Source organism: Atractosteus spatula, chromosome 5 (assembly GCF_055471065.1).
Source record: "Atractosteus spatula isolate fAtrSpa1 chromosome 5, fAtrSpa1.hap1, whole genome shotgun sequence".
Taxonomy (NCBI): domain Eukaryota; kingdom Metazoa; phylum Chordata; class Actinopteri; order Semionotiformes; family Lepisosteidae; genus Atractosteus; species Atractosteus spatula.
In genome coordinates, this window is record NC_142710.1 from 37,725,586 (window position 1) to 38,013,943 (window position 288,358).

General features: G+C 37.6%; 7 protein-coding genes across 15 annotated transcripts; 1 reads left to right on the forward strand and 6 right to left on the reverse strand.

Annotated features, from left to right (window-relative positions):
* Positions 1-65,753: 65,753 nt before the first annotated feature.
* On the reverse strand, positions 65,754-68,118 carry adra2a (adrenoceptor alpha 2A). The gene has a single exon (XM_088916808.1). It carries the CDS (start codon positions 67,425-67,427, stop codon positions 66,165-66,167), a length of 1,263 nt encoding a protein of 420 aa, XP_088772934.1. The 5' UTR covers positions 67,428-68,118; the 3' UTR covers positions 65,754-66,164.
* Positions 68,119-78,643: 10,525 nt separating this feature from the next.
* shoc2 (SHOC2 leucine rich repeat scaffold protein) lies at positions 78,644-116,302 on the reverse strand. 3 transcript variants are annotated; one of them, XM_088915869.1, is made up of 10 exons: positions 116,200-116,302; positions 97,794-97,878; positions 96,868-97,633; positions 93,969-94,106; positions 92,084-92,214; positions 89,738-89,926; positions 87,937-88,059; positions 86,462-86,599; positions 85,147-85,264; positions 80,963-84,874 (listed from the first exon to the last, which is right to left on the reverse strand). In XM_088915869.1, exons 3-10 carry the CDS (start codon positions 97,562-97,564, stop codon positions 84,666-84,668), a joined length of 1,743 nt encoding a protein of 580 aa, XP_088771995.1. In that variant the 5' UTR covers positions 97,565-97,633; positions 97,794-97,878; positions 116,200-116,302; the 3' UTR covers positions 80,963-84,665. The 3 variants fall into 3 exon arrangements, with proteins under 3 accessions (XP_088771993.1, XP_088771994.1, XP_088771995.1); XM_088915867.1 differs by having other exon boundaries at positions 78,644-84,874; positions 96,868-97,878; XM_088915868.1 differs by lacking the exon at positions 116,200-116,302 and adding an exon at positions 116,090-116,169 and having other exon boundaries at positions 78,644-84,874; positions 96,868-97,878.
* Positions 116,303-117,566: 1,264 nt separating this feature from the next.
* bbip1 (BBSome interacting protein 1) lies at positions 117,567-122,346 on the forward strand. Its single transcript, XM_088916350.1, has 3 exons — positions 117,567-117,663; positions 118,531-118,586; positions 121,495-122,346. The coding sequence occupies exons 2-3, from the start codon at positions 118,541-118,543 to the stop codon at positions 121,671-121,673; spliced, it is 225 nt and encodes a 74-aa protein (XP_088772476.1). The 5' UTR covers positions 117,567-117,663; positions 118,531-118,540; the 3' UTR covers positions 121,674-122,346.
* Positions 122,347-123,486: 1,140 nt separating this feature from the next.
* Positions 123,487-144,121, reverse strand: pdcd4b (programmed cell death 4b). 3 transcript variants are annotated; one of them, XM_088916352.1, is made up of 12 exons: positions 144,076-144,121; positions 141,839-141,899; positions 139,599-139,904; positions 136,031-136,125; positions 133,971-134,084; positions 132,676-132,897; positions 129,351-129,448; positions 128,067-128,181; positions 126,742-126,849; positions 126,188-126,298; positions 125,672-125,811; positions 123,487-124,107 (listed from the first exon to the last, which is right to left on the reverse strand). In XM_088916352.1, exons 2-12 carry the CDS (start codon positions 141,879-141,881, stop codon positions 124,047-124,049), a joined length of 1,413 nt encoding a protein of 470 aa, XP_088772478.1. In that variant the 5' UTR covers positions 141,882-141,899; positions 144,076-144,121; the 3' UTR covers positions 123,487-124,046. The 3 variants fall into 3 exon arrangements, with proteins under 3 accessions (XP_088772478.1, XP_088772477.1, XP_088772480.1); XM_088916351.1 differs by lacking the exon at positions 144,076-144,121 and adding an exon at positions 142,753-142,816; XM_088916354.1 differs by lacking the exon at positions 144,076-144,121 and adding an exon at positions 142,753-142,785 and having other exon boundaries at positions 141,843-141,899.
* Positions 144,122-149,915: 5,794 nt separating this feature from the next.
* Positions 149,916-233,037, reverse strand: rbm20 (RNA binding motif protein 20). 5 transcript variants are annotated; one of them, XM_088917874.1, is made up of 14 exons: positions 232,910-233,037; positions 178,940-180,044; positions 176,091-176,152; positions 175,446-175,543; positions 174,213-174,313; positions 162,877-163,020; positions 162,235-162,366; positions 162,063-162,142; positions 159,990-160,647; positions 159,130-159,222; positions 158,215-158,860; positions 157,263-157,382; positions 156,350-156,471; positions 149,916-153,728 (listed from the first exon to the last, which is right to left on the reverse strand). In XM_088917874.1, the coding sequence occupies exons 1-14, from the start codon at positions 233,035-233,037 to the stop codon at positions 153,615-153,617; spliced, it is 3,603 nt and encodes a 1,200-aa protein (XP_088774000.1). In that variant the 3' UTR covers positions 149,916-153,614. The 5 variants fall into 5 exon arrangements, with proteins under 5 accessions (XP_088774000.1, XP_088774002.1, XP_088774005.1 ...); XM_088917876.1 differs by lacking the exon at positions 232,910-233,037 and adding an exon at positions 228,901-229,040; XM_088917879.1 differs by lacking the exon at positions 232,910-233,037 and adding an exon at positions 189,835-189,945.
* Positions 233,038-248,301: 15,264 nt separating this feature from the next.
* On the reverse strand, positions 248,302-272,034 carry smc3 (structural maintenance of chromosomes 3). Its single transcript, XM_088916667.1, has 29 exons — positions 271,802-272,034; positions 268,420-268,495; positions 268,181-268,219; positions 267,856-267,923; positions 267,641-267,712; positions 267,261-267,340; positions 267,031-267,109; positions 266,355-266,472; positions 265,365-265,540; positions 264,911-264,991; positions 264,578-264,742; positions 263,877-263,998; positions 263,358-263,571; positions 262,640-262,743; positions 262,121-262,220; positions 261,705-261,865; positions 261,394-261,535; positions 260,478-260,628; positions 258,295-258,447; positions 256,883-257,034; positions 255,781-255,939; positions 254,013-254,120; positions 253,815-253,923; positions 253,201-253,448; positions 252,117-252,329; positions 251,578-251,769; positions 249,756-249,933; positions 249,298-249,404; positions 248,302-248,951 (listed from the first exon to the last, which is right to left on the reverse strand). The coding sequence occupies exons 1-29, from the start codon at positions 271,814-271,816 to the stop codon at positions 248,880-248,882; spliced, it is 3,654 nt and encodes a 1,217-aa protein (XP_088772793.1). The 5' UTR covers positions 271,817-272,034; the 3' UTR covers positions 248,302-248,879.
* Positions 272,035-276,392: 4,358 nt separating this feature from the next.
* On the reverse strand, positions 276,393-284,123 carry dusp5 (dual specificity phosphatase 5). The gene is made up of 4 exons (XM_088916481.1): positions 283,606-284,123; positions 281,573-281,718; positions 279,573-279,792; positions 276,393-277,274 (listed from the first exon to the last, which is right to left on the reverse strand). The coding sequence occupies exons 1-4, from the start codon at positions 283,967-283,969 to the stop codon at positions 276,880-276,882; spliced, it is 1,125 nt and encodes a 374-aa protein (XP_088772607.1). The 5' UTR covers positions 283,970-284,123; the 3' UTR covers positions 276,393-276,879.
* Between the last annotated feature and the right edge of the window lie 4,235 nt (positions 284,124-288,358).

The following is a 288,358-nucleotide window of genomic DNA, read 5'->3' on the forward strand; positions in this document are numbered from 1 at the left end:
AAGACAAATGTGCCCTAGATTTAGGTTAAAATATATTGTCTTACAGGTGTTTAGTTTTAATTTATATGATACTATGTTGAGTGGGCAAAATGCTGTGTTCAAATCTTAAATTATCCTTTTTATTACATGGAGTCAAAATCATGTATTTTGCCTTGTCATCTGTGACTTATATCACACTGAATATCTGATATGAAAAGGCAGCAATACCACAGAGGTGTATAAATGTGCTCATTCAGCTGTGATCTCAGTTGTATGTTTGCCCTTTGACATCTTCTGGCAGAACCAAGATTTCAATTACCACCTCTCCTCTATTTGTCGTTGTCCCCCTGTTTGTCACATTTCATTTTGTGTAGCATTCTGCTGCCCTTTATGAAACTTGCACATCTTATGTTATCAATGTCTGGTAATGCTACTTTAATGTTAAAGTGAATTTTTCAGAACTCATCTTTTCATACTCTAATATATACAATGCAGATAACAGGAAAAACATACCTGTATTCTTTCAATTTTTGAAACACAAATCATGAGCTACTGAGTTTGAATGCCTTCTGATTTTAAAAAGGCCAATGCAAATGAAAGGCCAAGACAATGTAAAAGACAATGTAAATTTCTTTATATGCATAAGGTACATTTGATTGTCAAGATTTCTACCAGTGTGTATATTTCTCTGCTCATGGAAATTAGAGAGTGGGGAGTAGAGTGCCAAATTATTCTAATGGACATGCTGCCTGGTCAACTCTAAGAAACCTTAAGAAACATAAAAAAGTCACGGGAAATGCCTATCTGGAAACAAGCATCTGTACTGAGGGATCTAAATGAACAGTTCTCTTCTTCCAGTTCATGGAAATGGACTATACATTCAAACAGTTTATTACAATACATATCATGACTTGATCTCTGAGTGAGTACGTCTGAGTCATGAGTCACTAGAAGAAGTCAAATCACGTCTGATTGAATATGTTAGGCATTTTGCCAGCAGCGCAAAGGTGAAACAGGCTGTTTGCAAGTGAAAGAGTAATGGAGACAGCTAATTGATTTCTTCAGCGTTGCCAGGTTCTCTGTTACAGCACAATACATGTTATGCATCATCAGCATCTACAGTATATTGAAGACTATTACGTGAAAAATGTGTGTCTGTGTTTTTCATGTTAAATTTACATTTTGATGACATTCAGGCAAATCATTGAAAAAACTGACAGAATCTCTAGGATTGTTTAAGATGGAAAAAGAAAATTAGACCAATTGACATCCTCCAAATTGACAAGATAAGAGAAACAAAATAGCCTTTTATAATCTCTCTCTCTTTTTAGGGTCTTGTTCTGCACCCCTATTTTAAGATGTCAGTGTGGTTCATAAGACTGTTTTTCAAAGCTCTTTTTCAAAATGGTAAGATGAAGACAAATATTAAATGAACGATTCAGAAATCAATATAAAGTACTTGCTGTCAATGGGTGCCAGGGAAGAAGAAGGTGACAACACTGCAGTTTTCCAACCATCCAAGGTGTTTATTTAGCAGCTGCCAAATAGGTCTAGTCCAGATTTCACAGTGCTTGTACAAATATACTTGTATATACAGTGATGACCAAGTGCTGAAAGCTCCAATGTCAAGAAACAAAAATAATCTATTTCTGAAAGGAACTACCTTTGAATGTGCACATGGTGAATTTCATCCCTCTCCCACCCTTCATTTGTTTACAGGTTATCCAATTACTTTAACTGGCAATATTTCTATGTATCAAATAAAAGCAAACCACAATAATTGAACCACTAATATGTTTACACTCATTCCCATTAACCCATATATGTTATAAACTCATGGTTGGGTATGTGAATAAAATGATCAAGCTGCCTAATCCTGTTCCTGGTCATTAGAAGGCTGTAGTGACAATGTACAGACACTCGAGTCCTTCAGGTCCTGGAGCAGACACTCTTACAATGCAACAGGGATCTCTACTCCTGATCCTGGAAGGCCAGGGTATCATCAATACTGACTTAATTGGATCAGTTTAACAGCTTCTTCCAGCTTTTGAAAAGGAAAAGGAGGTTAGCTATCCTCCATGCCACTAGATGGAGTTCTTGCAGATTAAGATGACAGTGTTTACCAGCAATAACTGACCTTAGCCACTGAGAGGCCTACCTTCCTGTGCTGTTGTTTGTAATATAATGCAATTGACTTAGTTTAGGGCAAAGATTCACAAATAACACCAATTTAACAGTATTGTAACAGAAATAATGATATTTTCTTTGGAGGGGTTGCTGGGGAAGAAGGATGTTTGGAAAAGCAGGTAAGTTTATATTTATTTAATGTGATGAGGTTGGTAGTGTTTGAATATAAACGAAGCTGTCTGACCAACATAAAAGCTGTTTGAGGGTTCCCACCACAACAGGGTTCCACTAATCTAACTGAGAGTGTTAAACACGCATCCTTTAGTGTTCCTCAGTAACCATACTTAGGAATTCAAGAAGATGAGGATCTGCTTCGTTCTTGACTTGTTATTGACCATTTTTTAGGCTTTAAAAAGCTGTTGTGATGACAGACTAATTTCTTCAGGAGAGATTCTCTTGGTTTGCGACAGTCACAAATCAAATATTTGTGCACATATAGCATTCTACACACTTCAAAATATATAAAACACTACTTATGGTCTTTTTTTCTTTTTTTGTGGGGTGGGGGGGGTGTCAGGGTGTTTTTAATAGGTATTATGTAGTCAAGGCTGCTAGTGCAGCACATGTGATACATGTGATCTGATACTGGATTTGAACTGCAGTCTCAGACAAACTTCCAAGCATCTGATTCTCACATATCTAGTACATCTGTTATTGATAATGTGATAAACAACAACAAATGCAACAATATCTGAAGCACTTAAGCACTTAATCCAAATTGCTTTTATTATTAAAACATGGATCAGGTAGAGAAAAGAGTAAAACAACATCTTGTAGATCAGCCTAATTATAAGGAAAATGCGAACCTCACAATTTCACAATTTCCTTTACACATATGTAAAGTCATTACTCTTAGGTGTGAGAATGCACTTTAATATAAATATTTTTCCGCCTCATTTCTAGTCATCTGATGCAAAAAGCAAAGATTGCCGCTCCAGAGAGGAAGTATTTGAGCTTTAAAAGTATGATGAAAAGGATTTATAATTATAGCCTTAAACCCTAATTAAAAACAATGGTAGAACATTACCATCTCTAGCTATTGATTAGAATTAGAGAGATTCTGCCAGCTGTGAATGCTTAAATAAGAGAACCCACAGATTCTTCAAAAAGAGGAGTTTCCATCCCCTGACAGGTCTAAATTGTAGCAGAATTAATTATACAAATGCCTTGGCAGTAGCTCTTTGAAGTGTTGACTTTTGATCTCTCCATTGAATTGATAAACGGATCATAGCCTCATCACAGCAACTCGAAACTGATCAAAGATTGGGAATATTTCCTACATTTTATATAATGTATTTATTCTGAAGCACAAGTCTATAAAAATGGAACCCTTTTCTTGCTAAGCATGATACATTATAAAGGTTAGGTCCTACAAATATTCAATACACTTAGGTTCTTATAACACATATACTGTAGAAAGCAATGGGATTTCTGTTTAAATGTTTTGAACATGTGGCACAATGTTTTTTTCATGAGACTGTTGATTAATTAAAAAGTATTCTTGGCAGAAATATATGAACATAATTGTCATAATAATAATAATAATTTTAAAATAATTATTAATGACAAATAATAAAAACTAATAACAAAAAATATTTGTACAATATCACCCTTGTCAAAGTGAATACAAGTCTAAAACCTAATGTGTCCTTGGAACCTTGGGGGGAAAAAAAGATTACTGAAATTAGCAGTACGAAGTTCTGCAATGTATGCTGATGCCCAAAAGAACAGTATCTTAGACATACCTATCAAACACAATTTGAAAAAAATAAACATCAACATATTTTTAATGTCTGAAGCACGATGCACTGTCAGAATAACCTCTGCTAAGCATTAATAATCCTGGAAAAGCTTGTACACAAACATGTTAGCACAAGCACTTTGTTAATGTATCGCTGAGCTGTAAGGGTACCCTTAATCTGCACCAAAAGGATTCTTGTGCTAAATGGAGCTTTTAGCAAACGTTCGGTTCAAGGTCAAAATTTAATCTCGCCCACTTCCTCCTACGTAGGTAAAGCTATCACCCCTCTTGCCTCCCCCCGTCCACATCATCGTCTCCCTTGCAGCAGCACTCTGAATCATCCTTCATTAAAGTGGGGGGGATCCAACTGCCCCATCCTCAAGGGACGGATTATAGTTTTTCCTCATTTAGGCAAGTTCCTCACAATTAAACTCACTATTCAAATAACGCCTCTTCTTCGGGTTAATTAGAATTTGACCGAGCTATTGAAATGAGATCCCTCCCCTCATCCTCACACTTCCAGTGCCCAGATTGACTCGGACAATGCAGCTATGCATCAGACTCTCCACAATGTCTCCACACGGCATCTTTTGTTAGGTCTTTCAAGGGCAAAATGGCATCAGTAAATAAAACACTCCACCTCTCTCTGCAACATCTTTTGGCCCACAGAAGACAGTTGTTTCATCGCTCAGTTGTTCAAATGTTACCCCTCAATGGCTCTCAAACATTTTCATGCAGACTGAGAGTTGCATGCTACTGATGCACTGATTATTTATTTCTAGAAAGTCATGCTGTAGCTACTGCAGACAGAAAATGATAACACAGATGGATTAGACAGATGGGAGGAGTTTTCTGGACAAGTTCAGTACTTGTTGAAGCAGAATTTCTCATTTTCCAGAACCCTCTCTTAAAGACAGGCTACATTCCATCCTCACACCTGAAGAAGGCCCCACAGCTGAAACGTTGTGTTTTCTTTCTTCATATTTCAGCATAGAATAAACCTGTTCCTTGTTCCTTTACATTCCATCATGCCAATAGCAACCAGATGATATTTACTTACTGTATGCAGGATATCATTCAATGATTTGGCCTTCTTAATATTGTAATCTCTAATGACTAGACTAGCTGTTTTATGAAACCACACGATTCTGAATATTCAGGGTAAAACCAATCAAACAATCAGCAAACTAAAAATTCCTCACTGCCTGCAAATGTAACAGTATTCAGGGAATGTGTATGCCATTTTAATTGTTTGGATTTTTTTCAAATTAATTTATTTTCATTATTTTGCATGGCAGTGCAATCAAAGGTTATACAAACTGGAATTTGCTCATTGTCCTATTTTTGTAATGAGACGTATCCCTACTGAAGTGTCACTGTTTTGTAAATAGAAATTCAGCAAAAGCAGTTGTGAGTTGTGATTTTTGATTCACAATATAGAGCATCTGTACTTAGCAAAGTAGTGCTGTCTTAGTATGACAAAGCATTTTCCACAAATTTGGTATATAGTGAATGCTGTAAACGCCTACGTTGGTTATAATGTTCGTAAATCATAATCACCAAAAATGACATTTTATTCCTTTGGAAAAAAAACACTTTGTGGACTTTGGTCACAGACTTCATGAACAAGAAGAGACTGGTTTCACCTTGATATTTTAAAAAATGTCGTGTTAGAAGGGAATGAAAGTCAATTTGTTGCTTCCAAACTAAAAACGGAAAAAAAGACACCTTAAACCTTATGAGTCTGGACCACATTCAAGTGTGAGCGTTTTTATATTTTTCTGAAGCCCTTATAGAACATCTGTACAAGATTGGAAATAAAAGCAATTCCTGCAAAATGTCAGCATCTGTCAGTGCCTGTGAGAGGTGTCAAAAAGTTTAGTACTAAACACAGCAGATCGAGACTCACTGTAATTCCCAAGGTGCAAGTTGCCACCAAAGCAGCTCAGTCTGTCCTTCTGAGAACTGTGCCAATGCAATCAGCCTTTCTTCCCATCCTCAGCTGAGCTCTGGTGCTTAATTGGTTATCTTAGCAACAAAGCGATTCAGGAAGCAGCTACAAGCTAGCACATGGCTGTCAGTTTTATTCTTTTTCCTCCCGGAAAAAAATAAAACAAGTAAAAGTGACATTGTGGTTTAATATTCTTTGGAATACAGAAGGCAGCCTTGCAGGCGGAGATAGAAAAGCTGTCTCCAAACAGATATAAATAGAGTCTCCCAGAGTTGTTTGGGAAAAGAAACAAAACTGGATAGTCCTGAAATAAACTGAGTTCCGCAGAGTAATATTTCAATGTTGTCTTTCATGGCTAGAAAACAGACCTACTAGTTTTTATTCAGTTCTAGGAAAATGTTGGAAGTTTTCATTTTTACCTGAAAATTAACACCAAAAAAATCTTAATCGACCCAAACTCAGTGGTCCAATTATTACTTATGGTGAACATGATTAGGTTTTGGCCATAGGATATAGCTCATAAGATTTATGCATAGGAAAACAACAAAGGATCAAAGAAGCTATAAACCTGTGCTTTGATCTTGTACAGACTAATGCAAGCCACAACAAAAATATATCAACAGAATAGAGTTTTAAAAGTTTTTGCCTTGAAATGTCTTAGGATCTTGGTTTTAATGCACAGGATTTTAAGGGACAGTTCAGAGAAATTTAGATCAATATGAAATTCAAACTTTTCACCCTTCAGCAGTCCTATGTTATGATTGTCACAGTGTTTGAGGTGACCTACGCATAAAATGAATTTTTGCACATGAAATAACATCTTTATCTAATGTGCACTGCATCTAAATTATTTCTAGATTTATAATTTTACAAATTTTTATAATTTTAGGGTTTGTTTTGAGAATTTCTTTATTATGGAACTCAGTCTGGCAGAGGTGTGTGAAGAATTAAGTTTGATTTGAAATATGATAACCTTGCACATATAAAGTCACTCTGAAGCATACATTTCTAAAATGAGGTCCACAATATTAGATTGTGTTATCGGTGGGAGAAATGACATTGACTCTCACCTTGAAGGTTCTGGAATAATGTTCTTTTAGCCTGCAACCCTTGGGATTTTGATCTTCCCTACATACATTGCTTTTAAATAAGTAATTCAATGTTAAATATAGTTTAGCCTTTCTGGAAATCAAATAAGGAAACACAATGACAGTTTGATGTAAATATATAAAGCAGCTGTGTGCTTTAGAATTGGAGAATTAATATTAACACTTTTTTAGGTACTGTAGATAGAGGTATCTCTACTTTATTCAAAATGTTAGCACACATTTCATTATTATTATTCCTGGGTTTGTGTTAGCAATGTTTAACACAAGGGTCCTGCAAATTTACAGCTCTGAAAGCTTTGCAGTTATACAAAGAAAAATAAGACTAGAGTATGAAATTATCAATGCTAACAAGTAGATTTTTTAAAGGTTTTTTTCTAAATTACCTCAAAATTCAGTTATTCTAATAATGGTGAAATAATAGTTAACCTTGTTAACAAAAGATGCAGGTTTTATGTAAATTTGTGGAATGTTGGAGTTCCTTGTGAATTCTGAAACAGGGCTGATTTTAAAATGCACCTATTAGCCTTCTGATGTTTTTGTTGAAGCCAGGTCCCATTTTTCCTATTTATGCATGGTAGTCAACTCACATCTGTTATTAATAACAAAAGAGTACAAAAGATATGTTTTCCATTACTCTAGGTATGACTCAAATTAACCTTGTCATACAAGTAAAATCACATAGCATTAACATTCTAGTCTGCATGCCTTGATCTGCTTGTTATGTTACTGTAGGTCCTTTGCAAGGTAAATCATCAAAACAAAACAATGAGTTTTTCTGGATGGCTGCTAATGCAAGAAAATGACATTTCTGCTGTCTTGTTTTTCATTTACAAGATTCATTCTCTTCACCTAAAGTAACAGTAATAATAATAATATTCAAATTGTAAGTGGGAGTTTAAAGCCTGCTCAGCCTTAAATGTGAGCTTTGTCTTGACAGTTTCTGATGCCATAAACAATAGTGCCTCAATGAGTCATTTTTATTTTTTTGTAAATATGTTTTATTGAGCCCGCATTCAGAGGAAAAAGCTTTCCTTGAACATGTGTTGTTTTGGCTTTAAAGCTCAATCAAGATATTACAAACCCAAAGTAAAAAGAGAAGAGTTGTTTACCATCACAATTTCACACCTCGTCATTCCTCTCCCCTAGAAATCACTTTTCATGTTCTTCCCATGCTGGCATTCTCAATAAAACCACAATGAATGAGGGCACCAACAGGCCCACAAAAAGAGTTCTTCTTGTTTTGTTTACCTAATCAATTGTGATTCAAACATTCAGCGCTGTTTGACACATAGAATGTTTTTACATGCTATCAGCTTGACATGGAGCAACACAGCAGCAACAATCTCTTCGATTGTGCTGTATCAAGTAGTTTGCATATTATCTTATAAATGCCAGCGGGCCTGTGTACAGAAAATTATATTACCCTTTAAATGCATACTCAGAACCTCCGGTGTGTCTCCAACATTCACAAACAACTGAAGTGCATCATACTGTAAATATGAAGCAAATAGATGCCCTTAGTTTCTAAATTGGAATTCACACTTCTTTAGGTAGATGGAGGTACAGTATCTCTGCTTCATTCAAAACGTGAGCACGCTTTTGATTATTATTATTATTCCTGGGGTTTTATTAGCACAGTACAATATTTGGCAGATGATGATGGCACATATAGCTCTTCAGGAGTACTTTAATTATGAGTATGTAGCTGCGTCAGCATGCGTAGGCTCTAAAGGAAAAGGTAAAGGTAATACAGTACTTTAATTACTGTAACATTGACAATACGAGTGGCAGGAGTACCACTCTGTAACCAAAAGCCGCTTTGTGACTTTTGAAAAAAACAGAAAAAACACTTTGCCTAAATAAACATTTTTGTTCTACAGTATATGCTTCTTTAAACACAAAGTGCAATAGAAATATTTAACCACGATGAGAGGGGGAGGGAGGGGGGTTACATTATTTACTATCCTTTAATATTTATTTACCACCGTTGTTCTTTTATCAGCACAGGTAAATGTATTGCAGTCTTGGCACACGTTTCCCATGCCTTAAGGTTTTTTTTCTTGTTTTAAAAGAACTTAGGAAAGGCTACCAACAAGAGTAAAGCATATTTAATTACAGCTGCATGCCTTGTATCCTGGAGACGTACAGTTCAGATCATGATATAATCCGCATTGCATATCAGAGTGTGTTTAAACCTCAAGTTATTCAAAAACTGTGACATTGAGAAAATGAACGTACCTGACCTTGACAATAATGCTGTGTGGAGTAAGCACACCTGACCACAGTTTTATACCCCATTTCATAATTGATTTCTCAGTATTTATCTGCTCCTTTCAGGCTTTATGTGCTCTCCTCACGCTCTTAAAATAGCCTTTAACCTTGGTCTTCAGCAGTTAAGATAACATCCCTATGGAACAGACAAAAAAAATATTTCAATAACATAATCCCTTATTTATGAGCACATCACTTTCTTGTGGAGCATATTGGAGCATACAGTATAATGTGAATTGTAATGGCAGTGGTGGAAACAAATTCCTATTCCACAGTTACATGAATCTTGCTGGGCTTTAACTGTATGTTTCTGTTTAACCGTCTGTTTCACTGATGCTTGTCTAACTCGGCTTAAATATGACTAATTAAGGTAATTACACTACCCTACAATTTGAGTCTCATTTCATTGTCCTCAATAGATAAGATAAATACTATGTTTTCTCTACTGGCATATAATTACCACCATGCACTTCAAAGCTTCAATTCATTTTCCTTACCTAAACTCATCTACAATAAAAAAAAACCTCATAGGAGCAAAAAAAAAATTCCCAGCTCATCCTAGACAAGCCCATCTTAAACTCTGTGCACACTGTAAGTGCTGCTATGAAAAGGGTTATGTTCTTTTTCTTTTAAGATTAGTGTACCTAATAATACAATACTCGTGTGTTTGAGGGGTGTACTGAAAACAAAGCCACAATATTCCAAAACTGAAAGGACCCTAAGCTTCAAGTTATTCTGACAGCAGGATCAACATTAATAATGAGGGTAAAGAAAATAAAAAGAAATTAAATATTTATTATTAGGTTGGAGAGAGTCGATTCAACACACCATTAATATTTCATTGTGGTTATTACATTAGAACAGTAACAATGGGGTCTATTATTAATGAAACGTATTACATTGATAGAGAAACTAAACTGTGTTTAGGGGGTAGAGTTTAGCTTAATGCCTCTGGAATTACAAAAATGGGCTCTTGCTCTTGGGTGTGGCTGACTTTGCAATTACTAGAATAAAACCTGGTCTGCTCTAAAATTTAGCCTAGAATGACAGCAGCAGAATCTGTTTCTTTTGAAAACTTCAGTGTGGTCTTCACACCAGAACAGCACACGGCCTATAAAAGCCAGTTAGTGTATGGTATTTAATTGAATATATTCACCATAAGTCTGCCGAGGAGACATGAGAATTTATAATCTATATCATTCAGAGCTTCTTTTCTTACACAAGCATAAGCATATATTGAACCCTGCATTATGAGATTAGTGCAATTAATCAAGATTAGATCTTTGAAAGCATTAGCCATATTAATGGCTAGATTAATATGCCAACCTGCATAAGTCTAAAAGTTCTTGAAAACTTACAATCAAAGCATTTTCTTTCTTTTATAAATAGGTAATGAGGAGGTGGTACTTGTGGCTACAGTATGTGGCAGTAAGTCCTGGGGTGGTTACAGACATTATGAAAATATAAGTTGGGCTGAAAAGTACCAGTTTACTTCATAGTCTTGTGCAATAAAAAAATATTTACCAAAGAGAAAACACAACACAATCATCAAAGACTCATCAACTGCAATTTCTCCAGGGAATTTCTCGCTAACAGTTTTTAAATGTACCGAGCTACAATATTATTATATTGACCTATAAACCAAATTGTGTAACAGCGCACAGACAAGGATACACTCACCACAAAGATTTCACTGCTGCACCATTAATACCAGGTTAAACACTTTAAATCCCACCCCAGTCTCCTCTTCATAGATGGAGAAGCCTCCATTTACACCAGAGGTGAGCCATGGTCTGTATCCTGGCTCTAGACAAAATGGTGGAACGTACAGGAAACAGCCTTGTTTCCTGTCCTGTGGATCCTGTGCATCCTCAAGAGGTTAGATTAGTAAAAACAACAACCAATACACAAATGCATTTACAATAAAAAGCAAAACATATATACAAAAATATTATGTCATTTGTTTAAATATTACCTCAGAATGACATATGAAGTAAATAACAAGTTCAAGAGATGAGAGACGTCATGAGAGGTCATGCAATAAGCAGTGCAAAGCCCTTCATCACAGTACTTCAATGTTATGGACATTGTGAAAGTTGTAGCTAATTATTGTTATTCCAACATTAGATTAAGAACTATTCTATAACTGTGTAGGTAGTGTTAAAGTTGCAGCACTGGTTCCTGTAAGCTCAATCATAGCAATGACACTACGTTAAGAGTTCAGTTTCTGTAAGTGGTACCTCACTTTTAGAAGAAAGAACAATAATGTCAGTGATTCTCAAACCCAGCCCTCTAGATAAAATGTGTCTTATACAGTATTTTATCATGTTGCAGTGGTTCTTTTAACACTCAAAAACAGAGCTGACCACTGAACAGGCAGCAGGCATTCAATACTAATGAAGTTGTACAGTGGTTTTATAATGGAGTCAGGCCTGAGTGGGACATGTTTACATATAGAGCATCAGGAAAGCAAATATTCACTAAGATTGGACTTTTAAAATGCATTGTGAAGGACTTTGTTTTTGTCCCCCAGGTAAAACATTTAAATAGTAGTAGCCTGCTGATGAGGCATCACATCACAGCTCATCCCCAGCTGGGATTTAATCACCATCTTTTTTAGGCATACTCTCCACTACAGCCGCTCAACCTTCATCCATTTGCAAAGAACCGGGCTTGCCTCATGGGAGAATGAAATGCAGTTGAGTGTCCTGGAGTCTTGATACTATAAAAGGCTCTGTAAATGACGGCCATGACATGACTTTTCATAGAACTTGGGAACATAAGAGATGTCAGTCTTGCTTGTTTTGTTGAAGACGACCCCCTGGAACCACACTGCAGTGTAGGCAGGGCAGCCACAAGAGGGCAACAAAGCTTGCATGAGTACAAAAAGTTTTTTAACTATTAAGTTCATAGTTTAGTATAGTAGTTTTCAACTATATGTAAATGGTTAAAATATTTTATGGAATGTCTGGAATGAAGGGATTTCAACATAGTTAAGTGTACGCTACTGTTCAGTTGCTGTGGTAGTGTAAGTTCCAGTACTGATACTGATCTTTGTTTGCTATACTGTATGCACTGTATATAAAAGTGCCTAACCAGTAACATTTAAACAAATACTCTAGTAACCAGCAGATTGCACCATTTTATTTACACATGAAGAAGGATCTTTCTTTTCAGCATGGAATAAACCCATTACCTGTTCATTTGATTTATAACGCATATATAAAACTCTGTTCTCTTCACTGTTGCAGGATGTATCTTCTTCAAGCTTTTAGAGCCTAAAAATAAACACAGACCTTTTTTTTCCGAACACTAATCATTGAGACCTCCATCACTGACACACACTGAGGAATGATTTTTTTTTTATGCTGTTGTTGTTGCTTTCCTGTATCATCAGCTTCCCCCTCCCAGCTCACTCGTTTTGTTATGAAATGTCAAGACTACAAGACCAAGCAGAAACATACTTGATTTATTTTTCAAGTTTTATTTTCAGATGTTTGCAGCATAGCCCTCCTTGTGCTCACACCCTTCTGATTTGGGGCCATGCTGATTTTCTCTTACTGACTTGCATCATGACTTTTCTAAAGGCTTCACAGAATAGCATCAATGCTGAACATCTCATTCCCAGAATTGTGAGCCGGCTGCCCACATCCCCCAAGTTGATTTCATCTTTAAAAGAAAAGAGAAAAGGTATGATGATCTTCATTTCCCCCCGAACAATCATTTTGTCCTGCCGTTTGGAAAGTTATTACCTCAATAATACTGTAAATCGTAAAAGGAGCTACGCTTTATAGTTCCTCTCTTCATTTGGTATGTTCTTGTGAATGCACCTCTCTACAACACAATAAATATTTTATATTCTTACAAAACATTTTTTTAGCTCTACTTCATAAATTAAGCTTTTTTTGGAACAAATAATGTAGCTTTGTTGCAGTTGCTATTTGTATGCTAAACTGCATAATATCGACCAGATATACAGTAAGTGTGATTGACCTGTGTGATTAAATGATGGCAGCTTCTGTTTCTTCTCTCCTTTCGTCCCTTGTACCAACTAGTGTAAAGACTAGTAAGAGATTTGGCTATGAACAGTGCTACAGTATAGAAAATTAAGGTGGAGAGTTTATAATGAAATCTATAGCCATGAAAGCCAACACACAACTTGCAAACATTCACTTCCAGGCTCATGATGAGATGAGCAAGATGGTACTATGAATTATAGGGAGAATGTTAATTAGTTATCACTGTTTTACCATGCTGGCCGTTATAGTGGTTATCATTGCTGCTTCACAGCATTGGGGGCCCTGGGTGCTGTCTTGGGTGGAGTGTGCATGTTCTTCCCATTTTCACATGTTTTTCCTCCGTATGCTCCAATTTTCTCCCACAGTCCAAGAATACACTGGTAGGTTAATTGTACACTGTAAAATTGGCCCTGGTGTGAGTGTGTCTGTGTCTGCCCTGCAATGGACTCACGCACAGTCCAGAGTGCAACCCATCTTGCTCCCAGTGCTTGTCTGAATTGGATAAGTGGTTGCGTGATGTGAAAGTGATGTGATGTTTCACAATGCTGGAAACGGAACTGTTTAGTAAATGTTTTATTTATAGCAATATACAATACTTTTTTAGTTTCTATGATATTCATAGATTTTTGAGGCACAAAATAACATTATGTAATGCTTTACCTGTTTTATTGAGCACTGATTATGTGAACAATTATAGAATAAATAGCTGAGTGTGAGTTATCTTATGATAGAACCATGAGCCCTAATTGACTATTGAGAATAGGATAGAGCTGAGAAGCTGTACCTGTCTAGACTACATTCAGATGGAATTTAAAATAAGCAAGCTAATAATTTTGTTGTCAAATATTTATTCTGTGCTATTTTTCAGATATTGTAAGTATCCCTTGGTTTCTTTACATATTTCATTTTATTTACATATTTAATTTCCTTTAACATATAAGGAACTTATAACATATCACATATAACCTATAACATATAAAAAAAAACTTTTGGAAATCCACATTAAAGCAGTCCTTGTGAATTTTTTTTTCAGGAGTAATAAAAAAGACAAAAACAAACAAACCAAAGTAAGTTTAGTGAAAATGAAGAGGCTTCAGAGAAAGTCATGAATTTCCTGTATTTTTTTATTTTCCTAAGACCAGGGTGTCAAAACCTCTCCATAAGAGAAACTTTAAGTCCCTTGCATCCACACAGTGATGCCAGAATTCCCTTAATACTTTAACATGTGGTTGTTCAGAAAACGTCTTCTCTACTAATGGATAGCAAAAAATGCTAAAACAATAAACATGAGAACACCACAGGGAGAAAATGGGAAGTTTCACATTTTACAGATAGCTGCCATAACAGTGATCTGAAAGCCAAGTGTAGTGATTGAGTTCTGGCTCTTTTGTGCACGAGGCTCTGGTGGTGTACAGTATAATCTATATAACAGTGAATCTTGGGCCAAAGCATATTCTTAAAACTCCTTTGTCTTTGAAGCTGTCTTTCTCTCATGTGACCAGGAAATGGGCAGTCTCTTTCTAGGATCTCAGCCACATTCAACTAGACATATTGTGCAGTGAAGGAAGATTGTGCCAATAGCATCTAGCTATCATGAGAATAAATATGAATTTATCATTTTAAACATTTTAATTCGACCCAGAATAGTATGCTCTTTGCAGCTTCTAAATATGCAAAGGTTTTTCCAAAGTGGTGCAGAATTAGTGCAAACAAAACTGTTTTTATATTGAGTAGGACTGTAACCTAAAGCCAAACTACAATAAATGAACCACAGTCCTTGCACAGTCCTTTGAAGAACTGGAGCCATTTCTTTTACTTTGATTCAAATTCCAATATTTTTTAAGATTTTCCTTCTCTTCATTGAAAAACTTCATGAAATTCTTCATACATAGACAACCTTTGGCATATGTCAATGTGTGAAGTCTACAGCCAGGGCCAAATGCTTTAGCTTCCATTTATTTTATAAAAGCAATACTACTTCATAAATTCTGTGGCCAGACTTCAGATGGAAATGATTTGCTGGCCTTATATAATCCACTTTACGTGCTATATGTTTTATGTAATGAACATTCTATCTCTATTTGAATGCAATAATTCAGTCAGATGTTTACCTGCTTTACAGTTTGACAGTGATCTAGTGGCACCCATATTGAAGTGGGGAAGAAGATTGTGTCCCTGCTGCTAAATGAAGCATCATTAAGCACAAACAGTTGCCAGGAAGATCTGCTTCATGATAAACAATGTTGATTAACACAACAATCCTGTCTAGGCTACAAGAACTAGAATATAACAAGTGTAGATGCACGGATTGTTATTGCACAGCAGAATATTACAGAGAAACTGGCAGCTTCCAAATACTATACGAGATAAGATGTTTTTTTATAGACTAGCTCATGTTAATAATATAAATGTGACAGCAGCCATAGTGCGCACAGTACACTCACCTCACATCAGCTACCAGCGGGGAGGAGAACTGAGTGATTAATAATCCTCAATTCATAGCTGGAGATTATTTGGAGGCCACAACTGGTAAAGGCCAATGGAAAATTTGGCCAGGATGCTGGGGTAACACCCCTACTCTTTTTGAGAAACATTCTGAGTCAGGACCTCAGTTTTGCATCTCATCCAAAGGTCAGCACCTTTTTACAGTATATTGTCCTTGTCACTTTACTGGGGCATTAGGACCCACACAGACTCCCAGGTGACCACCCTCTACTGGCCCCACTAACACCTCTTTCAGCAGCAACCTTAGATTTCCCCAGGAGGTCTCTCATCCAGGTACTGACCAGGCTTACACCTGCTGAGCTTCAGTGGGTTGCTAGTTGTGAGCTGCAGGTTGCTGATATGCTAATAGGTTATGTGTGTTTATATTTATATTCACTGTATAAAATTATACACTAAGTAAGATTGTGCTTGCTTTTGCTCATTTGTAACAACTCAGAAGCGGAGCTCTCAACTGACCATAATAGCCATCTCTTCCACTCCTGTAAAAATTTAGCTGAACCCTTCCTCCTCGGTAGATCTCTTATGTAGTCTCAGACATTTAGTGTCCAGAGGTCCCCAAATCCCGAGATAATTCCATTATACGTAGGAGAACTGTGGAACACACCATTATGAAAAGCTAACATAAAAAACAACTACTGTATATGAGCCTATTATTTGCAGAGTTTTAAAAGGCCTTCTCTTTGGAAAATAAAAATGTATACAAAGCTCTGCTGTACATACAGTACATGGAAACATTGTAAAAAATGTGTCAAAGTAACCTTGTCAATATTTAATATGAAAATAACAAATTTTGGAAATGTGCTGTGTTTTTAAGTTGAGTTTATTGTTTTTAAAAAAGAGAACTATTGGATATTTTTCTGTTGTTATATTTTGTCACAAATACCTGTACAGTATATTATACTTATGTACAATGTGCAATAGATGAGTGTTCTCTTCTACAGGATGTCATAGTGACATTTGTAGGTGTCACTGTTCATATAATGTACAGATGCAATGCTAGAAGAATCCTTGTTATGTTCTGTACAAGGTGTCAGTTCTAAAAGATACAATTTGACATTTATTTTCTTTCCAAAGCTAAATTACTAAAATGACTAAATCACTGTAAAAAGGCAAAACAAATGCAAATATTTTTTCAAATAAAACAAGATATGTTAAATTTATTTAACTTTAAATAAAACAAGGTGTTTTAATTTATGAGTCACTTTGTGAAATAATAAACAGTTTCATAAACATTTCTTTTTCCAATTTCACAGCTTCATTTGGAAACTTTAAGTGGAAAATTATATCCAGATGTATTGTTGGGTTTTTTTTTTCCGTGTTGTTATAGAGTGTTTCATTATTACAGACTTTGGCAAAAATAATGAGATTAAAAGATTAAGATGCAGGACCTATGATAGAAGCCTGAGAATGCAGACCCAGTCACAGTGAAGAGGAATTGTCTCAGTCTGGTGCCACTTTATTACAAAATGGGTAATTGTGTCATTAGACACTTATACAGGGCTCTCATTAAATTACTGATAGGATACAACAGTAGATGATGGAAAAATGGTAATGGTAAAATGCCTGCATTATTCAAGTAAATAATTTTCTCAGTGCACTACAGAAAGGGGAACTACAGTCTTGTGGGTTACTAGGTAGAGCAAACAAGGATAAGCTCACTAGTGTCACATATATTTGGCCAGAATTCAAGTGCAAACAGCCTGTCATTTCACAGTGTACTTCTGTATAACCTCAAATATCCCTCAGCAGTAACAGAATGTGCCAGGCTCCGAATGTGAAAGAAAAACAACAGAGAATGGTGTGCGAGGGCAAAGTAAATATTAGACGTTCTTAAGAACAGTAGCTTTCAGACAGAATATGTCATGCTATGTCAAACATTTCCCAATAATTTACTGACCTCAAAATAAGAAAGCCAGCAGACCAAAGTTACGACTTCTCCTAAATTTGTTCTATGTTAACTATTGATGTGGGATAAAAGAAAATCTGTTTTGAAAAAGATGGGCATGAAATAATATTTAAAGGAAATAGAAGTCAGTTGTCCACTGATCTGGATTCTCAGTGCCATTGGTACAGTAATAAAAAAATATAGATAAACTCGTTGACAATTGCAATTGCAGAGAAGAGAAAATGAAACCTGAAAATGCTGATTGATGAATATAAGAAATCCCACTACCCTAGCTTCCAGGATATAACAGAAACAATAAATGCAATATTGATAAATCTTGCAAACTTAAGTCTTATATTTGTCTCCCTCCTATTTAAAAAAAAAAATATTTGATGTATTTATTTTCTCCTTACCTCACAATGTGGCAAATTTCATGACACTGATGTGTTTTACCACTTTATCTCTTTTATCAAAATCAACTACTTTTAATTTGATCAAAAATAAAAAATAGTGAAAAAACACAGATCAAAAAGCTTGTGTGTATGGGTATGGTTACAGTTTCAAGTAGCACATTTATCCAGCATTGAACAAGTGAACGCAGTACATTAAGATAACTTACATTACTGAAATAATTTGATTTTATTAAAAAATGACTGTAAATAAAGAAGTTTTGGTGGCAGACTGGTGCTGGATAAACCTGAATACAGGATCTGAAGGCAAATGACAATTTGTCATTTGTGTACATTATAGCTTGCGATTGTCATAATTAGTAAGATGAAGGCAAATGATAAATATACAAATAGGTCTGTGGGCACCAACAATTATTTATGAGGGCTGTGGAAAGATTGAGCTACAGATGAACAGGCTTGTTTCAACAAGAACAATAATGATAGTCTAAATAGATTCCACTATAGTTTAGCTTATACATTTCAGTGTCCCACTGTGTTTCATCTGTTCCTTTCTTTTAAGGAGTCTTCATTTTCCCAGTTTGATGCTGACCCCTCACAGGAATGTAGAGTAATTTCCTTCTGCATAAGGCTGGGAAATTTGTAATTTTTCACATCAGCAGGACACAAGAAAATTCCTGCCAGAGGTTAAGCTATAAATTCCAATCCTGTTACACTTGTGGGTGCAGTGCACTAGTGTCAAGGCCACTCATACTGTTTTTATCACTGCGAGGTAGAGCAGGGCCATGGAAATACTTTCACAGTAGTACTGCTATAGTTTTTCTCTAACTTTTTAAGCAGATGGGAAGGGCAGGCTACCAGCCCTAAATAAACCTTAGCATTTTTTCTGTTCTATCCTTTGTGAATGTTTAATAATTCACTCTTAACTTTCAAAAGAAAAAGAAAATACAAAAAGGTAGCCAAGGACCTCTTGTCAGAAGACAGCAAAATAGAGCACAATCACCATCAAAATGTAATCGTATTTTACTTAATTCCACCAGACCATTACCTTAAAATGAATGCAACCAAACAGCTTTAGTCTCCACGCATAATATTCTTTTGCTAGAGTTAAACATGGAAACAAAAGACTTTGTACTTGGAGATTGTTAAGAACCTCGGTATCGTCAGTGATAAGCAGTATTCAAGCAGTCACATCAAAAAACACATTACACATACTGTACGCACAAAAGTAACAGGATGCCTTCAAAGCATGTAAAGGCAGCTACAAGGCACAACCTGACTGTATTTATAATGGAGATGGTCTGGAGAATTGTTTGTCTGGAACCACTGCAATTGCATTTTTGTGCAAGTTTTAAATTGTTTAATTGCTAGGTTTTAGGAGGAAGGGTGACAGACTGCTTCTCAATAGGTTATACTGGTCTAGTTCTCCATCCTATATAAAGGGGTTGACTTAGAAAATAGAAGTAAAATGTATGGAGAAGAGACTGGACCCTTTTGAAATGAGCTGATGAGCCACTGGGTGTGACAGTAAAATACTTTTTTTTAACCATGTAGGTGACTCCTGCACTGGCCTGATTGTTTGGACTGGGATCCCCAACACACTTGAAAAAACATCTTTTTTACCTGTAATCCCTCCCATTCCACTTTAATGAACCTAAACCTCCATACATTTTTTAACAATAAACTCTTCTGATTAAAGAGTGCTATCTGCATGGAGTTTGTATGCTCTCCCTGTGTTTACATTTTCCCAGGTGCTCTGGTTCAAAGACATACTGGTTAATGGCAGGAATCTGTGGTGAAAACAGCAGATGTACACATTTTTGTCAGTTGATATTTTTCTTTTTTTTAAAATATCTACTGGTAGCAAAAAAGGAGACCTGTAAGAGTAGAACTTTTATTTCCCAGATCAGGAAAAGTGGTGAGGGATACACAATTTAAATAAATGAAGGGGGCGTGAATGCATACTTGAAGGGCAGAGAGTCAGATGGGCAACTATAAGAGAATGACGTGTCTGCTGTTTATTACAAGTGATCGAAACACCCTGAAGATAAGTCTAAGGTTCTCACTCCTGGGGATTTGCATCAGACTGGTAGTAGCATAAATCTGGACTCAATATATTTTATCTTGAGGGTGAAAAATAGAAGAATACTCATTATGAATCTCAAAGTGAGAGAAGGAAGGCAGAGGTGAGAAGACCATCTCCACTGGGTGTTCACTGTATTCTGCCTTCTAAGAGACATTTTAGTCAAGTTGTGTAGAGGTCTGTCAAAAGCCCTAATTTTAAAGAACAGAGGACAGCTTAAAGAACAGTTTTTAAAAATTAAATGCAAATTGTCCTGTGTGGTAAGATGTTTTTTTAATGAGTTAAACTTTTTTTCTGTATTTCTGGATGGGTTGATATTTTTGTGATGCAGTCATGAACATGACTTAAAGGGAAATTGAGCAAGCTTTAGGAATATTATGAATTGCATTTTAATCACTTTCTACAGCTTTTACTTAATGGTCTTAAGAAATCCATTTCAAGCAACAGAGATCAGTATCTTCTGATAGTGTAACTCTTTCCTTTGTGAGACTGTAATTTGCACTATTTCCACACTGTTTGCTTTACTGTACAAAATGTGCATTTTTAGTGTAATCACAAACATTTAAGTGCAGAACTCATTGAAGATTTTTTGGTGCTCATCCTATTGCCACACTCTGTCTGAGCTTTAAAGTCATAAAACTTAATGTTTGGATAAAACCTGATAAGCAGTTTGATTTTCATACAGATTTGGAACCACAAGACAGTTTTAGAGAAACAAAGATTTCATAATGTAAAATATCAGCTCATTATCTTCAAAAAGATTCTGAGAGAGGCACATTTTGTAGGGAGACAACAAACACATACAGTACTAGAAAGATTTTTAAAAAACAGGTTGTTATCCATCAGTGCCAAGTAGGACTGTGTATGTGTGTACTGTATGTATGTTGGTTCTGTAGCACCATCAATATTCATTCATCTTGTCTTATTGCAATGAATTCATAACCTTTACTGGTGAATTTTAAGGATGAATACTGATTTGATTAAATCTTGACAAAACTGGGAGGCCTTACTAACAGATAAGGCATATAGAAAACCAATACGTAGATTAACATATGAATAATTTACACAAATGTACATAGAAAGTGTCTTGTTCCAGGATGAGGACAACAGATGAGTATGTAAAAAAGTTATGATATGCTATAGCAGAGGTCATGTGACAAGTGTGTACACCAAACCTTCAGCTCAGCCTATCTTTATGTAAATAAATTCTTAACAGTTTTCTAGTCTTACGAGTACTTTTTTCATTGTTTCTTAAATAACATTTGTTTGTACCTATTTGTGCCTGGAATCAACTCCTTATGAAAGCTTTGTTTTATGCATGGTGTTTCCATATTTTGCTATAGTACTTTATAACATTTTATGTTCCAGTTTAATTTCCATTGATTTACCTTGCTTTTTTATGCTGTTTACAATTCTTTCACTCTGGTGCATTGCACATGATAATGGTATGCTTTAGCATAAGGAACAAGTAATAGGTTTATTCCATGCTGAAAAGAGAAGAAAGAAAACACAGCGTTTTGGCCGTGGAGCATTCTTCAGGTGTGAGGTGTGATGCCTTATCCTCTGCATTTCCAACCCTAGTCAAATGCCTTCTTAGCACAGATTTTGAGGAATTACCATACCTTCCTCACATCTCAAGAAGGCTCCACGGCCGGTTGTGTTTTCTTTCTTCTCTTTTCAGCATAGAATAAACCTATTACTTGGTCCTTTGCAGCCTACTGTATGCATGCTGACACAGCTACCCACCTGAACTTCTTTAGCATAATTTGTGCTCATTTAAGACTTTGCTGTGCTGCACTTACTGCAGGAATGTTCACAATTGCTTCTCATGATGGAAATATCACAAAGTGAAGAGTATGGTGTGGAAGAGCCAGGTGTCAAGGGCTATTTAATGTTAAATTACGTTGATGGACCAATTAACCCTTATACAATTTCACACTAGTGTTGATGTAGTTTCACACCTTATCCTCTGCGTTTCTGATCAAATACCTGCTTAGCACAAATTACCACACCTTAGGTATTGGCACGTGGAGTTGCTGAGCCAGTTTGGACCAGACCTTGGTCAGAGAGGGGGGAAGAGTTAAAAAGATGAATTATGAGCCTTTATCTTCAGCCAAGAACAGAAGACTTTTTGAACAAGGGCTGATTGTGGAAGAGATTACAACCCTGGACTCAGGAGATGACTCAGACAACAGAGACTTCACAGAAAGCAGCTGAGAAAGGCTTCAGCATCATCTTTCTCTCCCCCTACCTGATGTTGGTGTCAGGGAAATCAAGACAGGGCGAAAGCATGAGGGATCATGTTGTCCAGGACAGCCAGGCCTGGAGAAGGACCCTGAGAACCACCAATGGAACTACAACTAGAGAAGAGTGCTGCTGGACTTTTCCTCAAGGACATTGGGTGTGGTTACTGGGTAACTGGGGTCCAATGGGGTACTTGTGCAGGTATAGAATGTGTGTCCTTTGGTGTCAGTATTTAAATAATGTGCCCTGGGCTTTGAGTAGACAGCATTAACTGTTGTAATCACTAGAAAAGATAAAGGCAATAAAACAAACAATTATGTCAGTTGTTGGTCTGTGTATGTATTTGTGATTCTGGGAGATTAACAGAATCTGTGGCAAGAAAAGAATGTCCTAGCACCATTTATAATTGTTATGTGGCGTAGTCTTCAAAATGTAAAGTAAATAGGGGTCCCTATTCATGACAGTCATAGTCTTAACATACAGCATATGACACAATGAAAGCATGGGATCCACCTGCTACTGAAATTAATTTAAGAAACCCATAGCATTAATCAAAATGTCCTGACAGTACATGTGTAGGAGATCCTCACTTACCTGTACATTTCAGAGGCTCATAGCTGTAATTTAAGTGTATTAAAGAAAAGGTGATTTTTATATGTTGTTTGATGACAAAAAACTCTCGAACAAAGACTCACATTATCTTGTTGCAGTTGCAGAGATGTTTGCTATCCTGAAATATTGACTGGCAGTCACTCTTGGCACATGTGGAAATCTTCAACAGTCAGCATTTGCTAGGCAACAAAACACTTTTTTATGTGCTTATGCTGGCGTCTTCTGAGCACAGTCTGAGTGTTCCAGGGTCATCAATCCAGCAGGATAGAAAAACTAGTTTAAGGAAATAGGTGTCATAGAGGAAAACAATTCTCAGCTTCCATGATATTACAATAAAAATTTAAAATGTTTAGCATGCCAATGGGAGTGAGACCAGCTGATTGTCCCTACAATCACAGCAAGCTGTCAGGAGTTGATTTTATTTTTAAATATTTTAAAACAGTTTATATTTTAGAGGCTGAATGTCCTCCTTTTTTTTTAATGTTTTTGTTCATGGTGTTATTAAACTATCCCTATCACAGAAATTATAGATCACCAACACAGTACACAGCGGGACATACTGTAGGACTGTATAAGATATGATATACTGTAGAATCAATTAGGGTAAAATAATGTAAGACAAAATACAATTTTTTGGGAACAGTAACTTAATAATTTATTTTTACTAAGGCTGCAAAGATATCAGCCATTGCTGTTGACACAAATTATTGTGCGGCTTGCATCCTTCATGTTCCAAGTAACCATGAACCACATGAAGTTTATCTAAGGCAATGCAGACATTATTTGGTTAGAATAGCATGTTTATTTTCCAGTTACGTCCCACACAAGAGGCTAATGGTAAGAAACATTCTTGTCAAGAACAGGGTTTTATGTCTTCGTGGTTTTATAGAGGACCTTTAAATTTCCTTGACGTGAAAAATTTTGAAATCTGTGTCTTGCCTCACTCCAAAAACCAAACAGTAAATTATGAAATTCATGTTTTGCATGTCGGCTACATTCCAGCTTTGATTTGAGAATTCAAAGAAAAGTATTCCTTTTTGGCTTTTCTTGTAATTGAATGGTGTGTGTGTGTGTGTGTGTGTCAATTCCTCACTTCATTGTGAAACAGAGCTTCTGTTTATTTAAGTGTTTGTCTAGTTTTCTTGCTGAGCTTTAATTAAAGGAATTTTACCATCTGCTTGTGTTTCTGAAGCAAAGTCCAATAGGACCAAAGCTGACAGCACAAACTCCTGAAGTCCTTGTTAATAAATAAAACACCATCTGTAGTCTGCTTGTGATGCAGGTGTTGGACTGTCCTCTATTGTCTTTTGGTGCTTTCAGAAGAAGGCCTCATTAGTCTGACGAATCCAATCGCATCTGTTCTCATGTTTTTCTTACCTGTGTTTTTGATCACTTTTGTGTCTTCTACAGCACATGCCTCTTGTGTTTACCATAGTCTGGGGAGGGAAAACTGGCTGAACTTCAACTGCATCAAGGACCTGATAAGACCAGATCAACCAAATACACTCTCAACCTTCAAAACAGGTAGAATTCAGACACAAGGCCTCTTCCATTCAAATATCTATTGCCCAACACATATCACTTTAGTGTAAAGATTTTTTTTGTCTTCAGAACTCTTTGATTAATTAGAAATACTAAATTTAAGATGTTTTGGGTTCAGCCTGGTGCTGGATTTCCTACTAGGCATTGTAGGCACAGTGCCTAAGGCCTACGAAAGTTTTAGGGCCTACGAAGGAGGGAAACACTAGTGACTAACGAAAAATGAGCTGAAACAACATGCTTGCAATTGACTCTATGTGCTCCAAATTAATAATCAGACGCTATCTAGTGGCTGTTCTAGAAACTATCTATAGAAAATCTAGAAAATATCAAAGTGATGGCTGCTCGATTCGCTCCATCAATCACGTGGTTTAGCATTAGAGTGCATCATGTCAATCGACGTAATTCAATTGGTGTTTACCCCTCTTTTTGCGCATTTCGGAGTGAAAGTGCCTAGGGCCTACGAACACCAAAATCCAGCCCTGGTTCAGCTGCAAACTTAAATCTCAGAACAGAAGTTTGTCATGGCTGCACTCTGAGAGACTTAGAAATGTCTCATAAATGTCATAAGGCAAGTGTAAAAACAGATGTATTACACAGATGGGTTAAATTCCATGGGTCTTAATTACAGAAATAACAATAAGCACGAACAATACCAAAAGCCCCCAGCCTACAGACACAAAGTCACAGAGAAACTAACTGCAAGACTGTCCCCCTGCTTCTGCTCTTTCTACTCCTGCTTCCTGATTTTCATCTGCCTTTCCTGCTGCTCCCTTGTCCAGATCCTCCTTATGGAGCAAGAGAAAGTTATCCTGTATACTCATTTGCTATCTTATGCTCCTTCCTGCTGTTCTTTCCTGTAGACAGTTGGATCTCTTTCACCATGATTACCTTGTCACTTCCCCCTTTTCCAACTCCCAGACATTGTATTATTGCAGGCGGTCTATGGAACTGGTAGTCAGTCTCTATCCAAGCTAAATTTATCTCTGCTTTTGTCCATCTCTCTCTTTTGAAAACATGAAAATTCCACTACTGTAACAGCCCTCTCCTCTTTCATTATCCCTTGTTCTCTCTAGACAGAGTCTTGGCACAGGACAGAACTGCTATTTTTTCCCCTTCTGGTTGCTCTCTGTCCTGTTCTGTCTTCCTTCTCTCTGTTACCATATTTAACTTTCATGATGATGAAATACATTTCCCTACTCGACTCCTCAAAATTATTCTCTACCTCCCCACTGACACTCTACTTCTTTTTTTTGGTGAATTATTTTTTTTCTTTCCTGGCCACTTTCCTTTTTTGCTAGGTAACTTCATCATTCACCACCTTAATTGCATCTCCGCAGCTGAGATAAGTAGGAAGTGTTAGATAAGTTGACAAGTGCTTAGTCTTTCCATCTAGCCTTCCTCACAAAACTGGCCATAAACTGATTCCTTATCCTCACCAACTCCTCTGTCATCCTTCTCGAGTATTCTGACCATTATTTCATCTCCATCACTCTCACACCGTTACGTCTCTGTTCCATCAGCTCCCATTGTCACCTTCTGCCATCATCTCCACTCGGTTTCCTTCTCCTCTGCATGCTCATGCTGTCACGGATGTCAGAAAGGACGAACCATGGAATGGCAGGAGAGCGAAAATAGACCCTATGCGTAGCGGCAAGACAGGGGTTAGCCCAGGCTCAGCTGTTCAGGAAATGCCGTATAGAAACCTATGCCCCCAGGCCATGGACAGGAGCGACCTGGTGCAAGGCAGGTCTCAGGACATCCGAACCTCAATGCTGAGCGAGGAGCAGATCAGAAGCAGGAAGTAAATTGGCTACACAACAAGACACATCAGAAAGACATAAATAATCACAGGGAACTAGGAACAGGAGAGAAGTAGAGCGCCCTCTAGGTGTACTGGGTGTGACACATGCCTTCCCCTTACTAATTATTCTCTAAACAATCTTTGGCAATCTTTGCTACATCTACCTTTTTCCTTTTCTCATCCTTTGTTATTTTAAATCCTCCTCTGGCAGGGAACCCCTTTTCCTTAATGTTCTATGAGGTTCGGGCACTTTGAGGAAGACCTTTTTTGATCTCTCTTTCAAGCAGAATTGCGAGATATAGATTGAGTTCTGGAAGTTGATCATTATCATGCTAGGATATCGGGTTTTGGCCAGGCTCGGGCTTCTTGGCAGAAAGAACCGAATGTTTGGCCAAAATGCATATGTTGGAGTTCAAGATTTCCCACTATCTTAATAAGGGCACCAGGACCCATAGATGCCAAACAGCCCTCAAACATAGACCAGCCACCAATTCTAACAGTGGATATGAGTGTTTTCACAACATGAGTTTAATCTTTTTTTGAAACTCCAACCATAATACTGATGAGCATGTTGAAAAAGATCAATTTCCATTTCATCTGACCTGTTTCTATTTTCTATTTCATCTGACCACCAGATGTGGTTCCAGTTGTCTATCACATGCAATTTTTGCATAAAAGACACTTTATTTCATTTAAAAATGCCGATGCCAAATTGTAGATTTTGATACTTTGAATATGTTAACTGTTCATGTAATTGTTGCCTTTAGATTTTACGGTTGCCTCATGAACCAGTTGCTTCACAGCGACACACCTCTATCCTCTTCCATTTGTGGATGCCGCTATCCCATCCATCCATTCATTTTATAAATGTTTCATCCAAAATCAGTTGCTAGGGAACCGGAGCGTATACCGCCAAACCATAGGAGCAATGCAGAGTAGACACACATTGCAGGGGAAGCACATTGACACTAACTCACATACTCACATCAGGGCCAGTTAATCAATTAACCTATAAGTATGTTTATTTAATTCTGGGAGGAAACTGGAGCACCCAATGAGAAGCCAAGTGAACACAGGAATTCAAGCCTGAGCCCCAGCGCTGCAAGGCAGCAATATTAATCACTGGACTGGCATGCCGCTGTCTGCTATACCAGTAGATTTCAATTCCATAATAATGGAGACTGCAGTGGAAAGAGTAGATTTAGCTTTCTTTTATAGACATCCCCCAACTTGTGGAGGTCAGTGACTTTTGGCTGCTATTTGCTGAGATCTCTCTGATCTTAACCATGATGATGCATGCAGCTACTGTACTTCATGTCTTCCATATGGAAACCTCCTTTTATACCCCAGGGAAAGAGGAAGCCTTCAGAGGTCTCTATATGGCTTCAGAGGCTTCCATTGCCCTTCCAAAGCATTTGTAGATTTATTTTTGTTGGATTTTATTTAAAGGAATATTTGGAGCTCTGAATTAATGTGACCCTTGTGTTTTCTGAAATTCAATTAATTATTTATGACAAATATGACTTTGCCTTTTGCAATGCTGTTGCAATTACAGTAAAATACTTTTATAATAGTTTTAAGCAATCCATAACTCATTCTATTATACAGCATGATGTTTTAGTTCATATTTCATCAGGTATATGAATAAATCTAGAGGACACAGTATACCGCATATCTATACTGTAATTGTATGTTTTTACCAATAAGCATTGCTTTTGCTGCTAAATACCTCCATTAAAACTTAAAAAAACATTTTCTGTTTGCCTACTAGTCCTGTATTTTCTTAGGGGCAATTTTCTGTATACAATAAATACAATTTTAACAAGATTAATATGAATCTGACTGTATTCATGATCTTACCAGCCAAGGGCACTGCTTGCAGAAGTTTCACATTATATCTGTAATTACAGCTATAATCATATATCAAAAGAAACCTGGATGGAATTAGTTGAATTAGGCTTTGCAAGTCTTATTTAATAGTAAATGTGCTTTTTATTACACATTCATTTGCCTTGCTTTTGTTATTAATTGTGTGTAACTTAGTAGCCCATAATAATATCATTATTAGCATATGTAACAGCTCAGAATCATTGTGCAGTGATACCAATAGGATCACTTTATTGTAGTAAACTTTTATCACAGTCTAGGGTATAAAATAAACTTTGGAAAGTGTTATGAGTGAGTGGCAGGTTAAAGCATGCCAATTTCTCAGTAAGATGGATATTAATTTTATGATATCTACAGTATCTTAGAAAAGTAGATAAGTCAATAGGTCATTGAAAAGAATATAAGGACGAATAAACATTATACTGTTCTTCAGTATAATGTTAGTTTCACTAACTCTGAAGCATGATGTAGTAGTTGTTTGTAAATTCCTCTTTGGTTTCCCATTTATTCTGGGGGCTCTTCATTAATCCATTTATTAAGGATTTCAGTCCATATTTCTTTAATTCTAATCCAAGTGTAACGACTTTAAGTCTGGAGTATATGCTATGTATGTGTTGTTTAAATCCGTAAAGAGGATTTTTTAATGTAAATCGAGCGGATCCCAGAAATCTAGAACCTTATTTTTAATTATTTTAATAATTAAGAACCTTAATGATTTTGGTTTGTCTTTTGTTCTTTTAAACGTGCACATTCTTCATGCCAAGCTTGGGATGATAAACTTTCATTTGAAATATTTTAGTGCCATGAGTAACTGAACACAGTTTTTAGATTCACAACATTTATTCATACTTTTTTAGTTCAAATCTTAGAAGACATTCTAAATGGGGTGTGTGTCGATTATTTTAATACAATTAAATTCAGAACTTTTAATTCTGTTGAAAGACTGATAATATAACCAATACACATCACATCACAGACATGAACATTAAACAGCACAATATATGTTGTTTCAGGTCGACGTAAGAACTTGTTTATCAATCAGCAACAGAGGTAAAGCACTCCTTAATGGCCTTTGGCCCAAGTTAAAAGGGACCCTAGTCATCCATGTAACAGTTCACTTGATTGACTACCAGGAAGAAGGGATCATCTGAGGTAATTAAATGTTGTTGTTGTTTATTAATTAGCAAATGAGCAACAGAGACTAGAGTTTATGTAAATATCTACAGCTTTTGCATTAGAATGTGCAGAGCTGGCATTCATTCTTCATTTCTGTTGTTACTGATGCATTCCCAGGACATGCCCGTGCCTTCTGTTGCGAACGGCATTTCACAACTGGCAGTGAGGTATTTCTCTTTCCTTATGTGTGCTGTGCGGTTCTCAAACACCAAAGTTCTTCAGTCTTTCTCCCTGTCTAGCTGTCTAGGTGAACAAGTTAATGAAACCCTCAGGGCAATTTAATGATGGCTTCTTCTGTTTGATGTAGTGTATAACAGCCTTGGAGTATATTGTTTTATGGAAGCTGCTCCTTCTCATTGAACATAGTTATTGTTTACTCTGCAATTGAAAAACACAAAGAAAACAGGGCAGCATTCTGTGTATCATTTTAATATGATAACATTTTTTCTGTTTTTCTTTCACGGTGACTGGTAATTAAGCTCTATCACCCATTCTCGTAAAATACGAAGGAGTACATTGAGGAACAAACCCTGAGGATTTCAACAGCAGACTTCTAAATGCAAGCATAAAGGAGGGGAGGAGAGGTGTTTTTTTGGATAAAGAGGACAATACCTTCAATAGCACTCAATGCACACACTACACAGAGCGTAACGCATGTACAAATTATTTTCCAAATTGTCGATCCAATAAAAAGTAAGACAATCAAATATTAATTTTCTTTATCTACCTTGCCCCCTCTCCGCTTTGGAATATTTGGTGGATGACCATAGAGTAACTTTCCAGGCTCATGACTCACACGAGATAAGGATGCCACAGAGTATAAATAAGGTATAGCAACATACTCGCCTCACATCTAAAAGGTCACTCAAACTGAATATAACCTGAGCCAGCAATAATTCCTGGCTTCAATCAGACTCTAACAGCTCATGTACACAGGGACTAAAACTACCTTTAAAATCATACAAAAGTTCCTAACAACACCAGTCAGGCAAGCATAAAATCTCAAACATAACGATTCCAGTCTTCCCCATACATGACACCAATTAAAAAACACAATTAGCACAATTTTAAAAGAGAACCTGAAATGGGAAGCACTACTTCATCTACTCAACACTGACCCACTGAAATACTTACTCAAACCAAACAGGAGGAAAATAAACTTCAAAACAGCATTACCGTTTCCTTCTTTTCTCTCAACAACCATCCAGTGCACCCACCCAATTCACGCTCCTTGTACAAAAGAAGTGCCAGCCAGAAACTAACCCAAATAAAGGTCCTCTCTATTTATGCAGTCAGCCCCAGCTTTTAAATCCCCATTGCCACATAAACAATGGCAAGACCTAATTAGAGCAACCCAATCACAGGGCCAAATACAATAGGAGAAAAGAGAAAATCAGTGCCTTAAAAATTACAACTCCCTTCCAGACCCTAAGCCAATTAATTGCAAAGCAAAAAGAGTAATGTAGAGTTATTCATCTTCTGCAAAGTTGCTGCATCGCTAAACAGAGTTTAATCCATCACTTAAGGGAGATCAATATCCTGGACTGTAGTCCTCCTGTGTACACTGACTTTATCAGTGGAGCTGTTTATTCAATTTACAACTGAGCAGGGTTGTGCAAATAGCCAGCCATCCATTCATTTTATAATCACTATATCCATTACAGGGTCGAGGGGGAGCCGGGGCCTACACTGCAAGCAATGGGCATGAGGTGGGGTACACCCTGGGTACAGTCCATCACAGAGCACACAGACAGCCACACACTCACGCCAGGGCCAGATTTCCCAGAAACCAATTAACCTACCAGTATGACTTTGGACTGCTGATGATGTGGAAACCGTAGCATTCAAAAGAAAACCTATGTGAATATGGAGAAAATATACTGTACAGACTCCACACAGATAGCACCCCAGGTCCAGAATTGATCCTACTGTATGGCCCCAGTGCTGCAAGGCAGCAATGCTAACCATGACACCGTTGTGCTGCCCTTACGCAACAATATTTAAGTTAAATTAAAGCAGAAAAGGGAAAAATGATTTGATACCTGTAGGAAAGCAATAATGCAGGAGCAAATCATTATATGTGACAGGGCCACACAATTGAAATGCAAACATGCTCAGGGTCATTCCAAAACAGCTACACAAATGTATACACACGTATACAGTATATACATATACAGCATGTGTGTAATAACGTGTGCCTGGGGGCTGCATAGCCTTCTGGTAGTTAGCACTGCTGTTTCACAGCTCTTGAGTCCTTAGTATTATTCAGATCTGGGTTCCCTATTGTGTAGAACTAGTATATTCTCCTGTGGGTTCTCGTCATATGTTTTGCTATGGTTTCCTCCCACCTGTGTCTCTAAATTTGAATTCTGCGTATGTGTGTGTGCACCTTGTGATGGACTGGCGTCCCATCCAGGGTGCAGTCCTACCTTGTTGCAATCCATACCAGGAGTTAGAAGTTTTCTGATAATGAACAGATTCAATTGCCTTTTTCTTTACTACTTTTCAAATGCTTTTTAACTTCCAAACTAAATAAGCTTTTAAAGCAAATGGCAATCATTTGCTGGGTAGACATATTAAACTGCTTTGCCATTTCCCTGTCTTTATTTGCAGTCTTACAGACCTCATGCACTGATTAGCAGCAGCTGTTTGTACTGTAGGTGTGCCACTTTACTTGGAGGAACTGAAAACAGACACCATTTAAAAAAGAAAAAGAAAGGTTATGCTGCAATGTTCAAGCTAATTTCTCAGCAGGTTCGATAAAAGGCAAAATTAAGGATTGTTCAATCCAGCATTGAACGTTTCGCTGTTCTGCAGGCAGTTTTGACAGATGTTGTTGTTGCTGTATTTCTTTCCTTTCTCCCCACGTGCTTCTGAAAATTCACACAATCTGCAGATGAAATAAATAAGCGCTCAATAAACCTCCATAGAATAACAGCCCAGGAGCCTGGGAGCGGAAGGAGGCTGTTTTCAATAACGTCATTAAATCTACTGCAAGTCTGGGTTGTTCCACCTTTAAAAGATTAAATTCTATAATCTGAGATCTAAATTGTTGAGATGTGTGTTTTGCAAAGGTGCAGGGATGGGTCCAGTGTTTGAGGTTCAGAATATTTCATGGGTACTTGTCAACTAGCAAGTGATTTAGACCTATAGAAACAAGTGGTTTTACTTTTCAGACAAATAACTAGCTCAGCTGATTGGAATTACCTGCTAATTGAAGTTGGAATGAAAAGCAGATGACCCAGCTGTACACTGTTATTTCTCATCTTATATATTTTCATATAAAACTGAAATGATAACTGTTACCTTGTGATAAACATCTCCCAGCATGTGTAGGAGATGACTAAAGAAGCCTTATGAAGAAGCTTATTGCCTACAGGAAGCAAATTAGCATCACATAATATAAACCTACTAACAATGAATACATACTGAAGCGTCTACAGCACAGACCATCCTCCACATCTGTTTTGCTTACTGAAATCTTCTTCCTAACAGTTTTTGTAATATAGTTTTTGTTTAATGGTTCATTGGTAAATACCAAGTGCAGGAACAAGAAAACATGGTCATTAATAATGCACACAATAATAAAACATTTATAAAATAAATAACTGGGAAAATAATAAGTCATTTAAAGTTCTCTACGAAGTATATTTAAGCTTTTAACACAACTGAGAACCATTCCTTTCCAACTAATGTTACCTTGACTGAATTAAATAAAACTACAATATAAAGAAAAATATTGGATACAGTTGTATGTCTGTTATAATATTAATAATAATTGCTTACACTTATATAGCACTTTTCTGGACACTCCACTCAAAGCGCTTTACAGTTAATGGCTCCACCACCACCAATGTGCAGCATCCACCTGGATGATGCGACGGCAGCCATAGTGCACCAGAACGCTCACCACACACCAGCTATCAGTGGGGAGGAGAGCAGAGTAATGAAGCCAATTCATAGATGGGGATTATTAGGAGGCAATGATTGGTAAGGGCCAATGGGAAATTTGGCCAGGACGCCAGGGTTACACCCCTACTCTTTTCGAGAAACAGCCTGGGATTTTTAATGACCACAGAGAGTCAGGACCTCGGTTTTACATCTCATCCGAAGGACAGCACCTATTTACAGTATAGTGTCCTCATCACTATACTGGGGCATTAGGACCCACATGGACCGCAGGGTGAGCGCCCCCTGCTGGCCCCACTAACACCTCTTCCAGCAGCAACCTTAGTTTTTCCCAGGAGGTCTCCCATCCACGTACTGACCAGGCTCACACCTGCTTAGCTTCAGTGGGTTGCTAGTTGTGAGTTGCAGGGTGATATGACTGCTGGTAATAAATTTGCAAACGCTATTGCATTTGTAGCCATCCTCTTTAAACCTTCCAAAAGCTCTGGTCTTGTGCATCACTGTTTTACATATCTGTTTTAATTAGTGTTTCCAAAATGCCTTTTCTGTGTGTTTAAACACATGCTTTTTCCTACACGTTGTATTTGACATCTGCAGTGTTTATTATTTGATCAGAGTACTGAATGAACAAAACAAGTCTAGCTTGCTCCGATCTTGAGATGATCAAGCAGATACACTATACACTGATGGCAAATACCTGGTTGACGGATAATGAAAGGCCAAAACAGGGTGCAAAAAGGCATATTCTGGATGGTAAAAAGAACAGATAAGAATTAATGAGAGATGTGCTGGGCCTTATCTGCATTGGGTTGATAGTATCTGGCAGTGGGGCTTCACTCTGCACTACCTCCATCTGAGAACAGAGACACATTGCCCCCCAACACACACACGCTAGCATTGACAAGGACAGAAGCCAACTGTCACTGATTCGTTTTTCCCCTGACAGCCCTGTAGGTTACGTGAAAGAATGAGGAAACATCCTTCTCTAGGCCTGTGAAAGGTCTCTCCCTGACAGTAAAGGCCTGTATCTATGAATGCCTCCCAGGCATGGCCTGGGAGTGGGAATGGGACTTTTGTTTTTAAATTTACTCTGTTTTGTTTTCGCTTTGTTTTATGTTTATATGACAGACGAAGCTCCCCTGCCTCTCTAAAGAAAGGATGTTCAGGATCACATGCAGATGTTTACTCAGGGCTCTGTCACAAAGTAAGCCAAGCAACTCCCATGGCTGCTCTGTGCACAGGCTGTTTACCCAGTGTAAACAAGGAACAGCCAACAGGAAACAGCAGGGGAACCTTCACAATCCAATGGTGCTGCTTGACCAACTTCATTTCTGGCTGATATTGTATTTCTCTCTCTTAGTTTCTGAAATGAGGCCAAATAAGTGTGCCGGGTGTGCTGTATTTTTCTCTGCATTCCCAGACCCTGATATTAAAGCCCGTGAACTGCGGTCAGTTTTCAGACGTTGAGCTAGAAAACACGCTGAAATAATTTTAATTGCACGTTCCCAGTTACCAAACCACTACCAAGCAACAGGTCACCAGATGCATCGAAGTAGTCTCCAAAAATAACATTCCGCATGCTGTGTTACACTCCTGGCTTGGAAACTACAATGAAAAGCACTTCAAAAGCCCTCTTTGGAACTGTTACCTAATACATTTTATTGTAACTTTCCTTCATGGACGAGACCCCCTGTCACATTAGAAAGCAAAGGGTAGATCATTTGTTGTCCATAATACCAATGTTGAGTGGACAGCAAGTGATCTGTAGAAAGGTTCTGTGAAGTTATAGCCTACACTGACGTACCATGTCATGGAAAAAACTATAAAAATAAATATAAAAAATAAAATTTCTGTGCCATATAAAGAGAGAACAAACACAACCAGAAATCCCCAGTCCCCCATCTTACCTCCCATTTCTCCTAATAGTGGACATAGAGACATATTCATCCACAAAGGCCATATCTGATTTTCGCAGAAGGCTTTTCTCAAAGTGATTAACAAGCAAGTCGTTTATTTATTGAAACAATGATGCAAAAAACATATGTATTATAGATCAATATAGTAAATTTGAGAATAAGAACATAATATTTTGTTCCATGGTACCTCACATTATTTGGTACCTTCGTATTCCCCATAATTACAATAACAAATCTGTTATAAAGCTTGTTATATTCAAAATCTGATATAAGTGCTATTAATTTCACAGAAAAAAAATGGCTTGGATGGATTTTGCTCACAAAGGGATTGGGGAGCGGAGCGCAGTAACGTTTTTTACTCATTTTGGCCTTGTTACCGAGGATTGCAGCCATATTCATGCTTTGGTTTGTTGATAGCGGTTTGTGATCTCACATATGTTACAGCATTCTGGGCACAAAGTTCAACCCTACCATTTCTGTGAACCATTAAGCCAGAAACATATGGAGGGAATAAATGAAAACATTGTGCAAGCTCTCAAAAGAAAAGCTACTCAAAGCGCTGTCACTTGCAATGCTACAATAGGATGAGAAGGCATTTTTTTCAAGAAGCTCCTTAACAGTACTTTACTCAGAGATCACAGTACTCGTTGAAGGCCGTGCCTCATTAGGATGTGGACGAAATCTCTTCTTAGCAAAAGTAGGCTTTTGTTGTGTAATATGCGAATCACTTTAACTGCATTTTAACTCCATGCATCATGAATCCCACTGTATCCTCCCAGATAAAAAAAACAATTTGGTTGGAGGAAATACTGTTTTCTTAATGGTATTATTCATATTCCCTGTGCAACTGTTCCTAATTCAACATTATACTAATATGTGTCTTCTAATACATTGTTGAACACATCTGGTGCTAGGTTTGTGCTTTTCTTATGTGTGGTATAAAATAATGCAATGTTGTTTTTCAGAAATTCAGCGTACTGAAAATGTCCTTCTCTGCAGGAGTGTTTTTGTTTGGGTACAATCAATCTGAACTGTGTAGCTTAGTCCATGTAGGGAATGGTGAAACATTTCTCAGTCAAACTATCAATCTTCACTCAATATCTAAAACTTTCATCTTCTAAACAGTTTGATTTGCTTTTTAGATATACAACAGCAAATGCACAGCACTAGCACTTTGGCCAGAGTCAATTCAAGTTCATTAAGTCTGACCAGACTGTCAGCACATTCTCTAATATTGTAACCTTCTTCAATATCTTTGACCTTCCCAAGCTGCCTCTCCTCATCAAAGAGAAGCAGAATATAATGAGTCACCCCAGTTAGGATACATTAAATAAATAAACTAGTAAATAACAAAAACACTTTTTTATCATCTTTAAAAAAGACAAGATAATATGTGATAACTAGTTGGAGAAGTTGCTAAATAGTTCTTCAATAATAATAATGTCTTGCAATTACATGCTTAAGCTTTATATTCAAACATAATTGTATTCATTTTAAAGGTGTACAGTATATACTGTATAATTACAAAATATTCTGGGATTCATTAGATTAAGTTTTTCAATGAAAAATTAGTTCTTAATAACATTTTTTTTAATTTAAATTCAATTCTAATTTAGAGTTTTATACATAAAACACATTTTTGACCCAGAGTGTGTTCACATTTTTCTCAGAATAAGACAGTTGTAATTGTAATTTGTAATATGTAATTTTGTTACCTGCCTGTAATAGGTGTTTTTAGGTCATTTGCTTTCTGTACCCTTGACTTCATTCAGACTAATGCCAAACTAAATTGATTTAAAAAGCGATAAAAACTGTTTTTTTTCTTCTAAAGCTCCTACAGACATGCATAAACAAATTATGTTTAGAAATGGCGTGCACTGATGCACTATTCAGCGCATGTTTAATTAAAAAGAACAGGGAAGCCTAGGGTACAGTCTCAATATAATTCATGCATGTCTGTTCCATCCTGAATTTAGGTTAGCCACATTGTGCCTACCTTATGAATATGTGAACAAGATTACTTACAGGTTGCTAAAAAACCTGTTCTCTTCTGCAAGAAGCGTGACTTTAAAAATAACATGAATTATTAATTTGCACAGGTGGAAAAACAAGAAAAACTGTTTGTCTCCCTGTTTCCTATAAGAAACAGGTCATAAGAAACGAAAACAATAGAAAACACACAACAGCAACCATTTTACAGCTCATTAGTCATTCTGATGTCTTGTAAATGACAGTTTATAAAAAAACTCTGTATTGTAATTGCTAATCCTTCACATGCTGTTCAGTTGTTTTATCTCCTTGTTCAGTTAGATAGAAGAATTGAGTCCCTGTGACCATTGTTCTTTCCTGTCTTCCATCCAAACAAGTCTATCATTTGTCTGTTATGCTATTAACATGATCCTTTTAACATAAACAGGCGGCCCAAATTACACTAAACATTCATTTTTCAATATGAAAAGAGGTTTGCTCTCTGTAAACACACTATTGTTTTCTGAAAAGACTGCTGTTCTTGGACCTTGCGTGAAGAAGCGGTTTAATCAACACATCGTGTTGAATTAGAGGTGATGAATGAAGCGCATGTACCAAGGACAGCACCAAAGAAAATCATACTGCCATCCACTGAAACGTCAGGCCTCAGTGATGATGTGGAGTATTATAGGAGTGAGGGGCAATGTGTTTGCAAGATGAATACAATGCGCTGACAGCAGAATCAAGACGGACTTTTCTTTTATTTTTTCAGAGAAAATTACATGTGAAATGAACCCAAACTAAAACATCAATTAGTACAATATGTTCTTGAGGGATGGGGGAGCCTATCCATCAGGGGAAAAGAAAGCCTTCGAAGCCGTTATTGGTGGTGTCTTTCACTTATGAGCTCAAGTGAGTATTAGCAACCACTTTAGATATAACATTCCGTTTGCCAAGGTCTATTACTTTTAATTAAAAATGCAGGCAAAATACAGTGGGTTTTAAGTGCGTATATTGCGCCTACTGGCTTGTCGTGTCTTATAAAAATTTCAATTACAATATTCTGTTAATTTTTGTCTATAGATTTAAATACAATTACTACTATTGTTAAGACAATAATGAAGAGTCGTCATGGATATTTAAAGATTATGCATGGGGAATGTGTAATTCTGACAATACATATAACTGCACCTAGGTTATCTGTCTCTTGGTAAAGTCACACCACAGATAACCAACCAGGTAACCATTGTAGAAAATAAAATGCTAAAGTAAAAGCCTGAAAACTTTGAAAATTAATACAATGCACTGACAGCTGAATCCCGACAGACTCTGCTTTTATTTGTTCAGAAGAAAAAAAAGAACTACATGGGTCCAATGTGAAACAAACCCATAACCCACAAGACAATTTATTTTATTTTGTTGTTTTCCAGGTTAGTTTGAAATCTCTGTGCTTGTACAATTATTTGCCAAAAATTTGCCAAATATAAATTCTCAACTGAAAAATAAAAACCTTAAAAAAGGGATTAAATCCATGCATGTAGATGTTCATTTATAATAAGATGAGAGGTATTAAGATACAAAAAGGCCTTTAGTTCAGATACTCATTTCCTGTGTTTTTAATGCCTCTTAATATAGTTAAGTTACATTAGAGAAGTTACATGCAACTTCACTGTCTGTCTTAAGTAGAGTTATATATATATATTGTAATGCTTCGGGGTTCTGGTGGGCGCCCTTGCTGCATCAGGTCGGCCCCGCACCGTCGGGGGCTCAAACCCAGGACTCCGGCATCACTCAACAGGGACCCAGCTTGTTGAGCTAAAGAGAGATCTCTCCCCAGCCTAGCGGCTGTGGTCCTGCTATTACAGGGAAGAGCGGTGATGTCACTTACACAGTGCCTGTCGACCGTATGCGTTACAATATGAATATATAAGTTAAATGTATGTACCCAAAAAGGTAATAAGTTCGTCGATATATTTCCTTAATGTTTCTTCCAATTCAGGGCTGTGGGGGAGCCAGAGACTCTCCTGGACAAAAGGCAAGGAAGACCTTTGACAGGACACCACTCCATCGAAGGACAAACAGACAGGCACACCAGAACCAATTTTCCCAGAAGCAATTATGTGTTTGGACCATGGGCAGAAACCAGAGCACCTGGAGGAAACCCACACAAACATGGGGAGAACATACAAACTCCATGCAGATAGCACACCCGGTCCAGAATTGGACCCAGGTCCCAGCAGTGGTATTAAGAACAACAAAAGGCACAAGAAACAAAAGAGTGTAGGAGAGGGATACTTGTCCCCGGATTGACATGGATCTATACTTTGCAATTATACTAGGAAGAAATTACCTGTCTGCCATTATGGATATCCTAGGGCAAGCAGCTGTTGGACTGAGTTTAAAAAGTGGGTGCCAAGTTTCTAGAACACATCATTCTTCTGATGTATTTTATATTTTGAATTTCAAGGTTTTCTATTTGAACTCTTTGTAGACAGACTTTAGTCACTGAGCAAGTGGTGATGGGAGCATGAGGCAAACTGTTTCCAATTAAGCAGAATGAATCAGCTAGCTAATGTAGTGGAAGCTTCTCTGTCTGGTATGCTATGCTGGCACACCTCACAGCCTTGATAGGTGGATGAAATGAGCCTCCTCCTTCATGTAAAGTTCTTTGTTACTCATCAGGATGAAAAGTGCTATATATAGTGCCTTGAAAAAGTATTCTGACCTTTCTTGGCCCTTTTTGTGAAATTATAAAATAAGGCACACACATTTTTAAAAATTTGTTTTTTTCAAAACTTTTAAGAGCAAGATAAATCACAGGAAGCCTTAACAAAAACTAAAGAAATTAGGTATATCACTTGCATAAGTGCAGTATTCTGACTGAAATACTCAATACTCAAATACTTTGGTGAAAGCAGTACAGGTAGCAACTACTGCCACAAGTCTTTCTGGAGCTCTCTCAACTTTGCTAAAGACTTACAGTATCCACTTTTGGTTCACCAGTTTGGTGCACTTTTTGCTCGTTTCTCTAGGCAGATTTGATCATGCTCTCTCACGTTGCTTGGAGATCTCTTAAAACACATTTTTCAAGTGTTTCCATAGGTTGTGTATAGAATTCAAGTCAGGACATTGACTGGGCCACTCAAAGACATATCACAGAGCTTGTTCGAGATTTCAGATAAAAAAGTTCCAGTTTAGTCCTATCTTACCACAGAACCTCTGGCCATGTTTTGCATCACTTAAATACTTTGTTGCGAACTCCAAGCAGGAGTTGAGATGCGTTTGCCAGTCTGCTATACAAGCCAGATTTGAGTAGTGCATGTGATGTTGTTGAAACATGAACATTGTCTCCCATCTCAGCCAGTGAACTTTTCCACATTCCCCATTAGCCCCATGGTGGCATCCCTAGCCAGTTTCACCCTAACAAGGCTGCGGGGGGTTATCCTGATCAAAGCAGTGTTTTGGTGCCTTCCACTTCTTAATAATCAATACAACTGCACTCAAAGAGATATTAAGGTACTTTGAAATGTCTTCTTACCCTTCCCCTAATTTAGTTTTTATACAGCTTCATCCCTGTTTTGAAAGATCCTCAGTCTTTGTATTTGAATCTGTGCTTGAAATTCACTCCATGACTGAGGGACTTAACAGAGACAGGTATATTTATTCTGAAATCATGTGAGCCACTTTCATTGCACTCAGCTAGATCGCGTGCGCTTACAGTATGTCATCATAATGTTTCTACTTTTATTTCATATTAATTATATATTTACTGCATTCTTTTTGTGTGGAGCTTTGAATGTGTGGAGTAAGCTGTGTATGTATAAAATATTAATTGCTACTGTATTTCAAAGTGTCATGACTGCAAGCCTTAAAGCCAGAAGACACGTAAACTCTGCAAGGTATGAACATTTTTGCAAAGCAGCACACATGTAATTAGTGCATCACGTATCTTCACCACAGCAATTTACATGAGGGCCATTCATTTTATGTGTCTGTTTACTTAGAGGCATAACTTTTCATTACCTTAAGTGAAGCATTGCAGTCCTTTTTTCACCTTTTAAGTGAAGAAAATTGGAAACATTGAAGGAAAGGGAGGTATTCTCCTCTCCTTGATGGCACATTCTGAGGTGGGTTATATCTGAATCATTCCCAGTTCTCATCTTTAAATGTTGTTGTTTTGTTTCACATGCTGTGCCTGATGCGTTTTATTTTTCAAAATGTGCATTATGTGCAAAAGACATTAAGATATGGGTGTGTTCCAACAAAATATTGTATGTCTTTAGAGAATGCCTTTTATTTTTGTTCGAATTATATAGCCGTAAATAATCTCAGGAACTATTCTGTGAGACTTGCATACCAAAAGGTTGAAATGAACTGTTCTTCAGTCGCAAGGTTATAATTGAGGAACATGAAAATTAAGGTCAGAAAGTCTCCTGATGGAGAACATTTAGTCATTCATGTTTATCTGTCAGTTTCTTTGTGTGGTTTTTGTGTCTTCTGTCACTTGTTCGCATGCTGTGCTCTGAAGGTCAGTCTTGAAGGATTTATAAATATGTATGTACACCTGTTTCAGAACGTACTTCCAAAAACATCACTATTGAGACCACAGTAGAATAGACGGTGGCACTGATGCGCTGATCTGTAAATGTTGTCCTGCAATGTGAATTGTCTGTACCACTCATTTATTAGAAAACCCTAGGAATTCATCCACTCCAATCTAGTCCTCCAGACAGATACAATCACATATTAGAAATCAAAATTCCAACCTAGAGCAAAGCATTTATGCCAAAGCACCACTGAATATATTGCCAGTTGTGGAAACCAGCGTAGAACCATTAATATTTAAAGCTTTTCCATGAGGGTCAGCATTTCACCTTGAAGTGGATCCAGATATGGAAGAATGGAAAAGTGCCATGCTTACCTACAGTATGCAGGATTAGCATTTGGGCATTCTAACTACTATTCTCGTAGGGTGGTCTCCTCCCCCTCATCTTGCTCTTTGCAAAATATGAGCAAACAACTTATTATTTTCTCAGATATGTTGATGCAGAAGGATGCTATCGAAAAACCAAACACTCACACATTGATTTTGTAAGAAAATTAAAGTGTTTACAGGAAGGCTTGAAGAAGCTCCCATAAAATTAATGTTTAAATCAAGAACATATGGCCCTTTTTCTTCTCCTTTCACCAGTGGGATGTGTTTATTTTACATTTCCTAAGGGGAGACGCAGGGGGAGGGGGGATGTCAGGAGTACCTAACCCTGGATTTGGGCTTCTTGAAACTTCAGAGATATCTTACATATCGATTTATGAGGTTATTCAAAGACCACAGGGCATCCCTAAATCCCTACAGAATCTAGAACCTCTTACACTTGACATTAGTTGTGTTTTGCTTACCAATACAGACTGGAAAAAAAACTAAAAGAGATTCTTTTTTGTGTTTTGCAGATACGGGCATATATTTCTGACCTTCAGTGAACAAAATGAGCTTGATTGTACTGAGCATTCAAATGCCATTTGCAGGTTGGCAGAGAAGCAAAACTGGCTTCTTTGTTGTTAGCTGGTAGAGCGTTGCAGACATGAAACCAAGTGGTCCCAAAAATATACCTGAAATGCCCATGCAGTCAAGTTACCTGATGCATTTGTAAATCACAAATTGCTTTACCATGTACATTTACTCATAAAAGTATAATTTAATGACACTGGCAAATTCTCAATGCCTGTAGAGTGCACTTTTATCCAGCACTTCAAATCAGTTTAAATTATGAAGAGAAACGTTAAATCATACCATTACATGTAAATTCAAAGGTTGAAATTCCAATTATGATAAACAAGCAGACGAATATAAAGGGATAGCATACCCCTTACTAATAAATTATTTAAATAGTAATAGTAACCATACTATTTAAAGAATTTATTTAAAACAAAGTTTTCATCCCGGTAATACATATTGTCAATTTCTGTCACTGCTCCAAAACAGAAATACAAATTCAGTTCAGATATGTGTTCCATAACTAGCCATGACAAGCTGCATGTAACCACGGAAATGAAGAGGTTCCTAATAAAGGCACATCTCACATCGTTGAAGCTGTTCCACACTACCTGACACAGCTGTTTCTGTTTTCTGTCAATCTAGACCTTTATCTAAGATTTTCAGTTAACAGTGGACCAGTCCCCTGATCAAATGTTGTTCTGAAAAACACAAACCAGAGAGCACATGTAGAAACTATGTGGAAGTGCACGTAAAACCAAGAATGTCTTTCCAAGAACATCTTTTAGTTGTTGTTTTTCTGTAACGGTCTAAATAATGTAGATGTTCATAAGTAATTCTGTTTCTGTGTTTAAATCTCTGCTGACACAATGTAAATAGTTCTAAAACAGTACAACTGCAAACTAAAAGAAAGGAAAGAAAAGATAAAATGCATATTATGTAGGTACATTGGAAGGATACATTTCATGTAAACTATTATTTCAAAAAATAAAAAGTTTAAATAATAGGTAAAACCACAGCACATCTTTACCCAAAGGCTGGTGAGGGTCTGGAAAAAAGAAAAATGAAATCTGTGTTCATTTGGATCAATTAACTAATAACCACTGTACCAAATAGGCTAGATGGTCCAAATGGCCTTCTCTTTTTTGTCATGACATGGATTTTAACATTTGCCCATGTAGAAGGTTATCTGCTGGGCCTGATGAAGTCAGCTCCACCTAACAGTATTATTAGAAACTGGTCTCTAATATGTTCTAACTGTCTGTGGAAATGTGGTAGACGATGACAAAAAACAATAACCAAAATTAAAGCAGACGGTGATTGAGTGTCACAACTGTGATGTCATATACTGTAGGTATGACCACTTTTATTGATGGTAATCAATCAGTTGATGAACTGCACTATTTGCAGCAGCCTTAGAACTGGGTTTATTGACCCTAAACTTCTTCGGCAAACATGAGAACTGACACTTAACATGGTCTATAATCAGTTGGTCTTTTAAACGCATGTCTTGCATGTTCATTAGCACATAATTAACATGCATGACGTGTGTCATAAATTAATCTTTATTAAACTAATAAATACAGGGTTTGGGTTTCTTAATGACTATTTTGGTCATTCTGATCAATGCTGACAGAAAAGTCTGTCCACATATGCAGTTTGAAGCTTTGTGCTTTTCTACTGGCATTGAGCATCTTACAAGCTTTCTGTAGAGAAGAATTTTATTTTTAAGAATCTGTATTTTTAACAAACTAATTTCATTTAACTTAAAGATTCAAAAATCATTTATTCATAATAATTGTTCACCTCCTTTAATTGCACTGGTCATACTGCTCTGGGTGACAAATCATACAACCAATTTTGATGCTGATCAGTTTCAGCAAAGTTCACGCATTTACAATTAATCAGGCTTTTTTACTTTAGCATTTTCAAATCTTTAATTTGAACTGTGTTTTCTAGATAGATGTTTTGTACCTACTGACTGGTTATGTAAATGAGACTGACGAGGTTTAGCATAACTGGTGTGAATCTGTGTTATACAGTATGACCTCATTCTACAATACATAAGTATAATCAGATGTAACAAGAAGACTAACATCTAGAGACTGTAGGCCATTGGGAGAAAAGGGAACTAATGAAATTTGCCATCTCCTTTCACTCAGCACTCTCAGGAAACATGCTGTATTTAAGGAATTACAGAATCAGGAAGATAAATTAATTAAGCCTTGTTGCTACAGCAACCTTAACTCACGCCAGTACTTCCCAGGCATTGCAGCTGGAATTGCTCTTTTTTTCACTATTTATAGCTCTGCCAAATTAGAACCTACTGTAGCTCAAACGGTGGGGATCTTCATGTAAGTGGAATAAACTTTCAATTCAGGGCCATAAAATTCAGTTGCAATTTAATCATTCTCCTGAAGTTCCAGGGTCTGCTGAGTAAGATCTTAGTAAGAAACACAGAAAGTGATGTTATTACAGCAGCCATGGCCAAAAGTCAACTGATGTGTTCTAGAGCAAGTATAGTTTTAACTCATCCATCCAACCATTTTCTAACTAGCTCATCCAAATGAGGGTCCCTGAGAGCTGGAGCCTGCCATGGACAGGGCAAAGTCCATCACAGGGCAGACACAAGACACCCACACACGGTCGATGTTTCCCAGAAGACAATTAAGCTACCAGTATGTCTTTGGAATGTGGAAGGAATCAGAACACCCAGAGGGAACCCATGCAAACACAGGGAGAACATACAAACTCCATGCAGTTAGTGCACCAGGTCTGGAACTAAACCCAGGGCCCCAGCACTATGAGGAAGAATAAGAATGCCAACCACTGTACCACCATTAGCTGCTTTTTAGTGAAAGAGTTTCACAGTGATTAATTTCTTTTAAATCTTCATTGAAACGTTCCTATTGCTTTGCAATCACTGAACTGTATCATTTCCAACAGTCTCCAATGTAACAAAACAAACCATTAACTAAATTCTTCGGCTTCAGTCAGTTCTTTTCAAATGTTTAAAAAACTAGAGCTTTCTGTAGGGCTAGTCTTTTACTTCTTTTTTTCCTGGTAGGCTACTTTTATAAATTGCTCATTCAGCAGCCCACATTCAATTAAAATAAGGCACAGTTATGGCAGTGCTTCATTTTTGTGGTTTTGCATCTGTATTATAATGGAGTAGCACAACAGATTTTGAGGCAAATACAATGATAATTGAGTCAGTTCATTGCATAACTGAGTTTTCTGGAAATCAATTTAAAATTAGACTGTTCTCTCTTGGGAAACAAAAAGCTTAAAAGTACAATATCGAGCCCTGTTTGCACAATTGAATCATTTCCCAAAACAATTTTTTTTCTAATCTTGCACTAGGGGACAGTTGTAACTTATCCAAGGAGAATTGTAATGAGGATACTCGTTTACAAAATGTAACATAACCTTCCTCTCAGACAATCCAATTTTAAAGTCTTTTTTTTTTCCTTTAATAATGTCAGATTACAGCAAATACGCAACAGAAGTGAGGCAAACAATAATGTCAGAACAACGTGGGAGATTAATTTTCATGAAGCTTATAGAGATACCATGTGAGTAGCACTGTGGAGGACTAAATCTTTGCCTTCTTGCACACAGAGTAAAAGCTTTACTTAATCCTTTGTGAAATATCTTAATTATAATATATTGAATATATCTGAACTATTTAATGTTCTATCCAGCAGAGACTCTATACGTCAAAACAGTAATAAGAAGACTCCTGGGACTTAATGTCTAATGAGAGTAATCAACAAAGGAGAACTCAAGGTTCTTGACTCAGTGTGTGTGCCTCTTGATTGAAACCATTCATATGAGTCTCCTGCTTTCACAAAACACTTCTGTGGACATTCTGAGTACATTTGTATTATGCTGTATATTCAACAATCTGCATTTCAAATGTAAAAAAAAAGCTTCAGACAATGCAGAGGGGATTGAATACAGTATTTCAGTTGGAGAGCAATTTTAATACTACTAATACTAATAATGTTAATATATGAAGTGCCTTTCCAAACCCAGGGACGCTGTACATAGTGATAAAGAAAGAAAAAGACAGAAAGGCAATAAAAAGTAAAAGAAAAAATAAACAAGAACATACAGGATGAACTGTAGGGCAATCAGACATTAACCCTACCAAAGAGGTGAGTTTTAAGTTCAGATCTGAAATAATCTAAAAGACTCAGAGAAAAGGAATTCCGTAACAATGGAACAGCAACGGAAAAAGCACCAAAAGTCTAAGATTTAGCCTCAATGGAACAGAGTGGAAACATGAAGAAATTCAGAGATGTATGATAGAGACAGATTATTTAAAGCCTTAAAAGATCTTATATTGAGTATGTGACTTTATAGGCATTCAGTGTAGAGTCTTAAGTGTTGGAGTGATGTGCTGCCAATGTCTGGTGTGAGTTAGAAGTCAGAGTTTCGGACATATTGCAACTTACTGAGAAGAATATTAGGGAGCCTGTAGAGTAACGCATTGCAAAAATCAATCCTTATTTATCAATCAATACCTGATGTTAGATATGCATGAATCGAGCACTCAGCATTTGACATTGATAGAAATGGCCTTTTTGTGAAAATCAATATTTTTTAGGTGAAGAAAGGGAATCCTGACTATGGTTGTTGTGTGAATGGGAAAGCTATTCAAATGACTGAGAAGCTCTCTAACTTTTCCAGCTGACATTTGCTGCCCACCGGTTTCTGTATTGTCAGTATTTAGCTTCAAGTAATTTGATGTCCACCAGAGCTTCATGTCACACTGACAAGAGATAAGTAATGGAGACTGGAAATCAGAGGGGGAACGAGTTTAAATGTAAATCTGAATTTAAATGTTATCATTGAATGAAACTGAAGACCATGTTTGTGTTTTATCTGACCAAGAGGAAGCACATAAATAATAAAAAACAAAGGGCCTACGACTGAACCCTGTGGCACACCATGATTGACTGGTGGCCATGGGGAACTTGAGGACCAATGAAAACAAAATGTCAATCAGACATGAGTAGATTCAGATAAAGACAGTACTATAGATCGACAAGAATGCTTGCAATCATTTGAGCAACAGCTGATGATTTACTGCATCAAAAGCCACACTAAGATCAAGGAGCATAAGAATACTTATGAGTCAGATGCCATTAGAAAATTATTCTTATGGCAGACTTTTCTGGCAAGAACAGCCTCGGTGCCATAATTAGAGTGATAACAAGACTGGAATGGTTTGAGTAAATCATTAGCTATCATGTAAACTGTAATTGAATTGTAACCACACGTTCTAAAAATGTGAAAACTTAGAATTTGTCGATTAGACATTGGTCTATAGTTCATCATTATCTAAGCCATGTTTTTTTTTTGTACTGGATTGATTGATGGAGTCTTTAAAGGACTAGGGACCAAACCTATGGAAAGGGTAATAATACTGACAATTAAAGGGCAGATGCTTGGCTGGCAAGGTTGCAGTAAACGGGTAGAGATGGGATCTACTGTAGGCAACAAGAAGTTGTTTTATAGCTGTTAATATTTTTTGTAAGTTGTTCTGAATTAATTAAGCTAAATGTCAATGGAAAGACTAGGGCTCAAATAATTGTCTGGATCAGGAACAAGGACAAGACGTGGTCAAGCTAATTGTAGTTTTATAGCATCAATCTTGGATTGAAAGAATTACAAAAACTTAAGACAGAGGTCGGGGTGAAAGAACTAGCAGAGTTGTCAGGGGATTTAATGAGCTTAGCAATAATAGAAAAGACCAAGTTATGATTTCCTAGTCCAGAGCTGATTGTATTTGACATATAGGAGGATCTGGCAGACGCAAGAGCATCTCTATCGTATACGCCTGATTGTGAACCACTAGGCTGTGTTTTTTTGTACATAAGCACTCCAGACACCAACCAGTTAGTTTCAAAGAGAAAACTTCAGTTGTATACCATGGAGAGGAGTGCTTAAAAGAAACAAAGCACATTTTAAGGGCAAGTTTATCAAAAGTACTTGTCAATGCAGTGTTAAAATTACTTACTAGGTCAGCTGCAAAAAATCAGAGTGGTTCTCAGATTTCTCAAAGAAATTGTGCATTTACATTTTACTGAGGAAAGTGGGATACACACATTAAATAACACAACCTTATGATCAGAAATTTGTAGCTCAAGGTCATGAACATCACAAATTCTGAGACATTCTGGCCAGAAGCACAGACCAGAACAAGAGTGTGACCACAAATGTGGGTGGGAAATATGAGATCATTTGAACACAAAAAATCAGAAGGAAATTTACAGTCTAAGGAGTCAACATGCCTTTTAAAATCACTGAGCATTAATACTGGACAGGTCATAGTACAGTACTTAGCATTTTCAACAGTTTAGATAGTTCACATAAAAACACAGGGCAGGACTTAGGAGGCTGATTAAGTAAAATTAGCAATAGAGTAGAGGAGGCTGATTAAGTAAAATTAGCAATAGAGTAGAGCCACAGAGTTTAGAAGAAAGGTATTCAAAGGAGATGTTAGAATAAATGTTAGAAGAACAGTTTCTTGATAATTATATCCTTCCTATTATAAAGTTTAAAAATTGTCGAAGAAAACTCTTCACTCAGGTTAGGTGTGGTTAAGCAGAGTCCTTTATTCATGCGCATGGGGGGAATGTGATCATGCAGATCTGAGAGCAGCCTCTCGTACAGATCTGTGAGTAACCTCTCCACCGAGATGATAAATGCAATGAGTTTTATACAGCAAATTCACACAGGGAAGCTCATTCTAAGTTTCCATATTAGGAGTTGTTTTTTCTCTACAAACATTTCTTTGTACAGTAATTGACCACGTTCTTATTAAGAAGCAGTTTATCTTGTATATAGTCAAAAGGAAGTATATAAATAAAAGGTGTGAAATAAGCTTGACATTCTGCAGTTATAGCATTAATATCAAAAAGTCAAATAATATACTTGCAATTGTTCTTTCATACTGTTGCTGGGTAAAAGGCATTTTTCAAAGCCAACTAGTCACTATCTCATACACTTAAAAAAAGGTAAATGCTAAAATTCTTCCTCTCTATAGACTATAGCCAAACCACCACCTCAACCGCTAGAGCAGGGTTTCCCTACATACTGTAAGTAAAACCATTTGGAGGAACAGTTTTATTCAATAAAAGAAACTAATTTGATTGTTGCCAATCTGGTTAGCACAGAATATCAACACGATTTCGTCAGCGAATTAGCTATTTAGAGAGCAGGTGTTTAGAAGTGCAAATCTAATGTCACGTTGATTTACCGGAACAAAAAAAGAATCCCTCAGACAATGTAGCAGTCTTAGGTAAAGGGCAACGACACTGGCATTTATTCTGCGACGTAGGAGCAGCTTTTGTGTTTATGTCGATCTGACCAGATTGTCACAATAGAAGCAGATGCAATACTGTTAACAGTGTGTATATGCTACTCCCCCCTCCACCCCAGAACACCTCTGTGCAGCTACTTTGGATGTACAACACATCCAAGATCAGCCAACACAGGAGGAAGAGTATAGATGGACAATGTGAATCGCAGGAGCTCAAGGAAACTCAGCACAGATGTGGTAAGTGTACAGGTGTAATTTCAAGTTATTGAGCAGGTTTGCAGGCAAGTTCATAGTAGTGCTAGAACAAGACAGCAAGGAAATTCTATGGCAGCTTATTGAAAGTTAAAAACACAGCAAAATATACCGGTAGAGAAGTGGTAGAGAAAATGCTCACAACATAATCTCAGACCAGGACCACAAAAGTCATACCATTGAACTTTACCTGCTTTGCTGAAGGAACTACAGTGTGATCTTGAAAACAAGACTATCAGAATCCCTTCAACAGCTTGCAATAAGTCAGAGAGAAACAGTGTTGACCGGGGAAAGGGGATTAATGAACACCAACAAAAACAGTGCTTGGTATTGTATTCAATATAAACACAATGTGAACCCAAGCTTCATGTATAAGCTCTAGGTCAAAAAAGACCCCTCAATTCCTGATATGAACCAAAAACTAAACAAACGTTGACGTATTGACAGATAGATTTGATATGAAGTGCCAATAAACTTAACTTGTCCGAGTTCAGATACAGAAAGCCATGGTGCAACTGAGCAGTGTTGCAAGGCAGATGGTGCTTGATTATTGTCAAGTCTGGTGTATGAATCAAATAAATAAGACGCCATACCTACAGTAGAAAGACTCCAGACATGCCCAAAGTTGAATACCCACTTTTTCCTTTGTTTTTTTTATTATTTTCAATTAAATTATGAAAACATGCCTGTATGGTTGTCACCTCAATCTCATTACGAACTGCAAACCAAATACAGAACTAGTAGTGAAAACTGTTTGGGTATTTAATGACTAGCAAGAATAAGGTGATGAGAAGAATTGAAGATTCAAGAGTGTAAAACAGTGAAGGAAAGGATGAAAGCAATGCAGGAAAGCAAAGTAGCACAATAAATACTCGAAAATTAGAATTAAGCTTACAATAGAAGTCTGAAATACAAACCTCTCCTCTTTGCATGTCTTTACAGGCTTCTTTTTATGCCCGACTTCTCAACTTACCAAAACAGGATCACATGAAACCCACTTTTTAGTTGGATTCTATTTTTTTAGTTTTATTTTGTTCCTATTTCTCTACCCTTTGCCCCTTGGTATTTAACATAACAAATGACTCCCTGAGTTCTGGCATGGTGCCTGCAGCTTTTAAAACCGCTGTGGTCACACCAGTGCCTAAAAATTTTGTAGAATTTGATAGAGGAGCTGCAGAGCAGAGTAACCTGGAGACAGAAGAATTGTATGCAATCATCATGCTCCATGACTTCATAATTGAAATCTTTGTTTGAATAAGTATATTAGTAATTATTAGTAGCATGAAATTAGAAACAGTCATTGTTGTAAAGAAATAATGCGTGTTTTACATACTGTCTCTTAAAGGAATGTGCAAATTGGAAGGAGATTTTTGTTAGAGAAAATAGGTTAGGTGAAGGTTAAGTTTTCTGCAAAACACAGAAATACTGCTGAAAGCCCCATTCGCCAGATATCACAGATTCTAATATTCACCAGTAGGACAGAACAACAATGTAATGGCAATTATATTTTCTGTAATGTTTATATATAACATTGGATCCTGAAGGATCTCAAAACCTTTCACAGGTACAGTAGGAGAGGACACTCTTCATACACCACTGAAGAGCAGCTTCCTTTAGGGCTATAGACGCTCAGTACACAGTGGACAATCTGAAGGGCACATGAGGCTACATTATGCCACTCCTGCTTCAAAACATTTCAAGATTAGTAAGCTTGGTAGGGTGTGTACACCTTGTTCATCAAGGGATAATAAAAGATTATTCAATTATCTCTAATGCACATTTCCTTCATGTTTTTGTCTCTGAACAACTGATCTGCAATCATTTCCCACTGGCACTTGGAGCTAGACCTTTAAATTATTTGATTAAAAAATATTTTACAGCCCTCTGTAGGTGATATTGATTAGAAATGGAATGAATAACTTTCATTTCAAAAAGAACTATTATGCTAAAGAATATTTCCAATTATAAGTTAAAATTAACATAATATTTGAATCTCTTTATTACAGTGTGATATCTATTTAGTATAGAAAAGTGATGCAATTTTCCATCTTTGCAAAGTAAAATATGCAACTTTCTGCCTTGAGGAATCTTTTCAGATTTTCATTAAATCACATTAAATTGAAAATTTGAAAAGCATGTCTCAAAGGCAACAAAAATAATATTTTCAGGTTCCTGTACTGAGATACAGGAAATTAGTTTGTGTTTGTCCAGCTTTATTATGTAAGAAAAATAAACAAAATTGGAAGACCAAACGTTGAGACCAAGACCAAAAGACAAAATTTAGGAAGTTGTTTTTAGTATACAAAGAAATGTAACTATAGCAAGTTTCTGTATAGACCCTGTGTGACCACCCTCCTGAACATAATGACTTGCATACATCTTCATACCAGTGAAACTAGTGCCCTCATGTGTACTGTCATTGAGAATAGGTACCTCAGTGACCCATTTGGATTTGTGCCAGTCAGCTTTGTTCCACAGTCATAGTTTTTACAATACAATTATTTAGACAGGTAACCTATAGTCTATAAGCCCCTGTGTGTATATGGTTACATATGGAATAAAATAAATAAAAATAACTGAAAAAATTCACATTGTCTTTCCCATTCCTCTTCAGAATTACAAGAGATTAGAAGCAGCACAAAATACCAATTTAACAGCTCTCATTAAGAGTGCTATCCATATTGCCAACTGCATTGGCATTAATTGTATTGTATATTGATAACTGATATTGACAACTAAATTGCCATTAGGTAGGTTAATTAGGTCTATGTAAGTTCTAAATATTTATGAAAGTGAGACTTAACTGCAAATCTAACTAACTGTATATTTATTAAATATTGTCATGTCCTCACTAAATGGAGGAAACTAACTTAAATGAAGACATACAAGGGGCCAGTCATTTTGCAAAAACAAAGTAAATGATTGAGAAGCACATAGGTCAACTCACTATCACAGCGACCTGGTGTGACCTGTTCATCAGATTGGAATCTGGTATTTCTCATTCCTGTATTATACAAAGAACTGGGCAGCCTCCTTGGAAATGTGTAAGCACATGTAGTGTAGTGAGGGCTTATTTCCTCTTCAACTACAGGGCCCTGCTATTCTTTCAGAAATGCATCCTGGCCATACTGTTATCACAAAAGTACCAATCATTGTGAGAAGCACTCATCTAAAGTCTGAGGCTTTCATTTCTGGGGAGACTGAAGGTGGGTCTCTGGGCCTTTATTGAGAAAGTAATTCATATGTTAAGGATATGATATATGTAGTGATTAGAAATAGAATAACATATTCTATTGCCCCCGGTTGATGCACATGTCCTGGCATAGTCATCACTCAACTTTTTGCTTGGTGAGCCTCCGAACCAGAACTTCTTTTTAAAATTCTTCATTTAAAATCTAGGTGAGAGAAGAAACTGTCTAAACAGCCTTCTTCATTATACTTTCTGTTTGCCACTGAACCTTTACAATGTACCATCCAGGCCTGAGAAACATTCTGTTGTTCTGGTTATCTTAATCATTTAATATTTCTTAAAATTAAATTCCTTTCCCTTGGTTATGTTTTTTTGTAAATGAAGCAGTTTTGAAGGGTTGGTATTTTCTATTGGAGGAGGCAAGTGATATTTGGTCAAGAGCCAAATACAAATGTGTGGTAGTTAAGAAAACACTTTTTGCAGGAGCTTGTAGCCCTGCTTCTTGAACCTGTTATGAGCTTTTCTAAAGTCTGCATTGTCAAAAATAGCAAGATGGCTCAGATGACCTACTATGGTTTGTAACTTTTTTTATTACGTTCTATGTCTTTAACCTCACTTAATTCTGCACTGAAGTTACAAAAAACATAGTGTAACAAAACTCACAAAAAAAATGTTCCAAAAGAAGGATTTGTATCAACATTTGAAATCTCTAGAAGATTTTCAATATCCCACTCATCTGGTTTTCTTTCTCTGTGGTAAAAGGTTTGTAACTATGACCTTTGCTACAGATCTCCTTCTTTTTAATTTTGGATTTTTGTTTTTTTTTTCCTCTAGGCTTGTTTTTAAAAGCCCGGCCGGATGTGCTGCAGGAGTGTCGTGTGGGAATATTACGAACAAATGTAAAAAAAAAAAGTTAATCCAATCAAAATTAATTAAAATGGAAAAAAAAGAATGTACGTTTTTGCCTGTTGGTCTTGCAGAAACAGCACCCCTGAGTATAATGAGAGGTGTAGGAGGGCTGGGAATCATGGTGAGGAAAATGTGACACATTATGAGCCCATTAGCTGTTCAAATGTTTGTGGACATGATGGACTATTGCAAATGCTGTGGTACTTAGACAGCGACAGGGAACAACTGTGGTAATTATTTTAAGGATCTAACTCTATGGGATACCAAGGGTTATTTCCTGAGGCATTACAAATACAATTGCTGTATCCTTTATTGAAAAGTACACAAAGATTCGCAGCATGGCTTTTATTGCTGATGTTGTTCTTGCTCAGACAAGAACTGAAAAACTGAAAAAAAAACATGTTTAAAGATTAATAGCAGCCATGTACCCCACATGCCTTGAAATACTGTATGCCTATGCATTTATTTTTAATGGTTTCATGAAATCCATTAAAGCCTTGCACTTGTTCTGTAGCTGGGATTCTAATTAACATTCAGAAATATGTTTTGAAGTATGTTTTGTATTTTATTCAGGGTAAAAATCTAATTGTACATTAAGCATCCCAATAAATTAATTGCTGAATTGCCCTCTTAAAACTGCAATAGCTAATGCAAGAAAAAGCCGATTATGTAACGTTTAATGAATAACACTACGAATGGTTTGGTACTGTATTATTAGGCTCATTTTGAAAGTTTTATTAATGAGCAGATTATGAAGCTGTATCGAGCCAGTACACTGAGCAATGATTTACAGGATTATAGCTAATTAACAAGGAATTATGCCATTTATCTTTTGCCAGATCAAATGGAGTCACAAACCAAGAGCTCTTATAGTATTGTTTGAAATAGTATTGTTTTATATTCTCTAATTTTAGTTTTGTGTATGAGAAGCACCACAGATCCTTTATTATCAGACAATATTTCTGCCTCTTCAGTGTTCTGCTACATGCAGTATACAGTAGCCTGTATTACTATTATTAAGTTAATATATTTATCAGAGAAAAAACATTTATCCATCACTTGCAGTCAGTGAGCTCCAAAATATTAATGGTGCACAAATATGCAACAGAGTGGAATAAACAAAAGAAATTTGTTATAATAGTCTAACTATCAGATCATACAATGGCAAGATCCAAACATGGAAAAAACATTACATACTGAGCTCTCAAAAGCACTGTCCACAGCGAACAGAGCAAAAGCAGTAGCAGGCACAGCACTTACAATAATAGTCATGCAATATAAAAGGGTCTGGTTTTGAGGACCTGGAGCTGGAGCTGACCTGGAGTCATCAGAGAGTGCAATCCTGATGTTTTGGGGCATCTTGTTGTGCCACAGGGCCAGCAGGGAGGAGAATGTGTAACATAAGGGGCAGGAGGAAAAAACTACTCAACAGCTAACAGAAGTTGAGCAGAGAGGATGAGAGAAGATACTGCAAAAGGAAAATTATGGACTGGAGAGAAGAGAGAAGCAGAGTGATGAAAGGAGTGGTAGGTAAGAGCAGGGATATTGAATTGAATTGAATCTGAGCAGAAAAATACAGGTAGTGATAAACGTGGGAGAAAACACAAGGATGTATACAGTACACATATCCTGCCTCAGTAATATGTACTAGACAAACAGTCTTGACAAGAAAATAAAATGTTATGGATCAAAACGAGAAGACACAAACATAACATCATGTAGTAGGTTGGTTTGAGCAGAGCCTGATGGTGTATTTCAAATTCGATTTTTTTCTGTTCATATAAAAATGACAAAAGAAGAAAAAACTAACCCACGTCTTTTGTTGTCTTCTGCTAGTTATACAATTACAGAAAACAAGTTGGCCATTATCGATCAGAAGGAAATTGTTTTTGTATTCATAAAGCAAATCCAACAAATCCATAAACGGCATTCAAACATCATGATGAATCAGCCTGCATCTGTAGATGGCTGAATGAAAAACATTCGGTTTTAATGTTTCTGCTTTATGAAGGCCGAAAAAGAAAAGACTAACAGGTTGTAATCAATGGAGTTCACTTTACATCTGTGTTTGGGTCAAAAATAGTTTATTTGCCAAGACTGGAATATGCTGGTTGTGAGGTTTATACAGGACAGAATTACTGTAAGAGAAACATGATGGAATTTATAGCACATTCTAACACAAAGTACTTGTATGTATTACAGCTGAAAGTTTAGCATTGAACTCAGTATACAGTATTAAAGGCATTATAAACATGGTACCATGTAATTGGTGTTACACTGAACCATGAAAAAATGCCATGCACAACAGAATGAGTACCCATTTACACTTATATATATAAGTGATATTTAAATACAGACTTCTGTTTAGTACAGGCATACAGTATAAACTGGTGATAAAAGTCAAGCAACTTTTGCATTTTTAGAGCATTGCTGTATTCAACAAAATGTATTCAAAATGCAAGATACCCAAAGATGCATATTGAATTTAACAGTTCACAAAGCAAAGACAAAAGCAGAACTAAAAAAAAAACTAGTTCATAGGTATGTTTGAAAATATCAAGTATTTTAACTAGGTACCACTTGAAAAATGTTTGAACTACAGCCATACAGAGAAAAGATATATCCCCTTAAAATATAACCTTTGTACTCCTGTGTAGTCAGCTTGTTTTTGTTGCGTCTTGGGAACATACTTACAAGAGATGTGAGGATAATATTATACACACTTCATGCCGAGTTTCAAGAAAATGGGTTTAATAGGTATTAAATTATCTCATACACGGACCTTTACAAACTGAGCCCCTCAACTCTTCTCATAGTTCTGGAAAGTTGGACAGTTTCTGCCTTCTGTTTTTTCCAAGACCTAAATACATAAGTTATTGCCTCAATGATTGTGGCCTTAGAGACATCCTAGAGAAGAAGAATAAGATTTATACCATGGATTAAATTGCTATATTTTATAATAAAATATAGTAAAATAACTGTTTTACTAAAAAGATGGCAAAGAGTAGAATTAACCCAGCTAGTTACAGTAGTTAGGATCACAGTCATTGGTCAGAACACGAAAGACTGGAATCACGTTAAAATCCAATTGCTAAGACATTTAGCAGACAGAAGTTTGAGGATCTTTCAATATTAAGCTCGTCACTGTGACGGATTCTCTTGAATTGGTAATGGCTGGGCATCCTTTACAGCCTAAGGTCAGAAAGTCATGTCACATCTCAAAAACAACGGAACAAGTAAAGGTTAATTCCATGCTGAAAAGTAGAAAGAAATAAAAATGGTACATCATTCCTTTTTTTTCTTAACAACCAAAATGTTCTTTCAGAGCACAGATAATATTTACTTGTTCCTTTGCAGCCACCGCATGCTGACACAGCTCCCTACTTTAATCTCAGAATTACTGTAGTATCTCAGGGCTATCCAACACAGGTGTAATGTGAAATTAATCTGACGGCATTCATGTCACAGAATGCCAATTTTCTGATAAATTAAATGTGGCGCCTTGATTGTTTTTTCATCTGAACAGGTCTGGTCAAATTGAATGCGAATTTATGGCAATCAAAAAAAAAGCATGGCCCTAAAATATTGCCAGCTGTTTGGGTAAACAAGAGAGGAGAGAAAAATAGGGAATAGAAATTCAAGGTAAAGAAATATGTTCATACATTTTTTACTTCTATCTTTAAGCAACAAATTCAGACAATATTTCCCAGTGCATTGACTGCTGCTATGAAATGTACATTTGCTACATGTTAGGGAAGCGTAGAGAGATGCTTATTGCTTATGTAGTAGGTCACATTTTACCAAAGCTTCTACCGGTATTATAAGAAAAGTCCCATTCCATCAACAGTCTTGGAAGTCAAGCTTACTTTTCTGAAAGTAGGCTTCAACCATCAAAAATATACATGAGCATCAACCCTCTATGAAAGCAAACACTAATTCTCCACTGTCATTAATTTGTCTAAGCCCTAGGGCCGATCGGTTTCCACCCTGCTAATCTGAGGAGAAGGCCAGCACCTGCTCTGCCAGCCATCTTTTATGTTTTCAATTAATTTTTAAATTCACAATCATTCGAATTTGGCAGTTCAGCAGTTTCAGTGGGTGGCAGAATACGTACTTTTGTAAAAGTTATCCGAACTGGACACTCCTTCACAGTATTCTTTTCCAAATGGGTTAATTCTTTTGACGTTAGTTTTTTTGTGCCATATTAATAGGCAGTTCACCACACTGAAGGGAAAGGTGGCAACTGTTTACAGTATGATGGCAACAAACCATGGTGTTGCTGTTTTTCTGCTATTTTTTACACATTTTTTAATAATAAAACACAGAGTCTTGGATAGGACTAACATAGCACGTTTTAAAGATTAGGTTCTCCTTTTGGTCTGCAGGCATTGCTGTTACATTTTTGGACAGGGGGCTAGTTTTTAATGTGTGCACAAAACAAACTTCCAGAAATCCTGTAATATTTTTTGAGGCAAAGTCCTTATGGATTCCTTTACATATTCTGCAGGATTCCCTCAGGAATAGGAGAATAAGAATAAAATATCATTGTGTACTTGCAGAAATCCCTGAGGGTTTTGGTCTCAGAACCCCACACAATTTCTGCGGGTGTCCTACATTTCTTCTGCTGTTGCCATTTATTCTCACTGTTAAATGTGCCCTTACTGAGAATCGCTCATTCTCTTTATCCTCAATTACTGTGAACTCTCGAAACTTCCACTCACTTTGCAGATTTTTGGAATGCAAGTGCTGGAAACTCCTTGTGGCAGAAGCCTGTTATTCAGTATTAAATTCAGGTTAGAATTTTGGAGAGCAAATGCGAATAAAAACAATAATTAAATACTGGTATGCGCATAATTAAGAAATTGGTGGTATATGATAATTGCTTTTCTGTGAATACATTTTTATACAGAAATCCAAATATTTTATGCCATGTGTAAACAACTTAGTAGCTCTTTGCGCTAATCACATTCATATTTAATGCAGTTACAGTATATAAAAAAACAGTAGATGGAGACAGTTTCTCATTTCAGGATTTAATGTGGAAAATAATTTAACCATGTTGCGAGGGATGCATAAAAATTCCACCTATAAAATATTTCTAGATTTTCAGTTACTTAGGCATGGTCTAAATTGATAATATTCTAATGGACTTTATAACAAAAGTTCGGGAGGGATGACAACAACCAAATTCAATCAGACTCAGCTGTCAATAATTCGCAATCGCTCCTGACATCCATTCCTCTCCCAAACGCTATAAATACCTATGAAATCCCCATCTCTCTCTCTTGCATTTCTCTTGCATCCCATCTCCAGCTCTGCAGCTACCCCTTAGTCACCCTGTATGGGGGTCCTGGCCTCCTTGTCCTATGGCCGGGAGGTCAGCCCTCAGCCAAGCGGGTTAAGCCAAAATTTCGCTCCATGACGCTTTCATCTTGGGTGTTGTCATTCCTAGTGAAATAAAATATGTAGAAATTGTATAATTCTATAAAAGACATTTTGCTGCACTGATACAGGTTGTATATAACTGTATTTTATAAGTGTTTATGGATCTCAAATGTACAATTCTGTGGTTATTTATTTTAATTTTGAATCAGCAACTGTAGGTCATTACATACCTGCTAAGTTGGGAACAGTTAAAAAAAAACCACCCAACAGACACGGTCACCCACACCTGTCAGAGGCTGGTATCTGTTGTGCTCAGATGCTCTAGTAGTCACTGAAGATGCTGTTTCACCAAATGATAAGATGGCCATATGCAATATTAACACCCACTATCACTTCCAGTAGCACTTATGCTGAAAGCAATCCAGAAAGCAAATATGTTATTAAAATATTAGAATATTTTCATCAATATTTGCCCAGAGGAGAAATAATCTGAAACATACATTACATACTGTAGAAATAAACTTTTTTTTCCTATTGCAATATCTGCTATTCCTGAAAATGCACGTAAGTACAGAACAGGGTGAGTGATTTTCTTTCATTATGCTGAATATCTACAGTTTTTCCTAAGACTTCCATGGCCCCAGTACAGCCTTGCAAATGAAAATCAGCATTAGGCTTTCTAAAATACATCTTCTATATTGTGGTACAGGTGAGGAATAAATTGTACTATATTGAAATACTACATTCCATATGAGCCTTCAAACTAACAAAAAGGAAACTGAACTGAACCTCACAGGGGAACGTAGAAATTCAGAGGACTTGATGATCCATCGTGCCTGTACCGTGCCACAGGTAAGAACAAGAGTTTCTGTCTTGCGAGTTGAGAAGACATCTTGGGTTACCAGGTGACACATTTACAGCTGTCACAGAGGTGGGCAAAAAATAAGTGTGGACAAAGAGCTCTGTTCTTTTGTTTAAAGACCCAGTAAAATTGAACTGCAATCCCAAAAGTGTCAAAGCAAATATACTGAAGCTAATTATTACAATTTACAAATAATGTTGCTGTAGTTAAGCATTCATTATTGGGAATGGACAGAGATGTCAGTTGAGCTAGTAATTTGTTAGCATGCTGTACCAGACAAATAGACATTATATGGGTCTTACATTAGACATTAAAATAAAGATGTTACAACATTTTCACCACACACTGCATTAACCTTTGTACATGTATTTTACTTAGCATCATGTTCATTCATTATACTGTATCTCTAAATCTTCTTCTCTTTTTCAATAAACAAAACAAAATAATTGTTATATTTAAAAATCCAATTTCCTGCATATACAGTATTAAATCAATATTCTTCAGCATTCTACAGTAGTAAGTCATGTTTTTATATCATAAACCATTTGAGTTTTATTGTGGCCACTAGTTTTTACTTCTATCAGTTACTTCTATCATTTAATTTCTGGTTCTTTTCATTGACTTAATTTTCTGATTCACTTTTCATTTATTTCTACATTGTTTCAATTACAGAGGAGCACATTGTTTGACTAATTGATAGAAACTGTAAGAGAAGATTCTACGTGGAAAATAACCACCAAATCTTATGCAATACATGATAATAAGGCTTAACAGTAGTAATAAGGCAGGTTTTGAATAAACAAAACTGAAAAAGCAATGGAAAATCATAATTTTCCACTAATTTGTAATAGTTTACCTGAGATCTTACCTTTGTAATTAATATGTCACCTTGAAACTGACATACCAAAATGAAAAATCAAATAACTCACAAGACACAGTAGGCTCATATATATATATAAATGTAAAGGAACAAGTAAGGGTTTATTCCATGCTGAAATGGGAAGAAAAGAAACACAATATATTTTTGGCTTTTTCGAGACCAAGACCAATCTGTTTTTGCGGGTCTATTTTCCCTACAGGTGCGTGAAGTTTAAATACTTTTCACATGTTACTTTAGCTTGACATTGGACAGCACTAGTCCAGGATCAGGAAACATCATGTCATAAATAAATAGTTGGCCTATTCACTTGGTTCTATTGCATATCTTTACATTTCAGCTTCACCCACAAAACATTTGTGCCCTACTTCACACATACATTCAACTATTTAGCCACATTTATAATTAATTTCTATTTAGATTTAGACACTTTTAAGATGTCTTATGCTTATGTGAATTCTTGTTATTGTTTTTGCAGGGCACATACAGTATGAAAAAGGATTTTAAATATTACACTGTACGCACTGCAGCAACTGTGCCAATTCCTCTTAAGGCATAAGAAGGTTCAGAAAAGAACATTGATTAATACACAATCATTCTAATTATGACACATCCTGTGTCTTAACTGCAGCATTTGGAAATAAAGATATTAATTGAATATTTACATTTGTACTATTGGTAAAATAGTTTTTTGGGTTTTTTTTTATTAAAAAGATATTTGAATTCCCCTTTTTAAAATCAAGGAACATCACAAAATTACAAGGCTTTAGTTCCACAGATTACAACCTACTTTCTGAAAAATCCTTGGTTTAACAAATGTATTTATTTGGCTTTTTCTTAAATTTATTACTGTTAGTCATTGTTTGAATTTAGGATCAGTAGATATATGTAATTGAAGCACATAACAAACAGTACATACTGAATACTTAAAAAGTCAAAAATGGCGCAAGAACAGCATGTCTTCTTACTATCATTAGGGATTTGTTTTGGGGTTGTTTTTTTTAAACGGTTAATTATTTATATCTCTAAACCAAAGAATTAGCATAAAAGCTACAGAATACACATAAAGCCACTGCTACTGTGGTGTCAGAACTGTCCACGTGATCATGTAATCATCTTTCGTCTATTTCCATAGCAGAGCATCAGGAATGCCATTAAGATTTATGACCATTTATTGAATACAACCCGCACATCCTATTGCGACTTGTGGACTATTGCTATAATTAAAGCCAGAAAGATCAAACAGTGGAAAAAAGGGACGGCTGTGTGAGTAATCCGTCCATTTTCTAACCAGCAGGCAACAGGCACAAGGCAGGATACACCCTGGACAGGAAGCACCCAGTAAAAACCCACGAGAACACAGAAGGACATACACACATACAGAATTGATTAATTGTCTCATAGGCACCAATGATGTACAAGTGGCAGACTGACTTTAAAGCATCCAGACTTGGATATTAGGGGATTTTAACGACATCATGCTGAAATTCACTGACTTCGCAAATGTGAAAAAATGAAACCCGCTACTTTTGAATGTAGTGGGTTTGTGATTTGTTCGGGGGAAAAAAAAAGCTACAAACCGTGGATGATCACTGTAACAAGTACTTCATAACTATTATACTACCGGCTTCCTAAACAATCCTTAATGTATAGACACCGCAAATGCATCAGAAGAGGGAAAAAATACAATTCAATGAACAAAGGCTTCCATGACGAAAATGAGCTCTCTAAATTGGCATACAGCACTTCACTCTCTTGAGCTCATCAGCCGTACATTGAGTAACAGCTCCTCTGGGTTTCTGCACTTCACTCTTACAAGGTGCTTGTTTAAATGCATTGCCTAAGACTCTCCATGCTAATTATATTCAGCTGCTAATGCACCATGAACATTTATCCATAGATATGGTGTGTATGGGAATAGCAGTGACTTTAAATACATAAAAGGTGGTTTAGGATGGTAAGAGTAAAAAATATATGCTGTATATATGAATGTCTAGAGTACTTTTGATTTGAAACAAGGTATTTACTATATATATTACTTTAATATCTAACAAAATATATAACATTATATTCCTTTTGTCATGATAATCCTTCAAAGTTTACTGAACACCCAGTCGTTGTAGTGAAAGGTAGATGCTGAAGTGAATTAAACGAATCAGGATGGAGGGTGATTGTATTTAGGTCTGTAATTGTTACTTAAATTAGGTCTTAAACCTAATTTTAGTAACAGTTTTCTGTTCCTGACACGGTGACAAGTGTTTTCCTCAATGTAAGTAAATTGCAGCAAAGTACAGTGAGAGGAAAAGAGCTTTATTCAATCACAGTAAAAACATTGTAAATCAAAGGTGAGCAGTGTTAAAATATGGTAACTGTATAGTAAAAAGATGCTAATGCAGCAGAATTACAAATTGAACCCACAATACAAAACTAAAGTGTCTACAGGAAAAGTAACTTGGAATTCAGATGGTAATTGTGGGACTAATAGCACTGCTTGCATTGTGGATAAGGCGACTTAAAAATAAATCAAATTTCAGTGGTGAACAACAATAAAGGCATAAAACACAGACTGGGAAACACAGAGGTTTAAAAGGGTCCTTTGTGTCTAGCGTCGCTGTACTTTCTGTTTTTATTTGTTTTGAAGTCTTTTATTATTAATTTTATACAAATCATTTCAAAATGACAAATACCAAGAAAGTGATTCGCTGGGAAGAACAGATAAAATCTCGTGAGTTTAACTTTTTTGTAAACACAGCACAAGTTAAAAAGGAGAGCCACTGAAATTTTTGGCACTTGAAGTCAGATTTCAAATGATTTGTGTACTTCAGGATTTATTTGTTCCACTGCTGCAATTCACTTCTAGCCTCTGAAATTACAACACCGTGTTCTCTGAACAAAGAAAATAATTTTCAGACCCGATCGCTCACTGAGCTGTGGTTGGCGTGTATACAGCTATGGTCACTTGTAAAAATGGTTAAAGCAGGAGTGATTTATGAAAGATATTCACTTTTCATTTCACAGTGATACAAGCAGCTCAAGATTTCAAACTGCTACCTTGCTTGATGCACCATGCTCCGATTTTCAATAACCACTGAGTCCAATTCATGGGTGCATGCTGTGACCCCAACCTATCCTGGAAGACCATGGCTAGAAACCACCAGTCCATCACAGGGCAGATACAGAGTTGAGGAGTCACAATTTAGAGACACCAATTTAGTTAGACTCAGGTATGTTTGGACTCTCGGGGGATACAAGATCACATGACAAAAAAATATATATGGCCAACGAAAGAACATGCAAACTCCATACAAAATGTACCTCAGGCCAAATCAAACCCACATTTGGATGCTAACCATCACACTGACATACCAGTCTCTGATGTGTTAGGCTAAGACCACCCCAATAATTAAACATTAATAATCATTTTTTAAATGAGCTAAGGAGAGATTTTGTGCTTGCTCCTGCTGAGTAATTTTAAGATAATTTGATTTTAGAATTCAACTCCTGTCTGCTGTAGTTGAAGTTACTACATTAGAATTAAAGCTTAAAAGCTGATTATTGGATCCTTCTTGCACCACCAGATGAAGAAGACCTATACATATCATATTGATCTCTACTCTCTGGCCCATACTAAGCAACGCTTTAAAATAGCTAGGAACATTAAGCTGTATTTGTTTTTGTTAATTTTTAAAGACTAACAGCTGAGTGGCTCTTCTGTGTGGAATCAGCTAAAATTACAGGGAGAGCCATACATTAAATTGTAATTACCCATAAAACCATATTCTTTTCCATAATTTCATGTAAACATTAACATATGGTGTATGTATGTTCTGACTGTAGGCTGTGTATGCATCCATTTATTAACTTTAATTTTCTCTACTTCATAGGAAACGAAGATTGCCTTTAAATATCAAATCATACATTATTCCTGACAGAAAATCAATAACGATGATTTGCCAAATGAACTGATCTTCGTGGTTTTCAGAACTACAACGTAGAGTCCAGCAACGCAGGTGACATCACTGATCACATTTGGCAACAGTAGTAAAGTTTTATAATTTAGACTTTTATTAATTCCGACTTGCCGAATTTCTCACTGTGTAGCCAACATAATATAAACATCTTCTTGAACCACTGGATTATGCCTTTGATGATTTTTAAAAGTGAAAAGTATCAAAAGTATTCATAGGAAAGTATGTTCTTTTCTACTGCTATTATTCAAATATATTCACGATATTTAATCAGATCATATCCATTAGAAATCATTTGTAAATTCCACGCCATTTTTATTGTTAAAAATAGTTGTGCAAAGAAAAAGTACACATCAAATGGTTTTGTCCATAACTTAAAAGCAGGATGACAGTGGGGCAAGATTTTTTAGTTTTATTTTTCACACATCTTTTTTGACACAAAACACTCCTGCTTTCGAATTTACTCAGTATAGACAAATATTGAAAATATCTAACATTGCAATACTTACTGTACATTTAGCCTTTGGCAAAACAAAAGAAAAAATCCCATTCTTTAAAAGTGGCTTGCTCTTAACAAAAAAGCGGGTGTTTTTTACATTGAAATAGACGTTCATTGTAGTTACAAGCTTGAAACCACGGAACGCTGCACAATAAGCTGTATGATTTTTGAGTTTGCAAAAGGTTAATCTGTCCGTGTTTAACGTTTTAAACAATTCGTTTCCGTTCACCTTTACAGAGGATTTTCTTAAAAGACCTCCTGAAGTCGTGATTGAATATGGTATATATAACGGGATTTAGGGAGCTGTTGCAGTACCCGAACCAAAAGAAAAATTTAAATAGTGTCTCGGGGACGCAGCAAGAGTCGCAGATGGCAGTCAGGGTATAAGTAAAGAAGAAGGGAAACCAACAGATAACAAAAACTCCGATTACCACAGCCAGTACGAAAGTGAATCGTTTTTCTCGGTTTTGGCGTCCCTTCCATCTGGAGCCCTTTGCATTACGCTCATCTTCTTTTTTGGGAATGCTATCCCCGGGTTTGATCTGGCTCAGTTTCGTTTTGCCCTTCCCCCGATTCTTGTTCTTTTTCTTAATAGAACACGGGTTGTTCACGTTCTGATCCGAAGAAGAAGAGTCCTCCACGTCCTCCCCGTTGACATCGCCTTCTCCAGCCCCGTCCTCCTCATTGCGACCTTTTTCCCCGTTTAGTTTCTCGGGGCAGTCCTTGTCCATAAAGCCGTTCTGCTTCTTGTCTGCCTCGTCTTTGTGTCTTTTCCCCGGAGGGATCCGCGTTCTCTTCTTGGCAATCTGGTATATTCTAATGTAAACGAGAATCATAATGATGCACGGAGCAAAAAAGGAGCCTATGCTCGAAGAGATGATGTACCATTTCTCATCGTTGATTTTGCACGTCGGACTCTCCTTTCCACCCTTCTTTTCTATTGAGATCAAAGGTGGGAAGGATATGACTGCCGAGATCACCCACACAATAAAGATGATACATTTGATCCGCCGGGGAGTTCTTTTGAGGTTGTACTCGATGGCTTGGGTGATGGACCAGTACCTGTCCAGACTTATGGCGCAAAGATGGACGATTGAAGAAGTGCAAAACAAAACATCCAAGGCAAGATAGATCTCGCACCAGGCTTTACCAAAGTACCAGTAGCCCATGAGTTCATTGGCCAGGGAGAAGGGCATGACCAGAGTGGCCACCAGGATGTCAGCAGATGCTAATGAGACCAAGAACAAGTTCTGGGGCGCTTTCAAGGCCCGACTTGTAAACACTGCTATGACAACTAGGACGTTACCAAACAATGTTAGGAGGATGAGGATCCCCACAAGTATTGTAAGGGACACCGTGATCTGGATGGTGTAGGGAAGGCCTGTTGGCAAAGTTTCGTTTGTCATGTTGTGGCACCCCATCGGAGATCTCGCCTCGATATCCAGGAGCGGACTTTCTGTGTTGAGCATCAAATGGACCCCAAATAACCTTTCGAAGGGGGCATTTAAAAAGTGTGCATTACCAATAGGCTTTTCCCTTTCTCTCAGCCTATTGGCAGTCAGTGGCGATTTTTGTTGATGCTTTTTCCCATTACTTATTTTTTTTTCCAGTTCAAAAGGTATCCGTCTTCCGCAAACACGAATCAGCCCCTTTTTTTGTTACAGTACATTAGGATAGTCCGTGAAAAAGTTAGTTCTTCTTCGTGAAAAATTGCAAATAAGAAGCAAGGGCTTGCAGGTCTGCGTGAAGCAACGCCGTAGTCTTAAGCAGTAAACTTTTTCCTTCTTGTTTGTATTGATAACATTACAATTGGTAGTTTATATAAGTCCCGACAACCCTTTTTAGTAAGAAAAAATAGTTTTCTTACCTTGGATGATGAGGGCTGTGTCATATATAAATGTCCGCTGAAAACCTTTCTATACAGTTGCTTGTATGTAACTTATTTTGGTCTTGCATGGCGCAAACAGTTTATGACAGGTAAATCCCCGTGGGTCTTCGTGGGCACATCAAGATATATTAGTCTCTTCACAATATTATACAGAAGTGGCCATTGTGCTGTTAAGGTTTTTTCGGCAAAATTGTCCACGTTTTAGCTGTTCCACCTACAAAAATAACAACACAGTAATCCTGTTACCTCGTTTTGTCAGTGGAGCCGCCGGATTTCCTACTCGGTGCCTTCTAGCTGTGTGTTCTTTTATAGTCTCAGCCTCCAATTCAGTACTGCTCTGTGCCCAGCGTCAAGAACCACGTGGAAAACAAACTCTGCTCTCCAAACTATGAGAGGAAGAGTGCTATGTCGATGTCTGCCGCCTATCTGGATACTGCAACGATACATCTACATACTGTATAACACGATTTTCTGTGGACTATAATGACCATTTATGAACATCCTTTCCGGTTTATGGCTACATCGATTGATGTACTGATCGACTCAGTATGTACTATGGCAGATATATGGCAGATAATAGTATCGGCTCGCTTTATCTTTAATAACTTGAATCACTGTATCATTACAATCGCAAAAAAACGGCAATCAGGTAGGAGTTTATTTTTCCATAAAAGGAAAACTAAAATGTAAATTTCATTTTTCAGATTATTTTCCGATTCCTAGCAATGACAGTAAAAAGTAAGAACATATGCTAATTACACGTATCCTAATTACGTGTTGGGGAAAAATACATTATGAATAATTATTTCAAAAAGGATCTCGTGGTAAAATACATTGATAACTAAAGAATAAAAGTATATGTATTGTCTAATAATGCATTTTACTAAATGTAGGTAATTGAATGATTGTAGGGAATGGACGATAGTGATTTTAGGAAATATTTTAACATCATGTTTAAACGAGGACTTAAATATTTATACTAGCATTTCAGCCAGTGGTCTATGACGCACAGAACATTTGAAAAATGTCCATTCTCAAAAGAGGGAGTGCTAAACAGGAGGGAAAGTTTGTATAACATTTTTTTCAATTCTCTTTATTTAATGGCTTCGTTAGAGAAATCATTTGGTTATTTTTGCCAAGCCAGGCGTTAATTAAATGTTTAACAAAAGAGAATGGCTTCATATCCCTATATACCACTGCTACATTAAAGAAAACCTTTTGCGCATAACACTGATGTAGTAATCTTTTTTTCATAAATATTTAAACATATTCGTGTAGTATTAAGACTGAAAAAAATCATCTGGCTATCCCAACCACGCATCAACCAGCAACCTGTACAAAGGGGTCAAAAAAGTAAGTTGTAACGGCTGCAAGTGACACTAACCCAGACCGAGTGGAATTTGACAAAACATTCTGTAACATTGCTGAAAGTTTCAGCACCGTGGACAGAGAGCGCGAGTATACAGTGACACCTGCTGACTGATAATAAATTAAGTGGGAATATTGCCTAAATCGACCGTTACTGATTTTCTTGTTTTTTTGCACCGAAGAAAGAGAAAATCACGTCTTTGGACGATGGGCTGCTCATGACTCTGGCTTGATGTTCGTTTTCGTGTTCTTTGATAAAACTTTAAAAGTACGGTATCGTAAATTATTTTTCTTTACTTGTGTTTGTTTATGTAAGAGATACTGGATTAATTACTGGGAAGTAGTAAACGGATTGCTATCTGCTGTTTTTAAATGCAAATTCGAGTGATTACGCGGCATTAATCAATAGTAATTTTACTTTTGTAAGGAAAAGTTCTGACTTTATGAGGCATAAAATCTTAATAAATACATATAATTCAAATATAAATAATAGCTAAATTGGAACGAGACGAGATACCGCTGTGGTTTGATGTTTGTGCGCTATATGTAATTTAAATTTTGATTCACAGTCTTGCTTTTCGAAAGCAATTGGAAGTCTTTTGTTCTTTTGCCAGGATCCTCATTTTATTTACTACAACACTTACAGACATATACAGTAAATTAAGATTGGAAGAAATACATGCAATGCGACTCTGCGCTTACCATAAAATAAAAAAAAACTGCTCTTGGCAAGTTTTTTTATAGTGGTAAGGTTATATATCGATTAATTCTCTGATGTACTACAAAGTACATTACTGGGGGAATTTCGTGCACCGAAGTAATTAAACGGGGAATTCTTTTAAATCAGTTTGTTCACAATAATAATATTTGCTTACACTTATATAGCGCTTTTCTGGACACTCCACTCAAAGTACTTTACAGGTAATAGGGACTCCCCTCCAACACCACCAATGTGCAGCACCAACCTGGATGATGTGACGGCAGCCACAGTGCCCCAGAATGCTCACCACACATCAGCTGTCAGTGGGGAGGAGAACAGAGTGATGAAGCCAATTCATAGATGGGGATTATTTGGAGGCCATGATTGGTAAGGGCCAATGTGAAATTTGGCCAGGACACCGGGGTTACACCCCTACTCGTCTCAAGAAACACCCTGGGATTTTTAATGACCACAGAGAGTCAGGACCTTGGTTTTACGTCTCATCCAAAGGATGGCGCCTGTTTACAGTATAGTGTCCCCGTCACTATAATGGGGTATTAGGACCCACATGGACCACAGGGCGAGCGCCCCCTGCTGGCCCCACTAACACCTCTTCCAGCAGCAACCTTAGTTTTTCCCAGGAGGTCTCCAATCCAGGTACTGACCAGGCTCACACCTGCTGAGCTTCAGTGGGTTGCCAGTTGTGAGTTGCAGAGTGATATGGCTGCCGGCTTCGCGGGCAGAATCACAAAGAGGATGAAACAGAAGACCCTAAGTAGATTAATTGGGAATTGCAAAGGAATAAAAAAATAGAATGTCTTTTTAGCTTGGAACAGAGGAAACTATAAGGGGAATTGATTAAAGTATTCAAAATTCTGAATGGAACTGAGGAATTCAAATTCATATTCAAGATCGGAAACAATACAATAATCGAAAAACATGAGTGGAAATTACAGTATATTTAGAAATATTAAGGACAAGAAGCAGGAGGTATTTAGAGAGAGTCTACCTGCTGAGATGTGCCATCTCTTTAGCAGGACACTAGATTTCCGGGGCACTTAATGAGCCCCAGTTTCTTTCCACCTCTTAAACATGCTGATTAGGCTTGTTTGGCTCTTGTAATTGTTCTCTTCCTCTGTGACCTTGCCAAGGATCAATTGTGTTATGCAAAAGATCAGGGGAGCTGACCAACATCACACTGTCTTCTTATTATCTATTACCAAAGATGGGTCATTTTAAAGCTTTGAATAGGTCAAATAAAAACAGTTTGAGTTGGCTGTCCCTGATTTATGAGTTTTGTTTGCCATATCTCTTCAATGGAACAAGTAAAAAGTTTATTCAATGCTGAAAAGAGAAGAGAGAAAACAAAACCGGAACGTTGTGTTTTCTCTCTTCTCTTTTCAGCATGGAATAAACCTATTACTTGTTCTTTTGCAGACTACGCATCCTGATGCAGCTACCCACTTGAAATATCTCTTCAATGTCCACTGCCACCATTCCCCATTGTCCTCTTTTAAACAATTTGAAAGTTGAACACAAGAAAGGGTGAAACTGATTTTCATCATTTTAAATTATGAGTTTTCTCATGTTTATTCATTTTAAATATTAAATATATGAATGAGAATACTTCACCTTTTCAGCATTTAAAATATTCAAAGGATACAAGCCCAAATATACATAAATATGCTAATGATACAGATTTGCATAAATCAAATTTAATGTCTTATTCTCACTTTTCCACCTAGCCAAGAATGCTGATCACTACTAATAATAATTACCAATGGCTGTACTACCAGATGAGTAAACAGATGCTTAAGTCTGTGTAAATATTTACCATTTTGATCAGCACAAGCCCTGAGGGTATCAGCAGAATATGCAACATCTATAAAATGAGCTGCAGCTTTAGGAATCTGAAGGAGGGAGTAGTTCCATAATAAAACCAGCATTATTTTGACATTGGACCAACAAGAAGGTGTCTTAATCAATCTCTCTACTTGCAATTGTGTCTTGTGTTGTGTTTAATTTAAATTTTCTAAAACAATGTACAGTAACATCTGAAATTCCTAGGTAGCAATGGTTTATTTTGTGTTTGCAGCCTTCCCTTATAAACCCCACACTTGTCTTCTTTCCATTCACAGCTACAGTTTTTACTCTATTCTCATTTAACCAGAACTATAATACATGGATAAAATGCATGCAATAGCACAATGGTGCCATAACATGGTATTATTACTTAAGCACATAGTGCCTCATTTAATTACTCACATTAAAAGGTCAGGGGCATTACACTTATACACCAGCTATTATTTACCAAATATTTGTAAATTGAATTATTTTTAGCAGAAGCTAGGAAGATAAGCTTACACTTTTTACTATAAATGAGGATATATCATTCTTTCAAAATAACATGCACGCATTGATTCAGGAAAATTCAGTGGCTGGAGAAATCTTGGTCACTAGCTCCACACAGTATGTTATGTTGCCTGCCCTTTTTAGAGCTGGAACTCATGTCAGGCCATATACCCAGGTTGAGTCTAATAACAGAGACAGTTCTAGTCCATTATAAGACTGAGCATTTAGCAGCTGATCCACGTTTCTCAGATCATGTTGGATGCCACTGTGTGAGACAGGCTCCAGCTTTCGGAGTATTTTTTTAAGTTGCCAATTCTGACGGCAAGTTTCTCTTGATATAAATCTTGAAATAGACTAAGAATTCCTATCCAGCTCCACTGTTTTTTAGTGGTCACTTTACATTATTGGGAGTTTACAGCTTCTTTTTGTAGGTATCAAGGGAGATCAGATTTCAGCACGTCTGAAAGATGAGCCTCCCCTCATCGGCATCATTCTTATCTTCCAAATCCTGGTGTTAAAATAAGTGCTAATACATGAACAACATAGCTGGTGCCTGGTTTAGAATCATGTAAAGTAAATTCCAGTAAACCAATACATTTTGCAGATGTAGAATTTCTATCCTCTCCATGGTTTTATTAATTGTCTGCAGGTCTGAATGAAGCATTCTGCAAAGTTGTATATGAAGCAGAATGTAGAATTAAACATTTTATATATGAAGATATTTGATATTCTTTACAAAGCACTAGAAAAAGTCTGTTCACTTCTGTTCCAGGTCCAGGGAACAGTGTTCCATTATTATAATGTGTTCAGGGACTCACAAAGAGATTTTGTATGATCTGTGATAAAGCTGAGCCTCAATACTACGCTATACGGTAATCTTGAGATCACAATTTTGTGAAACCAGGGATAATCAAATGCGCTGCCGCCTTCAGAAAATCATTTTCTATTGATTAGGTGCTTTAGAGAAATTCATTTTGATAAATTTGTTCTCGCTGAAGTTTCTCGCTGGGAATTTTTTCCCCAGTTTTGTTGACAGACATGAAGTCCAATTTGATATGTCAAGTATAGCTGTGTGGAAAAAAAAAACTTTTATACACTGAATGCAATGCGTTGGATTTTGATTGAATTTCTGTCCTGACAAAGTTTTAAGTACAGTTTGCAGAAGTTTGTGTCTATCGTGCACTTTTAGTTTTATTTGCTATGCACTTTATTAGCATAATATTTTAGTACTGTAGGTGGGCTTTTTGTGTTTTATATATATAGTAATATACAGTACATATATAGATTCACTATGGAAAAAAATAAGTTTAACATCAGTAGCTCATTGGGAATATAATGTTATTTATATTTTAAGTAGTAAGTAGGCAGTTTTGGTTTTTGACAAGTATTGTTCCTTGGGACAGCAAAATACTGAGCTGAAGTCGAGTGATTTTATAAATTTATAAGGTGCTCACATTTGGCATTTATTTTGAGTTTAAATTGCCAAAAAAGGAGCAAATAATCAATGTAAATAACTATTTCAAAAGGGTATGATTTATATTAAGTAAAAGATACAACCATGCTGTTTTAGTGATGAAAATCACAAGCAGGATTAAAGGGAGCTTGTCTGTTTGAGAAGTTGCCTGGAGATGTGCTTTGTCAAAATTCAGTGGACTAGTCCACAAAAATAGACTCTTTGAGGGACAGACAATGTCCTAGAAGGAAGAAGTTCACCAGAAGTGCCCAGGAACATCCCATCCATCATATTCATTAATATATTAGTTTTCAGCCTGCAGTGGCTATACAGAAGGAATTCCACAAAAATTATCAGAACATCGGCAGAATGACTAGTTCACTATCTGTGTGGTTAGAGGCCATTTAAGGGTTAAGGGTTAATGTTTACAGAAGAAATTGCTATCTGAGGAGGTCTCTTTTGCCTGACAGAGTGCTTTATTGCCTGATGGCAGCCATTTTGACCATAACAAACATGACGCAAGAGCCTGTGTGGAGACACAATAGTGAGTGTTAGGTACAGCTTTGCTCAAATCAACTAGTGGGACAATGAAATGATGAGGGTAGTGGGAGGAAACTCTCAATACAAGAATACTTTGATTTAATTTGAGAGCAAGCTTTTTACTCAGTGATACCTTAATGAAGTCCTTAATCTGACAGCTGTTCAGTTCTACAGTTCAGTCATTAAGTGCTGATTTCCAGCAGGACAATGCAAGACCACACTGTGCTGCAATTACAAAGGTACATCTTAAGATCTTTCTCCAACAAGTTCAGTTAAACATTTGATAAAGTGGCAGCATCGGGAAATCATTTCTTGCATGTGAAGTTTGTTTTACAGAACAAATTCGATTATTCTCCTCTTGGGCATGTTCTAGCCCTCACAATTACACAGCACACAGACTGAAAAGACCAGTAATATGACCCAAAAGGTTTGCAATGCCCTTAAAGCTCCAGAGCCTTATCTTACCATAATGTGTTCACACCAAATTAACTGTTATGGACAGTAACTAAAGCTTGTTCTTCCTGTGATATTGATTTAAACAAAGACTAGTGGAAATTCAACCAAAGACCAGGAGTGCGATAATTATTCTCACACATCATGCAACTCCAAACTGTTTAAAACTTATGTAGAGCACATAAATGAGATAACTTTCTTTGACTGTTTCTTACACAAATAACATAAAGAATATAATTTTCCTGATATGACCCCAGTTGTCCTGGGATGCTTGGCCTGAATACATCAGCACCCTTTTTTTTCTTCAATGCAAAGTCTCTCTAAGATTAAGCAAAAGTAATGCATTTTGGAAAGCTGTTTAGTACAAAACAGAAGCTCACCACAAACTCCCAAGAACGTAGGAAATTACAAGTGATTTTTCACAAATGTCTTGCACAAATGACAGAAGATGTGTGGGAGCCTCACAACATTATAAGGCCAAATGCTCTCTGCAGCTTGTGACATCTTTGAGTCTATAAAGTAGAATGAAAGATGAGCACACATTGATACAGAACAACATTTGAACTTAAGTTTTATAATCGCACCACATGTGGCAATCTAGTTCCTGATTTCCCTTCATACTGCCTGGGAGGCAGAACAATGCTGAAGCAGTTAACCTCTACTAGGGGTGTAACCCCGGTGTCCTGGCCAAATTTCCCATTGGCCCTTACCAATCATGGCCTCCTAATAATCCCCCTCTATGAATTGGCTACATTACTCTGCTCTCCTCCCCACTGATAGCTGATGTGTGGTGAGTGTTCTGGCGCACTATGGCTGCCGTTGCATCATCCAGGTGGATTCTGCACATTGGTGGTGGCGGAGGGGAGTCTGTAAAGCGCTTTGAGTGGAGTGTCCAGAAAAGTGCTATATAAGTGCTATATAAGTGTAAGCACTTATTATTATTATTATTATTATTATTATTACTTCACAAGTCCACCGTCCTGCGATCAGTTCTGCACTAATGTGTCTTCTGGATGGATTTTGCAAGTTCTCCCCCTCTGTTTATCAGCAGGGAGTTTATAGCCCTCGTCCTGCAGGTTGCATAGGGTCAACGAGCAGATGTAATGAAAGCATGTCAGCTGTTCGTAATTAAACACTTGATTGATCCAATTAAGTCAATCAGAGCTCAGCTGTAATGAAACCCAAGTTCAAGTATAATATAAAAGACAGCCTTTTGGTGTCTGGTGGATTTGCCGACCCCTAACATAGATTTCCACGTTCCAAAGGTTCATTTGTGTAAATAAGCAGTCCCTGTCAGCTTGTGGCGGAGTGGCGGCACCGTGGCTGGAAGGTTGCCGGTTCAAATCCTGCGGCCGGCAGAGGAATCCTACTCCATTGGGCCCCTGAGCAAGGCCCTTAACCCCAGCTGCGCCAGGGGTGCTGTATAAATGGCTCACCCTGCGCTCTGACCCCAAGCTTCTCTCCCTGTCTGTGTCTCATTGTGAGTAAGTTGGGGTCACGGAAAGACAAATTCCTAATACAAGAAATTGTATATGGCTAATAAAGTGATCTTATCTTGTGTCTGCACTCTGCAACTGACTAGTGCCTTCTATACATTGTAGACCTACTTTGCACCTACGCTTCTTGGGATCAAATTCACGACAAACAAGAGCCCGACAGGAATAAGCAGCTTGCTAATAATGAATGCATGCTCAGATTGCCTTGGGGGTTTTCATCTGGTGACTGAGGAACCAGCTCAGGTATCTTGTTTTCTTGTAAACCATAACCTGCAAGGACAAAAAAAAAAAAGATGGAACGTGCCAGTATTAGAGTAAAACTTCAGAAGCATAGAAATGGGAAAGTTCATGAGCAGTAGAAAACCTGTCAGTGTTTGTGTAGGTTACATACATTTCCTAACCACTTCTTCCAATTCAAGGTTGTGGGGGAGGTGGCACAAGTAACTGGCACAAGGCAGGATACAACCAGGACAGAATGCCAATCCAACGTAGGGCAGACAGACACAAATACACTCACACCAGGTACAATTTTCCCATAAATTAATTAAGTAATTAATGTGGGAGGAAACTGGAGCACCCAAAGGAAACCCACACAAACATGGGGAAAACATACAAACTCTGCACAGAAAAACATACAAGCTCCAGGGCCAGAATTGAACCCAGGGCCCCAGCATAGCAAAGCAACAATGCTAACCACTGTGCCACTGATGCCTAGGGTCAGAATTTATTTGACCCAATATTTGCTAAAAAAATTTGCTAATGCAATTGGCCTTTCTCAACTGATTAGATCTTACCTATACCTGTTGACCACAACATTTCCATTAAACTTTTCATAACTCTTCTGCTTTCAGATGATCGCACCACTTATTCGTAAAAACAAGAAATGCCAATTGAAAAGTTGGAATTTAAAAGGAATTTAAAATACATGGACATTTAAATAACATAGACATGTATTTAAGACTGAGAACAAACCCTTTTACCCAAAGTGCTGCGAGAGAACAGAACTGGCCGTGTTTTTGAAACCAGTACATAGGCACCTTTCAATAAACCACTGGATAATACCCTTGGATCAATTAGCAACTAATTATCTAATGGCCTAGATGGGCCAGATCGGATCCTCTAATTTGTAACTATTCTTCTGTATAGACAGGCTAAACATATAGGGAATACGTTTCTTATGGTAACTACAAGGTATCAATCAGTGCTTTGAACTACAGTAGTTTGTAATGTTAGCTTTGTCATAATTGTGGATTATAATCCATTTGATTTGATTACTGTATGGATTCCCAAATAAATCCCATCATTTTAATAGAAAATATAATCCAACAAATTAATAACACTACAATTTTTTTAACCTTTTCTCATCTCTAGGAATGAATTATTCTAGAGTCCTATCTAAAAGTGTTGCAATTGTGCTTGTTAGAGTTCATAGATTAAAATCAAGTAGTTTTTTTTCGAATATGAAGATAGTTTTTTTCAATGTTGCTTTGTAATGTTTGTTTAGCTACAGTATACTTAAAACGGTACATGTAGGCTTAATTCACTATACTGTACATAAAGGATACCTCCTCTTCATTTACTGATGCTCAAAAGACAACAAATTTGGTTCACATACAGATGCAAGTGTTTTTAATGATGACAACAAGAAGCCAAATACTTCCAGATACCCGTAATGGCAATATAAGGATACTTTCATGCACCTGCTTTGGTAGCAAGGAAATTATGTCGTGTTTAATAGACTCACTCTAAACACTTATTTTAACAGACCCCCATTCCTTAAATATTAATTTCTACATATATCATTAGATACAGAACTACTTAATGCTAAACTACTTCTGGGTGATAAATGAAAGCCATTCTCAGCTTTGTCTTCTTACTAACAAGAGTATTAAGAAAAGCAGTGGCTTTCACATTTTAAAGGAGGTAGGATCATTTTTGTGGTGTTTGGAGTTACCGTATTACTGGTGTGACAAAGTGATTTATGCAATTATGATTTTGAAAATTCAAATACACCAGGATGTGAGATACAGCAAACAACATAAATTAGAAAGACTATGCTACTCTTCAAAACTTAGAACCAACATTAATATAAACAATATTTGTATTTCTAAACAGAAATATAAAAAAACATAATATTTAACTAAATGAGGATGCCTGCTAGATTTCTGATAAAGTTTAGGGCCAATACAATCTTTAATAATGAATGATTATTAAACCAAACCAATACAATTACAAAGCATCCTTTTTGCAGTTTGCTCTTGATAATTTGCAGGGTAATGAAAGAGGACAAGAAAATGCCAAAAGAAAACTAAAATGCACATGTGATTATAATAAAAAACTACAAGTAAATGACCAATTAATTATGTATAATATGCAATTGAATGTGTTAAAGGTTTGTGTATGAATCGTGTTCAATGACTCAGTAGCCCCATGTGTACAAATATACTTTTTTTATAATGAATGCATCAATACAACATGACTTATAAAATAAAAAAGACAAGGCAATCGTCTTTTTATATTGAAGTAACATAAACTGAACATTACAATTAATTGGATTAAAAGTACAGTTATACATTTCCAGAGCTTTTCCACACATATCAAAGTGGGATTCATCTTTAAAATAAAAAGCATTGTGCAGGCAAAGACAAAGATACAAACAGCAGAAATTCAAAATGATATTTTTTTGTTTTTAAGTTTACACTAATGACATCACCACTTAATGACCATGGCATGTAGCTGCAAGAAAAAATAATTAAGTAATAATTCAATATCAGCCCAGGTCTAGGAGCATTAAGATTAAAAGGCACGGCACTATGTTAAAACAAAACTGAAGAAAAATCAAATGCCAAGGACTGAACCACCTGAAGTCCCACTGCAGTTCGATGTCCAATACAGTACTGTGATGTCACAAACAAGTTGTGTACAACCAGTTCCATTGATAAAAGGAAAGAAAATTTATCCCAAGCTTTGTAAGGGGTGGGAAGAATTGCTTGACCTGAACATGTCCAGTTAATATTTATAATTTAAATACCAGCTGGATATCTACTACATATGTAATTCAGATCAAGGGAAGAATAAAATGTACAAAAGTACTTATTTTGTTTCATAGGACTCAGATGTGGTCCAGGAGAATAGTATAAAGTCTGGCAGAAAAAAAAGTAACCCAGCGCCTTTTAATATCAGAAGTTTTAGATTGTGCCATGATGTTCAGCATGTGCAAATCATTGCAAACTACTCATATTGTAAAACAGCCCCCTCATCAAAGCTGCTTTTGTACAAATAGATGATATATATATACCAAAAAAAATACAGCAATCAGACAAAAACATTTAAAAAGGAAAGTCATTTCTTTCTCAAGGAGGCAACAAGTTTGATATGTGACAAACCGCATTCATTTTGCATTACTGTTAGGTAAAGCAAACATTGCTACACAATACAATATATCACATTACTTTTTTGTAAATGTATATAGATTTATTACAGTTCAAAACGTATGTACATACAGAACATAACTGAACATGAGCATTCATTTGCAAAAAGTTATATTTAGCAGTGCCAAAAACAGGCAAGGAAAAGTAGTAGGGCTGTCAACCTAGTAGTAGGTGCATCAATCTTTCAGTATATGATGGAAAAAAAAACTAAAAACAATTTTTGACATTTACAATTAAGTAAACATTGGTGTCTTTTAATGTACTGAAAATGTATTTCCCTGTATGCAATAAAAAGCTTGTATTATGTACAGTATTAAGAAGCAAACCACAACAAAGTCAATGCCAGATTTGTGCCCCTCACTGTTTATTTACCCTTATACCATCCTAATCCTCCAAGATTTTTTCCATGTCCTTAAAGTAAAACCACTTGCCTTTCTCTTCTCTAAAAACATCTGTTTTATTGCTCAGGTTAAAGTCTATTCTAATAGTTGAATTTTGTCAAGTCCAGACTGGTATTGTCTTAAATATGTACAAAGGTCATTTAGAGAGATTCTGGTTGTTTCTATAAAATGAAATATCTTGTCCATGCAAAATAGATCTCAAATGCTATCTGGGTGCCTGTTTATCTGTAGACGATGAATTGAAGTTTAACTGTGGACTCCTTCAGGAGAGGAAACGAATCAGTCAGAACAGGCTCCTGCACAAAAAGTGAGCTGCAAGCAATGCCTATCCTCAAAAAGGAGAGCGGAACGGTTGTCATTCATAGAACAGTGGGAGTTTAGAGATAGGTGTAGGGCTCAATCCAATGCGTCAGTGGTGAAAAGGGATAAACAAGCCTGAATGAGGCTCCACACCCTACGTATGCTCTGTACCTAGTGTTATGCAGCTTTCTTAACTTCGGAGCTGCTATGTGGATGACATTTGTAATTGATTATGGACCTTACTATAAATCAGTGCAATGTTTCCACATTGATGCATTGTGGTGGACAGGAATCATTCACATGGCATGATGCATCCCTCACTTGTCAGGTTTAATAAGCCCTGACCATGTCTACTGTTGGCTGAGAAAACATACACAGATACACTCTTAACGCCCCTTAATACATTTGCAACTGTCAATATCTCAGATGGAGGAAATGGTGTACCTGCCAACTTTGCAGATTCAGAAAGAGGTAGTCTTATTGTATTTTCTGGAAAATCCACGTGTTACTACGAATCAGAATTCACCCTACAGTGACCAAAAGTGTCTTCAGCTACTTTAGACTCAATGAGAATTAAAATATGAAGAAAAAAATCTTTTACATACCATTGCCACTATAATACAGGAAACGTATTTTATTTACCAGTATTCAAAACAAGAGACAGCAGGATGGCTTTGTTGACGTCTGCTGTGCACAGCCACTGACAAGCAGACAAAGGCATCAGTGAGGAACCTGGTTCTGGTCTTAGCCGATTCAAACATTTCACTGAAAAGCATCTATTATTTTTCTTCTCCAATTCCTTACAAATGCTGATCACTGAAAGTTTTCCATTTTTTTTCAAGCTTGCTAAAGAAACAGGTCTACTGAATAAAATTTAGCAGTGTGGGCAGGCATGCACAGGTAAAGTTAAGTCACTCATATCGTATCTAATTTTGTAAGGCAGCCTATTGCTCAGGCTTATTTCAGTAACTCAAGAGTAAACGGTCATTAAAAAAAAGTGGAAAACATAGTACTTATTCACTGTATGAAGTTGTAGTTAAGTATTCAAAAGACAAGAAAATTAATAATGTGCTAATCAAAAGCTAACAAATTAATAAAAGGTGATCAGGAAACTATAGAGAACATGAAATGATTTACCTTTTAAGGCTGAAAAAAGATTAGGCAAGGTTAGGCACTGCTGCACAATGCTTTTGATAGACTTTTAGATGCACTAGAATATCATCAGACATCTTGGCAGGTGCTAAATGCCAAGTTTTCACTTTTACACCCCCTCCCTGCAACACTATGATTAGAAATAAAATGAACATGCTCGTTTTATGTACAAGATTGCAAGGCAAGAGATTCACAAGACATCTGTAAAAACAGTCAAAAAATCCAAAAAAGATGACCTTAATGCACACAATATCAATATATGACTGCTAAAACAAAACATCAGTAAATATTAAAAAAAACCGCACTGGGTCACTTAATTTTGTATCCACCAGAAAAAAATACAACTTGGCAAAATAAAAAAACAGCAGATATAACAAAGTAACTGCTCACAGCAGAAAGAGCATCGGACTAATTAGTCTCTATAAGCATGCCTAGAGCTACATTCCTGGATTTTAAGAAAAGCTTTCTGAACTTTATAGCACAAAGTCTTTTCTAGTTCCACTTTTATATACCCTGGTTTAATTTGCTACCTAGTACTTCTGTTTTTTAAATGGCACATTAATATGCAGTGAATAAGATAATGAAATTGATTTTATTTCATTATACAGATGTGCTATATTTATGCCCATCTGCTTTGAAGTATTTGCATCTGTACCTTTTACAGCTTTTACTTAAAACCAGGATTGTACTGCTTCGAGGTTTTGTTAAGCATGTATGGAGAAAGATTTTTTTTAGATTTTGTGTTTATAACTATTTTAGACTTGAATATGCACCTTTTTAATGTTGTAGCTCCAAATAATTTGATCTGTAAGAACCACTGACACTGACAATGGTTTTATTTCAGACTTCACTAGTCTGTGTATTTCCCTTCACCTTTTACAGCATATGTTCAAGAGTTCATAGAGCAGCAATGAATTCTGGCTGGTAGAATAAAGCAGCAATTGTTCCATACCAAAAAGGGGTGTGCTCTCACCTTGCTACACATGACCTCTAAAGATGAAGTGGATGATGTAAACCATTTTGTGACCAGCCACATGAAAGTCCATCTTAAGCTGCCACCATAAGCGGGCATTGAAAAAAATTAAATACAAAGCAATGAAGCACTGTGGCACTCGTGGCCACATTACATTTTTACAAAAAACAAGAGAGCTTTGTTTGGTAACCTAAGATGGGATTTTCATGCACAACCACGGTGTTTTAATACTAATCATGAAAATGCTTAATTGTTAAAAAAAAACTATTTTGGCTTCTGAATTAAAAGATAGCAAATTTGACTGAAAATACCTTACATAAACTGTAATTCCTTCTACTGTCAACTGCATGATATGGATATTTTAAGAATTGTAAATAAACATAACCAGACCCTTCTTGAGTTTAAGTGTATGGAGTTCAGCAAGATTTAACGAAATATAGATCTGACAAGATTCCATTATAAAAAAAGCAGAAAAGTTTTGTATAAAAATCCTACTCAAAATACACCCCATGTTAAGAAAAACAAATGCCCCCATTTAATGTCTAAATGTTACAAAGAAAATGTAAATGAATCAGATATGACCTATTTAATGATGCCAATACTATAAAAAGTGCACAAAACAGCAGCATAATGGGACAGTGTTAAGACGGCATTGCTCAATACACCTAAGCTTTCAGATCTGGTGATGCAGAAACATAAAAGTGTTCAAAAGCACAGGATTCCAAAACAAAATGGTAGCCTTTAAAAGGAAATTTAAATTAAACATTAAAGAATTTATTATACTGTTGCTCTGGGAAGGCCATAACCTTACAGATATATATATATAAAAGGTATTTGGCATAATTTAAGAAAGATTAAGGAACTATGTGATTAAATTCCTTGTGATGATCTTTAGCTATGCTTGATATGTTCAATTCCACTTGGTAATAATGACAAAATCATCGCCAAACTATTAAGATCTAGCCAAAGGATAGACATAAAATCAAAATTCAAGCACTGCATAAGGATATATACACTGATTTCAAATAACCGTTGTTGGTCTTTTAAATCCCACCACCTTTCATGTCCTTCCCCCATCCCCATGTGTGATACTGTTATTTTCCCGATGTTTCACTGCAGGAAGAAGTATAAAATTTCCTAACCATCTCACTGCAACTTTAATATGACAATTGAATGGTACTCCTGCTAACCATTGAAACAGGGTTCAGAAGGGATGAGAAGAGAGCTGTAGCTTTTTAGAGAACTGATTTTCTGATTAACAAAAATACAATGATTGTTTTAGTATTGATATGGTAACACTCTACGATAGGTGTTTGTATTCTCAATGTAATTAAATGAAGTATTTCTTACCGAGTTAATATGAAATGCACACGAAGTCACAATATATTTGTAAGTTATTCATATTTTGTTTATTGATCATGAAGTAATCACAGTCACTTACTGTAAAGTGTTACCATATATAGCAGATTTACTGTATTGTTGCAAGTTTGTTTCTTGCATATTTCTAAAACAGAAACTGTTTTAGGAGACAGCATTTTACAATACTACACTTCTAAAGTAAAATGTGAAAAATGAAACTTAAAAAAACGCACAGTGAAGTAACAAAACCAGTGGGTGGATTTTAAAGGGAAAAATATAGCTAATGTTAGGATCAAGGCTTTCTCAACTAAAAGTAGCTGTTCTTCTTCCTTGATAGGCACTGAATTTGAAATCATGCATGTCTGTTTCATTAGATAATCTGCATCATAAAAGACAATTCTTAAAATTAATCAGGGGACAAAGAAAACAGGATTATGGCAGCAGTTAGAAGCCCCCCCCCAAAAAAATTAAAAAGTCACTAAAAATGAACATTTTTTGCACAATTATATTTTTGTACTTATAATTACCATCTGTAATCCATTAAACTTAATAACTGCAACTTTGTTGGCAATATACTTTTAAATTGAAAGAGAACTGCCATTCAGCAGCTAGTAATTTAATATACATTTATCAATTCTGGCAATGAAAGCCTAGACAAACAATTTTCCTTTTTACATGATTTAAAAAACCCCAAAAAAAATCTAAATGGCTATGATTCCTCTATTAGCAGAAACATGTAATGCAGTCTTATTAAAATTGCCTTTTTCTCAGATATATTCATGACAACAATAATGCATTTCTTTATCTTTTTTTACAGTGTATGACACATAGGATTGGGTTTTCAGACCATGGCCCGGTAAGGGCCCTGCATCTTCAGGAACTGAATAATGAAGGAGGGTCCCCCGGCAACAATCTGAGGTGGCAGATGGCTGAGAGGACAGTTCTCAATGCTCATGATTGACAGCTTGCTGCACAGAGCCAGTTCAAAGGGAAGGCTATGAAGATTGGGGTTATCATTCAGATACAGCTCCTCAAGATTCTCCAGTGTACCTGCAGAAAGCAATACAAATACAGTCTCATAATCTTTTAAGGGTACTCTAACATGGAATAACTCTAGAATAACACTATTGAGAGAGTAAAAGTGGAAACTACATACTCAAGCAAATGCATTGTGTGCACATACACCTAGATATGAAAGCTCATTCCAGTTTTTTTCACGTGTTCTAAATGCCAAATAGGTTCATTACTTCAAATGCCACACTACCCTTCCTGCCAGTTTCATACGGTAAACATAAAGAACCTCAGCAATACAGTTCTTTTACCGATCTCTTCAGGGAGGTGCTGCAAGAGGTTCTCTCCCAGTCCTAGGTGAGTCAGGTTGGTAAGATGACCGATCCCTCTGGGCAAAGTGGTCAGCTGATTATTAGTCAAGACCAGTTTCTGCAAAAATAAAGAGAATAGTCCATGACTGAAAAAAAGCGAGATTCATCTAATCATTTGAGAGCGTATGCTACTGTTCACATTTGTTACCAGATTACAAATTTTAATGTCAATCAGTACTGTGTTAAGACATGCTATTGATGGCCTCCCAAATGGCCCAAACATTTAAGTTGCTCGCCTGAGTGCAGGCATAACTCTGTGAACATGGCTTTGAACACGGGTCATGTCACTAGCCAACTGTGACTGGGATTCCTCAAGCAGGAGTGGGATTAGCTGGCTGGGGTTTAAGTGACACTCAGTCTTCTGTGCCTCCCAGGCGCATGCAGACATGCAGTGCTGGCGGTGAGGGATGTTTCTCTTCCAATCAGCGCCTGAATGTTCAGTACATTGCTATATTGCCTGCTACTCAATTCAAAAACGAGTAGCTTGAAGGCAGGCAAGTCAGAGGAATCTGCTTACACTACCTCATTCTCCCCCATGTGCAGGGAATCTTAGTTGCGAGTTGAGACATAAGCCAAATTACAATGCTGAGACAACTGGAGGTATAACAAACTATCTGCAATTCTTTTTAGAAAAATACACACCAAAGAATTGTAATTTCTCTGTAATTGCAAATAATCTGTTTATCAAATAAAAATGAAAATACATTCATATTCACAGATTAATCTAAAGTATCTTTCATTTTATTATGACACCTTTTAATAACACTTGACAATGAAATACATAGTTGCTGCACACAAGGATGATCTCAAACTTCCACATGATACCACTAATTATGAAGTTTCATAAACTGTTACCCTTAACACCTCAGCAAATACGGTTTCAAATAGACTATTTTTGTTCTTTTTTTAAAGGAATGTAAAAATTATGTTTGTTCACGGCTGTAATGTGCAGGATTGTCATTATAATGATCAGGTTTTTAAGGTAACACTGGAGTTTGCCTGAGATTGTGAAAGTGGTGTCATAAGTAATAGTTCTAATGTGTGGATTAAAATGACAAAATCATAACATCTGGTTTAAAAAAAAGAGTAAGAAAAGATGGTAGGAGCAATTTAAAAGATTTACAGTGTTAAATTTCAACAACAAAAAACAGACAAACAAAAAAATACTGGTATGTGTTTAGTGCCATACAATTTAACGCATTTCACTTGTACACACCACCCTTCAGAAGAGGAAGATCATCCCAGGTAACCTTACTTGTAAATCTTTCAGGTAGGCAATTTCATTAGGGAGGGATTCCAGCTTGTTTTCCTCCAAATCTAGCTCTCGCAGTTTCCGCAGTTGACCTATACCATGGGGCAGCTTTTTCAGAAGATTGTTCGACAAGATCAGAACCTACAAGAAAAAGTATTTTGTTTCTGTTTCTCCTCTTCATGCATAGAAAATCAACTTCATATCACTGCTTAAATGCCTCGATGAAAACTTCCAACACATTATTTCAGACAAACCTAGGTTTTAACCATGTCATTTAGAATGGGGCTCATTTTAAAATAACAGATATGGTTTGACATTTCATTACCTCATTAAAATCTGTTTAAAAATATTTTACTTAAAAATGCCTACAAACAAAAAAATTAATGATGAGTTAAGCTACAGTATGTCACAGCCAGCAGCCGTATCACTCTGCATCTCACATGTGACAACCCACTGAAGCTAAGCAGGAGTGAGCCTGGTCAATATCTGGATAGGAGACCTGAAAAAAACTAAGGTATATATACAACAGTGACAGGGGACACTATACTGTAAAAAGGCACCACCCTTCGGATGAAATGTAAAACCAAGGTCCTGACTCTGCGGTCCTTAAAAATCCAAGGGTGTTTCTCGAAAAGAGTAGGGGTGTAACCCCGGGCGTCCTGGACAAATTTCCCCAATGTTTCCCTCTGTGTCACTCTGTTCTCCTCCCCACTGATAGCTGATGTGTGGTGAGCGTTCTGGCGCACTATGACTGCCATCGCATCATCCATGTGGATGCTGCACATTTGTGGTGGTGGAGAATTCCCATTACCAGTAAAGCGTTTTGAGTGGAGTGTCCACAGCACTACGTAAGCAATTATGATTAATAATTATTAATCATAATTAATTATGCCTCTTATTTTATTTACATTCAACCATAAGTGGATACTCTGATGTGACAGGCAAACTCTGATTGTATACAATGCAAAAAACAAGCACAGAAAAATTCCTAGACTTCACTGACACCTTGCAAGCTTAATGAGTCAAATAGTTACCTCTCTTGTGTTCTTAGAGGTAGTACTAAGTTCAAGTAACATAAGACATTTAAACAAGTGGCAGATTCAAAATTTAATTATTTTGTTGCATAAAAACATTAATTCAATCAACTTTAAAAACTACTCCATTTTGGAGCATGGGTAACTCAAAAAATGGGATACAAATGCTAAGAAAGCAATCTAATCTGCAACATAAGAAAGCTTTTCTTTGTATTCATTTGTTTAATGCTCTAACTCAGTGCAGGGACCTCCCTCCTGTGATTAGTTCAGAGAAAAAATTTCAGCTGTTGGCTGAAACTCCTACACAGCTTAAAATGTTAATTTGTCAATTCACGACCACGACTAGTTCAAGCAGTTCCACAAACATTGGCTATAAGCATTTTCTCAAAAAACATTACTAAAAGAAGCTGTGGATCCTGAGATGCCAGATCTGGGAAAGCCTACCTCAAGAGAGACAAGACCACACACATCCTCCGGAATCTTTGTCAGCTGGTTAGTGGCCAGGTTCAGCTCAACCATACTGGTCCAGGTTCCAAAGTCCAGTGGGAGAGATGTGAGCTGATTGTCCTATAATTAATTAAATAAACAAAAACCCTTTTTTGTGCACTCATTTTTATTTCCTCTTAAAAATGAAGGTCATGAAAATTAACCTGAACCACTGCTATAGCCTGATTAACAGGAACAGATTTTCTCAAACTAGGATACCAGTAAAAAACCTTTCACATTCAGGAAAATCTGAAATCAACTTAACATCCTTTCACAAAACAATTTTGTAATGACTTGCCAGGACAGTCTTCCCCCCTATCCTGTACTGGATAAAGCGGTTAGAAAATGGATGGGTGGATAGATGGATGGAATTCTGTATTCTGCTCTTGTCATGACATGTTTTGGTTTGGATTGGATTTAGCAAAGCGAAGCAGATCTGGATTTGAAAATGTAATCCTCCCAGTGCTAGATTAATCTCTCCAGGCAGTTCCAGCCCAAATCCCATCTGATGGAATGGAAAAGAGCCCTAATGCTTGCAGGATGAACTGGATTGGTGACAATTAAGAGTCATATTCTACAATTCTCCAGTTCTTTTTAGAACAAAAGCTGGGTGACACTCCGATCATAACAAAACTTACTATAAAACTTACATAACAAAACTCCCATACTATAAAAAATACTCGCCAACAGAAGTGTTCTCTTATGGATTTAGGTAAAAATGCAACATCATAGTTTCACATAGAAAAACTTTGGAAAATAGAAAAAAACATTGTGGATCTCAAGCTACTTTACAATCTCAGTCATTTGCCTTTTTATTTAACCTCTGCAAAACTGAGCACAAGCCACTGCAAACCAGATCTCTTTCTCCATAATCACCTTTGTTGATTAATGTCATCATAGCAAATTTACTGCAAAACACAATTACATACAGCTTGTGTTGGATTGAATTAGCCACTAAATGTTTAAAGGAATAAAAAGCTAAATAAATAAAACCTTAAAACTAAAATCAAGAGAAATAGTTTTGTCCATGTAATGCACAAACTCTTCTCAAAAGTTTCCATATATACACAATATATTCTTTTATATGATTTCTGGTATAAAAGTGTTTACATTAAAGAAAAATGAAACACTTAACCTTACATTCAGAATGTACAAATATTTTGGTTTTATTCAAAGTGTTATCTTGAAAATATGCTTTGCCAAAACTGTGCAAAATAAATGTTTTTTGATTACTAAATCCAATTGCATGTGAAGGCTAGTGCTAATTTGTACTCTCTCATATGCTCAGGTTTTAATGCTACCAAATTAACATATGCAAGCACACAAGCCTACAAAAAAATATTTCAGACTGTTTATATTCAACCGATTTAGTTTAGTTTACTATTTTCTCCAAGATAATTTTTTGTTATAATCATAAAGATGCTCTCAAACGACTAGCATTAATACTCTGCTTCAGATCCCAAAGCAAAGCAGAAACTTGCCGTTTTTGCCAGTTACAGTGTCTTTCTTGTTGCGAACATGAATACCACAACATGGACAATGCTGTGCTCTGATAAGACAGCAAAGGGTCATCTGAGTTCACTCATTTCACAAAAAGGGCTTCAAAGAGACGCAGTACCCCCATTACACTGGTCTAAATGAAGAGGAAAAAAATACACAAACAGACTGCCAAACTAGTGCCTCATTTTTCTTACTTAAAACACTACAATACGAGTTTAGTTTTTCCAGGCTAAATTTGCAGTTAGGCTATGTACATTACCTTCATGTTCAGCTTACTCAGCACTTTGGCCCTGGAGAAGATGCCAAAAGGGATCTTGTTGATGCGGTTGTGTTCCATGTTGAGGGAGTAGATGGTGGAAAACTGTGAGGGACCTCCCACAGGGTAGGACTGGAAGCAGTTTCTGGCCAGCGTTAAACTCGTCAGGTTTATCAGACTAGACAGGAGACCCTTAGGAACGTGGAGACAAATCGAGTGAAGGGGCACATTTAAAAGTTGTGTTAGTGAGGAAAAAGATTTTCAAGAACCAGCTGCATGAGATCCTTGGATGAATGAACTATGGTCAAACAGGCTAGATGGGCCAAAAGGCCACCTTGCATTTGTAAATCTTCTTAAATTCTTAATTATACAACTTGTATGTTGGTTTTAGGGGTCTCTGAAAAGAATTTCATTAACACCGCTGAAATGGAATTTTAACTAAGTTTTCAAAACCCATTCTAATGTGAAATACAAATGCACTTTGAATAAAGGTGTCCAAATACCACACTACAAGTTAAAAGATGGTGGTTCAGAAAAAGTGTTTCAGAAAAAAGTGCTTAAATAGTATTTCTAGTGCACTCTATAATATCATATGTCACAGGGAATTGTTGCATGGTCAGTTTTCTAGTAAAATAAAATAATTGCTGTTTAGATGTGAATGTTCCCTCTGTAGCTGATTGATCCACAGACTGTTATGAAAGGGACCAGTCTACTATTTAAAATTCAGCTCTATAAAATGTTCCATATCATATCCAGAAAATATTTTGTGAACATTTATGAATTAGCCCTAAACAGACTATGTACATTCATAAACATTTAATCCCTCAACTCAGGGATTTAATCCCTTAAACTCTGAGAATCTCTTCAAAAAATAAAATGAAAGACAATATGCTATAGTTTCCTGATTACTTTATCTTCTTTATTATAAAAAGCTCTTTTTCACTTCTTCACTCTTCACTTCTTCTTCATAGTCTTGCTATTCCAGCAAAAAAAAAACAGCATCACCACTGAATTAACAAGTAATGTGATGCAGGGCTATCATTGCTACACATAACTTGTTTTTATTATTCTTTTGGTATAACTCCTATTTCTTTAATTCACAAATTATTATTTTCAATAGAACAATCTTTTACTTAGATATGATGCAACGTCAAAAAAATGAATGAATTTAAAATACTTAAGCGATAAAATTATGTATGTAGACATAACTTCACTAAACTCTCAAGTATTTTATCATACTCCACCTTGGAAGTAATTTAATACTGATTGAATGCACCTGAATTATTTTCTTGGTACAACAGCTTATGCTTTTTGGAAAAGCTGTTTGAATTGTTCAGAATACAGATGGTTTCCTAATGTGAGGAACATCAGATTAAAAGAGCTGCGAAAGACAAACAGTGTATGCCTATTGATCAGCCACAGAAAATCTTGGTTTGCCTTTAAATGTCACAGGAGTCTATAACAAAGGAGGTTCTGTGTAAATGTTGTGGTGTTTAGGTTAAGGATTCCAAGGTTTTAAAACCCACTATTTTAGAAAAAATAGTATATTCTTTAAGGTGCCACAAATGCCTTTAATACTATGACACATCAGATGCCTCTTATAGCTTGTTTCTTAGATTATTTATAATTTGATTACTTGTAAACTGATATAACCCACAAAAAAGCTATATAAAATTAAAAAGCAAGAAACGGGCATCCGATCTAACTCTTGAAATTAGATTAGATTTAGAAAACCTTTATTATCCCAAAACTGGGAAATTCATTACATGTGAATGTGATGAAATGATCACATCATTACAGCAAAAGCACTTCTGTAGTGCCCAAGTTACGGATTTATACATGCATATATTTATACATGAACTTACAGTACTATTACTTAAACATGTTAGAAAACCCATTACCTAGTGAAAGTCTTACCCCTCTTAGGGTTCACCTCTTCAATTTGTTATTCATTTATTAGTTATTCAGGTAATACAAGTCAAGCATGATTATACTGTACATTCTCACCACCGTTTCATGTCAGAAAACAGCAAGCAAAAAATATTATTGCTATCTGAAGGAAAGCATGCCCCTATCTAAAAGCAAGACTCAATACTGCTAGTTGACATTTAAGACATTTTAACAAATGCTGACTAAATGTTATTACATAATCAGCATTTAGCATGAAAAAATACTTTGTTTCAGAATCGTCTGAAACAAGTTGCAGAAGTGGAAGCCTCTCCTTTCTCTGGTTCCATTTCGGTCCCTGTTCAGTTTGTACATTTATTTGTGGTGTAACATTTTTCTGCACATTCTCAAAAGAGTTTCTATTTCTCCCCTCTGTTTCTAAGGAATTTATTTACCACTTACCTCTGGTAGCATAGAGATATTGTTGTTCTCAAGGTTTAGCTCTTCCAGTTCTCTGCACTTTGCTAATGATTTAGGGATTGCCGAAAGCCTATTGTACCGCAGACCCAAGCGATTTATGCTCGACAAATTACCTGAAACATAAAAAAAGAAAATGAAGTACACCAGATTTAGCCAAGTTAGACTTGTCTCAGTATTCTGTCCCACGTCTTCGTGGCCTTGTGATTTCTGATATTCTGGTAATGACAACTGATGGAAGGTGTTATTGATCAAAGCCCAGTCTGATACTGATAGGTTTTTGTTTAGATTGAAGAAAAAAACTTTTTTTTACCCCGAATTGAAAAAGAAAAGACCATAAACTCATGACTGAGAGCTGCAGCTTTACATTCAGCTGATAAATAACTAAAACACCATTTACCCAATCACGCAATTAACAACTACTGAATAGTCCTTACAAACTATACCATGCTTACAAATCAACCACGCTTGAAAATTGCAATGTCATTTTGAGGCAAAATGTTACAAAAGGAAAGTTGCAGTGTAAAGAATTCAGTGGGGGTGGTTAAATGTTGAACAAAAAGAACCACTTTCTAATTTTTTAACTAAAAAAAAGTCAGTTTCTTTTCAGTTTCTTTCTTTACACTTGAACAAATACAGTCTAAATACAGAAAATCCTCGTTTACAGCATGTGGCTTACTTTCAGCCTCTCAGTGCATGACGATCTTAGACTGCCACTTTGAGAAACAGGTGTATTTTTCACATAGCAGCAAGCAAGTTCAGGTGCCGGTGGTTAAAATGTCAATTATCAGCGGGCATCGACATGTTTTTAGTAAAGAACTCCTCTGTTACACCAGGAGGCAGGGAATTAGGAGCACACAAGGGGACCTCCTAATTTTGAGTGTGCTCTATAACTGAATAAGACTGTGCTGCGAAAACTGGACTATTTTTTCCAGTAGAGGACGTCCTTCCTGTTGTGGACTTCTGTGGTCTGAAAGCAAAAGGACAAGGCAGCTGGTGCTGCTGATATCAATGAGGTGGAGCTCCCACAAGGGTGATTCTTTAAAAATAACCCCGTCACGAAAATGCTACACATCCATCAGCAGATTACATTATGAAGTGTCAACTAGAACCGTTTTCTCCAAAGAAGTGACAGCTTTAAGAATTACATTTAAAATGACATTATCAGCAGTTAACAATTAAGTGGCTTTGAACGTATGGCATGACTCCTGCTTCATTAATGGATACAGGGGCAGAAAAAAAAACCTCTCTACCAAAGCCTGCAAAAGTAGCTGATTGAAGGACTAGCTAGGTGCTTAGGCTTTTACATTCCAAGCATTCCCACCTCCTGATCTTCCTCAACTTATACTATGACACAGCCCAGCATGTACAGGGTGTGTCATGTATGTACACTTCACCACAAAACCCCACTAAACCTGAAAACCTCAAGCTGCATTTATAGTGCATCTCTTCCAACATTAAACATTACTGAATGCGCTACAAATGCTTTACACTTCTTGCATTCAAATCTTAACATTAAATCATTTTAAATAACATTGTATTTCCCCATGTTGCTTTACATGTAAAGCCCAAACTTTCTAGGTATTCCAAAAGTCTTGCTGACCGCACTGAAAGGATACACACAGAGCAGTGTCACCCAGCTAGGTTACTGCAGTTTTACCACCACACCCACTTAAAAACATTTCAAAGAAAAAGAAAATACCCACAGAAAGTAGGAAAACAGTTCAAATTACAGCAAGAGATGGTAGCAGGCACTCCATTAAAGAGTCATTATTTGAAATCGAGCTAGGTTGTGTTACAGAACAGATGTTTCACGCCTTAGCATTCAAATACAAATTGATGCATGTTAATGTTACAAAAACAAGCTTACCTATTGTTTCTGGAAGGTCCAAAAGCTCATTGTGCTGTAAATCAAGGTTAGTGATTTGCGTGCAATTTCCAATCTCTTTCGGAAGGTGTTCAAGTTGATTGTGAGCTACGTCCAGTGTGATGAGGTTACATAACTCCCCTAAAAGGGCAAGAAGGAGGTTAATGTGTTGTTTCTTGCGCAATAGAATTACAAAAACTCTAAGATCTAGAAATATTCCTTCGAGAAGCCACTGCAGCAGTGTATTTTTAACTTGGTTCATTAAAAAGTATTTAAAGCAATTCTCAGTCAAACAAGCATATCCCACGTATCTTATTATTTAAATCTCCTTTATGTTGGAGTAATTCAGAATGGAACTGGACAATTAACTGAAAAGTTTAAACTACAGGGGCATCAGATAATGATGATGAGACTTTAATAATTTTCTGTACTCTGATGCTATATTAAATAAGAGTCCAGCAAGATGATTTAAGCTCAGAATACAGTGCAGTTTCTTATAATCATATACTTCAGTTGTCTGCCAGAATTCCTCAAAATGATATTCGGTGCATTTGTGTTCTGATAAATGCACATAGTTATTGTGATAGTTATTCACAAGAAATTACTAGACACAGAGGGATTCCCAATTGGCTCAACCAGTAAAGGTGCTCACAGGTTAGAGGCTCTATGGCAATGGTGCCACTCCTTGGTCCTGGAGGAACACTATGTCATCTGGCATTTCAGGACTTAACTGACCTGCTTGCTTATTTAAACTTTTATTTAATTTGTTACTTTGGGCAGTTCCATCAAAAATACCCAACATCAAGGGTATTTTTTCCCCAAAGTCAATATACAGAACATTACACTCTTCTCAGCCTGCTGGCCATTATTTCTGACTAAACAGCTCTTACTAGTTGATCAATTAATCATGAACAGTCAAGTGGGCACCACACTAAGAGATACCTGATTGAGATCAGTACTGAAACCCAAAAACTGGGGTACCACCTGCAAATTTATTTTCTAGTAGCTGAAAGCTAATTTCACAAACTAAACAACCGAAATCAATTAGCCTGTGATTAAGAACTCAGTTAGTTAAATCAGACGAGATAGTTTTCTTCCCAGACCAAGGCTGGGAACCATTCTGGCCAGGACTCTCTAAGCTGCAGCACAGTTTGTTCACTGTCACTACCACTGCCAGGGAGGGCAGCTGGGATTCAAATAGGGCTCTAGTGGACCAATGCCAGCCTATCCCCTGCAATGTTCCTGGTACCCGCAGGCTAGTGGTAAAAAAAAGTGAAGGATATACTATAACTCTCCTTCAATCACTTATGAACCTTCTGTATGGGCGGAGCGGTGGCTCTGTGGCTAAGGATCTTTGCCTGTGACTGGTAGGTTGCCTGAGCAAGGCCCTTAACCCCAACTGCTCCAGGGGCGCTGTACAATGGCTGACCCTGCGCTCTGACCCCAGTCTTCTCTCCCTGTCTGTGTGTCTGTGTCTCATGGAGAGCAAGCTGGGGTATGCGAAAAAAGACAAATTCCTAATGCAAGAAATTGTATAGGGCTAATAAAACAACATTATTATTATTTTTATTACATTACTTGGCTAAAAAATGGAGAGTGTGTCAATGGGTAGGAGAATCCTGTCTCCTCTACCTTGTTCGTCCCATGTTTGGAAGGGTGTCTTCACTGTTAGCCACGATGTAAAGAAAACTGAGGATTTCGAATTGTGTAGGTCCATAATAACGGAACAATCAAAAGGATAATTCCATGCAGAAAAGAGAAGAAGCCTGTGGAGCCTTCTTCGGGTGTGTGTAATAACTAGCTGCGCCAGTATGTAGCAACTGTTGTTTCATTTTAAGAAAAAGCAGAGAGCTAGCCAGTCTTGCATAAATGTCTAGGCAGTGTTATGCATGGATGCCTATCAGTTCAGGAATTGTATTTACCAAAGTAAAACACCAGAATTATGGACACTCTGTCTTCAAAAGACAGAATTCACAAGGCAGTATTCACTTCAAAGGTAGGGAAATAAAACTTAAGTAAAAACAAAGCGTATTTAATGAAAACACAGTTTTGGTGCTCCCCCATGGCTCAACAAGTAAAGAAACCCAGCTGTCCTTTACTACAGACATTGCTGGTTCAAGACTAGGCTGCGGCATTCGCAGTGGGACCACAAGTCCCTGGGATGGCTGAGCCCTGCCAGGGGTGGATAAGCAGGATATCATTAGCTTGTCACGTGCCTGCAACCGTGCAGCGCTGTTACTGACAGCTGCAGTACTCCTGTAATCAGTGCTAGCTCTCCCATTTAGGTCCAGCTACGAGAGCTGCTGTGGCGAGCTGAGCTGATTAACCATTGGCAATTTCAAACTACGCAGGGAAAAGAACAAGAAAAAAAAAGATGATTCTAAATGCTAAATGTCAACATTTTAGATCTGGTTTAATTATCAAATAAAATGAACCAGGAAGTTTACCAAAGGTTTTGTACTTTTTTCTCCTGCATCTTTATTACTACATCTACAGCACTTGGGCCTCCCAAAAGGCTCAACCAGTAAAGGAGTTTGCCCAAGTGCAGGCTGAGCTCTAGGATCAGGGTTCGAGCCCCTGGGTCAGGTCACCATCAACTCTGACGAGGGCTCCCCAATTGGGTGAGCAGCACCAGGGCTAATCATACTCCATGTGGCCTCCTCCATTCAGTGAACTTCCAGAAGGGTGTGGTGCTGGCTGTGAAGTGTTAAAAGCCAAGTGTCTCACAGACAGGCAGGTTGAAGGAGTCTACCTGCATCTCCTCCTTGCCCTCTGTGGGCGAGCACAGCAACACGCAAGCATGACAGGGCACTTTTCTTAAACAGTCAGCTTTCGGGCATAAGGGGCAGATAACTGCAAGACCAAAGCCGTTATATTTTTGTGCTGCGACTGCAAAGCTTACCTATCTCAGCAGGTAGCTGCTTAATTTTGTTCTCGCGGATGCTCAGCATGGTGAGTTTGGACAGATTTTTTATATCCTTCTCCACAGTAGTGATGCGGTTAAAGCGCAGGTAAAGGGTGGTGAGGGAGGATAGCCTGTAGACCACCGGCGGGATCTCCCGCAGTTTGTTGTGCCGAAGGTCCAGCATGCGCAGCTTCTTCAAGTTGTCGAGAGAGTCCGGCAAGCTGGTGAGAGAGTTCTCACTCAAAGCCAGAGTCACCAGGCCCGAGAGGCAGCCCACCTCAGCAGGCAGGCTCTGAAGCTTGTTACTGTACAGGTAAAGTTCTGCCAACTGCGTCAACTCCTTGATAGACGTGGGAAGCAGGTGTATGGACCTCTTCGACAGGTCCAAACGCATCGAGTTCTCCTCCCGGCACTTATTAAGCTCTTTGATCACTTCGGCGTTGCTAGATTTTTTGCGAGTCCCCGGTGCCGGGTTTGGCCGCTTTATCGTGTTGTCCACAGAAAAGGCCACCGCAGGCAGAGCCCCACTAGTGTCCTTCTTTCCTTCTTTGGCATCTTTCCCTTTGGTCTTAGTTTCCTTGCCATCTTTACTGAAGCTGCTCAAGGCTTTGGCCTCCTTTTCCCTTTCCTTTCCCGAAGGACCTTTGGAGTCCTTCTCTTTCGAGTCCTTGTCTTTTCCTAAAGTACTACTCATAGCGGCACCACCTTCACCCAGCTGCACATGGACCCTGGGTCTCTCTTGTTAATGCTTGTTTGTAAATCTCTACAGAGATGGAAAACAAAGGGATGTAGTCTTTCATATATACATACATGTATATATATATAAAAAAGCAAAAGCCCTGCGATACAAAGTTCTTAGAATTCCATGGGAAAGCAAATGAGTCAAAGCAGCTTATCTGTTGTGACATCCATCTGCCACATACTTAAATGAACTGCACGCGAGCCCCGGTCTGGGATGAAGCAAGTTCAGTTGTGAAGGGTCACCCGGGTTTGCATCCTCAGGATTCTCTGCAGAATAGAAAGAACAGAGAGAAGAATTGATCATTTTCGTCCCAATGAACTATTGACAGAAATGTAAATACTAGTAGATTGTAGTTATCTCACTCAATGTTATGTTATCAGGCAAATGGTTCTTGCGACCACCGTTCTGTTCTTTCCGAGATGCTGGGAAGCCTCCCCGTTTTGAGTTTTACTGTTAAAAACCTATACATTAGAACAAGAGGCAAGAGACTATCTCAAATGTGATTTGCTACTTGGCACGATAATATCTAAGAAAAAATACATAGTTCTCAATCCTACTGTACATTGTCCATATTATTATTTATATTAAATTAATATGCCTATAAAGAGTATGTGTACATTGTTCATAAGAAAACTGGGATTTCACTAATGGTATACAAATTTGCACAAAACTTGATAAACTCATTTAACGTTAATCCCATCACATACTTATCTCACAACATACTCTTTAACATAAGAAAACACTAACAGTAGAAACATTATCCAAATGCATATCCGCATCATAGCAAAGATGATCATTCAAAATCGAGGTATTATGTCATCAGTAGAAAAAAAAACACACAGGAGGTAAAGAATTATAACAGGACTATACGATTCACTACTACATTTTTAGACAGAATTTTAAAAAAAACACCCCTAAACTGTAATGGTGCATTCAGTATTTTGTCTTTGATGAGATTAAAATTGGTGATTAAAGCCTGCATGTAAATACTGAAATACTGATCAGAAGTCTTTCAATTTAAGGGGAATTTTAAAATCCCATCTTGTCTCAAAGTGCCCCGTAAACACACAGTCATATGGCCAACCTATGCAAACAGCAAACTGATAAATAGAATTCCTCTGTATTAATGAATTCCTTTCAAAGTCAAATGGAAAAAAAAACATTCAAGGTTTAGCTGAGGAAAGCAAACAGAACTGGGCTTTAAAGCACAAAATAAACTCAGTGACCCCGATTTCCATATTTTAACAGCTTCCACTGGGTGTTGCATGGATACCACCATATAAGAATTAATTAAAATGTCAGAAAATAGTAAACCATACACAAACAATAGTCTGATTACATTCAAATACGGATAAAAATAATTAAATAAAACCCATAATTTAGGTCTACACTTCCTGATGTCTTATATCACAATAATAATCCTTGTGCCAGGGGAATTCTGTTTTTTTTCCCCAAAAGAAGTAAAAAGCAAATATCATTTAGCACTGTATTTTGTGGTTCTGCATTTAAGATAAATGGAAACTTCATCACTGTGATAAAGAGTTTTGAAAGAAATAATAACTGAATACATGTGCAGTCTTATAACCTGGCATTAGTTATTTATAATCAAACTGTTTATGAAATTTTAAGGGAAAATAACAGACATTTCAACAACTTACTCTATCTGAAGAGACTTATCGATACTGTATTGATACAGTAGATACTGTATACTGTACTACAGAATTCAAAGATAAATAAATGCTTGAGAAAGTTCTAATAAAAGCTGCTGAAAGAAAAAAATGATTCATATATACAGACTTTCTGCATCTTTAAAGCATCTTCATTTTTTTAGTTTCCTGATTTCTTTTCCGTTGAATCACTGAATACAATTCACACAAGAGTGCTTAAAAATATTGTATTAAAATACCTATGTCAAGTAGTACACTATAATGTTTCAACTAACAATGACCGTGTTTTATTTAAAAAAAATAAAGACTGTATGGTTTATAATTGCCTCTCAATACACTGTTCTATTTTTGCATGCAATGAAAACTATACATCATTTCCATACCCATTATTTTCTGTGAAATCCAAAGATGAGAAACCCATTACTACTGTCAGAAAAAATATTACACATATACAATAAGACCAGACCACAAAAATGAGAGTCACATTTGTTGTTTCCTCCTGTGAATAAGGGCTGTATACAAAGTACTTTATAAAGAAACATATAAATCTCCCAACGCTTAAGAACCAGCCACATACTGACATACCGAAAAGGTAGGAATTATCTTTGCTCGCTACTTCTGAAAAGATGATTAGCAGAATCCAAAATACGTTTTCCATCCTACCAGTCACAAGGGTGTACATAATCAAAATTGTAAAGTAAAATAATTAAAACAAAACACTTAGCAACAGCGCAGGTGTCAGCTGGTCCTATTAATAGGTCATTTGCACCCTCTCACATTTAGCTTACTTGAAAAGAATATTCTTGGCTACAGATCAGAACAGTTAAAAGGTCAATACTGCTGAGTTTAAACTTTGGTAACAATCCTCAAAGCCAAAGCCCCCTACAGACAGCGAAGTCTTTCCAGCTAGGCAATAGATCCCGGACCCCCATTTACATCCTCTGTAAAGGTCGGGGAATAAACAGCTTTCAAATCAGCCTCCATTTAAAAAAATTCTGATGTATGTCCATTCCTCAAGATGCTCTGTTTAGCTTTAGTTATTGAGCAAATCTATGTCTGTATAGCATCTTTTTGTTGACAAATTACAATAAAGGTTCTATCCTTACTTAAAGAGCACAAGCTTTTGTAGCTACACGTTCCTTTTCTCCAAGTATTGCTTATGTTTATATTTTAAAGAGGAGTTGCAATCGGATATCAAACTATGATTAAGAAATTCACTCCCAACTGGTTTCTTCTTTGAAAAACAAGGCATCACTTTCCACTATGTTTATAATGGTTGTGGTGAAACAGCATCTGAGAAGCCTTAATACTCAGTAACATCTTTAAGGTGTTATTGTTATTGTTCATTTAGTCACAGTCAAAACACTCCAACATCAAAATTACTTATAAACAAAAAATAACATAAAAACAAGATAGTCTATACAAATAACCAAACATTTGTATTTTGTAGATCTAAGCAAGATTGTACTTGATTACGCAACCTGCCACAAGTGATGATATTTACACCTTCTGCCTTTTAAGTGCAAAGGTTCTTATTTTTTAAATATAATCTCTCTGCAACAGAATACTGCACTGGTATATGTATGTCCATAAAATGGGACTTCAAAGTACCTGTAAAATATATCTCATGAACAAGGACAATTGTTAGCCAGCACAGTACAGAATATATGGATATAAATGAATGTTGTGGCCAGGCAGAGCTGTTGAGGAGTATTTCAATTATAAATAAATTAATATTATTGCACATTAGGATTCTTCAACTGTAATCTTGTTTTGGGCAAATAAAAGCTATATGTATAAATTAACAGCACACTGTTGAATGAGCACTACATTAACTACAAGAACAGTTCGCAGTGGTTACTACATTATAGTAATGGGATGGAGTCAGCTGGTCCAAAATATTTTTTTAATCTGATGGTATGACCCTAAAAGTGCACCAGATGTTGTTTTTCTGTGGGACATTAAAGCAAAGGACAGGCTGTCTCTTCTGTTCAAGTGGCTCACAGACTCATCCTGCGTGCTCATTTAGATAAATATTTGTCTACTAACTAAAGCTCTGGGATGGATGTGCTGTCCTACTGCCAATCCTTTGTATAAAAAACATACATTTGCAAGAATGTGAGTCCCCCAAGAACTGACAGATGACTAAAAGACAGATCTAAAACAATTTATATTCATGAAATCACAGACTTAAGACAAATTATTTTGTGTTAGCTCTACACTCTTCATTTAATAACCACTCTTTGAAAAATCAACACTTCATTTAAAATAATTAGCAAAATACATTTTTTCATTGAACTGTTTAGCCTGTTTCAGGCATGGGGGAAATCAAAAGACTAAGAGCACGCACTGCAAAAATCGAACTAAAACCAAAGCACAGAACTAAAACTGCACTAGAAGACAAACTCATAACAATAAAAACAAAGTTTAAACCCGTTGTTAAATACAATCACTGATGCTAACCGAATAGCCCTTACTAATTTATTAAGATTTCTTGGAGTGTACCTACGTCAAATCCAAAGCTACTAATGCAACATGAAAATTGCAGAAGTTGCAGAGGGTAAAAGAGAAATATAATATTACTTCAGGTTAGGATTTCTAGACTTCTGGGTTTAACTCAGTGAAAAGTCTGCGTGCAGAGATCACGGATATCACACGTTTTGCAACCAGTTTCAATGCAAACCCACAGTTAACCACATGCTTCACTTAAATATTACAATGCCAGATTTCCTCTCAGCTTAATTATCAGACACAACAGTGGAAAATTATTTTTTCTTTTTAGCATGAAAAAAAGATCCTACCACTAATATTATAACAATTGATTATTGTCCCATCACCCTCATATATTAGCGGCACCTTGACATGATGCTTCTATGAATAAAGCTGCTGGATTTTTAAACTAAGGATTTAAAAAGCCTTTTTTTTTCAATCAAAGCAGTCGATCCTCTCCACTTAAAAGGTGCAGCTGCAGGGCAGTACAAGCAAACAGGAATTCCAGTCACGACTGAACGGCTGGGGACAGTCCAGAATAATGTGAAGGTGCCACTGGCTGATGCTGCAGAGGCTGAGACACATGCTTCAAGAACAGCATGGCTGTTGGCACACTGTGAATAAATGGCACAGTTACTCCAATACGAAATTAAGTATGAGCAACAGATTAGTAGTAACAGCTAGGAAAACCGCATTAATGTCGCAGGCCTCAATAATGGACCAATCACTGAGAAGAAGTTTCACAATACACTTGGGTGCTACAGCACAAGGCTCAGCTTCTCCTGCTGCTTTATGAACTTGTCAGATAAGCACTCTTCAACTGCGGTAAACATTTAGCTTATGCGCTGTTTTCAAGTGATTTGTTTTGCCTGACCAAGTAGATGTCACGTTAAAACCTGAAAAGTGAAACTGCCTACTCATACCAGCTTTGTATTTTCGCTCATAGGCTAAAACAAATGAGTGCTAGTCCTAGGATAGTTTAGTCACTCGCCCTGCTTCTGAACATGCAAAATTACAAGAATACTTAATTATATTTAAGTTCTTAGTGATTGTAATTAACTAAAACTCCATCACAAAGTATATTGGCACAACCCTCACAATTAATCACTTTTTTTTCTCCCAGTTCAGCAGCAAGAATGGTTATTGTCAATGGAACTTCTAAATACTCAAACTTGCACATTTTCACACATGGATTAACACTCAAAAAGGAAAATTATGTACAGTACATTTAAGATTAGATGCCAATTACAGTATAGAACAAAAGGCCTTCTTAATGTCTGAATTATGATTTCTGCAAAGCCACTGCTCAGCCAGGTCACCAAAAACACTGCTCTACTTGAAATCACGATGAAAAATGGAGTCAAAACTATGGACTCAATGACCTGCACAAGTGACATTTATTTTCTCTGAAGCATATCGTAGACTTAAAAGCCAAAGTCTGCCCTTCTGATTCTTCCCCAACAGCAGTTACTGTACTTTCTATCCAGAAACGGCAGAAAAGCACAAAGCAGTTAACCAGTAAGTCCTCTACGACTTCTCCAGGGGGTTTCTGCAGGCTATGACTGCACTGCAGCCTACAAGATTAGCTCAAAGTATTTTCAAAAGGGAGAAGTGTTTGAACAGTAATAAATTAGAGAAAAGGAAAGCCTTAGTTTTTTTATCTATTCTACTAGATATAAAAGCTAGACCAAAAGCACTACAGATGACAAAGCACTTAATTCAACTGAAGCAGTACATTTTTAGTCAGAGCCCACAAGAAACTCACCCTGAAACCTGCAGTTTTACCTTTTTCGCTGAAGTTAAAAGGCGGAAAGCTTTCTATGTAACGTAAAATCAAACCGAACTGAAACTGAAGTTTTACAAAAGACTAAATGACTGAGTCTCAATATAATTCAAACTAAATGGCTCTTGACAATACCGCAGCTCCACACAAATTAAGGGAAAAAAAGGAAACATAACCCTTGAACTGCCTGAGTGAGTGCCATAGCGTGCTGGAAATGGCATACAGTTTCTACGCCAAATGTCAAGAAACAGGAAAATAACGGAACATAATCAAAACTAAACGACACACTGCATGTAGAAAAGCAGCGTAAAAATTAATCTTCCTTTCTAGCTGGAGGGATCTCTGCACTTGATTCTGCTTGTGCTACAGCAGTTCCTTGGTGGAATGAAAGTGCAGCAACTTTTAAGGTCTCAAGTACTCAAACTGATGGCACTGATAAGCCAACATCTTTTTAGTTAGCTGTCATTGACTTAATTACAGTAGTTGGGTAATTCCATTGAGAATACAAAATGTGAAATGTTAAAGAGGTCTAACAGCCAGCAGAGCTCCTCACCTCAGTTGTTCATTGTGCAACAGTCACTATGGAAACAGCTTGTAGGCCGTTTCTGAAAAAGCAAGCCTGTCTGGCCCACTGCACATTGCTTTTCACACAAAAATGCTTATAGCTGCATTTTCTTGAAAAAATTTGTTCTGATACTTGGGAATCAAATGTTTAATCACCAATGCTTAAAACAATGATAATAAAAATTGTTATATAATAATAATAAAAGCAAAGCTTCTGTTTTCTCTTGATGTTTAAAGTAGTGACTTTTCCACAGCAGATGTATTAAACGTCAGTTCTTAAAATAAATAAGATTTAAAAGCACAAATGGGTCACACGTGTAAAATTAACTGTGAAAAAGTGAAAAGATATTGCAAACAAGGAAAGAGGCAAATGTGAGATAAGGAAATGAAAGGCATCTAGAACTAAAATGTTCCACTTTCAGTACCACATCTAAAAGTTCATTTTGAAGGTCCCAAACATAGACGTAGTATTTGTTATGCTTCCATTGAACATACCAAAATCAGGAAGCTGAAATGAAGTCGGAAACCTTATTTGTTGTATACAACAAACCGCCTTTCATTAACAAGTTACAGTGAGGTACACAGTCACTTCATGGCAATTAAACAATGTTGACAATTTTACCTTAAAAAAAAGACATATGACTGTTGTTGTTTACAAACAATGTTTCAAGGGAGATAACGTCTTGGCAAAACAATGCTGACACGTGGTTCAATAATATATAAACACTTCCCTAAGGTCTGAGTTGTATGTACCTTGACCAGGATGTCTAGTTTCACATGACCGTGGACAACAGCTTTTGAGCAATTGAACAACAACAACAGAAACTATATTTTTCAAAACATTTCACTCCATTAGTTTATCCCAAGCCAGTGTTATGTCAGACACAGACAAGCCTCTCACAGCCTTATGCCTTTCCTGGTTTGGAAGAACACTTCAGGGAATGTTTATTTTTATAAGGTCCTTTTTTGGGCAGCTATGCCATTCTGTTTACATATTAAATAACAAGATGGATGGAAGCACCTTAAACACTTCACATACTTTCTCAGTGAAATCACACATTACCCTTTGCTGAGAGACTGCCTACAGCTTGAAAATCCTTCAATTAGGGGAAAAAAAAAAGATGAGGATCCCCATTCTCTTAAAATAATCTACATGCACCAAAAAATAAATTTGGTTAACATTTCTAAATTAAAACTAAGGTAATTTAAGATATAAAAGTCAGATCATAACAAAATGTACACCCTAAACGGGGAAAAAAATCCTTAGGACCTACTATGAATGGATTTTGCTTCTGGGTTTTTTGGAAGCCTTAAGATCTAAAAGAAAGGTCTGGACTGACCCGGTATTAAAAACAATTATATTGCTGCTGGAAAGCTTAATAAAGTGTTGTGAACAACATGTTTGTAGCTTGGAAGTATGCTAACTATCCATTGCATTGTTACATTCAATGTATATTTGCATTAACCAATTAGAGGTGATGGGGGAAAAACACCACAAAGTATCACTGCATTTACACCAAGATCAGTCCTTTCAAAGTGCAGGTTTAAAGCCAAATGTAAGCCTGTACTTAGGATTAGACATTAAATTAAGATAACTGGCTACTTATTCATTAAAGATCCCATACAATGTTGCTTAACAATAGGGACTTTTAACCCCAGTGTCTTGACTAGAATCCTTCTGGTTTTGCTCAATCTAACTCTTAGAGTTTCCCCTTAATTCAATGGAAGTCATTTTTCCACTTTAAGGATCCTTTGGGATGAAGAACATTACACCAATTCAAGGAATTATGTTGAAACCCATACCCAACAATACTGTACAAGTTTGCCTGATTTAAGGCATTAAGGAAAGACCAGACAAACAGTACATATAATGCAGATCTGAAAAGAAGAACTGTCTTAGCCAGTTAGCCACACTAGGATCTCAAAGGATTAAGCCTGTAATTTCAACTGGTGCTATATGTAATGTGTTGAGCAAGTATTGTCAGTTACCTTCAGCACTGTTTCAGGTAATCTGCTACTTATAACCAGACTTACTGAACACCTGTAGTGTGAAACACGTCTATACCTGAAAGCCTGAATTCAGACTTAGTCTTAAGGACGGTATATGGTGACCACATGTGATAGGGCTATTAATGTCATGCATAACGTTTTACTCATTCTTTATCCTTAAATATTCCTAGAACGATTTTGTTAGATAACTTTTTTGAGCAAGTTCCTAGAAGGGATACAGCGCTATATACATCTCACATTGGAAAAGCGAGACCAAATGAAGAGGAGACGCAGACGCCTTGGCGCACTGATGAAGGAACGGGCTTGCGGCAGCACACCGCAGGCAAAAATAATCCAAATAAATGCAGCACCACAAAACCTGAAATCCCTGAAAAACCCAAACCATTTTCTATATGAAAAAAAAACTAAAAGCAAAAGCCCTCCATACTTCCCCGTGTGAAATACTCAAATACAGAAAAGCTCCCTGGGGTGGGGGGACCCTGAAAATAACCCCACGAAAAAGTGATGAGGCAAAACGAGACAGAAGTGAGGCGGGCAGGGAAAGGGGGCAGGCCGCGGCGACAAACAGACGAGCAGCGAGAACCACAGGAAGGGGAGCGTGCAAACACAGAGACTGAGAAACTCGGCATGATGCAAGTCAACAGCTTCCTGTGTCTGTAATTTGGGCTGCGTGAAAATGACCTAATTTTAGCTGCGAGGCTCTCTTAATTTCGGAGAGTTCTGGGACAGAATCGACGTTAATGAAACAGCTTTCTAAACTTCAAAACAACGTGTCAGAAATCAGAAGCCAAGCACTCTAAAGTGAAAAGAGGATGAGCGGAGGGATACGAAAAGGAAAATTAAAGCCTAACTACTAATAAAAAAAACATTTACATTCCCTCACAAGTGGGGAAAAAAAAACCCAACAAATATCAGTGCAGTAAATAATCCTGGCAACGCTGTCATTCCCCAAAATGGACACATAAAAGCCTACTAAGTGAATCAGAAACCCTTCACACTCCAGGGAGTTGACAAGTTTGCGCTGGAGTTCTCCACTTTTCCCTCTAGCAGTCACCTATGGAATGGCTCCAGGAATCCTCCATCAAGACCAGGAGTGCTGAAAGCAGAGAAAGCGTTTTCCCGAGTCACCTGCAACGGTTACATAAGGGCCACTTGATGATGAAGTGGTCGTCTTTCTACAGCAAATAATACTCCGCTATTCCAAGCGCAAACAAAGAGTTACTGGGTAGCCAGTGTGGCATAAAATGGTGTTTCTCAACCTTTTTTTTTGTACAGGGGACCAAATCCAAAGTTCCTCCTCCTTTGAGGACCACTTAGGCTAAATACAAAACAACGGCAGAAAAGTTTCTAAACTCTCCCCCTTATAACCGTGCCTGTAATGGAGCAGTCAGCACTGGTCCACCAGACCAGGGGGGGATGAGGAGAATGACTATAGAACTTGTAAGTGAGCTATTTTCTGATGATGCCAAGAATGACAAAAGCCATACAGTGTAACAGCAGGCCAATAAAGGAAGCAGCCTTCAAAAAACAACGGAATTAGCTCAGGAAAAAGCTCCATTGTGTGCGCCAACTAAAATGCAGGTGGCACCAAATATAGACATCAGTAATTCCAACCATTTTCTAACCAATCCAGTACAGGGTCACAGGGGAACTGAAGCCTATCCTAGCAAGCGGCTGGCACCCTGGAAAGGACGCCAGTCCATCACAAAGCACACACAGACACGTACACATACACCAGGGCCAATACACTTATCGGTATCTCTTTGAACTGGGGGAGGAAAAACCAGAGCACCCAGAGGAAACCCACAAGAACACAGGGAGAACATACAAACTCCACAGAGATAGCTCCCCAGGAACTGAACCAAGGGCTGCAGTGCTAACTATTGTGCCAACCACCAAGAATGATGTATGAAATAAAAATAATTCAGTAAACATCCATATCTTAGTTATAATAATAATAATAATTGCTTACAATAATAAGTGCTTTTCTGGACACTCCACTCAAAGTGCTTTACAGGTAATGGGGACTCCCCTCCACCACCACCAATGTGCAGCATCCACCTGGATGATGCGACGGCAACCATAGTGCCAGAACGCTCACCACACATCAACTGTCAGTGGGGAGGAGAACAGAGTAATGAATCCAATTCATAGATGGGGATTATTAGGAGGCCATGATTGGTAATGGCCAATGTTACACCCCTACTCTTTTCGAGAAATGCCCTGGGATTCAGGACCTCGGTTTTACGTCTCATACGGAGGACGGCGCCTGTTTTATGGTATAGTGTCCCCATCACTATACTGGGGCATTAGGACCCACATGGACCACAGGATGAGCCCCCTGCTGGCCCCACTAACACCTCTTCCAGCAACAACCTTAGTTTTTCCCAGGAGGTCTCCCATCCAGGTACTGACCAGGCTCACACCTGCTGAGCTTCAGTGGGTTGCCAGTTGTGAGTTGCAGAGTGATATGGCTGCTGCTTATAAAGTCCAACCACTCTCCTAAATGTTACCAGTTACAAAATTTGTTGTTTTTTTTTTGGGGGGGGGGGGGTGGAATGAGTCCAACATCCTTCTGCTTAATATTTTGTGTTAATTACAGTGTGCTTTCAACCGATTGGACAGAAAATTTCATGTCAGCGCATGAAGGAAAAAGTAGAATCAGTCTGTTCACAAAGTTGCTGACTGTGCAAAAAAGAAAAGAAATGCCACAACCCGGACTACAGATATGTCAGCAGACTGTACAAAGAGACTGACTTTCCTATAACATCTGTAACGCAAAACTCGATAGCACAGCTTGAAACCACACCTATTACTCATGCACAAGTACGCCGCAGTAATAAGCAAAGTCGGATGCAAAGCAGTTTCTTTATAGCTCAAAGTAGACTGCAACTTGGTTCTTTGAACACATCCATCTGGATATCAAACCTTAATTACAAAAATCCAGAATTTCCCGATCATTAATTTCAGAATTACTGAGACACGGGCCTTTAACTTCTCCTGTCCAACACTGTGCAAGTCCAAGCTTTAATTCAACTTTAGTATCAGCAGGGAATAACCAAACATTATGGAAACAGCCAAATAGATAGCTGATAACACTGTGGTTATAAATCACTTCCCAGCTGTATGATAAGGAACAACCTGCAAACATGTTCAGACAAAAAAAGATTCAATTCAACTGAAGCATTATGATCAGCATGTACATGAATACAGAGTATTTGTTTTTTTTTTATAATAACAAGGATGAATCTATACATCAGAAATTTAAGGAGCAAGGCTTTAGGAGTAAATTAAGATCAAGATTTCTCACAAATTGGTGCAAAACTTTCAATGACAATATTAATGTTATAAATGTTACCCATTATAAAGTAAAATGACAGTGGTACCAAGAGGTGTATGAAAATTGTACAGGATATACATTTCAAGAGCACATTCAAGCTTGCTATGCCTTTCAAACTGTCAACACTGGAAAAAAACAACACTTTTTTGTATATAATGAGTATGAACGAAAGGCAGTGATACAAACAGGGAAGCAGGAAAGTCCCGTGCTCTTTCCCCACCTGCTGAGGGCCTCCAGTGCCACTGTATCAATGCCAAGGGCAAAGTGCAGGATTCTGTGAAACTCTACCGAGGATTATCCAAATGACAGTGAAAGGCAAAACCTTTCAGCCTCTTCCATTACCATCACACCAAAACTGCCAGCTCAAAACACAGGCGATGGGTTCACGATGAAAAACAAACTGCACAACAGCTCTACTCTCGCATGAAGAACAGGAACAACAGAATTCTTTAAGACTTTACCTTTCAGCAGGTGAACAGGTAGCAGGGTCTCTTGCATTAGAGCTCTTATTCAAAGGAATTCCCCCTCTTCTTCTTTACCACTTGCTGCAAAAAGACACCAGACTTCCCCTCCTCTTAAATCTAAACGAGATCTGTGAGCCACTGCCAGGATTTCTTTCTCCTCACACTGACTTTACAAGCACAGCTAATGACCCGACACAGGCAGACAATGCTGACACTGCGCAAAACTAAACAATTATGCATTACACAACATTAAAAATCACCCTGCTAGTTATAAGAAGGAAAGATATCATGCCTACAGTGGCATCACCTGCAGGCATCATCACAGGTAAACACATCACTACTTTACTAGCATGTGGACACTGCATTAACTGCATCACACACGAAACAGTTACATTTCAAACCCAAGTGTGAGTTTTCCAAATCAAGTGCCATGTCTAAACTACAAAACTAATGTGCTCTTTGTGAAAACAATACATTAAAGTCCCCATCTACCTACAATAAACGGCCAACTTTCTTTACAGCCTGAATTAGAATCAATTAAATCGTGCCCAGAAATCGCTGATGTTCCTTAAAGCTTGTTAATTTCACGTTACAACCTCTAGAAGCGAAATTTAAATGTAAATATCCTCCTTTTTTCACAAAAATCGTCAAATCTTTTTCGCGCTCCACCCACCTAATTTGGAAGAGAAAGTTGTGTGTTTTCCACGTCGGCTCGGCACCAACGCACCAGAATGGGAAGATCAGATCCGATCAGAGGAAGAGGCATCTTCCTCACCGACAGAACCACAGGGCTGCAAGCGCCCGGGATGTCCCAAGGGTTGCTGTGTGGCTGCGAGTCCTGACTACCTACTCCCCCCCCACGGCGTTCAGCCAATCGTGTGTCACCGTTCGGGGAATCCCAGCCACCGCCGAATAACGCCATGATCCGGGCTCGAACCCGCGATCACAGATATCAAGCTACGGAAACGGGGGCAATTTCCAGCTGAGTTGTAATTCTTTGTTCTTGTAAGTTCACACAGTCAGAAACACAAACAGGAAAACAATAGGCTTCACACTGCAGCCCCACATATGATATTCTTATACCTGTTCCATGAAACGAGCTCACACCCTGCCACAAAAAAATCCTTTATCAGTCACTTCCTTCCACAAGTAGTTGGTGACACAAAGACGAAAACGTTTAATAAAGTGTGACATTAGAAGTTTGAACAATATTTAATTGTAAAAGAATATGCAAGACGGGATGCTGAAATAATTGTCTAGACAGATCTATTTTTAATAGGAATTACAGCTGAAGCTTTCTTCGCTTTTAAGGGTTCTTATCAAATGCGGAGTGGACTGAAATTTGATCTACATGCAATTCGGCACTAGCCCACATGCCACAAATCACATACTAAACGTAAATCATTTTCGGTCAATAACAACACTATTGCAAGCCACAGAAAGTTGTCATGTAACTTTAAGACTCACCCAGTTGGTGTCAATTTGCGCAGCTCACAGATAAGATGAATATCATAAAAGGTTTGTCATGTCCCAGCATCGTTAAAAAAAGAAAGCCCATGGTCATAGTAAGATAATTACATTTCTTTTCCTGTAACCCTTCAAACACAACTATGAAGAATCCATTATCACATATGTTGTAGCAGTGATATGTGTTCTGTGATTTTCCACTACTGTCATTAAATGTTTCCATGTTAGCAGGTGTTAATAATAAAAAGATGTGGTAAAATACGGGCGGCACAGTGGCGCAGTGGGTAGCCTGGCAGCACTGGGTCTTGACTTCAGTTCCTGGGGTGCCAACTGTTTGGAGTGTTACGTCCGCCATGTGTTCATGCGGTTTTCTTCCCATAATCCCAAAACATACTGGTTGGTAAACTGCCACCTGGGAAAATTGGCCCTGATGTGAGTTGAGAGCCTTTCTGTTTGTGCCCTGCAATGGACTGGCATCACATCCAGGGTGTACCCAGCCCTGTGCCCACGGCTTGCCAGGATAAACTCTAGCTCCCCCGCCACCCTGAGCTGGAAGAAGTGGTTAGAAAATGGATGGAAAATAAAACACATTCAAAGTGCCGCCTTAATGTTTGTATTTGTGCAATAATATGGCACTTTTGTCGCAAAACCAAAGCGACAAATTTGAACATTATACACTGGTAAACAAGAAACAATATTGGAGAGGAGGCAAATGAAGCATATATTCTCTTAAAGGCAACTACAAAAATACTGTTAATAAGAGATTACTATGGCGCATTAAAGAGAAAAGCTTGCCATCAGCTTAGGTGTTAACAGTAACCCCCCACCTCAATTAAGATCAGCAGTAGGCTATTTACCAGAAACCCCAGTGTGGGCCTGCATGGTCGAGTTTTCTTTTTACTTTCAGGCTGCAGTCTTTAAGATATAAAATAATAAATATCTTTGCATACCCATACACTGCATATTACACAAGACGATAATGGATAAATGGCCAAAACAAGGCAGCAACCTGAAAGTACTGGTTCTGACTGTACGACATTTATGCCATTTGAATAAGCCGTCAGTTTGGTCGATGGTAGGGATCAAGATGAATGTGTTATTATTGCAATAATGTTTTTAGTCTATTTGTTTCAACAATAACATACTGGTTTTGGACCTGATGTTGCTTTTGTCTTAACATAATTATTCTTGGGTTATGTCTAAGGTACCAACATGTCTATTCTTGGTTCCAGACTAGTTATCAACACGTCTGGTTTGATTTCTGGGTCCAAATGTTGTCTTGGCGAAATCTCCGATAGCTACGGTATAAATATAAACCCCTTAATACGATTTTCTGGATGGCATCATGTTCTATCTGAATAATCTAATAATCAATGTCGTCATTTAAACAGGTACAGGCAACTAAACAAACCTACAGCTCTTACCTACGAAACAGAAAGGGCCCTGTGCATTTTGACCCTGTGAAGTCCAAAGCAAAGCTTATCGAGGCAGAGGCTCGCGTCACTTTCACCAACATAAAAAACATTCTCTTCCATCCACGCTGCCCTGGTCTGAGCATGCAGCAAATCCAGGAAGAGAAAAGCAGGTACAAGATGCTCTTCTTTTAGACCAACTCTACTGTGACTATGACTTGGATATTGCATAAATACTTTTTTTTGTTGTTGCTTGCATAAATACACTTTAGGTGGGTAGCTACGTCAGCATGACACCTGAAGAAGGCTCCACGGCCGAACCGTTGTGTATTCTTTTTTCTCTTTTCAGCATGGAATAAACCTAATAAACTTGTTCCTTAAATACATTTTAGGATAATATTAATCAAATACCGGCGGCACAGTGGTGAGCATTGCTGTCTTGCAGCACTGGGTTCCTGGGTTCAATTCCAGACGCGAGGTACTATCTGCACGGAGTTTGCATGTTCTCCCCATGCGGGTTTCCTCTGAGTGCTCGTTTCCTCCCACAGTCTAAAGACATACTGGCAGGTGAACTGGCCTCTAGGAAACTCGTGTGTCACTGGCTGCCTTGTGCTGCACTTGTGTTCCACCCAGGGTGGATTCTGCCTTGCGTTTGTTGCTTGCCTGTTGATTTAAGAAACCAACTAATTGAAATGAGCTTTCAGACAGTACTCCGCAACGTACAAACTAACAACACTTCACATAGATGCTCAACCCCCCCACCACCACCCCATCACACTTCACTAGCAACGTAAAAATAAAATCCCCACTACAAAAGAAACATGGTAAAGGATGTGCTGTCTATATTGCCATTTTTCCTTCCAACTAAATTGCCAGCTCAGGTCGTTTCCAAAACCAGAACATCAGTGCAAACCCAGTGAATTCTGCTGCATGGACAGACATGGTAAAAAAAAAAAGCCAACGTCACACACTTAATCTCCATTCGGTCTTCCATCACTGGTCTTTGTAAGCTTTACGCTCCCTTCCCGACAGAGGAAAAGGTTTTCAATTGAAATTTGTCAATCTAACTGTCAATAGTCAACAGAAAAATGATTAAGTGACAAAAAAAGTAAATAACTGATAGTACAAAAATAACAGAAAAAATGCATATCAGTATGAGTCTAAAGTTACAATCACATCCTTTTTTAAATATTACAAGAGAAAATGGGAATATGTGTCCCAACTCTTAATTTTGTTGCCACAGACTGACAGTGATGTTGATATAGTGTATCGGAATGTAGTGGCAGAAACTTTAATAATACTCCCACAGAGAAAAGCTGATGGTACTGCAAAAACAAAAAACTGAAAGACTGCCCAAAGCTACATCAAGGGCCTTTTTTAAAAGTTGATCTTAAAACATTTCCATAAAACAGAAATCTGATTAATCCAAAAGAATTCTATCAATGTTATGGAATTTCCACAACTAGCTGAGAATTAGATGCACTATTCTGGAAGTGCAAAATATTAGGCTTATGTTTTCATACATAGTGGCTTAGCTGAAGTGAATGAAGTACCTTGTTTAAAGGTACAAACGCAGTTAGGAATCACAAAATGTGTACATACATGCATCATCACGCATTCTTCTTTTAAAGGACAACATCGTGGTGCCTGACGAGCAAGTGATTGATTACATTATCCATTTTGCCATTATACAGTTGAAAGTTGTTCCCGGCCAGGAGCAGAGAAGCTCTGAACGTAAAGACAGTTCTAATTAAAGTATGTGGGATGCGGAATGAATTTCACTGTTTATATGTCACGTAATGATGTAAACTGCATCTTTCAGAACAAAAACATATATCGGAGACTCTGGACCGGGGAGATAACTAGCTTCCGCCTTTTATCTCAGATCTTTTGCTCCTATCTGTGGGCATAGCTGAGAAAAACCATCTTATAAGGTAGTTGCAATGCAGACAAAAAAAGTTTTCGTTTTCATTCGTAGTAAGTATATTTCTTCCGAGCTTAAATACTTTTAATTTTGGACAGGTATTCATATCTCCACAAACTATGCGTTAATCTCGAACATGAACACCACGCAAATATACAGAAACTATACAATGACATCCCTCAATCTCTGTTAGATCAATAATTAAAATAAAAAAAACTTACAAGCATAACCAGTCGTTTGCGTTTCAAGGTTTAGCTAAACGAGCCTGTCTCCCCGTTCGGCGCTGACAGACACTCAGGCAATGGTATAGCCTCATATTAATATACATGACACTGCCCAGTCCATGCAATCGGAAGAATCGGTCTTCATATAAATATCAGCTAGTCACACAAATCGATACCTACACAGTTGGCTCAAACCGCAGGAATAAAAACCAATCACTGGTACGTTAGTCGGCATATCCAGTCCCACCGGCTCCAAATATCATCTGACATTTACCAAACACATTCTACGACACACGCACCTAGTCGTACATGATATAATACCGTACAGTGTGGTGGTCATGAAAATGCATTGACAATGCCAATACCACATAAAACCTTGCTTCAGAGTTCCGTCCCTCTGCGCTAGTCGGTCGAAATAAACAGAGCCCGGTGTTTTAGCGAAGCCTGGTATTCTGCCTACCCCACACCAGATACGCTCCCATCCCAGCAACTTGGCAGAAAAAACTGCCACACCGTTACTAAACGCCAACATCAACCTCTGAAATCCATACGGCTACGAAGTAAACAACAAACGAAGTACGGTCCTTCCTCTTACAGAGCTGCCGTACCCAAGCAATACAGCAACAGGGCAGGCAAGCGGACAGCCCTGCCATTACACACCTCACCAGGGCGAAGGAAACGGGCTGATTGAGCCCGATCGTTAAGAAATCCATAATACACCAGCACAAGCAGCAGCAGCAGTCCGCACCAACACGCACAACTCCCCCTCTTCCGACCCGGATCGGAGCGCACGGCTCCTAGGCCCACCCCAGCTGTCATCCGCCAGGCAGCCGCAGCCCGACCGCTGGAGCCCCGCCGCCGGAGCTCAGCCCCAGCCCGTCCGCAGCCGCCTGCCGGTGACAGCGGCGCTGCAGCCCGCCCGAGAGCACCGCCACCCTGGCACCCTGCGCGCACACACGGGCCGCGGTGGCTCTCACACCCTGGGCCACCCCCTCTCCGATCCTTTTCGCCTTTTTCTCTGCGGTGCCCTTTTCCGCTCCCCTACCGAAAAAAAAAACATCTATCCACCGCGGCCATTCCGAAGCCGAAACAAAGAGTGCCTTTTTCCAGCCCTCTCGCCCCGAGAACATACCGCAGCCTACACCACGGAGAAGGAAACCGTCACTTTAGAGCCCCGCCGTACACATACACGCAGGCATGTAGGACTGTATCAGCACATATCGTAGAATATCTCGGTTTTACCTTCAGAGGTGTGACTCCGCCATCCTTCCTTCCTCCTCCTCCTTCTCTACACTGCTGCCGCTCCGGCTCCTCCGCCTGCCTCCTTCCACAGCCTGCGTCACACGCACGCATTACCACTCTATCACGAGACTTTCTTGGACACGGAGAAAGGTGTTTTTTTTTGGGTGGGGGTGGAATGACAGAGAGAAAACGCGAGGTGAAAGTGGGAGAAAAAAGTGATTTCGGACAACCAGACGCTCCTTTCTTTCCCCGACCGTTGCTGTATATCCGGCCTGTTTTGTTTTTTTTGTTGTTGTTGGGTTTAGCAAGAGCGGTAATGCGCCTTGCGAACAGGTGCAGGTGTTGTTTTTCGTGTCTTCCCAAAGACGAAGTGCTTTCTAGCGTCTTTTAAGTGCACGAGGAAACTCTTTGGACTAATATTGTCTAAGAAATTTATTTATTGGGCCACATATTTACAAGACAAATAAACGGTACAGTCCCTAGAGGGTAGGGATATTTGATGAGTTTGAAAGGCATGAAACAGCCCTCGGTTCTCGGTCCCATGCAATCCCAAACCAGTACAGAAGGGATCTTGCTGAAAACTGGAGGAACCAGCGGAACACGGGGGTTCAGTCCCACGTATTGTCTTATCCCGTGAAGAGAACTGGATTGTATTGCAGGTGTTGCACAAACTTGTGGAATGCACCCCGCCCCCCGTCCTCTTCAAACTGGTCCTTCTGCTCACCAAAGTCCGATCTGATGGGGGGGGTCCTATTATTGTGGACGGTGTCTCTGGACTTCTCGTATTCTGATGTTTAAGTGCTATCGAAACATCTAGTAGATGGATGTTCGGAGCATTTATAAAAACGTAATTCAAGAACTGCGTACATTACCGAGATTAAAGGACGTCGAACGCCGGCGTCGTAGTCGGATACACTTTAAAAAAACAAGACAACAAACCAATTTGTAAACTAAGACAATTCAAAACTTTCGACTTGGAATTGGAAAATGGGACGGAATGCAGACCGTAGCACCCTCCGCCAATGAAATCGCGTGACACATTTTCTGAAGCAGTAACTAAGTTACAAAATTAACATTAACATTGTTTTTTAAAAAAAAGTACGCGTCATTTACAACTTGCTGCGCAAAGACACCCCCCACACATACACACCCTTTTTTTAAAGTACAGGCAACTGAATGATTTAGGTCACACAGGTATCCTGCAGTTATGCTATCATAAATAAAGTTTATTAAAATATTCTAAGTAATAAAATAAGCAGTTAAACAGTTATTCCTTTCGACTGATATGCAAATACAACGCATTGGCCGCTAAAGGGATTATTGCAAGTGAACTACATTTACCAGACAGCAAAACGATGTCGTGCCCACTGCTACGTAATCGCGTTCTTTTGCGTTTCTACGACTTGACGTCGTTTCTATGTAACCGGATCTGGCGTCTGTGTGGGATTACGGCTGTTGCTTCAGGTTTGTTTCGAATAACGTTCTGAGGATGCTGGATCTTTTATATTGAATTTTCTCATGCTATATAGTCTTTAATGTTTTTGTACATGTTCTCGTAGATTGTATCTTGGAGTAAATTAATTAGTTGGACGGCTGTAGTCTGTTTATGGTACACAAAAACAACACATTCGAAATTGTCGATTAACGTAATGTAGTAATGATGTGATCGCCAGGTTAAATGGATTAATTGATTTAATGTGATGCGTTAGATCGATTTCAATGCCATTGGGTTTTAACTGATAAGCTGTCTTGAAATTAAAATACGGTTATTGATTTTCACTTAGCTATTTTTCACGAGATGATTTTGTAACTTCTTGGGTGCACACCTGTATCGTTGTGTGGGAGCGATGTAAGTAAATGTCCGACTCAGGTGTAGCATCGACATTAGCAAAATACTTGCTTTGTCGCGCATCGGTAGTCGCTTTGTGTAGGTTGGTGGGGTACTCTGTCAATTTAGCCAGTACACTGGGTTAGAAAGACCTCCACGGTCACCATTGCGATCTTTAATGACCACGTCGTTAGGAGCTTGATTTAAGGTCTCATTCACAGACACACAAAAATAAAGTGTGCGTCCAACATCTACAGTATATTCTCATTTTTTACGTCCTATAGTAAACCACCAATATTCAATAAAGTGTCGGTTGACACTTTAATGTCTGAATACAGTACTTGTGTACCCAAGTAGTGCAATTATTTACAGCTGCCATCACTTTCCCTTTGCGTATTTTTTCAGGTAATAATAACGACAGCAGCGCTTGTAAATTATGGAAGCCATAGATGTTTTAGCATCTACTTCATTAACAAACAATTATATATATTTGATTTAAACAGCCTTCAGAAGATGCCTGAAGTGAAGTCAATGTTCAGAGAAGTTCTTCCCAAACAAGGTATTTTCTTCTGGTTTTATGAATGAATTTTAATTTGAGATATTAACTATTCATTTTTTAAAGGTTCATCTAAAACTGTTAATACTGTATATTATTGAATATATCTCTTGTCAAGGTTACCAAATGATTTAATACAGTTCAGTCACTTTCTAAAAATATGCATTCTAAAAGGCAGTTTTAAAGAATTTGGAAGTACAAATACACATGTCAATTCAGTTGACAATCTGAGTCTGCAGTCACAATCCACATTGCACACCGTGATCCAGTAGTTGAGCAAACATTTGGGAAAGCAAAAAAACTAGTTTGTTCTCCTGTTTTCTTTGTTCATCATGTGTATTTTTCTAAACAGCACTATGGTTAGATGGGATGCCATTCTTAGCACAAGTCACTGAAACCTCCACACTGTAAGGCATGTGCTTACTTCACCAGTCCTTTCAAATTTACATGAAGAATGAAAATCTGTGAAAAGCCATCGAATTGTGTTAAAGCACTTGAACACCCAGACAAGTCAGTTAAGATCTTTAATAATATATTAATAGGTTTATATGAACAGTTTTAAGTTTCCATTATAATCAGCACAGGAATACAATTCTCATTTACATTCCTTGTAGTGGATTTCAGTCGTCGGTACACTGCTGCCGATCTTAAATGTCTTTTTAACATGCAAAACTATAGAAGAATATGTAGAACTTCCAGACTGATTTTACTTTACAGTTTTGAGTCCCAACACCTGCCAAACCTGTTAACCATGATTTTTACCAATTTATTTTGAGGACTGACTTGTTTCCCATTACATTAAGAAAGTAAACTAAACTGTTCTCATTTAGTGTTTGTTCTTTATTTACAGTTCATACTAAGATCTTGGCCCAGGTCCCAAAGAAACAAGTTGAAACAAGCAATTCTAGGATATTTAAATGCAGAGAAGTTAGTTTTATTGTATAAAGTCTAATGAACAGCTAATAAGTGAACAAAATAGGGTCTTTCCCATGTTCAATTGTATGTGGATAGGTAATAGCCAACCTTATTTTATCTTTAATCATTTCTGTAAAGTAGCAGAATTACTTTAAACATACAGATAAAATCTGGAACACGCAGTGCCGTGTTTTTAATTAGGAGAAAAAAAGCCCTAGGCTGTTAGTAACTTTCCAAACTGTGTGGGAAGTGAATTTAAACTGTGTTCAAACCATTGAAATTGAGATGGTATCGAAGATTTGAAGTAGGATATATCTGATCAGTTTATGTTTTGCAATAAATAGAGAGGGGAGTCAATGAGTGTATCATTTCAGCTGAATAACGAGCCGTTTTTGAAATCCTGGAATTCAGAACTGGTAACGATCTGAAGAGGCGTTACAGTGCCTCAACTTGCACTGTGGCAGGTGATGTGTTGCTGGACTGAAGCCAGAGAGGAATAAATGTTGAAGGGCTGTGCTGTAATGCAGGATGTTACTGAATTTTAATGCTGTATAAATGAACATTGTGTCCTCTAAATCATTTGAAATAAGAAATTTGAAGCTTCTCCCTTACATAAAAATGCATTAAATATACATACACAGAACATATAATATGCAGGGTATGCAATAGTCATCATCTACTTTTCTGTTTTTATTTTTTTTTATTAACCTTTGGGTAAAGTAGGTTTAGTTTATCTCTGTCTGCAGGACAACCCTATTAAACCATTGGCTTTACAAGAAACTGATCAACAAATATCTCTTGGCAAACATCAACACATATACTTGATTGCTGGTGTGTTTAATTGAAATTTATGGTCTTCTGCACACACCCATGCAGTCAAAAAATTGCTTCGGCACATACTTAATCTTAACCTCAGCACAGAGTAATAATTGCTTATAAGCATTGTAGGTTATCCTCGGGCAGACTCAAGTGCCCAGACTTGCAAAGTGCTTGCATTTCTCCTTTCACATTCCTTTCAGTTGTTTACCACAAGCAACACTGAAATCTCACAGTTACCTGGCTTACAAGTGTTGGAACAGCTTATTTTGCTGTATTGGATTTTTCTTAAAGAAAAAAATGTCCATATGTGCTATTCAAACATGGCATTTTACATTTTTGAAATGTCGCTCATTTTAAGTGACAAGAAGTTCTTAACTTTCCTTTCAAGAGAAAGGCATGTTCATTGCAGTAAAGACAGACTGCATTTTCATAATGATCTTTTCTCACAATTTGAGACATATACTGTTAAATTGCACACACAAAATAGTTAAATACAGTCAAGTAGCTGATAATTTTACATTTATTTTATTGTTCATTTATTCAGATCACATATTAGCACTTTATTAAAATCATTTGCACACAGCTAGCAAACCCCTTTATAATGCTTGGACTAATCATTGCTATTTCAAACACCTGATATTCAACTGCTTCAGATAGAATGATTTATTAGGTTAAATAATGCAAAGCATTCTCCATGCGTTAGCCCCTGACCTGTTGTGGAGTGCTCAGATTTTTAAGCTATCTGAAAATGCAAAACAGAGATCAGAAGAACCTGCTCTGCTTTTTAATAGTCTGTGCACACATCACATCTGGTAGCCAAGAGATCCAAGACTGAAATCCCAGCTGACACTGGGCAAGTCCGTTGACCTCTTTGTGTCTATCTGCCACTCTGTACACATCAATACGGCAATGAAAATTACCTGCTTGAGGTTCACAACAATTTATATGCAGTGAACGTGTTACTACAAATGCAATGATGAAATACTTCCAGATAGTTGAGAACAAAATCAGACAGGTCTTTCATGAAACATTTACTGTTGAGATTATTCTGAGATTTTAGATGGAAATATTTTGTGCTCCACTCTTCAATAAATCTGAAAGCAAACATAAGGCTAGAAGAACTACTCTACATTTTATAGCAGCAAAAGTGATTGTAAAATCTCTCTTTATACTATAGGGCAGCTGTCTATGGAGGATGTGCCTACTATGGTGCTGTGTAAACCAAAGCTACTGCCTCTAAAATCAGTCACCCTGGAAAAACTGGAAAAGATGCAACAAGAAACCCAGGAACTCGTTCGGCAGCAGGAAATGGCACTGCGGGAGCAGATGCATCAGGAGCAGCCAGGCTCTCAATAGGCAGATGGATATGCGGCAGTGCCACCCTACACATTGTAGAAGCTCTCCTCATAGCACACTGCAAACAACCTAGTATCTTTACATATCACAGTAACTATTCTAAAATTCAACTGATTAACCGACAATCAAAGCCATTATTTCAGAACCATAAAAACAGGGGGAAAGGGAGAACACTGGATGTTTTGACTTGACTGGGCTCTCCTTTTCCCTAGCCACTGCCATCTCCATTCCTTCTGGAATAATGAAAATCTGCACACAGCTAGCAGTTTTTTTGTGTGAAACTAGACTGGCACTATTTGAGAGGTGTGCAAAGGACGGAATCTGTTCCATGACTTCCCTCGTCTCCATTTTTTGTTTCTTGAATCCCTAATGTCTTGAACACATCACAACAGTATGTAAAGCTCCTTTAAATGTCGCTCAACTAGCAAAATGACAAGTCCAACTAAGGCACCAATAATTGTGCTTGTTATAAATTAAACCACTCACATTTAAGTTTGCAGTAGATGTCATTGAAAGTTTTTTTACATTGCTTATTGGTTGCCCTGATGCATTTATTACATACCTGTGTGGAAATGAATGTTCATTACTCTTATTTCTGTCAACATTAGTGCTGGCTTAGTGTCACAAATTAAACTTAAATGTAATTTATATAATAAAGCATTTTCTAATCAAAGCTTTCCACTACAGTTGTATTTTTCTTTAGTGTATTTTATCTACAAAGTTATAATCAGACCTTCAGTGGAAAATAAAATAACAAGCATTGCAAAACACATACAGAATATTCTATAAGAATTGTAAGTATTTAGTGGTCTTTAGTTTTTCCTTCCTCCCTTGATGACATGCAATATGCAGAAAGTCCCTCTTCCAAACACCTAGCATAGACATCGAATATAAAAGCACCATCCACAAACCCAAATTAATCAATCTTAGACTTCTATGTAGACAGTACCTTACCTCTCTTCCTATCTACAGTACCCCTCCTTCTGACCTAATTAATTCTAAATATTTTAGATCTCAAAACATTCAAGTTTATGCCATCACACAGCCTCCACAATTCTAATGTATTACTCTGGTTAATATTTGTTCTCTTATTTAGGTACAAAGAAAAGTTTGTATACAGACTCATCAGGTAAGAGGTGGGAAAAGTATTGGACAGCAAATTTGCTATTGGAGACAAAGTACTGGAACCTGCTGGTGATTGTGGTATCACTTTTTTGGAGCCAATAGACCCAATCGGAAATTTGCCAGAAATGCAAGCCCTCCAGTAATTGTCATAGCAACACATTTTGTGTTGTAGCATCTAAGATATCGTACAGCAGAGAAAGTAGGCAGTGTTCAAACAAATATGGTCAATTGGGATAAGACTAAGAGGTCATCTGAGTATTTAAATAAGCAATATTTGTGAAGTTAACATCTCTAAAGAAGAAAGATGCAGATGAGTTGTTAATTGCATTAGAGATCTAGGGAATTGAAAATGTATATTAGTTTCATTATAGCAGACTTTAACCTCCTTCCCCCCCATTGAGAAGGATTTGATTTGCTCAATGCTGACAATAGCACTGAATTTAGATAATGGAGTCTAGTTGTCTCAACACTTGTCTGGTGTTGCTAATTTTCCCTGTGTGCCTTATGATGGGCAGGTGTAGGCCCAGGGTGAAGTCCTGCCTCAACCCTTATCAGGAACAATGATTGTATAATTCAAATTTTAAAAACATCTAGTTTTTTATTTGAAATTGATGTTAACCTTAAACCCCATAAATGTTAAGAATTAATGTAAAAACTGAAATAAAAGGAAAACACTACCAGGAAATTATGCTTTTCAGTATTTCTGATTTTTATTTTTGACATTAACACTGAGCGAGACCATAGGTACATTCCACTTTCCAGTGTTCCAAAATACAAAAATAGATGTTCCAGACACCATTTTGTGAAATGTTCCTTAAATGCTTTAGAATTTCTTTGTTCCATTTCAACTTCACTTAAATCTTTGAAGAGAAAAAAAATAAGCACAGTATATGAACAATAGCAGCCAACAGAGGGGGCACTTGTACCGTTTCCCCAGTATAAAGCTTCAGACAAACACTGCTGTCAGGAAAAAGGAGTGGCAGTGAAATTGCAAAACATGGAATGACTAGGTAATTGAAGATCTGGCACTTTCAGAGTGAGCTAAATTCAGAATATCCCAAAGGATGTCCTTTCCAAGTCCTGCATTTTATCTAACATAAGTGCCTTTTTTATCTCCCCTCCAAAAAAAAAAAAAATTCTATACAGGAAAGTAGTTGTACCTAAACTGTTACAAGAAGAATATGAAGTGTAAAAACATCTCCATCATTCCGAGTACAACTGGTACAAAGAGCTTTCCACGGTTCCCCTTCAGCAGCTTTCAAGTTTAAGGCGTCCTCCATCTCCTTCGCTTACAAATCTTTTCCGTCCCCTTTAAAAAACAATTAGTAAAAATTGGTAAGTGCAGTTATTACGTGGAAAGCTTCTCCCAAACAAACCTCCAAACAAATGGGGAAAAAACACTAAAACAAACATTTTAATTTATGATTCAGAGATAAGGATCAACAGGCTTCATTTTAGTATACTCCATCAAAGCACAAAGAGAACAGTAATTTTGCTAGTATCTCCTAGTGTTAGTATTTGCTAGTATGCCAATATTCCCCAAAATAATATTCCCAAAAGAAATAAACATCATAATGCAAAAAAAAGTAAACACCCCTGTGCTGAACAAGCCCTTCCAAACTATTTTTGCTGCTATTTATACAACATACTCAAAATAAGAGTGGTTGGCCTAAAGAATTACAGTTAACATACAATTAGAACTACACATTACATTTTAAATTTTTTACAGAAATTTAAAATATAAAAATGATATAGATGTTGACTCAAAGGAAGCTGAAAAAATATGACTTCTTGTTGAAAGGCATGTTCAGTTAAATCTTAATCAGGATCCTGTAAACAGACTAGCTTGTGTGAAAGCTGCTAATGATGCTTGATGATGGAATTCAGAAAAAAAAATTGCAGGTAAGAAAAAAAACAAAAGTCCAAACATCATGCATATTGGAATAAACGTTTCCATTGCAGTCACACATGAATCATTTACTGTCAGCCAAATCGCAACTTAAACTTGTGCTAGAAAGTTTGTGAATTTGTAAATTTGACATAAAATGTGATCAGATCTTCATCTAAGTCATAAAAATAGATAAAAGAGAACCCAATGAAAATGAATAACACACAAAGGGATATACGTTACCATTCATTTAGTTATCAGAATGTTCCAAAATTAAATGTCTTTGTCGGTATATGAACCCATGCTTTCAGTAACTGGTGTGACCCCCTTGCGAAGCAATGACTTCAACCAAACGTTTACAGTAACTTGATCAGTCCCGCACATCAGTTTGTTTAAAAACAGGTGCAAGTTTAAAGTGACACTTGTTTTAAGTGACCAAAACTGGGAATGTACTTTCTTCTCAAATCTACTACTCCTCTCCTAATCATCTCTCCTAACGTCTTCTATACCCACAAGGACTTTACTCCAACACCACTACACACACATGTAAGCCGAAATTGTACTGTCCCTTCGATAGCTCAGTAAAACTGTATCAGTCGTAATATTTATTAATCACCATACTATTTTTGCACTGTTCCAAGAATTACGTTGTGCTGTTTTTGTCCGTTATATTTTCTCCGTTTGCGGTATTTTGCAGTTTTGATTACTTGATTACATATTATTTATGTTATTACACGTTACTGTTATTGTTATTGTGTAACTGTCTATTGTCTTATCTTCTGTCCTATTTATATACTGCACCTAAGTGACTAATAAGAAACACTTTTCATTATACTATGCACCTGTGTAAGTATAATGACAATAAAGTTGAACTGAATTGCTATTTATATTGAAAAATCACACCATGCACAAACATACAGTCTCTTACAGAAACTGCTCCATGTCAAGTTTTGTATATCATGTTTGACAGCAGACCACCACTCACCTGCAAGGACAAAGGTCTCTCAGCCTTTTGCCAATAATGCCAGCACTGAAACTCTGCTCCACAAATTGCTCCAGCACCAAATAAGCACATGGAACATCGATGTTAATTTCTGGGATTTCTGCATAAATCCGTTGAAATCCCTGGAAAAGATTTTTTTAACGGACATTAACCACCAGTTAATTTCACTAAAATTATTTTAAAAATGAACAGTAATGAATAAAGTTGTCATACTATAGTTTGTCCTAAAATTTTCCTTAGTTCCTATTTCTTAGAATATCTGTTTTTGTTTTGTTTCAAATCCCCACCCTAAAAAAGTTTCTTACCAGCTCTGGGATTTTATATTACCATAATATATAATTTATGTGCAACTGCTACACAAAGCTTTAACCATCAATTTAAAAAAAAATTGAAAGCTGCTTCAGATTTTCAAAATCTGAAATACTAATAGTGAAGGATATTAGATGAGAAAAAAAGTCAGATGTAATATTGCTTTATAACACTAGATGGCGTCCTCACCCTACTCATCTGGTCTACAGTGATGACAGAGGATTCCCACAGAAACTTGAGTAGCTGTAAAATCATTTTGAGGGTTGTCTCTCCTTTAGATTCCAAGACCATGACTACAGCCTACAAGAAGACAAGAAGTCAATCTATTGTGCAATAATTATGAATTTATAATTTAATTCAACTGAAAAAGGCAAGAAATAATAATTATGCCAGTTTTTTTAGAGTTTGCCAGCCAGTGGTGATGTGATCTAAAAATAACCCCTTTTTTAATTTAAACTTCAATTAGAACTTGAAATAAGCCACTAAAAAGCTCATTTCTGACAAGAGAGGGTTACTTACAAATTCTCATTTTTTTTCAAGAAAAATACGCAGGTAATTATTGAAAAAAGCACAAGCGCAATCATTTTGCTTGCAATCTTTTGGATTCAGAGGGAGAGACTTAAAGGTGCAGGGATGTAGGTGATGCAATCTCAATAGGGTAACCACTTTTCACAATACTGTATGCTACAGAGAAGGACAAATAGTTATAATTAGTGGGTTTCAAAAAACAAATGTGGCCTTACTTCATAGACAAATTCATGGTGAAAGTGAGGCACTTCTAGTTCCCTGAGACACCGTTCTGCTTCCATTACTTCTCCTGACAGCAGGTACTCCTTCAGAAGCAAGTTAACCTGGAAGAAGGGGAGTAACACTGTAATGTAGGGGAGCCTCTATCATTACCCCACAGAACCAAAATAATTGAACACCAGTAAACCAGTATAATAAGGTGACAGGCACCCCCACAGTGACAACTGCAAGTTGATGGTCCGATTACGGTTTTTCCATGCTCCACCACCACGGAATGAGAGCCAGAACCTGTATCAGATATAGCCAGCACCTAATAATCTTGTAATCACCTTTACAGCTCTTCCATGAAGATCAATTGCCTAAGTGAATCTAGCTGTTATGTGAAAGTGAATCCCTTCTAGATTAAACATTGCTATCTGCATCTGGAGATCAAAAAGTGCTTCCCAGCAGTTAGCGATAGTGGATTAATGGACAAAAATGCGCTAGTGACATCAGATTGCAATCCTAATAGCAAGCCAGCTTTCAGTTATTTCTGTCAATGTACTGTAGTGTGTGGTTCTAACCAGCAAATTTATAGTACATGCCTCCAACCCACACAAACACCTTTATATACAGTATATACATTCACATCTGTATATATCCATACTGCAGCTTGTGTGCTACCATAAAGGATAAAAGTATCTTCCATCATTGCATAAATCCCCTCCTTTGTAAACTACATTGGCTCCATCAAATTCAGTACAATCAAAGATTCTTCTACTTACCTGAGGCACCGAATGGTTTATCTTCAAGTTAACTAATTCACTACACAAGTACAGTCCAGCTGTTAAATCAAGATCTACTGATTCAAAAAGGCTCTATGCATTCAACACCTCTTCTGTGAAACTCACTGGCCAAATCCATTAGAAATTCTGTGACTGACAACCTTTTAAAATCTCACTAAAAACCTAGGTTTGTAAAGTGAGTATTGCTCTAATTTTCCACCTTGAACAGCATTTATAAATTAAACTATTATAAACTTCACTTTGCAAATGCAAACTTGAGCACTCATTTTTATCATAAATTGACTTGATTTACCATGACAATACATCTCTAATCCCAGTGCTAGTACATTCTGCAACCTCTATAATATTCAATTTAGTTAGCATGAACTAATTTGTTACAGGGAAGTACACATGCTGTGCTTCAAAGGTTTCAACAATATTCCACCAAATCTGCATTCTTTTTAGAAAATGGAATGTCCCTCAAAAAATTGTCAGAAAAAGTCACATGGTCCTTATCTGCATAAATATCTTTAAAAGTTACCATTCAGGTTTCTCACCTCTTTTATGAGCTGTTTGACAGGCCTCTGGCCTCCTCCTGTTCCCCACACGTTCTCTATGCGTAGACCTCCCTTGCTCATTTTTAACAGCACTGCTGCTCGGTCCAGGGCTGCTCTGTAAATACAAGCATCTTAAACCTTTAACACACCACATCTATAATGGGGGATCTTACCAACTCCTCATATCAATGTACACAAAGTGTTTCTAGAGAAACCGAGCCAACACATCCACACAGATGAGGTGAATTATGTTGCAAGGCCTGAACTTGCAGATTTGTTCTGAGAAAAGAGGCTATGACAACACCAAGCAACGCTTAAGCAATGGTATTCCAGTTTGAAGGCCAGCATCACCCATCTACATTCCTGTACATTAGGATACATAATCTCTACACCTACACCTGTGAAACATGTAAAATAGGATATGCATTTTGAAAACAGCTTTTATAAGCTTGGGATACTCTACACTAAAGAGCATTTTACAATGAAGATTATAAAGATACTTGTAACCCAGTTATTGCTGTCTTATCCTATGATGACCATCCAAGACTCAGCTGGATGTGATCGAGCGCAATGTTGATTTATTCTTGGATGTCCTTATAGAACTCGGCATTGCCTAATGTATAAAAAACTTTAATGGTTGTTGCTTTCCAAAAGGTAACAGCCAGTTGCAATGATATCAATGTCTTTTTAAATGTATTCAACTAAATGGTCCTACTTATTTAAAACTTCTCTCAGTACAAAATCCAGGTTATATATAAGACAATCTGAGGAGATATTTTAAAGTTCCCAATGTATACCATTAGTTTGAAAGTAAGGCTTTGGACTATAAGCCTCTGATGGATTGGAACAACCAATCCTCTGAACTAAGATCACAGAGTTTAGCATATGTTAAAAACTGATTTTGCATTTTAAAACAGTATGTTCTTATAAATGAAATAATTATACTCTCATTAATTTTCAGATTTTATTTATTCTATTCTCCTTTCATGACGGGTATATAATTTGTATGTTTACTTTTTCCTTTTTTAGTGGTATGTGTTGTATTTTGTCTATTTTTATTTAAGTATTCTAACAGGACCCTCTTGCAAACAAGATGATACAAAGGGTTTTATCCTGTCAATAAACTTTGGAAAAAGAAGAAAAACAGCAGACCAAATTTCTTTAATGCCTAAGTACAACAATGATTTCTGCCTTTTCTCATCAGGTACTAAAGCTAAAGAGTTGTTTCCTGGGAGAACAAGAGTAAAATCTTGAAAAGATTCTTTCAGAAGATGCTCTTAGTACCTGGCATGTTCACAGTCCACTTTGCCTTTGTAGCTCTCAATGTAATTTCTGGACAGGATTTGATCCCCAACAGCTCGTGCAATGAACTGGCCAACAAGCTACAGAAAACAAAAGCAATTGCAATTATAAAGCAGATGATACATCAGGAATTAAAACATCTTTTGTTGTACATCAGGGCATTAGAACTTAGAAAATGATGGATAGATTTTTGTCAAGGCAATAGTAAGCACAATTTACACCACAACCATTGTAAAAACGCAACAAAAACTGAAGATTTAACAAAAGATTACAGTGTAATGTACAACAATATCTATCAGCTGCCTCTTACCCAGGGCCCTGTACAGACAGGTGCAATTTTGGTATTATTAATCAATAGAGGGTCACTGTCATTTGTCATGTGGCTTATGTTATCCTCAAGCACAATGCTCTATATGATGAAAAGGAATGTTTGTTGTCCACACTGTTGACTAGAACTGCTAAGCATCCCATGGTACCTTCTGCCAGAGATAAAAATAATTCTCTTTCCTCAATTCTTAAGCTGCTCCACTGTTAACCCCAGTATTTTCTGTGCTCAAATTGGCAAGAGCAGGTGGTCAAGTAAGTTCCAGCAGGGCTGTCTGTACTCCTGGGTGCCGTCAGGTTCCAATGCAAGCTCTCTACCCACAGCTCAAGACTGTGCTCATAGTTTTGTACTTAAGGACCACATGGACAGATTTGGAGGGTTTGCATTTTGTGTTCATCATCTCCAAACATTAATGCTTTTCAGACTTCTCCCTAGAATTTGTCTCTCAGATTTTCATCACTTACCTGCTAATTAGTGTCTGTAAACAAAGTGCAGGCCAGTGAGCATTGGTTAACAGTTTGCTTCATTGTTAGACTATTATACCTTCTTAATAAAATTCAAACATCCACAACATATTGAATGTTGAATCGTACAGATCAGGGCTATTTTCATGCAAGCTAAACTGAAAAATTCACAGATTGTGTGATCACTATAACAAATGTAATCCTAACACTGAAAAGGACTGACTGAACAGTAAGCATGTGCAGTGTAAATGCAGCAACTTGTTAAAAGATTGTGAGCCAAGGTCGTTTTTAATTCGATGAGAATGCGCCACTCTGGAATGCTACTAGCAATGCATATGAAGTATATATACAAAATGAGTTGTCTTTAGCTTTTGTGGCACTAAAAGCACTGCCCACAAGTTTGTTTACATTGTGCAATGCTCATACCCCCGACTCAGAGATGAGAATAGACTGGTCTAGTCATTTTGCCAGGAACAATACATGTAGTCAACAGCCATTGTTTCTGTGCAGAGCCTGTAAAAGTAGTGAACTCCTCTTAACCTAAGCAGAACTAAGCTTGCAGTGTTTTTTCAAATGAGAGACAGAGGGTAGGGAGGGGGACCTTTAAACACTTCCTAAGCTGAGCTAGCAGTTGGCTCATGCAGAAACAATAGCAAGAGATCTCATGTCTCCGCGGGTGAAAGGAAAAAGCTGAAATTCATCTCTCACCAAGCTGTAGCATAGCAACATCAAATGTGCACAGTGTAAGCGCATACCACAGAGCATCCTGTTCAGAATTCGCCCTCAGCTGATGTGGTCTGCCGAGACCGGAGGAGGGGAGACACAATCTAAAATGTACTATCACAAATGCTCTTCCTACACCAGTTATTACACAGCCTTTATTAAGGCTGTTCTCCATTCTTCAGCTTCCAGAAATTAAAATTATTGTTATTTTTAAACGGTAAAATTGTATTTCAAGAACTTTAAAACTGATAAAATTCTTGAAAATATAATAGTTGAGCCAAAACCTGGGAAAACTGGGAGACAATGTGAAAAGCTTGTGACCGGCTCTTTTTGCCGAACAGTCAGCTGGAGACCCATTGTGTAATAAAGTCCAGGAAAAACAGTTCCACAGTGGAATCAGAGGCAGGTGTATTTGCAGTGCTGATCAACCAACAAAAAGCCAGGTTTGCAAGCAGCAAGAAGGGGGCATGGAATGAACTACCGTCCACTTCTAGAAAAAGTCCTGGGGATAAGTCCACTTAAAAGGTAAATTGTGCATTTACATTCACTCAACAAAGCCTTCTGAAGAGAAGGACTGGAATTTATGTATATTGTTTGGGCTTGATGTTTCCCGAGTTTCTTTTTCATCACACCACTTTAATTTTGAGCCAATTCAGTTTGAGAAAAAACAATTTGATAATTGTGAAAAAAGCTTGGTTCCTCTTAAGTCCATTCCCAGACCAAACCGCCAATTCCATTTATCAATCCATTTTCTGACCCAATACAGGGTCACAGGAGAGCTGGAGCAGAAGCTTATCCTGGCAAGCAACAGGATCAAGGCAGGATACTACCTGGTCAGGACACCAGTCTATCACAGAGCAGACACAGAAACATACAGACTAACCTACAAGTAAGCCTTAGGACTGTGGGAGGAAACTGGAGCACCCAGAAAAAACCCATGCAAACATGGGGAGAACATACAAGTCCATAGAGATGGCACTCCAGGGATTGAACCCAGGATCCCAGCTCTGCGAGGCAGTAATGCTATCCACTGTGCCACAGTGCTGCCCTGAACTGCTGATAATTTTCCTTATTGTTAATTTGAATACAGCTGATGGGCGACACTGATCACTTGTTCATCTACCATTTCATTCCTCTAACAACTAATTTAGTCCCCAGTGTGTCCATGTGCATTATTTTTACAATGTCCTGTATAAGAGATATGTTGACTACTTCAACATATAAGATCCATGGAATTTTAAATGGACTGACAAACTGACAAATTTCAGTGGCTTATTGAAAAGAAAGGTTGTATACCTCTGATTTCCTTAAAAGGCAGTATTTCTCATGTAAACATTTCAAACAAACATTGAAAACTACCAATCCTATGTATTGTTCAGTTTTATAACTGAGGGCTGTCACAGACAAAGCAAATGACAAACCGCTACATTGACAGAAACAACTGGAGATTACAAGTATGTGGACATCAATGTACAAGGCAGACTTTTGTCTTCTGCCACCTCAAAAATGCCTCACCCCCCCAAAAAAATGTCTAGTTAAAAAAAAGATTCACCGTCTACTTACACAAAAGAAAACTCCTGCTTTTTTGATGTTCCAGATCATTTTTTTTTACCATATTAGAAGTTAATTCCACACTTCCATAAAAATGTCACTTCAGCTTCTCTATCCTTAATCACAGGAAACCCAGAGCAAAACGCAAAGTGGAAGAAAAAGATGTGGAACCCCCCTGCATCCCCCAAGGGCGATCAATACAAACAGCAGAAAAGAAACCGTTCGTTAGTGGGGTGTCCCATACCTGTGGAGCCCCAGGCGTGTCCAAGACTAGGTCCGGCAGCTCCTTCAGCAACCTGTCAAACGATTTCTCCACATCATCAGGGCTGAGCACCTTCCCACACAGGTCAGTCAGCAGCTGGGAGGTCAGCTCTCTGTGGCTGGCTTTGGCCTCTAAGGCCAGGGACACTGCCAGCAATGGCACACCACTCTTCATCTCTCCCAAATTCAACTCACTCAGCAGCTCCTGCAGCAAGGACAAGTACATCAAACTGTGTGCAACAGTAGCTAAAACACCATTTCTTCTTTGAAATAATTCTCTCTAATAGGTTTTTAAATACCTTTGCACATAAGCACTTGCACCTGTGTAGGGACTTCCTTTCAGATGATTGTGTCTTTTGCTCTGCAAGGAAATCCCCATTGTAGACTATGACAGAATTATCAGGTGGTGGTATTCCTCATCGTGAGCATATCTTTTGTGCTACTCCAATAAGTTCGTTTTCTGTACCATTTCTGTAACATGGTCAGGATGCGTATAAAATGCAGATTGAAAGTAAAAGCTCCAATTAAGAGTGCACAAAAATAAGCTCTTGAAAGATCTGAATTTTGCATACACTCCTGCATTTAGAAATCACAGGATCTTCTGCTAGATACCAGTTTCTGGTTCACTGCTTTTTAATCCACTCAGCTGTTTGCAGCACCATTATCGTCGTCGTTGGTGTTCCTATCATAATTACAGACTTTCCCTATTTATACTTCAAAGACTCTTGTTTAGATGAGAAGAAACATTCATTTAAAAAGTGAAAAATTACTAAGGCACTTAATCACAGTTTCAAAGAATCTCTGTTTAAACTGAACCTTGGTTAAGAGCCCACCGAGGGAAGTAAAAATCCTTCTGAAGCCCATTTTAATCCTTAATTTAAAAAAAAATATATATACTGTTCTCCTGGCAATACTCCATAGCAAAAACACATACTTTTCTCCTAAACCTGCATTCTTATTATTATGTTTACAAAAACATTTAAAGGCTTAAAAATAAATAGAGCCACATAAGGCCATTATGCTGAATTTTAAAGAAAATAGTTTAGACATGTTCCTAAGACATTCGTCACTGAAGATTAATGGTTGTAAACCTTCCTTAATTTGCATGTATAGGGACTGCAGCATGTAATGGATAACCTCTGCACTTTAAAGGCTTATAAAAAAACTAACTGAATACAGGCTCAGTTCTGCAAATGGTTGCATTATCTCAAAGCTCGAGCAAGGCAAGACTGCAGTCAAGTGAAAGTTTTCACAATAAGATGCAGAGAAAGAACTTACTGCAACTTCATTAGTATCCCCATGCTCAAAGTACTCCTGCACAATGGGTGTCACAGTCTTCTCAAAGGCCCCCTCATCCAGTGGAAGGACCACAGTTTCGTAGACACAGTTTTCCTGTAAAACCAGTTACATCAATGAAAATTTGTCTGGATATTTTAACCTCTTTATACTGCAACACCTCAATTACACTGAACTGAAGGAGCTTTACTTCTGAAAGTGATACCTAAATCAGTATCCTGTGGTAAAAAGGACAAAGGTCAAAGTTTAATCTGATAACAGCATAAAAACTCTACTCAAGTAATACAAGAAGAAAAGAATTGGCAGTTTTACCACTTAAAGCCACCATAAAGTTGATCAAAACAATTTTTACACAACTGTGTAAGGAATGAGAATTTACTTATACAGCACATACAATCCAAAACCAAAACTTTTGTACAAACTTGACTATTTGGAACATTTCATTAAAAGCTATATTTGGCTGTTCACAAATGCTCCAAGTATGACAGTAAGTGTGGATTTGTGCAATTCAGTTTTACCACAGTGCAGTCTAACCCTGATTTATTTTCCTGTGCTTAGCTACCACATTATACAGTCCAAGAAAAGCAAAAAGAGTAGATTAACCAGATTTTCCAGGGTGTCATACAAAATACACAATCAACCATGGAGAAAGTACTTGTTGCTGTTGCACAATCAAGGGTTATGTACTGTAAGGCTACATGTTCCATTAACATGGATCTACCTTCATTCACAATGCTGCAGGAATTAGGGGAATTATTCACACAATATTTCTTTCATAAATTTGGATTTTAATTAGGTCTAGCTTAATTTATGCGGTCTACAATTTTGCAACACTCTCCCCTATTCCACACACACCATTAGTACTTTCCTCCTGAACTGTACTTTTGCTTAATATCACTGATTCAAACTTGAACAAACTCATCTGATCTTGTGATACATACTGTAAGCTAGGACACAAAGGGTTGCTTATACACAGTACAATACTTAAAACAGCAAAGAATATCAGTGCTTTATATCTTGCAGAGCAGTGACCCAGGACATTTTATGCTAACAGTAGAGGCTTTGTTTTGTACAACCTACAATATCACAGGACCATGAAAGTCAAGTGTTGGCGTTAACTTAAATTTTCTTCACTGTCATTATGCCAAACAAAGTACAGACAGGACTAGTAGGAAAATAAAAGACATAGCTAAGCATCACATAATATTTTTATGTTTATATTATTCCAGTTTTTTAAATTGATACTTGATTGATACTCTGGCTTTCCCATATCACTATTAATAAAGGTTCAGTACTGCTTTTCCACAATTATCCACATCTTGCAACGCGGCCACAATTACTTGAAAATCTTCCCACAATTTATACAGTACCTTACTGCATTTTTAAAGTTGTGTGTTACTCAAAACAGTTGTTATATATCTGATGGTATTTAACAAACTTGCACAGCTATTGTTTCCACAGTATCACTCAGTAACTGTAAGCATGTTAAGAGTATTAAGACAGAATGTTAAAGAAATCAATTCTATAAACGCCAAGAGAAGCAAAACCAAGTCTAGATAAGCTCCACAAAAATAAGGAGTACTCATGTGCCAAAAAGAGTCATCTGTAGATCCTAGAAATGATCTGTAGTTAAATTAGTCACAGTGAACACATTCAAGAGGAAAGAATTTTTTCCATTTGCAGAGCTATTTAGAAGCAGTGGGCTAATACAGGTATAATGCTTCCTTTTCGTTACATACACTAATGCACATAAAACAACTGTGCCTCTCCATTCACTTTTGCACTTTCTACTGGTCCACATTAAACCGTTCAATACTTTACTCCAAAAACTCCAAAAGAGTGATGAGTTCACATTTATTCAAAATGTTACCATGTTTGAAGTAAAGAGGTTTACAAACTTATAAGATGCTATTACATGTAAAATAATTTATGCATAACTGACTTAAACTTTGCCATTAAATTTGGAGGACAATACAAATTTAAGTTGGGCAGGTAAGAATTCACACCCGGGACAGGAGTGCAAGAAAGTCAGCCATCATTACCTGATCTTCATCATAATTGGGGTCTCGGACATCGATTTCTTCAAGGTCATACACCTCGCCAGGAGGGCCCCACACTCCTTTACCTCCAGCGCCACCTACATGTGGAGAATAAAAAATATACTCCTCAGGAACCAAAATAATCATTATCCCAAGGTGGTGCTTTTTGGTGTACTGCAGGGATCAATAGTACAGAAATGTAAATAAAATAAACACTAGAAACCTGTCTACTGATCAAGAGCTGCACCGCTGTTATTGTACATATGTGATCTGGCTGAATTTTCAGGTTTCAGCTTCACTTGATCCTACATCACAAACGAACTGCCTTTCAACCCTGGAGCTCTGGGGTGCGTGTGCGTGGAGCTTGTGTGTTCTCCCCATGTTCACGTGGGTTTCCTCCAGGTTCTCCAGTTTCCTCCCACAGTTAAAAAAAAAATATTGGTAGGTTAACTGGCTTCTGGTAAAACTGCCCTGGTGCAAGTGTGTGGGTGTCTGTGTCTGCCTTGTGATGGACTGGTGTCCCGGCTAGGGTGTACCCCACTTTGTGGCCGTGGCTTGCCGAGATAGGCTCTGGCTGACCATGACCCTGAATTGGATAAAACAGAAAATGGATGGATGGATACTACAATGGTATAATATCAGCCAGCTTTACAGGATAAGTTTTGAGGATTTTGCCCCAGGGAGCCCCTTCTGTTCCTTTAAGGTTGCAATCCTTTTTTTAAACCGACAAAATCAGTGAAGAAGAAACCCTGATTGACGATGACAATATGGAAAGAACCCACTGAGGCAGCAGAATATTTATCTGATGATTACAAGTAAAGTATCATGCTGAAAGGTACAGCATCCCAAGCTATGAACCCCAAGCTGTCTGTAGTGCTGCATCAAAGTCTCACTGAATTGTGAGCAGGTTAAGACCGAGGTGTAAGAGTTAAATTGGTCAAATAAAGACTTAACTGCACTAAAAAAAAACAACATTTTTCTCATGATTCGCATTGCTGCTGAACCTGCTCAGAATATAAGGGTAGCAAGAGCAGGCACACATGCAGGTTCACCTCTTTACTATTGGTTTCCAAGACCAAATGCACACTCACTCATTTCCAATGTCTCCGACAGAGCACTTTTTTTTGTATTTGTCCTTGTAAGCTATTGGGCTGAAGACCATCTGTTTAACCCTGGAAACTAAAGAAAACGGGTGGAAAAAACACACCCAAAAAGAAAATCTGATCTCAGTTCCTAGCTCAAAACGATCTTTGTGTTCCATATGCTGCTTTTATAAATGAGCTCAATCATTTCCAGGCACACCAACCTCCGGGTTAGTCATCTTAAGCAGGTGCAAATATTTAGTAAAAGACAGCTTTGTCAGTTTGCAGATGTAGGTAAAACAAAATGACTTAGAATCAATAAAATACAATAAATGAGAATTGTGTCATTGTCATGAGAATTGCCAGTCAACTAAAACATACCACTGCAGTGTCAACCAGAGTTGTTTACCAGGTTTTAGTTCTTCAATGGCTCCAACAGACATTGTACGTTATAAATATGTGATTATTTAAGTGGTGATGGTATATCTCAGCTCTTTTTTTCTTATCAAGAGCAAGCTAAATATTAAAGCACAAGTCAATTATACCTAATAAAGGTACCATCTCCATCATCTTCATACATAAAATTTCATAATAGTAAAGTAATTCAATGGACTACTTTGCAGAGCCCAAACTAAACACTACTTGGTGTTAAAATGAGCCATTCTGACATAATTAGCATTTGTTCTATTATAGTAAGTACAATGGCTGGTGTCCTACAGTACATGAGAGGAGAGCAAAATAATTCTAGCTAGTCGAGCAAATTGCTCAGTGGAACCATGAGCACTTTCTGACAATTGATCCTGACCTGGAAAAACAATGTTGCCCTGGAAGTCTGCCAAAGAGAGCATATTGTTCCATCTTATCATAACTCATGTGGGACTTAGACTAATGTACTCTGAGGGATTAACAGGAAAGTCCACATTCATAACGGGGCTCAAAGTCATCATCGTGCAGCACGTAGCCCCTCAGTACGTACTTCCAAGATTGGGGTCAACAGAAACTGTAAGAGACACCAGCAGTGATTAAAAGAGGAGGCTGGGCTACATCGGTCAAAAGATTATTCCCAATTTACAAATGGCTGGTTTAAAAATAAAGAGTTCTGACAATGAAGCACCATATGTAGTTTTTCTGCATACAAGATGTGCACCTACACAAAATGTATCTTCTTGATCTGTAAATTCTTTGTATGACAAAAAGCAAACTTTAATTTTCTACTACAGAAATACAACAAGGGAAATATCACTGTCAGATTCTCCAACTGATGGGTAACAACTAAAAATTACAACTAGAAAAGCAGTTATGCATCTTAATCCCCTAGCAAATTAATCTCAAAAGATATTTTACCGTGTCTTGTAACCTTTAGGTGAAATGACAATAGGGTTTTTTGTATCGCATCCGTGTAAAGGTTAGATGTAAGTTTGATTATGGCCACGTAGAAAGCACAGCACGAAACACTACCTTTTCAAATGTTATGTCTTTGCTGCTGAATATCAGGGCATGCCTGACTCACCAGTGAGTTTTCAAAGCCTCACTGGCTTTCCTTGCGTTTAATGCAAGTTTTGTGCAGTCAATGATTTCAGTTTTTCAGAATTTTCAGGAAAATTCAATTCTGAAGTAATTATCAACTTTACTTATCCAACTCAAATTCAGATGTACTGGAAACACCCTATTTAATGACTGACAAAGGATGTAACCACTGGTCCCACAGTGTTTGTATTCAGTATTACATGAACTATTCAGTGCTCCTATCTGAAACACTTTTATATCACACCTTAGTAAGTAAACCAGGCAGGAGAAAAACATGGCTCCAGTAAACCCCTTAAAAACAGATCACACAATTCCCTTGATAAGCAGGCATCTGGGCAACGGTGTACATCTGTGCAACACCCTGATGTGCAGCACTTCATTCAGTGAATCTTTCAAACACTTCGGCACTAGAATAAACACTTTATGCAACTCTTAATTTTTAAATTCACTTGACACTACAAGAAAGGGGGTTTTCAATTGCTCTGATCCCTTATAAAATGCACTACCTGGTAACACACTGAAATCTGTGCTATTGCATTTGTACGTATGAGCTCAACCCCAAATGGGTACACCAGATGAACAGAAGACCCAACCACTACTACAGCCACCTACAGTGAAACAGAAAGCAATGTAGGTCAAATAAACAGGTTCTGGATATTAGCACCTACTTTCACATCAACTGGATATCACTTATTTTATCTGTAAAGGGTAGTCCAAAATCAAATACATTTTCATCTAGGTAACTGCATCAACTGGGAGTCGGCAAAACTAGCTGTTTGAGGATACTTCTAACCCATACCAACAAAAAGACATTTACGAGTTTACACTGTACATCACATCTGGGATTCTTTACCTGCTACTTGATAATCTTATCTTTTTAAAAATTAATGCAACATACTTAGAGATAACTACCGAATTAAGCAGGACTTGCAGAAAAACAGACAAGACTGGCAGAAAACTACCTTTCTTCGGCAGCCCCCTGCCCTTCCCAGACCGGGACTTTCTGTCCAGCAGCTTGCTCTTGGGGCTGGTAGGGGTGACCAGCGGGCTGCGGGTGCTCTCCCCGTTATCGCTGAGGGAGTCCCCCCGGCCAGAGTCTCGGGAGGAGTTCTTCCTCAGCCGCCTCTTGGCCTTGGCCTTCACCCGCGCTTCGTGGATGGTAACCGTGGGAGAGGTGATCCAGTTCCCATTCATCTCATTGTCCAGCTTGGTGGTCTCCACCTTCTCGTCTTCACCAGACGGACTGGAGTCACTCAAAGCTTCAGCTGCTGTAGAAGACAATTCACTCGTCAGCCCCGCTCACATTTTTTCCCCCACTATGGAAATCTCAAAAGAAACAGGCTGGCTGTTACCACCTATGCAGATCATGGGTCTTGTTTCAATCAAACTGGCCTCTTGACACTCGAACTCCTTCCACAGATTTCTTCCCTGTGCCTAAACCTTCATTTAAACTTAAGAGTTGATAAGCTTTCCAGTATAATTCTGTTTGGCCAGAAGGAAAACAAAGATTTGCCTTCTGTGAACCACTGTAGCCATGAGCCAAATCTATTAAAGCAGAAGAAAAAGGGAAGGAGAAGCTTAAAGCATCTTTATTAACTGCACGTCTTTGAACGTTTAGAGTATAGGTCTCTCAAGATGTGCTGAAGAAATCCACCTGGACAGGAGCTGCTCTGCTCCTCACTCAGATGGTATTTTCATGCACATGTACAAATCTGATTCTGGTGACAGCCTAGTGAGGCATCCGACATTAAACTTGCCAGCTGGAATGAGGTCAGTACAGGTAATAAAAGGACAAGTCAAGAACATCAAATGCTCAGGTGTAAAATGAAACAATGTTTTCCACTTTTTTTTACCTACTAAACCTTTAGCCATTTCTAGCAGTACAAGGCACAAAGGTAGTCCTACTGTTTAAACAGCACTGATTTGGAAAAAAAAGTCCAGTTACCAGGGATATACATGGTAGTCTACCACTGAATTAAGTTTGATCTTAAACTGCATCTATTTACTCAACTAAACATAAAAAGACCTTAGTGGTAAATGAGCTTGGCCAAATGAGGAGATTCATGAAGAATAATGATTTATGACTCTGATTTGCTTTCACCCAATTACACTGACGATGATCAGTTTGTGCCCCTGCAAACAAGAGAAAGGTGACTTATCTATTGGACATGATTGTAAACAGGATGTGGACAACGTTTGTGGAAACTTAAAACAGTATTTGTAAACTAGAATGCCGTACTACAAATGAGCAGCTGGTTAGTGGCGAGAGCAGCACATGAATTTCTCTGCATGTGTTTTCAAGTCCATCACAGTCAAACAGTCAGGAGCTGCTGCTACACAACACTTTGAGATTAGGCAAAATCAAGCTGTATGGAACTACACACTTCAGCAAAGGACACTCCAGAACAACTGAAAAGACCCCCGGTGATCATTTCAGTCTCCATAATAAACTCAAATGACTTTGTGTGAACAGGAATTGCATATATAAGACGGTGATGTCTGCAAAAGGGCTTAAGAGCCCTGCTTCGCTTTTAATTAAACATGTCAATGCAAGGTGTGGTTCAGAATTAAACCATACAGAGAGAAGGTAATTAATGCTTACAGAACTTACTTAACCTCCTTATAGTTTTAGGTATTACTACAGATATCTGAATAAGTAGAAGTTAGAAATATGACCCTTTTAAGTAACGAAAAGAAACGCAAGATTGCATTAGAACTCTAAGAGCATATACCATTATTTTCTTTAGAGAAAAGTGCCCTCCGTCAAAACTAACAACTACATTTCAGAAGCTTATCAAATGAATCGTCACTCTGGTAGCAGAACGTACAATTTAATGACCGCATTAAGTGAAGATCTAACAAACCGTTTACAATTAATAAAATGTACTCGCTGGCACATGCTGAACTCCAGTTATTTCGTCGTTTCTAAGCTACGTATTGAAGTCGCCGCATTTTGTCTTTCCATCAACTGGACGTTTTATCAAGTCACTCTGGATGCAAGAGCAGCGTTACCCACCTCTTTCCAATTGACTCTCGCAACTTCAGTGACAAATAACAGCCTGTACTTCCTTGGTGCATTTTGGCGCCACGGTAATATAAAGTAATAGACAATCCATAACTAACATTAAAATCCACTAAAAAACATTACATGTTGAAAAAATGAGCTGGCTGTTGGGGATGTGTAGCAAATGAGGCAACTTACCTACGTGGTTAGCGGTAAGCCAAGCTTCGATTTCGGTCGCCATGGTGCACAAAGCGGTCCGCTGCAAAAGCAAAACAAAAGCCGTTATTAAAAGTTATTCTCCTAACGCAACAAAAACGCAAATGTATCACACTTGCAGGCACGGCTTTCCCTGCACGTCGTGTACGTGGTTTTCCAAACGAAAACTCTGCAGGAAAGTTGCAAGACACTGAAGTCCCACACTTGTCCGTACATGCCCGGAGATCCCTCTGTCCCCTTTTCTTTGCTGGAACAGCATTGTGTCACACACGATCTTGATTTTCTATTCCTTTGAGCCACAGCGATACCCCAGGGCATCATTCAAACATTCTGCTGTAAAGATGATGTAAACGGTCCCCACCATTACATTAGTGGGGTACCATTGGCAAGCTACTTGCTTTCTAGAAAATTCTGCGAGTTTCGCTCTGCAAACCCAGCAGATAAATTAAACAATTACCTGATGCCAAACGTAAATTAATTACAAATGTATACATTACCGTGGATAAGCACTGCATTAAATGACCCATTACAGTAAATGCTTAGAATAATGCAGACTAACGCATCAATTGCACTACATTAGCATGATGCCGTAACTGAATGCAGCAAAGCAGGTGCAGTTAATTATTCAACAGCACTAAAAGAAGCTGAGCCATGTTTCTGATTTAACTGTTTCGTTTACTAGTACCTGTAGTCTTGTACTATATACCGAGTATGGCAACTTAGTGTTAACTATGTTTATTATCTACAGTACTTAACCAACAATAATCAGAGCTTCCGAAAACACCTCATTTCTGTTTTCTTAATCTCGTATATTACAAAATTTGAACAAAAGCGATCATACTTTATAACTAGAGTGCAATGTTATGACTGCAAAAGTATCTACTAGTTGTACTAACCTACTGCGTTCACTCAAACCCAGTCCCAGCTGCAACTTCGAAGTCTCGATTGTTTTTGTTTTCTCTGCCCAGTAACAATGTCACATGATCTCCACTTCCCTGCATTTTATTGGTCAGAGGAAAGGAGGCGGAATACTTCAACAACCTATCGGAACCACTGCATGTTTTTTTTAAAACTCCCTTTACGAAAATAAATAAAACAAGTCAATTCCACCTTTTTTATGTGCTGCCACCTACAGGTTGGCGGTCCTGTACTACCGCTGTGCGTTAGTAAAAGAAATCGACTGCATTGTGGTGAGGTAGCCCTACACATTTCTTCTTATACTCATATAGGGTTACCAGGTTGTGAGTATGCATTGATAATTACTTCTGAAACAAAACTACACAAAATAATGACAAAATCTGGATCTGTTACAACTTAAGGTACTGTTTCAAAAATCAGGTTTTCACTACAATGACAAATAAAATCAGGTTTTGGAAAATCATCAGAATTCCTGACACTTGGATTCTGGATATGATTGCACTCTTTTCTGGCGCTTTAACACAAATTATTTCAAAAGAGTGTAAAACACTTCCGTGATAAGATGTATTTAACACATGTAATTTACGAACGATGCGGTTACGCATATTAGATGAACAAACCTGCTATATGCGTCCCCTGTCTTCCATACTGTTGATGATGCATTATTTGCAATTCTCAAAGCACGCACGCATCAAAAGGAAGATGGACCCCATACATACAAATTCTTTTAAATTTATTTACTATGTATTTGAATCATTTTCATTTCATGAAAATTATTTGCGTAGTTATACCCAAAGTAGGCAGTCATTAGAGCTTACTATTCAACCTCACAAGAATAACTTTCGGTCCTTAGCATACTCTCTGTTTAAGCACGCAGAGCGTTCTTTTCCTGCGCAGATTTCATTTTCTCCGCATGGTAACTTCTAAGCCGCGGAATTTGAGCACAAGAAGACAGTGGGTACAATAAGAACCCGCAGCTAGAGTGCCCTTCACAATAACCAGAAAACAAACTGTGTTTAGTTATAAAAAAACAGGTTTTAAATAAATTATACGTGATACACAGTATATTGTTTGAAGGTGATAAAAAATCCAGCTGTTTCATATTAAGCAACGAATGAAATGTCCAAAGTAATAACGCACATGGGGCATGTACAATCATGTCGCCTAAATTCCTGCATGAGCCTGATTACACTGGATTTAAACAAGTGAGAGAGAAAACAATCCCACTAAAAGAAATCACAAATCAGCAACGGACAGATACAAAAAAGACAGATATTATCTCGTATGCAGCGCTTGATCACCTTCAGGCCAGCAGCCTGCTCGTTAAACGCGACTGGAGCCGCACCGCTCTGGCTCAGCAGCGTACAGTGCCACTGTCTCTCTGGGCTGCTCCGCGGTGGCGTCAGGCCTCCTGAGGAAAAGGGGGGTAAGTGGATCCACGGCTCACCTCATTGTCGGCGGCAGTAAGAGAGTGAGACTTCCCTTGTCTGGGACGCTGGCCAATTGCTCCTCTTTGCAGAAATGAAGCTACCATTTACAGAGAGGGGCCAAGTGGAGCACTGTGGTCAAAACTAAGCCTCATCCAGGTGTAAATAACACTATCCATGCTGTGACAGGCAGCTCAATAACAGTTCCTCACTGTCAATCCAACGTACTCTCTTGGTTCACAGATAAAAAGCAATAATACAGTGTTTTGTGTTTAGATAAACTTACAGATATACAGACAGGTATAGACAGAAAAATGAATGGATTCTTTCTTTGGTTTAAGTTTTAATCTCTAGTAAACATGCAGATTATTAATATTAAAACCTTTCTTTCTTCTTTCTTGCACTGTGGTTTGTAATATATACTTAGTTTTGATTCACTGCATGATGGCCTACTTGTTACCATGGTGACATGCATCCAAGTCTTATGTTACCCTAGATAAATTGGATCTAATTTCAGAGAATTAATCATCCAAATTTTTATGCAATTGCTTTGTGCAAAATTACCCTCCACGTGCATTAAACCTACTTTATAACACATTACATTTTTAAATGAGCTTTTGTTGAAATAAAACAGTGAAGTTGCTTCCAAAAATGCTCAAGTAAGCATATATTTTAACAATGTAAACTGCTAAATCAGTCCATTCTCTGCATTTTCAGCGGGAAGAACATTGATTTATGGTGGTAAAGCTCCTTTTGATATAAGTAAACCTTGTGTGAAACCTAGAAACTGAAAAAGTTAAGAAACCCTGACAACGACAACAATTAACAGTAGAGTAGAAGGGAGGGCATTACATTAATAACATTGGCTTTCAAAAATTGGCTAGCTACCTTTCAATGTCTCATTTACAAGAAAACTTGTAAATATTTGGTTTTATGTGCACAAATGTCCTTGATAAGGATTTTTATTTTCCACTTTTGGATGGCCTGTGAAAATGAAGTAATTCACAAGGCTTTCATCTTCTGCTTTTACAGCTCAGGGTGTGGACACTATTGTTATTTTCACACAAAACTGTAAGCCAAACTGTTGTTCTTTTTAAGTTTTAATGAGAGTTTCATTTCCTTGTTATTTTCACTAACTCACAGGCTATTTAATTGTAATTATTTCATTTTTTATTGAGGGAGAGCAAATAATTGTGATAGCAATGTGAGAGACATGGGAGTTCTAAGCTCAGAGTCTCAAACTAATGCTGAACACCATGAACAACAAAATCTTGTTTTAAAAAATAAAAGATGTGGTAAGATTTTATGCTGCACAGATTGCCTGTCATTGTAGAAGAGGGTGGATATAAAGTTTTACAGGTGACACATGATTGCAAACAGCTCTTCAAAAGGCTCTGACTAGTTGGATGTCAGCAAGCTACTCACCTCATTTGTTCTTTTCTGAGCTCATAAATCTACTGTAGGAACTGTGAGCTGTCTGTGCCCACTGAAGTATGCTGGCCACAGATCTGTCTCTGGTTACACTGCTTTGGAAGGAAAGAAACACTGGGTTTCAAAGCAAGGGAAGATGACACAGAGTGTTATAGAGCTGTGAAAGCACGAGTCTTTTATATCAAATGAAGAAGTCTAAACTCCTTTAAAGTAACTGTCCTTTGGTACTGTAACATATGATAATGTATTTCAGAAGTCACTACCCCCCTAATCTTAATTACATAGTTGAAGTAATTATTTGGTTAAGAACCGTTTTTTAGGACCAATCCAATAGATGATTGAAAAGACCTGCAGTATCCTGACATTGATGCTTTTATTATTATTATTTTTAATTCAGTTTTCTGTTCTATTAAAAGCTTTTTTTGTGTGTACTGGAATCTGCATTGGTTACTAAGCTCATCACCAGCCAGCACTGGGACTTGTTAGTATACAGTAATTAGATTGGTTGCTTACAGAATACTCTCTAGCCTTTCCATTCTGGTGTCTTTTAGATTTAAGACAGGGGAAATGAAATGCAAAAGCACAAGCAGAAGCACAAGCACAAGCACAAGCACAAGAGCCTTGTACTGAAGATTAAAGGAATCAAATCCATTGCAATCCCAAACTGGCTAAGGAAGCTGTGTCTTTCAGACAGTCGTTTCCACGTACTACTGTGTGTCAAAAAACACTTCTTTGCCTTGTACTTTGGTACATTTAATCTTAACTGCAATGTCCCTGTGCCTTTGCGTGACCATTTATTTTTTGTTTGTGGGAGATAGGAGAGAGGCTCTTGAGCTGTTTTTTTCACTTTAGATAGGTTTGCTGTGCATTATTCTTATTTTAACATACAAAACACTTGTGAGGCTCTGCCGATATAAAAGCAGATGGTGCTGAAAGGATCATGAGGACTGGAATACAGAAAGAGAATGTGCGTGGCAGAGCAGGAATACTGTTTTTAAAGAATGTAAGCACCCACACAGGCATTTAAACCCTTGACTTTTCATGTCATACAAACATCACATTAACAATAACAGCATGTCTCACTCACAGACACTAACAATAAAACCAAATAAGACAACAGGTCAAATCTTTATCTTCCTCAGACGAACTAAAGATCAGAACTAAAAATACAAAACTATTTTATTATGTACAGTATTATAGTTATAGTTATAGTTCTTGGCCAGCACAATGGCGCAGGAGTTAGCATTGTTGCCTCACAACACTCAGGCCCTGGGATCAATTCTAGACCTGGGGTGCTATCTGTGTCAAGTTTGTAAGTTCTTCTCAGGATCATGTGGGCTTCTTTTGGGTGCTCTGCTCTCCTTCGGCAGTCAAAAGACATACTGTAGATTGCTTGATTGGCTTCTAGGAAAATTGTCCCTGGTGTGAGTGTGTGTTTGTCCTGTCCAGGGAGTACCCTGCCTTGTGCACGTTGCTTGCTGAGATTGACTTCAGCTCCACTTCGACACTGAATTAGATGAAGTGGTAAGAAAATGGGTAAATGGATTATTGTCATCAAAGGCAAAATAGGAAATAATGTATACAATCATCCTGTCTCCCTTTCTACGTTTTTTAAATTCTTTAAATACAATGCTTCTTTTTCATACTTAGGATGTTGACCAGATATGTAAGCGTAAAAAAAACTCAGAAAAGTAGGGGGGCATTAATACCAAAGTCCTGGCTAAATTCTGCTTAGTCTGGTCTTCCCCACATTCTCCTTGTGAATCAGTGAAGTACTTTGATAAAGTACTTTCTCACATCTACACGACCTGCCATTTCATGGGTCTGCAAATACGCTTGGAATTATAAATAGGACATTCATATAGTTTTTTTTACAAAGAACAAGTAGAAAATACTCATTATGTTTGCAGACGTGTTAGAACTTTAGAATGACACTGGATGAGAGGGGGCTCTCATTATAGAGACAGTTTAAACTCAACAATGAAACCTAACCTGCTTGTCTTTGGAAGACCATGCTGACTCCACACAGACAGGCACCAAAACCTTTAATCAAACCCATAGTACTGCAGCAGCTACAGATGCCTATGTGACACCTGGAGGATCTCTGTAGGAATGATATTAAACCTAGGAAGACATCAGTTCCCAAAACTAAAAATTAAGACTACAGACTTCTTTGGAAAATAAAAACATATGTCATCTTGTTTCCTTTGTTGCAATTATTTTGTTGGTTTTCTTCTGTTTAATGTCATCCTGCACTCTAATCAGATGAGAAACGATCATCCTCCCTGCGCCTCTGTTAATTTATCCACTAGAGGGCGCCTCCCCATTTAAAACTGAAAAACGTTCTTTAGCGTTAGAGTCAGGACGGCCGAGAATAACACGGTATTCAAGAAATGTATTTTGCAGCAGTAGCAGCAGCACGAACAATAAGATTAAAAAGAATTAAATAATTGTCCATTTGTCGTTTTTTAAAGGGTCTGCTTGACATTTTAAGGTTGAACACAAGACTTTTACTATTGTAGACATTTTAAAAATTAAATTCTTATTCATGGGGCATTATATGGTAGTAAACAACGTATCACGTGGTCTCATGATCACAAGATACATTTTTCCTAAACCATGTGTATGCTGTTTCATGAGGGGGTCTAATATTTTATAGGTCAGGTGGGTAGCTGCGTCAGCATGCGTAGGCTGCAAAGGAATAAGTAATAGGTTTATTCCATGCTGAAAAGAGAAGAAAGAAAACAACGTTTCGGCGAAACATTGTGTTTTCTTTCTTCTCTTTTCAGCATGGAATAAACCTATTACTTGTTCCTTAATATTTTACAGTGCCATGTTTTGCTTGAAAGCTTGCTTTGAGGATGAATGCTGTAGCTCAGCCCTGTAGGAATGTAACCTATTCCTGGTGCAGAAGCTGTGTCACAGAGCCCCTGGAAGAGGGGGTTACTGCAGCAGCTTTGTCGGCACTCTTGTTAGATGTCCAAGAAGTCCTCACTGGGTCGCATCTCTTGTGACTGGCCTGGCTGTGGCAGCATTAGGTTGCTTTGATTATCTCTATCCTTGTGTTCTAGTCTCTTCTAGGTGAAGTTTTTACATTCTCTCCCTCCTGAGTGGGCTTTGTGCAGTTTGTGCCTCTTAACCTTGTAGATACTTGGAAATATTTGCTCATTTGTCTTTGTATGTTTCCTCACCTCAGAAATGGCTTGCAGTATGTGGCAGTTGGGAGCATTAACACCTGAACTTGAAGTAAGGTCATTCTCAAGATCTCTACTGGATTCACATCTGTCAAGAAGCGAATTTACTCTGAGGTGTTTAACATCACTTCAGGATAGATTTTGTTTTCCTGTTGTCAACAGTACCAGATTCATTAATCTCTCTCAGAATATAAATACAATTAGGTATCAATCTGTCAGTAGGAGAAACAATCCTTTACCATAACTTGCTTTTCTATGCTCATATCATAAGAAGTGTGTTTCAAAGAGCCATAATGTTCATTAAATATTGAAAACTCTTCACTGGTATCACTGTCCATATTCTTTCAGAGGCCTTGAAATGGTGTGGCACTTCTTCATGGGATGCCTAACAACTATGACATTTTAGCAAGTCATTATAATACTGTATTGGATATCATTTCATTTTTACAGAAAATATCTTAATTTATATTGTGCAATGGGCGTCATATACACACGTATCCTTTTGTATTCAAAATTGTTTACAATACTGCATGTACTGTGTCCACCACTCTAACAGCAGAGCAGTAAAGAGGTCCTCCTTGTCTGTGCCACAACACCAAGCACAAAATGGAGTACAAACACATCATGTTAGCTTCTCCTTCTGTATCTTGCAAGGTCAGATATGGATGTTTATACTGAATCTTGATGTTTATATAATGGATACAGAACTGCAAAGGAAAAGTACTGTAACTAATTCCACTATAAAATGGGGGCACTGATTTTGGTGTGGGAGGTACATTTAAAATAAAAAGCATAAAAGATGCAATGCAGTGTCTGTCCCTGGTGTGGAACTTTCTTAGTCTCCTAGCAACAACAACATGGTCAAGCTGCACTTAAAACAATTCAATCAGTTTGAAAAATACTGTCTTTAACTCATAACACACCCAGTTACACAAATTGTCAAGAGTGGGTTTGAAACTTAATATTATATATTTTATACTTCAGTGCAATGTAATTTATGAGCAGCCTTAAGTCTAAATGCAACAACATATAAATTATGCATTTGTTTATTGAAGAAGGATGTCTTCTTATACATTAAATTTACCCCACACTGGCATTAAAATAAGAAAAATAACACCCAGGCTTAGTGTCTTTTTTTAAAACATTTATTGAGACCATCTGTAAATTAATTTAAATTAGAAAGCTAAAGAAAACATAAAATCCACCAATATTTCTGGGTGTCACAGAATTCACAGTACAGAAAACAGAAAACAAAATCCAGTTAAATTACTCTCTCCTCCCAACAAAACCCCTGTAGTTTTTAAACCCCATAATAAATAATAACACAAATGGTCCAGTTCAAGTATTTCACCAGTAATAGCATTGCTTCATTTTTTGTCTTTAATTATTCCCTGAATGTCTCACTTTGTATTTGTCAGTACCTTCGTTTATAAAAAACATGCAAGCAGAAGTTAAGCCACATACTGTATGTGCCTCTGTTGAGTCCTAGATCAAAATTTACAATTATGGTTGCAAAAAACAACTACAGTACGTGTCAAAAACCCCTTGTAGTGTTTGAGATGGGTATTTACAACCTTGGGAATTCAGAGCTAGACATTAAAGCAAAAGATTGGAAACAAGGTGTTAATTATTTCCAAACTTACCTTTTTAAAATGAATTACTGGTTCAAAGTAGCCAAAAATTGCAAATGCTTGACCAATTTTAAAACAGTTTGCAGTTTCACCTGAAATCCTTGTAAAAATTGCTTGTAAGTTTTCAAATTACTTTATCAAAACTTTTAAGGGTAAATTAAAGTTCAAGCAAAGGCAAATTTATACTGGTTTTCAATTAAATACGTATCGCAGTTATATAAGTGTTTCTAGAAAAAAATCTTTGATAGGCAGTCTAAGTAGTTCTATACTGCCAAGATATAGAAACTGCATAACATTCTTTAGGCAAATTTATCATTAGTTTTTGGTTCGGACACAAAACATCTTGCACATAAAAAACTGGTGAAAAGAGACAGCATATTAGTTCAATATATCACAAAATCCTTGAAGTGTAGACTTATTTCATGTACATGTTTCCTTTGTGGAAATGTTCAGTAACTGCAGTATTTAAAAAGGCACATTAGGAAAGTGTCTCATACACAGTGATACCATGATAATCCAATGATGAACGAAATGACTCGTCACAAACTCCTTCAGAAACATCATGAGTGCACTTCTCAGATGGTACATGAAAATCGTGATATCAATGGTAGGGAAGGCTATAGAGGGGGGGCATGGTGGCACAGTGGTTAGCCTAGCTGCCTTGCAGCACTGGGGCCCTGGGTTCAGTTCCAGACCTGGGGTGCTATCTATGTGGAGTTTATACATTCTTCCAGTGTTTGTGTGGGTTTCCTCCAGATGCTCCAGTTTCCTCCCAGTTTGCAGACATACTGGTAGGTTAATTGGCTTCTAGGAAAATTGGCCCTGGCGTGAGTGTGCTTGTATGCGTGTCTGTGTTCGTCCTTCCAAGGGCATGGCGTCCTGTCCAAGGTGTACCCTGCCTTGCGCCCGTTTCTGTCTGGGTGCTGTGTTAGAAAAAGCAGTTAAAAAAACAGATGGAATGGTATAGTCTGGACATCCCCATTTCATAAGACAAGAACAGGCTCATGCTTCTCCTTAATCACCTTCAGACAGCAGCTGCAACGGCCAGAACACTGCACAGCAACTTAGGAATCTATCCACACAGCAAGTTACTGTTTAGGGATACACTGACAGGTTACATGAACATGACATTCATGTCGGATTGACTTTTGTGACTTATGTTCATGCCAGCTGTGAGATTTCTTAGAAGCCAATGCGTCGTATGTGGATGCTTGTAGTGTCTACCCAGCTCAAGGAATATTTCCCCCATGGCAGACCATTTGGTCATTTTGTTGTACATCTTCCTCCTCAACAATATTCCATTCTGTCAGTTTGTTTTTTGGTGCAGCAGCCTTGATTTTTCAACACTAAGAGACAGCCTTCCTTTCTGAAAAAAGCATGTTTAAATTAGCACAATGGCAAATACTATTAGAAATGTGCCCTTACTGTGGGACAAACTGTCCTGCACAGGAAGGAGTTAAATCAGGTATAATCAATGGCAAACTGAGCTCTTAGCTTAGTCTTTTGACAGTTGTCTTTTTTTTAATACATTCATAAGGTAATGGTTGAAAGCCCAGGCATCAATTATAAAAGGGTGCCTGAATTAACAAAGCTACAAGAAAACTTTGTGATGAGCGTATTTTAAACCTATTTTCTCAGATGCAAAGGGCAATTAAGTTAATAAAGTGCTCATTATCTTAAATGATCATAAATCATAAGTTTGTCCTTTGGGACAAAAGTGTTTCTTGGGATTCATCTAGGTTACTTGTACCTAGCTATCAAATAAGACTTTGTTCCTGTTGTACTGAATGTATCACATTTGATTCAACATCTCATGACTCTTTCCTTCGATTCACTTCCTTTCAATTCACTAGTCCCTTCCTTATTTATTAATTCACAAGTTCTCAATTTTCTAATTAATATCAGAGGGTCTGCATGGCTGAGAATTTCAATTTTGCCACTGAATATAGTACAATAGTCAGTTATTACTGTGATGAACCTGAGATATCCAACCATTCTGAAAACACTTCAGAAATGAAGAGTTAAACTGTATTTGATGACCTTGAATCAATTCCTAAGGGACAATAGGTTAGTTTGGTAGAGTGATTTTGTGGAAATTGACATTGTCTATAATCATATGATTATTCCTGTTCTGACATTCATCTTTGTCATTTTAGCTTTTGCAGCAAATGCCAGGATGAAAAGTAGAAGAGAACAACACTAAAAATCAAAGAAAAACAATCAAAGTTAAGTTAATTATGAAAATCTATTTTTTCAAGTCTGTATTATTGACATATTTAATATCTAATTTTATGTATTGTGCTGTAGGCAATAAGAGTACATTTCTTTTACTCTGACTTCTTTAATAGAATCAAATGTTTTAAAATAATTGAGGATGACTGTTAAAAAATAAAAAATGACAATCAATTTGCCAGATTAAACGAAAACTGCAGAAAAAAGACTAAAGAGGTTCCTAAAAATGAGTGTAAGCCACATATGAATAGCAAATGACTTGGACTATGACTATACCAGTGTGACATAAAGTGTATTTTGTGTTAACTCCACAGGACATTGCTTTTTACTTCACACATAAAGTACAGATACAAGCCCTTACTGTAAAAAACTGTAAAAACAAGTAGAATGTGATTTGTATGATGATATAAGATCCTGAAAATGAATAATAAAAATGGAATTATTTGTGGTCTTAGTTCTGCAGCTTCGTACATAGCATCTTGAGCGTCACAGCATGTACAATAGAACACTCTGGCGTAGGACTGACCACATTGCAATACCTTCTATTAAATCTACAGTGTTACTAAAACCCTGAGTTCCTGTGGATGTTGATGAGATGTGTTCCTGTATTCTTCAGTTTGTCAGACCACTTCCCAGTGCCATAAACAACTACATTTCAATAAAGTCAGCATTCAGATAAAGAATCTGGCAGTTCAGTCTTCCCACAGGAATTTATAGTACTTTTGCATGGGATGTTTGCTGTTTTTTAGAGTACATAATATACTACTTCACATTAATGAGGATACACTGTCCGTTATCCCGACTCTTTACAAGATTTCCACTGCCTGTCTAATTCCGGAAGGTTGGATCAGCTCTTCATTTTTTGAAGGATTACATCCATCTGCTTTTAAGCCTTCCAGTAATCAATTCACAGCTCAACCTATCATCAACAGGGTTTATTCAGCTCTTTGCACTGCGGGACAATCCCAGCCTCCTCCGTGCTGGCTGTGTTCTTCTGGGAGCTTCTTAAGCTGTCTTCCGCCAACTGTGACAGATACTTCTGCAAGGAAAGCAAGAGGAACGTGAGACCTGTTCAAATCTGGAGGAAAGACCCTTTCTGAATCTGAGTTAAGGTACAGTCCTGACTAGTGAGAACTGCACGGGGATGCAATGTGATTGGTTTGGACTCACTGGGGTGGACTGTAGCGTGGAGTTTGCATGTGCTAACATGCATTTTCTCTGATTTCCTCCTGACTCCCCAAAACATGCAGGGAAGGATGGCTTCTTGGCTTCTTTATATTATCCACACCAGGTGTGATAGCTGTTTGGTCCCCAAGATAAAGGGTGCTGGATACGACATGTTTTTCCTCAAATTTGTCCAGAGTGGTTCTAGTGCTTCTCTGCTCACTGCCCAAAATTAGGTACAAGCCTAATAAGACTGAAATTTAATAACAAAAGAGCCGTAATGAATTTAAAATAGAATTTTTACACATTCATATTAATATAATAGTGAGACAGTGGGAGATCATTCTAGCTATCACAAACCAAAACCCTTCTGGATTTTACAGTACAACCTACCCACTATTAATATAATGTTGGTACTCATTAGTCATAGTTATGTTATTTTTTCCCAGTATAAAAATATATTTCATCCACAGCATATGGCTGGGAACAAACATTTATTGGGACTGGCTTGCTGGAATAGGCTCCAGCTCCCTGGCGACCCTGTATCTGTCAAAGCAGATAGTAAATGGATGGATATTGGGATTTAAGACTGGAATTTTGTATCACTGGGGAGGTAACCCAAACTAAATAAACTAACTTAATTAATTGATGTTTACAGCAATTATCATCAAAATCTCTTTCTAAAGTGCTAAAACTATCTTCATTTTAATGTGTCAAATCCTCCTTTCAAAATTATGTTATTTTGAATATTTCATGTTTTCTTAAACAATTTCTCTAAATATTTACCCTGAAAAGGCTGCTTTGGTTCTAAAGTTACATTCATGCAGCAACAATAAAAATCTCTTTTAATCACAAAAGTGTCTGTATTAATTAAGATCACACATCACACTGTGATGCAACAGGATGTCATAGCTGTTAGCACTACCTCACGGCTCTTGAGTCTTGGTTCTAGTCTTGACTGAATTGCCTTCTGTGTGGAGTTTGCATGATCTCTCTGTCAGTCACATCTCGCACCCATGTTTCTTGCACAGGCTAAGAGTTGCTGTGACCATCAACTGAATAAACTGCGTCCTAATAGTTGATGGATCAACTTGGCCAATGCAAAAACACGCTGCAATAAATAAATGCAGTGTTTTTTCCAGGTGTTCGATGCCTTTTCTGACCATAACAAAACAAAGGGACAAAAGTCTCTCAAACACTATCTTGAATGCATACAGTTTTGTTACAGACAGAACCCACAAAGATGCAGGCAAACAACTTTTACACTTTTAACTTTGACGTCAAACGTGTTTGAAGAAGCGGGTGTTTCCCTTTTGTCATTAACATATACACTCCATATGAACAGAACTTTTTTCTCCAGTGGCCTCAATTAAAGCCAACATCTTTCACCAGGACTAGCATTTTCCTCACACAGTACAAAGTGGAACATGTTGTTTGGATAAGAGGTTTGCCTTATTTTGATGGACAGCACAACTGCTTTTCAGCTTTTCACTCTGGAATTCAACCAAACAAATGTCAGGGAGTCTTTCCTTCCGAGGTTTTCAGCTGTGTCGGGACTTTAACTGGGGGAGTAATGCAGCCTGCGCACTAATGAGCAACTTAATACAGGCCAGAATCTGCAGGGCCCTGTTGCTCCTGGCCTGTAAGGAAGTTGTGCCTTGGGAAGCTGCACCCCATTGAGGATCTGCAAAGCCAGCTGAATGTGTTCTGTGACACCAGTTCAGTCCTGCGGTGTGGTGGTGGGGGGGTTGGGCGGGGGGTTCGTGACTCCATGTGCATTCTTCAAGTGCAAGAGATCACACTGCGGCACCCAGCGAGCCTCTCTCCCACTGACTATCCAAGTCACACACGGGTCACGCCACATCTCTCCTTCCTTAACTATTTTCCACTTATTATGGACACATTTCTTGCAGCCCTGAGGTAAATTAAGATGCATAATACAGCTAGAGCTTCTTCACATCACAGATATGTCAACAGTTATTCTGAGTGTTTAGTGTTTAATGAGTGGAAGCCAAGAGCTGTTATTTCATCTCCTCAACTCAGCTAATTGGTCACTGAGTGACCTCTGTTCTCGTGCTTTGTTTTGGGATTGGTTAACAAGCAGTAGCTTTTGGGATTTTGTCCCTGCTAGCATAATATTTATGATAAACTGCCTTGTTGTAGCTAATAAATGTTATTTCAAGAGGTAAATATTTTGTAATTGAGACCTTTGATATGTGTACACACATACAGTAAATTTAAAATTGTTGTTTCTCTTGTCCCTGTTCAAACATCTTGACAGAATATCATTGTGGTGGTGAAGGACTTTTGCATATGAGTATATATCATCAATATGGCTAATGAGTTAGTGCACCTGATTTCACTCCCCACGTAGTACAGTAGCTTATCAATCCATCAAACTTCACATTTAGGGTGATTTATTTGTACTTTTGTAGCATACATTCCATTTACATTTTGCTGTTTTAAAGCTTTTTGACTTGTTCAGCGTGTTCTCACCTGGAGGTTCCTGTAGTGCACTGTGCTCCTGCAATGGGTGATCTTCGCCGTCTCCTCACTGGTGTAGAAGAGGCCACACAGCTTGCAATAAAACCCACTCCGTGGCACGACAAACTCTACCCCTGTACATGTTGACAGACAAGTTAAAAGTAAAAAATAATGTTTTCTGTGCATCCCTAAGTCATAATTTAGTTAAACATCCCAATCAAACCAAATTACAACCCATTTCTTGGTATCAGCTTTTCCTTAACTAAATGACAGAGGCCTTGGGAAAGCAGAAATCCGCACTTATTACAAACATTTGGAACCTGCAATTGATGGCTGGGTGGAGGTTTGACTTAATGCAGCTCTTTGAAATTTTGAAATTTATAACAAAAGATAGAACGTGAGGCTTCTGTATTTTGTGAGCTGGCTGCAGTACTACAAGATGTCAATTACAGTTTTAAGGGGTATTTTCATTACATTAAGAGTTGTAGAAGTTTGTAATATTACCAGGCTTTATTTTTAAGTATAAATCATTCACAGACAAAAAAGGGATTAAACAGTTGGGTCTAAGGCACAGAGATCACTCAATGGCATAACTGACTGCAAACATCCACCCTAATAGAATCAACCACACACAACACCAAACAAATCCCTAAAATAGTCAAGCTATCCCCAGTGCAGAGACTATCGTGTCTGTATACAGATATTAGCAGGATTAAATCACCGGTAATTTAACAGACAGCCTGTCAGTCTGCTACATGATGCCAAGCATCTTAAAATAGGTTCCTTTCACACCTAGTTCATTTGGTGAGGACTATTTGCACTACAGCTCAGTTAAAACACGAGCTCGGCTCATTCTGGCAGCTGGGAAAAAATCCCAGCACAGCTACTGTAGGTGTTGGAGTGTGCATAAAAAGAAAGGACTCACCTAAAGGGATGCTGTGTTCACCAAAAATGTTCTCTTGATCCCATTGTGGTGGTGATGGCACATTTTTAGGTTCTACCTCTGGGTGTCTGGGAGACTGGCTCTGAGTCTTAATAGCGACATCTACAGTAGTCAAAAAACCAAACAGTTACTTCAATAAACTTTCCAAGGAAGTGTGGCAGAATAATTAAGTCAGATTTGTTTCGGCAAAATTAAAAACTATCACAATGAGTGTATGGGACTTGGACATCATTTAATTTGGCCTGTGAATTAAGGCTGCTCCAGGCTGCTTCAAATAGCAACCTTTCTACAAACTACTTTTAAATAAATCAGTATCTATTTTTTATCTCAACATTCTTCTCTATAATTAATATTTTGTAAATTTGATATACTTTAATATACTTCATGTCTTTTTATTTTGGCTTCATTTATTTCCTTATATCAAATATGGTTTTAAAGGAAAACCTAACAGCAGATATGTGAAAAAAACAAGGCATTTCCTTTCAGAAAATTTATCCCAAAACAAGAAATTAAACATTTCTTTTTTTTTGGTGGGGAACTTACACTTCTGTGGAACTGGGTAAATGAATTAACAGTGAAAAGGGTTCAAGAGTAAACCAGAGAAACTGTAAAACTGTGAAAATCAAGTAAGTGGCTGCGTCAGCATGTGTAGGCTGCAAAGGAACAGGTAAAGGTTTCTTCCATGCTGAAAAGAAAAGAGACACAACATTTAAGCTGTGGAGCCTTTTACAGGTGTGTTCAGGTGTGTCTTCAGGTGTGAAGCCTTCTTCCACACCTGAAGAAGGCTCCACAGCCAAAGCGTGGTGTCTCTTTTCTGCACGGAAAAATACCAGCATTGAGAAAATACCAACCCAACGTACTGTACGTACCACAACATAATACGAGCAAGACATTGTTAATACGTGCTACCACAAGCTGAAAAATATTCAAATACCTTTTTTTTGTGCTTCCACATACTGTTCATCCTCACTTCCAGTCTCTTCAGTGGCAGCTTTTGCAATCGGCGTCACCTTTCCTCCCTTTTTACAGCTACTAAGAACATCTAAAGGCTTTTTGCCTTCATTGAGATCCTCAGGACTGAGAGACCTCTCCTCGGCTGCTGGTACATCAGCCTCCCTTCTTTCTGAGTCTGTGCAGGAACACGCCTCCTTGAAAGCTGCCTGGAATTCCCTGCTCGGGAAATCCCCGAGTTCAGAGTGAGGCTCCATCGATATCTGACATTCAGGGTCAGAGGTAAGGGTGGGATCTTGAGGGCTTGTGTTGGAGATCTCCCCACAGGGAGATCTGTGCTCAGTGTGTTCCTCTGGTCTGACCTCTACCCTGCTGTTCTGTGCTGTGTGGCCTGTGTCACTGCCACTTTGGCCACCCTCCTCTGCTGGCTCTCCAGTGTCTATGGTTGTGGAGACCTTCTCTGCCTTCTCTTCACCCTGTGCCTCTTCAGCCTCCTGCAGCTCTAGGAGGTCAGGTTCAATGATGCAGTCCTCTGCTTCCCCCACCTCATCCACTGTGACCAGCTCTTCCATAGCCTGTGGGTACCAAGACTCTCCCTCTGTCTCATTCCCGCTCTCAGACTCCTCTGGCTGTTGTGAAAGAAGCACGCTGGTTAGTCACTGTCACTAGAAAAGTAAGAGGTATTATCACTGTCGAATGTTTCAGTGCATTTCACAATGATAAAATTCTCTCTGATCATAAGTTCTTATAAACATAATAATACTGTTTAGAATTAATAAACCTCAGCTCATTATTATGAAGGTAAGTCCTGCAATGAAGAGAATACCTGTAATGGCACTACTTTTTCAGAAGGACTACAGGAATCGAAACATTTTTTTTTAAAAAGGGGGTTGTGTACCTGAGTTTCTTTGCTTTTTTCATGATCAGATCCCTTCATTTCCTTACTTTTTGGGTTAGAAGATACTGACTGATCCTTGTACTTCTGCTGATCCTGAAATGAAGAAGTACATTTTACAGAAGACGGAAATTATATCTAACACAATTTCTGTGAGTGCTGGTGTTGACGCTTCTGTGTTATCAAGTCCCTTCTGTATAATGTGTGGACTAGACCTGAATGTGCCCACTGTTCCACACCATGTCAATTCAACTCTCACTTTCATCAGACATCCCCCAGTCTCAATACAGAATGGTTCAGCTTCACTACTGCTAAACCTACCAGAAATGGCATTTTTCATGTGACTTATGGGGCAGAGTGGTGGCACTGTGGCTAAGAAATCCTACTCCGTTGGGCCCCTGAGCAAGGCCCTTAACACCAGCTGCTCCAGGGGCGCCGTATAAATGGCTGACCATGCGCTCTGACCCTAAGCTTTTCTCTCCCCGTCTGTGTGCCTGTGTGTCTCATGGAGAGCAAGCTGGGGTATGTGAAAAGACAAATTCCTAATGCAAGAAATTATATATGGCTAATAAAGTAATCTTATCTCTTATCTTATGAGTGGCCCAACATGTATGAAGCAGGATGTAGTGTAGGGAAGCCAAACTCAAGGGTTTTCAGGTGTTTGTTCCAGCATTACATACTCGGTTAAAATCGCTGCCCTTATGCCCTGAGCAGGACATAAAAGTTTTTTTTTCCCCTATGCTTCTTCCCTTGAAAACATTTTGTTATTAGATTTTAAGAATTTAATGTCAACATTTTAGCCTAAATTAAGGACTTTCATGATTCCAGACTAGAAATCAAAAAGTTTTTTTGTTTTTTTTTACCTGGGTATCTGATACTTGTTCTTCCTTCTCTGTTGCCATCTTCTTGTGCAGCCTTTTACTATGCCCCTTATCCGTGCTTGTCTGTCTCCTGTCCTCCGTTGACTTGGTGGCTGTAGCATCCTCAGTTGCTTCGCTGTCCGAGTATCTCGGCCTGTAGCCCTCTTCGGGATCCCTCTTCTTCGACTTTGCTTCGTGGCGCTGGTGTGGGGGTCTGGGAGGCCTGTCAGATTTATGCCTGGGTTCTCTCTTGTAGAAGTCATCCTCTTGGCATCGGTATGAGGAGTAGGATGTGTTCTGTGGGCTGCTTCTTGGGTACCTCTCCCTGGTGGTCCTGGTGGTCTCTCCCCTCTCCTCCAATGACCTGGGGCTCGCCCTGTCTGTCAGCTTCAGGTAGGGCTTCCTCCTCTCCTGCAGCCAGCTGTCTGCCCTGTCCTCATCCCCGTTCCGCCAGAAGGCCTCCTCCCTCTCCTCCTCCCGGCGCACATGAGGGGACCAGTCCCAGGAGGCTCTCCTTTCACTGAGGCCATTGCTCCACTCTGCTCGGCTGGTACCCAGGGGGCTGTGCGTGGAGCTGCAGGAAGTGAAACTGGGACTGTGGGAGCGGGGGCTCAGGGACCGGCTGATGGGGCTGCGGGACCTTGGCCTCTCTAGGGGATAACTGAGAACCCACAAAGCTCGTTACATGGTCAGCCATTACTTACATTCCAGACAATATATGCTGCACTGAGCTGAGATACTAAGCATCCAAACAATGCACCTCTGTGCCAGAATATGGGGTAACGTTATAGAGAGTATGCTATGGGTTTAGGATATGGCATAGTCTCTACTGCCTGTAGCTTTTCCCCATTTGTGGTGAAAAGAAAAAAAAACTTTTGTCTTGGTTCACCAAAATAATATTCTCCTCCAAAACCAAAAAACAGCTTGTTTACCTATCTCCTTTAGTTTGTCAAAACACCTAGTTTCCAGCACACATACAGTACCTGATCTCAATCCAGTCTACCACGCCCTTATACTGTATATCATGAGCACAGGACTGCCATTAACAACAGCTGTGTTTAATTACCCCAGGACAACTTTAATTAATTTAGTTGTTTTTCTTTTTTGGAGAACAAAAGACAGCATTTATTTTAGTGAACTGAGACAGCAGGATATTTTTCTTTTTCCAACACAAAATGCAGAAATGCTACAGGGCATATCCTAGGCCCATAGTGGACTTCCTTATAACTTTATCCCATATTCTGTCACACATCATATTCACTTACACAGTTCTTTAAGCTTATTTGGAAAACAAAAGAAATAAAGATGCACAGTATGGTGGCACAGTGGTTAGCACTGCTGCCTTGCACTGCTGGGGAAACATTTTCCCTAGGTGTGAGTGTGTGTTTCTGTGTCTATGTGTGTGTGTCTGTCTTGAGATGTAATCAAAATGAACACTTAAGGCTTTAATTATCCAGAGACAGTGTCCTGTCCAGAGTGTACCCTGCCTTGTGCCCACTTTTTGCCAGGACAGGCTCTGCCTGCTCTGCGACTCAAAGTAGTTAGAAATGGTTAGAAAATAGATGAATGAAAGACCTGAAGGCATTTGGCTTGATGCTGTACTGTTGAATATTCACTTACAAGCTTCTATTACAGACAAAAAACAGCAATTATATTGACTTTCAGATTGGAGCTTAAAAAACTCTGCATATTAAGGGAACGAGCGAACTGTGCTTTACATTTCTCAGAGGTTAGCTCTGTAGTGTAATCAATATGAACACTTAAGACTTTAACTATTCATCCATTTTCTATCTACTAACCACATCCATAATGTTAACTACTGTGCCGCTGTGCCACTGTGCCACCCCTAGTTAATAACTAGTTTTGCAATATTAGTTAAAGGAGAGGAACCCATTACAATTGAGTCCTTTTAGAACTTTAAGAATATTTGGATATTCATACTCTTTTTCTTCTTCTGAATATTCAAGGATATTCTTTCACTGCCTGGCTCTGGGTGATCAGTATTGGCAGATCTTTTACCTTTATCTTAAGAGTCGACATTTTAAAGAACAGTAATTAAATAAACTGATTACTTACCACTCAACATCCTGCATCCCATCTCTCTCTCTTTGTGAATGAATATCCTGAATAATTGACTCTACATCCTTCCCAGGTTTCTGTTAACACACAGATTAGTACTGCATTACATTCTGAAGGAAGCACTTTGTTAAAAAAACACAAACCTCTGTGACGAAGTCTGGGGGTTCACCTTGAGCTGTAGCTCCCTGTAACGTTTTGACATCCTGATGAGCAGCTTTTCATCATTAATCGTGGCCGGGTTCTCTTGATAGTACTGCACCATGGCTTGGGCTGCTTCAACGTAAGCCATTTCCAAAAAGGCCTGATCAAAATAACAGGGAAAATCTATAAAAAACTCCTCATGCAAAGTAAAATGGGCAGTACAGCCTTTTAACAAAATGTGACAGCAGAATATTGGGTTTCATTAGTACACTACATCTTCAAGAATTAATTAGGTGCCCCTAACTAAAAAAACTTGTGTAAACAACTGTACAAACCAGCTTTTGTAATTGCCAACCACCTTTTGGTTTAATCATTCTTTATGTAAAGTGATTTATTGTATTAACATCTCAAAGGGCTGATCACTAACGTGTTGTAGTGTCCAGAAAAAGAAGAGCATTTGAAATGAGAAATAAGAAGAGAAGAAGGAAAAAAATTACCAGATGTCAAAAAGGAAGACTGGTTATCCTTCCATAAAAGTTACATCATTATTTAGCTTTCTTGGTAATTCTAATTTTAAACACTGCACAGGCAGTTGTGTGGTTCTGCTGAGCTGTGGTAATGAAAAGCTGACTGACAGCATGTGTGTCAGGCTTGGCACAATGGCCCGTACCTGGTGAGTAGACCGCATGAGAATGTAGTTGGTGACCTTCCCAAATGGAAGGCCTAGGTTGATGACATCATTTTCCATACAGCTCCCTTCTGGTATATTACAGATATGAACGACTCGGCTAGGGCCAGACTTCCTCAGAGGGAACTAAGAGAGAAAGCACTTCTTGTTAAAGTTACAGAGCAACATTCAGACAGTGACAAGAAAAAGAATACAGGATTGCACCTAGACATGTCCTTACATCAGGGGAAGTTATACATCAAACTTTTTGATCCACTATACTGAGGTGTTTTGACAGAGCCTCTTCATTGTTTTGATTTCATTACTAGATAATAAGTCCATTTTAACTGTTTCATTCAATCCAGCAACAGGCACAGTGGGATACACTCTGGATGGGATGCCAGTCCATTGAGGGGCACACACACATACGCACACTAGAGCCAACTTTCCCAATTAAAAAACACTCTATGCTGACAATGTAGCAGTTAAAAATATAATAGATTATAATTATCTCCTTGCAAATAAGGTGGACTCAAGTAGGCTCACAAGTGAAACAGAAGGCAAGGTTTGAGATCACTTGGGCTGGCATTTACCAGTTTCTGCTAGTTGGAGGATATGATCTACTACAACAGTGAGAAATAATTTTCAACGTTGCTAGAAGAGTCCAAATACTCTGAAAATGCCTAATATTTACAAGATGTAATCATTTCATAAATTCCTCACCCGTTTTTGGTATAAACTCTGATAACAAATAGAAAACATGCAACTATCAGCTATATTATCAGCAACACAACTGCTGCCATTACCAAAAATAAGCATTGCAAGCAATAGCTGAAACCCATACTTTAGACTAATGAGCTCACTTTATTTCTAAAACAGCAGAAAAAGTAAGCCATGTAGTTGCTTTCAACAATTTATTACACTCTTAAATAAACATAAAATATTTAAGTTCTTATACCTAAAATATTCAAAAGACAAAGACATTATTCATTGACTCTTCTAATCCTCCAAACAGAAATCAGTCTCACAGAAAGTCACAACATGGAACAACAACAATTTTGATTTGATTTTAATTGATATTTAATCTAAACTTGTGGTAACTGCTGCTTAACTACAATATATCTAAGTATTGAGAATGAACAATATTTGTTCTATTTTCTTTCTTCATTCTTATAAGCTAATGGAGAGGATGTACAGTTAAAACCTATACCCACTGTCACCACTGGTGATGTTTCCTTGTTTTACTTTCATTGGTGTTTCATGTACACCAGGCTGGGTGCTTGCACAATTTGAAGCCAAATTTGAATGAACAGGAAAACTAACCACGTCAGTTACAACATGCTCTGGATCTGCATGATGGTGAAACTCTTTGTGTTTTCAAATGGTAATATAGCCAGACCTCAAATCTTTTGGTTCAACAACAAAACGAAGATTATGTGGAAATTAAAATGAATGAAAAAAAAAACAAAGACGGCAGATTTTTTACAAAAATAGTTGTGTGTGTCTGGAATAAATTTTTCAGCTAAGTGTCGTGTTGTGTTGGAGGAAACTATGAACTGTTTAATTCAGGAGGCATAGCCAAGGTAGTGGTAGGACAAAATGTGGCAATAGCCGTGGTATTTGGGCAATGAAAGAGCAGGCAAAGAGTTCAGTTATGGCTAACCCAATTTATGCGATGGTTGTGTTGGCATTTGTGATGCAGCAGGACTCTTATTTTTCTGGTAGAGTGTGCTAAGCCATAAGCCATCAACACCTTGACCCATTAAACATTCTGAAGTATTCATGGAAATGTACCAAGCAGGCACTTTACGTAGTGTTGACAAGTATTTTATTGGCAGACACATCTGGCTGCAGGGTCTCTCTCTCTGACACTGTTCCCTGCCTACCTCTGCGAAGCACTCTCAGACACAACACGGCTCTGCAGGGTCTGTTAGCTCTTGTCCCACCCGCACCCTGACTTACCTTGAAATTGTGGATGCATGACCAAAACACTCTAGTTAAACTTTTAGAACAGCAGCTTTGGAAAACAGACATGCAATATGGCCCCCTTGACACAATAATTAGGACAAAAATAATAACTGCGAAGCTTGTGATTGCTGACATGAAGCAGCTACTGTACTTTGGGGGTTCCTCATGGGTGTGGTGTTTTTTTTTCTTTGGATTCTTATGAGGACTTTTCTTTTGGACCAAAACATCTTGGAAAGTGATGGTGAAACTCCCTTACAAAGACAAAGAATGAAATAAGAAAGGATGTGTTGGGGATGGGTGAAATTACATTATGTTCATCATAGTCAACCTATACATTAGATTACATTTGAGCTGTCTGGAAGGAGGAATGAAATTCATGTTGCTCTTTAACTACAAGTAATCTTTTACTAATTTTTCTTGTTTATCATTATGCATGGTAGCAATATCTAAATACCTTAAATATGATGCATCAACTCGACTGAGACCCTCACCAGGAAATGCAGACTGAAAATTGCTGGAAAGATACCAATTTAGTAACTAAGTTATCTTCAGAGATGTATACTCAATCTCAAAACCAATCCAATATATTCCACCCTACATTCCAACACTTTCAGCAAGCTTACAGTCATATTCCACTTCTAAATATGTCAGGTGAAAATAACTAAACAGTTTGTTCAACTGCTACTTTTAGACGCCTGAGGGACACAGCCTAGGATTTCCACATTAAAGGATGCCACACTAAATGGAACCTGTTTGAAAGAAATCTAGTAATAAGTCTAATAAAGTGATCTTATCTTATTAAAAAAAGAGGGGCGAAGCGATGGCACTGTGGCCAAGGATCTGTGCCTGTGGCTGGAAGGTTGCCAGTTTGAATACCCTACTCCATTGGGCCCCTGAGCAAGGCTCTTAGCCCCAACTGTTCCAGGGGCACTGTACAATGGCCGACCCTGTGCTCTGACCCCAGGCTCTCTCCCTATCTGTGTGTCTGTGTGTCTCATGGAGAGCAAGCTGGGGTATGCAAAAAGATAATTCCTAATGCAAGAAATTGTATATTGCCAATAAAGTGATCTTATGAAGTTATCTTATCTCTTATCTAATAGAAGTTTTGACCAGAAAGTTTTTAGTGCATCAAACACATCAAAGTATATACAAATGTTTATTTGCAGTCACCACAGAATTTCCACTCCAATAATACTTTTTTTGAAAATTAAAACTTACTTCAAATTCATACCACTTTATGTCTCTGGGTTGCTGCTGCGGTTGGTACTGAGATACTAGTTTCTGATGACAGAATTTCTTAAACATTTTTTGGCTTAATTAAAAAAAGAAGCAGTTTGCTAAACTTCATCCATAACAATGTTTTGAATCTTTGTATCATAAATATCATAAAATACACAAAATGAGCCTCAATGTGAATGCAAATCACAGTTAACATTCTTCATGACTCACAGTCCATTCAAAACGGAAAAACAGTATTTCAGCAACAAAAGGGACATCTGCCCCAGCAACATCCCTGAAGTACAGCCATAACTGCACGTGACATCAAGCCAAAGAAAATCATTGACTGATCTTTTACCTCTTGAAAAGCCCTATTCCAGCTACCAGTACTCTATACTCCACTGGTTCTTTTTTGTTCAACCTCTTCCGTTCCAGAACAACCTGCCAGCCAACAAAGTATTAGCAGGGAATGTGCCTTCAATCAGAGCTGCCTTAAATGTGTTGCTGCTTCAGTGTCTACTTTTATGTGTAATATACTGCTCATATCTATAAATACCTATCCCTGCAAAGCAAACACACAACCCAGTGACATGACAGTTATAATAAGGGTCATCCCTCTTAGATATGAAAATGTTACCTGACTCCAGAAGACATCCTGTTCCCTTTGTCGCTAATCCTGTTGGATTGCCAAGTATAGCAACCCTGGCTGATCCCTAACCCTCTTCATATGAGAAGCTAATCATGCTGTGCCACGTTAAGGTAAAACTGGCTCACCCAACGGACAGCTGACAAGGTGAAAGAATGGATACATATCATCACTTAATAACGTGTCTCTGAGACTCTGGGAAGGTGCTTTGCTTGACTTGCCTCTGAGCCCAGTGAGTCACTCACCTGCAGACATAGCTACAAATTGAAAACTGTAGATTTAAAAGGCTGAAACCTAACTCAGTGGGGAATTTCATATAAAACAATTGAGACAGGGTATTCACTGACTCCAGGATGAAGCCCTGAAACATTATTCTTTTGGTTGGGTTTGGAAAACCTACAGAAGCGAGGAGAAATGTTTTCCCAGAGACTCAATTTTGACAGACTTTCACTTCATGATCTTTGCACTGAGTATCAAAGATTATGTAACTCAAACATATAGTTCAGGCCAGAGCAGACCAAATGCATTGTACTATTATTTCTCAGAGAAGATAGTGGTGACTGTTGCTTTCTACACAGGCATATTAATAGGAATAATTTTAAGTTGTGCACATGAGCTATAAAAATACATACTGTATCTCTGCTAACACATAAGTAGATTAACTTATTTTTCCCTCATACATTAGTACATAAACCTTCAAGCTTTCATTATACTATCGAAAAAACTATACTTTGGCATGTCTTGGAGGTTTTTGGCTCAAAGAGTTTATGTAAAAATGTGTAAATAGCACAGTTTAACACATTACACAAAGGGCAGAGTGGTGGCTCTGTGGCTAAGGAACTGCGCCTGTGGCTGGAAGGTTCCTAGTTCAAATACTACGGCTGGCAGAGGAATCCTACTCTGTTGGACCCCTGAGCAAGGCCCTTAACCCCAGCTGCTCCAGGGGTGCCATATAAATGTCTGACCCTGTGCTCTGACCCCAAGCTTCTCTCTCCCCATCTGTGTGCCTTTGTGTCTCATTAAGAGCAAGCTGGGGTATGTGAAAAGACAAATTCCTAATTCAAGAAATTGTATATGGCCAATAAAGTGAAAGTGATCTTTAGTTTTGTCTTCACTGGGTAAGTGCTGGGCAGGGAATTCAGGACCATTTGAGCCATGATCTTTTGTTAAAGTCTACAGAACTGGGAGAGCTTGTTCAATTCCAGAAATGGCAAAATAAAAAGGCAAAATCTGGACAGTTCATTCCATTTTATTTTGAGCCACACCATGGAAATGTTCGAGCATTTGACTTCAGGAAAAATGCAGAAAAACTGGAAAATTAACAATGAATTTGATCTCCTCACAGGCTGTGAATCAGTTCCCATTTATCATTGTCATCTTGCTGGCTCCAGGTTAGCAAAGAGACCACACCACCAGGCGGCATACACAGTCTGATGTATTTACAGTTGGAACGTCTGATTTGATGTCAGAAAGGAGAGTAAGGCCCAAGCCACTGTTAAGTTGGGGAGGTGGGAGAAGGGCAGGGATCTGTGATTTATCTTGTGAAATACAACACTGTTTTTTTTATTTCTCAGGTACAGTATTTTACAGGACTTGTTTGTCTGATTTTACAATGGGTCTCCAATGTCAGTAGCAACTTAACACTGGCACTGTGGAAGTTCAACAAGTTCAACAAGGTGGAACAGCTCAAGAGAGAAAAGGCAACAGCTTACCACCCACATAGACCATCTGAACATAAACTAGCGAATTTACTTTCTATTTCCAGATATCTACATTGATCATCTGCTTTGGGAGCAGATTTTCACATGCTAATTTAAAGTGGGCTACATTTTAATACCACCGAACTGTCTTAAATATACTGCTCACATGCTCCAAGAGAAAAGTAAGAATTGGCAATAGTTAAACACTATTCTGGACTGTCCTTTTTTAACAAAAATACCATAATAATTTGATAATGTATCATAATACATGTTCAGGACCATGTTATCTTGAATATACTGTATAACTTCTGTGACCAATATAACATTACACTGACAACGTTCAAGCTAAACAGGTGTTTGTGAATCTAACCCTAATGAACTGCACTGCCTGGCCATGTGTCTGCTTGCTGAAGCGATGAAATAACAGCTGTAGGGCAACAAATGGAGAAACAGGACCAACTAACATGTAAATAAATACATCTGAAAAAAAAACTAGGCAAGAGAATATATTCATCCATATATATAAGACAAATATGAACAAATGCCACTGAGCTACTTGTGGTGAAGCTTTGAAACGGGAGCACTGATCTTCCTAACTGCCTGGGTGTTATGTCTTTATTTTATTGCTTTTGGCCTGAGACCCAACTCTAATCATATCAGATATAAAAGTGATAATTTTATTACCAGCTTCACACCAGAGCAAATGTCTAGCAGGAATATCCAGGAAAGGTCAGAGCACACCCAACTCAATAAACAGAGTATAACAGACTGTTTATCTATTAGACACATTACAGACAAGTTCAGGAATTAGTCTTTGTTTGGTTGCCTAATGAAACTGATCCAGGGGAGAACTTACTTGAAATTGCAGCCAAGAGTGCTTAAAATATTACAGGGCTGAAATGTCTGTTATGAATTCCTGGTTAATAGATGTGCTTATTGCAGTTAACTGAGGTCAGACACTGTGACCTTCAGTCAGGTGTTTGTCCTACCAAACACACAATACCTAGAACCATACTCTCCATGATCTGCATGCTGCTATTTTAATAAATGTACACAAAGTATACAAGTAATACGCCTGGGACATTTGCTGCAATATGTTTGCATGTTATCAAGCTTCTTATAACACCACCAACTCTCCCAGGCCAATTATGAAAATACAGGAGCAGTAGCTAGAGGTCATAGAAATGCCAACCCTTTTAATTGAAATTACCCTGCAAACTGCCCAAACCATGAGACTAATATGTCAGCGTTTTCAATTAAAAAAAAACAGGAACTGCTGGCTTTCAGTCAGAGATGGTGACTGCTGATTAATTTATTCTTGCATGATTCTCAGCGCTATCTATGAGTCTGGAAAGTGCCCACTTCATCAGAATGTGGGACCCATAGTGAAATAGAATCTTTTCCATACCAGCAGATAACAGCATGTTTTAATCGCAATCCTACTGGTGTTTTATTATTGCCAACATTCTTGATTCTTTTTTAATTACACAACTTTTCTGCAGCTGTGTGTGATGGTTTCCTGAATGCTATCTTCAAGTGCTTCACTTCTTCTTAAAACAACTTTACTTATCCGTCATGATGTTCTAATGGGCAATAACTGTTCTAAACTAAACATATATTTAAGTATGAACAACAAGTGTTTTACACATTTGGTGAACCAGCCATTATTACACAACTACACAGTTTCAAAATTAAATTTTTCACATGTTCTGTATATTTTCCTTAAATTATTACAGTTTGTTTAAGTGTCAGAAAATGGGGTCTGATTTCAGTTACAGTACTTTCCTGTTCTTTGTTTTTGTTGTTCTCATTAAATTGTTTTCAAAAATATCTGGTTAACATAGGTTTCTACCTGTAACATGGCAATTGGGATGCAGTTTATGTTGTTTATGTAAAGTATATATGGGCTTTTTGGTGATGTCATATGATAAATAAAAGCATATCTGTCCTTACTATGTCAGCAACTCCAGAGCTCAGCATTATAATTTTAGCATTAAAATGGGATGTTTCCTTTCTGTGCTCCTTACGTGTAATGACATCTCCTACCAGCAGAAGGCACTGTTACCATACTTCCATTCTGTCACTCTGACTACCTCAAGTGCAGGAAGGCCAATTACAGCACATCCTCCCACATTTAAACTATGCTAGTTTTTTCTAAATGGGAAATTAAAACGGAAATCAAGCTTCCAACTTCTGAAATTAAAAAAAGAAAACTATAACATGTACGAGACACAAAATCAAAACTGATTCATAAAGAAATAAAAGAAGTAGACAAAGTATGCAAGAAATACCAAAATAAGGGACAGTTTCAATCCTTAAAGTTGAAAGACAAGAACACAACTGCAATATTGCTAGGAAGATACAGGCACTTTGTTTTCTTTGTCAGACACACACATATTGAAAACTCCAAGCATTTGTGCTTTAAAATGAAAGAAACTGCTGTACTGTATGTGTTAGTTTGGTCTGTGTCTTTTTCCTGCTATACAACAGGTCCCTAGAGAAAATTTGTATGGCCGTTTTTTGCAACATAATACGTAAATAAAAACTGCATAGTCAGAATCGCAAACAGTGGATTGCAAACAGACAGCACAGTGGCACAGTGTTTAGCATGGCTGCCTCTCAGCACTGGGGCCCTGGGCGCAATTCCAGACCTGGGGTGCTGTCTGTGTGGAGTTTGTATGGGTTTTCTCGCAGTCCAAATGTCCAAAAACCAGGGGGTTAATTGGTTTCTAGGAAAAGTGTGTCAGTGTCTAAATAAGCCCCATGATGGACTGGTGTCCAGTCCAGCATGTGCCTGTTGCTTGTTGGAATAAGATTCGGCTCCCCATGACGCAGAATTGGAAGTAGTTACAAAACGGATAGAAGAAGGTTTTGAGAAAAAGATACACTGGACCATAGGTTTCTTTTCATCCTTCATGCTTTTTTCACCTCTGAATTCAAAATATATCAGAAATACAAGAAAATCATTTGATAAGTTCAGTATCAACTACATCATCAACCTGATCGGACGCCAGAAGACAACTAACAAATGTACAACAATTCCAAAGACTTTCAATGCTATCTTAATTTCCACTTACGGGGATGAATGAATTAGACAATGCAGATTATAATAACATTTTTATTATAAACTACATTCAGTAATTCATTCATCTCACTAAGTGGTATTTAAATGTAAGTGGTATTTATACAGTAAGTATATTTATTTAAATAAATAGGTTAATTTGAAACAAGATACAATATTGTTTTTTTCTTTAGCTTTTTTTATGGCTTTTGAGTTACACATTTAGCAATATATTTACTGTGAAGGGCAGTTTTATGGTTGTGGTACTGATAAAGACAGAGGATACCCGAATTGATGCATGAGACTATATCTGACTGCCAAAAAACGACCAAAGGATTACACAGGCCTGACACTGAATTCTATTACCATTGCACACAGGCTGCGCTGAGGACGGAAAGATTAAAGCAATGTGCCTGAAGAGAGAACCGTCCACAGATAACTGACTGCTGCCTGGCCCTTCCAGAAGGATTCCTGTCTGTTTATTCAAAGTCAGCTCCCTATTGGTAGAAGAAGATGCTGACTGCAGGTTTCAGTCAGTCACACACTCCACACCTAATCCCAAGTGACTCAGTTAAGTCTGTCTGTTTGTCCAGAGAAGGGCCGGTCATCCACTGATCACATTACTGCCCTGCAGTTTGAAACTTAACTCCTGAGCTGCCAAACTCTCAGAGTTATATGCAGTGTAAGCTGTCTGAAAGTTAAAGGTCCGGTTAAAAAAGTTACCTTATCTTCTCTTGCCAGATTTTTACAAGCACAGTCTTTATGTTCCTATGTTCTTGCAGTTCTGACGTCTTTCAGGTTATATGCGGTGTGGTATGGGGCAGGCACTTAGTTTCTCAGTTCTTTATTTTCCTATATTTGACTTCTTTAGTCACTTGTGGAAGATTATTTCCAAAGAGAGATGTACAGTAAGTGGCAACGTGAGACAGTGTACAAAGCTTCAGAAGGCTGTGGAATGGCTGAGAGACAGTTTCAGCTTTCAAGTTTCAAGGTGGACACAAGAGCTATCATGAGGACAACAACATTGTGGCAGTTTTTCCAGCTTACCACTTACACCCTACTGTTGTCCTATGTATTCCTGAAATTCCCTATCCAATAATTTAATGGTTGTTTTAATTTCTGCACCCAAAGATATAAATCTGGGGTGATGGTGAACTATGACCACTATTTATCTCCGGGAATCCAGGACCATCATAACAAACCAGAGTGTGGCACCGTAACTTGGGAATGTGAATCATAAAAACGTCTCCTTACTACAAATCCCTCAGTGCAACAGCATCTCGGCATGCTAGGAACTGCAGTAGTGTGAACAGAAAAGCTGTTGTCAGTTCTGCGTAAGATGGAATTTTTATGATACAGATTCCAGAAAGTGCAATATAATCCTTGTTTTTTTAGCACGTTCTTGACTCACTGCAGAAATCGTATGTTAATTGAATTGTGTTATGTTTGTTGCATTTGTGCAATTACTGCACACAGTGCTCAGGTGCCTGCTTGGCACTCAGAAGGAGACTGATATTACAGTCTGTGCTGGCCTGCAAAAGTCTGTGTGTGTCTGTAGAAAATAAACTGGTTCTGTTTATGTTTTCAACATTTATGTGCCATGCTTTTCTATACACAACAATTCGGTTACAGGCAGTGCTGTTCTCTGTAGGCATTTCGGGATGAGCTCTCTACAAGGATAAATACTTTGCACTTAGAAGTAACAAAACTCTGCCTCCAGAATGCAAATAGACTAGTAATAAAATAAAAATACAAAGAACATCAACAACTCCTTTGTGTTTCCATTTTCTCTGAGTTTTGAACATTTCTTTGCTCCTCGGGTACTTCCACCTAAATTAACTTCTTCACATTCACTGACACAAACAGGTAATACAGTTTCATAATCTTGTCTATTGCAGTAACAATAAATACACAGCGCCCACCAACGCAATCAACAATAAATTTTAACCATTCAGCTATACAACCCTTTTAAAACAAATGGGGAACAAGTACTGTAGCATGGCAATTGCGTTCTGGGATAATGTTATCCTTGCAGTAAACAGGTTTTTTTTTACTGACCATATGCTGCACAAGCAGGTGGACTTTTATTGGAGCTAATATTAGTTCGTGTATACAAAGTTTGCACTTTGGTGTTGAAAGGACTCATAAATTACATTGACCAAATGGATGTACGCAGGATTTAAAGAAGATCTTCTAGTTCGTAACATCTAATGTTCAACATGCAGTGGACATGCTGTTTTGCTATATTTACAAATACAAGCACTAGTTAACAGAACAGAGATTCGATGTAATGGGGCCTATACAAGTAGCAGGGATGCATTGTTATGACTGTCCTTAATTTCAAAGGGTGTCCTTGGGTAGTGTGAGGTTAAAACCCAACTCAATCTTCCTGAAGGACTCACTGGCTCAAAACATTTGTTAACTGGTCACCTTCACCCTTGTGTGCATTTCAAATTTAACTCTTTCTCAAGTATCATAAATCAGACCCTTTAAATTCACAATAATCATATTGTCTTTCAGAAGCTTTATTCGATCGATTAAGAGATTAGGAACTCTGAGCTATTCTGAAAATATTTTTCATTAGAGCGGATGTGGATATTGCCATAGGAGCTGGATTTCGGGAATGCTAGTTCGTGCATTTCATATAGAATATTTCACAGAGCACGTAAATGGATCTGTGAGATCTGAGCTGATACACATGGACATTTTTTATATTATAGACACCTCAGAACAATGTTCCACTGACCTGTGACCCTGACTGAGGCGAAGAAAATCCAGGGCCTGCCAGAGGTTGTGCTCTCATTGCTGCAGTAGTTAAATAAGTAGAGTTGGGCCCCAAGGAAACATCTATTTCAATTAAAAAAACAAGTAAAATTATAACGACGACATCAGACTGCCAATATTCGCTAAGAACTAAAATGAGTAATAAGCCACCTCCCCGAGCTACCATAAACTTTCTGTGCTTATTATTAATTCATATTTTAATACTTTAATACATTTTTAATATTATTACTACAGCAAATGTTTGTTAGCATAGAAACCATGAGGAAAAAATATCAGTTTAAAGTACTGCTTGTACAAAAAGGCCCATAAATTATAAATATTAAAGTTATTTTTTCTAATCATTATTGGTCTGACACTTTCACCCAAAGTAATCTACAATATATCTGTACCCATTTATACAGATGGGTACGACGACATTAGACTGCCAATATTCGCTAAGAACTAAAATGAGTAATAAGCCACCTCCCCGAGCTACCATAAACTTTCTGTGCTTATTATTAATTCATATTTTAATACTTTAATACATTTTTAATATTATTACTAAAGCAAATGTTTGTTAGCATAGAAACCATGAGAAAAAAATATCAGTTTAAAGTACTGCTTGTACAAAAAAGCCCATAAATTATAAATATTAAAGTTATTTTTTCTAATCATTATTGGTCTGACACTTTCACCCAAAGTAATCTACAATATATCTGTACCCATTTATACAGCTGGGAAAATGTGAATGAACTATTTTACTCAAGAGTACAATAGCAATGCTCCACCAAGGATATAATTACAACATTAAAGCCCCAGTCACTACTATGCACTGCTGCCACCCTAACTGATTAAAAATATAGTTTCTGTAAAAAATGAGTTCATTCTAGACAGCAGCTATTTGAAAGTCAACTGTAAAGAATTTAATTCTTTCTGTTAAGTTAAATGAAGTTGTAGAGGATGTCAGTATATTTTAGGAACATAATTAGCATCAACAAAGACAATTAAGCCATGAGTAATTTCATTTATTTAGGCAGTTATTTATATATACACTCAGTATTTAGATATAAATAGAACACTAGCATTACATAGCTTTAAAGCCTGTTGAGCCTTAACAGCTTTTCAAATGAAGCTCTCCAACTCTCAAAATAAACCCCATTACTGAACGTGTTTTATTTCTAGCCTCTTAAAACATGTGGCTTTAAATAATTTTTACCTTGGTTTGAAGCAGATGAAAAAGTCATGGTGGTGTTTGTTGAGGAGTTTAGACATACGTCCGGAACCTTTGGAAAATGAGCAGGTCCAATGGCAGGACTGAGAAACAGAGAAGGCAGGTGAGCGAGTACTGTCAGGATGCAGGAAAGCGGCAAGTGCTCATACATCTTCAGTAGCCACTAATATTAAAATCAGTCACACTACATGCTGAAAAAACAGAGGCATAGAAATTAGAGCTCTATAGTAAAGAAAGCACTGGTCTCTTAGAAAGTAAGTACTTTGGACCTGGAAAAAGAGTATTCTTATGTTGCAAAGAACCTAGACTCCCAGTAATGAAATGAAAGATATAATTTGGTACTTTAATATGACATTCTTTGACTATCAAATACACAACATTTGCTTCCCTTTCCATTTTCTCTAGATCTATAGTACAAATTAATGATTATTTACTAACAAGCAGGAAGAGACTGACTCATGAAAAGTGCACTATTAATAAAATGTATTATATTATAATATAATCATATTATAATAGTATGTCATATACTACCATAACATAATTGATATAGTATAATATATTGTTTATTATTATTATTATTATTGTTGTTGTTGTTATTTTAGTATGTAATGTTTGTTTTGATGTACTCACCATTCTGAGAAAAGAGCACGGTTCTGCAGATGTAACTCCCCCTTGACATGCTGGTCCCAGTCCTGTAATTGTTAATGGACAGATGACGTCAGTATGACATTATCAAACGTTATGACAATACTAACATGCAATAACCCCAAGGACAAAGTTCTGTAAATAAAGAAATACTTTATAAAATGCATCCTGTCAGAAACCACGTTATTTGAAAGAAAATGACAGAATCCTTTGAGTTCAAATGCACTGTGTGCTCTTTCCAAACGAACCTAGAAATTATAGCACTTTATTTTTGTTCCTTCAAACTCATCACATTTTTTTGCATAGTTCTTCTATGGTATTTATGCATTGTTGCATCAATAGCTATTTCTTTGGTGAATAACTGTTTTCATTAAGACGGCTCTGACCAAAATATAAAAAAAAACAACATAGGCCATCAGGAAGTGCAGCTAGGAAACAAGCAAGTGAGGCACATGACTCTGAAGCCCCTAAAAACTGAGAAAAGGCTGCACAAGCAGTGATTACACTCCCTCCCATGAGGAATCTTTTTCTCACGATTACCCAGCAGAGAACTTTTCAGAAATAATAGTTTCTGCAATAGTAGACCATTCAATAGGCCAAACAATGTAAGACCAACCAAATCTAACCGAATAATGAAGAAGAAAAATACAGTGGTACTGCTATCACTAAATTATGAAGACTAGAGAACATCTTTTATGTGCTGTTCTCCAGCGTTGTAAATTGAATAACCGCTGAGATGACGTGACTGTTTTGCTGGTGTAATAACCCCGGGCTAGAGCTGCTGCTACCAGCCACTTTCTTGTACTTGAGTTTGTTTGTGATCCATCCATGATGGTGGGGATGAGGAATAGGGTTGAGTCTTTACCTTCTGTTTCCCCAATTAAGAAAGAATTTGATTTTCCTGAACTTGCAAAAAAGGTTGTTTTTGAATGGAGAACAAAGCTAAGTTTCATCAGTTTAGATAGAATTACACCCTTTTTTCCATGGATACTGATAATCACACTTAAACCTCTCACCCTTTGTATGCTTTGCTTTTTCTTAAGACTGACTTTAAGTTTCATAGAGTGGTTTAGAGTGTAGTTCTTGTTTTACAATACACATGGGACGCTGAGAAATTCAACAAGCTGATGTTGTCTATTATATATTCCGAATTTCTTGTTCAACTTGGAATAGTGGGATTTTTTATTTCTATTATTTGTCTCATTTTAAGGGAGATTCTCTGCTTTGAATTTTTTGACAGTTGTTGTGGTGGAGACTTTAAATATTAGTTATTTGGAATGAATGGGGAGGGAATGTGGAATAAGGCTTAGGATATCAATTCTAACACTTATTTTTCATTAGCAGATGCTCTGTATGTTTTATTCATTACTGACATTATTTATTCCTGTTTGACAGCAGATTTGGTCTCTGATATCCATGACTAATGTTTCTATTTCATCCTAGAGTGTATGTGGGGTCATTTCTCCTTCTAAACCTGTTAGCTCTTAAAAACAGTTATGAAGGAAAAAAAGTATGATGCCATCCATTTGAAACAAAAAGATATCATCAGGGATGCCCACTTTAAGCCCTCTTGTTTGCCCCAAACTGGGTTCAACTACTGTAACTCAAGCTCTCATTCACCTATTTTCCACATTCCTTACAGGTAATCCCCCTACAGTATCTGTTTGCCACCTTGGAGAAATAAATCGATTCACATTTTATTTTATATCTTTAATTCAGATGGTGTTCACTGATTCTATGCCATGCAATCCCAAGACAAGTTGACTGGCCGTTTTTTTACAGTATGTCTCTATTTTGCTCTGCATGGTTATGGAACCCATGGGGGATGTTGTCCATTCATCCACTGTATAATCTCCTGTATTTCAGAGGCAAGTCAAAGGGATTGGTTTCCTCTACTTATGTTTATATTGCTCTATTAAAATGCTCAATCAAGCCTTTAGCAGCTGTCACTATTTACAACAGGGATTTTGAGTATAACAAAACTGACATTTCATGAAGCAACTTTTAGGATAATTTAAAGTTGGTTTCCAAAGTGATCCACTTAATATTCCACTTAAGAGTGTACTTGATCAAACATTATTAAATTATTTGCTTATCTCTAGTCCGTGTGTATAGCCTGTCCATAAGAGACTGCAGGCACCTTTGTACTGTACAGGTTTGGTAAGTGCAGGAAATACAGTATATATTGGCAACAGGTGTCTTTTTTGTGCAATATGTTACAGTCAAGGACCTTCCTCAGTCTCACCTAGTGTTTTTGGTTAATTCTTACTCAAATTGGCCCCTCATAGAGGCAAAAAGTAGTTCTGACAGGTCTGGCATCTGCTGTACAAAGATGCTGGTGCTACAGTAGGTGATGCTAATTATTTAAATGGAGTTTTCTGCTGCTCAGGTTCATTGTTCTAGGGCAAGATTTAACAGTGGTAGCCCTTTTCAAACCTATATTTCAGAATTCTTCTACCATAGCTGCTTGATTTAAATTTAGGCATTCTTTGGTAAGAAATTTGGAAATTTGGACCACTTATAGTAGTCTATATTTTCAACATCCATTATGATTTACATGAAAAATAAAACTAATAAAACACTTTACAAACTGGCTGCTTGAGTGTACACCATTACTTCTGTATTATTAGGAGTTGAAATACTCTTGTGTGACTTTTTTTTTAGGTTCACAACATTTTAAACAACCCTTGTATACAGGTATATTTTAATTTCCTTTATAAAAAAAAAGAATCTGCGACAAGGTGCTGGAAGATGTATTGAAAAACAAAGGAAAAAAAGCAAATAGTGAGTTCCGCAGACAGGGATGCTGATTTCCAACACACAAAGAAACCCACCTTCAGATTAAAGACCTTCTTGTCACAGATGGTGCAATGGTGTGGCATGTGCACCGGAGTCACTGCATGGAAGTCATTGAGCTGGTGTGGCTGGAGGGGCACAGGACCACCCATGAGTGTTTCCTCTCTTGGCTGGACTTGCTGGTATCCCACAAACCCCTGGGTACTACCGCTGAAAGGTGGCCCAGCGCCAGAGCAGTATTTGGAGTCCGTGGTTGGCTCCTCCGGGTTGTATAGCTCACCCCTTACGTGGAAAGGTTGGCTCGATGTGGCCCACGTGACGCCTTGGGTAGGGGCCCCCTCCATCTTAGACATGGCACCCTGTTGTTGCCACTGTTCTTTGTGGTTGACTGGTGGAAAGGCACTTGGATTCGGTTCTCCTGCAAAACACGACTGTTTTCCCAGTCCCTCTTGTCCCTGAGGGCTTAATCCATAAAAGTCCCTTTGAAACCCACTTTGGTTTCCCATCTTTGACTGGGCACTAGAAAGCGGTAAAAACCCATTTCCTCCTTTGTCTGATATGTTGGGACCCCCACTTAAGATGCTATACTGGCTGCGCCTGTCAGTGTCTGAGGGTAACATTGTGTGGGCTGACAGGCTGATTTTACTTCCATATTCTGAAGTAAGCTGGTTGGGTGTTTGAGAAAAGCCACCAGTATAGGGATTCAGTCCAATGGTGGTGTGATTTTGGTTCTGGAGAGGTCCTCCACAGCCCAGATCTCCCCCAACCAGGGGCCCCAGAGCAGTGTTCTGTGGAGGAAAGGGCAGTCCACTGGAGGGAAACCTGGAGGCCAACATCCCTGAGCCCAGATGGGCCCCACCAGTGTGACTCTGAGGAGTGCTGACCATGGGTGAAGTCAACTGGTTAAAGAAGGGCTGAGACATCGCCACCTTGGAAAGAACCTGGTTCAGAACGGTGGCAGCTGCTGCCGTGTTGCTGCTCACGGCTGTCTGGGCCAGCTTCAGCCTGTGCAGAGTGAGTTGGGCCTGGAGCTGCGCAAGCTGCAGACTGGCCGGGGTTAAGAACAGAGGATTCTGGCCTCCCCCAGAAAGCTGACTGCCAGTAGGGAAGGGCTTCTTTTCCTGATGCTCCGACGAAGAGGCGCTGTGAAAAGGCAAACGAAAACAAAACAGTTCAGCCTTCATAAAAACCTTCCCAGACTACTTCCATCTCACTGCGCCCAAAGTTATTTGCTTCCCTTTTTTAACTACGATGCCCTTTCCATATTCTGATGGACGCCCTCACATGGTTGCTAAATTTAGGATCGGCTACTATTAATCAAAACATCTGTGAAATTCTGCCATCACTCATCCTGCCCCCTATCCCTTACGAGAGTGGAGGAAGCTATGAAACCAATCAGATTAGAAGTGGCAGCAACACAAGAGAAAGTTGTTATTTGTCCCGGACAACACGGATATTTTTACCTTTAATTAAAGGAGTTCACTCCTAAGAGTGAAGGGTGCAAGACCGATAAACCAATCACATCGAGTGCAGGAAGCATAAAAATTTAAACTATGTTAATTCTAATTTACTCTGAGTCACAAATAAACTCCTTAGCATAGCGGTTGAGAAACATTTTGTCAAGTGACAAGGGACATTAAAACAACCAGGGATGCTCAAATCTAAGTGACTGTATGTAATTTTATAATTAAGACTACCTTTGCAAGAGAGGAATTCAAGAGCATAAAACTACCTGCAACAGTCTACAGACTTACAGAAACAGAAACCTCTTGATACACTATGCTGTATGTTAAGTGAAAATATATTTCTGAAAACTGCTAATAGTATGGATTAATTTCACAATAGCTTTTCCTAAACAATAGATGACAGTTTAAAATCACGGCATGTCAATTGTGACAGTGAACTGAAATGAAGAACTGTAGACATCTCATCCACAAGAAGGTGAACACAAGAACTGGACAAGAGAACCAACTAGGTGCCTCTGTTAATTTTTTTCTTGTTGATTTTGTGTCGTCACAGTCCCTCTTATTGCTTGGACCACATGAAAACATAGAAAGAAAGACTGTGAATATCAGCAAATTAAAAGCCACAAACCCCCGATTTATCATCTGGAGCTCACACACAGGTCACAACAATAACAATAGCGTCCACACTAATAATAATTGCATTTGTACAGTGCTTCATATGCCAAACAACACTGCTACAACACGAAAGAGAATATGGTCAAGATGGTAGGGAATTTAGTAGGGAGATGGCAGGGAATTACTTAGAATATTTTTACTCATTTGTAGTGCTCTGTTTCTTTAAATGACATTTAAAACAGTGCTAAAGAAGAAGTCTTTATATGCAGCAACCATAAAATTACAAACTGTAGACCTTTGCTTGCTAATCTCTGTATACAGAGCTTTGAAAATAAACACACAAATATGTATGAAGCATGGGATGATCTTATCTAAAGGTATGACTCTGATCTAAAAATATTCTGGTCTGACACAGCTTCTGATAGACAAATATGGGTTCCAAAGTAGACTGCTCTAACTTAGATCAATGTAATACTGTACAGTAACTCTCACAATATATCTAGATTTGGAAGAACCAGACACTAATTCCTTCCTACAGATCCTACTATGTAGATAGGCTATGTGTTGAACATGCCCAGTATAATGGTATGCACGATATCTTCAGATGTAAGATCTTCAGCCTGCAAATCAGAGAGGACTGTGTGCACAAATATAAATGAAAAACTATTTTGCTAGGTCCTTGGATTTCCTAGTAAGACTATTAGTCTTGTACGTTGTGATCCTGAAACTACGTTTACTTTTTGAGAGAACAACTAAACGTTTAACAGTGTCAAAAAGATTACATAGGCACCGATTTAAAAAGCAGTCCATTCTTTCTTATTTTTTTTCTGAATTGTTTTTTTTTACATGTTCTGTTAACGTAACCAAAAAGGAAATATCTTGTTTACCTCATATGCCTATTGTGTTCAACCTTTTTTACCAGCCACATTTTCTGAACTTTTATGAAAGGTATTTTGTTTTTCAATCAATATACAAAAAAGATTAAGTGTATACATAAACAATATACTGTATAGTGATTTGAACATTTGTACAACTGCAGGTCCCCAGTCCTCTATGTGGTTTTATGATTTTCTTTCCAAATGAGTTCTCAGTAAGTGAAGCAATGCTGCTCACACTATCCAAGCTTAGCCACTGACTGAATATGAACCTGCACTAGGGATGAAAGGTAGTAACATTAACCACTCTTCTTAATCAAGGCTTCCTAATGTTTATATGATCTTTAAAATGTCTAGATCACACACACACACTTCTTTACAAATCTACAATTATTCCATTCAAGTGTTTTTTGGTTTCCCTGATAAGACGTAGATCTCTAACTTGACTCTGTCTTGATGATTTTGAAAATCAAAACTGCACTTAAAAGTCCAAAAGTAGTAGATGACACAGTTTCTGCAAGATGCCCCAAGATGAAATGCACAAGTGGCCCAAGCCTGGATAGGTCTGCGCACGCCTGAAAGGACAGTGAAAACATGAATCACAAGTGGAAACTGTGGAAGTGTATTTATAAATGAGTACAGGAGGTACTTTTTTACCCAAAGGCGTGTGGGGAGATGGAACAAGCTATCGAACCACGATATTGCAACCAACACCACGGTTTCTTTCAGGAAACAGCTGCATGAGACCCTTGCATCCATTAACTATTAACTACCAAAAAGTCCAGAAAAGCTGAATGGCCTCCTCTCATTGTACCTGTCCTTGTGTTCTTAAGAGCGGAACAGGTAATCCTTGATACACTAAACAAAAGGGTCCACTGTGACGTGCCAGATGCTTGGGAGCTAGCAGCATTGTCATCAAGACTCCTATCTTTCCTCCACTGGGATGTTGACTGTTATGGGGACTATGGGGCTCATAATGTAAATAACAGGGAAAAATGCACATACTGTATGTTCTTCGATCCTCTCCTTCTGTTAAACGTGTTGTGGCAGAAAAACTGAGTTGATTAACAACTGGCAATTCCAAAGTTCAGGGGATAAAAAAAGAAAAATATTTTTAAAAAACTCTGGAATAATTTTGAACATCGTGTTTGATACATAAACCATACAGCTGAAAACAAACATTACATTACAGATCAGCACTGGAGTATGGATTTCTTTTCAACTGATAGTAGCAGGGATCTTTGACAATGTAAGAATACTATATCTATTTTTCTTAAAGCAGAACAAACATTTAGTATGGTTCTCTAGAAGATCATGCTCTCATTCGATAGAATCTGCTGTGGAAGACTAAAGACTTAACACCTATCCCAGTAAAGGAAAACCGAATGCTTGGTCACATGAAGACATTAAGGTTTTATTTACCAGTAGCTGGATAAGGTGTAAAGTTATCGCATATGTAAATTTTGTCACGGTAACATTAGAACCTAAAATTGAAATATCAGATGGGTAGCAGGGAACTGGAAAAGACACATGGGAAAGATCCAGGAGGTTGTGCAGTATTGTCACTTTCTTCAACGAGACAACATGGAGAGGTAATAAAACAGGCAACAAATATTATGGTTGGCTATATTGTTAAGAATTGTGTAGAATTAAACTAAAATGGCAAATTTCATCAAAATTCAAAGATATTGCTGCTCTAGAGGCTATAAAAATAAGAGCAACCACACTTTGTCCTGGCCTCAAGAGAATGTTAGACAGCCTAATGTCCTCTATTTACCATCTAGATCAGTGACATACTGTTTACTGTATGAGGAAATTTCAGTGGTTCTAGATTCAGTCCTTGTTTTGTCCTGCCTTTTTACATTTTTGTTTCCATTTGAAAACACCATGTTAAATTCCTGTAGCTTTAAGTATGAGGACTGCTCTTTTATGTGGTACTTACTGAAAAGCTTTCTGAAAGCCCAGACATACTGTGTTAAATGCCCTGATCTTATCCACTTCTCTTATTAGTTGCTCAAAGAAAGTGGATTAATTAAGCACATCTTAATCAGAGGTAGAATTATCTTCTGCCTCTACAATCGTTTCAATCACTTGGATTTTCTAGCCAGAAGGCACATTCCCCACCTTGAGAGTTACCTGAAATATAATATTAAGTAGTTTTTGATTACTTTCCCTTTTTTTAAACAAAAGAGTAAGCACTGTCTGGGCCAGGTAATTTCTTTACTATTTTACTAGCTCCCCTAGTTGCTTTAAACACCTCTCTCCGATTTGCTGAGATTATTTGGAATTAAGTGGAACTGCCTCTTTACCTGTAGCATATCCTTAATTTCCTCCCTTGTCAACACATGTGCTATCATTCAAAACTTCCACCTTTCTCTGCTCGTCTTCTGTAATAGACCGACTAGCAACTCCAGGAACTTTTAATCCCAAAGACTTTATTTCTTCCTTTACTGATCTTCTTCCCTTACAAACTGCAGTACAATTGAAAAGGCACTTGGCATTTATTTTGGCTCTCATTACTAGAATTTTCTCCCTCTTGACTTTTCTGATATCTTTCTTGAATTTGAGCTCATTGTACTTTCTGTTATACTGTATACTTTAGTCCCTTGAATAGCATTATTTTCTCATTAGTGATAAAGGTTAACTATTCTGACCAACATGTTTTATACTGTCCTTTTTAACTTTGGGTATAATTTGTTCTTATTCTCCCAGTATCACATTTTTCAACTGTACCCATTCATTTTCTACTAATTTCCTAATCTGTCCTAATCTTTCAGTATATCTGCCTCACTTGAATAGATCAGATCTATGGCTCTCTGACAAGATTGATAGGCAATCAGCCATTTACCACATCAACATCTTTAATCTCAGCATTTGTTCTCCCAGTTGGGCTATCCTAGTCTAAGTGAGGAACATTAATCTCCCAATAACTCAATCTCATCCTTGCATCATGCAGATCTGATTGCACTGCGTACTAAAGCATTTCAATAACTATCCGGGTTGGGTGGTCTGTATCATAGTCCAGTTACTAAATCTCTATACTATTTTAGATTCCTCTGCCTCTATGCTGTTTCTGAATGAAAATCCTACCCCACCATGAAATACTATGTCAGTCTTCCACCTCCTAGTTAATATACAGTACACCCAGTAATTGTAAATGTAAACTGTCTATCGAATTCTGTTTTGTTAGTGATAATTCTGAATTTCCTGGACTTGCACATGGTGAAAGTAAGATAAGAGAAATCTAGTTCTGCTTCTTGGTTTTGGAACTCACTCTTCAAATGTATCTTGCAGACCCATGGGCCCTATCCCTTAAAAACCACTCAGTGCAGGCTGCAGTGAGCTGAGGCCTGACCATGTACATAATAGGTGCAAGAAAGGACTGACCCTGGATGGGAAGCGAGAGCATTACAGGGCACACACACATACTCTCACACAAGTACATGGGAAACTATTTCGAGATGCCAGTTCAGCCAGTATGTCTTTGAACTGTAGGATGAAACTGGAGTGGAGCACCTTCAATGCAAGCTCTGCACAGAAGGTATCCCAGACTTGTATCAAAGCCAGGACCCAATGGGTTGTGAATCACTACCCCTGAGCATCTCTAGTAACAGAAAACAGCACATCTGTCTTTCAAAAGCTGGCTGAAAGACAAGCTACAGCTGCTCATTATCAGGAGCACCAGGCGAAATTGAGTTCTTATTTGTATGATTACAGATTTAACCAGGAAATGTGGAGGCACTTTTAAGAGATTAGTCATTAATTTTGTAGTATTTTATCCTCATCCTAGTAAACCATATTTTTTACTGGCCACCATTAAAGCAAAATAAAAAAAAACTTGGGCTGTAATGTCTGCTATCATTTTGCACAATCACTTTGGTAATCTGATACAAATAATAATCAAACTACATTTGCATTATGCATTCACAATTGATCATTTACAATTTCTGAATGAATCATTTATCATTCCTAATTTATTATACTTAGTGTGGAGTTATCACTTACTGTATCATTTTTACTCAGTTATACTCACATTTATTTACATTTATTTACTCATTAATGAGTCAGGAGGAAATAATACATTTTAAAACACTTCATAATAGTTCTTTATCAAAACTTTCTGTCCATGGACATTATTTCTCAAAATTAACCTTTCTTATTTAATAAATATACAGAAGTTGTCAATCAGCAAACCACTTTATGATGTTTTTAGAGGAAATGTTGTACTTCTAGATTACATCTTAAAATTTGCTGCATCTACAGTACCACAATTGCAAAATGTGTGTTTTATGTTAAACATTAATTTTATAGTCATTGGGATACTTGGCAAAGAGCTAAAATGGTTAAACCAAACTACATGTATAGACAAAAAGGTATAGATAGAAATAAACAAAATACTCATAAATTAAAGAAAACATGTGTAACACCCAGTTTCCTTTATATAGTGACACAGTTCAGATGGTAGTAAATGTGAAATAGCAAATGGTAGGAAGCTAAAACTACAATTAGAAAACTCTCACTGCCTTACAGCCTTTCCTCTCGTCACCTAGTCAAGACGACACCAAGATCGCTGTAAGTTAAGATGCAAATTGGTCCAACCAAAGAATCATGAGGTGATACACAGGATATTCTGCAACTCCTCCTCTTAACTAATAGCCTTTAGAATAGAAATGGATACCAACATGGGCTCCCAAAAGGAGATCTCACATATGCGCTAAAAACACTAATGAATGGGGCAACAGAAACTCTTTGCTGTTTTAGATTCCAAAGTGTTAGTCTTTGTGGTCTGTAAATCTGCCCACTTCCCACTTCTGTCCCAACGCCTTCACTGTGTCCTTCGGTCCATCTGCTAGCAGATGCAATGTCAGTGATGAAATGTCACAAGTGGCTAACAAGACTGTGAACAGGAGTCACGGGTGAGAATGTTGATTTGACAAGCGCCTCACTTAATAGTTTGATTAATTGTAATTCCTTATTTAATATATCAGCATGCATTCTGCAACATTAATATCACAATAACACAGCAGGATTAATGACACAGTTTTTAGAACCACCAAGGCATGATAAAAGTAGCAAATGTTTTTTTAATTATTATTTGAAAAATGATAGATTTAAATTGTTCCTTTTCATATTTGCTGCAGCACTTCAGCTATGTAACATTACATGTGGAAATAACACTAAATAATGAGGACCATATAAACTGGACATAATATTTGTAATATATGTAAAAACATTTCTGCACCCCTCCAAGATCACAACCTCACAAGACAATATAACACTTTCTTTTGGGTTTAGACTAAATATTTTATGTCTGTTAATTAGATTTGTTTTTCATACCCATTGCATTGTGCTATTTTTCCTCATATAAAAATCTAAATGTATACTTCTTACAAAAAACAAGAAAGTTATTTCAGTAATTTACAATGAAGAAGAGTTTTAAAGGATTTGTATCTATCAAGCAGGCGTGCGATATAGAAATGCACTCCTATCGTTGCTCTGTGTTTTTAAAACGGAGATGCTAAAAAAGCACATGTGATATTTTCATCGAAAACACCAAACAACGAAAGAGAACCTTCTGCTAAAAACAATGAAAATACAAGGTACTCTAATGGGACATTGAAGCTTCGTTGCAGGGGGTAAGCGTCCTCGCCTACAAATACTTCAACAGTTGAATTAATAACAAAATAATCACTGGGGAAAATAACGTGAAAGAAAATTAACTCAAATTTGAAGTCGGATATTTAAAAAATGCAACCATCTGCTTCCTGACAAATCGATAGCTTCCACAGTATTCACTGAGATACAAAAAACAGAAACAAGACTGTAACTTTTGATAACAATGTTACAAGACTGTAACATTTGATCCTCAAGCAGTGTTTTCTTCTGTGTTTGAATAATTATAGATTCAATCCATCAAGCTTGAATAATGGGGGAATAACGCGCAGTCAAAGACAGGAAAGGTACTGTACGATTTCCAAAACAAAACCTTCATGATTTATAATGCGGAAACAATATTGATGCATTCAGGAGATTGTTTCACATAGAGGGAGAGAATCAACTTGTCTAGAGCCGTCGCAGGATTTTATAGTTGATCATTAACGGGTGGTTCACACCGTATTTATTTGCGATCTCTGTTCATTTCCTTTTAAAATGTAATACAAATATGAAATACACTGTTTGAATATGTAGAAATTCCAATTCACAGCAAAAATATTTATTGAATTGAACGTAACAGTTATTTATTTGAATTGACACTGGCTGCTTTTCCAAAAGGGGTTTGTCAAACTTCAATGTCATTTACAAAGGTTTAATAAGTGCATTCTTGCGTGTCCGAACGTAACCGTGAACATGCCTTTAGCCCCAGTGATAATAGAGTGCTAAGCTTGTGCATCTCTTTCGTGAGACACTTGCTCCCACGCTATGGCCGAGATGGGGCCTAATCTGGGTTGTGGGCATCCTGGAGCTCCACTGCTGTTACCTGCTACGAACACGACATTTAAATTTTATTTTGTCTTTACAGGAATATGAGAAATAATTTGAGTGAGCCCATTTAGCTTGTTTATGTGCTAATTATTTAACCAATAATGATTTTATTAATAATAATTAACGGGGATCATTATGAAAAGGAAGTATTTAACGCCTTTGAGTGTACATATAATAGTATATACTGTACTCTACTAAACAAAAGAACTTGTCAGTATTTCTTTAATAATCCTACATTCGAAGATACCGTTGCTGTATGCATGTTTTATATAAACATACATCATGTATTGCAATTTTTTCGTTTTAACGTAGCTTTCCTTAAGATTTCCAATGAAACGTCGATTGTAATTATCTATACCACAGCATCAAAGGTTGCAAAACCATTTTTATACCATTTGAAAAACATACATTATACATAAGTGTGCATACTGTATATACGCGTGTTCATAAAACGTTGAGGCCTTCAGAAAGGGATTATGGTTTGTCCTCGGAAAAAAAACGTTAAATTATAAGTGAATCGTATTTTACTGTACGACGGCCTGCGGATTGAAAATAAGTCAAACCAATTTGTTTACACTTAAAGAACAGTTTATTTTAGCCCATGATAAGAAAAAGTAGCATAAACCACAAAAACAACAAACCCTAAAACAAATACCCATGATTATAACACTTTTTGTGTATAACTCTTTTATTATTAATAAAAGTTACCTGACGTTTAAACTCGAAATGTTTTTTTTTCCCATAAAATCACTGTACGGGTTTACAGTGCCTCTTGGGCACCAATAGTTTAACGTTATATTTTATTTAGTTAGGTTCTTTTGTACTGAAGGCAAATATAATGATTAGCATTTAGCAATGATAGATCGAGTTAATTGAATAATCGTCCCTGGCCGAGGACACCTACCACTTCATCAAACCTAGTGGTGTCCTTATTAACATTAACACGTTAGCCAATTTCATCGACAGGTAAGTAGATACAGTAAATGGTCATGGTTAGGGTTAGTTACAATTAGGCATAGGGTTTGGGTTGGAACTATTACTCTCCACGCACACATGCCCAACTATAGAGTAGAGCCACGAACGACCCTTCGACCCCCTGATTTTTTAAATAGGCCCAAATATGAACATAAAACACAAAAAGGAAACAAAAATACCACGTGTGTCCAACAACATTCAGTTTTAAAACAATTTAAAGCAAACAAATTTACAGTAGTAGTCTAATCTAAAAAAAATAATAATAATCTGAAAACGAACGTTTCCTTTACTGTGAGAATACGATTTTGTCACTCATTTTTTACTTAAAGCAAACGTCTTTATGAGGATTGTGCCGCACTTCATATTGGTATAAAACCATGGAATGCGTAAATGGTAAAAGCAGACAGTATTTATGTCTTTATATTTACATCTTAATTATCTAATCATTTGGTCAATATCACGAGTCATAAATGCACGCTTCGTAATATATCCGATAAGAAACTGACTTAAAACCCTTACCTTTTAGCTTTCTCTAGTACAAGAAGCCGCTAAATAAACGTTGTGTGTCGGGTAAATGGGTACACCCTACCTACATTGTTGCAGTTTGTCGCGTTGTCCCGGAGCGTTCAGTGGACCTCCTTTCCAAGCTGCATTTGAAACTCGTTAAAAAAAGAAACGTTCCCAGACCCGTCACATGGCTCTCTGCAGTAGTTCCTCCAGCACTGCAGATCGACTCGCAGACTAACCAGTACAAGTGCCAAAAGCTGTTGGAAATGCGTGTCCGGGGTGACTGACTTTTGCCAGGACTAAACACTAAAGGGGTTCCCACACATAGGACTGAGTGCACCTATACTGAGACCATACCTTTCAGCAGAGAAGCCGGACAAAAACCAAACTGAAACATAGCAGGCACAATGTTAGTTTGCTCTGCTACAATGTTAAAAAGCGGTTCTGAAGGGTGCGCTCGTCAAGCAACCTTGTCAATGAGAGCGCGAACAAGTTGAGATGCGTTTTGAGGGTGCAGTTTACCAGCCTTTCGAAGACATCTCCATGGACTGTCTCCGAGGGTCTCCGGGTATCCCCTGATTCAAATTTGGAAACAATTGTGAAGAATGTACAGGTCGGCGCAGCCTGGATTATTAATTTTCCTTAAAAAAAGATACATCCATCCAATTAGCTGCATGTTGAGTGAGTAGTGTCTTTCAACTTTTACGACACATACAAAAAGAAATACTAACAGTTGAAGGCTATTGCATAATTATATATATTGATTTTACAATGGAAGTGCCGCTTTATATTCAGAAGTTTAGGACAGTATTATTACTGGCAGACAATGTACTGTAACTCATCTTGGTAATACACGGAGGAAAAATAAAATATTTACAACTGAAATTAAATTTTACGACAATAAAAGTTGTAAAGGTGCAGAGGGTTAAGAAGAAAAAAGTGTTTTATAAATTGCTTGATGAAAAATAATGAAATAAATAAAAGTTGTGAAAGTGTTTTACGAATTCTCAAATGCGTATTAACTTGATAACCAAAAAAGTGCACATTTTAGGCTTCACAACAATATACCGATATTTATTATCGTTTCAAAATTCCGTAGATATGTTATAATACGTTTCAAAAATAAAATTTCAAATATTTTAAATGCTTGAAATAACAAGAAAGTAATCATCATTCATTAAACTATGTTCTAAAAGTTTTAATTCATTGTTAAAAGATATCGTAACACTGCTTTCAGGCTCCGTTTTGGTCTTGGGTTGTTTTGCAAATTTAAGTTTCGAAACATACACCAGATTTAAAGCTTTAGACATTTAACTGCGCAGTCCTTATACCTGCATCACGCAAGCGTGTCACCAGATGGCACTACTTTGCGAATATTCTAGAGCTATATTATAGTAGGAAAGCAGAACAATGCATTAACTATGAGCAATAATCACCGCATTACTTTAAAACACCACAAGCACATACATGGATTTAGAACAAGTGGCACACGCGTTTTTTTCTGGACCAAACAGCTCTGTAAAAGGTCCTGTAGATTGCTGATTTACAACTTACAAAATACAAAAAAATGCATATGGTAACAGTGCGCTTAAAATAATTAACTCCCACGATATAATGAAAATGTGGTAACCACCACCAGGGAAAATATTTTGTATTTTGTATTGATAGATCACTCTTTACGTGTAAACAAATGACGTGCATTTCAAAGAAAAATTAGCTGTCTAGGCTGATGGGAATAAAAGTTAATATTTTACGTCAAATGAACAACTACAAATGAATAGTAGAAAATATATTCTGTGGAATAAATGGTATATTTGCCCTTTTTTGGTCATTGGAAGCCATTGAACTGAAATACAAAGATTCCATCTCAGTTTTTGAACAAATGTGATTTGTTCATGTTTTAGAATTAAATATTCGATTTACGATACATAAAGTATACTCTTATCAGCAATTTGAGCTTTGTGGCATTTTTTTCAAAATTGTAAGTTCGCCTGAGACCTGCGGTGGGAGCCTGTTGTCCTTGCAGCGAGATGTGGTGCAGCAAATTGACACGATACCTTAATGTACCAACATGATTGCTAATGATAGCAGTTATGTATATAATGGAGGACAGTTGTTAGATTAATGTTACTGCTTATATTATTAAAGATTGTAAAATAGCCGGGAATACTTGAAAATATACTATAATTTAACTGTTTATTTTTTAAATGGATCAAACGACCTATCTGGGTGATATTAGGCCCGTACTGTAGGGTTCCAGTTTGGAAATCAATCTGACATTCCTGCGCCATGTAGTGCATTTACAGTCTGACCGCTCCTCAAGCCCTGTTTCCACTTCTCATAAACAAGTGGTTCTTTACCTAAGCGCGCAAGCATCTAATTCCCCGCGGGGTGTCAATGTGACAGATTTACAACAGCCCCATCTGTTGGCAGTCAAGGCAGAAGACAGAAAAACCTGTGATCAAATTCTCTCCATTTTTAGACCCATAGAGAGCTAGGGCTGCACACTTTTGGATGCTGGATTTAACCACAATTTGGTCCCCAGCTTCTAAGGTATATGTCAAGACGTGACCAGGACAGTGGAAACAAGATACGGAGGACTTCTGCTGAAGCACACAAATTCCTGGAAGTTGGTGTGGAGTGTAGATTCCATGTGGTATGTTACATAGCACAGAAATACATTATCTGAGAGAATAACTGCATCTTTGAATAGTTTCAAGGTTTCTGTGTGCCTGAATATAAAAAGCACAATAGTATATTTAAACTTTCTTTTCATTTACACTTAACTTAACATGTTCAATTTGTGTTGAATTTAAAAACCTAAAACATGTTAGGAGAACATTGTTTTTTTTAAATAAAAGTTAAAAATAAGGGTGGAAACATTTATTAGCAAATACAGTATATAGATTGACACATATGGGTGTGGTGTATTATTTATGTTGGGCTCTGAAGTATACGATGAGGATATTTAAACAGAATTGTGACCTTATGAAAGCACTTCTACTTTCTCAAAATGAAATCATAAGTTTATTTATCAAATGCACAACAATACAGCGTGCAGCAGTAGTTGCTGGCAATGAAATGTCTTTTCCACGAGCTCACAAAAATCACAAAAATCAGAAATAAAAAAAATCCCCAAAACACAAAAATCACAAAATTGAGGTTATGAAAATAAGGTTACATAATAAAAGATGTAATAGAAATTGAATAAAACTCAATATGAGTAGAGCTGCTATGTGTTCATGGTGTATGCAATATATACAAGTAGTGCAGTTATGTTGAATACAGTGAAAACTGTTTGTCCATGTAGCCATTACAGGTGATTTGCTAAAGGAGCTGCAGGTTGGCTATTTAGCAGTCTTATTGCCTGGAGGTAGAAGCTGTTCCGTAGCCTGTTGGACTTGGACCGAATGCTTTGGTTACCAGACGGTAGGAAGGAAAACAGTTTGTGACTGGGATGTCTGGGGTCCTTGAGAATGGACCTTGCCTTCTTCAGACATCTAGCTGGGTAGATATCCTGGATGTTTGGTAGCTCACAGCCGGTAATGAGCTGCGCTGACTTCACCACTCTCTGCAGTACTTTGCGATCCTGGGTGGAGCAGTTCCCATACCAGGCAGTGATGCAACCAGTCAGGATGCTCTCAATAGTGCACCTGTAGAAGTTGGCCTGGATATGTGATGGCATGCCAAACCTCTTTAGCCTACGGAGAAAGAATAGGCACTGTCGTGCTGTTTTGACCACGGTGTTGGTGTGGTGGGTCCAGGTTAAGTCCTCTGAGATGTTAACTCCCAGGAACTTAAAACTGCTGACCCTCTCCACTGCAGTCCCACTGATGTAGATAGGTGTGTGATCTCCTCCCTGGTGTTTTCTATAGTCCACAATCATCTCCTTAGTCTTACTGATGTTCAGAGAGAGGTTGTTCTCCTGGCACCATGCTGCCAGGGTTTCAACCTCCTCCCTGTACGCAGACTCTTCACCATCTGTGATTAGGCCGATGACTGTTGTATCTGCAAACTTAATGATGGAGTTTGAGTGGCGACACAATCATGAGTAAATAAGGAGTAAATAAGGAGTAGAGGACAGGGCTAAGCACACAGCCTTGGGGGGCTTCAGTGTTTAGAGTCAGGGTAGAGGATATGTTGGTGCCCACCCTCACCACCTGCGGATGTTCTGTCAAGAAGTCCAGGATCCAGTTACAGAGGGAGGTGTTCAGTCCCAGGTCCTGGAGCTTTATGACAAGCTTTGAGGGCACTATGGTATTGAATGCTGAGCTGTAATCAATAAACAGCATTCTCACATATGTTCTTTTCTTATCCAGGTGTGAGAGGGCAGTATGGAGGGCAGTGGCAATAGCATCTTCTGTTGACCTGTTCTGGCGATACACAAATTGCAGTGGGTCTAGGGTGTCAGGCAGTGAGGAGGTGATGTATGCTTTGACCAACCGCTCGAAGCACTTCATGATAACTGATGTGAGTGCAACAGGGCGGTAGTCATTTAGGCAGCTGACTCTGGGTTTCATAGGAATGGGAACAATGGTGGTTTTCTTAAAGCAGGAAGGAACTATAGACTGAGCTAGAGAGAGATTGAATATATCCGAGAAGACATCTTCCAGCTGGTCTGCACATGCCTTCAGAACGCGGCCAGGGATGGCATCAGGGCCAAGAGCCTTGCGTGGATTGGTCTTTTTAAAAACTTTACAAACATCCGCTCTGGATATGATCAGTGGGTTTCCGTCTTGGATTTCTGGAATCTTCCTGTCTGGATCTGCGTTACTCAAGAATAAAATAAATAGCTGCTCTCAAATTAATACTCATCTTGAGGTAAAAACTTTAGGGACACAGAGTCAGTCTTACAGTTGCAGTTTGGCCTAAAGAGCATGATAAAGACTTTTGGTCACTTTCCCTGGCCAGAACCATCCCAGATCTCAGTCCAATGAAAAACTGGTCAGGCTGGTGGAAAGAGCAATTCCATTTCACCTCCACACATCACTGCTTTCAGCACAGCCTTTACTGGAGGTGATTCTGCTAAAACAAGACGGCACTGAGTTACAAACGTCAAAGCACTTTGGTGGGGTTTCCTGTTCAAGCTGTTTTCACTGCTCACTATTGATGGCTTGCAGAAACCCAACATGATAACTATGCCTATTTTGGCCAGAGAGTGTACTGTACACAACATTCTGTTTTGGAAACAGCCACAAGTTTCTTTTCTAGAAACCCAATGAACAAAGCAGAAAAGAATAAATTGTACAGGGACACCTGAAACAATCAGCTCACTCATCCATTTTAAGGGGGCAACAAAGTGTCTTTTATGTATGTGTGGCACAGTTACATTTAAGGAAATTCCTTTAAAGTGTGACTTGAACGCAAAATAAGCAGCACACAATACTTGCTAAATCAAAAATTGACCAAAGTGTCTGATCAGCAGGGTCAACACTGAGAAAGCAGTAATAAAAATGGACTCGTCACAGAAATGAAAGAATGAAGTTCCCATGTCAATAAGATCCTGGCAGCCAAGCAAGTTGATTAAGATAGGCCAAGCATATGTATTTATTTCCTAGCCTTTGCTATATTTTCATGAAAGGCAGTGCAAAGAGAATCAGTCGGCCCCCCTTCCCCCTCCACCTTATTAACACATTCTACTTTCTGACAGCCGCTTTTTGTGCTGTGAGAATACACGGCTGCCAAGCTGACCGTTCACTAAAGGCTTTTAGCATTTTACTTGCTTATGCTCTTGGGACTATGTATTTTCATTGCAGAATGTTCATGTACTTAACAGATTGTGTTTGAGAGCAATTAACTATCCTCAATTGAAAATAATGTGTTTATAGCTGCCCTGCACTCTAAATGAACAGATTATTGTACACTGATGGACTCTGGGACTTGGAGACGACAAAAAAGGTCAACCTGTGCCACAAAACAGCTCTCAGTTACTGTACACCCTGCATGAATCTTGCATCTTTATGAGGATTATTTCATAGACTGATAGGCCCAGGATCCACTAGATGGTGCTAACAGAACATGCAACTCTTAAAAAAATCGATATTATCGTTCATCCATTTGAGGGCACTATATACTTTATCAAGAGAGCCATGCCATTTCTTAATTGCAAAAGTGCAAAATTATAAATGGAAAGTTTAGAAATATTTCACTCTTAAAAAAGAGGACACATAGCTCTGTCCTCACTGACACATGGAGGCAGTCTGTGCATTACAAAATGTTTCCAGACGATCACATAAGACAGAGCAAAAAGTCAAGGTAGCCAAGATGTAAAAGTCCTTTACATTTTTTTACAAAACTCTTGGTTTCATACCCCATCATCTCTCATATATGACATAAGGGTCTGACTCCTCCAGGAAATTGTTTCAAGGACACGGTCCGACTGCTCAGTCATCACAAAGAGCCCAGATAGAAGAAAGCTGCATCAGCTTCCCTCAGGCTGGCTCCAGATGGTATTCAGCACAGCTGAAAACCTCAGAGATTTATGACCCTGGAGCACTGGGTGGACACTTAGGGCCAGGGTCATGGGCTTGGGCTACAGGTTTCTCTCTTCAAATAAACAAATCCCCACCTGGGGAGACTAGAGAATTACTGTCTTTTATGGCAAAGGCATGCTCAATACAAAATGGAGGGAAGGTTTTGAAAAGGTTGGATTTTTGTAAGTGTACGTATGGCAATAGGAAGGCATGGGGGCACAGTGGTTAGCATTGCTGCCTTGCAGTAACAGAGATCTGGGCTCAGTTCCAGGGGTGCTATCCATGTGGAGTATGTTCTCCCCATGCTCATGGGGGCTTCCTCTGAGCGCTCTGGTTTCCTCCCACAGTTCAAGGTTAATTGGCTTGGTAGGTTAATTGGCTTCTGGGAAAACTGTCTCTGGTGTGAGCGTGTGAGCGTGTGTGTTTGTGTCTGTGTCTGCCCCATGATGGACCGACATCCCGTCCAGGGTGTATCCAACCTGTCACGCTCGTAAACCCCTCCCCCCTTAAGGACGCTCCAGCCCTTCCTAGTTTTGTATTTATCTCCTGCACCTGCCTCCAGTTCCTGACCCCCGTCCTATAAAAGCCAGGCATTCCTGCCAATCTGGGCTCAGCTTTGGAAGATGGACGCACGGAAGCCCGCCTACCCGCGAGTCCAGGAGCGACTCGGTGGTATCGGCTTCAATGGCGTCCTGACCCTCTGAGTCCGGGACTGGGAGCGTCTGGTCCCGTGACCCCCCTTTTATTCCCCCGACCCTCCGCCGGATCCCGCTCCGGCCTTTTAACACTGTTTGTCTGTCAGGATGATCTCCCGGTTTTGGACATTGTAACATTCTCGGATTTGCCTTGGACTCCTTTGGACTGTTTGCCTCGGACACACAGCCTGAACACCAGCGCACCTTGGACACGCCCCCTGTTTTCCTTCCAGCCCCCTTTGCATGCTTTTTTTCTCCCCGGATTGTGCTGTCTGCATAGGGTCCTGAAAGAACGCTTCGTGACACAACCTGGTGCCTGTTGTATGTTGGGATAGGCACTGGTTCCCCCGCAACGCAGTATTGGATAGAGCAGTAAGAAAATGGATGGATGACATTAATTGTAACTCAAATCTTTATGGTCAGAAGGGCAAGTTGAGAGGACTAGGGGATAAGTGCATGACCCGTGCTTTCTGCAAACAAATTGGGTCTAGCTTGAAAAAAAATTGGAAGAAGATATAACTTTCCCAGGTACCCCCAGAGAGATTTCACTAATGACTTGTCAGCATTAGTGAAAATCCAAACAGAAATGACTTCGCTCATTTCATTATGCGAATTCTCTTTTCACATGACTTGCAATTCTCCAGCTGCTCTATGTCACATCATCTCCAGCAAGCTTCTGTGTTGCAGTTTTTAAAATGGAGAAACAGCAGACTACTGTGTGTTTCTGCCACAGTAACGCATCTCTTCAGTCCAGAGACAGCAGTAAATAGACACGTGTGAGATTTCCATAGGTACCCAGGTAGTGGGAAAGGAATGGTTTTGAGTTGAAACTGCTCATGTCGTAAAACAATCACTGCTGTTATATGCACTAAAAACTCATTTCTAGTTTTGCTTTTTTTTCCTGTGAAAATCCAGTCTAACACTATGTTTTCACCATTCTTACTGTGACCTAATAGTTAACTTCATCCCATTATAAAAATTCATTAGGCTGACAGAAATAAAACTGAAACGCTTGTCATTCAGAACTGCACTAATCCTTGAAAAATCATGGGGGGGGAGGAAAAGAGTGGAAAGAATGCATGACACGTTCAAAAAAACTGAAAGGCTAAAAAAAACATTAAGGAAGCAATGTAGTTATCTATAAGCCTTACAGACACTTGATTTTCCATTCCAACAAAATATGTTTTGTTGGACTCATTCCATAGTGTCATCACTTACAGCTGTTGTAGATTATTGTATTTTTAAAATATTCTCTGCTACAATAAAGGCCCACAGCACATACATTTATAATATTTTTTTTTGAAAATTTGAAAAGCTTTCTTTGATTGAAATTTTAATCTTTCAGATAAAGTGCAATTCGTCTGTTCACATTCCCAGACTACATTAATAGAAACGGCTTTTCAAATAAGTAACAGCACAGTAATAAAAGGTTCCTCTCTCACATACGCTAAAACTCACTTCCATTATTTATATGAAAGTAATAAAGGCACTGGAATTAATATCAGATATGCTGTTACTCTGTGTATTGACTCCCTATATTTTTATCTTGTTATCACTTTATCTTGTAATCTATATCAAGGAAAATTCTGTTTTGCATTACCTTTTTTTTATACAGTTATGAATAATAGGAATCTGCTCTTATAAATGGAAGAAAAATACATTCTTAACCCTGCCTCTTACAGTGTATAGAGAGTGTGACTGGTAATAGGTGATTATACAATCTCAAGCCCACTATAAACATACAGTGTCTCTGTTAATGGACTGCATTCCTGGTATTTAAATGGAACCACAAAACTCATTAAAAACTGCCACAGTAACTTACTGCAATTAATCCGCCCTAATAAAATTTCAACCTAGAATTTGAAGATGGAATGTGAGACTATGTGGGGGATGGTTAGATATTTAAACTATTAGTCACAGCCATGAATATCAGAAATTGAATATGCATTCTGCATTTTCTACTTGTTTCCTTATGGCAGAAAAATCCAAAAGTCAAATTCGGAGAATATCAGCCTAAAATCTACCTTTTCTGATTTTCCGTTTGACGTTTTGAATTTTGATTCCTTTTTATGTGGATAGTGATGCACAAAAGAGAATAGCAATGCTCAGGTCTAATGCCTGTAATCAAATATTTCAAACATAGCTATCGAACACAATCACAGAACAACATGGTCAAAAGTACAGATTAAGAATCCTGATACAGTATAAAATTGTAAAGAAACATCAAAATGAAAGTGTTACAAAGCATGAACAATCATGGCAAGAAAGACACGTACTGTAGATCTGAACAGCCTCTGGAAAGACTGCTGTCAGATTTATACTCTCGCCCTGTGCCACTGCAGACAATAGGTGAAGGTAGACTGCTCAAAATTATTTCCTCCTGAAGCAGTTAGGAAGTTGTGCCATTGCAATCCTAGCACTGTGTACTCTTTTGTCCTGTCAGATAATAGAAAGTTCCAAAGAGGCCTGCAGGAAAGGAAAAACTGGTGGCTCAAGGACTTCATCAATGTACAGTATATTTGAGTAGTAAATCTTATATTGCACTCAGTCTGCACCAAAGGTGAAGTTGTGTTAAAGCAGATTCATCCAAACATGATCACACTTCCTCACCAGCTGGCCTGAACATTGCAAATGTCATCTTAACACTCAATGCAATGTCTCCACGTGTCTTAACAGTCAGGTTTGTCGAGGGGAAAATGGCATTTGTCTATGAAGAAAACACTTAATCATTCATTTCCCATTGGCCCTTACCAATCATGGCCTCCTAATAATCCCCATCTATGAATTGGCTACATTACTCTGCTCTCCTCCCCACTAATAGCTGATGTGTGGTGAACGTTCTGGCGCACTATGGCTGCTGTCACATTATCCAGGTGGATGCTGCACATTGATGGTGGTGGAGGGGAGTCCCCATTACCTGTAAAGCGCTTTGAGTGGAGTGTCCAGAAAAGCGCTATATAAGTGTAAGCAATTATTATTATTATTATTCTCTCTGCTGCCACCTCACACTTTGGTCTGCAGAAAATGCCATTTTATTTCTTGGTCAACATGTTACACATTAATGGCCTCTGAGCATGCATATTGTTTTAAAGCAGTGACCTATAGTCATTCTGATGATGCACGGGTTATGTCTATTTAGGATTTCCCACACTGAAGCCATCGCAGTCTGAAAATAATTGCACCCTCATAGGGTGTTTTTTTTGTGAGTCTAGTTATTGTTGTAGTAAAACATGTCAATGTCTGGGAAACTTGTCCGTGACAAGTGTCTGTGTGAACGTAGAGACAGCTGATCTTCAATCAAGACAATTTGAAAGGTTACACAAATTCTTCATTAGTTTATTTTAGAAATTTTAACTCAAATATTAAGCATTGAGTACCTTTAATTGTTTATGAAGCAACATAACCTGAGCTCAGTATTTTGTTATCCACAGGAGTAATAATATTTTTAAAATCCAGAAACACACCTGATTGCTATTTAGAATTTAACATTATGTCCTGTTCTGTTTTTATTGTGCCTCAGTACAGAAAAAAAGGTAGAAAATGAAGTGTTATAAGAAGTATTTAAAAAAATCAAGAGTCCTAAAATAAAAATACAAGTAATTAGAAGACAAACTACAGTATTTATGTTGTTGAAAACAATAATATTATAAACCGCGCAAAGGGTAGCAGACCAGAAATAGGTAAATGGATGGATGAAATCAAAATGGACAAATAACATTGTACAGAAAGCACAAAAAATGTTTGCAAAGAAAATTTATCCACAATGGTTCACACTTGATTGAGCTTCAGCTACTATAAAATGAACAAAATCTTTTTTCTTCACAATTTAAAGGACTGAAGGCTACCCTCTGGAAATCATTAAATTGTTAGTTTTAGTGCATTTTTTGCTACGTCTCTTTTGCAAATCACTGTCACTGTAATTCCAAAGCATTCAAGAAATTGCAACGGCATTTGACTCCAATCCTCACTGTCAAGCATGTTGCAACTGAGAGCCAAATATTGGTTAATATTTTTACATTTGTCAAAATGCATCCATTTTGCTCAGTGTCAAAATATACTGAAACAAGTGTTAACGTTTCTAGTTGTATTCCTACTGCTCTTCCTCATTCACAAGCTGTTTGAATTCTCCAAATTCAAACAGAAGGCCAGCCAACTCACCTGTTATGAGCCAAGAACCAAATAAACCGATGGATACCGAACTTGCTGTCAATTATTCGGCTTGGCATTCTGTCAATAGAAGACCCACATGAACTCCCAATGTAAACATTTCTTATACATTAACACATCTAAAACCTACTACTATGACTAAGTATAAAGATGAAAAAAAGAAGAAAGAAAACACAACGAGCACCCTCACAGCTGAAGAAGGCTCCATGGCCAAAACTTGTTTTCTTTCTTTTTTTTCAGCATGGAATAAACCTATTACTTGTTCCTTTGCAGCCTATGCATGCTGATGCAGCTACCAACCTGAACTACTAAGTATAAAGATTCTGTTTCCTGAGGTTTGCATAGAGTATTTTTAATTTGAATCCCTTTTTTTTTCTACCATGCACCACGAAAAAGGTACCAAGGCCAATAGGATCCTGAACTATCTACTCTATAGCCAAGAGACACTAAAGTAACTAAAATTTGAAAGAGCAACTGAATCAAAATTATATAGAACCTGCTGACAGTTTCTGTCAAACACAGTGATGAAACCGAGAGACAGATGACTCTGGTGCAACTTGGAACAAACACAAAGAAAAGACATGGCAGCAGTTATCTAAACTTCTAATATAGCAGGGCTTTACAACTGTATGCCTGGAGAAGAAGAGACAAAATGCCTTTCATATAAAAGGTAGTATTACCAAACTAATTACTGAAACCTTTCTTGACTTTTTTAAGTCTTCCCTGTTCTTTAGGCGACTAAATAGTAGTTTTAAAAGTCTGTCACTTTTAACACAATTGTGTTCAGTAATGATTCAATGCTTCCTTACTATGAAAATACTTTGCCTCCACCTACCACAGACACTGAGAACTGAATCACTGTAAAGTCTGAAAGTCGGGACTGGATGTACTGGGAACAAACCCTCTAAGTATTAATTCACAATGGACAATTTAGAGACACCAATTAATCTAGCGCATGTGTCTTTGGAGGGAAGAATGAACCCGGACACCTTGGAAAACCCTAAAACGAGGAGAACACGCAAACGTCCAACAGAAGGAGCGGTGGCTCTGTGGCTAAGGATCTGTGCCTCTGGCTTGAAGGTTGCCGGTTCAAATCCCGTGGCCGGCAGAGGAATCCTACTCCGTTGGACCCCCGAGCAAGGCCCTTAACCCCAACTACTCCAGGGGTACTGTACAATGGCTGACCCTGTGCTCTGACCCCAGGCTTCTCTCTCCCTGTCCGTGTGTCTCATGGAGAGTGAGCTGGGGTATGTGAAAAGACAAATTCCCAATGAAAGAAATTGTATAGGGCTAATAAAGTGATCTTATCTCATCTAAGGAGCTCTGATGGTGTCAGAGCTAACACAAACCACCACCACACCACTGTGCTGTCCTCTGCTGGTTTAATTTGGAAAGGTGTGCACTTGAAAAAAGCACTTACAACTAATTAATTTTCATCCCTTAATTACTGAATTACTGTTCAATTGCTGCACAGTAAAAGAACTTTTAAAATGGACGTCATCAGAAATCAGAAATCTCTCCCCATAGACTCTGTAGTAATTGATTAGCATAAATTCATTTAACTAAACAGTGTACTGTATTTTGTTTGTGCTGGGTATAATTTTTATTCAAAATGTGTGCACTTCGTCATCACGCCCTGCCTACCAAAAGAGGATCCCCGATTTCTTAACTTCTTGAGTTGATGAATTGACTTTAATTGATTTAACTGGTACGGTAAATATATCTGGAGCTGTTCTGACACTGAACTAGATATATAATAACAATAATATCCCAACCAAACTATCTAAAGCATGATAATCATATCTCAGACAAATCTCCAACTAGTATTGTTTTATTTTGAAATAAATAGATGTGCATTAGTATGCAAAAGTAGAGTCAGCATTAGATAGGCTGGGTGAAGAATTAACGTCTGGGCATTCAACAGAGAAAACTGATAGGTGAGGCAGAAAAAAAATGCCTCTGCATTTGGGCGGGCCAGTCCGAATGTAGGCTGCCTTTTTTTTTCCCCCCACACTGGCACCGACTCAGGAGTGAGAGACCCTCCAGCCCACCTCCCTTCCGACAGGCCGGACAAGATGAGCAAGCACAGCACATTGCCATCTGTCAGCAGCGCCAGTCTGTGGCTGTCAATCACCCTGCCTTTCGCAGGGGTCCCTGCCCTGGCTTAGCCAGAGGACCTGGGCTTGCCATCCGCCAGCCGAGCCCTGCTCTCCCGCTGGCAGGAAGAATCTGCCGGCACTCCTGAACCACAGCAACTGCTGAGATATTGACTTCCTGTAGCTTGTAAGAGACTCTTGAAAACCGCGGCTTGAGGGACCGCCTGCTCTAAGGCACCTGGAACATTACTTATGGCGCTGGGCAGTGTGCGGGTATTCTTTACCTGTGCTGTGCTCCCACTAGTTAATTCACGCAAAGGGCAGATGGTGTCTTTAGATATCTCACATGTACAAAAGAAGAGCGAGACGGTACAAAAGGTAGCCGTTTTTCTGATGTGCCAATTAATTCCTTTTAGTTTCCATTTATGTGGGCGGATTATCCATGCATCCCTTTTCCTAACAACAAGGGGAGCAGGAGCTTGTCTTGGCTAGAAATGGGCACAAAGCAGGAAATACTCTGGAAAGTTCCAACAGATATAAACCCACATCTCACACTAGTGCTAATTATTGTCTCGAAGCTAATCAATCTTTGGACTGTGGGAGAAACCTGGAGTACCCAGAGGGAACCCATGCAAACACTAGGAGAGCATGCAAGCTCCACACAGATAGCACCACGGATGCAGAACTGAACCCATTGTGAGGCAGCAACGTTACCCACTGCAGCACTGTTCCCCCTCAGATTAGATTATTTCTTCTCTTTTTTCAAGAAAGGCATCTTTCTGCGTTTGATAAACATCCAGCAAACACATAAAAAGATATGCTACACCCCCACAGCAATTCATCATAATTATTTTTTGGGTCGATACTGTGTTTATTGATTTTGTCATCTTCATAAGCATGTACATTTAATGTAAATCCAAATCAGTTCAGTTTTGAATCCTTCTAGCACTGGTAGTTAAGACCTGTTTTTTCAAAATGGTGCAATTTACTCATTTAATTTAACTAATTTCAATTAATATTTTTATGAAACCATACTTGTTTACCATTTACAGACTTTTATGTTTAGGGAATGCTGAGTTATTCTAGCAAGAATAAGTGACGATTCCAGGTCAATTAATGGAGTTCTGTTCTATTACTATGTTGTATACAGTTTATATGATGAATCTGTACGATCTCCCATGTATAAATCCTTTTCAGGAATAATTTCTTCGCCACTCACTTGATGTCTATATTGTAATTCTTGTTAGTGCAATGCAATTGATTTACTTTTTACTTCTCCAATATTTACTGACCCTTTCCAGTTTTGTATTGTCTGCAAATGTAAGGTTTACTGTTATCATAAATTAAGATCAGCCTAATACTGATCCTTGCTAGACAGATACAAAACTGTCTGACGCTTGTGGTTGTCAGTGTTTTCAGCCAATATTACCACTCCTCTTTAAGGCACTGTGATTTGGGTTGAGGTGAAGTCTGTGTTTCTCTAAGGTTTTTTCAATATATCACTGATTCTCATGCTGTGCTCAGATCAAGGCCTCTGCTACAGGGAGCCTGTGGACTAGCCAGGTTAGCCTGGAGCCAGGCAGCTGTTTGGGTGGGCAGCTGGCAGCCCAGTGCAAAGTGGGCATTTTTGGAGCCTACTTATCCATTCCAATCCTATAGCATTTTCATATATAAACTAGCATTTGCGATTACTTTGTTTGCATGGAAAATGGAAACTTATCTCCGCTAAGCGCCGAGTGGGAGCCATTTATTATCCACTCCTCTCACATTCTCAGGCTGTAGGCACCTTTTCTTTCTCCTTATCTGCCTGGGTGTCCTATCTACACCCCAGTGAAACTTGACCTGCCTTAAAGTCTGGCCTGGATTCACATTTCAGAAGGGGTATTTCTTTACAGACACTTGCCAGCAAAAAGCTGTTTGTTGTTTGCACTCATTTCTAATAAGTTTGCAGAGTTACACTGTACACAACAGCTGTCAGACAGCAAAAAATACTGTAAAGCTCTGTTAGTGAAAAACCAATTCTAAATACTGAACCATACATGAGCATTAAGAAACGTCTGTAACATTCCTAAAGTAGTTTAGAAATCTCATATAATCTATCACTGACCTGTGCGTCCTACCTTCTGTTAGCATCTTATGTCCTAAATCAATAAGAATATTTTAGTACATGATCATACTTGTTAACAAGTATGACAATAAGAGGCAGTTTATTGTCACTCAACACTTCAGCTTTCTTAAATTGCCATAATAATCAACATAAGTCAAAAACGATACTCTTCAGAGAGTAGATTCAACTTCTCAACCAGTATACAGTAATTTCTGGAAACCTTAAGATAACATTTCCTCACTTGAACATTTTTTCCAAAAACAATTTATAGAAAAAAAAGTTTTTCATTTTTGGCATAGGAGCTCCATCTATATATACTGTACAGTATTTATGTAGTAACTCACTCACACTATATGTTAAGAAGAGTAGAGTTAACCCAGGTGAAACAAATATTTTTCTTCAGAAGGTGTGCAGTACCCAGCAGGCGTCAAGGGGAGAGACAGCAGAGGTTACTTTTAGGAATCACAATTATCCTTTTAAGATCCAAATAAAGAAAACATATGGGTAATGGATGTTTTCTTTATCATTTTTATACAATTATTTTAAATATCTAAGCTGTATTCCTGTATATGTACAGGTATCTACAGTATGTTGTTTTGAAAATACAGTAATAGTAATAGTATTGTATTTACAGTTGTCTGATTAAACAAAATAAGTGTGCAACAATATGATTTATCAAACAGAAAACTGCAGGACAGACTTGAAAGTTACTGTAGATGAGCTCTGGATTATTGCCGAGCGTCACCTCTAAACTCAACATGAGAGTTTGAAGCAAACCTTCAGTGACTGAGATGTTAAGCAAAAAGTAAGGCAGTGTTTTGTAATGAACAGAATTTCAATGTTTAAACTGGAAAACACAATTTAAAGTCACAAGACAAAAATAATCACTGTAAGGTGGAAAGCTAATCAAGAGGAAATTGCACAATATCTTCTATTCTTACCTGTCAAGTGCCTTCGACATCAAACGTGGTTTGCTGTTCTCTTTTTCTTAACACTGTCAATTATTATAATAACCGTTTTGTTTTTGAGTGTTTTGACAAAACAAGTTGTTAATTGTTCATTTCTGTCCATACATGTTTGAGTACCTTTTGTTGAATAAATGCCATAAAGAACATACCTTAAAAAGAATGAAGGAGTAGTCTAATGTTTTACCACCTTTTAGATAAGGGACATGAAACACAAAACAGAGGGTACAAGTGGAAACTTCTGGAAGTGCATTTAAAACTGAGAACAGCCAGACGTTGTTACAGTACATAAAGGGTGGTGGAAGTTCAGAACAAGCTACCGAGCAATTTTATTGAGGCCGTTATCCTGGTGTCTTTCAGGAAACAGCAGTAAGAGGTTCTTGGATCAACTAACTACTATCGACAAAATGAGCTGGATGAGCCAAATCTTGTTTGTAATCTTTCTAAAGCTCTTAAGTATGCAAACCCCCCATCTGTAATGAATGATCATATGAAGATGGGGGTCAATTCCCTTTCTTAATGTATATGAAATGTAGGAGTGAAAGATCTCATTTTAAAAAAATTTCTTCCACTTTGCAGATCTCCCTGTTTTATCAACGATGGTCAGGTTGTACAAAGCAAGGTAATGAGTTCTGTTGGATAAAAAAAAATAATGGTTGAACACGTAGCAAAATGTCTTTTCTTGCCCTTCATTATGGGATTTAGCAAGAGGAAAGTGATGAGACTTACAACAAGCACATGACCCCCAAGAGAAATACAGCAAACAAAGTCTACAAACTGGCAACATATCCCTATACAAAGCGGACATAAACAATAAACCTCACAAGATAACCCAGCAATGCTGAACAGCTGTGTTAATACTTGGAAAATAGTCTTATTGAGCACTGTCTTTCAAAACCAGTGGATAGAGTGGGAGTATTATGATTCTATTCATTACTTTTGGCTCTGACCACAAAAGTTACTTTACTGGAAATTAGATTTTAAAAGAATGTGCTTCCACTTTATTGCAAATTCTCCTCAGAAACTAATTTCTAACCCCTCAGAACTGATACAATTACAAAAGTGCTGTTTCTGCAGTGTATTTGTGAAAAAGGATGAATGAAAAATATTTGGATTTCCTCAGCCGAAATATTGACAAAAAACAATGTCTTCATAAAAATATATAATCCTAGCCAGACTCAATATTAATATCTAGTTAAAATATCCCACTAATGTCAGTATTCAAGACAGATTCTTGTAAAACAGTGGGGTACCTAACTAAAAAAAAACACTGTACTGTGATTTTGAAAGTAAATTCAAATCAAATTACATATTCAATTTTTTTAAATGACTTATAATTTATAAAATATTTCAATCTTTGAAAGACAGTTTCTGCAAATGTGTATTGCTTTTACTGCTACATATATAATCAGATCATTTTAGAAATATAAAAATAAAGACATAGTTATGACAAGCAATTATTAATTAAACATTTCATTGAAAATTCTGATGAATGATTCACTCCTATTCCTCATGTTTCGGAAATAACATCTGATCGCTAAGGCTACTTTTACCGGGAAATAAGGGGCAGAATCTGCTGGACAAGCCTGTGTCATAGAGTGCTTGATAGCCAACCCATCCAGACAGATTGTCAAATTATCAGGCCAGGATCATCAGGAATGACACCCAGCGCCAGATAAGACCCACTGGAGTATTTGAGAATAGGCAGCTGTCAAGACCTTATGTTTATTTATTTGCTGTTAGTCCTAGTTAAAAAAACAAGGGCAGATTGACAGCTCTTCGCTTATCTGGGGGAGTGAGAGGGATGATATGTCTGTGTGGTACAGTGGGGGATGCATTTCATTGTAAACAAGAAATAATAATCACTTATTTAATAATACAGTTTGCTCTTTGAGAAAGCTATAGTATCAGCACTGTGTTTGAATTCAGCTTGAATTAATCTCCAGCCTATCACAATTACCTTATTGCACTAAGTGTTATTTTTAATACCCTGAAATACTTATAGACAACCGAGATAATGTAAATTAATGTTCCTCAGACTTATTTACAGTTCTTTTCACCACAACTGATGATAGCATTTCACAGCAAGTGCCCACACAGAGTGACAAATTCAATGGCAAAGGTACTTCAAGGAGAGAAGTCACAGGAACTATTTTAAGTGCTTAAGGTACAATTAGCCTAAAAAGAGGTAGAAAGGACAGGTGAAATGAACTGGCAGCCAAGGGAACACAAGGACGTACAGCCTCTCTTGGGCTAAATGTCACATAAAAGAGTTCATTGTGGGAAAAAAATGTATAATGTACTAGATATTTCAAGAGTATTATTGTTTTAAATAGTGTCAACAAGTTAGGTTCCAAGTGATATTGTGTGGGTACACAATTAAGATTCTTGCTCAAGTTTTATGCTCTGGGTATTTTGCTAGTACTGTATGTACAGGATCTCAGCTAAAAGAGTGATTTTAGGTAGTTGTGTTCCAGACTCCTGCAGGCCTTTGTGTAAAGAATGCCTTTGAGGATACTGAATACTTTAATCACATCCCCTCACAGTCTCCTTTGTTAAAGACTGTTCCTTTAACCTGTCAGTTTAAGCCTGGTTGAAGAAAGACATACCTGCTGTCTTAAAAATGTACAGTCTCTCCCCACTGGTCTCAAACAAGTTGAGGGGAATTGTTTTTATTAAAACAGTGCTGTAAGTAACTAAACTAATTAGTTGCTTACTCAGTTAGGATTAATGTAATTTTATAATAGATTTAAGACATTTGTTCAGAAAAAGTATTTCAGAAAAATGGTGCTTTCAAGTTCCAAATGGATACTACAGCTATAGAGAGACAGTATATAGTACAGATATTTGACCCAACATAAACGGACTTAAATAAACACAATTTTTCTGTTAAGTATGAATCAATTGAACACATATTTATACTAGTTTAAATTAAATGTTTGTTTTTAATGAGGTCAGCTAGCTGATAGGGTAGAGCGCACCGTACACTGAGCAATGAAATAAAGGACATATAAATGTTACTACATGACAAATGAGTTACATTTACCAATGAGCTTATCAATTGGCTCTATATCTAGTTCTGGTATATGTTTCTCCTCACTCTATGATACTGCTGTTTCCACTGATATCACATTTAAAATAAACCTCCCACTGCAAGAAACCCCGTAAACCTTTTTGGTTTCAAATTAGTTGCAAAGGCTTCTGTAAGAAATACTTGGGAAATCAAGAAGTCTCCAATGTTCCAGACAATTCTTCCAACCGGTTATCATGTTCCTGAAAGACCACAGCTTGCTGACAGCCATGACCAACCCACCCCATCAGCACTTATTATATGTAAAAGTAAACAGTGCACTGCGGATTAAAATAGAATGCATAGGAGGGGAGGGCAGTTAAATCCAATTTCATGTGAGCTATCAACATGTAAAACTAACTACCTCCTCCCCTCCCCAAGGCCTGAAGTTGCTGTGCAGAAGTTAACTGGCAACATACTCTTCTGGTCAAGCTATGACCTTTTGTGATGACAAGCCGATTTTATCCAGTCGCCTTTATTCACAGATTAATTTGAATTTTTGAGCTCTGCCAGTAATTAACATGCGCCATTTGGATAATACTTGCACTTCACCAGACAAACACGCTTGCTGGCGCACTGAACTGTGGAGCCGTACCCTTAGGCGGTGACTAGGAATAGTTCCAAGATATGTGTGGCAACTTGGAGACTTAAGGGCCTTGGGAGCCACCAGCCATACATGCTACATAAATATTCATGCTCACAATAAATATTCAGAGAACTGAAATTACCATATTTTATCCCCAAGGCCCGTTCTCCTCAGCACTGGGCACTGATATAGGGAGGGTTTAGCAGAGTTCATCGTTCACCGTTCATCATGTGAAGTAAACCTGTCCTTTTCCCAAAGTGAATGAGCTGCCAGCTTAGTGAAAAGAGCCATGGGCTCAGAATAAGAATGATGGACACTGTTAATAAGTGGCAGCAGCAACAACTACTGCTACTTAGCCCTTCTTTTAACTGAAGGTTTTTATGATGTTTCAAGTGCTTTTTTCCACCCATCGGCTTCCGGTACCGATGTTATAGATTCTGAGCGGATTGTATCTACTGCATCAAGAAAGAAATTCATTTCAGAACTCGTAAAACAAAAAACAAAACAAAACAAGGTGTTGATCCTAAATAAATGTCACAGGAACTGCAGATTTATTTTCTGTGGTTTGGACGCTGTCTGAAAATATGGTATAGTGTCACACACTGCAATTCAACGAGTTAAGAAGTCATTTATATTCAGCCTTATAGAAGGCGTGGGTGGAATTGACGTCACTGGGATGTAAATCGCCTTTCCTGTGACTCACTTCACACTAAGCAGCACTCCACTTTCAGGATCCCTGATATTATCATTTTTCAAATCATGAAAAAGGCATGAAGGCCACAAGTCTATCAAAAACATTTGTGCAGAGCAGCGTGCTTTCACCAGAAGGTGAACGGGGGTCTTATATTAGAATATTCTTGAAAGATTAGATACATTGCCTTGTTTCCTGCAAGCTTTGTCATTTCCCAACCTTTAACATTGCTGTTTCTGGCCTCAGATCCATGGCTCAAGAGAAAAAATATTTTTTTCTACCGTAGATATTTTTTTTCTCTTCATCTGACATCATACAATCTATGACATCACTGCATGTCAGGCACACTTTGTTCTACATTGCAAAAGTAAATCAAAACCCATCAGTTTCCCCATGAACTTACAGTATTCATCACACCAGATACTGTACATGACATTCCTGAGGGAAACCCCTCTGCAACTGAAAAGAAAGGAATTACAGTTTTCATTTCCCCAACTCATTTACAAATACCTAGAATTTAGTTCCAAGTTTCAGATTACTATAGTAGGAATGGGAGGGGGGATAATGTGCTTTTCCCTTGAGAAAATCATATTCATTTTACACAAGAGCCCAAGCACTTTTTCTACAAATCCATTCTGATGGAATTTTGTTTCAGTTGTCGGATGTTTTGTTTTTCTGTGAAGAAATCCAGTTGGTTCACTCTTATAATGAGCCAGGTGTCTTTGTAGTGTATAGTGCCAAAATGGGATCACTGTATTTGAAAACACATCATAGCATCCTGGCTGTTCAATCTACCAGATCCACTCTATAGGCATAAACATGGGTGTTAGATTTCCAATATTGTAAAATAAACCACATGCTTGTCTCTGCTTTCTTTCCCATCTCTTATGCAACAGCCATTAATACATAGTTTATACTTCATGAACATAAACTGTTTGGTTAATCTGGTTTTACAATGATCTATAACTGAACACCAAAAAATGATGATCCTTATTGATGCATGTATGTTTTTTCTAAACATATATTTCTAAAAATAAAAATAAATCGATTTGGGGTATATTGATTAGTTTTTTACATTTTCATTAATGAATCATTCATGACTGCTTATGATAAAATTGGCACTGTTGCTGTAAAATTATTATATGATTGTTGTAAATAATTATTACCATTACAGAATTATTATTTTACTTATGATAAAAATGGCACTGTGTAAAAATGGCAAATCTGACCAATTCTGCCAGTTCTCACAATAAATCACCTCATTTGTAAGAGAGATTTGATTAGGCAAAGGTGACGAGGTTGTTAAACCTGTTGTAAGATAGTATACCGTATATCCTATATATACCTACAGTATAAGGAGAATTTTCCTTATATCCCAATTATCCCAAAAAAACAGCAGGTAAATAAACCTGAGAGCAGAATTACCTAGTTTATCTAGTCTATTTACAAGTATTTGGCATGTGCTGTGAGGCGACAATGTGCTGACTTTTAGTAATCTGTGATCAGCAGTAGCTAATCATTCTTCTGCCTCCACTGTGCACATTCTCCTTGCTCCACATGTACAGTACACATGCCGCTGTTACTTGTGTATAATTATTTTTAAATTTTAAAGCACTTTAAAGTCTGAACAATAAATACCAGAAAGAGATAATGACTAAAAGGACAAATGGTCAGTGTGGGAATGACCAGATCACAGAGAAAAAAAAATAACGAATCCGATATCAACGTTTTATTGATTATAGGATCATTAAAGAAGCTGAAAACATTTGTGATTAGAGTTGAACATATATACAGTATTAGAGCTCTCCTTCATTTAAAACGGATTATTTTAAAACATAGGAACCTTATCTGTCACCTCTGTAATTTTGCTAGCAGAAAGGATCAATCCAATGCTTCAAATGCTTAACCTATTATAAATGGAACCATTATTAAGGCATTTAAATAATCTTGAAGACGTCTTTTTTATCTGAGTCGTTTCTTGTCTTTTTTTAGACTAAATTAAAATTAAATTAAAATTAAAATGTACACAGGTCCTTGATACATAATACATCCATAAATAATTTATTTTTAGACAATACATTTTAATTTCAAATTAAAATACATTAATTTAAAATGCCTTAATTTAAGTGGCAAACAGGATCGTTGCTGTTTTACAGTCACTTATTCCAGGCTATCAAAGCAAAATTTTTCTTCACTTGGAGCCCTTATATTTTATTCCACTGTAATGAACTGTAACTGACGACACTTCACTCATGCTACACATTAATGGTGGCTCGGTCTTAACTGTCACCAGGTTGACAAAAAGTCTATAGGGCACAGCCATATTAAAGCCTAATTGGCTAACTGTTACAGGTCAGGTGGCTGACATGGGAAACTTGTTGAGATACCCAATACCAAATATCAGGCATCACTGTCCATTAACATCAGTGTGGTTATCTAAAATTACAAGTGAGCTAGCAGCTAAAAGCAAATTAACCTACTGTACAACTCATCTGCTAGTGTACCCTCACTATGGCATGATGCTGCAGTGTATAGGTTGCACATTACCTGTTATACATTATACATACACAATAATCCATGCACTTTATGCTGTCTAGAGGAGGAGATAGTCACCACAGAAAGAAATGGGGCAGCCATGTCCCTGCAGATGCAATATTAGAGAGTTTGGTGACTTCTCTTTATTGACAGAAGAAGCTTATGACTCGTAGGAAGCACAGAACAGTTTTTCCACAGACAGAGGGCTATATGTCCAAATGTATCCCTTTGATTCTTTAAGTATTTCATATTTTAGTCACTTATGTGAAAAAAGATCTTTTCAGTAAGGTACTGTACAGTTACTCCAGCTCAAGGCTCTGAAAAGAAAGGACATCAAGCTTTCATGTTTATCGCCGTCTGAGGACATTTCAAATTCAGCAAGTGTAGATTCCTTTTTTTAAAATATACACTGCCTTCTAAAAGAGACTGTGTGAGATGGCAGAGTGGTGTGTTTTTGAGGTGTAGAATGTAAAAAAGTAACTAAATCAATTATTTCTGAAGTCTTTCTTAAACAGGTATACTGTACATCTCTATCAGCCATGTTTGGAGGTGTAAATTCAAAAGCAATATTGTATATGGCTACTCCTAGCATCAACGATTGCGAAAGGCTGCCACACTGATGTGCAACACCCATGGAATGTTATTCCAAATGCTGATCCCCCCCTCTCTGCACAAGTATGAAGTGTCTGCTACGGTATGCTAGGCAGCAAAGATAGGTGCCCACTCCTCCTATCACGTGCTTCATCTGGGACAAATCTAGAGTTATTTGCTGGACATGGTGAAATTTACCAACAGGTGCAGTGTGGGTGCAGCCATTTTCCTGTTACTGTACTGCGCCACGACTGTGCTGAACAAAGACCGTTTTGCGTACATCATCATTGTATGCAATCACAGTTAGACCACTAATAATCATGGACTGCTAATAATCACTAATCTAGGATGGATGTTATGCCTCAGCAGACCATCACAGAACCCCTCCACCAGTGGCTCCTCTCCAGACCACAGCCCTGTGCACAGGATTCATTGTGACATTGGCACACTTGCTATCATCCATTACCACTATACTGTAAGCTGAATCCAGATTCTTCAGTGAAGATGATGTTCCACCAATAACGAGGCTGACGTAAGAGCTGTCTGCACACTGGAAACATGCTTCATGGTGATGGTGCTAAATTACTGGTCCTATTGCTGCTGAAAGGGGACAAATTCCATATTCATGCCTTAAACTGATGACTGCTGGAAGCAGGATTGTCTGTTGCAGATGCTGCTGGAAGGAAGTTCAATGATGGAACGTGACGCCATGAGCCATCTGTCTCATGCCGGTGTAGTTATACATGAAGCATAAACGTGCACTGTTGCCGATATTATGAATGACATTGTAACGTCACAGAAGAGCACTTTTTGTGTTTCTGTGATATCTGAAGTGGTTTGCAACAGTTTTACGGACTTTCCAGCTTGAAGCTCAACTGTGACCTATGGTTAAGTTGTTATTCCAATGGTACACTAAACCCCTACATTCACTTACAGCACAGCTTGAATGCTCTCATTTGTCTCCAGTTCTCATGTGAAAAACATGTTTGGTGATAAAATGTCATGTCATATCATTTACCAAACCATGTAATTTACCATACGGTGTCGTGGGAAGCCGGAGTCTACCTGGCAAGCAACAGGGCAAGGCAGGGTACACCCCGGACAGGGCGCCAGTCCATCGCAGGGCAAGTGCAAGCCAATCATACATGGGGACAATTTGGAGGCCACAGTAAAGGCCCAGGGGAGAAATTTGGCCCAGACACCAGTATAAGTCCCTACTCTTATCGAGAAATGCCCGGGGATCTTTAATGACCACTGAGAGTCAGGACTTGGTTTGGCATCTCATCCGAAAGACAGTACCCACTACAGTATAGTGTCCCCGCCACTATACCAGGGCATTAAGACCCACACAGACCGCAGAGTGGGCATTCCCCGCTGGTCCCACTAACACCACTTCCAGCAGCAACCATAGCTTCCTGGGAGGTCTCACATCCAGGTACTGACCAGGCTCAACCCTGCTTAGCTTCAGTGGGTAGCCAGTTGAGAACTGCAGGGTGATATAGCTGCTGGCTGCTGTTGATAATATAATGATAATAATATATAATGAAAAAAAACGTGTGACGTGTTTATAAATGTGTACAGTTTCTATTTTGGCACCATAAATACTGTTGTTAGTACCATAATATAGTCCCTAAATGCTACATCAGATATCCACTGCCATGTTTTGTGTAAATAAGGGTACACTGTATGGTACTGTGCAGCAGATCTATGGATATATGGTTGCTACGTCCTTGCAATTTAAGTACAAATTTTCATGAATGTAGAAAAATAAACTGTATAAATACTGTAGATAAAAATCATACTTGGTTTAATGTATTATTAGGCAACACACATGTAACCCTTAAGACATTTGCAAAAGAAAAGCATACACATTAGATCACAATACATATCTATCTCCTGCTCCTACTAACACTCACAAGCTATTTTAAGGGATTTATATCATTATATAATAATATAATAATTGCTTACACTTATTCAGTGCTTTTCTGGACACTCCACTCAAAGCACTTCACAGGTAATGGGGACTCCCCTCCACCACTACCAATGTGCAGCACCCACCTGGATGATGCGACGGCAGCCATAGTGCGCCAGAACGCTCACCACACATCAGCTATCAGTGGGGAGGAGAGCAGAGTAATGAAGCCAATTTATAGATGGGATTATTAGGAGGCCATGATTGGTAAGGGCCAATGGGAAATTTGGCCAGGACGCCGGAGTTACACCCCTACTCTTTTCGAGAAACGCCCTGGGATTTTTAATGACCACAGAGGGTCAGGACCTCGGTTTTACATCTCATCCGAAGGACAGCACCTGTTTACAGTATAGTGTCCCCGTTATTATACTGGGGCATTAGGACCCACATGGACCGCATGGACCCCCTGCTGGCCCCACTAACACCTCTTTTATACCTCTATTATATATCTTACACCTCTATTATATGGATTTAGCTACTTCACTGGACTAAACAATAGTAAATTCAAACATTAATATCAATGTATTTATGTGTTTTAAACTTTGTATTCAATAAATACACCATTTCGTTAATTCAGCTCGACATTACAGGTGTAAATATATGTATATTTATATATATACACACACCCGAAGAAGGCTTCACTGCCTTGTTTTGTGTTTTCTTTCTTCTCTTTTCAGCATGAAATAAACCTATTACTTGTTCCTTTGCAGTTTACGTATGCTGATGCAGTTACTCACTGTAGAGATATATATATGTTAAATTATTTAGTTTGTTTAATATTGTTTACATTTCAGGCCCTGGGTTCAATTCCTGGAGTGCTATTTGCATGGAGTTTGTATGTGCTCCACGTGTTCATGTGGGTTTCATCTGGGTACTCCAATTTCCTCTGGAAATTACTGGTTACTGGTTAATTTGCTTCTGGACAAATTGGCTCTGGTGTGAGTCTGTGTGTCTGTGTCTGCTCTGTGATGGACTGGCTCCCGTCCAGTGTCTATCCCTTTGCTAGGCTCTCCCATGACCCTGTACTTTATAAAAGAGGTTAGAAATTGGAAAATGGCAATACATATTGAGAATTTTTTTCTCACAGGTATATTTTGATTTCATATCCAGACATGTACAATTAGCCTGGAAGTCCTGAGTTAACCTACAACAATAACCTCTCAGTTGATCTTTTTTAAAAAGCAAGCTTACTGGTCTTTCCAGCACTTTGTCACAAAAGGAAATACAGGAGCCATCTGTTAAAGCTGAAATCCATTTGTATTACACATTTGAGCACCCACTCCACAAAATAAAATGTGTAAAGATAATCACAATCAGCGATCTCAACATGCAGCCCAATCTAGCAAGAAAGAAGCTTCACAGCAACAGTAAGTTCCCTTTTCAGTATTTTCATGTCAGGGTCCTTACATGTAACCAACAATAAAAATCTTATCTTTTTAAAGAACTCCACTAAGAGATTTCACATTAATGGACAGGTATTAATGTCCATGACGGACTGCAGAGTTTCTCCACTACAAATACGTGGCACAAAAGTAAATATTACAGCTCAATATTATACGACTTGCTAGCTCAGTTATGTAAAGCAATCTGTGAAAAAAACAATGGGAGATGCTACTGATGTGGAATTGACAATTTGCCACTTTTCTAAACCAGGGCTACACAGGTGGCCTTCTGCGGCTGTGGGTTTGGAAAAAGTGAATCATCCACTCCACAGCCCAGATCAAGTCCCAAGTAATTCCTACTGAGGAACTGAAGCTTATTCTGCATGGCGTGCAGACAATTTCTGAAGCCATTTCTGAATAGATCAAGCTGCTGTCGGAACATGTCTCCTATCAAGGGACTGCTAGTGAGAAGGATAAAAAGGCTTATACATACACAATAAATACAATAAACAGGCTTATACATATACAATAAAACATAAGTGCCTTAGTAGGTCACATTAAAAAGAAGAATTCAAGACTAAGATTAAAGGAAAATGCAATTAGTTGACTTGTTTTGGAAATGCTACTACCATAGTGCACTTTGAAGAAAAGTGGCACACCGAAGATTAAAAGAATTCTCACAAACACTGCCCATGGTATTTCTTTGCCCAGTGAGCACTGAAGATCTGAAGAAATACTGTACACTTAAATTCCACATGAATTTTCATCATCTCTTTAACTGTGACCTGTTGCAGCAGATGTAGGAGAGGCAGCAGACCCACAGATGTCACTTTCCGGTTCCTCGGAGAAGAAAAAAATACTAAAATGCCATTTTGATTTCTTTCCAAATGAAAAATAATGGAAGCTTTGTGGCAAAATTGACTTAACTGCCTGTATCACGCAGAAGACAGTTTTAAGGCAGTTAAAATTCCACAATTGTCCAAGACATGGAAATAAACACTTGAATCGCTGACTGTAATGCCCATTCCCAGCTGCCTTGTGCATCCAGATGTTTTCCAGAAGCTGTGAAGATATTAACAGCTTGTTTGTCTATTTCTTGATGTGGCACTAAAACCACAGTAGATTAAACTGGCACAACCGTACCAGTGAGAAATAGGACAACTAACACAGAGGAACAAACTAACAAACACTATAAAGAAAATTCACAAAACTACACAGCCCATCCTTACAACACTAAAACTGTTTAATTTGCAGAAATAAGATCTAAAAAGAAAATCTTCTTTCTCTAAAACTTTCATATGGTGTATCCTTCACCCAGGAAAGAGGGTGAACATATATGAAAAAAAAATTGTCAAAACAGATGATAATTAAATACTCAAAGGGGATTTTTTAGATGTGACCTTAATGCAATGTCTAAGTTTCACTTAGCTCACTCTGCACGTATAAGTAGGCTATTTATTTTAGGACATGCAGCAGTGAAACGCACTCTGAAGGGTTAAGTCATGTCTTTTTGGGTGACAGTTAATGACAGGCAGATGAGTTTGCTGACAGGGAGATAGTTCTCTCAGACGCGAGAATCGGGTTTCACTAGTTTTCTAATGCAGCCTGAAGGAATCTGCAGCACATGCCCCACGTGATCGATCTCCACAAGAACTTTCTATATTTCTGAAGAGCTTTACACCATGACACAAAGAGTTATTTACCGGATTTGGAACACTCTCTGGTTTAGCCTGTTTAAGAGGCAAGCTTAACAGAGACGTGGAAAGAATTAAAAAACTCTACTGTGCATGTTCACTCTTCCTTTATGTTTCCGAGACTCTCATTTTGAAGTGGACACAATTTTCCTGACCAGCTCAGAGTGACTGAAGTTTTCTCAAAGAAGTTTTGGCTAACTATAGCAAGCCTCAGCAAAAAGACTTAGCTCATCCTAAGACAGCGCAACCTGATATTCCAGGGATCCTCTCCAAGAAACAGATGTGTACATTCAAAAACCATTTGGATACCAGATAGAGAATGTACACTGTGTAGTCCCATTTGCTTTAGAGGTACTCTGTCAAATTAATAAACCAGTATATCATGGTAATAACTTACATGTAACTATTAACAGGAGTAAAAAAGGACACTGTCATCATCTCATAGATACTTTAATTAAATAGCAACTAAAATCCTTAGGACCTTTTTGCATGAACTAATAACCAAATCTTATTTACAATCACAAATGAAAAACGATGATAAACAATTTCAAAAGTTTTCTTTCTTTCTAATAACTGGTTCATTAATCATGAAGAGTTCAGCACTTTGGAAAGTGCCTTTGCTGCTCACTACTTACAGAAAAATGCCAGGCTTTTCATCAAAAAAAGGAAAATTAATTTGACTTTGACAGCTACGGTAGCCAACTGCCTAACTGATTCGTTTTAAATGGAGCAGTGTTTTATCTATAGATAAAAAACTCAATTTTTAAAGTTTCAACTGGGTCTTGATTAAAGAATCTGCTCGGGAAGACTAGTGTAACATTTCCTCAAAAACAAGTGATGACCACTATCTAGCTGTGACAGGTTTTCTTTAAGAATCGGTGTACAATTTACAGAGCACCACCAAGACTAGGGCTAAAATTTGTCAGAACATTCCCATGGCGTATCTCTCACCCAGGAAAGAGGGTGAAGATATTTGAAAAAAAAATGTTCTTTGCTCTCTGCAAAACAGATGATAATATATTACTTAAAAGGGATTTTTTTAGATGTGACCTTAATGTAATGTCTGTGACTTCCTAATCCTACAGTAGGTACGGGGAAGTTTGCATGGCAGTTCTGATAAAAAATAAAGTTTCTGCAAATCTTCATTTTTTTCTCTTTCAAAGTCTCCTACAGCCAATTTGTTTTTCCTTTCACACTCTGCCAGTTTGGGCTCCTCAATTATCAATCCACCTGTTACATCACTACGACTCGCAGTGGAACAGGAGGGGCAAGGGACAAGTGGGTGCACTCTCCTTCTGAAAGACAGCGTCCCACTTTGTGCCTCCGCACACACGGCCAGCCCCACACTGCCTGCGGCAGCACGGGGGACCCAGCCAATGACAGGCGCGGATTTCACTGGTCACACCGCAAGACCAGTTGCCAGGTATATGGCAAGTCAAGGTTCCTGTAGCCTCCCACCCACTCCACTCTGTCCAAATCTGCTTCGCTTTTGGAGAGAATCCACAGGCACAACCCGAATTTGTAAAAACAAACCAAAACCTCAGACTCGGCCCCAACACGGTTCGGATATCTAAAAAAAAGTCAATTTGCCTTACAGCACGTCGCCTAAACCGGTTAATTTTATCTCGGCCTAAAATGCCCATGTCATGGAGTTAGAAACAGCTTGTCGTCTGCATGATGAAAAACAGTTCAAAGTCTGTGGCTGGACTGCACAGATAGAGAAAGCCACCTGAGCATGACTAGCTCGCTCAAAATAGACGTTCGACATTCTTCTAGTTTTATCTTAATGATTAAGCTACTAATATAGAGCAATCCACTATGGAAATGACCTGTGCTTCTTTCAGAAGTAACTCTCCATGATGCTATACATCAATCATTTTAGTTTTTTCAACATTCTCTTTATTACAATTCCACAAAGTGACTTAATTATTTTTAATATTAATACAATGCTCTTTTTAGAGAGTGTCTTACACCCATGAAAACCATTCATGTGCAGTCTTTTTCTGGTGGTAGAGGCGTGAACACAAACATTCAACACAGTGAGAGAGACTAACAGACCCTCCAATGTTTCTCTTTGTCATTTCCTGGATGATTTTCTGGGTTGCTCATGGGAAGATCTTGGCAGGATAACTGGTCTTGGGTAGAGTCACTGTGGTCTTGGATATTTTCCATTTGTAGACTGTTTGACACCAGACGGATGGAGCCCTAAATGTTTTTAAAATGTTTTTGTAACTCTCTCCAGACTAATGAGTATCAATTACTCATTTTCTGAGGCCCTCTGAAATCTGTTTTGGTTATGGCTTGAAGTATTTTCATTAATCTGTATAGTGAAGAACATTATATTCAAGAAGGCTGCCCAAACTCAGTTCTTATTTGTTCCCCAAATATTTAATTACCTTCTTCTAGCTACCCCATTAATTAAGCAAACTAGGGTTTCACTTATTTCACTAACTGTACACTGATTTTCAATTACATTTTTTCTGCTTCATACACCATTGTGGATAAATGGGGAATTGGTCAATATAAACCCTTTTGGTTATATAGGAAAAGACTCAATTAAACAAAGGTATCATGGCAAGAAAATGTAATTTCCATAAATGTAATTTCCATAATTATACTCGAGTTCACAAACATTTTTTCACCACTGTATTGGAGCCCCCACCTCTTCAACTGTTATTTAGTGATTTATGATACATAAGGATAATAAATAATACAATCTCAACAATCACACACATTTAGCTGGTGAATAAAACTGTTGAAGCAGGAAGATGCTGGTACATATTCCAGTGATTGTATAGTATTTTGTTTTACAACTAAAACCTACTCAATTTAACAATCACAGTGCCTAATTGTCTTGCTTATTCATCCACCTTGGTATAATACTTGTACATTGCCAGGTATAACGTATATCTATTAAACATAACACAAAAGAACATGTCTGGCTTTCTAGCTCTTGGAAGAGAGGACAACTGTTAAATGTACGTCATGAGATTGCACACAGAAAATGTTTAACCTTAACAAGGTCACTGTAGAACAAGATGATCTTCCATGATTTTCTAAGATCTAAAGATGTGCAAATCAGATTTCTGCTCAAAGTGTCAACAGATGCTTGAGTTCTGCTTGTTCTCACATTGTCATGCTGCAAGAGAATGCCCTGAATTGGTTTAATACAAAACAGCTAGCTTCAAGGGGTTCTCCAACTCATTGTTGAAAATTGACAGCTCATTTTGTTCAACCACATTCTTCACAATAACAAAAATATTTGGCCAGTATAGGAGTGCAATTATCTGATACATGTTCTTATCTGAATCCCACAATCCTCTAGGAGAGATTATTTCATAGTGATCACTGTCTGCCAATCTGTCCTGGCACAAAAACATGAAATACTGGTCAATCTCTTGCAGCACTGCCCAAAGATCTGAAATTTTCAATTTTTACTGACAGAAGATCAAGAATGATGGATTGTTTTCTGCAAAAACATATATTACACATTTGATCCTGGGCATGAATTGAAAAACATGCCCGAAAAGTGATTCTTTAAAAAAAATATTCAGACAGACTCCATTTTTAGCTGTCCAGTAAGGCAAAACACTTCAATCTTTCCTCCCGGGCAGGATAACCTCACACAAAGTTATAAATCTGCACCAAGTACCAGCAGTACTGTCTGGATATAGATAATTAATTCCCTGTGGGTATGTGGGGTATGTAATGGGTACAGTATAAGCTACTTAACCTGACAGTTCCAGAATTAGAAACTCCACAATGGGCCAAATGTATTTACTAAACATAGTCAAATGTTAGAGCTAGAACCACAGTTTTTTGTAGTTTGGCATTAGAAGCTGCTTTTACGGGACAGCATGACATTTTTGCACACTCAGAACATGTTTAGTGTTCTTGGAGCATACGTCAAGGCATCATTTCATCACTTACCATAGCAGTATTTAAAGGTGGGATGACAGCATGACTTTCAAAGACACACATCACATGTTATGGCGGAGTGGGAGGAAACTAAACTGCTCACGTAAGTGTGAATTTGTTAAGTTCTGCTGCTGCCCTGTATTAGTACTGTTGTGTAACACTTTAGGGGTCATAAAGTATGCTTTATAATTCAAATATTCACCAGATCATTTACGTGTGAGAATAGTATTAATACATTTATTACAATGAAATCACCTGCCGAGGTTAAGTACTACCAGGATATCAATGCTATTAATGTTCCCTTTCTGCATTACATTATGTTGTAAATTAAATATAATGTTAAGTGCAACCCAATGGTACCTTAATGGGAAATTAATTTATTGAATCTGCAGCCATGTACACATATATAGGCTGAGCAACAAGATATTAGTATATGATATATCACATCCAATGGAAAAGATAACAGTAAATGTTTATTGTGTGGAATTTGTACACTTTTTAGTTTAGCTTCTGGGAAAATTAGCCCTGTTGCGAGATTGTGTGTGTTTGTGTCTGCCCTGCAATGGACTGGCATCCCTTCTAGGGTGTATCCTGCCTTGTGCCTGTTGCTTACTGGGATAGGCTGTATTGGATAAAGCAGTCAGAAAATTGATGGATGAATAGAATGGTTTAGAAGTGTTTTCAAGCAAAAGAATGTAGTTATTGGGATTTGGAAACCCGCATTTCTTTCTGCACACACTTGAACATTGCTTCTTACACATCCTTGCAGGGCTCTGGGCAAGTATCAGATGTGTGTGAACACGGCCAGCTGGCAGGAGTCATTCTTAATTTATTTGGACAAGGCCTTTATTTACGAGGACCAAATAATGCATTCTGGGATTAATTCCGAGTCAGTTAGAATACTTTCTATGATCCAAGTAAGATCAGATTCGCTGTGGAACTAAAGAGGATTTCAGCTCCCAGTTTCAGTTCATAAGGTCATTGAAATTTTATTAAAAATCTCAAATCAAATCTTATTTAACAGAAATCTGATGGAGACTGGGCTTCACCAATCCCAATTGAATCATTCTATGTCTCATTTATTTTAAACAGAGCTTAGGAACTATTCATTCCTTCCACACAAAGCCAATTTAAGAATATCTGAACAAAAATTTATGTTTCACTACATCACACCTGTAGTAAAATACAATCTAAAGAATCCAAAACAAAAATAAAAGTGAAACTGTGTTCATCCCAAAGTGAAGATTCTCTTTTTGATAATGAGTTACACAGGTGAAGATTTAATTAAGTAGCTTAAGTTCAAAATGCCAGCTCCTTATCCTTCAAAATTTTCCTATGGCTGATCAAATGGTTATAAAATAAAAAATTGTGGAAGGAAGACTATTAAGAACCAGTTTAATTGTGTTCAGCCATCCATTATTATAAAACTGGTTGTTCCAGTATCCTGTAGCCTATGGCATAAGCATACTGTATATGGCATGGGGACTACATCCTGTATGGTATACCTGTCTATTGCACAGCACAGGGGGGTAGGAGTGAGAGACACCAGATAAGCAGACCTGGAAGATTAGGAGAAAACCAGAGCATTTGATAAAATTCCTGAACCTAGCCCAATTTGTTGGTTGTAACAATAATATATTTAACATGACTGTTTCTAATATAAGTTCTGCTGTTACAAAGCTTACAACAGTTAAATCTAGGATCATCAAAAACAGTGCATCTCAGTGTACAAGGGAAGGAATGGTCATAATGACCATGGCATACTGTATGATTGAGGCAACAGAGGATGTTGACTTGCTAACTGTAAAAGTTAGACTCGCAAAACTAGAACACATCTAGAAGGTCAGTCTCGGCCTGATGGTTCTGAACGTGCTTAGCGGGCTGCCTTTGAAACATGCGTGACAGTTTTAACTTGATTTCCCGCAATAATTCTCAAGGAGATCAAAGCAAAATGCCATTGGAGTGACTACAAGTGCTGCTAAGTCTCCTGCTCAGCTGTTCAGAGCAAGCACGGAACTGTGGCTGTAGTAGAAGTGCTTTATTCCAGGATTTACTGTTGTTTTTTTTTTTAAAAAAAAAACAGAGACCACTTCCATCATCAACACTCCTAATATTATTGTTATGGGATTTAACTAAAACTCACAGAAGCTTGTCTCCAGCATTCACTGCACACCCAGAAGAAAACAAATTACCTCTTTGAAAAAGACAACCCAGCTGCTTGCTGCCACTAAGAATAGCCCACATGTTTCTTAATGCAATGCTCCTGCTGTTGTTTTTTTAATTTATCAACACTGGCTGTCTGATGCAATAAATCAGAGATAAACACATTGTCTGGTAGGCCTGCTATGTGACTGTGCAATGCATGCTTTCATTACTGAGACCTCTTAAGTCACGATGTGATGAGCGACAGAACACACAGCTCTTCGCGTGGATAACAAAATTATCTAGCCTTTACGAAATGAAGGAAAAACACCCAACAAAACTAGCAAATCTGTTGATTAATTTTAATTAAGCTTTTAATTACCTACATCACATTGATTTAGCTAATTGAATTAAACATATAGCATGTTTTACAACGACAGATGCCGTGCCTTATCTTTTCCTTCCTGTTGTACCCAGTGCACTGTCATGATCATTATCTCAGCAATTACATTTTTATTGTCTCTTCAGAGAATTATTTTATTCATTAAAATATTTCTATAAACCATGATCCTCTATTTAAATTTAGCTTGTGATAATCTTGCTGAAGGACCTTTCACCTCTGCCAGTTCTGCTATGTATATTTTTTCACGGGACAGAACAGCAAAATTTCTATAAATAAATTTGCTCCCCACCATGATGGGCATTACGTTCTGTTAACGCAGCCTTTTCCTAAGCTTATTCTAATGAATGTGAAACAGACTTTAATTAGCAGCACACAAAGCATTCCTTACTTTATTTTTAACAGTGAAGCAGCTTGCTCGCTAGGCCTTAAACACTGGCAATGGGCATCGCAAGGCAGTTGAAATGAGGCCTTGGAGATTTTATAAACCTAAACGTTCAGAGGATAATGCTTTTAGACAAGTTATTCTTTAAAAAAAACTTCTCTAAACTGCTGAAACCTAGAGAATTAATCTGCAATCACTGACATTTCCATTGAATAGGTGGCATTAAAACATCACTCCACCTGACTATTTGACTATTTTTTTACTTTTCATTTGACAATGACGAATGAAATGTTAAGACCTTTTCAGTATGTATCCAGGATAATTCCCACTGAGCTACACATTCATAACATAAAATGACAGCTTTGTTTTGCTCACTTGTTCTGAAGAAGCGTGTATGACCTTTAGGGCTTTTTTCAGGTTCTGTTTAACCACTGGTTAGTGTTTGGTGCTGAAACTGTATCCCCCCTTAATGTCAATGCTAAGATGACTGTTTTCAACAAAATTACCTTCCTGACTGTGAGGATTAAGACACAGGAAGACAAACATAAGTTAATGCAGTGGAGATTCATTTTCTACGGTAACAATTTTATTTGCAAATATAGATGTCAGAAAATTAAATCTCTCCATTATAAAAAAAAAGTTTGGATTACTTTCTGCATAAAAGAATGGAGCCAATCAGTTGCAAACATGGTTATATTGGCTGACCAAATAACAACCCATAAGAGCTTGAGCTGGGGCCATTGTCACAACATTTAATACCTGAAAATCTCCATCAGAAGTCTTTTCTATTGCTCCTTTGACAAAATTCACTGCCACCTGTACGCTAATTAAATCACTCCTAGAAAAGGAAAAGGCATTTTGCTCACCAAGTGGCACAGCAACTGTAATGCATTCTGCTTTATTCTTTGATGGGTCTCCACTGGGAAGCCATTTCAAGTTTACTTGTACACACCGAGTACAATACAGTAAATTCACGTTTTGAAACCCATCCTCCCCAGATTGTTTCTTTGCTTTTGTTACTTCTACCCTCTGAGATAGCTGGATGTACAGTACTACGATCCTAGAATTAAGACCCAATTGGATAAGTTTGGGTTACTTTTAAGTTTCCTGCTTGGGAAAAAAAAAGACTATAGATAACTGACTAAGGCAATCCTAGCCACTAATGCCACAGAAATCCATTGCTGAGGGGAGAGGAAAAACGTATATTTTAGTTTGTATTAAATTTTGTGTTAGCTTTTCAATTTAAATGCTGTATCTTAAGCTCGCCTTAGTAATTCTTCTGTTTGAGTGTAATCTGTCCATACCCAAGGCTTTTACAACAAGTATAGTTTATCCATCGTTCCCCATAACCTTATTTCCTCTGTAACTTGGACTCAGGATATAAGACACCGGCTCTTACTATTACACCATTCCTTTACACAGTTCTGCTATACTGTATGTGTTGTTTGGTTTTAATTACTAGAAATTAAATACGGTATACTGTACGCTATACTGCATGAAGTTACTTCAGTTCTAAAATCCACTGGTTACTCCAGGAGTGTTCTACAGAAGTTGCGTATTCTGGATTGAGTTTAATGAGAAAACTGAAAACGTAAGAGATCTGGAATCAAAGGCAAAGCATCGTGGGTTCAGATATGCTGGATCCCGCTGTACATTTAAGGCAGCTTATATTGCTCCAGAAAATTCCCAGCAGTAAAAATGGGTCTCAAGGTTCTAACTTCCAGTGACCATTTTCTTTTCAATTAACTTTATAAAAATAAATGAATAAAAATGCCACAGTTCAAAATATTACTTTTTTAATTGCTTTAATGAAGCATGTGCTTGTCCCTCATTGATAGTGTTTCTTCTCTGTAAAACCAGCTTGTGTTTCGACAAAGGAAGATGGTCTTTCAACCAATTGCCTCTAGCTGCCATAAAGTAAAAACCACTTTGACAAAAGATCTCAATACATTCAGTGAGTGATCACTATCACAGTTTTGGGGAAAAAAAAATCAAGCTCACCGTGACCCCAATGAACTCATTCCATAACTTTTCCTATGGGGATATTAAGAAGGTGAACGATTATGTAAACTAAAGGAGAATAAATTTCAATTCAATTTAGAATACCATTTCTCATTTTTGTGAGCAACTGAAACAGCAACTCTGATTTTTTGTACCTTGGGAGGTATTATTAAAATGCTTAATTTATTGAAAAGCTTAAAGCATAGGGTACAAACAATCTTACCGCCATCCTTAAATCACACAAATATAGCTCAAAAACATTTAGTCTGGACCCACAAATATGACAGAAAAAAAGCACAACATGCTTTCTAAGGAGAAACTATTTTTCGGAACATTTTACTTCTCTCTTTGCTTCAGCAGTGAAACTTCAGCTTGCCATCTGTCCTTCATACAATCATTTTGCGTGTGCACTTTAACTGTACTGCTAAGTCTGTTTTACAAGAGACAACTGGTATAGTGATTACAGTTTTATTAGTCTAGTAAATACCATGCCTTGGTAAGTTATTTTTCACCAAAGCAAAAGGATTAAGAGCACTTGACATGTTACACAAGCAGCATATATCTAAGAGCATTCATTATTCTTGAGAACTTAAACTGATTTGATCTACATCATTGTGTTTCCTCAATGCTTTGATGGCAGTCTCCAGCAGTGATATTTGATGCTGACCTGGGGTTTATATGACTCTACAACATGGAAGGCCTGGATCTGACAGAACGACAGCAAACAAATTTTAAATGGAGATCCGTTCCCAAAGTGCTTGTTTCGTTTGCAAAAGGGCTAACGCTCTTGTCATCTGCAGCTCATAAAAAAGCTCATTCCTTAACATGAAAGACTATTTCCACCTCTAAACCTTCACCTTGAATCCAGATTCGAGACAAAAATGCTAGAGTATCGCCACTTGAGCCACAGTAATTTCAAGTTCTTGAAGAGGCAAAGCAATCAAAACGCTCATTCGCCATCACTATTTTTCAGAAAGTTAAGGAGCTACCGTAACTCTGCAAAACTCTTAAGGGCCAAGGTCAAGAACATGGTCGTAAGACTAAGCGGCGATAAAGTACTTAAAGTTTAATGGTTAAGTTTTGAAGTCGGGAATGTACAAGATCCTTTTTCCCTACCAGAAATTCCCAATGTGGCACAGCAGGAGTTAGCAATCGGGCAACGCACTCGGCCGACTCCATTACCCAAAGCTCGGTCGTTGTTACATTACCTTTCCCGCGGCATTTTCTACTCAGTGGCTCTGACAATGGTGTGGTATGGGGTTCAAGCTGGTGTTCTGCGAAAGACCATGCAGCGAGGAAAAAAAAAACACGAAAGTTTTGTCCCTGAACAGTGCCTCCGTGCCTATCATCCAAACTCCCCAGTGACAGGTCAGAGGCAACTTCCCCAGCGTGACAAGCACTCGGGGTGATATAGAGGGAGCAGGTGGGAGGAAGAGATGAAGGCACACAGACTCCAACAGTGCTGTGCACAGGGAGACAATACTTCACCACTGCTTTCCATACTGAGCCTGGATGATTGCAATTTAAAACAACCTGGAGTATCTCTGGTTTGGCAATCCAAACACCACCGTGATGAATCTTTGGCAGCAACACCGACCAGAACCTCTTAATTGACAACATTTCTAGCAAAATTAAATGTGTACTTTAGTGCAGATCATAAAGCTAAATTTGAATTGCTTTAACTTTAAGGAAATTGAAGAATGCAAATTGCCAGATTTAAAGTCCAAGTAACAGTAGGAAATGTAAAATTATATGTCTTACAGGGAAATAATTTATAAGTATGACCATTCATTAACAATACAAACGAGATTATGAAATTAAAATGTGTCAAGTAGAAAATATTGTGTTTATATGCTTAAAATCGGACTGTAAAACAAAAAAGTGGAAATCTACATTTGGATAAAAGTTTTAAAACTTTGGTTTTTACTCTGCTCATGTATGTTAAAGCACTTATTAGCAGGACGCTTAATTTTAAAAGTAATCTTCATAACAACAAGCACAGAAAAAAAATCTTTCCAAAGAAAAGCAAACAATGTGAAAACTATTTATAACCAGGTCACCAACAGAAGTATTAACATAAATCATTGTTTAAAATGAAATACTGCAAAAAATGTGAACAAAATTATTGTTCCTTTGGCTTTACTGGATATTTTATACACAAAATATGAGAATCTCTGGATTAAAAAATACAATGTCCCTGTATTTTTATTCATAAGCATTGATCTATGTGTGGTAATGTACGCAAGATACTTTAAACTGGACCCCCTAAAGGTTTAACAATGTGCTTCATACACTTCCGAGTAAAAAGTAACTAAAAAAACTTCAACAAAAAGTGTAAGAAAGTAAGAATTTAGAACATAAATAAAAGGGAATCATTTAATTGCATTAAAAGGTATAAAGCAAAATATTGTTAGCAGATATATCAAACATATAAAATAATGTCAAGGTCTTGCTAAGACTTTATAATTATTAGAACTAATATACAGTTGTAAATATGTTAAATAATACATAATTTATTATTACATACTAAATAATTTTAACTAATTGCTAATTATGTGCAGCAAATATTTCAGTTCAAATGGACTTTAATTCTGAATGTTAGAAATGAAGACAAAGATAAATTTATCTGGAAGAAAAGGCTGTGCGTTTGGTCTATGATAGTATCTGAGCTTTTCTCAATTTTGTATTTTGGAAACTGGGCAGCAAATCTTAAATATTATATTATTAAACATTAAAGTTACAAATAAAACCTCACCTAAATGAGAGATGTTTATAGGAAATATAAGCCAATTCAAAAACATCTTAAATTGTTCAAAAACGCATTTCACTCAGTATCTGGGGGAAAAAAGTAAAACTATTCAAATGACAGATGATGCAAATATGTAAATTGTTTTTGTTTAAATATATTATCTGACACACTTCCATGACTGGATAACTCCTTCACCTCATTTTCAACAATATTAATGACAAACATCAAACAAGACAACCTAATAGCCAACTGGGACCACTAGGAACAAAAAGCAGCTGGGATTTGGTTTTCTCAGAGTTAGTTCCTTTGATTCCGGTCCTGGTATTCTCAAATTGTGTTCATTTCGTTCAGGATGTCCTACATGAAAAAAGTAATTGCCTTACTTATCAAGGTCAGTTTGAGCATTTCCAGGTCTTGCAGAACGTTTCAAACATCCCAAATTTGAAACTACTGACTACTGAAAGAAAAAAACTATTTAACCCCCTCACAGACGTTTGCTCATAACCTTTTGGCAATCTGTATATCTGGAACATGAACTTGGAAAGAACTGCAAAAGACAAAGCTGTAACGCTCTTGACATTAGTAGCTCTCTACTGTATCTCTACTGTGTAAGTTACTTTTTAAAAGTAACGTACATTTCTTTCTTTAGAGATGATCTCTACAAAACGAAGTTTAAAAGTCTTAAATGAACAAAATGCCTTGTGACCCTTATTTAGATTGGACAATTGTATTGTCAACTTTTGCTTTGGCATAATTACTAAAATAAAATAAGAATATTGTAAATGTAAAAAAAGAGATGACCATCAAGTAAATTAGGGTAATTTTTGTCATATAAATAATACTACCGGAATTAAGTAGATCCCTTAATCTTATTTGGTCACACACGTGTTTACAAATCCACAATATTCACACACTGCATTTATGAAATCTGAAATGTAATGCTCAATAAAACTTTCAAATAAAAAAAATGCTACATCATATTATAAAATGACCAAAAATTAAATGGTCTACTACTGCAAGGATGTGCGATCTAGGGACGATTCAATTACCTAAAAAAAACAAATCAATACCACAACTTGTGACAACAATGTACATGCCTTAGTCATGGAAAAGGATAAAACTGATCTTAAATTTGTGAAGGATTATGATAAATTGTCAATGGGATTTTATTAATCTGTTCAATAAATTGCAAAAACAGAAATTCATTACACTATTTCTCTACTGATTAGAAACTAAAATGTATTCTTTATGAAAATTAAAAAGTTTTTCAATAAATTACAAACCACAAAGAAATCTGAACACAAGCAAATTAAAATACTTCCAAGTATATGACACAATCAATATAATGCTAAAAGTTACATTTAAGTTGTATGGCATTAAATTTGCTTGCATCACTACAATAGATTTGACAGAATCATAACTAGCCAAATTACAAAGTTCATTTCTGGTCTCAGATTGTAAGAAGATTTAAAGCTCAATTTCCTTCATTTTTTCAGTTAAAAAATTTCCTGAAGGTAATATAATCCATCAAGAGAGAAAACTCAATGTTCCGTTTTAGAAAATTTAATTTAGCAAAAATATAGCAAATTTTGCACTGAAGAAATAAAGCCTTGAAAGAGGTCTTCCAAAACTTTGCACATGATCAGAATATATTAATGTAATGAGAAACTTTTTTAAAACTACTCAGATTAATATAAAACGTTGCCTTTCCAGACAAAATAATAACTGTGCAATTTAGCAAATGGGAAACTAACACAATAGCCTAGTAATTCTCCATATTTGCAAGTTCTTGGTTGTCTTCAAAATTTGAATATACTGTATCACCATTTTACAGGCTTTGCAGCCTGTAATTGTCTTCATGGAGAGACAAACTGAACTGCTTAGCATCCCATTACAATAGTAGAAATATTCTGAGAAATTTGTAAGACTCCTTACTCCAATCAAAGCTCTACAAAGTAGCTACCTGCAGTTTTTGTGCATTTAAATATAAATACTAATTTAATACAAATATTGATTACAAAATACTACCCTGCATTAAATACATCTAAACGTATTGTCTTAGCTAGCTAACCTACAGTAAATTACTCAAAACATTTTCACATTAACAGATTAAATTCTGCACAGGATGCTAAAAAAGACTGAAATTAAAAACCGCTTGACTAAATATATTACTTCCTATCTAGCATATGAAATATTGGCTTATACTGTATAATTTACTCTCCGTTTCCATGTCTTCCAGTGTGTCATACACAATTTTAAACCTTTAATATAATCCTCATTCCTTAAAATGAGAACTAGAACTAATCAACAGTGATTTCAAGAGACATAGAACTACAGTACCCGGACACTGTATGTTAAGGTGCAATTTCGGGCTACACGGCACATCACTCAAACTTGTCGCAAACTAATTACAATTTAAGACATTGCTATTCTTGAGTGGCACAACTTGAATATTTAATTTTTCTTACCTCTGGACTTGACTGGAGAGGCTGGTGGCCCCTGAAACTTCCTTGGAGCCACGACTGGGCGCTTTTGTTGCCCCATTCCTGACACCTTGGTAGCGAGCTTCAAAACCACTTTCCCGCGTCTGTTTCATGGCAGAAATGGAGTTATGTCCACCTTTCACCCCCTGACCCTCCCTGCCCCCCCCCTATACAGAGCTTTCTCCTACACAACAAAGACCAAACTAAGATCCTGAAAAAAAAAAGTTTATCTTGTATTAAAGTAACAGTGCAGTAGCCTGTGGCAGCACTTCTCTGCTCTTGATAAGCTCAGCAAACTTCTCCGCCAGTTTTGGATCAGGAATATCAGCAACTGCCACCAACACCACCACCACCACTACCCCCACTCCACCCCCCCCCCCCCTCCTTTATCCAATTAAAAAAAAAAGAAGGCCAGAAGAAACGCTCTTTAGGAGAAGCGACACTGGACTGGATGAAGATTTAAAGGAAATGACAGGAAGCAAGTTGAAAGCCACTTAGCCAATGGGAGCCCCAGGCCCACACACTGAGTGGAGAGCCCCGCTTCCTATCAGTCTCCCTCAGTGAGGCACAGGGGAGTCCAAGCGTGAGGAATGCCATTAGTCACTCAGGAGGTGCTGGATCAATTTAGCAGCTGTATCACTTGGAGCTCGTCCCTGGACTGAGAGCAGGGTCAGATTATTGACACTTTGTGGTGGCCGTTTGTCTGAGGTGACACATCTGTGTGCCGAAAGCTAGAATGCATTAAATAAATCATTCACTGGGAAGAATAACCATTCAAAACAAAAGTGCTGTTCTTCATCAAGCGCCGTCAGTCGCACTTTTACTGGAGAGCAAACCACGGAAGTGCTGGATCGTAAATTAATTTCTGTATTATCTGGCACTGAAAACCACGATGATTTCCAATAACACTAAATGTATAACAGAGTCATAATAGCGCTTTGCAATACAGCTAAACCGCAAAGAAAACAAGACCAAATTAAATTACTTCCAACCATACGACACAACACTAAAGAAATCTTGTATTTTCTTGACAGCTGACAATCATTTTCAGCAATGCAAGACATGTATTCATATAATACATGAAGTTCTGTATTAATGACAAAAGGATTATCCAAAAAGTGCTTCCGTTTTCCTGGAGAAAAAGTAAATACACAGTTTAGAAATATTTTTACGGGAAGACCCTTTTTTACAAGGATGTGCAAAACATGGATTTCATATTCATTACAGAAGTGACCATCAATCTTTCTGACGGGTATCACTACATCAAATGTTTCACAGACATGGTTCTTTTTAGCTAGAATGGTGGGCTTATATCCAAGTAATCATAGCTGGGCCTCTAAAATCCATACAAGCACACGATAGATCCAGAAAACATTTTTATTACATTATCTATACTTGAGAGGCATTAAAAATGCAACAGATTAGTATTTGAAACCATCAACATCTGCTGCATTTTTAAAGCTTCTCAGTATAATAAGAAAAATATCAACAGATCAACGGGTCACCCTCCCCCTTTGAAAAAAATGAGATTAACATTGTAACATCTGCCTAACTTTCAAATAAAAAAGATCATTCAAAACGATAAAGGAATTGCTTTCATTAAACTGCAAATAAACAAAGAAGTAACTGTTTATTTTACACAAAGGTCCAGTACATAAAACCTCAGTCCCACGATTGTGTCCTTCAATGGCACAGATCATGATGTATAACAAAGCATATAGGGATTTTCCCTTGCTTTTACTTTTTAGTGTACAAATTCCCATCTAGGCAGTAATTTCTATTAAAACCAAAACGTTGCAGTAAGAGCTCTAAAGCCAATTAATTAATCAGCAATTTCAAATATCTGCCCATGGGCCAGTTAGTGTTATCCTATACCTACACACCTTCTGCCTTCTGTAACTCTCTGGCCATGTTAGATTATTTTGCTGCCACTTTGAAAGTATGTCTAACATCATATCTTCATGACAGGAATTTTTAAAGTTGCTGCCATTCTGCTTTTAAGAAAAACGGTTGGTTATGAGTATCAATAACCCAAAAGTAATGGCTCCTGTGATGGGGTACTTGAGATTCTTTTTAAAAAAATTAAAAAGTATGAAAGTAAAAAGTAAAAAAAGTATGAAATCAATCATAAAGGAGCAAGCCTGAACAGTAACTGCAACTGCTTTCACAACAAAAATATTTTAATGAATATGAACGCTGTAATTAATGACCATCGCACTTTTTCTGGATCCGTTAAAAAACTTGCACTAAAATGCACTCTAAAACAGTTCCCATTTTTTTAAATAGAAAGCTGAAATATAATTCCTAGTTAATCTCCGTAGCACATACGTTACATTACAGTCCTAATCCAGAAAGCAAATTGAAAAACTATTCAGTTCCAAACAGAAACAAAAGGAGTATGAAAAGATGACACAATTGGAATAGGAACTAAATACTTGGGAGAAAACTCGGAAGAATGAAACAAGTGAATTTTATTATTAACTGGCTTCATTCCACGTGTAGGGTAAGTCAAAAAGGAAAAAATCTTCAGTCAGGCAAAGCCAATTAATGTAATAATTTAAGCCTTTCTTCACATCATCTGTTTTAATGACAGATGGAAAAGTTCATGGAACATACCTGGCAAATTCCTTCCATCTCTGGGGGCACAGGCTGCTGTCGACAACCATGATCTCTACAAGCTTATGTACGGACCACAAGATTGCAGTCCTGAATAACAAAACTGATTTTCTTTTGGCCCAATGTAGAACTGGAGTAACAAGTACTGGCATGGCACAGCAAAAAGCAGAAGGGCACAGATTTTATTGTGGGCACCAAGTACACATGGTTTGAAGTCTCGTTCAGCTTGAAAGCAAAACTCTTACAAAAAATATTTGAGTTTTTTCTTCCTAATTTCTTGAAAATCCCATTGTATATCCTTCTGACAAAAGCACTACACAAGCACATAAAAATGGACAGAGTCCAAAATCTCAGTTTAAAAAGTATTTTCAAACTAACTACAGCTCCTTTATGCAGATATAAGATTAAGCCCTTGTTTTATCACATTTGCTTATACATTTGTCATTTTTCCTCTACATTTACAAATTAACCATCTGGATTTGTTCACTCAAGGAAATGAAAACTGTGGGGCTGAGAATTTTTCTCTTATTATTCAGCAGTAATACCCAAAGTGTAATTTAAAGCAATGTTTTCCTAACTAAGGAAATTAACAGAAGACTGATGATTTCACGGTACATAAATATATTCCCGTTAAGCCTCTGCCAACACAACATATACTGTACTACAGATGACTTTGTTAATAAAATAACTCTCTTTGCATTAGTCATTCTCTGAAAAACTGCACTTTACAGCTGTTCATATCAGTCACAATTAGAATTTTCAAAATAAAAAGGGATGTTTCTTTTCCAAATGACTACAGCAAGCTTTTGGGAATCACCTTAATATACAGTATTATTGAAATAATACAACAGAAAGAGACTGTAGATTGTTTCTACTTTATAATGCAAGTTAAGATACTAAATATTACAGAACTGGCACTTTGAAGAGAAAATTAAGAACTGTGTACTAATGTGTTGTGTTGGTGAACTTTCACTAAAGGCTAGAGTGTCATCCCAAAAACAAACCTCCTGTCCTTTCCACCATAAACGATAAAAAATGAACTAGAGCGATATTCCTAATTTTAATTCATACTCTGAATTACTAATTGTTGCATGTTTCTTAGTCATATCTTTAAAAATTTGACATTAAGATGATTGTGATGAATGCTAAGAACAGTTTCACAGAGCACGTGGAGCAGGCTGCTAGCTCTTAAAAATATCCAGCTGAGTTCCTGCTTTTCCTTTCAAAAAGCAATATGCCAGACAGAATGAGGTATTTTTCCCCAACATGAGCTCAGATATTGAAAGGGCTACAGCAGACATTTTCCCTTCTCTCATTTTACATTTCTCGATGATTCTACATTCGATTATAGTGCTTTGAGAGACTGGTCCTTGCATCGTCTCTATCTTGATTAATAAAATGCTTCTTTTATATAGGAACCTCAAAGGTTAATGGTAGTAATGAAAAGGGAACTTAACCTGAATATCCCATTTGTGAATATATGAAAATGTGACTGGCATAAAAGGAAGTACAAAACATAAGAATTGTCACCATAAATGCAGAATATGAAAACAAGTATGTTTTCTCTCTATAAGTAAAATGTGAGCTTTAGATAGCTCAGTAGGAATTCACAAATCTCTGCCACTCCGATGATGAATTCCTTCCCTTGCCTAACAGTGCAGGTCCTACAGCATGCAATACACATGACTCCAACCTTCATAAAACTGGATTATAAAAAGAATGAACTCAAAGCCGCAACACACAACATTGGTTGTAAATGTCTTTGCCAAGCAAGAACAGCCAACTGTATTACAGGATTACACACACACACACACACACACACACACACAATGACAAGGTCACGTTGCAGCATGACATATGTGAAAGCATTTCATTATGCATTCCATTTACACTTTGTTCAGTACCAGTGAAGAGGGGGATGGTATATCTAACCATTTTAAGAAGCAGTATCCTCCAGCCACTCCTGATATTTCACTGAAGCACATCCTGCTATACATGCAACACCGATAAAGAAGACACGAGAAATAAAATGACACACCAGATGACAGTATTTGCTTTAATCATTCATCTCCCATTCTTAGACTAGACAAACTAGAGAACTAGCAATGGCAGCAGTAAGATTATGAAGGCAGTAGAAATATATGAGGCACAGAGCACGTTCTTTCCTCTTCAGGAACTGAGCATTGATTTCATAAGGTTTGTGAGACCATTTTTCATTCCAGTTTATTTACCATCTGCGATTTACCACACAGTGGCAAGTGCCCAGTAAGTGCACCTGATTTTTTAAATCCTTAAATTATTCTATACCTATTCACTTGAGAGCTGCCAGTTGCTCCACTCAGCTCATCCCTGTACCTCCTGCAAACAGCACAGGGAGGAAGGGGTCATTGCATACACTACTCCAATATGCCCACTGCCGTAGCCAGTAGCTACAGATGCTGCTCCCCCTGACCACGCAGTAAGCTCCCAGAGTCCCAGCCAGCTCCGTCGTGCACTGCTGTACTTGAAGTTAAGAAAGTGGTGGGTGACTCAAGTCCACCCAAAAACATGAAGCGTGAGCTCAGTTTGGAAGTCCTGGCCACAGGCACCTTAATGATGTGAGAAAAAAGTTTGTGAACCCTTTGGAATTATCTGGATTTCTGCATGAACTAAAATGTCAGCTGATCCTCATCTAAGTCATAATAACAAAATAAAGACAGAAGAAGAGTTGCTGAAGCTCATAAGACTAGAAAGGGTTACAAAAGGAATTCTAAAGACTTGGGCCTCCCATCAGTCTACAGGCAGGCAGATAGTTTACAAATGGAAGAAATTCAGCACCACTGCTACTTTCCCTAGTTACAACATATAAAGGTTCACATACTTTTTCCATCAATGACCTTGACTGTTTAAACCATTTGTTCGATAAAGATATGGCAATGTAAAATGTTGTGTGTGTTGTTAAATAAGACTATCTTTATTTATTATTATGACTTAGATGAAGATCAGATCACATTTTAGGAGCCATTCATGCAGCAATCCAGATAATTCCAGCAGTGTCTGGACTACAGGCCTCAATGTTCTCTTTGAACAAACCTGGGATGCATTGTAAGGGGACTGTCTTTCATGCAGCAAGGAAACGTGCTTCATTCAGATAGAGATAAAGAACAGAAGCAGGCTTGTGCAGGAGCATGACACTATAATTCAGATGTTGCATTCGTAACTGCCACATCTCGGTTACTGGTTTGTATAGCATGTTAAAAAAATACACCATCTTAAAATTTAAAACGCAATGTAATTTAACAAGGGCATCTTAATGCAGGTAATAGCTATAGCATTGAGCAAAAATACAAAAAATATCCCTAATATTTTATAAACTACCACCATGGCAGTTACTCTTTCCAAATAAAAAGTTTTATTTTTTGACGCAAAATGTTAGGGCAGTGACCTACTATGTTTCATGAGAACCAGTCCAGATTTAAAACCGAAAGGGAAAGAAGACTGGAATAGCAACTGGAACCTGGAAATAGAGCCGAGAAACATTGGTTTCAACATTTTTCAAACAAGGGCTTCATTTAGTGAGTCAGGCTTTTAAAAGTATCCAAACTCAACCACCTCCATGGAATTTGGAGTAGCTTTATAAAATAGACAGATGCTTAAATATATATTTAACTTTCGCTCACATCATATTAGCCTTCTAGAAATAGGCACACCCCCAGTAAAAAAGAAGAGACATAAATCAAATCACTACAGGAATGGGACTTTTATGGGAAACTAAGGAGCTGCAACTGTTCCTTCCAAGACAGGCCACATAGCTGACAAGTCAATTGGTTCTCTGACGCACTAGATGAAGGTCCCTAGACTGTAAATTACAGCCGTAAACAGACTTTTTTCCTGCTTTCACACTTGACCACTTCCATCAATTGTTTTGTAGATCGGCCAAAGGAGAGAGCGTCACACGAGGACAGAAGAGGACACTGTTTACCAGAAGAAAGCAGAACACACCTGTTGGACAACAAATTACATTGGTTGCAGTTCAGGAGAAATCCAGACAGATTTATGTGTGGTTTATTAAGATTTCCTCGCCCACCCAAATGGTCAGATTATCTGCACCTCTGATGCAGGAAACTAGAACTCAATAAACTTAGTGATCAAAGTGAAATGAACAGAAAATTGCAAGTAGAGAGCAATTAGCCTCATAAAGCAGAATAACAATTTTGTTCTTCATTCAAGTCTTACACAGACAGTCTTTACCCATGGATGCCAAAATAAGTTTTTCTTTCTTTCTTGGTTGGTATTCTGAATGGCCCAATCTCCAAATTTCCAATGAAATCATATCATCAAGACTGGTGCCTGCAAATCTTCTGGAAATAGGTATTCTCCGCTTACACAAAACAAGATGCATCTGCAACAATATCTCTCACTGAATTAATATAATGGTGGTATATTATCACCATCACATTCTCTCTTCCATTAAGAACATTGACACAATTTTGGTAGTAAACGTTTTATTACACCAATTGTTTGGCAAAAACATACAGAACACAAGCACTATACTGAACATTCCTCAGGATAAAGTGGAGTACTTGTGGGAAGAACAAGGAAGTCAAAAGCTCAGACCCATCTTTGTTTTTCCAGTGAGTCACGAGTGACCTTTAAATCCCCACAAAACAAAAAATACCAGCTCATGACTAATTGCCAGCTTTGTCCTTCATTCTTAATACCTGCAAACAAGCTTGGTATTTTTAACTCTGAATAAATGCATTGAAATTAGATTTAGGTGCCTTCCTCACTTACGAGTCTGAGCATTTGTTAACATTAACAGAGGCGTTAGCTATTCTGAAATTGTGAGAAAGAGAGCTTGTGTTATCTGAATTAGAAGGATAACTTTACCAAATGCTGGCCACAGTTCCCTCACTGCAGGTGGTTTTCGAGACCTGCTACTTAAGTGTCTTTCCTCCTGCCTGTTCTTATAGCACAGGAGGTTAAGCCAGTGAAAAGGTCAAGCTACACCAGGCTGTAAATACAGAGAGAGGGAAAAAATAAAATCTCTTTTCCAGAGCATGTCCTAGTACTGTATTTACACAATTCAACTGCTGCGTTTGTGGCTTTCTAAGCATCTCCGTTTTATCATACACATAGCTAATATATGCTGTCCAAAACAGAAATACTAAAGTATATTAACAGTTGCACAAATTCTTTATCTTAATGGTTTGAAGTCTAGATCTCAGTTTAAACTGTAGGCTGTGCGTAAAATTCAATCAAAATATGCATACGCATTTAAGCAACAGACTTCAGAATGGTTTCATCCGTCCCTGCACTTTTTAAACTGGGTTATCTAATAAAGGGTCACAGGTGAACCAGAGCCTATCCCAGCAAGCAACGGGTACAAGGCAGGGCACACCCTGGACGGGGAACAAGGCACTCATAAAAACACACACCTGGGACAGTGGGAATGAAACCCATACGAACATGAGGAGAACATACAAACTCCTTGCAGACATTACCACAGGAACTGAACCCACGGCCCCAACACTGTGTTAACCACAATGCCACCCCAAAATTCACAGGGATGTTAAAAAATGCGTCCCTTTGTTGCCCATGAAGTACAAAATAAATGTGAGGAGTTATAAGTACTAACCACACTTATTCACTGTATCATGTTAAGAACTTTTATTTTTCAACGTTTCTTCTAATAAAGCTTTGTTTGAAAGCCCCCAGAAAGGAAGCTGTGAGTGGCCATTTCCAGGCCATGCTCTCAGGCACAGGAGAGCGTCACCATATCTGTGCAGGAGAAGCCCTCCCTCTGAATGTGGATATCATCAGTAGCACCATAACTTGCAGGACCATCCCGACCACTCCCTCAAAGACAACCTGCAGAGAGCATTACCAGGCACTCCATTACTTGATAAATGGCACGAGCATGGGAGCCCAATTCACTGCTACCCTGGTATTCATTCATCTTCAAGTGTGTTACAGAGCATACTCACGGCAAGCAAAGAAGAAAAATCCTGCAATTTATAAACAACACTTTTTGCTGTGAGCATCAAAACAACAAATTTACCCCGAGTTTCCCCCAATTTAAGCACACAAAACCTGCATGCTTCAAGGCACAAAGCGTTCAGGGATATCAAATTCACTACAGTAGTTCAAGTACTGTAGGTACGGTAGCTGCATCACTATGCATAGGCTGCAAAGGAACAAGTAAAGGTTTATTCCAAGCTGAAAAGAGAAGAAACACAATGTTTCAGCTGTGGAGCCTTCTTCAGGTGTGAGAGAGAGGAGGAGAAACGATTTTCTTCTCTCCCTCGCACCTGAAAAAGGCTCCACAGCCGAAATGTTGCGTTTCTTCTCTTTTCAGCATGGAATAAATATTTACTTGTTCAAATTCACAATGATCAAGTTAAAAGACGCAAAGTGTTAACAAACAGTTGTTAAACAATTATATTTGTATATGTCTAGTGTAGGGGCATAAATACACTGGGCACACTCTAAAGGCAAGCTTCCAAATTCTTAAGTAAATTAATGTCCTGTTTCATTTCCTTGAGCTCAGCTGCAATTTGCTATTTAGCTCCACCTAGTGGTAGAGTTGGACATGACAGTGTGGACACAAAGTATCAGGGTTAACTGAAATCGGCACCCTTTCTGCTTCTGTAGGCCTTCAATTAAATTATGCATGCTTTTGCCAAACAAAACTCATATACTGTACTGCTTCATTCCATGTGAACTCACAGTTAGTGCTACATATAAATGAATCATGATTAACTCATTCAAAGGAAATCTCAGTATAACAAGTCTTTTTGGTCATATGTAAGACTTTGAGGTAGGCACAAAAACATTTCATACTGTGAACTAATAGAAAAAAATTAATGGTGCTCAAATCGCTCCCAATTATTTTTTAGAATATGTAGGATTTATCCATGCAGATTAAAGGACATAATTAATCTGAAATACTATGTGAACAAATATGTACAATACGTAGGAGTACAATGGAAACGATGGGAGGGTTTATGTAAAATGACTCTAGAATTACAGACATGCAGCATAAACTGACACTAAAAATACAATTGTGAAGCCGATAAATAGACATTCAGTGCTCCTTTCTCACCTGGTAAGCATCACAGATCCCTGGCACAATGTCAATACTTTTGCAACTCCATGGTTTTCCATGGTTCCCTTTTGCAGTCCAAATGAGTTCAGTTCCAAGGGCAAGCCGTTGCTACACATTCACAGACCCTGAAAGACAACAACAACACGACTAGTTTTATTTCCTCCCAGACACAGTATCTTTCCCTGATTAAACACAAATGAAGCTCAGGAATGAATGTAGTTTTATTAATTTTATCAAAACAATATAGCAACAAGGGTGCATTATTTGTCAGTAATAAGATTCTTTTAATACATATTAATGCTGCTGTCTTTTTGGATAAATATGTAGGAATCTGAATTGTATTGGCACAAGTTACTCCTTTTCGCATCGTTTTCAAACTGAACGTTAAAGTTATAGTTTTGAGTATCGATTCAGTACACCGTAACATATTTGCAATTACCTTTATTACCTGCATACTTCAGCAAATCACTGATTTGGGTTAACAAACAGTTATTAGATATCTACTAGCTATTCACGTCACTGGGAAAAATTTGGAAGGTGATAAGGGGATTTTAAGAGTATGAACTGGAAAGAAAAAAACCCCCAGCACTTCTTGGTAACAACAGCCTTTTTGAGGGTGTGATAGTAGCAAAGGTTAGCAGCAGGCGTCTCCCATGCAGACTATGACAATTTAATGGAAACAGCATACAATTTCCACAACTCTATGATTAAAAGTCTTTCAAAAAATAATGGTCAAAACTAAACACCCTGCTGCAAGAAACCAAAATGCAAGCTTACCCATGTGTTGTCCATTTATATGATAGATAAAAAAGATGCGCAAGTGGCTTATCAGCCGTTCTTTGTAACAAGGAAAATTGGAATAAAAATCTCAAATATACTGTACAGAAAACATCCTGTGGGACAAAAACAGAAAATAAGTAATGACATTTCCTTGATGTACATGTTTCTTCAACCAAGAGCCTGTAAATTTGGGGTCTGTTCTGTTACTTGCAATTTCCTGAATCCAAGATAAGTCAGAACAATATAAAAACATAAATTGAGGGCAAAACAAGAAGAAACAAACCTTGCAAAAAATACCTCTGTCCTGGAACACACAGAAGAACCATGTAGTTTGTATTTCTCCCTGTAAGATGACATGCCATTGCATACATTTTATTTTTACTTTTCTCTGTTCATAAGGCAATCCAATAAAAATATTAAAAATCCTCAAAAGAACTGACAGATTCAACCTAGTGTATTTCTTTAGAATGAACAGAGAAACATGAACCAGAGAACAAAAGTGGAATATAGGTGGAAATGTATCTAAAACTAGGAATATCTTTACCCAAAGAGTTGTAGGAGTTTGGAACTAGCTTCTTTAAAGCCAACACCCTGGCTTCCTTCAAGAAACTGCCACATGAGATCCTTGGATCAATTAGTTACCAAATTTAACTAGATGTGCCAAAAGCCCCCTCTCGTTTGTGAACTCTATAGATTGTCACAAAAATCAGATTAATTCCCAGCTGTCAATTTGTTTTATTGATATGCTACATTTGCACAGTCATAGTCACATCAGTGTCTAGTTCTCCATCCCTTGTCTACGATTGTTCCTTTAGTACACCATCATCATCAAAGGCCGAAAGTAGATGGAAAAACAAAACAGGAAACCTTCCCATTGAACTTAAAGCAATACTACTCTAGGGAAAACAAAAATGATTAATATTTTTCATAAAGAAACTGTGACTTTTGCTTCTTTCTGTGAAGTCGGAGCAGCTGAAAAAAGTGTTTTCATTCACAAAGATGAAATCATTATCTGAAGGCTCAAAAACTAGCATTAACTTGCTTCTTCCACAACTTGACAAAAGTAAAACAACAAATATACCGCAAAGATAAAAATCCAGTAGTTGCAATTCAAAATAACATTTTTGAGAAGTTTCCGATTACCATTTTGAGGAAAATGTTTTTTTATTACCAAATAATTTCCATTTATATTCACATCAACAAAGATGTCACCATCAATTAAAAATCTGAGTTGGTGTGAGGCCAAGAAGGATATCTGTAAAATTTGCCCCAGCTTGAAACAGGCATTTGGAGGTGTAATATAACACTGAACATTCTCAATTCTAAAAACCTTCCCAGGATCACATTCATAAGAACAAAGAAAAATCATTTTAGCAATTTTAGATCAAGTAGGGCCCAGCAAAAATATGCCCTTCACTGACCAATTAAGAAAAACGCATGGAAGATTCAGAAAGGGTGACATTTTCATATGGATTACATAAAAAAAACAAGTAAGGAGCGCTGGGAGACAAATGGTGTGTAAGAGCTCATTAAGACAGCTGATTTTGGAGTTAAAGCCGAGGTTTGATTTCGGAATCTCACTCCATTCCTGCAGTTTGAAAACTGGTTCTGTGCGGGGGGGTTGCGGTTAGTTTAACCATACTAAAACATTAAAGGCTATTTTCTTCAATTAGTGTTCTGTGTCACTCACCTTTGTTAAGTTTAATAACTTTTGTTGAAGTTCCTCTGAATCAGCAGTCTCAATGGGTCTCGCTTTAATTACTAAAGAAACACGTGAAGTCAGTTTTTCAGAAAACGCACGAAAGCTAAAGTTTAGTAAAATGTTCGCATTTTCCGAAGACTTGTTTATAACAAGAGTGATCAAGTTTAAAAATAAAGTATTTAACAAGTTTATTTTTGTCAATACAAACTTTCTGTACCTAGCTTTGAAAAAATAAAATACGTGAACACTAACGCCTCTTTCAACGCCATTTGCAAACTACAGCCTAAAGATGAAAGCTAGACAGGTTTTCTGTTAAAACTGCGTATAATTTTCAATTGCTTTATTAAAACGCAGATCATTCATTATCACCATCATGCAATGTGCAGTCAAGTCGGATTAACCAAATAAAAAAAGTCTAATTATAACAGCAATTGTGATCACCTGATGAACACAGATGTTTTAAATCAAAACCGTTCAATACATGACTACATTTTTGGTTCGTATGAATTGTTATGGCTATTAAATTTCATTACTAAATATATTAGAAATACATTGAAGCTTCCGGTTTTTGGTCACGAGATAAATGAAGTATTTAAATTAATGCAGTTGACAGACTTTAATTCAATCCGATTTCAAAGGTCAACAATGCTGCGCCATTCCAACAATCCAACTACAAAAACCGCTTGATCATTACTGCGTCGCAGTGATGCAGACCCGAAAAGGCAGGACTACACCCTCACCCTGGAAAGGATACCAGTCCATCGCGGAGCAGATGCACATGTGCTAATTTGGAGAGGTCAATTAATCGGGCCACAAACTCTCTTGGAGGTCTGACGAAATCAATACATCCTGATAAAAGAAAAACATGCAAACTCCACACCGATAACGACCCAATCCGGAAATGAAGACCCGAGTGCTCTGCGACAGCAATGGTAACTACAGTAGCACGCCGTCGTGCACCAGTGCCATGAATTGTTCTGCGCATGCTAAAACATGTGCTTTACAGCTCAAGTCATGCATCTCAATAATTTAGTTTAAAAAAGCCACACCTTTGGAACTTAAACAGAATGCACTACTGGGGGCCTAAATGCTTTCAATTTTAGAACATCTAATACTATTTTTAAGATAAAATGGATGCTGAATTATTTTTTAAAATAAGTAATGTATGTGGTCCATATTCCCCAATTTAATATTTAAAGACGTGTGTGGTATGGAGTTTTTTACTTAAATGCAGCTTTGATATTGGGAAAATTCCCCTGACACTTGTCAGCTTCCATAAACAAATTCTCCTCTCATGGCCTCTTATGTATAAACATACATCCACCCCTCCATAGACATACCATCAGGAATAATAGAATAATGTGACCATTGTGATCTCTAGAGAGGTATTGACTCTTAAGAAACCATAATAGTTGTCCATTAGAAACTATGGCAGAATGTACAGTCTGTATTAAACTACAGGGGAAGGATATATTGAGTTATATCCTATTCCAACTATTTTGGAACACCATGTTTGGGAGACTAACTGACTGGAATAAAATATGGATGATGTCAAGCAAATATGTTAAAAAATAAAGTTAAGGATATACAATAAAAAATGTTAATCAAATTTACCCTGGTTGTGCATTGATTTAAGATGAATATAGATGATAAAAGCAGCTCTGAAACTTTACATTTGTTTTGATTATGTCCAGTTGTTAAAACATTCTGAATTATATATTCTAATACTGACTTTGCTTTTAAAGACATAGATGTTACTTTTTAATCCCACTGGAAAAAATACCAAAATATAATTTGTCATCAACTTTATGTATTTATATACATAAAATGAAACAGTCTGGGAAAAGAACATCGTCTGAACATTTTAAAATAAACATAAGGGCACTATGGCTAAATGTAAGAACATGAAAGGTGTGGGTACCTTATTTATTTACCCATCTTATTATGTGTACTCTTGTCTGTATTGTATTTTTGTTTGCTGTTGTAATAAAAACGGAAAACAAAAAGCAAGAAATCGCACTACCGCAGCTTGAATGATTATAACTGAAACGCTTATAACTATCAGCATCCTTCAGTAGCCCAGAAGCACCACTGATTGCTGCAGGTCAGACATGCAACACCTCTACAATTCTTAGCTGGTTTTAAGCTGGAGAATTTGACATAGCACATCCATCCTGCACTGGATAATTCATAATTGAATTGGATAATTCTTGAATTGTATACTTTATCTTGAATTGGTTTCGAAACACAATTCAAGGTCACTGAGGAGTTGCAGCCTATCCCAGCAATCAATGGATGCAAGGCAGGATACTCCCTGGGTGGGCACATACAGAAACAAACACACTCACACCAGGGGAAATCTTCCCAGAAGCCAATTAACCTACCAGTGTCTTCAGACTGTGGGAAGAAACCAGAGCACACAAATGTGGGGAGAGCATACAAACTCTACACAGATGGCACCCTAAAATTGAACCCAGCTCTTTGAGGCAGCAATGCTAACCACTGTGCACAGTGCCACCCAAATTATTAACATCATATTCAAAATAACATGCATTAAGTTTTCTGAGAATCTTAACCCTTAACCTAGCTAAGGATTTGGCTTAGGTTAGGATTAGGGTTAAGACTTTGTTTAGAGAGATTCCACAATCTTCAACTCATTTGAATGGAAAATATTCTTCCCTGAATCAAAATCTTAGTCTGAAATGCCTAAGTAACCTCACCAAACCAAAGAGAATCAACAATGGTAACATTCTATGTTTTGACAAGTATTCAGTTATTGGAATTTTATGCTGAACGTTGCTCTCGATGAGCATGTTTTCGCACTTCAATAGGCTTAGAGTCAGGAATACCCAATAAATGTTGGCTTTAGTTGTTAATAGGCCTATGCATTCAATGCCAAATGGAAGAGTTTGAAAGTACAATCACTTCCTTTCATGCTTTTGCTTTTAGGGCAATTTAGACGACATTCCTTTTTAGGTCAAAGCACTTATTTAGCCATATATGCAAGAAAGAAAAAGTGACAAATACATTGAAATATAACTTTTCCTAAATTTCATTTCTGTCTTAAAACACAGCTATTCCATCAAAAATTGTCTAAAATACACATTTGAAAAACTTCCCCAAAACACATTAAACTAGCAGATGTAAAATGATTCTGGTTTAATACAAAAGAAACACAATTAATTCAAAAGGTTTTCAGATTTTTTTTATTTCTTCTAATGCAACATGTGAAACCATAAGTTAGATAAAAACTGCATTAACACACTTATGCACTAAAACAGGTTATAGTTTATTGAAATGACTTAAAATGGGAAAAGGTAAATAGCAAAATCAACAAAATTAAAAATGAGAGTAATGTTTCCAAAAGGACTGTAACTGCAAGTACAAAAAATGTATAATATTAAAATTTACAGGAACTGCACATTAAAAGTATGTTGGGGCTGTGGAAAAATCTCAACAAAAACACAGACTTCGAAGGTTTCCATTTATTTTGTTTCTTCCAAATATGTTTTCCCAGATCCAAAACTTGAAATCTATGAAGATGCATACAAAACTATCCATGAACTTCTAAAACAGGACATCCCTGAATACATAAAAGTATTTGTCTTCACAGCAGTTATCTTTAAAGAAACCAAGTACAGAAAACAGTAAATAAAGAACTGTACAACTAACAAGTCAAGCAAAGCAAGCAGTGCATTCTATTGGACTGCAGTACAGACAGCTGTTAAAGCCAGGTACAGAGCGCATTGCGGGCTGGGACGTCCGGTTTCTTATCCGTGCGTGGTATCATCCTCCACAAAGTCCTTTGCCTGCTCAGCGGAGATTACATCAATGTGACTCACCTGCAAACACCCCCAAAAAGTACATATTGAGTGAGCTGTTCTTTCAGAACCACTGTGAATAAGTCAAAATGTCTTCATGGCAAAGCGAAAGAAATAACCACATGGAAAAACCAGGCAGTCATTCTAGAATTCAGATTATACAGTCCAGAGAGGAATAATATCCCACATCACAGAGTAAACAAGCATTAATTCCATGTTAAACAATATGAATTGTAAATGAAAAGACTATGTAATTTAAATAGGTAAATTAAATGGCTGTCATAATAACAAAATATTCTAGCATGTTCTTCATCTATACAAACAACATACAGTGTAATGCTTTTTAAAACAAGATTTAACCAATCACCTTGTTGCGGAACTTGACTCCATAAAATTTATCAGCAGACTCGAGAAGTTCAGGTCTGAAAGTAGTTGTGATAAACTGGGCATGTCCTGCTAATTCCACAATCATATCTGGTACATTCAAGAGAAACAAAGAGTTCAAATTAATAATATCTCAGAATATTAAATGCAGAAATACCAAATACAAATTGAAAGCATCTCCAAGATTGTTTATTTCTTCATGTCATTATTAGTTTCTTTATTATTGAGAAAAATGCTGTTAAAGCATTGTAAGTATACTCAATACTCCTATAACCAAAGACACACTAAACACAGAGTAATTGTTTGTTGAAATTTACTGCAGTTTATCTTTTTTATTAAATGGATAAAAGCACTGTGTTAAATGTGAAAATATATTTTTCATCTATACATCTATTTCAATTACATTTTAGGCCAACTCATTATGATTTCTAGTAGTTTTACCAGATACAGCCTTTCTGTGCTGGGCATCCAGGGCCTGGTCAATTTCATCAAAAAGGTAGAAAGGAGCAGGATCACATTTCTGAATGGCAAAGATGAGAGCAAGAGCCACCAAGGATTTCTGTCCTCCAGAGAGCTGCTGCATCTCCCTCATTTCACCCTGCTTCCCGGTGAACGACACCTGTGCGCAAACAGAGCAGGTTCAGCTTGCAGCATCAGTATTGACATTTCATACCTAAAAGCTGACAAAGTACTGTACAGTCCAGAAACTGTAGGACATACCACCAGTTTCATAAAGACCCTAAAAACATTACATGTCTAAATGGAGTTTGACTAATAACTGATTTTTGATTATCCTTGCAACTTGTGTTGTCAGTGCTTAACAATGCATACAAGACAAAGAGGAAATTCAATCTGCAGTGGTCTCTGATAAAACTCTTCTACAATCCACGCTTCCCACCCTCCACAAAAAGACCTTTAGAAGGAACTGTGGTAATCCAGAAGTTGATATCCTTGTAGGGATGCAAGATTAACCCCATCCATTTTCCCTAAACCCCAAGAGACTATATCAAAACCAGCAGTACCCCCACAGACACATGTACATGAGACTGGGACTTAAATCACTAATGTGAGTCAGTAACTTACACCACACAAGAAAGACCTATCGCAATACCAAACTTCACTTAAATATGAGCGACCTCTCTCAAAAAAGAGAAATTAAACAATTCACATCTTTAGCTGAGAAATACACCTTTTCAGCCTAAAACACATGACACAATCTGAGAAAGAAGTACATCTCTTCCACCAAGTCTCCCCAGGTCAGGGTGTTATCCCTCATCCTGTACTTCTTTATACAGACAGCTGTAGAAGACACCTCAATACGTTTACAGATGACTCTGTCATTGTCAGTCTACTTCAAGGTGCAGACACTGATCATGGGCCTGTGATGGATTATTTTTAATGTTTAATAATGTCTTCCTTTAATTTAATGTGTCAAAAATCAAAGATAAGATCCGAGATTATAAAAAACTACTACTAGCAGCAAATCCAACAATCATCCACAAGCAAGAAATTGAAATTGTTAACAGTTATACGTTCTTGGCCTGTTGTTGATTACAAGCTAACCTTAGCAAATGCCATACTTAAAAAGAGCCAATGGTGAGTGTTCTTCCCAAGAAAACTCCATTCTTTTAGTGTGTGTACTACAACAATGACTTTATTCAGTACAACTTTTATTAAATCTGTTCCAGAATTCACTGTGGCAGCCCAGTTTGGTAACCTGACTACACTCAATAAAAACAGACTGAGCAGGATATTGAAACAAAGTTATCAGTGCTCATCAGCTACAGCTGACAGACATGTATTCCAAATAAATGGTGTAGAAGGCCAATATTATCATTGACTGTCTTGACCACCCCTTGCATAGTGAATATGAGCACCTTCCATACGGGTCTGATTTATAGGTCTGATTTAGACCACTCAATAACCAAAAACCCAAGTTATTCTCAATTCCAGCGGCTATTAACCTGTTTAATTGGGACAAGTAATTGCATATTTTACTTTTATTTTTTCATCATGCATGTATCCGTTTCACACACCAATGACCCAACTTCTCCGTTTCCTTTTCTAAACTGTTAATATTACTGAAGCTGCTAACTTGTTGTTCTCATGTTATGCATGTATGTTTCATGTTAGGGGGTTAATGATGTGTTAAATATATTATGTGTTGCATTTTTTCTTTTATTTGCCTGCAAAGCACATTTCCCATCTTGGTCATTAAATGAAGTGAGAGGTCTGTAGTCAATAGCCAGATTTTTCCTCTTACCCTTATTCCTACTCCAGTGAACTGGTCTACTGATGGCACACTGCTCTGTGAGCCCGATCCTCTCTCGCTGTCACCCCCTCCCTCTCCCTCGTCCTGGGACTGGCTTCCCTCTGCATCTCCTTTCTTCATCACCAGGGTGGCCTTACCACCTGGGACCAGCTTTTGGAAAACTTCGCTGAAATTCTTTGACACCTGGAGGCAATCAGAAGAGAATATTCAGGTCAAGTAATGGAGTCGGTGTTTAGACTAGCAGTGTGGATCAAGTTCAAGAGAAAGGAAATTGTCAGAACGGCACATAAAAGTACTCATTTGACCTTAAGGACAGTCGCAAAACTAAGACATCCAAACAAAATCTTTTAACCTTGAACAATGTATGTTCAAAATGCATGTCTGCATTTTATTCAAAGCTAACAAAAAAAATGTCTAAAAATGTCTTGTCACTTGTCTTCCAAATGTACAAAAAAGTACATTCTGCTTGTTTGTACTATGTGAACGTGGGATTGAACGCTACATTGAGTACTGGATTGTATCTGAGTTACCTGTTTAAAAGTCAGTTGTATGGCTTCATATTTGCGCAGCTCAAGAACATTCATCAGTTCCATGATGGACTTGTAGCCCCGATCCAGTTCCTCTTGCCTCTTAATCAATTTCTCTTTCTGTTCAGAGAAGTTCACAAACTGGTCCAAAGCTTTCTTATTGACATGGCTGTACTTTTTAAGCTCAGTGTTGCACTGCTCCAGTTTACGAAACAGCTACAGAAATGAAACAAAGAAAAATTAAAATGTTTGCCAAAATTCTTACCATTCACATTTACAAATTCATTATGTTTCTGGCTTAAGAAATTACCATTAATGTATACAGTATTAGACCAAACCATTATCCTGGAAAAATCACGTTCAGTCAGGTAGATACTGTAGTAAGCATGGCAGGATTCAATTGAAATCGACATTTCAGTTAAAAAAAACTGACAACTGCTAAACATCAGTAGAAGCACTTTCTGTATTTTTCCCCAACCCAGAAAAGCAAGAAATGGATCTCTTGACAGCTTAGTTTTCATTATTTATCATGTCTATGCTCCTTTAAAGTGCTGGTTGTTCCAAGAACACTGCAATGCTTTAATTTTGTTCCTAGGACTGTCGGTCTTCATATCCTCCACTACCTTTGCAATTTATTTTGCTAACTCTCCTATCATTTAAAGCACTTTCCTTTATTGCAAAGGTTTGTGGAAAAAGGTGAATGTCGATTAGACCCTAGTTGTTGTGTCTAGTATATTTCAAAACATGTTGAAGGATGTTCCAATGACAAAGGCAGCGATAGGGGTAGAGTCACTGAAGATTGCAAAGTAACCACTTGCTGATTCTTTGATTAAAAAAGGACAGAAACCAGGCACATGACATTTCTAAATAAGAATCGATTTTTCTTATACAGAAGATAAAAAAACTTCTGTAGTAAGATGTTTTATTGTAAAGACACAGCAGCACTGTTTACTGCAACTTGTCACAAGTCTGGGGTCTTGGAACATGAGAGGACTGCAATGAATGTCTGTACAGAACACAAATTCTCTGGTAAAAACAACAAAGCTTCATCACCTGCCTTTTACACTGGAAAACACTAATGTGCTACCTGTTTGAGAGTGAGAGTTTGGTACTTCTCAAAGGCCTCTTGTGGAAGGGACCCCAGCTCCCTAATCTTCTTCATGCATTCCTCCTTTTTCTTCAGCAGCATACCCTGCCGGTTCGTCATCTTCTCCAGCTCCTTGGTGTCATGATTAATTGCATCATTTTGCTCTTTCTCAATATTCTTCCAGCGCTCCATGCTCTTCAGATGGTCCTTAATCTCAATTTCAGTTTTGTCAATGAGCCCATCCAGGTCTGGAAGAAGATGCTCATGATGTTTGTTGTGCACAAAACGATCAATTACTTAAATGCGTCTGGGCAAAAGACAGCTTTTACAAAATTTACTCAATGTCCCTATATTCTATTAATGTATGTTAAAGTTGTTATACAAATTTTATTGGCTAAGCTTATTAACTTGTTTTGTAAAAAAGCATTACGCAAACTCAACACAAATCACTTTAGTACTGAACTGCAAAACCAAAAGGAAATTATGTACAATGAAAAACCATTAAAAAATGCAAGCTATCCAAAATGAAAATGTTTGTATATTTGTAATACTCATCAAGCTTCATCAATCACAGGTATTAATCAATGCCTTTAATTTTGAGAACTCTAACTCACCTTCTGAGCGTGCCATGGTATCCTTGATGCGTTTGTTAATACCCTCCAATTCCGATGTGGTAGCTGTAAGTACAGTGCCACCTTCTGTCTCTCTTAACTCATTCAATTCCTATAAATATATACACCAATAACACAATGTTGAATCCGCTGTTACTATTACCTTAGTGGGTATCTTCAGTTTCATACAAAATACTTCACCTGTTCAACTTGGTCCAGACGTTTCCTCAAATTTTCATTGAGATAAGTTTCCACTCTGGTTATTATACCTTCAAGTTTTATTCTTTCATTTAACAACTGCCTGTTGTCCTAAAAGGAGAAGAGGGGGGAAAAAGTTATTCCTTCTCATCAAAACCTCATAAAGCCTAATTACAGTAGGATACTAAACCCAATGACTTTAATACAATTTTCCCTTCATAGCCTTAACATTTTAAAATCATAAATGTGAAATCTATGATAATTATTTTTAAAACTCCTATATTCCATCATTACTACAAAGTTTCCTGGGTTAACATTATACCATTCATCCATTTCATGAACACCTACGCTAATTCAAGGGTGTGGGGGAGCTGGAACTGATCCCAGCAAGCAACGGGTGCCAGATGGGATACACCCTGGATGGGACACTAGAGCATCACAGGGCGCACACAGATACAAACACAGACATGCACAGACTTGCAGCTAGAAACAATTTTCCTTGAAGCCAATTAACATATCAGTATGTCTTTATACTCTGGAATGAAACTGGAGCACCTGGGGAAAACCCATGCATAACATGGGGAGAACATACAAACTCCATACAGTTAGTACCCAAGTCCAGAACTGAACCCAGGGCCCCAGCTCTGCAAGGCAGCAATGCTTACCACTGTGCCACCATTATATACCATAACCTTAATTATACTCTATACCTTAACCTTAATACTTTAATTAAACCAGCAACCCTCAAATGAGTGACACCTCAACCAAACTGACACCTTTTAGCCTAGATATGGGAGGCCAGTATGAGATTTATTTACCATGTACTTACAGAGGAGTAAAACTAGGAGTAAGCTGAAGGAGTGACAAATTTTCAGCACTACAAATTCCACCACTTACATTCCTCAATGATGAAGAGAAACCAATCATGTATGTGGCACAGAAGGGATGCAGCTTTAAACTTAAGTAGCTGTACCTGCCATAATTGTGGAAATATCTCAATCCAATAGGTAAAGGTTGCGATTCTCATTTGGATTCAGATGCATTAATGTACAGGAACTGCTTTTTTTAGCATTTTTTAGTACTTCAGCACTCTAAAGTGTGTATTTACACTAGAAGGTAAGGGATTATTTTATGAAAAGTTAATTCATTTGTCTAATACTGAATGTATTAGTTTGTCAATATTAGCTAAGTGTCAAGATTTGTAATGCTTGAGCTCTGAAATTCATAGCCTTATGTACATAGCAACATGAATTAGTCCTTTATACAACTGTTTATTTCTCAACAACAAAATTGTTGACAGAAAATTATAGAAGCTACATGTCCTTACTTGGTATTCCTGTTTTATTGTTAAACTTTTATATTTTACTTGTATATAAATGGTGTCAGGACTATTGTTAAACTCGGTAACACCCCAACAACCAGAGAGCAATATATAACATTAAGAATGTCATTTTAATATAACATTTTTAAAGGAGCTAAGAAAAACATTTGTATTGTAAAACGTAAAACACAAAAGAAAATGTTTCCGACTGTCAGTGAAACCAGATTACTACTAATCAATTTTAGATGCTCCAACAATAGAAGGTTTTGTATTTATAAGATCTGAATCAAAGCCTTACACCTACTCAGTCTATTAAAATTGCAAAAGACTCCCTTTCGGAGACACCGTTTTGCTTTAACTCGCACAATAAGCATGAATAAGCTTTCAGCTAGATCAACAGATACTGAATTTTAGACAGCTGTAATCTAGTGCTTTTGATTTGCCTCCTACCTGCTGAAGCTGGCGAATCTCATCATTAAGATCATCGACTCGTCTCTGATCCTCCAGACTCAGCTGTGACAGGAGGTCAGTACCCAGCTCTGCTTTCAGCGACTCGCGTGTTGACTCCATGGCATGCAAACTCGCCTCCAAGCTCTGCAAGCTACGTTGCTGAAAGACACAATTAGAGGTACACAACTTTCAGCTTAAGACCACAAATTATGCCATCAACATTTCACTGTTGATTCAGTTTTTGCTAATGTTTAACCTCTTTTCCCTCTGTTTCAGTTTTGATTAAAAATATTATTAAAAAATTGTGTAGACATCATTTGTAATTCAGGACAATGGGACACTGGACATTTGGAAGACAAAGTTTCTGAAACGATTGTCCTTATTGTTATAACCCTAATTTACTCCTATTTCATAAAAAATATCTTTGTTGGGTTTCGTGCTTCTGTTATGTTATGCGTTTGTGTTGCTCATATAAAGTAAGCCAGATCTGCTCAAATTAAGTTTATTCATACGCATGCTTCCATATAAGTGTGAAGAAACTAGAGGCAACTCTATTGGTGGCTTTTGTACTTTTTTGTACTAAAAAACAAATGCCTATGAAAAAGCAGAAAGTTTAAAAAGATTAGTAAAAAATAATTCCCCTCTTTTTCTGTAAAATAAACTAGAACAATAAGATTATCCATGTTACAATAAACCTGTTTACAAGAATTATGTTCACAACAAAATACAGATTATCATGTATTTTACCCTTAACTGTATCATTTATACATTATGACAAGACTTGGGAAGAACACAATTTTAAATACAAATGAAAAAGCGAAACGAAAGCTCAGAATTCTTTTGTCACAACTGAATTAAGCAAATGACAATTCTTCAACCAATATGTGCAATCTCAAAAAATAAACTACTGTGTCTGCCAGTGTTTGTCTAACTGAGCTGTTAATCGGTGCTAAGTGATACCTTTAACTGATCTACTTGATTACTCATACCAAACACAACTCCCATTTAATATTTTAAGAGATTAAAGCAAATTTATAATTGTGCCTCACATAGACAATATAAATCAATTAGCCTGGAAGCAGGGGGAACCCCAAAGGCTTACCTTTGGCATGAAGGTTTTCTCCGACTGTTGCCTTTTTTCCTTCAACATCTTCATCTCGGAGAGGATACTGTCACGGGAGGCCTTAAACTTCCTTTGTTGTGTCTCAATCTGCTGCATCTGGTTCATTAGCTGGTCAATCTCATTATTGATCCATACAAAGCACTAAGAAAAATATGCCTTTGACACGACAAAAGGTCAAAAAACAGGATTTTCTAACACACCAGTTGCAATATTACCGAAGTATTTTTATAAAAGCTGAACAAATACAGTGGATTACAACTTGATCCAAAGAAAAACAATCTGTACTTAGAAATAAAAATAAACTAAATTAGAAAGGCTTATTATGACTAGAGTTATTTGAAAAATATTCCAATCATATTAAAAGAAATTAAAAATAAACTGCAATTTTGCAAAAACATTTTTATAAATGATCATTTTAATCCCCTATTTAGGGAGGCACAGCGGTGCAGTGACACTGGGACCCTGGGTTCAATTCCTGGAGTGCTGTGTGCAAGAAGTTTGTATGTTCTCCTTGTATTTGCATGAGTTTCCTCCAAGTGCTCCAGTTTCCTCCCACAGTCCACAGTACTGATAGGTTTACTGGCTTTTAGGAAAACTGGCCCTGGTGTGAGTGTGTGCGTGCCCTTCGATGGACTGTGTATATCCTGTCCTGCACTCATTGGTTGGCAGGATGGGCTCCAACTATCCCACAATCCTTTACTGGATAAAGTGGTTTGAAAACCGATGTGTAAAACCTACATTTAAAAACAAGCATTGTCTTTGAGTAAAATAACATTTTTTTGCACAAATCTCTATATTTGTTACTTTATAAAATGAATATTTCTAAAAAACGGTTTCAGCTCTTATCCTAACAATCACATCACATCACAAGACTCGTTGTGAATCAATGTGAAACCATCTGTGATGTCAATCAGGCTATTCATCCCTTCAACCCAGCATGTTCCTTCACCTGTACTGCTGGGCTCTGCTATCTGGAGGTATGACACAGCAGTCCCAGCAGGATGCCTCTTTAAAATGACTCACCATGGTATCTCCTAATTGCCTTTACAATTTAATCCTCTGTAATAAACATTAAATATACTCAGGATTCTAACTCATCCTGAACCTTCATACCACCCACAAGGTATATGTTATGTAAACAACCTAAATCACCTTTCATCATAATAGATTAAAAATGACTGATGGATAACTTTTAAATATTGCTAGAATAACGTCTTTATACTGTATGTGGTTTACATTTTTTAAAAATATATAGAAAAGGAGTAAATTTTTATCTTAATCTAAAGAAAAACCCAGAATAATTAACGAAACAGAAATATCTTTTACTTAAGCTTTGAGCATTAACACTTATCAAAAGCACTTGCAGTTCCTTTATGGTCAATAAAGGATATTTTCAATATTTCGTCGCAGGTTTTCATTCAGCTTGGCTTCCAGTTCACCGAGTTCTTCCTCAGCTTTCCTCACATCCTTCTGCAGTTCCAGCCTGGACTTCCTGGTGTCATAGTAACCTCCTGTAAGAGCACCTCGATGGCTCACCTGGTCACCTTTGAGTCGGAAAAAAAAGCTTTATTTAATTTCTTTTTACCTTTAAGGGTATTCCAAACTCCTTACTTCTAATTTCAGTACACCTTGAAGAACAGCAATAACATACTTCTTTAAATGTTAAGACAAGTACCAATTTAGCTTCGTCTGTCTTGTGTACACACCATCAGGTCAATGTTCCAGACCACCTTTACAAATATCACGAATCTGGGAAATGTGGATATAAGTAGCACAGTAATTTGACAAAAGTACTGTTTACTAAGAGAATATGGTCAATCTTTATTACGGTAAAAGTTTATAATAATACAAGTTTTTAATAGTTTAATACTGTATATGGAAGTTGCTTTTGACAATTTAGAATGTGACACTGTTAACTTACATTTTGTTACCATGATGCAATAGTGAAATCAGCTATTTTTAGCCTAAATAGTGAATTAATATTTACATTATTTTACCTGTGACAAACTGTAACCCTAGTTCCTTTCCATTTTCTGTTCATTTTCTTTTGTCTTCATCCTCCAAATCCATACTTGGATTCCTGACTATCCAATTTCCAATAACAACATGGCACCTATTGTACACACCTTTTACTTATGAAGGCACTTAATAGAATGATTATGTCAAAGGTGAAAAAATATTACAGGAAGTACTGTTTTTCTTAAAGTATTTTTTCTATTAGAATTACTACTATTTCAATTCAGTGTAAAAGGTAGTGATTGCCCACCAGATCAAGAAAGAAACTTATCTCAACAGAAGCACATTACATTACATTCAGAAGGACTTGACACAAATCACATTTGAATGCAGATGAGCTTGTCCATTTCAATTATCAGAACTGAGACTCTTAAATATCATCCCCAACAAAGATGATGAGCAAAAAAATCAACAAATTGTTGAATCATCTTGTCTGCTATACATGAGCCTGTATGAATAACATGTATGAATAACAAAATGTAACCAGAAAGGCATCATGAAAACTGCTTTTAAATGGACACGTGACAATTTAACCTTATTGACAATCAGCAGAAAAACCCTCTTCAACTCAGAGCTTTTCAGTCACTTTTAATTACTGCCCAAAGAGAAAGACTTTAAATTAATGCACATATGTTAACCTTCTGATCACCTGCATTCCATGATTTTTCACTTGGATTTTTTTTAATTGAGTTCTTAAACAGCATATCTAGACCAAGACTATTTCTATGGATTTTTAAAGGTATTTTCAAAACTCCTGAAACTTGTTCTTAAGTTTTCTCCAGATCATACCAACATGATGCCGCCCAGTGCTTTAATCCTGACACAGCCAATATTTCATACAGGCCTTGTTTTTAAATGCATATTCTAAAAACTGTTAGTTGATATTATATTGAATTATCCAAAGTATAATATAAGAATAGCAATATAGCATTAATATTTCAACATTACAGTAGTGTTAATACTGTATAAGGGAAGAAAATAAAAACGTTTTTCCACCTGTTAGTATAGGTACATGAGATTTAGACTGTGCTTTTACATTAGATAAGCACAATGTACAACATTTAAAATGATGCAGGCTGTCTTACTGAAGAATAAGGACTCACCTAGGGTCATTTCTATAGTTTAGTGAAAATGATCTCCTACTCATTTTTTAAACGGAAAGGCAGTTCTTGGCAAATAGGATCCTAAACAATACAACAAAATGAAACACCTGTGCACTTTTTTTTAATCCTACTCATTCAACTGCACAAACACCAGGTGATTGATCAATTCGTTAGTGATGTTTGCTCTGAGTCAGAAATGACCTATCCTGGGCCAATTATCATCAACCAGGCAAACATCAGCAGATGGAAACTCAAGAATCCGTTATGACTAATCTTCTCCTCCTGCAAACAGCATGGTATTGAATTAAACATTTGAAGCTTAACCTGTACATTACACCGCTCTGGTCTTGCAAAATCCACCAAAAAACAAAAGTCACTTAGAGTCTGTTTAATCCAAGAACAAATGTGACTGTTTCACTTAAAAGGTTTCCTCTCAAGTAAATGCAAATGCATACCTTCCAAAGTGATGCAGTCCATTGTAAAAGCCCGGGCCAGCTGAGTCGAGACTTCCATGCTACGACAAATAAGGGTCTTGCCAAATACGTGCTTGAAAGCCTTATCAAATTTAGGATTGTAACGCAATTTGCTGATCATTGGAATAGCATCCTGAAATGTGGAAGAATCATAAAGTTCATTCATTAAAAAAACCGAAAGCAATTTAATACAAATTACCCAGAGATTATAGCTTATAGATATAATTGTCTATTTTAAAACATGATTTTAACTTGATGTTAGGAAAACGTAATCCATTTAAAACAAACTTCACATTTTATAACTAAAGGAAAACCTTTGTCAAATTTTCACAACCAATAAAAGGAGAACCACTGAGAAAAAAAGAAAAAGATAACATTGCATAAATACACCATAATTAATTCATGAGAAGTAAAGACATTACATGTGCACCTTTAGATCAACTCTTTTGCACAAAGAGGAGTGTGCCGATATTCTTCTGTTCTTAATGTCAATGCTACTTTGCACTGAACAATCCAATATTATTGCATATATAATGCAAGGTATTAATATAGAAGACAATAATGTTCACAAATTAACTATTGCATTTTAAAGCAATCCTATCTAATGTAAACACAAAAGTTTTTTGTTTTCTAACACAATATTATCTTTTATAAACTTTATAAAAGTTTCTCATTTAAATGCAAAAAAATATTTTTTTCTCTAATAAGCTTCTGCACCATTAAACCCCAACCTGTCAAATCAACTTTCTCCATTACTGTCCTTTGCAAATATGATTACCGTACATTTTCCATTCCAAACATGTTGGAAATTTCAGAAAATAGTGAAATGTGCAAAACAATGAAGTGCACAAGATAGAACTGTGTATACAGTTGGCTTGTTTCTGAGTGGATGACTTACATTGGTCTCTGGATATGCTGTATCTCTGACATCCAGTTTACTCAGAGGAAGGAAGGTCACTTCTCCAGGCAGATTCATTTTATTGAACTCCATCAGGATTTTGGTGCTGACTTCATCAGTCTCCACAATATGATAAAACAACCTAAGGAAAGGTTGCCAATGTTTTTTTTTACCAAAACACATCATGTAACACACTTCAAATTTTTACCACTCAATGAAATGTAAAGCACATGCAAATACTAAAAGTTTCAAAACTTAAGCCCCGTTTATAGTTTTTACTTTAGAAATAGAGGGCCCTTTACACTGCTTACCTGGTCCCAGCAGTGACCTCCACACAGGTGTAGAACGCAGGCTCACACTCAAAGTTATTCATCACTATCCCATAGTAGCCATTAATGACATGCTGGTTGATGCCTTTTCTGCGGAAGTGCTCCAGTACTTTATTAATGCTGTCAATCCCATTCAGAATAGCCTGCAGTCACAACAATATTGAATTAATAACCCACCCATCAACTTTTTTTTGTTGCAGGTCAATTTCAGCATCAACATCTGTTGAATGCATTGACACATAAAACAATATTCTCATTTAAGCAACACTTGTTTAATTGTCTGAGCAATAATCTCCAAAAAATGCAATGCTAGAACAATGCGCAGGAAACAATGACATGAAAAATATATCCCCATGGTAATACATTGGATACAGTATGGTAGCCTAACAGTGGCTGACCTTCCCAGTTGCTGCTCTCAGAAGCTGTTGTTTCTTTTCCAGATCCTCCCTTTTCGCAGCCAATGCCTGCTGTTCTGCGTTTTCCTCTCTCCACAGGTAACTGTGGATACAAACCACAAAGAACACCTCAGAAAAAATAAAGTAATACTTTTTTTGACCTTTTAATTTCATGCTTCCAAAATCATTAACCCTCCCTGGAAATCAAGATCAAGACTGTTTTTAAGCAACCAAAAGAAACCTCTTGGGCTCTTCATGAAAATGCTCTTACAAGAAAAAAACATCTCCTATACCTCACCACACTTAAAATGAATTACCTGTAACAACATTATACTAAATAAGACTAAAAGGAATGTATTCTTCAGTTATGTGAGATATGTCAAATGCACTGCACTTAAAGGAGATAAAAAAGGTAAAGCTGATGGAAAGATTAAAGACATAGCCTTTAGCAAAATGGACATGCTGAGCATTCAAGAAAAGTACCAGCTTCAGTTATAAGGCATTGTTTGGAAAATATCTTACTTTCTTTCACTCTGAAGTTCATCTTTTTTGTTCTTCACTTCATAGTACTTCTTGTCTAGCTCCTCCACACGAGTCTTTACTTCGTTCAGATCCTGATCTAGTTTCTGAAAAAAAACACACAAAATCTCATGTCACTTCTAGTGCTGACTTCTCTCATCTCTCATGACCTCACCATATTGAAAGAACAATAGTACCATTTTGCAAATCCGTGCAAAAAAAAAAGCTATTTTTGAGTCTAGCACTTGCTTAACATAATTTAAATTACACTTAAATCTTTGAATTTAAAAAGATTACTTTTTTACCCATGTAAAAATTGTTACAAAATTAACTATAAACTAACAGCTAAACCTCAGGATGTCATTATACAGTCCCTTATTAGTATTAGTTCTATTCTTGCATAACTAAAAGTGACAGTTAAGGTCTGGTAAACTACAGGCTAATGTTTACTTGACAGATACATAACTTTAGCAGTGATTATTTCACCTTACTCGAAAGGATAAAATGTATTTTCCCCATGAACACCTAAATTATATCCACATATTTTAAGCAAAGGTCTCGTTCTAGTTTGAAGTGATGCATGAAAAGATGCAACTAAAACAACATTCCCCAATTAAAATTCACCTCAGCTGCACAACAGATTAACAAGAGAAGCCTATATTAAAGGGTAGATGCACTTCTTTCCAAATTGAGTTGTATTTTGTAAAAGTGAACTTCATACACTGTATTGTTCCAGGTTCTTCTCTTTATTGGCCTCTGTGTCTTCCAGATCTTTGTGAATGGCTGCAATCTGACGCTTCTTATCATTGATGGCCTGATCAAGGGACTTCAGCTCTTTCTTAATCCATTTGTCTCTTTCCTCCTTAGAAGTGAACTGGCTGCCACGGCCTTGCTTGGCATACAAATCTGTCCTCTCCTGCGTGGCCTGGGCCAGTCTGGTGGAACAGTTGAGAAATTAATAAAGATGGAATGAAACACATTTAGTGTATGAACTGGTATGATTTATGAAAGGTGTGGAGATATTAACTTCTATTTTTCTTAAAACCCGTAAAATAACTTTTGACTAGGAGACAAATGTCGTGACATTACAATCATGATAGACAGCCCTATGTGTCATGTGCATTTTCTTGGACACCATCTGAAAAGGCTGTCACAGAATGCTTACCAACTACACTGTTGAGCTTTTGGCAGTTGTATTTACATTATAGTTTTCAATCTAGTACCACTTTGGTACACAAACCTTGCTATTCCTTTTTCTTCTTTTTCCTTTACAGCATTGAATTTGGGCTCAGTTTCTTGAAGCTCCTTCTGTTTCTCTTCAATCTTTTCCAGTAATTTCTGCCTTTCCTTAAGCAACCGTTTCTGTGGTAGGGAAAAAATAAACCAAAAAAAGAGAAACACAGTTACTTTTCTTTTGTTATATTAGTACAACATTATTTCTTATACAAATTCATTTACTTTCATAGTGTCCATTTCTACAAAAACCATGAAATTAAGCATGACAGAGTGATGTAGATGATAGGTATTTGGACGCTTAGGCACGGAGAAGTGTGGAGAGACAGCCAGTTCCTACTTCACTGTAAAAGGAAACCACAGCTCTCCAGAGTTTTAGCAAGAGTCTAACCTTGCAATTCTAGGAAAAAAGCCACAAGCAAGACAAAAAAAATGGAAGAACATTGATTTAAGGGAAATTAATTACATTTTCCTCTACTGTCTTAACTCTTCAGGTTTCCTGTAAATGAAAAGTCATGAGATACATACATTTTCTGTACACTTTTCCTGGTGAGGATCCCAGTAGGGTGCATCCAGTTTATAAAGAAACCTAGTGAATCCTGCAAGTCCTTAAATATCTCAGATTAAGGCACTTAACTGATTTCCTTATAATGGAGAGAACATTGATTTCTTATCTACCTTTTGCAATCGATAAGTTGAGTTTCTTACCCTCTGCTCACTGTTGCCTGCCAGCTCATCCTGCAGATCCTTGGCCTTCAGTTCTAGTTTGGTCCTCTGTTTGATCTGCTCCTGTCTCTCAGCACTAAGCTGCTCCTTTTCTTCTTTCATGGCAGAGATTTTGGCTTTGAGTTCTCGAACAACACGCTCCGTTTCCTGAAGACGGAGAGAAGGAAAAAGAACAGTAAATCCAGTGATTATTTCCGAAAGCAGTTCAATATACCATTAAACACTCTCAGATCAGTTCTATTCAGCCTTTAGAAATGAAATTGTACTTGGCGGTGACAAACGTTTTCTCCGTGACACTGCTTCATTGTTCTTTACCTCAACTTTGTCTCGAGCATCCTGCTGAGCATCACGCAATTGTCTGGATTTGTCTCCACATGTCTCTCGTTTAGAAGATAGCTTAAAAAATATTTAAAAAACAGTTTAACAAGGACCATCTCCTCCAGAACTGTAATACTTATTTAAACATTTGCTACACTTCTTTTTCCTTCAACCCCTTCAATGTCCAAAGCAGCAGGTCATTAGGGATTTGAGCTTAGCATGGGTATTATTTTCTGGAGGTTCATTTTAGAATAGAAATAGTAGAAGAAACTGTGAATATTTTATCTGAATATATTTTTATCTTAAAAGTCATTGTTGTAGATTTTTGGCATTATATACATGTTATCATGGAATAATAAAATATAGACTACAAAAAAATCCATAAAAATCAAAACAAAAAACACCTGACCCCATGCATTCACATCTGGATTTTTAAAAAATATGAATGTACCTCATCAAGTTTGGCCCGGGTCTCATTTAGCTCCTGGTTATAAATAGTGTATTCGAGGGCTCTCCTCATTTTGTCCCATTTCTGATACTGGGCCAGCTCCTCCTTTTCATCCTCCAGGGTATGAAGTCGCTCCTCTATGTATTTCAGCAGCTCATTAATTTTCTCTCTTTTTCCCTCTAAACAAGAACACAAGACTACTGGTTATTTTCAGCCTCAGGGAAATGTTCAATCAAAAGGGGGATTTATGAGGATATAAATTATAAAAAAAACTGTACAATTCAAGCAAATTTGAAGGAAGAAATAAAGCTCCTATAAATTCTTATTTTTTTATTTAGTGAAACATGAACCAGAGTATACAAGTAGAAATCACTATACATCTAAAAAAACATATTTGGAGACGCTACATTACACAAAGGGTTGAGGTAGTGTGGAACAAGTTACTTAGCAATGTTGTTGAAGCAAATACAATGGCAGCATTAAGAATCAGCTGAAAGAGATCATCAGATCAATTATCTACAAATGGGTTTACCTCCTTTTGTTTGTAACCTTTATGATGTTCTTTAATTCATATAAACTAATTTAAATAAATGTATCTAAACACTGCTAAAAATATTTGATGCAACTACATATCCCTTTCCAGACTTAATATTTTAATTATCAGTTAGAATTTGGTAAACACAATAACAAAAAAAAAACAGTACAAATACAACTTAATACTGGATTAAGGTTATAAAAGGTGTAACTGAATTATTAAAATTGCAGTTTTGTTTCTTGCATTCCTTAATCGGATATCATAATTTCCTTTTACTAATTGGGATTTGCTGGGCTTTGAAACATAAGCAAAATTTTGCTTCTCTCCAAAAAGGAGGAATTCAGTCACTGAATAATGTTACTCCAATATTCTAAATAGCCTTTAAAATGGTTCATACGTATTTGTTAAATTTCGGAGTATTAGTTTAATCTTTGAAAAATCCCCTATTTGAATTTTACCAGTTTCTTTCATCAGGGAGATACTCTCTTCCTTCCGTTCATCATACACTCTTGTCCCTGCCACTTCCCTCAGTAGTTTCAAACGCTGAGAGTCTGGAGCTGTAGCCATTTGATTGATCTGAAGAATAATGACAAGATATTTTCTATCATTACTAATAAACAGGCAGTCACACTGTCAATTTCATTTTTTCAAAACATACAAAAAAAGTCAGATGTTAATTACCTGATGTTGTAATTATTTTTCATAAGCAATGTTGTTTATTTTATTAAAACAGTTAAAGCTGTTGTAGTCATTAACAGTACTTACAAAGAACATTAACCTTATCAAACTAATAACCAGTTCCATATAATTATTATCATTAAAGTTAATAACCTTCTAACAATCCCTTCCCTGGAAAAACAGAATAAAGGATTAAGAACTAACGCTATCAGATATCAACAATCAAAGCAACCATACAGAGAAAACAAGCAACCTCTGGAAAACATACACATATATACATATAAAAAACATAAAACATACTGAATAATCTATGTATCCAGATTAAACACTGTTCTTGACCAAGATCCTGATATTCTTAAAATTAAAAATTAGGAAAAGAAATTGGAAATTTAAGGCAATTAGAATAATAGAAAACGTGTAAAACTTCAACCTTTTCTGTTACTTGTAAAACCTCACCTTTCCTTGTTTGACAATATAATATGGATTACTGCGAGAAAAGCCAGCACTCTCCAAGAGGTTCATGACATCATTTTTCCTGAAATGGGATCATTTCTATGTTAGATATCTTACTGTGAGACTGCTTTGTGATGAAAAAACACACATTAATCAAAATTACATGCCAAACATTTTAAAACTGGTATTAAGATCATCCAATGAATAATAAAGGCACTGTAAAATGTACTTACGTCACCATTTTTTTGTCTAAGAAATACTGATCTTTTTTCGCTCCAATGACACGACGGAGAGAGACTTCCTCTTTGTCGATCTATAAACACATTAGATATATATTTTACGTGTGCTCACTCAGTAAATGATTCATATGCTAAGCGGTCTTCAAAATTAATGTAGAAATCAGTGATAAATATTAAATGATGTGAAGAAATATGGAATTTGTTCTTGTACTTTAGAAAGAGTGAGCAAGCACGACTCAAAAAATAAGTTCAAAGTATAAAATATTTTTTTCTCTTAACAGTGCTACTTTAAATATCCTTTAAAATTTAAATCAACCTACAAGTACTATCAAATTCCAAGTAAATCCTATTTTTCACCATTTTGACATACTTACTGGTAACCTGTTGTCAGAATTGTCAAATATAATCTCCACAAAAGCTGAGATAACACGAGGACCAGTCCCCTCCTATACATTAAAAAGAAAACAATTAGTTACTGCTTGTTCACATATTATACAATCACACTGCACAAAGGTACTGTAATATACAAAATTCGATACAAAACAAAGTAAACTATCAGCATATGGCTTGTAAAAAATTCTAAACTTACGTGCAGCAAAGCCAGCCTCTGCTCTGGGCGAAGGTGGCTGAACTCATCACTGAGCACAAACTGTATGGCTGCAAATGAAGAAAAATGTGGTTAACATCATCAAGCAGCAACAGATAGGTCGGAGCTCAAAACATCTGCTTTGGTAAGAAACAATATTCTTATCAGACAAGATGTGATAATCCATGAAAAAATAAATGTTAATATTCACATTCTTTTAATGAGAATAATAAACAATAAGGAACATTAGTGTGGCATATAAAAAAAAACATCATGTGTGGTAATATTTTTAAGAGTATAGCAGACATGTTTAGAACACAGTACATACCATAGAAAAAGTTACTTTTCCCAGATCCATTTCGTCCAACTAAAAATAAAACAAGCGAAAAGCTCATTATGCATGTTATTCTCTACACAGAAATTCTGATTATCCACTGCAGCTTCAGTTTACATGTTAATCTAAGTCAAGGCCACTGTTCAAGTTGTCCTTGTTTCAATACATTTAAATACTTATATATTTTTTAATCCTTGTACAACTAACAAATATTCAGAAGCCAAAGAACTTACCGATAACATTGTGCTTTGGACTAAATGGATCGACAACAGTTTGATCCCTGTAACTTCGGAAACCTTGTATAATTACCTAGAGAAAAAACAAAACGATTTATGATTCCTTCTGTATCCTGTGGCTCCCTTCTGAATCGATGGCAGAATCACATTTGACCAAACCAAAACAGTCTCTGTTAAGTATTAAAAAATATTCAAAGTATGATCATACTAGACATTCTTGATTAAAAAAAACTTAAAACATGATCATTTATTAAAGATCTTCATGTCTTTTTAATGGAGAATATGAAATTAGCCCCAAACTATCAAAATCAAAATTAAGAAATTAAGAACAGACTTTAAAATGTTTTCAATAAACATTCAGATATATTTACTCAGCGTTATATCAACGTATTTTCTAATATATGGAATCCACAATATACAACATTTACAAAAAGAGAGGCCATTTAGTCTTTCTATTTTATTGGGTTTAATTTAACCAATATCTCATCCAGCCAATTCCTGAAGAATTCATTGGAGTCAGCCTCAACTACCCAGTGAAACCAGTCCGGTTAGGATCATTACTAGTCAAGTGATTTCTCAATTAAGAATTGATTTTATTAAGATTTATACCAATTAAGAACCCTTGGAAACTCAAGGCTCATTACATTTTTCTTCTAAAAGATTGTTAATTGTCAGATCACTACTGTGACTGTCACCTGTTTAACTGATCACAGCAATGTTTTAAATTCATGATTTAATGGGAGGTGCTGAAAAGGTGCTCTCTTGGAGCAGGGACTAGGGTACAGTAAATGTAGAGATAATTTTGGAAGTTCACCCAGGTTGGTTCTCATGCACTGCCACCATCTCAAATCCTTATCTCTGCATCAACTACCCGTATAAACAAATAACTTAATCAAATCTGCAATTCCAATGTAGTTAATTTCAAGACACTGCATGTTATGAGCCACATAGAATGACTTGATGTGCTTTAAGCTGTAATTACTGAAGGAAGATGAAAACAGCATTTTTAGTGGAGACATCTAGATTAAATTCTCCAGCCTTTGTCCTAGAGTACCCAGCACCTTTTTGTACCAAAAGAGCTGTTGATTAATTTAATTTACTGAACCAGGCATTTGATTTCAACACTCAGGTCTTAGTTTCCAGAATTTATTAATACACTTTACATGTATTCAATTTAAGAAAAATGTTTCAAACACGCCTATAATTAAAATTATTTTAAAATTGTTGGGTTTCTATAGTTTTCTAAATAATTTGTTAATTTACACAGGTGGGAATGACACTTAAATTATAGGCATTGTCAGTGTTTAAACACCACCCTGAAACGATAAACCTTCAGGAGAAATTGTGATATCCATCATATTGCATAGAGGTTATGCTAAATTCTAGACGGCTTTCAATTTCAATTTCTGAAACCAACCATTAAAGGCAAACAGTCTTTCAATTTTTCAACTTAAAATATTTCAAATGACAAAAATGAATAATAATACAATAATGAATAATAATATTTCAATAACTTAATAAAGCAAAGTATTATATACTTAAAACTGTGCTAAATAAAATGTGTTAATTGTATTTTCTCTCAGAAAATACAGACATATTGGTTTATTCAACGTAAAAAAGTTGATTTAAGTCATTATATCAGCCATTTAGCTTGCCTTTGGTGGAAATGCTTGGCGTCTACTATCAGGTGTCTCACATTGTCACTATAGAGGTTTTTGTAAAAACTATAGGATTTTAGAGATTCCTACTCCTTTGATTTATGTAATAAACATTTATGTGTGTATTAACATGCACTGGTAAAAGCATGTGTATCAGAAATAGTGCAAATAGAAATAGAAATAGCGGTGGCTCTGTGGCTAAGGATCTGTGCCTGTGACTGGTAGGTTGCCAGTTCAAATCCTACACCATTGGGCCCCTGAGCAAGGCCCTTAACCCCAACTGCTCCAGGGGTGCTGTACAATGGCTGACCCTGCGCTCTGACCCCCAGCTTCTCTCCCTGTCTGTGTGTCTGTGTCTCATGGAGAGCAAGCTGGGGTATGCGATGAATTCCTAATGCAAGAAACTGTATACGGCCAATAAGTGATCTTATCTTATCTTACAGTAGTTGTCCGAGACACTATCTGTTGAGCCCCATGTTCAATTCACTGATTACCTCTTCTCTCTGAAAAGGGGTCAAAGCCTCCTCATCCTATGGCCCGGGGGCTGCTCTTTAATCAAGCGGGTTAAGCCAAAATGATTCTCCCCAATATAATTCTTGGATGTTGTTGTAACCTGTGAAATTGTAGCTCTGAATTATTTTTCCTTTGTCCCACACTTTGCTTTTACTTTGCTTTGTTATTTGCTTCTTTGGCACCCAAAAGTGCAAGCAACATTTATGTTTAAAACCAGTATGTTTCAAACTCCAGCACAATAGTTGCTGAATTTCTGCATCACCCTTGAGCAGCAGTTTTGGGGATGTTCATGGACTCCAGGAACCCCCTCACAAGCACCCACACAAACACAATGCAGTCATCGCTTCTATCAACTACCAAGCTGCTACCGATGAGTTTCGATATCAGAGTCACGTTCTGAGCAAAACCTCCTACGTACTGCAAGTATGATCCCAGGTAAAGCGAACTGTATTCATTTCGAGCTGGGGTTTACTGTCCACTATTGCTTAACCTGCCTCTAGGCAATAGAAGCTGCACACTTGGGTAGGCTGCAACTTCAAGCACTTGAGGACTTTCCGACCGCAAATCACTCTTAAGATTTGAAACTTGTTTTTAAATCATTTAGATTGAAACACTGGGGGTGTTGGGATGCAAGATGGACCTTTGAACTTTCTCCTCGGTTCGTTTGTCTTTCCGGATCACGCAATATGACAGCCCTCTCCCCTGCTCCCATCGTTCTACGTCATTCAGCACAGAAACATCACAAGCAAAATGTTCAGCAAGAGAATCAACAACAACAGCACCAGCTCGCCATCTAAGAAAGCTAGTTTAAGCACTCATCTCTGAAAAAATCCCCTTTTCCTGCAGATATTTACAGATAGCCTGAGGCCTACTTCTTTCAGCTGACGAACTCCCGGTTGCAAAACAATATTGGTTCAGCAAGCAACATACTACCCCTTTATAAAAAAAAGATTACAGTATTTCTGTCGTATTTCAAGACTCAAACCCGATGTACAGAAACTCCAACGTCTACCCGATGAAGGCTTGTAAACACAGACGTCAACTCATTCATTGCCCAAGTTGCAACTATTTTTAACCATTTCACACTTTAATTCAAGCCACCAACAGCTACAAAGCCAAAGGTACTCCGTCTAATTTGAAAGGCGTTGTTTCCAATTTCCCTCACGAATACGTTTTTCTCCACCAAAGAAGAGCAGTTTTTACTGTACCTGTTTAATGTACATGTTCGGATTCCCAGGTAATTTTCCCTCACAAAAGACAAATCAACGAGACGATAGGGAACTGGAAAATTCCTCTCCTTCCACCGAATGGAAGGAGCGAAAAGCTATCAATTTTAATCAATAAATGGTTAGAATGAAGTTATTTAAAGCAAACTATTCGGAAAAAGCAAACTCTCCCCCCCCCATGAAAACACAGAAACAACAGGCACCAAGATGGCGACAGGAGGAGGGAGCAAAGTGGGCATGCTTGAATTGTCCAGTGTAGGGGAGGTCGATTAAATTAAAGAATTTTGAAACCAAGCATGGAGGACACTGGACGTCAATAATATTTGTAAACTAAAATAATTCTGTATGATTGCAGAATATCATTTTAAGTTTATGAAATTTAATTAAAGAAAAGATCACGTCGTTAGTGTTTAACACCCACCCTATGTGTGAAAGTTGGTATGCACCACATAAGGTGAAAGGTTCGGCGCCAAAGCTGCAGAGTCTGCGGTGTGTTCAACTGCGCTACTGTAGTCGATACTGTATATCTGAAATCAGTGTTTTTTTAAACTAAATTTTACTGTTAGACATGTAATATGCGGTGATAGATATACTGCAAATGCTCTTTAACTACGTAGTTTACATGTCGACAGTCGTGAAGTGAGTTTATGGATTATTTTTAGCCTTTGTTGGCAGCGAGATACTACTGTAGGTTTCCCGTTCCCGCCAATGTAAAAAAAAAACCCCGAACGGATTACTGATTTTTTTTCTTTGTGTTCAAACCCATATTAATCATTTGTAATCAATCTGATGTGTACATATGTACGTCCGTTTTACACAAAAACATAAATGCAGGCTAATAAAGATGGGTAATGCTGATATTAATTCTAGACCAAAGAAAAATGAGTGCAAAAAATACAAATCAGGCAGGCAGACGTTACATAAACACGGATGATTCCTCACCGACAGCAACCTTGAACAGGCTACCAGATGTGCTCTGAGGACGTTTTATTCCCCGTATCTGCTATAAAACCATTGGCCATGTAGAAGCAATTAAGGGTTGCCATGAAAAAGTGGTGTGAATTTTGTAAATAAATGCAGAGCGAAAGACGCTTTTTCAATGAAAATATATTAATAAGTGTTTACATTAGCCGACTGTTACCCTCTCCATCCAAAAGTCTTGTCGTTTCCATTGCAACTACTGCTTCAAAATGTTATTTCACAAAAATTCGGAGGGCCTGATGCGTAGGGTAATTGAAAAAAAAAAACCTATTGTATCTTGCAACTACATTCTAAGGACCTCTGTCAAAACCGTTTTCCTGTCAATGCAATTTTGGCTTTAAACATGAAAAGAAACGTTTGCAAAAGTATGAGGACTAGGGTGCAGGTGGCGCTGTTTACTGTTCTCAGATTGTAATAGTTTTTTCTTAGATGTGTAATAAACGCCGTAAAACCCAAACAATTCAAGATTTGGATTTAAGATTTAATAGGTCCAATCGCTTTACTGAAATTTCAAGTACAATGACAGGTACTGTAAGATGACAAATGTCAGACGTCACATTTTAAATTAATGGCTAGAAAACACATAAAAATTAACTTAAAGAGAGAGGTTATTTAATATGGCGCAACTCTAACATTGTTTTATCGAGAAAGACTAATGTTTCATTGCCGTGGGATTCTAGAGTTATTTTTCATTGTTAACGCATTTAAGCACATGCTTAAAGTCGAAAAGGTGGGTTGTGTTATGAACAATCAAGTGGACTCCGAGGGAGTTTGGAAAGGGTGTTATAAATCTTCTGGACTGACAGTTTCCCACGCCGACAACCCCTAGTCTCTAACATTATTGCTGCGCTACATTACGATTGAGGAGATTGCTGCAGATGTTCTCTGTAAATCTAACATCTTTGCCAGCAGTGGTCCCCTACCACTGAGCAAAAATAAAATAAAAACCACAAGTTTGGGATAATGCATATAAAGTTTACCAAGATGATCTCACATTTGTTGAAAATGAAAGTACAAGGCACTGATGAATAAAAGCACCCTTTTAAAGCCATAGCACTTTTATTTCAAAATCCACTGCTTGTGGTAGTGAGTACATTCTGCACCCTATAATAGTAGCACTGCCATATTCAAAAGAACAGCCATCACATGGGTATAAGCCAGGTATGCCTGCAGCAGAATACAAAGCACAAAACAGAGCAGGCACATACACTGCAGTTTTTTTTATATGGGTTTGGGAAGGGTCATATGCTCGTCCAGGGGGATGACAAGATGCTCATTTTAAGATGACATTAAATGAAAGATTCAAGGTGGTTGTAATGTAAAGAAGCATTCCACTGGCACAGCTGGCATTAGAGCACGAAACCAAAAAAGCATAAATCAAGACTATACAAAAATGAAATTTCAAAAATGCCACGGTTTGCTTTTTTGTTTGATGATAAAGGAATAAGTTATCATTAAAGCAAAATTAAAAATAAGGAAAATAAAAGCCTTTCACAGAAACAGCATAAATAAGCTTGTGACTAGGTCTAAACTCTATCTCACAGTGCCTTGGACATGCTCTGAGGAAGAGATAGGATACTTTTGTCTGTCAAACAGTTCTACCTTTAGACTTTGTGATATATGTGACCATTTGTTGTGGTGATAGATTACAAAAGGTAAAACAGCACAGTGTTTCACAGATTCAAATGAAAGTGGCATGACATTTAGAGAAAGACCAAACTGCAATTTAGCAAATGGTACATAACTGTCTGTGGGCTGGGGGTGACTTTCTAGGTAAACGTCAATGGGAAAATGTTGAAAAATATCAAAACAGTTCAGGACACAAACTATCCACAGTTTGATTGCATAGTTTTGCAGGAGGGCTGAACATGCCCATTGTATTCTTTTCTTTCACACCCTGCAGCACATCATTAAGCCACAATACCTAATTTTATGTCATCTCAAACGTCAGTGTTCTCCTTTCCAGTGTAAATCATCACAATCAGGAATTTGGCTTGTGTCGTGGAATAAAACAAGTCAGAAGACCTGCAAACCAAAAAATTTCTGAACCTACAGATGTAAGAAAAAGCTTTTTACCAGAGGTCAGTTCTGTTAGAAAATACCCTTAAAATGATTAATATTCTGGCCAGAAAAAAAAAACTGGATATGTGATTATGATGTTTATTTTTACAAAGGTGCTGTTGGAATAATATGTTTCTGTCTAAGGAATGCTGTGGGCAATATTCCATGGAGTGTTATTAGGTTTCTGCAGTTTACGAAATACATTTTAAGTCACAAAAGACTATTAATTTTCCACTCCATTGTGCATCTGTTTTAATACACAAATCACACCAGACCTACTCTATCAGTGTCCTGCAGGAAAATGAATTGTTCCAATGCATGTTTTCTTTATCAGAGTGACCCAGAGGTGAAGGAGATGAGTTTATAAGACAAGATTTGACTTTATCTTGCCTTCTGCAAAACCAGAATGTGCTAGTGTCCAATTCATGCATATGAGCAACACAATCCATTCTTCACTTCTTTACATCCTTGTTAAGTTGATATCAATATTAAATTAATAAAAATGAAAAATAAAATACCCAAATGTTGCTTCAGTTTCAGAATCGTCTTTGTTCTGGACCTTGTTACTTTCCTCTTGGTTTTTTTTTGCTAAGTTGTATGTTAAGGTTAACTTTTCTTTTCCTAGATGTCTTTGTTGTGCATGTATTTTGGTAAGCTACTAGGTTGCTTTCAGTGCTTGAGCATTTATAGACTGTATGTGTTGGTTTCTTTCACAAGAAGGGATCATTTACCTCATTTTGTGCCATTTTGCTTCGAAGGGATCATGTCTGAGTCACACGGAGTTGAACCAGTGAAATAACTGAACACACTGTATTATTCTTGCTTAAATTATCTGTTTTGCTTTGTGCCTGTCTGCGTGTTTTATGGAAATAAGAAAGAAAAAAAGCACGCAGAGCTGAAGGCTGGAAACAGAAATGCAAGCTATTTTTGGAATAAAGTGAGATATGCAAAGCACTGCACGAAGGAATTTTTCCATTTTATTTCTGTCAGTGATTGTTTCCTACGCACCTGTTAAAGAGATCAGGTGTGCAGATGTTTAACTCATTTTTACTTGCCTTGCAATAAGCCAGTGGTCTAGTAAGCTAATAATCCTCAGAACAACCAGAATGAAACTACAGGATTGTTTTATAATACTGCGACATGCTTTCAATGCAGCAACAATTGGCTTGCCTTTTTAGGGTGTCAAGCAGAATACATTTAAATTAGATCTATAAAAGGAACAAACCATCCTAGGGAGGATTCTGAGGTAAAAAGATTTCTGATAACCTGAGTGTGAGTTGTAGAATGAATAAAATAAGTGATTCAGGTGGGTAGCTGCATCAGCATGCATTGTCTGCAAAGGAACAACAGGTTTATTCCATGCTGAAAAGAGAAGAGAGAAAACACAACGTTTCGGCCGTGATGCCCTATTCAGGATAAGTGAGCCTTCTTCAAAATAAGCGATTGTTAACTTCAATTCCTAAAGCTGTTAATTCATTCAGATGAATTTTTAATTTCTGTGTGGTCCCAGATAAAAAAAAACACCATCATGTCCCATTTGGCAAAGAACTTTATTAGCATTTCCACTTCATTGTCTTTAGCAAAATAAATATTTGTTGTTGTTTTTTTTAAAAAAAAGCACTTTTAAGACCAACAAGGCATGGAGTATAATTACTTCCTGCCAGTTATTACGTAATTTAACATTTTAATAAATTAATAAAACTTGCTTGTCTTTGCACAGGCTTTCTGAGCACAATAAGGTTCACATCATCATAGTAAGGCGATTTTCCTACTTGATATCACAATACAGATCAAAGACGGCAGCATCAGTATATCACTATGTCTTTTGTTTTTCATTGTGGAGATGAGGGTGGATATCGGCAGCAGGGACGTCATTGTTGGCCCTGCAGTTGCCTTTCTTAGAAAGTTCTCGTTGCTCCACGCTCCCGTCTCCCCTTTCAGGGTCTGTGAGGGGGGATCTGAGCTCGTGGACTTGTTGTTGTTTTTTCAAGTAATCTTAGGAGTTGTCAGCCTTCAGGTTAAGGCAATGCACTGATTGGGCTCAACTTTAACTGGTGAACCTTTGACTGGATCGGCACAGGAGTCAGGAATGAGGTTGGGAGGGCGAACATGGAGGCCTCATAGTCGTTGTTGAAGGCAAACCCATCCGCAAACAGTGGCACGGTTTCCCTTTTGCACGTCGCGGCCGGGGTAGAGGGCGCGGCGGAGAGGACCTCTGATTCGAACTGAAGCAGCTGGCCCATGAAGCCAAAGTTCGGCGAGATGAGCGCCCGCCGCTGCTTGATGAAGTCAAACGCCTCCTCCAGCTGCAGCCGCTTGGTCTTCATGATGTAAGCCATGCAGATGGTGGGCGACCTGGAGATTCCGGCTTCGCAGTGGACTAGGACCTTCCCCCCCGCCTCCTTCACACAATCTGGGGAAACAAAAGAACCACAGCAGTCTGTTAATAAGGGTCTAATGGGGGGAATAGGGCAGCACGTTATTTCCCTTTCGGAAGTGTACCCTAAAATATTACATGGGCACAGAGTATCTTGTTGATACATTTACATTTGTGAGGTCCTATTTTACGGCTTCTCTTTTGCATGCAGTCCATGGATGCTAATTCCAGCAACATGAGTCCAGCAAAGGAAGAGGCAAGCTTTTCCTTAGCTTTCAGCAGGGAGAGAGGCTCAGTGGGCTTTTACCACAGACAGGCAAACAATTCACCCTTCATTCTGCTAGCTCCTGAGTCTCTCATTCAGTGCTCCCCACCTTTTTTCCCCACCTACTCTAACATTTAAGAGCCCTGCTACACAGCCTCACCGCACTCCAATTACATCGCCTACACCGTCTCCGCCTCCATTGCGTGTACACCTCCTCTACTCTTGACTCACTGCACAGCTGTACATGAAGCACAAAGCCGTTTGTGTGTGTGAGATAGAAGGGAGACAGGGAGAGTGCGTGCTCGATGTATTTCAGAGTTTACAGTTTTAAAGGTCTCTTTCTCTCAGCACTCTTTTTCCTTTCACAGGAACATGCTGCTCTGTTTTTTTTTTCGGCAGACAGGACTATGGATAAGACAGTCATCTGCGTGACAGCTCCCATCCACCAGACCACATGAATGAATCACAAACCCTCCGTCTACAGAGATGGACACTGTGGGTGTCTGACAATCTATCCTTTTACATTTGTGCATCACGTTTTCCCTTTAAACATAAACAGCTTATAGCTAATCGGGTTCTTTTACTTCTGTTATCACAAGTCATCTTCAGCTATACTTATACTCAGTGACTATATTCCTTCTGGTCTTTTACTCCTCCTTTTAAAGTAGGGTTTCAATTTACACTGTATGCTTCAATGTCCTCTTACTGTCACTAAACTGAAATTGCAGACTTTTTTTTATTTATAAAATTAAAACAGTGCCGTAGGAGCACATTTGCTGTGACTGTGAACAAGATCTATAAGTACGTTGTAGTACAATTGTAATATTTTGTTTGTGTGCATACACAGGTTTTATTCTCGGCAGTAAAAAGCAAATACAAGACAGTTTAAGCCTTACAACGAACCCTCCGTGTTAAATTGTAAGATTGTTCCAAGATTTCAATTCTTTTTACTGCCTGTCTATAAATAGTTCACATATCTTTGTTTAGCTGTTACCAGCTCATCTCTTTCCTTTCCCTCAGCCATTCAATTTCCTCGCTAATTGCCTTCAATTCTGTACACCTGCAGTAGACAAACAGCCTCCACCTATCTTCAACACTAATTTCATTTAGGGGCACTGCAGCTACACCCAGCCATGAGAGACAGAGCCAGGATTAGAGTGGACATTGAAGGCTTCCTTATTTGTTTCTTCAAGACTTAAAAGGGAGTAACAGAAACCTGGTCTGAATGATACTAATTAAATTCATCCCCCATGGGATTTGTGAAAACTGCATTGCAAGAAAAGATTAGAGGCCGGAGCTTTGCTGCTTTTAGATCCAAAGTAGGCAGAGGACAATCGAGTCTTATTTTGAAACTGGTGAGGGGATTTTTTTATGTTTAATACCTCTATCTGTAGAACATTTTGCAACACGATTACCACAGTAGAGAATGGGAAAGACCTCTACATCATCTGCTGAAGTGTGCAGCATTTTGCCACCCCATAAGTATCGGAACATTACTTTCAAAATACCATCAAAGTGTGAATCATCTTGGTTGACTGTTTTGGGCAACTGTAAAAATGTAGTTATAGACATTATTTGCAAAATGTATAGCTTATCTCCCTGGCCATGTTTGTCTTGATGATTAATTTAAATTGAGGTGACTATGAGAAGCATGCACAGCATTTCTGGAATTCAAGTGCTGCTTAAAAGAAGAAATGACTGCATGAAGCCCGAAAGGCAGTAATTTCTGAAATCTAACAATATCTGAAGAATGTTCAACTAAACCACTATGTGCCAAAGCTGACTTTTATTGCAGAGTAGGAACAGATGGAGTGTAGTACACAATTTTGTGTTTGAATTTCAAAAACAATGCGAGTATTATAACAGTGTTTAACCCAGGTCCGGTTTTTGAACTGTTATTTACACAATTCCTCAATGACAAGAGCTTTGTGCTTTAACAGTGAGATGCTTGATGGCATTTACTTTCTCAGTTGGACACTTGGTACTGGTTCAAAAACCCTTCAGAGGCTCTATCATTACAAATTTCCTATGGGGCATAAAAATAGGTTTTATAAGAGGAGAATACATACCTATAAACTCAATAGCTTCCTGGAAATGAGAGCTAATGTCAGCCATGTGACTATCCTCCACCGGAATCCATTTATAATGAAAGTGGCCTTTTGCTTGCTCTGTGTCTCGCCGGGATACATTGAGCAAGGCTGTGATGTGAAGGTCACTCAGATAGTCTTGTCTGGAGGCATGGTAGGCACTCCCAAGGTAAAGGAAAGGCAGGATTTCCACTGGCTGGCCCTGGAAGATACAGACAAACCAAAAAAAAAATGAAGTTAAGAAATAAAAAAAAACATTGAAAAACACATGATAACTCCAAATCAAAATAAAATCCAGACGCTACTCATTCGCCATTGATTATTCCATAACTACTGTTTTTAATACTAATATACAGACATCAAAGCCCCACCCCCAGCTGAGATGTATCTGAAGGCAACCAAGCCTGTTTGAAATGAAATCTTTGACCGCAAAGATCTTTGATGACTGATCACAGGGCTGGGGCGAATGCAACCCAATGAATATCAAGCCTTGAGCAGCTCAACACAGGTGCAATGCAAAAGGATTTAAAACACGTTCCCTACCCCCCGAAAAGATAACGTTTCATTGAGACCCAGGTGCAATAACATCCAGGACAGAAAACGACAGACAGAATATGAGGGGTTTCACATATACCACCAGACGAGCAAAAATGAAATCAAATTTCCTTTTCAAACATTCAAAAATGTCATTGGGGCCATAAAAATCTGAGGGACAGAAAAAGAGTGTTTAAAATAATCAGAAGTTGGTTTTAAAAATCCTCTTTGCCACGTTATAGAAAGCATCCATTAGCCTTTTGCAGAATCCACGCGTAGCTCCAAAATATTAGTTGAGTTTTTAAATATTTAGCATACTACACAAGTGAAGGCAATTAAATAGTTCATACACTACAGATTAAGGCCATATTACTGAAACTCTGGCGAAAAATATTGTGAGGTGCTTCTGCAAAACGCTGCTGAGTATTAATTCGGGCTGGCTTTTCATAGGCAGCTGACACACTGCACAAAAGGAAAAGGGAGTGGTGACTCACTCTAAAGTGACATCGCTTTCCGAATAACACTGTCACGACCACCTGACTGTGACAACACCGCAGCTTATGCACATCTTATGTCACAATGACTTCACAGCGTGACCCAGAAGCATCTCTTAAGCCGGAAAATACTAGCCTTTTTCTAATCCTTTGCTGTTGTATTTTGATTGTACAATTTGGGACATATGATGCCTGGATCTGTTTGATTGCATCACTGACGCTTACAAGAAACAAAACAGCAGCTGGTATTTATTTATGTAGATATTTTGCCTCTTATATATCTGATAAACCGGGCTACAACCATACCACATAGAGCAAATAAATTATAGCTAATTAAATCCTTAAAGTTTGAGAATATTCACTTTTTTTTCTGTACAGGACACTCAGAGTCATAATGATGAACATGAGGTTCAGAATGTCAGTACAAAGATACCGCTACATTCCTATTGCACACAACCTTCCAAGAGTTTTGTTTGTAAATAAAATCCAGGTTCCTTTTATAATATGCTTTTTAATTCAAAAAACGCTGACAGAATGCTATTTTTAGCATTTAAATGAACAGCGTTGAAAACGCTCGTAAACAGCTGACAATAACTGCAATACTGCTATTTTACAGTATTTTTGAATTATATGAAAAAAACAGGCAAACAGAAGGAAAGGCCAATCTTGCTAAGGTGGTTAAAATATGCAGCGCTGAACTGACTTCATACGGGGGACTGTGAACTAACTTCTGAGAAAAGAGAGGGGAAAAAGAAAGCGTTATTTTAAGAAAAGGGAACCTATGGTTACGTAGCGTGCTGATACATTTCTGCTATGAAACCTCTAAAAAGGTGGCCAGATAAAGGTGGCGCTTTAAAACAGCAATGGCTATTGAGAAGAAGGGAAGCCAAATTTATTCAAGTGGGCTGAAGTTGGAAGCTTCAGCCTTTCATGCGAATCGACACTCTTCCGTACCTGATCGTACTCCGGTTTGTGGTGAGCACCGAGCTTCTCATAGTGACTGCTGCTGAGGATTTTCTCCGTTTCTGTCCCGTCCTGTGTGCTGCTTCTCAGCTCTGTGCAAAGTTCAGGGTACTGAGAGTGGAAGTTCTCGTATCCTCCTGTCAAAAACATCGAGAGAGAGAGAGAAGATTACAGTGTGTTTCTCGCTGAAACCCTTTCCACGCCTTAATTTAGTTCCCCTTATCAGTAAACTACAGATGTATAATAATATGGTGCGTATTACTGTTTCTCACAGACATTACTGCACCTTTAGATATACGACAGTATGGAAATAAATCTACATTTTAACTTCTTGATAATACAAGGTTTAACGGCCAGTCAGGCTTAATCAATAACTTCAACAAATATAAAATATATATACGTAATGTGAAGAGGAACACATTTAGTCTCAGCCACCCCATCATCAATAAGATGACTTACTGTAAGTTCATGTGAGGCCCGCCTTTACTAAGCTACGCAACTAATAATAACCTGTTATAAATACACTTGTTAAAGCTGTTACAAAATACCGAAGTGTCGTGAGAATATGGCACTGTGGTTTTTGTATGTGAATAAATTATTTTTATTTTTCATTTTCAGAATATTAATATATTTCACCAACAAGTCCAAGATTCCCACAAGCCCAGGAGAATGGCAATGGCAATTATAATTTTTTAATCCTGATTCATTTACTTAAAAATAAGCTTAAGGTAAACAGACTGAGCAATACCACGTAAATTGTATTACTGTATGTGTGTTTCTAATTTATACAAGTCACTATTCTCCCAACGCCATCATTTTGGTGTTCGATTAACATCGGTTATTCATCATGAGGTTTTCTCTTTTAATTTTAACCATCGTCATGTACGTCGTTTAAACAGTAAACTGTAGAATGTATAAAGTTAAAAAAGTAAACTCTCAGTATTCTCTGTAGTGCATAAATTGCTGGTACGATAAGAACGCATCAAAAACACATGTATTTGTGTTTTATACAGTGTTATACATTACAAAATGTAATTATAAAGATCAGATCAGGGAGCTCAAATCCTGTAAAATCGTACGTTAAAAATTGCTGTAAATGTGACGCCTCTCTTTTATGCCAATTTCTAGATAGTTTTTATTGCCAGATTGATAGCGGATAGCGGATAATTTGGACAAGGATACTATTTGTGTTTATCAATAAAACTGAGAAATACTTTTTAACATTCAAAAACTGGTAAACTGCGACATGAGTTGTGTTCCGGCGTACGCAGGGATCAAGCAGCCAAACAGTTAACAAGCACACTGTTGCTGGGTGTTTACAGTCTCCCCACAGCCTGACTCATCTCCACTCATCGTTTTCGCAGCGCTAAGATTCCAAGCAGCTTGCCCGTACAACCGCCGAAACGTCTCCGCGTCAACACTAAATAAATTGCTCACCAGGTTGTCACCAAGGGGCGAGGTGACCGAGGCCTAGAACTTTCAAAAATGACACGAATCATGTACCCCGGACACTTCATGAAGTGTTCCGCTCACACTCTACCCAATTGTCAATTAAGCAGACGGAGGAATATCGCTAAATAGATGTTAAGTGCTGACAGGGTTCTACCCTTAGTTACAACTAGACTTCGTCCTCAGAAAATTACAGAACATTTAGCTGCAGTTTGCTTTAAATTATTCATCGAGATAGATAAACTGTAAAACAGTCATGTTCTACAGGCGTGTACACCAAGGCGAAAAACAGCACGTAAAAACGCCTTCATGTATACTTGTGAATATATTCCTTGGATTTGTACATCCCTTTTTAACAAGCATTAGGCTACATTTTGCTGGATAACAGAAGTTATGAAGAGCCTGCGATTTTGACAAAGCGAGAAAGACTCAGACACAAACTTTTTTTGCAGTCAAGGAAAACGCACAAAGTCTACAACTTAAATCCAGAAATATTGTAAAGAGCTCCAAGCATCGAGGCTGTCAACCTTAAATAAACAGGTAACTGTCAATATTAAGTCAGCCGTAATGCTTACCTTTAAGAAAACAGATCTTGGTTCCACTTGCTAGATGTGAGAGGGTGTTAATCACTATTTGAGCCACACTGTCCTTCTTTAATTTCTGCCAGTGGGACGTCCGGTCGTCCAAAGCCACAACCGCAGAGATGCTTCCTTCTCGGAGACGATACTGAGCTCCCTCGTCTGGGATGACGAACTGTAAAGGGACCGGTCCACCTCGGGATCTCCGGACAATGACGGAATTCAAGTTAACATTGACGGAACCCTTGATGTTAGAGGTGGAAAAGGAAAAGTACGGTCTACAATCCACTATCAGGCAGCTGCTACATTCTTTCCTAATAATTTTCTTAAGACGGCGGCAGTCGATGCTTGCGACCTTCATGTTTCTCTCTGTAAAGGTCCGAGAGCAAGTATTATTACTGAAAGTAAAAAAACAACGCACGCTGAGTGACGGCTTAGTAGCAATTACATGGGGGTTTTGGAGAGCCGAGTGTGAACCATTCTGATGCGCTTCTGTGCCTACATTTCCTCTTAGGGGATTCCGTTGTAACTATTTTATATGAATGGAACCTCCGGATTGTGACATCATAAACCAAATATGGACAACGACAAGGTGGGGATCAGATAAGTCCGCCTACACTGCAGCTTAGTGTGCAGTCTCCGCCTTTTACTCAGGATGAATAAACTGCGAGTTTGAGTCCTTCATCATTAGTCACAACGAAATCTAGGTTTCGTTAGATCACAGGAATTAGGCTACATTTTTTTCTTTATTTTTTTGTTTCAGTTAACAGGGTTATTACAGAAAATAAAGCCGCGTCATGATTAATGAATTGGATTTTTTCTTTACTAGAAGACTTAAAATCGTTTCAGAATACCCGATGATCTTTCTCACAATGAAGAACTGCAATAGGTTTACAAAGACATTGCACATGTGGTCAAGGCAGAATAGAAGTGAGGACTAGTTAATAAAATAAAACTGCTCAACATATTTTTCAATAATTTGTGGTATAGCAGATCGCAGCCGAACTACATTGTGTGTTTGTAATGTCTGTTTCAGACTTCACGCAGCCGACAGTTATCTGAAACCGGTATTCGGTATTGCGAAATGAAAATGTCTTTTAACATCTGGCATTTAAAAACGTGTTGTTCTGATCAAATAGCGTAGCTGCTGACCAGCACAGTATTAAATGAATCGTGTTAGCAATTCGAAAAAAAAAACAATTTATCGAACCCGAATAAATGGCTAGTTTACCGCCTTATTGCCATCTTCAGCCAACCAACTCTATTTCGGCGGCATGCTGTAATCTTTTAATGGAGTAACGGGCTTTGAAAAGATACGTTGTACGGATGTCAACCGAGAGGACAATTGTATCACAGCATTCAAGTGCAGTAACGATTAATACATACTATTTTCTTTCTAAGGGGGTCAAAGAAACAGAATTAGTAGAAACCACTAGATTTTTTTAATAAACAAAAACCCGGACACGTTTATGAGGCATTTCTTCACAACATGCGGAGATTGTGTCTAGGTGTGGTTTTGTAGACATCTGTTCAAATCCCACTGAATGATCATGTGGTGCAGGATGCAGCAGGTGTACCTGGATTATGAAGAATTCGTGGTTTTGTCCGCTGGTACTCACAGCAGAAGGGATTAATTTCTTCTAGGACAGAGCAGGAAGCAAAGTGTGCCATGCAGGTTAGGCATAATACGTGTGACATCACAGCAGTGTGGGCTGAGCTCAGACGTATGTTTTCCGTTTGGCAAAAATCTTGCTTTAAGGTACGCGTTGTTTTTTTTTCCGCGCTGCAAACATTTATACTTCAGATGTGGTTAAAGAAATGTTACCACGAGAGGCATAATAAGATGTTTGCCTTCCAAAACATTTGTCGTAAAGGGTTGGCAAAAAAATACAAAACTCAGACGAACACAAAACGGTGTCGTTTCAGGCTAAACAAAGGGCAATCGCAAAATTGTAATACAAATTTTTAGAGAGAAAAAAAATGATGAGATTTCTAAATGATGAATCATTGTTACCTTTTCAATCTATTGTTAGGACCGGTATCTCCGATCCCATTTGAAACGCATCAAAATAACTCGCGCAGACTAAAAGTAGCGATTGCATCGTAGATTGAAGCATTTACTTAATTATTTTGCATTTTGTACACTATTTAAATACCTAAAGGTAAACAAAAATTAAACACAATATCGGCTTCGATATCATACACGTTTTGCATGAATGAAGTGGCTGAAGGATTTAAGCGAAACCCCCTTACTGGACATGCGTCACAGTCCAGGCAGTAGCCCCGTAGAAGGGTCACCAGAGGAGACGCCATCTGTTCCTTTCAGACGCTTTCATAATCTGAGGTCCTCAATTAGCAAATTGTCTGTCCGATATGAACAGAATTCAGTGTAGCGCATGAGCTATATATTACATATTGATGTAAAACAGACAATCGTGTTTTCCTTGTCAATAAATCAATTCTATACATGTAGTTTTGGGGAAGGTTATTAAAAGTAAATCCATTACAGTTTCAACTTGCTTAAAAGGATTACTGTTTAAAAATTAAAACCTGGACACAGCGGGAAAAATCATTTAAAAAAGTCACCCAATAGAGTGATCACTGTGTATCGTAAATATGTAAAGTATCATATTGTATCAGATTATCCCTTAAAAGCACAAGTACAAATTTTCATGTACTTTACTGTAAAAAGTACTCCCATGTACACGTAACGTGTTACTATTCTGAAAGTAAACTTCCTCAACACTGAATATATGACAACATTAGGCTTCAAAACAGAGCAGCCTGAGGTATCTTGCAGCCTTGTGAATGACATAGCGCTCATACACACTTATTGAGGCAGACGGCTTTTATTTATACCATAGGCATAGAAAGATGTTTCACATGGCAGAGCTCTGTGAGCTCCTCTAGTCCTCCAGAAACCTCTACAGTGTTGACAGTGGGCTCTGGTCGAACTCAGGCAGCATGTAGCACAACCAGGGAAATCTATGCTTTTTTAAGTCCAGCGTTTTACTTTGATGCAAATTGAACATTGAAAATGTTTTCCTGACCTTACCTACCAGAGTTACAATTAGAGATGCTCAACAGAATTTTCTGTTGTAGTAAGACTCTGGAGGCTTATTCCCTGTGGGACAGCTGATTTCAGAACACACATGGATACAGAGGTACTGCTTCTCTCAGAGAGAGAGAGCTGAGGATCTTCTAGGTCAGTTGGCTCCCCGAAAGGCCTATAAGCATCACTGCAAAGAGGGTGAGAGAAGAAAAGCAAAGCTGCTAATGCAAAGAAGAACTGATGAAAGAAGTGAAATGTCCACTCCAGAGAACAGAGCACATTCTCTCCACCTGATAAATCCTAATGACAAACCAGAAAGGCATTTCTTACCATGCAATGTGCCGTGCGTACTCGTGACAGGTACATAAACTGTGCTTTCTCTTCCTGTGACTCTCACTCATCGGCTGCCTGCTCATTCTCCCTCGTCAATGCCTTGACATATTCATACCCACTCCAGCTAATGGTTATTGGCTATGTACAGGCATAGAACATGTGTATCCTGAGGGTGAGTTTGTTATTGGAACTCAATGTTTTCGTGAGCCAAAGTATTTACACAAGCACAAATTATTCTGTCCTGACCTTTTCCATGAAGTGCCCTAGACCAGTTTCAATTGCAGTGCATGCACATGGCATTAGTATGTGCAAAGCATCTCTCCCCCGTCTACCATTAATTGATAAATTCTGCTGTTATGCTTCCACATTTACTCAGACAATGAAGCTCATTCCAGTTTTCCTTCAACATACAGGTGCTTCCTGCTTCCTCACTCTAAATTCCAGTCCTACTAGAGTATTTCCTACTCACTGAGCGATTACTCACATTCAATTAAATCTTGTGAACAGTATTACCTTATACCTCAAACAAAACAGCAAAAAGGGCAAGTATAGACAAGTTAAAAAAATTCCAAATATGACTAGCAAAACGGAGGTTTCTTAGTAATACAGAAAAGATTCGCACAATTCCTAGGAGGAGCACAGACTTAAATTAATTTCCTGTAGATTTCAATGCACTCATGCAGTCCTTCTTACATTTCAGAGTAGAGCCTCAATTAAAGCAAAACAGATATTAATGAATTTTAGAAAGACGTGTGAAAGATCCCTTTAAACTACTAATCCTGAAAAGGTGGTATTTTATCAGTCTTACAAATCTAACTCAGATGTTAAAACGGTGTTTTCAGAAGCACGTCAAGCAGCACAAGATATTTGGGTTCCGTCTCTCTCATTTGACTCAATAGCATATTTAGAAACAAAAACACAGGAGACAAGATCAACAGTCAAACAGAATGCTGTTGATTTGCAAATGTAATAGACTTCCAAAACCTCTCTCCATTTAAAGACAGATTTCTAAAAATCTTTGAAAGATTGTCAGCAGCCTGCAGACAAGCCCTGTTATTGAGTGGTTTTGAGGGTGAGAAATTTGCAATCTGGCTTGACAACACTGGTGACACTGCCGTGAGGATGAGGCCGATAAAATAAGGAGTGAAGGGATAAATTCAAAATGATTAAAGCGATCGACCTTTTGCACTCCAACTGAAGTTCCTATGACTGAACTCTGTTAACGCCTCTAGCAAGAAGATGGATATGAAAATGATCGTCCATGTTTCTGGAGTCTGTATTGAATTAGGCAGACAAAAAGGAGAAAGACCAGCCAGCTTTGAAGTCTGGACAGGGAATACCTGTTCAGAGCGACAGGCAGTGAGC

What these genes read in the sequence shown, in the direction of transcription:
- adra2a (XM_088916808.1), bottom strand. Translation starts at nt 67,427, where the DNA reads ATGCTCAACACAGAAAGTCCGCTCCTGGATATCGAGGCGAGATCTCCG.
- shoc2 (XM_088915867.1), bottom strand. Translation starts at nt 97,564, where the DNA reads ATGAGTAGTACTTTAGGAAAAGACAAGGACTCGAAAGAGAAGGACTCC. An exon ending in GGACCTTCCAGAAACAATAG is followed by an intron (nt 92,215 to 93,968) that starts GTAAGCTTGTTT and finishes TTTATGTTTCAG; the next exon opens with GTAATTTGTCGAGCATAAAT. An exon ending in GTGGTCTTGTCTCTCTTGAG is followed by an intron (nt 86,600 to 87,936) that starts GTAGGCTTTCCC and finishes TTTTTCTTGTAG; the next exon opens with GTTCTGATCTTGTCGAACAA.
- bbip1 (XM_088916350.1), top strand. Translation starts at nt 118,541, where the DNA reads ATGCCTGAAGTGAAGTCAATGTTCAGAGAAGTTCTTCCCAAACAAG. An exon ending in AGAAGTTCTTCCCAAACAAG is followed by an intron (nt 118,587 to 121,494) that starts GTATTTTCTTCT and finishes TTTATACTATAG; the next exon opens with GGCAGCTGTCTATGGAGGAT.
- pdcd4b (XM_088916352.1), bottom strand. Translation starts at nt 141,881, where the DNA reads ATGGCGACCGAAATCGAAGCTTGGCTTACCGCTAACCACGTAG. An exon ending in GCTTACCGCTAACCACGTAG is followed by an intron (nt 139,905 to 141,838) that starts GTAAGTTGCCTC and finishes TGTCTTCTACAG; the next exon opens with CAGCTGAAGCTTTGAGTGAC. An exon ending in GTGGACTGTGAACATGCCAG is followed by an intron (nt 128,182 to 129,350) that starts GTACTAAGAGCA and finishes TTGTATTTACAG; the next exon opens with AGCAGCCCTGGACCGAGCAG.
- rbm20 (XM_088917874.1), bottom strand. Translation starts at nt 233,037, where the DNA reads ATGAAACAGACGCGGGAAAGTGGTTTTGAAGCTCGCTACCAAGGTGTC. An exon ending in AGAAGGTCTTTAATCTGAAG is followed by an intron (nt 176,153 to 178,939) that starts GTGGGTTTCTTT and finishes TAACAATTACAG; the next exon opens with GACTGGGACCAGCATGTCAA. An exon ending in TCATGCGGTCTACTCACCAG is followed by an intron (nt 162,367 to 162,876) that starts GTACGGGCCATT and finishes TATTTTGATCAG; the next exon opens with GCCTTTTTGGAAATGGCTTA.
- smc3 (XM_088916667.1), bottom strand. An exon ending in TACCATGGCACGCTCAGAAG is followed by an intron (nt 253,449 to 253,814) that starts GTGAGTTAGAGT and finishes ATCTTCTTCCAG; the next exon opens with ACCTGGATGGGCTCATTGAC. An exon ending in TACAACTGACTTTTAAACAG is followed by an intron (nt 251,770 to 252,116) that starts GTAACTCAGATA and finishes GATTGCCTCCAG; the next exon opens with GTGTCAAAGAATTTCAGCGA.
- dusp5 (XM_088916481.1), bottom strand. Translation starts at nt 283,969, where the DNA reads ATGAAGGTCGCAAGCATCGACTGCCGCCGTCTTAAGAAAATTATTAGG. An exon ending in ACAAACCGGAGTACGATCAG is followed by an intron (nt 279,793 to 281,572) that starts GTACGGAAGAGT and finishes TGTATCTTCCAG; the next exon opens with GGCCAGCCAGTGGAAATCCT. An exon ending in GGAAGCTATTGAGTTTATAG is followed by an intron (nt 277,275 to 279,572) that starts GTATGTATTCTC and finishes TTGTTTCCCCAG; the next exon opens with ATTGTGTGAAGGAGGCGGGG.